This window comes from Oncorhynchus masou, chromosome 7, assembly GCF_036934945.1.
Source record: "Oncorhynchus masou masou isolate Uvic2021 chromosome 7, UVic_Omas_1.1, whole genome shotgun sequence".
Taxonomy (NCBI): Eukaryota; Metazoa; Chordata; class Actinopteri; order Salmoniformes; family Salmonidae; genus Oncorhynchus; species Oncorhynchus masou.
The window spans coordinates 26,347,877-26,636,234 of record NC_088218.1 but is presented as its reverse complement, the minus strand read 5'-3'; the positions used below and the strand labels follow the sequence as shown (position 1 = coordinate 26,636,234).

The 288,358-nt window shown below is 44.1% G+C and overlaps 6 protein-coding genes and 1 long non-coding RNA gene across 19 annotated transcripts in view; 2 read left to right on the top strand and 5 right to left on the bottom strand.

Annotated features, from left to right (window-relative positions):
• The window catches only part of LOC135543597 (pyridoxal kinase-like), a 28,679-nt gene extending 2,386 nt beyond the window's left edge, over nucleotides 1-26,293 (bottom strand). Inside the window, exons 1-11 of the mRNA XM_064970991.1 lie at nucleotides 25,999-26,293; nucleotides 20,806-20,860; nucleotides 13,883-13,987; nucleotides 11,887-11,970; nucleotides 7,501-7,535; nucleotides 5,947-6,032; nucleotides 4,842-4,887; nucleotides 3,367-3,478; nucleotides 3,100-3,236; nucleotides 863-929; nucleotides 1-684 (exon numbers count right to left, since the gene is read on the bottom strand). The exon at nucleotides 1-684 is cut by the window's left edge and continues 2,386 nt beyond it. Coding sequence (XP_064827063.1) covers nucleotides 566-684; nucleotides 863-929; nucleotides 3,100-3,236; nucleotides 3,367-3,478; nucleotides 4,842-4,887; nucleotides 5,947-6,032; nucleotides 7,501-7,535; nucleotides 11,887-11,970; nucleotides 13,883-13,987; nucleotides 20,806-20,860; nucleotides 25,999-26,262 — 1,110 coding nt within the window. The 5' untranslated portion in view covers nucleotides 26,263-26,293 and the 3' untranslated portion in view covers nucleotides 1-565. The remainder of the gene's footprint in view (nucleotides 685-862; nucleotides 930-3,099; nucleotides 3,237-3,366; nucleotides 3,479-4,841; nucleotides 4,888-5,946; nucleotides 6,033-7,500; nucleotides 7,536-11,886; nucleotides 11,971-13,882; nucleotides 13,988-20,805; nucleotides 20,861-25,998) is intronic.
• A 6,276-nt stretch (nucleotides 26,294-32,569) lies between these two features.
• On the bottom strand, nucleotides 32,570-46,671 carry LOC135543596 (homeobox protein PKNOX1-like). Of its 5 annotated transcripts, none has more exons than XM_064970985.1 (11): nucleotides 46,601-46,671; nucleotides 45,570-45,680; nucleotides 41,708-41,841; nucleotides 41,321-41,492; nucleotides 40,632-40,805; nucleotides 40,281-40,428; nucleotides 34,849-34,946; nucleotides 34,594-34,728; nucleotides 33,624-33,700; nucleotides 33,357-33,529; nucleotides 32,570-33,062 (listed from the first exon to the last, which is right to left on the bottom strand). In XM_064970985.1, the coding sequence occupies exons 2-11, from the start codon at nucleotides 45,618-45,620 to the stop codon at nucleotides 32,893-32,895; spliced, it is 1,332 nt and encodes a 443-aa protein (XP_064827057.1). In that variant the 5' UTR covers nucleotides 45,621-45,680; nucleotides 46,601-46,671; the 3' UTR covers nucleotides 32,570-32,892. The 5 variants fall into 5 exon arrangements, with proteins under 5 accessions (XP_064827057.1, XP_064827062.1, XP_064827058.1 ...); XM_064970990.1 differs by having other exon boundaries at nucleotides 40,311-40,428; XM_064970986.1 differs by lacking the exon at nucleotides 46,601-46,671 and adding an exon at nucleotides 46,452-46,559.
• Nucleotides 46,672-50,168: 3,497 nt separating this feature from the next.
• On the bottom strand, nucleotides 50,169-110,411 carry LOC135543594 (intersectin-1-like). 3 transcript variants are annotated; one of them, XM_064970982.1, is made up of 38 exons: nucleotides 110,252-110,411; nucleotides 94,370-94,439; nucleotides 93,555-93,650; nucleotides 92,780-92,843; nucleotides 92,268-92,434; nucleotides 91,431-91,592; nucleotides 91,031-91,106; nucleotides 89,164-89,276; nucleotides 89,008-89,071; nucleotides 88,545-88,682; nucleotides 88,076-88,188; nucleotides 87,395-87,657; nucleotides 86,846-86,995; nucleotides 86,596-86,736; nucleotides 80,806-80,893; nucleotides 79,882-80,021; nucleotides 73,680-73,801; nucleotides 73,331-73,530; nucleotides 72,808-72,929; nucleotides 71,224-71,552; nucleotides 70,884-71,058; nucleotides 70,289-70,494; nucleotides 69,601-69,683; nucleotides 68,935-69,101; nucleotides 68,368-68,535; nucleotides 67,829-68,027; nucleotides 66,947-67,141; nucleotides 63,315-63,436; nucleotides 63,063-63,169; nucleotides 62,594-62,777; nucleotides 59,186-59,284; nucleotides 58,431-58,598; nucleotides 58,018-58,230; nucleotides 55,209-55,330; nucleotides 55,044-55,126; nucleotides 54,091-54,174; nucleotides 52,955-53,128; nucleotides 50,169-52,698 (listed from the first exon to the last, which is right to left on the bottom strand). In XM_064970982.1, exons 2-38 carry the CDS (start codon nucleotides 94,395-94,397, stop codon nucleotides 52,550-52,552), a joined length of 5,274 nt encoding a protein of 1,757 aa, XP_064827054.1. In that variant the 5' UTR covers nucleotides 94,398-94,439; nucleotides 110,252-110,411; the 3' UTR covers nucleotides 50,169-52,549. The 3 variants fall into 3 exon arrangements, with proteins under 3 accessions (XP_064827054.1, XP_064827055.1, XP_064827056.1); XM_064970983.1 differs by having other exon boundaries at nucleotides 67,904-68,027; XM_064970984.1 differs by lacking the exons at nucleotides 50,169-52,698; nucleotides 52,955-53,128; nucleotides 54,091-54,174; ... (6 more) ...; nucleotides 63,063-63,169; nucleotides 63,315-63,436 and adding an exon at nucleotides 63,889-66,232.
• Nucleotides 110,412-110,664: 253 nt separating this feature from the next.
• Nucleotides 110,665-118,861, top strand: LOC135543593 (quinone oxidoreductase-like protein 1). Of its 2 annotated transcripts, XM_064970980.1 has the most exons (13): nucleotides 110,665-110,986; nucleotides 111,086-111,163; nucleotides 111,456-111,528; nucleotides 111,653-111,697; nucleotides 111,896-111,964; nucleotides 112,130-112,263; nucleotides 112,434-112,545; nucleotides 112,923-112,943; nucleotides 113,074-113,172; nucleotides 114,999-115,111; nucleotides 117,094-117,199; nucleotides 117,381-117,426; nucleotides 118,032-118,861. In XM_064970980.1, the coding sequence occupies exons 1-13, from the start codon at nucleotides 110,921-110,923 to the stop codon at nucleotides 118,129-118,131; spliced, it is 1,062 nt and encodes a 353-aa protein (XP_064827052.1). In that variant the 5' UTR covers nucleotides 110,665-110,920; the 3' UTR covers nucleotides 118,132-118,861. The 2 variants fall into 2 exon arrangements, with proteins under 2 accessions (XP_064827052.1, XP_064827053.1); XM_064970981.1 differs by lacking the exon at nucleotides 112,923-112,943.
• Nucleotides 118,862-140,375: 21,514 nt separating this feature from the next.
• Nucleotides 140,376-250,170, top strand: LOC135543591 (B-cell CLL/lymphoma 9 protein-like). Of its 5 annotated transcripts, none has more exons than XM_064970976.1 (10): nucleotides 140,376-140,715; nucleotides 214,667-214,859; nucleotides 225,094-225,169; nucleotides 233,541-233,854; nucleotides 236,994-237,104; nucleotides 237,847-238,009; nucleotides 242,815-242,908; nucleotides 244,612-246,895; nucleotides 247,164-247,412; nucleotides 247,687-250,170. In XM_064970976.1, exons 3-10 carry the CDS (start codon nucleotides 225,129-225,131, stop codon nucleotides 248,814-248,816), a joined length of 4,386 nt encoding a protein of 1,461 aa, XP_064827048.1. In that variant the 5' UTR covers nucleotides 140,376-140,715; nucleotides 214,667-214,859; nucleotides 225,094-225,128; the 3' UTR covers nucleotides 248,817-250,170. The 5 variants fall into 5 exon arrangements, with proteins under 5 accessions (XP_064827048.1, XP_064827049.1, XP_064827047.1 ...); XM_064970977.1 differs by lacking the exon at nucleotides 140,376-140,715 and adding an exon at nucleotides 211,277-211,676 and having other exon boundaries at nucleotides 225,097-225,169; XM_064970975.1 differs by lacking the exon at nucleotides 140,376-140,715 and adding an exon at nucleotides 211,277-211,676.
• Nucleotides 250,171-252,923: 2,753 nt separating this feature from the next.
• On the bottom strand, nucleotides 252,924-261,307 carry LOC135543592 (gap junction alpha-5 protein-like). Of its 2 annotated transcripts, none has more exons than XM_064970978.1 (2): nucleotides 260,560-261,307; nucleotides 252,924-255,601 (listed from the first exon to the last, which is right to left on the bottom strand). In XM_064970978.1, the coding sequence occupies exon 2, from the start codon at nucleotides 255,568-255,570 to the stop codon at nucleotides 254,359-254,361; it is 1,212 nt and encodes a 403-aa protein (XP_064827050.1). In that variant the 5' UTR covers nucleotides 255,571-255,601; nucleotides 260,560-261,307; the 3' UTR covers nucleotides 252,924-254,358. The 2 variants fall into 2 exon arrangements, with proteins under 2 accessions (XP_064827050.1, XP_064827051.1); XM_064970979.1 differs by lacking the exon at nucleotides 260,560-261,307 and adding an exon at nucleotides 258,244-260,517.
• A 2,475-nt stretch (nucleotides 261,308-263,782) lies between these two features.
• Nucleotides 263,783-264,444, bottom strand: LOC135543062 (uncharacterized). Its single transcript, XR_010456176.1, has 2 exons — nucleotides 264,160-264,444; nucleotides 263,783-263,967 (listed from the first exon to the last, which is right to left on the bottom strand). It is a non-coding gene; the product is annotated as an uncharacterized LOC135543062 (long non-coding RNA).
• Nucleotides 264,445-288,358: the final 23,914 nt, after the last annotated feature.

Genomic DNA, 288,358 nt, shown 5'->3' with positions numbered 1-288,358 from the left:
AAATATATATATAAAAATCGGCCGATTAATCGGTATCGGCTTTTTTTGGTCCTCCAATAAACGGTATTGGCGTTGAAAAATCATAATCGATCAACCTCTACCAGATATAACCTCGGCCTTAGCTAGCCTGGGCCACCACATTGCCACCGGTGTTAGCTAGTGCTGCAACTCCAATAGGCCTAAGCCCTGTGATGCCTGGCCTTGGAATAGTCTAGGCCTGGGCTGGGCTGTGAAGCTGTGTGTGCAGGACAAACCAAGAGGTTAGGCGAGCTCATAGAGGGAGTGGGAGAGATGAAGAGAGACCGAGAGAGACCAGGTTGTCAAAGGGAGGTGCGCGAGGTGCAGTAGCCCCCACCCCAGTCCACTCAGGTCTTCCCCTCCTCTGCTCACCCCCCAGTCTGTCCATCCATACCCTGCTAAGTCTCCTCATATGGAAATGTTGTGCTCTGTATGAGATTTCTAAGGCAATGTCACATTACAGATAAAAATGTACAACACCTATACATTGTGCGGTTGTGGAGCGGGTGGAGGGGTGGGTGGGGGAGGGGGATGGGATGTGGGGGCTCTATAGGGTTAGGACAGTAGCCTCCATCACGATGGCGGGGTCCTCGATGTCCGCTTTGCTCTGAACCATTCTCAGCTCCAGTTGAGGTGGGCTGGGTTTTCGGCCAGGCCCTGCTAACTCTGAAAGAGAGAAAGAGAGAGAAAGATGGAGGGGGAAAAGAGGAGAGAGAGAATCACCCAGAGAAAGAGAAAAACAAAGACAGAAGGAGCAAAGGAACGCTCAAGAATCTTAAACACGAGCACATGTACACACAAACACTTCTTAGAGTGAGTAAAATGATGCTTGATTTTGTCTTACCGTGAGCATAGGAGATGGTCCTCTTGATAACGTGATGCATGACTGAGAAAGTCTTCTCACATGCAGTCTAACAGAGAGAGAGAGAAAGACAGAGACTTGTTTGTCAAAGCAATATTGAAACTTTCAAAGGAAATTAAGCTGCTATCCTGATCCTTCTTTTACAATTGCATTTTTAAAATCCTAGGACTGAGCACCCCGTCAGTGGTCCAGACAACTTTTGAAACATTGGGAAGAGCGCCAGCATACCACAACTATCAAGTTACCTTGAGAATTTTTCGGGGAAGTTCGAATGGTGGGAACGTAGCTGACTGATTGATATCACTATTATTCTAAGTATGATGCTGACAGTATCAGTGGTGAGATTTAGCTGTAAGAGAGAGAGAGCTATAAAACCTAGACGGTGCCCCTCCAATCTATTCTATTGATTGCTTCTGTGACAGCAGGGACAGCGCCACGGAGGGCCATTACTATCACACTCCGGGGTGAAGTTTCCCCTAGATCTCGGATCATCTTCCCCTTCCCCAATCTTCACCATTAGTGGGGGAAATGCAAAACTGACTCAAGATCAGCATGTAGGGCAGTGGTCCATCTCCAAGCCATTCCTACTCAATCACCAAAACATTTCGGTAAAAAAAACGAATGATAAAGCCTTGCGTTCCTCTTTAAAAAAAAAAAATGGTTTCATGCTGTTGGGGTAGGTGCACTTGATTCAGCAGGCCTAGTGGCAGGAAGGCAAAGTGTTACCATTTTAAACGATTTCATGTGTCTGAAGGTAGAACACCGCCTACCCGGCAGGCCCAGAGAGCAGATCAAGTGCACCTAAAGGTCTACCTCTAGCCAATCACATAGCTCAGATCACCGTGTCTAGTTTCCTTGCACCATATGCTGTAAAAATAAGCCTCGAACGCACAGCAAAGTTGGTAATGTGAGATTTCAAAACGTTTAAAACCCCGACTAGAGAGAGACTCAACGAATACAGCAAAGTGCTGATGTTTTTATGAGTAAGTTCCTGTTTAAGTTATTATTCAGCACTGTCAACACTTTGTTCAACAGTTTTAGAAGTCATACAATGTGCGTTCTCCCTACTTCCCTACAACCAGCACTGCAGCTGCAATGAATGAGTATAGCAAAGTGTTTCAATAAGCTTGCATAGTTATTACTAGTGGCTTGTGTCTTTTTTAATATCAAAGAATATTTCACTTCTCTGGTCATTGGAGTAACAACATGAATTGGTGCATAAGGCAGAAATAATGCAGTGCAACTTAAAGTTTCGCCATCTGTGTCCCCTTTTCTGAGCTGAGGGAGAGAGAGAGAGGGATGGTGAGTCGGATAAGAGGCAACCTCAACGCTGCTCCCTCCCCTCAGATTGATCATCAGACTCAGGCCATCAGTCTAGTAAAAAAAAATAAGCTAATTATTATGCTCACTCAGCTGTGTCTCACAAGGAATATAACAAATGATCTATTACCAGTCTGATCATATACCAAACTGTCACGCCCTGATCTGTTTCACCTGTCCTTGTTGATTGTCTCCACCCGCCTCCAGGTGTCGCCCGTTTCACCATTATCCCCTGTGTATTTATACCTGTGTTTTCTGTCTGTCTGTTGCCAGTTCATCTTGTTTTGTCAAGCTTACCAGCATTTGTCCTGTCAGCGCCTGTCTTTTACCAGCCTCTCTTTTTCTCGTCTTCCTGGTTTTTAACCCTCGTCTGTCCTGACCCTGTAATCGCCCGCCTGATCAATCTGCCCGTCCCTGAGCCTGCCTGCCAGCCGTCATGTACCTTTGCTCCTACTCTGGATTATCGACCCCTGCCTGCCTTGACCTGTCGTTTCCCTGCCCCTGTGGTTACATTAAACATTGTTACTTCACACAGTCTGCACTTGGGTCTTACCTTCGTACCTGATACCAAACATTTTGAAACAATTTCAAAATGGTCTGAGAAGAACAACTTTGGCAGGGCAATTCAAGCGTAGCCAATATGCAGTGATACTATATTGGGCCTATAGCCTATTGAACAAACCTCATTGCTACATAACTGTTTTTAATTGGTTAATGTTGCATAGGCTTACGTTTTTTTAAGTCATGTTTAGAAGAAAAAAATCTGAGCAGTAGATCTCGACTTGGATTTTGACTCAGAAATGGTTAGTGACCAATGATCTATGGGCAACTTCACCTCAGTCTTTGGTGCCAAATCAGTCCTCTAGGTTTTATAACTGGCTTTAGTGTACACTGCAGACCTTGAGGTCGTTGGGGTAGTGGTGAGTCCAGGCCAGCAGCATCGCAGCAAACAGGTCCCCTGTCCCCACAAACACAGCGTCCACCTTAGGGATCTCCATACGGACCCTCTGGGTGGACTTGGTACCATCAGGCATCACTGGAGATGCAAGAAGAGGAAATGTTACACCAATGACCAATGATTCACAGATGGGATATAAAACTATGACAGTTACATCAATTACTAATGGTCATTGCTAGTTTGCCCACTCTTGACCACACATACTTACACGTCCTCTGGCTGCCCAGGGACACAAGGAAGCGGTCACCCAGACGCGAGGGCAGGTCAGAGCTGGTGATGACCACCGTGTCAGGACCCATCTTATGGAGCAGGTCCATCACCTGGGAAAAGAGGCAGCAGCCAGGGGAAAAGGGTCAAAGGTCAACTACCTGCTACATTTAATGGTGCCACGTCCCTATTCAAATACTTAAAAAAAGCACCCTTCTGTGTAGAGCCATGGTTGAGCTGGTAACACCCAGCACATATTCATGCCTCCCCAGCAGAGACAGGGCTTCAATCCCCGTCTCCACCCTTCTTGGGAATACAGATATGCATCTGTTGGTCACAGATACCTTTTAAAAGAAAAGGGTAGGGGCATGGATCAGAAAACCAGTCAGTATTGGCGGGAATTGGAACACGCTGTCGTACACATAGATCCAGATCATCCCAAACATGCTCAACGGGTGACATGTCTGGTGAGTATGCAGGCCATGGAAGAACTGGGAAATGTTCAGCTTCCAGGAGTTGTGTACAGATCCTTGCGACATGGGGCTGTGTATTATCATGCTGAAACATGAGGTGATGGTGGCAGATGAACGGCACGACAATGGCACGTCACAGTATATCTGAGCATCGAAATTACCATCAATAAAATGCAATTGTGTTCGATGTCCAAAGCTTATGCCTGCCCATACCATAACCCCACCATGGGGCACTCTGTTCACAATGTTGACATCAGCAAACTGCTCACCCACACAACGCCATATACACTGTCTGCTATCTGCCCGGTACAGATGAAACCGGGATTCATCCATAAAAAGCACTCTTATCCAGCATGCCAGTGACTATCGTAGGTGCGCATTTTCCCACTGAAGTCAGTTACGACGCCGAACTGCAGTCAAGTCAACACCATGGTGAGGATGACGAGCACACAGATGAGCTTCCCCGAGAAGGTTTCTGACAGTTTCTCTTCGGTTGTGCAAACCCAGTTTTATCAGCTGTCCCGGGGGCTGGTCTCAGACGATCCCGCAGGTGAAGAAGCTGGATGTGGAGGTCCTGGACTGGTTACACGTGGTCTGCGGTTATGAGGCCGGTTGGACAAAGTGCCAAATTCTCTAAAACAACGTTGGAGGCGGCTTATGGTAGAGAAATGAACATTCAAATATCTGGCAACATCTCTGGTCGACATTCCTGCAGTCAGCATGCTAATTGCACACTCCCTCAAAACTGGAGACATTATTTTTTTTAAATACACCATTTATTTTTGCCTTGAGGAAATCACAACTGTCATGGAAGGCTTGGTGAAAACAATGGTGTGGATGCCATCCGCTTACTTACATATCAGTGAATACCTCCAGGAAGGAAGAATCCATTTTATTGGTGTTTAAACATGGCCCATGGATTATGTACAAGGTTTGACATGACTTGATGACAACTTTGCAACATAATATATCTGTTGCATGTTCTATGGCATCTAAGACTCACCTCCACTGCATCTTTCTCTGTGCTAATGTTCTTCCCTGTCAGGAGCCTGGAGGACAAACATGTGCACATTAATAAGGTCACACACACACAAACACACCCACGGTAATTTAACCTTGACACCAGAGGAGGCTGGTGGGGGGAGCTATAGGAGGACAGGCACATTGTAATGGCTGGAATGGAATAAATGGAACAAACACATCTGTTCCATTCATAACATTCCAGTCATTAGAATGAGCCCGTCCTCCTATATCTCCCCCCACCAGCCTCCTCTGCTTGACACTAACACCACATTCATTGTAAACAGCAACCAACAAACAGTCTAAGGAAGAGTCTGTTTAGTGTTCTTTTATAGTGTTCTAGTGCCATAGTGAGAGACAGTGAGCAACATTTACGCCATCATCTCCAAGTTAAACGACTGAGACTATCATTAGGCTGTGGAAACACTTCAGACACAACGGACAGTATATTATCATTCATCTGTAATTCCATGGGTATCCACCAGAGGGACCCTGTGCACAACTAAAACTGGGATTGAAGTGACGAGCGAGGAGGTGATTCAGAAGTAGGGTTGAAAGGAGGGAGGGGAGAAGCAGTGGAGCAGACACACACAAACCGACACAGCACACACAAACCGACACAGCACACACAAACCAACACAGCACACACAAACCAACACAGGAACAATGATGGAAGAATACAGACAAAACCACAAGCAAACAAACACAGAGAGGAGTGACTGGGTATCAAGAACCATCAACTCAGTGTAGCAACCACCTTACTGACATGCTACACACCTACATAGGCCTTTAGTGTATCTGTATATCATTTGATGGGATATTGAGTAAAATGACATCAATGTAGTTGATTAGGATGTGGATGATACTGATAGTAACAGATACGACACAGTCCCTGGGGTGCTTTAACGCTCCATCTCTTACACACACACACACACACACACACACACACACACACACACACACACACACACACACACACACACACACACACACACACACACACACACACACACACACACACACACACACACACACACACACACACACACACATAGCTGCAGCAGCCTTATAGGTTCACTATTACTCACTCTGCTTCAAACTGATTGGGTGTGATGATGTCGGCCACTGGCACTACCTTGTTCTTGTAGACCGGGTGCAGGTTCTCAGGAACGTACTGGAGACAGGAAGAAACACATCAGTACCGGTGAGCAGGTACACACACTCGCGCACACACACACACACGCAGGGTGCATCTCAATCACCTGAAGTGGCTGCCTCTCCTCATCAGCCCTTATTTATCTACACCGAGCTGAAATTGCTGCCTAGCTCAGATCAGAGCAGACGAAGGAAAGGGGACAAGAAAAGTGGACGAGGAAAGGAAGCAACTTTAGACTACTGAGATGCTTAGCAAGGAAAGGATGGATGCATCGAGCCAATCAGAATGATGAGCACATCTTGTCCAAACAAACAAGTAAACACACCATTTTTCTCAATGTCACTATATACATCAACAAACAGTATGCATGTATGCCCTTGTGCTCTCTCTACCTATCAAACACACACACAAACTCTAGTGTACGCACACACACACACACACACACACACACACACACACACACACACACACACACACACACACACACACACACACACTGTAACACGTACGCACGCACTATGAGTCACAATCGAGCAAATTATTCCGCATAATTCTCTCCGTACAAACAGCGAGGGCAGCTCGGCTCATGTCAATTTCATCTGTCACTGTGAAATGAGATGTGGTCTAACCTTCCCCAATCCACCCTCCGCAATACTCACACGTCGCACACACACCCACACCTTGATGCAACAATGACATAATGTCATCTGATCCCTGATGCTCGGCCCATAAAGGTAAAGAAGAGATTCCAGTAAGCGGGTTGGGAGAGAGATACAGGGAGAAAGACAGGGACAGGAAGAGACAGACAGAGAAAGGGCAAGGGACAGCAGGAAGTGAAAGTGGGTCTCTAAGGCCACGGCCACATTGTGACTTTGTGTCTGAAAAACTTGCCAGTGGTTTTTCTTTTTTCTTTCTTTTTTTGTTTTTACCCCTTTTTCTCCCCAATTTCGTGGTTTCCAATGGTTTAGTAGCTACTATCTTGTCTCGTCGCTACAACTCCCGTACGGGTGCCAGTGGTATTTCAACGGACAATGGAGATCATTATCCATCAAAAAATGCTCAACATGCCCTTTTACCTATGCGGCTCATCCAAAAAGAGTTGTCTTGAACAGACAACTGATGAGTGCATATAATATTTCCGTTTATGTGTCTCAGTGTGGCTGCGGTCTTAGGCTTAACTCATTGGTTCAGGTAAAGCTGAAGGTCAGCGTTGCCCCATTGAATGAGATTGAGCAGGAGTAATGACATCACTTACTAGTACCATCTGATCCCTCATTAAAGGCACAGTACTCTCTGGTGGCCTGGATTGTGTATCATACATTCATACCACTGTCAGTGTGGGTTCAAATCCGACCCACTGTCTATGATGAACTCTTCCAATGAAGATGAACTCTTCCCCACTATTCTCTTTTCATGATCTTTTCTGCTCTGTTCAATAAAACGTACAAAATACAGGCAGCGTAACACAAAAACACAAAGTACTTACCATGGAGCCATGGTCCCCCAGCACCGGGTCACACACTGAAAAAGCAAACGAGAACACACTCAATCCCTAACACAGATCTCTCAAGTTTTACACAGACATTACAGATGTTTTTGTATCGACGTTAAGCTGACCCAAGACGTCTTCTGACTAGGTTCATCATCAGCTAATTACATCAAACACCTGAGTCGTATTCACTAGACACCACACAGAAGAGAAAGGGACGAAATGGGGATGGATCACACAAACAAAGAAATTCTCGTTTTCATTTTCCGTTGCAAAATGTTTTGCTATGTTGTACACTAATGAATATGACATTGCCCTCAGAACAGACTCTAAACATGCGCTTACAGCAGTTTTATTCATCCTGCTCCTACATGTTGTTCAACTAATTTACATGGAAATGCATGGCCGTTATTAAATTATGTCAACTTTAATCTTAGTTTGTAGCTTAATTGACAATTATTTACTTGGGACTCGCTGATACAGACAACGGTCCTGTCAGCACTTTTTCTAAATGCATTAAGGGCTTAAGGCATCTGCATACTTAGGCTCAGAATTAAAAAAAATAGGCAGAATTCATCTAAAATAGAGGGCATTCGGGAAAGTATTCAGACCCCTTCCCCTTTTCCACATTTTGTTACGTTATAGACTTATTCTAAAATGTATTCAATAAAAAAAAATCCTCATCAATCTACACACAATACCCCATAATGATGAAGCAATTTTCTTTGGTAATTTATTGAAAAATATATTTAAAAGAAATCTTATTTACATAAGTATTCAGACACCTTTGCTATAAGACTTGAAATTGAGTTCAGGTGCATCCTGTTTCATCTTTGAGATGTTTCTACAACCTGATTGGAGTTCACCTGTGGTAAATTCAATTGATTGGACATGATTTGGGATGGCACACACCTGTCGATATAAGGTCCCACAGTTGACAGTGTATGTCAGAAAAAAAACAAAGCCTTGAGGTAGAAGGAATTGTCCATAGAGCTCCGAGACAGGATTGTGTCAAGGCACAGATCTGGGGAAGGGTACCAAAAAATGTATGCAGCATTGAAGGTCTGCAAGAACACAGTGGCCTCCATCATTCTTAAATGGAAGAAGTTTGGAAGACTTAATAGAGATGGCCTCCCAGCCAGACTGAGCAATCGGGGGAGAAGGGCCTTGGTCAGGTAGGTGACCAAGAACCCAATGGTTCCTCTGTGGAGATGGGAGAACCTTCCAGAAGGACAACCATCTCTACAGCACTCCACCAATCATGCCTTTTTGGTAGAGTGGCCAGACGGAAACCACTCCTCAGTAAAAGGCACATGACAACCTACTTGGAGTTTGCCAAAAGGCACTTAAAGGACACTCAAACCATGAGATGAAACCAATATTAATCTCTTTGGCCTGAATGCCAAGTGTTACGTTTGGAGGAAACCTGGCACCATCCCTACGGTGAAGCATGGTGGTGGCAGCATCATGCTGTGGGGATGTTTTTCAGCGGCAGGGACTGGGAGACTAGTCAGGATCAAAGGAAAGATGAATGGAGCAAAATACAGAGATATCCTTCATAAGGATCTGCAGAGAAGAATGGAAGACACTCCCCAAATACAGGTGTACCAGGCTTATAGCATCATACCCAATAATACTGTAGGCTGTAATGGCTGCAAAAGGTGTTTCAACAAAGTACTGAGTAAAGCGTCTGAATACAGTTGAAGTTGGAAGTTTACATACATACATTTAAACTCAGTTTTTCACAACTCCTGACATTTAATCCTAGTAAAAATTCCCTGTCTTAGGTCAGTTAGGGTCACCACTTTATTTTAAGAATGTGAAATCAGAATAATAGTAGAGACAATTATTTATTTCAGCTTGTATTTCTTTCATCACATTCCCAGTGGGTCAGAAGTTAGTATCAATTAGTATTTGGTAGCATTGCCTTTAAATTGTTTAACTTGGGTCAAAAGCTTCCCACAATAAGTTGAGTGCATTTTGGCCCATTCCTCCTGACAGAGCTGGTGTAACTGAATCAGGTTTGTAAGGCCTCCTTGCTCACACACGCTTTTTCCGTTCTGCCCACAAAGTTTCTATGGGATTTGAGGTCAGGGCTTTGTGATGGCAACTCCAATACCATGACTTGTTAAGGACTGCTGTCCTTAAGCCATTTTGCCACAACTTTGGAAGTATGCTTGGGGTCATTGTCCATTTGGACGACCCATTTGCGACAAAGCTTTAACTTCCACATCATTTTCCTTCTCATGATGCCATCTATTTTGTGAAGTGCATCAGTCCCTCCTGCAGCAAAGCACCCCCACAACATGATGCTGCCACCCCCGTGCTTCACGGTTGGGATGGTGTTCTTCGGCTTGCAAGCATCTCCCTTTTTCCTCCAAACATAAGGATGGTCAATATGGCCAAACAGTTCTAGTTTTGTTTCATCAGACCAGAGGACATTTCTCAAAAAAGTATGATCTTTTGTCCCCATGTGCAGCTGCAAACCGTAGTCTGGCTTTTCTATGGCGGTTTTGGAGCAGTGGCTTCTTCATTGCTGAGCGGCCTTTCAGGTTATGTCGATATAGGACTCATTTTACTGTGAATATAGATACTTTTGTACCTGTTTCCTCCAGCATCTTCACAAGGTCCTTTGCTGTTGTTCTGAGATTGATTTGGACTTTTCTCACCAAAGTACGGTCATCTCTAGGAGACAGAATGCGTCTCCTTCCTGAGCGGTATGACGGCTGCGTGGTCCCATGGTGTTTATATTTGCATACTATTGTTGGTACAGATAAACGTGGTACATTCAGGCATTTGGAAATTGCTCTGAGGTCTTGGCTGATTTCTTTTGATTTTCCCATGATGTCAAGCAAAGAGGTACTGAGTTTGAAGGTAGGCCTTGAAATACATCCACAGGTACACCTCCAATTGACTCAAATGATGTCAATTAGCCTATTAGAAGATTCTAAAGCCATGACATCATTTTCTGGAATTTTCCAAGCTGTTTAAAGCCACAGTCAACTTAGTTTATGTAAACGTCTGACCCACTGGAATTGTGATGCAGTGAATTATAAGTGAAATAATCTGTCTGTAAACAATTGTTGAAAAAATTACTTGTGTCATGCATAAAGTAGATGTCCTAACCGACTTGCCAAAACTATAGTTTGTTAACAAAAAATTTGTGGAGTGGATGAAAAACAAGTTTTAATGACTCCAACCTAAGTGTATGTAAACTTCCTACTTCCTACTTCAACCTACTAACCCCAGTTTTTGCAGGGGTTAGTCTTAATCACGCAATTTTAAATCAATCCAAGGCAACAGGCTCTATACCAGGGCTGTAAAACCCCTGGTACAGGTGGTGGCCTCAGTACCTCAACATTTAAAATGTTAATCACGATTAATCAGTTCAATCAATTAACACTTTAATTCAAGCTATTGTTAGCTGTGATTAAATCAATTACTTAACAATTTGCGATTTTTTTTTTTTTAAGAAGAGGAATATTCAGATGCAGTAGAACAGTGAACAATTCTGCAATTAAGCGTGACTAAAGTGACTAAAGATGTTTGGTGCAGTATTTCTCATGTGAAAAAATGTGCATGAAAACTAGTCGTCACTTGGAGACTGACAACACTTCATGTTCTCACTCCTACTAGGAGTAGTACTGTTGACCAATCACTGACAAAGGGGGCTAGACTTCGCCTACCGAACTTCGGCTTGCCTCAGGAAAAAATGTTGTGTGCACAAACAGCCCAAAAAGAACCTGCTGAAGACCAAAACAAACAAAATGTTGTCATAATATATGCATGACCTGTTTCAACTGGGAAGCATACGGCAAGCTATATTCTACATCAAGCTTGTCATTACCCTGAAACCCGGATGAAGGCAGCTTAGCTGTCGAATAACAGCTGTCAGCTGCTCTGACATCAGCTGGCAGAGCAGCTTACCGATCATTGCACCTGTACATAGCCCATCTGTAAATAGCCTACCAACTGTCTCATCCCCATATTGTTTTTGTTTTTTTGCTCCTTTGCACCCCAGTATCTCTACTGGTACATTCATCTTCTGTACATCTATAACTCCAGTGTTTAATTGCTAAATTGTATTTTTTTCCCACTACGGCCTATTTATTGCCTTACTTCCCTAATCTTTGAGGCTTTTCTTTTCTTTGTGTCCTTACGCTTCTGCCAACACCAACCTGAAGAGGATGATACAATAGCTAGGGCCAGGAGTTTTTCCAGACCAGGTCTCCCTGGTCAGGTGGTCAGGAAAAACTCTTGGCCCTAACAATAACCCATACAGGCATCTTGAACTTGTGATCAGTAGTGGTCGAACCCCACCCTGTTGATTTGAACAGATGTGCAAGACACACACACATAGGGGTGACAGTGACGGATACACACCATACACAAGGTTAGGATTGGCCCTCTTCAGCTCTTGTACGATGTCCACAACCATCTCCAGAAAGGAAGTGTCTCGAGTGTACCCTGAAGGGAGAACATGATTCTGGGTCAAAACCAACTCCTCAATGTCTCAATAAAGTTTTATACAGTTCACTGCAGAAAAAACCAAACCCTCACCCAGGGCTCTAATGAGAGGATCAGGGATCATGGAGTGGCAGTGAGTGTGTCAGTGCTTTCTCAGAGTGGACACAATTAATGCTTCTTCGTCGACCATGTCACGCCTGAGATTCTAATTGTATTTGCATAGAGGCAGGTGGAGTCTTTTCTGCAGTGTTTGTGTGCATGAGAGCAGGACCTGCTGTCGCTGCAGTGCTGGCTGTACGTACAGTAGGTAGGAGATAAGGGCCAGAAGAGAGGAAGACAGAGACAGAGAAGATTCAATGGGAATGCTGATGTAAGGCTTGTTTGTGTGGGTGCCTCACTTTTGTGTTCGGCCACCAGGCTCTCAGTGAGGGAAAGCCCATGTCCTCATGGCAAATTTAAACACACAGGGGCTAACTGTCTCAACACCAATTCCCTTCCTAGTCCCTAACCCTAGATTTTCTCCAGTCTGAAGGGTCTGGATAGGTATGAGTGTAAATAAGGTCACACTGCTTGCTTAGCGACTAATGCTTCCTCCTAACTTGGCTCATACCGAGGGCTCGAACACAGGACCTCTGGCTTGCAAACATACATGATCGCCCTCCTGACGCTAGCTATTGGCAGCGCAAGTGGGGACACTTCAGACTAAGGTGTGACTTTCACACATCTCTATGCACTACATGAGCAGTGTACTAGTTGAGTTTCCACCATATTTCTTACATTTTACCGATCTGTTAATTACAAAGATTTAGGGCCATGGGAAGAGTTGGGAATAGGGAGCAAATTGGCACGGCTAGATTCTAACTCAAACGACACTCATTCAGTTTACCCACTTATTGGATGATATACGCAGTGTACTTCATGCCATGTATGTGACCGCAGATACATCTGTAAGTCCCATTTGTAAGCTATGTTTCTTACAGACAAAGTTTCAACTGACAAATGCTGTCTGTCTCACACGCCAATAGTCTTGGTCACTCCTAAGAGTCTATTTAAGGTGAACCTTTTAATTGTTGGTGATGTACAGTACGTAGCCCAATTGATGTTTTTAGCTGTGCTCACCTCTCAACTACTCTAGTGTGTCCGTAACAATTACTTCCAAATGTCTAGCAGTCTGTCTTAATAAAAGAGCTGACCAACCAATACTCTGGTAACTAGAATGTAGCTGTTCCAACACATTCCAGTTTAGCTACATTTCACACCTTGACAGATTCACAAGGACTCGGGAAAGAATAAAACCATGACCTTCACTCTCTCCTCTCCTCTGCTTGTCTGCTCCCTCCTTCTCTCTCCCTCTCTCTTCTCCTCTCCCTCTCAAGGTGATAGGAGAGGAGACGTAATCCATCAGGGAGTGCCAGTGTTTCTGTTCCATCTCTCTCTCTCTGGGCCAGGGGTAGCAGAGCACGACGGCTACCACAGAACAGTGGCTGTGGGAGAACATCTGACAACCTGACTGACATCAGGTTCTGTAAAACCTGCAGCCGACACCATCTCTGTCTAGGTGACCTCATGAGGCTCATATCCATCTACTGCTTCCTGTGTTCTCCCCGGAAAGCTACAGGGGGAGCTGAGGACGGACGAGAACAACATCTGTCTCAAGAGAATGTACGCCTTGACCAGAAGCAGGCACTCTCTGAAGCTATTGACTTAGCTAACTGCTCTCTATAAAATGTTTCTTCAGCTAGCTAACTGTTATCTCCTTTTTTTTCTAGTTTCTTTTTTGACTGTATACTGCAATTCCGCTTTTAGCAGTCTAACCAATCATAAATAAATACTTGATGTAAACTAACAACCATCCCCAGTCTGCTAGCACTGCTACCGCTAGCCTTCACTTCTTTCTGTGTGTGCGTCTCACCTGTGAGAACATAATCGTAGTGGTGGACGTTGTTGAGCTTGATCCCCTCGTAGAGGACGTGCAGCTCATCAGCGGTCAGCACCTGGCCTTTCCAGTGGGAGTAGCCTAGGACAGAGGTCAGGGGTTAGAGGTGAGGGGTCTGGGAGACAACATGACAATTTCCACAACAGAGTGACAACACATCCCCTGTAATGGATTTAACAATGGTGAAAGCTCCCTCCACCAATGCTTTTCAATCTATGATGGGGATTGAGCCAGTGCAACTTTGGGGAAAGTGTGGAAGAATCAGGACACAATCAGACCAAATAACAGTTCACAACATAGGTTAGTATCTTCATTCATTTCTATGGTTTAAATGATGAAAACTACAGTTGATGTTTCTTCTACACAGAGGAGGCCTAGAGAAGCCCCCAGTCACAGTGAGACGACGGTGCCGCAGGAATTGTGATGTCACACTTCAGGTGAGTCACCCAGCATATCACATGGTGTGGTGCTGGTTGCCTAGTAACAGGCCAGAAGAAAGCCTGAAGGGCTGAGAGCAATAAAGAGTTGCTGCTGCTCGTCTGTGTGTGTGTGTGTGTGTGTGTGTGTGTGTGTGTGTGTGTGTGTGTGTGTGTGTGTGTGTGTGTGTGTGTGTGTGTGTGTGTGTGTGTGTGTGTGTGTGTGTGTGTGTGTGTGTGAGGAGAGGAAGGGCTGGCTCTATTCGTCATAATTTTCTGTTGTCGCTATTGCATAACTCGCTGCTGGGAAGAGCATTTTCAGCTCGTCACAATCCAAGACACACACACATACACAAACACACACACACGTTTTCTTCAGCACGTGCAGAGTGAAGAAGAGACAGAGATAGACACTGCGTATCCTTCCCCACTGGGAAGATAACCGCCACTGCGTTTTGAGCTGAATCTACCCATCAGGCCCTGCTTCTCTTTGCCCCCCTAAAGCTAACACAGAGAGACACTTACACAGACACACACAGCAATGACACTGTTCTTTAAAACCTTGCAAGAATACTATTGGGCAAGGGAAAAGACAAAATGTTACATCCCAAATGGTACCCATTCCCAATATAGTGCACTACTTTTGACCAGAGCCCTTTTGCTACTATAGGAAATAGGGTGCCATTTGGTACACAATCAGAAATAAAACTGCAGTGGCTAGCCTAAGTCATTCACATAAATAAAGTATTGATCCTACTCATTGCAGTAATGTTTGATGTGTGATGAGCGGAGAGAGCCTTGTGACTGGGGCAGGGTTTTGGCCTACATTGCTATGATGTTCCAGAATCTGAATGATGTGTGATGTTCCACACAGAAACTCAATGAACTGTGTGTGATTGTGTGCTTATGAGAAAAAAAGACTGCTGAGTTAGTAGGTACAGTAACGATCCAATCGATATAGCATGTTCCTGTCTCGAAAGACACGACAGTAAAAACCTGTAACAATGGGCACCCTTAAGCAGTAGTAAAGAGGTGGCATTCTCTCATCCTTAGCCAAAACAAAACTGCTTATAAAGGATAAGTCTTTCAAAAACTAGCTTCCATTAACCCAGTGCAGGGACATAAGAATGGCAGCTAACAACAAAAATAACCAGAGGAATGAGTCATGAGTCACATTTTAAGGCATTCACAGATGGATAATTCATGAGCGACGTGTATGGGGTCTTTTAATTATTATGCACTTTATGGGCATCATGATGTCCCAAAGAATCTGTATTTTTGAATTTATTTGTATCTTTATTTTGACAGAGAGTCATGCTGAGACCAAGATCTCTTTTACAGATGAGCCTTGTATCAAATACACATAAATACACATTAATATACACATTAACATAAACCAATACACATCAATACACATTAATATACACATTAACATAAACCAATACACAAAAAGTACATGAAATCATAGAAAACAAACACATTCTTCAGTAAAAAAGGTTCTTAATTAGCCGTTTGAATTGCCCTAGAGGCACCAACTCTTTTTTTCCCCCTCGGTGCATTCAAAATAACTTAAAACCTGAACATAATAACAAACTTAAGCTTAAATCACTCAGAGCATGTGTCAAACTCATTCCACGGAGGGCCGAGTGTCTGCGGGTTTTCACTCTGCTCTTGTACTTGATTGATGAATTAAGGTCACTGATACGTAAGGAAAACCCATCACCTGGTTGTCTAAGTCTTCCCCTGACTCAGAGGTATCATGTAAACTTCAGGACTTAAAGCGGATTTAAACACGGTTGATTTGTACTGTTGGACTGTATGCAGTCGGTTAGGTGTGAACTCTGTATCAAAGCAAATGGGGGACATTTACCCAATTACCCAGAAGCTGTGGGAGCGTAGGGAGGCTGAGAGGACACAGGGAGCTGTGTGACAAGTGGACAGAGAGGGCTATGGGACTAGCATATAGCATGGTGAGGGCTGAGGGGCCAGGGATTAGCTTGGGCCCCAAGCACAGAGAGGAGAGCTCTAATAGGGGTGACGATAGCAGGACAGTGCCTCCCCTGGTTAAACAGTACAGACCCTTCTAGATAAATGTTTACCATTATTTAACCAGGAAAGATCTTTGAGGTTAAAACCTCTTTCGCAAGGGCGACCTGGATCATTCAAGCGGATGAGGTCAGCACAGCCAAGTTGGCTCTTTGACACGGTTGTGCTCTCCAGGACATCTGCCCATGAATGAACACTTAGCAAGAACACACCAGCGGGCACACGAGGCTGGCTGATTCATATGTTGACTGACGCGGTGCAATAGATAGGGTCATTCCCCAAACCTACGTCAGATACACAGTTGACTTTTCCCTCTGCTCCCTTTTAATCTCCCTCGCAATCACTCACTTCCTCTCCCTCTTGCACACGCTGCTCATCCGCGGTTTTCCAGACGGAGCGATACATGAAGTGAGACGGAAACCGAGAGGAGCCTGACAGTGGTGTGATCTCAATTAGCACTCATTCACATGTTCCTTTCACAGACACACACGGACGTGCACACACACAAACACACTGGTGTCTACCATGTCATTCACCTTCAGCTCGAAGACCAACAGCCCCCTCAAATCCTAGGCTATAACAGTGTCCACAACAACAAAATTGTTTGGCACAAATGTTACACAATAGCCCTTGTGGCATCCAGTGCATTCTGCTGTCACTATTGACATCACAACAGAGCTGGAGTTTCCTCTGTGGTGGATGTGATGCGCTTATTGGGCCGCCGGCAGGTGACTCGTGCGGCAGCCAGGCGTGAACAGGCAGCGAAGTGATTGCACTGTGATTGGCGGTGCCTGGAGGTTACGTCCAAAATGACGCCCTATTCCCTACATAGTGCACTACTTTTGACCAGAGCCCTATACGCCCTGGTCAAAAGTAGCACACTATATAGGGAATAGGGGTCCATGGTTTGGGACACAGCCTGACAGTCTTCATAGAATCCCTGGATATCGGAGCGAGATTACTGTGAGACTGACTGACTTCAAAACGGGGCTCCTGTAACAAGGGTGGTTCAGAGAACCTTGCTCGCATGTTGATTAGTAACCTTTCCTGAGACTAAGCCGGCTAACACAATCTTGTGACATACAAGAGACCCAGGTTCAAACTACAGTTGGTCACATTGGTGCTGTAACCTGGATGGGTTCATGTGAGGCACAGGAGGAAGTGAAAGAGGAGTAAAGTGTAAAGGAGGTGGGTCATGTAAGCTTGCGTCATGAGTAACCTTGTCTGAGACCTGATGATTTGTGTAGGCTTAGCGGGCTAACACAGTTTTGTAGGGCACAGAAGACCCAGGTTTGAACCCTGCTGGGAACACCTCAATGGAGGATCAAAGACATACCAGTGGCACTGAAGATGGCCACAAACTTGCTATTTTATTTAGTAACGTCAAAGGCCTATTAAGCAGGTCAGGTGTGTGTGTGTGTGTGTGTGTGTGTGTGTGTGTGTGTGTGTGTGTGTGTGTGTGTGTGTGTGTGTGTGTGTGTGTGTGTGTGTGTGTGTGTGTGTGTGTGTGTGTGTGTGTGTGTGTGTGTGTGTGTGTGTGTGTGTGTGTGTGTGTGTGTGTGTGTGTGTGTGTGAGAGTCAATAAGTGCAGTAGCCTATATTGTAGTGCGGCTCAACAGTGGCCTCTTGTCATACCATCGTTTGAGTTTCTCTCAGACCACCCGCACTGTCAGCGTGTAGTCTATCCCCCAGTCAGATCCCATGTAGAGCAAAATACAATCCTGAGACTGTGTCCTGAACTGGCCCTGACAGACAATTAATCTCCTCCACTTAAGGGAGGACAAATTGTACATGTGGCGTCACTTTAGCCATTACAACCACTGACAACTGCTAACGTGACACAATGAGAAATGTGACACAAAGCACAAAACCCATATATTTTCATCACACAACAGCTCCACTTTCAAGCTGGAAGAGATTATGTTTCGTGTGATAAAGGTTGATTGCAGTCATAGTGAAAATATAATGGTAGGTGAGGGGGAGGCAGGTAGCTTTAGTGTATATGACAATTGTTAGCATATGCAAAATATGGCAAGATCTTTCAGCAATGATAGTAACGGTACCACTGTTCTTCTCTCAAAAATGTGAAATAATTTCCTATCAAGAAGGATTCAAAATATACAAGACAGCAACACATGGTACTTCTATACTTGTAAATTCCATTTAAATTCCAGGCAATTCAGAAAGTACACCAAATTCTAATTCCACATTTTCTTCATTGAAGAGAATTGGAATTCAAAATGAAATCAAATTTTATTGGTCATATTTAGTGCACATGGTTAGCAGATGTTAATGCGAGTGTAGCGAAATTCCTGTGCTTCTAGTTCCGACAGTGCAGTAATATCTAACAAGTAATCTAACAATTCCCCAACAATTACCTAATACACACAAATCTAAAGGGGTGAATGAGAATATGTACATATAAGTAAATGAATGAGCGATGGCCGAGCGGCATAGGTAAGGTGCAGTAGATGGTTTAAATACAGTATATACATGTGATATGAGTAGTAGATATGTAGATATGTAAACATTATTAAAGTGGCATTATTTAAAGTGCCATTGTTTAAAGTGACTAGTGATCCGTTTATTAAAGTGTCCAGTCTATCCCAGCTTTGATGCACATGTACTGACCTCGCCTTCTGGATGATAGCGGTGTGAACAGGTAGTGGCTCGGGTGGTTGAGGTCCTTGATGATCTTTTTGTCCTTCCTGTGACATTGGGTACTGTAGGTGTCCTGGAGGGCAGGTAGTTTGCCACCAGTGATGCATTGTACAGACCGCACCACCCTCTGGAGAGCCTTGCGGTTGAGGGCGGTGCAGTTGCCATACCAGGCTGTGATACAGCTCGACAGGATGCTCTCAATTGTGCATCTGTAAACGTTTGTCAGAGTTTTGGGTGACAAGCCAAATTTCTTCAGCCTCCTGATGTTGAAGAGGCGCTGTTGAACCTTCTTCACCACACTGTCTGTGTGGGTGGACCATTTCAGTCTGTCTGTGATGTGTACGCCCAGGAACTTAAAACTTAAAACTTAAATGGCGAGAGTGTCATCTGTTGACCTGTTGGGGTACTATGCAAACTGAAGTGGGTCTAGTGTGGCCGGTAAGGTGGCGGTGATATGATCTTTGACTAGATTCTCAAAGCACTTCATCATGACAGAAGTGAGTGCTATGGGGCGGTAGTCATTTAGTTCAGTTATCTTTGCTTTCTTGGGTACAGGAACAATCTTGAAGCATGTGGGGACAACAGACCAGGATTGGGAGCGATTGAATCTGTCCGTAAACACACCAGCCAGCTGGTCTGCGCATGCTCTGAGGACGCAGCTAGGGATGCCGTCTGGGCCAGCAGCCTTACGAGGGTTAACAAATTTAAATGTTTTTCTCACGTTGGCCACGGAAAAGGAGACGGAGTCTTTGTTAAAGAGCCGGCACTGTATTATCCTCAAAGCGGGCAAAGAACGTGTTTAGTTTGTCTGGAAGCGTGACGTCAGTGTCCGTGACATGGCTGTTTTTGTTTTTGTAGAATTCCTGTAGACCCTCCCACATACGTCTCGTGTCTGAGCCATTGTGACTCCACCTTGTCCCCGTACCGGCATTTCACTTGTTTGATTGGCTTGCGGAGGGAATAACTACACTGTTCATTTTCAGACATATTTCCAGACCTCTTTCCATGGTTAAATGTGGTGGATTGCGCTTTCAGTTTTGCACGAATGCCACCATCCAGCCACAGTTTCTGTTAGGGTAGGTTTTAATAGTCACAGTGGTTACAACATCTCCAATGCACATCTTTATAAATGCACTCACGAGTCAGCGTATAGATCAATGTTGGTCTTCTGAGGCTGACCAGAACATATTTCAGTCCGCGTGATCAAAACAATCATGAAGTGTGGCTTCCGATTGGTCAGACCAGCGTTGAATGGTTCTCGTCACTGGTACATCCTGTTTGAGTTTCTGCCTATAAGACAGAACGAGCAAGATGAAGTCGTGGTCGGATTTGCCGAAGGGAGGGCGGGGAGGGCTTTGTATGCGGAGTTAGAGTAGCAGTGGTCGAGAGTATTAGTCCTGCGTGTCGTGCAATCAATATGCTGATAGAATTTAGGTAGCCTTGTTCTCAAATTTGCTTTGTTAAAATCCCCAGCTACAATGAATACAGCCTCCGGATACATAGTTTCCAGTTTACATAGAGTCCAGTGAAGTTCCTTGAGGGCCGTCTTGGTGTTCACTTGAGGGGGAATGTACACAGCTGTGACTATAACTGACAGGAATTCTCTTGGTAGGTAAGATTTCAGTGTATTTCCTGAATTGACTAAGATGTAAATAGAATTAACCCCAACCCTGCTGTACATTATGTGTACCTGTATGATTGGGATTTCAGTGTATTTCCTGAATTGACTAAAATGTAAATAGAATTAACCCCAACCCTGCTGTACATTATGTGTACCTGTATGATTGGAGAATTGTACCGAGTTGATTGAATCCACCTCAAACCCCAGCACCTGTGGAAGAGACAGACAGAGCATTAATCAAAGCATCGTGCTGAAGACGAACAATGTGGAATCGTATCAAATGCCATTCCATTTGATCCGTTCCAGCCATTATTATGAGCCGTCCTCCCCTCAGCAGCCTCCACTGGTGGGTAGGTTAATTACTTAGGCCCCTCAAACTCAACTCTGGCCCTCGAAGCCAGTTCCACTGCTTTGTTTCCATTGTTCCCCTCTAATCAAGGACTGATTTAGACCTGGGACACCAGGTGGGTGCAATTAATTATCAGGTAGAATAAAAAACCAGCAGGCTCCGGAGCTCGTAGGGTAAGAGTTGAACACTACTGATCTAGGCTATACAAAAGGCCAGATTTAGAGATTTGGTGGTCCATTTAAAAATGCCATTGAACCAGCCCCCAAAAGGGAAATTTCTCCCCCATACATTTGTATTATTCCACAACTAAAAATACATTTTTCATAGTGTTTAATGCATGCAATTCTGAAATGTATTGTACCTATAAAGCTGTTGAGTCAGTGACTAACAGTGAGGATCCCCTGGGCTATTGGGGCCCATTTAATTTGTCTAAGTCCACATCATATGGTGGAAATAGTCCACAAAGCTAGTACAGCCCTACACGTTTTAAATGACCAGCCATTTTACTTATATTTGGACTAGCAGTTTCAGCTACCTGTACAATAGGGTTCCTAGTTGTCTTCAACTAAAATGACATAATGTAACTGGTGGAAAGCCTCATGTTTACACTGACTCCTGCACTGTATTGAGCAGGCTAGAACATTTGTTTTTGGCTGGGGCAGCCAGAGGAAAATACAGAGCGTAGGGGTTGTTCTCTAGTTGCACCGCGATTGGCTCAGTGTTCTGTCACTCATTGGGACACAACGTCACCGCAAAATCTACGGGGAGAGCTTGAAAACTCAAGCCCCTTCGGTGCTGCCATAGATTTACATTAGAAGTGTCCATTCAAGAAGGCTCAAGGTCATTGGACACAGATAAAATTATGTTAAATCACGTTATACAGTACCAGTCAAAAGGACACACCTACTCATTACAGTTTTTTTTGTTTTTTTACTAATTTTATACATTGTATAATAATAGTGAAGACATCCAAATGATGCAATAACACATATGGAATCATGTAGTAACCAAATCAAAATATATTTGATATTCTTCAAAGTAGCCAATTTCTTTCCTTCTTAATGCGTTTGAGCAAATCAGTTGTGTTGTGACAAGGTAGGGCAGGTATACAGAAGACAGCCCTATTTGGTAAAAGACCAAGTCCATTATGGCAAGAAGAGCTCAAATAAGCAAAGAGAAACAACAGTCCATTTATGGTGTTTTCAAGACAACTGGGAACCCAAAAAACAAGGTTGAATCATGACGTCAGTGATGAAGGTCAGTCAATCCGGAACATTTCAAGAAATTTGATGGTTTCTTCAAGTGCAGTCGCAAAAACCATCAAGTGTTATGAAACTGGCTCTCATGAGAACCGCAACAGGAAAGGAAGACCCAGAGTTAACTCTGCTGCAGAGGATAAGTTAATTCGAGTTAACTGCACCTCAGATTGCAGCCCAAATAAATGCTTCACAGAGTTCAAGTAACAGACACATCTCAACATCAACTGTTTAGAGGAGAAAGCGTGAATCAGGCCATCGTGATCAAATTGCTGCAAAGAAACCACAACTAAAGGACACCAATAATAAGAAGAGACTTATTTGGGCCAAGAAACATGAGCAATGGACATTAGACCGGTGGAAATCTGTCTTTGGTCTGATGAGTCCAAATTTGAGATGTTTGGTCTTTGTGAGACAGAGTAAATAAAGACGCATGATTATCTCTGCATGTGTGGTTCCCATTGTGAAGATTGGAAGAGGAGGTGTGATGATGTGGGGGTGCTTTGCTGGTGACACTGTATAGTGATTTATTTAGAATTCAAGGCACACTTAACCAGCATGGCTACCACAGCATTCTGCAGCAATACGCCATCCCATCTATCATTTGTTTTTCAACAGGCCAATGACCCAGCACACCTCCAGGCTGTGTAAGGGCTATTTGATCAAGGAGAGTGATGGAGTGCTGCATCAGAAGACCTGACCACAATCACCCGACCTCAACCCAATAGAGATGGTTTGGGATGTGTTGGACAGCAGAGTGTAGGAAAAGCAGCCAACAAGTGCTCAGCATATGTGGGAACTCCTTCAAGACTGTTGGAAAAGCTGTAACGGTTTTCTTGACTCAAAGGAGAGGCGGACCAAAATGCAGCATGGCTATTTAGATTCATGTTTAATGAAAAAAGAACACGAACAGTACAAAAACGTAACGAGAAAACCTAAACAGCCTATACTGGTGCAAACTAACACAGAGACAGGAACAATCACCCAACACCAAACAGGCTACCGAAATATGGTTCCCAATCAGAGACAATGACTAACACCTGCCTCTGATTGAGAACCATATCAGGCCAGACATAGAAATAGACAAACAAGACATCCAACATAGAATGCCCACTCAGATCACACCCTCACCAAACAAAACATAGAAACATACAAAGCAAACTATGGTCAGGGTGTGACAAAAGCACTTCAAGTGAAGCTGGTTGAGAGAATGCCAAGAGTGTGCAAAGCTGTCATCAAGACAAAGGGTGGTTACTTTGAAGAATCTAAAATATGTTTTTAACACTTGTTTAATTGCTACATGATTCCATGTGTTATTTCATAGTTTTGATGTCTTCACTATTATTCTACAATGTAAAACATAGTCAAAATACCTTGAATGAGTAGGTGTGTCCAAACCTTTGACTGCATCGACCATAGCTTTGATGGGACTGATCATTTCAACATCATACTTTCAAAATCTTAGCTAGCAAGCTAGACAAGCAGTCATAATCATGGATCGAGTGGACAATCTACTGGAAAATTATTTTTAATCCTTGTCATTATGAAGAGAAATTATAGATAAAACGTATCGGTGCTCATCGGCCATTGGACATAAACATTATACAACAAGTTGGAAATCGCATATACAACAATGAGTGGTTTGGAAGGAATCAGTGGCTAACTGCAAGTGTTGCAAAACAATCACCAACCTACTATTCAGTGGAGAGGATATGTGGTCCAAGTCTGGGTTTAAGGGTCTATTTTCAAGGCTTAAAAGGATAAACATTCACATGCAACACCGTGGGCCAGAAAAGGTTTATTACATTGGCTGTGCTGTCAATCCAGCCTGACTTCTGCCACATTCAAAACAACTGGATACTCGGAACTGGGAAATCTCAGACTTCAGTGAGTTCAAGACAACTGGGTACTCAGAAAAAAACGAGCTCTGACTGGGAAAATACGTTTTGAACAGTCATCCAACTCGGAATTCCAAGTCGGGAACTCTGGCCTCTTTCTAGAGCTGCACCCTGAAGATCACTGACGTCATGATTCAACCTTGTTTTTTGGGTTCCCAGTTGTCTTGAAAACACCATAAATCCAGAGAATGGCAGACTTTGATCACAAAGTTTGATGACAAAATTTGCCCACAGGAAGAATGGCCATGCCACCTTCCTGTTCAAGTGATTACAGCACAAAAAGGTGAGACGAAAAATGTATTGCATGCTGCTGAATAAATTATGTAATATGCCAGGGAGATATGTATACTGTAGCTAAGAAAGTAATACTAAGTGTATGTTGTGTAGTAAACTGTTAGTAGCCCATGTGCCTCTCCCTAATAATTTGGTCCCTTCCCTCCCCCATAACTTAGCCTACTGTTCTGATTTGGTGGGACACATGTAGCCTATAGCCTGTTTTAGAGAAATGTCATCATTGAATATTGAAATAACTTTCATTGTCTGCTTATATTCCCCTTTTATTCATCCTATGGTTCTGACTTGGTGTACAGGGAGAATAGTGTAAGAACGGCCCATGCCCTGAATTCTGTCGCTGCACATTTCAAAAGTGCTGAACAAATAATTATATTGACTACGTCTGTCTAGACTCGCTCAATAATGTCTTAATCGAAATTACGGATTGCCTCTTATCCGCTTTTTGTCCCCTTATGCCATAGTTTGTACATCTCAATTGTCAGTAGAAGCTACATTTGTTTAAGCAAGTCAGCCATATCAGCTATGGGCAGTAAATGAGGCTCAATGAACTGTTAAACTGCCAGACAAGGCTTCACTTATGTAGCCAGGTGTAGCGGTGGTAATGATTCACTCCATGGTGCTGAAAAGAAAGCTCTGCTCTTGGGACAGCTTTATGTAGGCCCTAACAGTCCATCATAGTACAATTCATGTATTGTTTAGTGTTGTGTTGTGTAATGGCTTTGCTGGCATGCATCTGCCCCACCAAGATTTACATGCTAAAATCGCCACTTGATATAACCAATTGAAACAGGAGGTAAATTATTTTTGTGAATTATCTTTGTCCTAAGGGTTTAATCAAGATAATTATATTAAAAGCTCCTGTCTCCTCTTTAGTGACGTCAGTCAGAGGAATATACGCTAAATACGTCAGTCATTCATGCAGAATCTCTCTGCTGTCTTTCTTGACTGATAGGATAGCAGAAACATCGGATTCCCAGCTAATTGAGGACAGCAGAAACTGAGGATTCCCAGCTAATTGAAACGCCTTTACGGTCATCATCTATGACGGACCTGTACATTTGGATGACAAACAACGCTGTTCGGGGAAATAATGACCACCATGGTACCCAAATCACAGCAGTGTCTAATGTGATGAGGAGGATGAGAAAATGGTGATGTCACGATGGTATTGATTATGAGGAGGAAGAGGATGAACGGATGACACCCGGACCCTATTGACTATATTGCATTGCTGCAAGAGTAAAATCCGAATGAGTAAAATCCGTCACGAATGTCACACACATCCATACTACAGTGTTGTGCATAATCCGACAGGCATGAACATGGAATGAATATTCTCGCAACATATCACTGCTGATAACAATATGTCTAATGATTATAACATGTAAAATACACTATCATCTCTATGTATTTGGAGTGTTCAGGAATTGTCATCACCATTGGGAGCGCCAAAAGGGTATTTGCCATGTGACCTTTTGCTACCTGCACGCGCGCACAATTGCGTTACATTAGCTCATCAAAACATTGAATCAGAATATAATAGATACCTACCTGTAACGGAAATGATGCCGATTTATTGCCAACATATCCCCTGACAACATGACTCTGAATTGACAATACTCTGCATTCCATTTCGTGCATAAAGTTAGAATAAAACACGCTACACAATCCGCGGAAAACAAACGCAGGTTTTGTGTTCAGGGCTGCACGTAAAGCAGCGATCCCGAGTCCACAATCCAAGGTGTTTTCAGTGAGGGTAAAATCAGAATCCAGCCACAAAACTGAAGGACATAGAACCCACACAGAAACGCTCATTGACGAGACACATCATTATTCTTCAGGCATTCGTGACGGGCACCTAAATCCACTGACATCACAAGCGCAACAATGAAACGGACGTGACAGCAATATTGTGAAATAGAAACAAGTGTGTTGCCTCTATAACAACAAAAATAACCAGAGGAATGAGTCTGCTTTACCACCCGTAGCCCTTTATGATGTTATCGGTGGATTTCAAGGGCAGGTGTTGTGCGCACACACGAAGCATGGGGCTAATACGAATGAAATTAATACAAATGTTGTAGGTGGAGCCCAACATTTGGAGCCAGGGATTTTGTTACTATAGAATTATTAATAGAAGCAAAGAACCCTGTCTAAAAGGACTGTAATGGGAGCAAGCAGAGCGAGGATATTAGACATTTCTTTGGAACAAGTGGCAGTGTGGGAATCTGGTTGGGGTCCTTCATTATGTTACACGTTATGGGGATTGCTATCTGGGGTCATTGGGACGTCCCTACACCATAGCCGCGGGAAGAAGGGGTGCTGCAGCATCTATGACAGACCTGATTAAAACAAATTACAAAGTAGTGCACTGGTCCTTTACTGGTCCTGTACAGTTATGTGCAAAGACCTAAAACATGCCCACATCAAATTAAATATGTTTCTTGATCAAATAACATGGAAAACAACCACTTTTTGTGCAGTACTAATTTACCATACTTACAAACCACTTAATGTAAATGTACATTTCTGTATTGTACATAGGCTGGTCATCTATGTTTGTACCTGTAGACTTTCCATCACTGTCAAGAACAACGATGCACAATACAGTAATTGAGTACATTGAGACATCATGTGGTTTATGATGATATGATAAGATGATGATGATGCTCATTTGGTAGAGCATGGTGCTTACAATGCTAGGGCTGTGGGTTCAATTCCCAAGGGGGGCCAGAAAGAAAATGTATACACTAACTGCTGTAAGTTCCTCTGGTTAAGAGCATTTATTAAAAGGAATGAATAGACCATTTAAGTTTTCACATAGAAATATGTTGCATTTGCAAAGTATTTCAAGAAACTGGAAAATGTATATCAAGCAAGTATTATCAGATTAACTGTTTTGTACAGATAATTATGAGACTCAAGTTACAAATGCTGGTAAACACTCAAATACAAATACATTTAGACAAAAACAATTCACAAAAGTAGTGCACTGAGCCTTTACTAGTCCTGTGTTAGCTGACATCTGTAGCATGGCAAAAAAAAAATCTGCATTCCCACCCACAAACTACTTACGCAGCTATGCCCTAGCCTAACCCCTAATCCCAATCGTAACCCCTGACCTTAACCATAACCCTTACCTAACCTTAACCCTTACCATAACCATTGTACATTTCAACTTCAATGGGGTATGGTCGTCCCAAGAATCCTGTATAACGCGAATCTATACTTTATTGGCCATTTACATGGAAAGGCATTTCGTGACGTCAGCATGCAAATACACAAACACAACACAATATATTACATGCAGCACGGAAAACTGGAAAGTTAGTAGCAAGTCACACATTTAGGCAACATTTTCACATATTCAAAGTCTCTGTGGCTTACTGTCTGACCGTGCATTGGGCCTGCATCATCCTATGTCCCACTGTTCAGCAGCCTGATGGCTGATGGAATTAAACTTGCCTCCTTCCTGTTCTTGCTGAACAGTGGGACCCTCTTGGAGGGCAGCAGCTCAAAACATTGGGATTGTGTGTGGGGTCCTCTATGATGTGTGCTTGGCCTTGTCCCTTGTCGGTTTATCATAGAGGCCCTGACACCCCCTGCACTGCAGCCTGCAGAGCTTGGACCCCAGGTTATCTTTGTCACATTGTGAACATCCTCTATCAGAAATAATAGGGGAGCTGGGAAATGGTGCTAATGAATAGGCTCTCTGAATGGTCACGCATACAAAGTGATGTGAACATGGACTAGAGGGATTCAATGGAAGATGTATGGATATGAATGTACAGTAGGATATTGAGAATGTGACACTGACTGGGAAGGTAACAGTAGCCGCTTTCTCGACCATATTGGAAGACAAGGTCCAAGGTCTCTCAAAAAAGGTCTCTCGTTTTTGAGGAGGCAAGGTGAGAAGATGTGAGCAGACGTCACGCTGCTTGCTTAGCCGTACCTCTTTTACATTTCAGGCTAAGGAGCAAGCGTCACAAATCCCCATCTGCTACACACCCCCCAAACTGACTCCATAGCGACCCCAACTATCGCGCTAACCAATCACCATTATAACAGACATCATTATAATGGATGCATTTAAGCCGGATGGTTGTGGTTATTTGAGGTGTTCATTCTGACTGTGCGTGCTGTTCGGTTCGGGCTGCTGAGTCACAATCTTTATCTGCACAGTCGTGACTGAGAGTAGAGAGCTGAGAGGAGGAGGAAGAGGAGGAGATTAAAAGGGGAGCCTAACTTTGGCTTCGTGATATCACTGTACCCAAAACTGTGAAATTGAATCATAGCTACCAAGCTACCCAACACTGATTTAGCTTCTTCCTAGCTTTTAGTTAGCTGTCTTCATGGGTGATTGGGTTACTCTGTATGAGCATGGTTCCCATAGATTAAATGTAGTCTGGCTGTGTCACAGGCTATGTGGACAATTCTACGTCCAGGTCTCTTTCTCAATCTTTCCTCGATTCCTTGCAGCCTCTCTCCTCGTCTCCTTCTTCGAAATCCATTGGAGAGGGATCATGGACGTTCTCCATCAATACAGTTGAGAAGGAAGCTAGGAGATAGGATTCAAATGATCACATTGGAAAGACACATTTAGATATAGCCCATTGAGAACCTTTAGCTGTAGGGTTGAACAAAGAATAAGGTTCTGACATCTGCTGGTAAAATATTGCCATTACATCATTGTCCTCATTTATGAATGCCCTCTCCTTATTCCTACACGTGTATGGCGAGTTGTTGAAAGAGAAAGACCATTCCCATACACATGGCCAGTGGCGACCTGCCATTCAGGGTAGATGGGGCAGAGCATGTTATTTTGGCATTAAAACGTGTCACATATCAGTTTGCAAACAATATAAAAAAAATGTATTGAGTTGATGAAGCTGCATACAAACATGACCTCTTTTTTGCTTTCTTGAGTAAGGCAGCTCCAAAATGCAGTTGTTTCAGCCTAGCTCAGTGCTTTCTGTGCTGAATTGGCTCAATCATCCGCCTCCTCTCCCCTGTAACTATTCTCCAGGTCATTGCTGTAAATGAGAATGTGTTCTCAGTCAACTTACCTGGTAAAATAAGGGTAAAATAAATAAATAAAACTAAATAGAGGGGTATCCAGCGGAAAATACAGAGCATAGGGGTTGGTAAGGTTCTCTAGTTGCGCCGTGATTGGCTCAGTGTTCTGTCACTCATGGGGGCCCTACGTCACCGCAAAAGGGAGAGGTAGAAAGCAGGGAGAGCTAGAAAGCTCAAGCCCCCTTGGGTGCTGCCATAGATTTACATTAGAAGTGCCCATCCAAGAAGGCTCAAGGTCATTGGCCACTGATAAAATGATGTCAAATCACGTTATATCTCCCGTAGCTTTGATTGGACTGTTCATGTCAACATCATACATTCAAAACCTTAGCTAGCAAGCTAGACAAGCATCCATCACCATGAATCATGTCAACAATCTACTGGCAAATCCTTCTCAATCCTTGTCATATGAAGATAAATTATACTGTAGATAAAATGTATCTGTGGTCATTGGCCATAAACATTACACAACAAGGTGGAAATCACAAATTCAACAATGAGTGGTTGGGAAGGAATCTAGCTAACTGCAAGTGTTGCAAAGCAATCACAATTTTTATTCCCCTGCTATTTGTTTGAGAGGATATGTGGTCCAAGTCTTGGTTTAAGGATTTAAAACATCTGTCTGAAAGGGTTTGTTTTCCAAGCTAAAAAGGATAAACATTCATTTTGTAACACCATGGACCAGAAAAGGTTGAATACATTGGCCATGCTGTCAATCCAGCAAGACTTCTGCCTCGTTCAAAACAACTAGAACTCGGAACTGGGAAATCAGACTTCAGTGAGTTCAAGACAACTGGGAAAATAAGTTTTCAGCATCCAACTCGAAGTTCCAAGTCGGGAACTCGGGCCTCTTTCTAGAGCTCAGACCTGAAGATCACTGACGTCATGATTCAAACAGCTGTATTGAAAGCACCATAAATCCAGAGAATGCCAGATGACAAAGTTTGATGACAAAATTTGCCCACAAGAAGGACCGCTGCGCCACCCTCCTGTTCAAGTGAGCACAGCACAATGGTGCATCCAAAAATGTATTGTATGCTGCTGCATAAATTATGTAATATGTCAGGGAGATACAGTGCATTCAGAAAGTATTGAGACCCCTTGACTTTTTCCACATTTTGTTACGTTACAGCCTTATTCTAAAATGGATTATATCATTTTTTCCCTCATCAATCTACACACAATACCCCATAATGACAAAGCAAAAGCAGGTTTTTAGAAATGTTTGTAAATGTTTGGTCCCTTTCCCCCTCATATCTTAGCCCACTGTTCTGACTTGGGGGTGCATATGTAGCCTATAGCCTGTTTTATGGAAATGGCATCATCAAATATTGTAAGAGCTTTCATTGTCTGCTTAAATGCCCCCTTTTATTTATCCTATGGTTCTGACTTGGTGTACAGGGAGAATACTGTAAGAACGGCCCATGTTCTGAATTCTGTCTCTGTACAATTCAAAAGTGCTGAACAAATAATTATTTTGACTAGACCCGTCTTAGCTCGCTCATCATCTTAATCGAAATTACGGATTGCCTCTTATCTGCTCTTTGTTCCCTTATGCCATAGTTTGTACATCTCAATTGTCAGTAAAAAACACATTCGTTTAAGCAAGTCAGCCGTATTAGCTATGTTTTTTTTAAAGATAGTAAATGAGGCTGAATTAACTGTTTTGCTGCCAGACAAGGCTCCGCTGATAGCCAGGTGTAGCAGTGGTAAGGCTTCAGTCTATGGCTCTGCTGTTAGGACTGCTTTATGTAGGCCCTAACAGTTTGTGGGCACCGTTTGTCACCATTATAGTGCAATTAATGTATTGTTTGATGTGTTGTCCTGTGTAGTGGCTTTGCTGGCATGTTTTTTTTGTTGCCCCACCAAGATTTATATGCTAAAATCGCCACTGCACATGGCCATACACCCGCACACTTATAGACACCGAAGCACCACCCAAGGAAACAAGACACAGGAAGCAGAGAAAAAGGGTCAAACACTAAAGGGTTCTCCAGTAACCTCACTAACTAATGACCTGTGATGTAATGGATCTCATTGTCCCTCCACTCATTGGTGACACAGTACTGCTATTGGTGGCGTTAGATCACTAGAGGCTCTGCTCACTACACAAATACTAGCGTATAGTATTTTATTTTAGTCGTACACTTAGACTCCGATAAGTACGCATCAAAGATCTTGTCTGTTGACAATAGAGAAACCTTCCTCATATACAGTGTGCGCCAATGATCAGTCACGTACTGTGCAATTCAAATGAGGGAGCATTCCAGATGCATGGCCTCCTTACATCCATCTCTGTTAGCCTTTACACCTGAGTGATCACATCATACAGAACAGCCAGTAAGCAGGCATATGACCTTTCACCTTACAACCCCAGACCCCCCACCGCCCTCCCTAATTCCCCCAACACCTGTAGCAGCATAGAGACCTGAGTGTCTTCCCTGAAAACTCCACTGTAAAATTATGCTATCAGGTTCTCCATTGGTGGTGGTCGGTCAATTGGTCAGTCACTCAGCGAGGCAGTAGCATTATATCCTCAATGTTTGTCAGTGCAGTCCTTACTCTCCCATCGCTCCAAAAGGTCATTTCCGATTGAGCAGACATCTGCAGCGTTTACTTTGAATGCGATCTCCATGACCGCGGTAACGTTGCCTGTAAGTGGGGCATAGCCAAAAAGGGTGATCAGATTGAATCCTGGCCTAAGCTTGGTCTTAGTATGTCGACATCTTTCATCTCTACACACAAACGGTGCATGTAGACAAATGGAATAGCTGTAACATGTACTTTGTATAGTATACGTTGATATGTCATTACATAGCAGATGTGTTTGCAGAGAAATATGGAAAATACCATAAAAATATGTATTTTTAGGAAAAAGCTTTTTCAAAGTATTCCTTTTTGATGTTGCATTCATAAGCATGTGTGAATTTCTTGTTTCAGACATCTTTGCACAACTATCAATAGATCCTCCAACAAATCCTCGGTTCGATATCCTCCCCTGAAATACCGCGTCTACACTCTGAAACAAAAAAACAAAGATGAGGGATATCCTTCTTGAACATTTTATTATTAGAGAAATCCAACAGACCTTGAAAAGCAGGTCAGCCATATTGGACATTCAATGTTCATACATAAATATTCTTTAAAAAAAGATCTAAAAATAAAAACACTAAGCAAAAAAGCTAAATGAAAATAAACCGCCTTCATTCCAAACATTTTACATATAAAAATAGCATATTTTTTTCTCTGTTTCTAGTAGGACCTTAAAGGCCTAGTGTGGGTAGTCTTGGACACTGATGAGTGTTGAGTAATATTGTCAAACACAGGCATGCACGAGGGTGTGACATCACATCCCACTGTAGTGGTATGTCACTCCAATCCGGTCATGTCACCCCCCTCCTCCTCTTCTTCCTCCTCACTCTCGCCCTCCTCCTCCTCGCTGTGTCCTCCCATCATCACCTGCTGCATGGCCAGTGTTGCACCGTCTGATGTCAGCGTCTGCAGCTCGTCTACACTCATGCCCATCGTCACCATGGTAACTGAGGGCACAGGGGAAAAAGATCAAGCATCCGCCACATCCACTAACCAGTACGTAATTGGACAGTGTATAGTCAATCCGAGTTGACCGGGGTTATTGTGGTAATGGAGACGGCTGGTATGTTAAGGACAAGATCAAGTCATATCAAGGTGTGAAAGCCACAGCATGACATTCCCCTCAGCCTGTAATAAGGACTGGGGATTCTGCAACTCTGACATGTTCCTACTGTGATTTCTCACTTCAACAGGAGCATATCAGACTTGCAGACTTTTCATAATATTTGTTTTTCATTTACCGTCATCGTCCATGGCCACCTCTTGCCCTACACTGGCCGAGGCAATGTTGTTGGCCATGGGCCAGAAACGCTGGGTGGGCCGGCTCTGGGGAGTCCTCTTCCTGCTCTTGGGCGTGTCCGACGCACTGCTGTCCATCATGGGCTGGAGGATCCGCCTCCTAGCATTAATGAACCTGGAGAGGGAGAGACGAACAGGGGCTAAGCCAATCATCCAAGGCCACAATTCTGCGCTTGGGTTTAGGGTGTGTGTGTGAAAGATTGACTCACCAGTTGTTGACCTGCAGCAGGGTCAGGTTGGTCTGTATGGCGAGCTGTTTCTTCTCGTCCTCTGTGGGATAGGGATGCTGAGAGAGAGAGAGAGAGAGAGATGCAAAGAGACAAGGGTAAAGAATGCAAACAATCATTTACAGCAAATTATTGTTTGTGTTTAGCTCCCTATTAAGCCCAGTAGGTACTGGGAGAGACTGTGGATGGATGATGTAAGACTAAAGGTCAAGAGTTCGGAGCAGCCTGGCCACTCGTCGGATACCTTTTTGCCCAATTCCTCCGTTATCCTCTGAGAAGATCTGAGGGATCAGGAGGTTGGGCTTTCGTCCCAAACCCGGATGCATTTAGATTCAACATTAGGATGTACAGAGGCTTGAGTGCCGGTATTGGCAACTCAGGAGCAAGCAGAGAGGAACAAGCTGTAGTGAAGACGCTTCATCCTACAAAGGGCTAGGATTATCTAACATCTGGCTGTTAGTTAACCGTCTCTTACACGCGCGCACAAACACACCCGCGCAGGCACACACCCACATGCCCGCGCAGGCACGCACACACACTGACACCCACACAAAGACACACAGGGAACAAAGGGTCTCTGTGAGCTACCAGTCTTGTTAGCTTCTGCCAGTGGGCCTTTGAGCTGTCCACTGATTAACCTCTGATTAGCATTTAGCCAGCCGACCATGGGCCAGTCATATGAGGGCCTAACACATCAGTCTCTGTCAACACAGCCGCTCCGAGCCATCATGGGACGAGCCATCGTGACGGGGGCCATCATTCTCTCTCAAATGCATGCACGTGCACACTCACATGCACGCAAGCATGCACAGACACCCTTGGAATAACCTAGCAAAGATTTACTCTGAGTTACAATACATTTAGTTATAGTCATTCTAATCTTCGGAATGGTTGGTATGAGGTGCAAGGTATTCTAGTGTTCAATTTACACCTTTAGGTGTTTTTCACTCACCCCTATGTGCTGGAAGAGCCAGGTGCGCATGATGTTGGTGGCTGATTTGGGCAGGACGCCCCTCTTGTTGCTCTTGGGTGAGCTGTCCTCCTGGGTGAAGAAACTGCTCAGGTCCTGATTGAGCTGCAACTGGAGCTGTACACACACACACACACACACACACACACACACACACAGTCAATTCAGAGAACAGCCTGTAGTTCGTGTGACTGTGAGCGTACGTCTGTCTGTGTGTGTGTGTGGCGTATTCCTCACCTGTGTGTTGTTGATGCGTATTGTCTGGGGTGAGATAGCTTGTCCAACCACTTGTCCCTGAGGAGTGACTACTGTGATGGGCTGGTACACTGTACCACCTGCTCAAAACACACACACAAATAAACAAGTTATGACATGTTTTTGGTAACACCTTGATCCAAGGACCCTCAGCAGCTCACTATAATTTTTAAAAATGTTTTTATTTCACCTTTATTTAACCATGTAGGCCAGTTGAGAACAAGTTCTCATTTACAACTGCGACCTGGCCAAGATAAAGCAAAGCAATGAAACAAAAACAACAACACAGAGTTACACATGGGATAAACAAACGTACAGTCAATAACACAATAGAAAATCTGTATACAGTGTGCAAATGAGGTAAGGAGGTAAGGCAATAAATAGGTCATAGTGGCGAAGTAATTACAATTTTGTAATTAACACTGGAGTGATAGATGTGCTGATGATGATGTGCAAGTATAAATACTGGTGTGCAAAACAGCAGAAAAACAAATAAAAAACAAATATGGGGATGAGGTAGGTAGTTGGTTGGGCTATTTACAGATGGGCTGTGTACAGCTGCAGTGATCGGTAAGCTGCCATGACAGATGATGCTTGAAGTTAGTGAGGGAGATATAAGTCTCCAACTTCAGTGATTTATGCAATTCGTTCCAGTCATTGGCAGCAGAGAACTATAAGGAAAGGCGGCCAAAGGAGGTTTTGGCTTTGGGGATGACCAGTGAAATATACCTGCTGGAGCGTGTGCTACGGGTGGGTGTTGCTATGGTGACCAGTGAGCTGAGATAAGGGCGGAGCTTTACCTAGCAAAGACCTATAGATGACCTGGAGCCAGTGGGTATGGCGACGAATATGTAGCAAGGACCAGCCAACGAGAGCATAGAGGTCGCAGTGGTGGGTAAGATATGGGGCTTTAGTGACAAAACAGATAGACTGCATCCAATTTGCTGAGTAGAGTGTTGGAGACTATTTTGTAAATGACATCGCAGAAGGATTGGTAGGATAGCCAGTTTTACGAGGGTATGTTTGGCAGCATCAATGAAGGAGGCTTTGTTACGAAATAGGAAGCCAATTCTAGATTTAACTTTGGATTGGAGATGCTTAATGTGAAACTGGAAGGAGAGTTTACAATCTAACCAGACACCTAGGTATTTACAGTTGTCCACATACAGTGGGACAAAAAAGTATTTAGTCAGCCACCAATTGTGCTGAGATGAGAGGCCTGTAATTTTCATCATAGGTACACTTTGACAGACAAAATGAGAAAAAAATCCAGAAAATCACATTGTAGGATTTTTAATGAATTTATTTAGCAAATTATGGTGGAAAATAAACTTTTGTTATTGACCAAATACTTATCTCAATACTTTGTTATATACCCTAAGTTGGCAATGACAGAGGTCAAACATTTTCTGTAAGTCTTCACAAGGTTTTCACACACTGTTGCTGGTATTTTGGCCCATTCCTCCCATGCAGATCTCCTCTAGAGCAGTGATGTTTTGGGACTGTTGCTGGGCAACACGGACTTTCAACTCCCTCCAAAGATTTTCTATGGGGTTGAGATCTGGAGACTGGCTAGGCCACTCCAGGACCTTGAAATGCTTCTTACGAAGCCACTCCTTTGTTGCCCGGGCGGTGTGCTTAGGATCATTGTCATGCTGCAATACCCAGCCAAGTTTCATCTTCAATGCCCTTGCTGATGGAAGGAGGTTTTCACTCAAATCTCATACATGGCCCCATTCATTCTTTCCTTTACACGGATCAGTCGTCCTGGTCCCTTTGCAGAAAAACAGCCCCAAAGCATGATGTTTCTACCCCCATGCTTCACAGTAGGATTTGAGTCCCTGGCAGCGTAGTGCGTTACTGCTTTGTTACTTTGGTCCCAGCTCCCTGCAGGTCATTCACTAGGTCCCCCTGTGTGGTTCTGGGATTTTTGCTCACCGTTCTTGTGATCAATTTGACGCCACGGGGTGAGATCTTGCGTGGAGCCCCAGATCAAGGGAGATTATCAGTGGTCTTGCATGTCTTCCATTTCCTAATAATTGCTCCCACAGTTGATTTCTTCAAACCAAACTGCTTACCTCTATTGCAGATTCAGTCTTCCCAGCCTGGTGCAGGTCTACAATTTTGTTTCTGGTGTCCTTTGACAGCTCTTTGGTCTTGGCCATAGTGGAGTTTGGAGTGTGACTGTTTGAGGTATTGGACAGGTGTCTTTTATATTGGTAACAAGTTCAAACAGGTGCCATTAATACAGGTAACGAGTGGAGGATAGAGGAGCCTCTTAAAGAAGAAGTTACAGGTCTGTGAGAGACAGAAATCTTGCTTGTTTGTAGGTGACCAAATACTTATTTTCCACCATAATTTGCAAATAAATTAATAAAAAAATGGGTTTTCTGGATTTTGTTTCTTCTAATTTTGTCTGTCATAGTTGAATTGTACCTATGATGAAAATTACTCATCTTTTTAAGTGGGAGAACTTGCACAATTTGTGGCTGACTAAATACTATTTTGCCCCACTGTATTCTAAATCAGAACCGTCCAGAGTAGTGATGTTAGGTAGGCGGGCGGGCAGGTGCAGGCAACGATTGGTTGAAGAGCATGAATTTAGTTTTACTAGCGTTTAAGAGCAGTTGGAGGCCACGGAAGGAGTGTTGTATGGCATTGAAGCACATTTGGAGGTTTGTTAACACAGTGTCCAAAGAAGGGCCAGATGTATACAGAATGGTGTCGTATGCGTAGAAGTGGATCAAATATTCACCCGCAGCAAGAGTGATATCATTGATCTATACAGAGAAAAGAGTCAGCCCGAGAATTGAACCCTGTGGCACCCCCATAGAGACTGCCAGAGGTCCGGACAACAGGTCCACCGATTTGACACACTGAACACTATCTGAGAAGTAGTTAGTGAACCAGGCGATGCAGTCATTAGAGAAACCAAGGCTGTTGAGTCTGCCGATAAGAATACGGTGATTGACAGAGTCGAAAGCCTTGGCCAGGTCGATGAAGACGGCTGCACAGTAGTTTTTTTATCGATGGTAGTTATGAAATCGTTTAGGATCTTGAGCGTGGCTGAGGTGCACCCGTGAGCAGCTCGGAAACCGGATTGCATAGCGGAGAAGGCACGGTGGGATTCGAGATGGTTGATGATTGTTTTGTTCAATTGGCTTTCGAAGACTTTAGATTGGCAGGGCAGAATGGATATAGGTCTGTAACAGTTTGGGTCTAGAGTGTCTCCCCCTTTGAAGAGGGGGATGACCGCGGACGCCTTCCAATCTTTAGGAATCTCAGACGATATGAAAGAGAGTTTGAACAGACTAGTAATAGGGGTTGCGACAATGGCGGCGGATAATTTTAGGAAGAGAGGGTCCAGAATGTCTAGCCCAGCTGATTTTTAGGGATCCACATTTTGCAGCTCTTTCAGGACATCAGCTGTCTTGATTTGGGTGAAGGAGAAGCGGGAGGGGGCTTGGGCCAGTAGCTGAGGGGGGTGCAGAGCTGTTGGCCAGGTTTCGGGTAGCCAGGGGAAAGCGTGGCTAGCCGTAGAGAAATGCTTATTGAAATTCTCGATTATCGTGGATTTATTGGTGGTGACAATGTTTCCTAACCTCAGTGCAGTGGGCAGCTGAGAGGAGGTGCTCTTATTCTCCATGGACTTTACAGTATCCCAAAACTTTTTGGAGTTAGTGCTGCAGGATGCAAATTTCTGTTTGAAAAAGCTAGACTTTGCTTTTCTAATTGACTGTGCATATTGGTTCCTGACTTCCCTGAAAAGTTACATATCGCGGGGACTATTCCGAGGTAGTGCAGTGCGCCACAGGATGTTTTTGTGCTGGTCAAGGGCAGTCAAGTCTGGAGTGAACCAAGGGCTATATCTGTTCTTAGTTCTAAATTTTTTTGAATGGGGCATGGTAATTTAAGATGGAGAGGAAGGTACTTTTGAAGAGCAACCAGGCATCTTCTACTGATGGGATGAGGTCAATATCATTCCAGGATACCCGGGCCAGGTTGACCGGACCCATAACGAACGCAGGCAATGAGGCAGTGATGGCTGAGATCCTGGTTGAAAACAGCAGAGGTGTATTTAGAGGGAAAGTTGGTCAGGATGATATCTATGAGGGTGCCCATGTTTACAGTATTGGGGTTGTACCTGGTAGGTTCCATGATAATTTGTGTGAGATTGAGGGCATCTAGCTTAGATTGTAGGACGGCCGGGGTGTTAAGAATATCCCAGTTTAGATCACCTAACAGTATGAACTCTGAAGATAAATGGGGGGTAATCAATTCACATATGGTTTCCAGGGCACAGCTGGGAGCTGAGGGGGGTCTGTAACAAGCGGCAACAGTGAGATAATTATTTCTGGAGAGATGGATTTTTAAAAGTAGTAGCTCGAATTGTTTGGGCATAGACCTAGATAATAGGACAGAACTCTGCAGGCTAACTCCGCCCCCTTTAGCAGTTCTAATTTGATGGAAAATGTTGTAATTGGGGATGGAAATTTCTGAATTTTTGGTGGCCATCCTAAGCCAGGGTTGGCGGAGTGTGCTAAAGCAGTGAATAAAGCAAACTTAGGGAGGAGGCTTCTGAGGTTAGCATGAATGAACCCAGGGCTTTTCCAGTTACAGAAGTCAACAAATGAGAGCGCATGGGGACACACAGGGCCTGGGTTAACCTCTACATCACCAGAGGAACAGAGGAGGAGTAGGATAAGGGTAAGGCTAAAGGCTATAAGAACTGGTCGTCTAGTGCGTTCGGAACAGAGAGTAAAGGAGCAGACTTCTGGGCGTGGTAGGATAGATTCAGGGCATAATGCACAGACAAGGGTGTGGTAGGGTGCGAGTACAGTGGAGGTAAACCTAGGCATTGAGTGAGGATGAGAGAGGCTGCATCACTGGAAGCGCCAGTTAAACTAGGTGCGGTCTCCGCATTGTGTGTGGGGGGGGGGGGCAAGGGAGCTAACCGAAGCATGTAGAGCGTGACTAGGGGCTCGGCAGTAAAACAAAAAAATTAGAGCTACCCTAAACAACAGTATACAAGGCATATTGACATTAGAGGGAGGCATAAAACAATCACAGGTGTTGATTGTGAGGGCTAAGACAACAACGGGTAAACAGCTAAGACAACAACAACTGGTAAATGGCGATGAATGGACAGAGAGGGTCACTTAGCTACACACAATTCGAGACTGAAGCCGACAGATAAACAAAATGAAGCACCATGTTATAATCAACTTTAAAATTAACTCTGAAAAGAGGCAACATTCACAGATTCAAGGAAACTGACTAAAACAGGCAGGAACTACCTGAACCTGATAACTAAGAAAATAATGTTTTGCTACGGTGTGCCATAATTAATATGACCCAGTATTGCTAGTAGCTGTCTTAACAAGGACACAGTAAGGCCAGAGAGGAGAGGGTACCTGTAGAGGTGGTATGCCAAGGAGACATACCTGCTAACACTTGGCCAGCAGAATTGACTGTTGTCAGGGTAACGTTGCCCTGCTGCAGGGCCGAGGCTGACATCATAATGCCTTGAGGGCTGAGGGTTCCTGTCAGTGGGCTGGAGGTCTGGGGGTGAAACACACACAAAATTAGCCTAACTGCATTCACATTAATTTGTGTTCATCTTGTACAATTTATACCTATAATGTGTGAATTGTACTATTATGTGCTTATCATTTAATCCCAATTCAATAGCCAAAGTTCCCTCTGGGAAAGATACAAATAATCTATGAAGGGAAAATGTGTGTGTATAACCTGCGTGTGAGTACCTGAATCTGGACAGGGGAACAGGGGCTGTCAGTTTCTCCCCCACTAAGCAGGGTTTCACTGTTCATCTTGGTGCGCAGGCAGGCGATGTAGCGGCTACAGAAGTCCTTACACAAGTCGCTGACTTTCTCCAGCTCCAGGAGGTGGATACGCAACACCTGGATGGCCTTCACCATCTGGGGTCAGAGGTCAGGGGTCAAAGGTCAGGTCATTAGCAGGCCATTAGTAGGCATGCTGCCAACCCATAACTCTAACCCTGACCCTAGTCAAGGGTTAAGCTTAACCATTGCCAATTAGTTCATTCAACATCAGTTTGCTGGTCAGTCATGTCACTTCAGTTCTTCTCAATAAAGATTTAAAAAAAAATTTTTATAAAACATTTACTATCACACATACAATATTTCAATTGCTTGATGTTAAGAGATGCAATTCAAGAGTGGTTTGTTAAAGGGCACAACAGCCGTGGAACTTCGTTATATTATCTTTTAACATCGAAAACAGACAACGACGTGTAAGAGCTGGGTCATTTTCATTAGGTACCAAAAGGAAGAAAACTGACTAAAATAGGAAAGGACCAACTGGACATATCCAATAAGAAACAAGTATTTTTGTTTTTCGTTGCAGAACATTTTCAAACGTTTTCAGTTGCATGCCCAAATGAACAGGACCCTGGTAGTGCAGAGTTCCTCACCAGGTTGTCCACGTCTGGGTCGTCACAGAAGAAGCCCTTGCCCTCTTTCTTCTGGCTACGGACAAAGTTCTCAATGTCCACATTGAAGCTGGCAGAGCTGACGCAGTCCGAGCTCTGAGTCGACTGCTCACACTTCTCAAAGAGTAGGGCCAGCAGAGGGAACAGGGGGTGCCTACGATGCACAGGCGAGTGCAAAGGATTAACGCTACAGTAGGCGCAGTTAATGAAAGCATACAAACACAGTCATGCACCGATGCTCGCACATCCACACAAGTTTACAGTCATAAAGAGGACATGGGAAGGAAAATGGATTGAAAGAAAGTGGAGAAGAGAGAGAAAGAGCACTAATGAGGAGGACGGAGTGGAGGAGTACCATGACTCGCCTACCTGTAGATGGCCTGCTTGTCTGTGTCCATGGGCGTCTGGGGCTGCATGGCAGAGGGGCTGCCTGCTCCCCCCTCGCTCAGACTCTGCTCTGGATCCCCCTCCACATCCGCTCCTACGCGCATCTGCACCAAGACCTTTACCAAGGAAAGAGACAGACGGTAAAAAGAAGATTGGGATACAATGCAGAGGAAATAGGAGAGTGGAGGAGAAGGGAGGGGATAGGAGAGTGAAATGCAGTAAAGTTAGGTCAGTGGTTGGTGAATGACTCCCCTCAGGGTGGTAGTGGGGTGAGGAGTACACACACCAGCCCCAGGGAGAGGCGAGAGAAAGAGACTAGTCTGTCTCTTTCCACTCATAACACTGTCTCAATTCAGCAGCTTACAGAGACCGCATTAGCTATTTATCATTCACATTGAACCCTGATGAATACACTGTCTTAACTTCTACACTCAGTTAGAAGTTGCTCATGATCCATTCTTGTCCTTCCCTGCTTCAACAGTTTCTTCCATTTGATTTCCAGTGAACCCGACCCCTTCCTACATTGCCTCAGGTCAGACTCATTCCAACTATGACTAATTTTTCACTAGAACTGACACATTGTTTTTTAAAGTGGTCTTCTGTATCGCAGTTGTTAGAGCATAGTGCTTGCAACAGCTGGATAATGGGGTTGATTAATAGGACCACCCATATGTAAAAAAAATAAATAAATAAATGTAATCAAGTAATTTTATACTGAACAAAAATATAAAATGCAACAATTTCAAAGATTTCACTGAGTTACAGTTTATATAATGAAATCAGTCAATTGAAATAAATTCCTGAGGCCCTAAACTCTAACCACTAGGCAGGGTAGCCTAGTGGTTAGAGTGTTGGACTAGCAACCGAAAGGTTGCAAGTTCAAATCCCGAGCTGACAAGGTACAAATCTGTTGTTCTACCCCTGAACAGGCAGTTAACCCACTGTTAACTGCCTGTTCAGGTTGCAAGTTCAAATCCCCGAGCTGACAAGGTACAAATCTGTCGTTCTACCCCTGAACAGGCAGTTAACCCACTGTTCCTAGGCCGTCATTGAAAATAAGAGTTTGTTCTTAACTGACTTGCCTAGTAAAATAAAGGTAAAAAATAAAATCTATGATTTTCACATGGCTGGGAATACAGATATGCATCTGTTGGTCACAGATACCTTTAAAAAAAGATAGGGGAGTGGATCAGAAAACCCGTCTGTATCTGTTGTGACCATCAGCTGTCTAGTTGTCTGGTCTCAGATGATCCCGCAGGTGAATATGCCAGATGTGGAGGTCCTGGGCTGGCGTGGTTTCATGTGGTCTGCGGTTGTGAGGCCAGTTAGACGTACTGCCAAAATGACGTTGGAAGCGGCCACAGAGAAATTAACATTCAATTCTCAGGCAACAATTCTCTGGTGGACATTCCTGTAGTCAGCATGCCAATTGTACACTCCCTCAAAACTTGAGACAGCCGTGGCATTGTGTTGTGTAACAAAATGGCACATTCAGAGTGGCTTTTTATTGTCCCCAGCACAAGGTGCACCTGTGTAATGATCATGCTGTTGAATCAGCTTCTTGATATGCCACAACTGTCAGGTGGATGGATTATCTTAGCAAAAGAGAAATGCTCACCAACAGGGATGTAAACAAATGAGAGCACACAATGAGAGAAATAAGCTTTTTGTGCGTATGGAAAATGTCTAGGATCTTTTATTTCAGCTCATGACACTTTATATTTTTGTTCAGTATAGATAAAAGTGGTAGCCTAGTGGTTAGAGCGTTGGACAAGTAACCGAAAGGTTGCAAGTTCAAACCCCCGAGCTGACAAGGTACAAATCTGTCGTTCTTCCCCTGAACAGGCAGTTAACCCACTGTTCCTAGGCCGTCATTGAAAATAAGAATTTGTTCTTAACTGACTTGCCTAGTAAAATAAAGGTAAAATTAAATTAAATATGCTAAATAGCATATATTAAAATGGCATGCATGATGACAAATATTGCCTCTCTCCTACTTGCACACTGTAGATGTGTGGCTGTTACAGAAAGGCAATGTGTTAAAAAACACTTGGGTGTATTTTAGAGGATTTAATAGACCTTTAAAGTGTGTAATATTCATTTTCACGGCAGCTCATTGTATTGGGAATTCAGGACAGTAACACCCTTCTTCAGGCAGTTATTAATTTACTAGTGAAATTGTGGTCACAAGTTGGGGTATATTCAGTTGAAGTCGGAACTTTACATACACCATAGCCAAATACATTTAAACTCAGTTTTTCACAATTGCTGACATTTAATCCTAGTAAAAATGCCCCGTCTTAGGTCAGTTAGGGTCACCACTTTATTTTAAGAATGTGAAATGTCAGAATAATAGTAGAGAATTATTTCTTTCAGCTTTTATTTCTTTCACCACATTTCCCAGTGGGTCAAAAGTTTACATACACTCAATTAGTATTTGGTAGCATTGCCTTTACATTGTTTAGCTTAGAACAAACGTTTCAGGTAGCCTTCCACAAGCTTCCCACAATAAGTTGGGGGAATTTTGGCCCATTCCTCCCGACAGAGCTGGTGTAACTGAGTCAAGTTTGTAAGGCCTCCTTGCTCGCACACGCTTTTTCTGTTCTGCCCACAAATTATCTATAGGATTGAGGTCAGGGCTTTGTGATGGCCACTCCAATACCTTGACTTTGTTGTTATGCTTGGGGTCATTGTCCATTTGGAAGACTCATTTGCGACCAAGCTTTAACTTCCTGACTGATGTTTTGAGATGTTGCTTAAATATATCCACATCATATTGCCATCTATTTTGTGAAGTGCACCAGTTCCTCCTGCAGCAAAGCACCCCCACAACATGATGCTGCCACCCCGTGCTTCACAGTTGGGATGGTGTTCTTCGGCTTGCAAGTCTCCCCCTTCTTCCTCCAAACATAACGATGGTCATTATGGCCAAACTGTTCTATTTTTGTTTCATCAGACCAGAGGACATTTCTCCAAAAAGTACGATCTTTGTCCCCATGTGCAGTTGCAAACCGTAGTCTGGCTTTTTTATGGCGTTTTTGGAGCAGTGGCTTCTTCCTTGCTGAGTGGCCTTTCAGGTTGTCGATATAGGACTCATTTTACTGTGAATATAGATACTTTTGTACCCGTTTCCTCCAGCATCTTCACAAGGTCCTTTGCTGTTGTTCTGGGATTGATTTGCACTTTTCACACCAAAGTTCGTTCATCTCTAGGTGACAGAACACGTCTCCTGAGCGGTATGACGGCTGTGTGGTCCCATGGTGTTTGTACAGATGAACGTGATACCTTCAGGCATTTTGAAATTGCTCCCAAGGATGGACCAGACTTGTGGAGGTCTACCATTTTTTTTCTGAAGTCTTGGCTGATTTCTATTGATTTTCCCATGATGTCAAGCAAAGAGGCAATGAGTTTGAAGGTAGGCCTTGAAATACATCCACAGTTGCACCTCCAATTGACTCAAATGATGTCAATTAACCTAACAGAAGCTTCTAATACCATGACATCATTTTATGGAATTTTCCAAGCTGTTTAAAGGCACAGTCAACTTAGTGTATGTAAACTTCTGACCCACTGGAATTGTGATACAGTGAATTATAAGTGTCTGTCTGTAAACAATTGTTAGAAAAATTACTTGTGTCATGGACAAAGTAGATGTCCTAACCGACTTGTCAAAACTATAGTTTGAAATTTGTGGAGTGGTTGAAAAACTAGTTTTAATGACTCCAACCTAAGTGTATGTAAACTTCCGACTTCAACTGTTTATCACACAGCTCATTCATTGGAATATGGCCACCCACTTTGTCATATGTTCAAACTTCACTCCTCCTCATCTTCAATCTCTTACCTCATCCACCTCCGGGTACTCATCTAGAGATGCCGAATGGGCTTCCATCATGGTCGCTGCCAATGATGCCAATACTCGGGCATTCCAGTCGGAGACCTGTGCCTACCAGTCCTACAGAGACACATGCATCAGACATGGGGTTTAGATGAGGTTTTTGTTGTTGTCATAGATTAGATATAACCATTGCATGATACATACATAGCCAATGAAGAACGTAGGGTCAGGGCACTATGTCAACACAGGGCCTTGCATTCTGGGGTATGAGAGGTGTTTTTTGGGGTATAAATGCTTGGTCACTGTATGCATGTATCAGAATGGAATGCAGACAGTGCAGTTATCAATTCCCGCGGGCGCAGCGTGGGAGGTATGTTGTACAGTCAGTAGGCCTAACTTCCGGGCACATATTATGATTAAATAATTCAACGCAGAAGTTGTGCATCTACAGTTCGTAATGTTCACCAAGCATCATCCTAAACTGTGACACTAGGCCCATGAATCTCTCCTTAGCAAGCCGTATTCATGTGGAAAAATAAATAAGGGAATAAATCAAATGTGTTTCTAATAACAAACAAACGTGCATACAATTTCGTGTCAATTTGATTACCGATTCATCCTACCCTCGCTGTCTAAATATCGTATAGCGGCTCAGGCTACATGTATCATATAATATGGGTGCTTTTAAATGTTGAACAAATAAAAATACTGTCAACAGCACACATCCCATCGACGTTGCGGTCATCGATAGGTATCTCTCCTAATAACATTCGAATGTCCAGTAGTCTGTAGATTAGTCAACACACGCCTGGCCTTCTCATTCACCCTTTCCAATGCGCCTTTTCCAAATAAGCGGACATCTTTTTTTCTCTCGTCACAACAGCTTGCCTTCATGTGTGATCAGTCTTTTGGCTCACTGTTCATTCTGCAAAGTGCACATTGGCTCATTCCATTGCGAGCCATTGCATTCGAGCATGTAGCGTCGATTGTTAGATTGATGGGCGACGAAAAAAAGAGGAATTTGAGTGACAGCTTACCTTAGTGCCAATCTTCGTCACAGTGACAAGGGGCTGCTGCAATCCGGGCCCGCAGTTTTCGTGTGTCGTCACTACGTATAGACTCGCAGACTATTTTCTCTCATTAATATTCAACATGTGGGAGGAGAAGCAATTCTGAACATGCCTTGTCCCGCCCCTGGAGGCCGATACCCTGCCCCTTATGCTTAAATTATGATGGCAAATTATTTATATTACATCAAATGTATACACATTTAAAATGGTATGTAATGGACTAGGCCTACAAACTACAAAAACATTCAGAATTGAAAAGTTATCCCTAATAATTGACATCATGCGTTTTATATTTCTGATGCAATGACTACTTTATAAACACAGAAGTGAATGAGACTACACATACTAAAACATATCATTTATTTTAAAAAATGGTTATTGGTCAGATTTAACAGACAAAAGAGAGTGACAGAGTGAAGATAATTTTGAGGACCAATCATCTAACTTGGAAAAGAGAGAAAAAAAGTGACACAGTACAATGTGAAATCTATGCTCCTAAATTAAGATGTATATTCTGGATCTAAAGTGCATCACAGAGGAGCAAAGGATAGTAGAACATGTGCCTCGACTGACCTGACTTTTTAAATGTAATTTAAACTTACAACCAAATCTTACCAAACGAAACAAAGGACTGATACTTATGAACACACAATTGACTCATCAGGGATCTTGAAAATCGGGGAAGTCAGTGAGGTCACCGCCACCATACAACCGCTGTAGTTTGGCCATCTCCTCAGACAGTGTTTCTCATACATAGGGCCTGCATCAACCAAGCCCCCAGAGGCTCTGATATGAGGAATATCAGGGGTTGGAAGATGGAAAGCCTAAAACATGGTGAGACATGACATTCATTTGTAAGTGTTGGAGTGCGCCCCTGGCTATCTGTATATTTAAAAAAACAAGAAGATGGTGCTGTCTGCTTTTCTTAATATAGGGCATTTGAAATCCTTTTACTTTTGATACTTTAGTATATTGTACCAACTATTTACTTTTGATACTGAAGTATACTTAAAACCAAATACTTTTACTCAAGTCGAATTTTACTTGGTGACTTTCACTTTTACTTGTCATTTTTTATTAAGGTATCTTCACTTTTACTCAATAATGACAATTGGGTACTTTTCCATCTATAGCCATCCCGCCAGACTGGATGACAAAGCAAGTAGGACACTGATCAGACAGCTACCAAAAGTCCATTAGCAACTTTGAAAGAGCAACACACTTTTACGGCCAAGACTGATCAAAGTGTGCATGTGACAACTACAGTGCACTTGGAAAGTATTCAAACCCCTTGACTTTTTAGACATTTTATTATGTTACAGCCTTATTCTAAAATGGATTAAATAAATGTTTTTCCTCGTCAATCTACTCACAATACCCCATACTGACAAAGTGAAACAGGTTTATAGAAATGTTTGCAAATGTTTTAAAGATAAAAAACTAATACCTTACCTTATTTACATACGTATTCAGACCCTTTGCAAGAATTGAGCTCAGGTGCATCCTGTTTCTATTGATTATCATTGAGATATTTCTACATATTGATTGGGGTCCACCTGTGGTAAATTCAATTGATTGGACATGATTTGGAAAGGCTCACACCTGTGGTCCCACAGTTGACAATGCATGTCAGAGCAAAAATCAAGCCATGAGATTGAAGGAATTGTCCGTAGAGCTCCAAGACAGGATTGTGTCGAGGCACAGATCTGGGGAAAGGTATCAAAAATGTCTACAGCATTGAAGGTCCCCAAGAACACGACAGGTAGCCTAATGGTTAGAGTGTTGGGCCAGTAACCGAAAGGCTTCTAGATTGAATCCCCGAGCTGACAAGGTAAAAATCAGTCTTTCTGCCCCAAAACAAGGCAGTTAACTGTTCCTAGGCCGTCATTGTAAATAAGAATTTGTTCTTAACTGACTTGCCTAGTTAAATAAAATACAAATATATATTTTTTAATAAATGTACACATTTATCTAAAATCCTGTTTTTGCTTTGTCATTATGGGGTATTGTGTATAGATTGATGAGGGGGAAAAAACTATTTCATCCATTTTAGAATAAGGCTGTAACGTAACAAATCCCATTTGAAGTATGGGGGAAAAAACACTTGGGAGACTGTAGCGTTTTAGGTTCTGACGAAAACAAAAATGAAACTTTTCGGCCTAAATGTAAAGTGTTACATTTGGCACAAACCCAACATGGCACATCCCCAAAGAACACCATCCTTAATGTGAAGCTTGGTGGCAGCATCATATTATGGGAATTTTTCTCATTGTCAGGGACTTATCAGGATAGAAGGGAAAATTTATGGAGCAATACAGAAAAGTCCTTGAGAAAAACCTGCTGCCCTCTATAAGAAAGACGAAACTGAGATGGGATTTCACCTTTCAGCATGACAATGACTCGAAGCACACATCCAAAGTTACAGTGGAGTGGCTAAGGAATAAAAAGGTAAACGTCTGTGAGTGGCCTGTCAGAGCCCTGACCTAAATCCAATCTTAAATTTGTGGCATGACTTGAAGATTGCTGTTCATCAACGCTCCCCAAGGAATGTGACCGAGCTTGAACAGTTTTGCAAAGAAGAATGGTCGAGGTGTGCAAAGTTGGTAGTGACCTATCCCTATAGACTAGGGCCAACCCCAATTAGTCAACTGGTGATTTGAAAAGACTGGTGTTTCAGGAGGGTGCAATTTTGTTATGCAAAAACTGTTTGGGGCCGCAGTACTTTGCTGGATTTGGTGGAGTTTGACGTTTAAATGGCAATGTGTATTGTTTTTGTGTAGAATAAGCATATATTTCACATTGAAACTGAGAATGTGTTGATGTGTGACATTTTGGTAATTTCTTCTGAGTGAATAGGTTGGAACTAAATTTGTTTTCGTTAAGGCATTCTGTGCGCACCACAATGGAGGCGTCCTTCCTACGAATTGGACGTGATTGCTTATTCAAGTTAGTAATGTAAACAAATATAACCGTTTGCAATGTTCTCCGTTTATTGCCAAGTACTTCACCATATTTCAGTGTAAATCCGTTTGGCTTGATGTCTAGGTTGCTACAGTTGTTAGCCGAGTAGTTTCTTTGGATGGGTCTAATTCTGGAAGCTGATTGGTTAACGTTCCAGAAGTTACCACCGGCTAAAGCTATGACGTTGAAGTTCCTATTTAATATGTTCCAGCTCACTGTCTCATCAGCCTCGCCAGACAATCTATAAACTTAAAATCCACCTCGACACTATCTCCCATTTATTTTAGACTAGCATTTGGGTTTTCAATAGCGGATACTTTTTTATTAACCTTACTCTCTGTCTCTGACATTTGAAACATTGTTTCAATATTGAAACGTCGTCGTCTCCGGTTTAACATGAATGATACTTTCAATGTATAAACGTTTCAGGCACTGACTGAAGTGAACACTAATCCACGAGAGACGCATATCATGGAAAAGTAATATGGTGGTAAATTCCAAATGCATTAAAATACATTTTATTAAGTATTTACAATGTTTGTAAATTAAGGCTACAAACCAAACATACAAAATCATTGGTCCAATCAAATTTTATTTTCAACATTTAAGACAACACTTCTCATACATTGATAACAATACATTGTCATCAACATTCTTCTACGGTAGTTGTAATATATTACTTATACTCCTTTCAAATATTTCAACATATTCACATACTGCACTTTATCAGTTAAGACTTTGCTCATTAAAAAGAATCGAGAGCATCACTGGTTTGAGAGTGAACATTAAAAGAGCACTACTGTGGGGTAACCGGGAACGGGTAGAGAGGTTGCACACTATAAGGAAATGACTAGTCATAATCTAAGTCCTCCAACTTGAAGAGAGACCCAGCACAAACCAAAGCACTCGAGAATAGTAAGTTAATTTTACACACTCACTCCTAGACATACACATAAGGAACAGGATCTGCAAAAGCTGTTTTCCTTGACCACTCGCACTAACACGGCAGTGGAATTTCACTAGTATTTGTACATTATCTACACGGATACATAGCTGGTAACAACATACATTAAACTAATATTACACAAATGAAGAGCTTACCCCTCCACTGTGTTATGCTAACATTCAGACTTAACAGACTCTGAAGTCAGCCATCTCTGCTGCCTTCGGATGTCCTTGTACATCTCATTTCGAATGCAGAACCCAAGATAATGGGAGGGTCATCATAAAGAATGAAATAACAGATAAAAGACCATATGAGAGATTGAAATGGTCTCATACCACCTGGAGGCTGATATTTTCCTTTCATCTGAATTGTCTTTCTGAGCTTCGAGAAATATGTAACACAGTGCCACACAACACTCAAAATAATAATTCCCGTTCTCTTATAAAGGAAATAAATTAATTTGAGACCCAAATTGAATGAACCTGAAATACCTCTTTCACAAACAGTTACAGCATTGGCCAAATCTATCCGTCACAACAAAGCCTGATCTCAGTCTCCAAAACAAAACACCTACAAATGGCTTTTCAACACAAATATAGCACTCTATATTAAACGGTGCTTTTTTGGCATACAAAAAAATATAATTAAAAACAACTAAAATATACATACAAAACGTGAAGATATGAATGCGTTGAAAATAACAGAATCTTTCGAACAAGTACAAAAACATTCCTGACATCACCGTATGATTCTTCCAACCATCGAAAAACAAATGATTTGTAGTACATTGGTACTCATTATCTTGGCCTACGCTGCAAATGTGACTAGAAATCGTCACTCATTTATAAATCATTTAGAAAACAGGAAATCTGCTCTTCAATTTCCCTCAAACCGTTCAACAATATACTTTGGGCTAAGCCAATTTGATAGACAATATATTAGTGTGTACATTCGTACAGTACTTCTGTAATGTTTCAAATACACCCAAACATTTCTTTGGGTCTTCCATTTGAATTTCCAATCTGAAACACAACACTCAATATGTGGAACGTATAAAGGACAGTATAAAGATGACTGATTAGCTTCATTTTCATTCTCAGCATACTAACATTAACAACAGTTCTTTCCTTCACCAACACATTCTTCCAGTGTCTCACCAAACCTTTGAGGGGATATCTCAAAGTATCTCTCTCTTCACATTCATGTACGCACTGTACCTGCTTTTGTACCTTTGTCTCAAACCGACTAATAAATCACTTGAAACGCTTGAATTAAAGAAATACAAGCTAAGATGTTCCAGCTAATACAACCAGGGGTTTTGAAATTGTCCGACCTGCAATGACATAATAGCCGTATAGCGGTTTGTTAATAAACATGAACACAGTGTCAAAGGTTATATGGGAGGTTACAGACTGTTGTCAGAGGGATGGCACAACAACAGTGTGGTCATCTGGGTGGTGTTCATTAGGCCACACAACGGAAGGTGTTTTGCAACAGAAAATGAAAATTAACATTTCTTATTGGACAAGGTAGTATCACCCGGTTTCAGTCTTCTTGCTTCCACTTGTTAACTAATGAACACGGACCAGGTGTTAATGCCACAGGGTGGGCTCTTTAAGACATACAGACCTCCACAATGTGCATAAGCAATGATCATATGTGTTGTTCCAACATGATATACATACAGTATATCATGTCTCAAAGGTTCATTGCGTTATAAGACGGCCTTTGAGATTTTAGATTAGCTGCGGAATGTTTCATAATTTTGTTCAACCAAATAAGTGGAATCATGATATCATACATACACCATAATGATATAAATCATAAAGAGGAAAAGAATACATCACTTAAGACCCTTTTGCAGAAAATGAATTCACAGTCACACGGGCTGGGCCGATGGGGAATGTCACTAGAGCTTGGTGAGACTTCGGGCAGGGGTAACGGGGGAGTGTACAGTATGGGTGTTAGGCTGGGTTAGGCTGAGCAGGGCTGGGTTGAACTGGGATGGACTAGGGCTCCTCGAAGAGCTGCAGGTCCAGTCGTACGACAATCTCTCCTGTGGGCACCTCATGGAGCAGCAGCCTCTTGGTGATAGGCCCTTTGGAGCCCTGGTCCTTCTTAATGTCCGCCAGACGGATCTCTGTCCTGCCTAGGAAATCTACACACAAACAGACAGACAGAGGGATGATGAGTATACAGGTAAAGATGGTTCAATATAAGGTTGTGTCACACCCTCTACTGGGATAGAATATATCGCATGACGGCACACTGAATCAAAAAGGCCTCTAGTCAGTAAAAGGCTGTTTATGTGTGTGTATGAGCTTGCGTGTTCGCATAGTCTCACCGTAGCCTTTTTAAACAGAGTGTTATTCTGGTGTGTGTGTGTGTGGGTGTGTGTGCGTCCGCAGCCTCACCGTCAGGAGAGAATTGGTCCCTCTCAAACACAGTGACACACAGCACGTCCTGCTCCAGGTCCTTGATGAAGAACTGACAGTTGGAGTTCCACTTGGGGTTGAGAGTGTCCTGCAGGGTCTTGGTGATGTGGCACTGGGAACCCATCGTCACCTCGCAGTACGGGTTGCTCTTACCTGAGAAGAGATCACAACTTAGGGGTGGGAAATTCCGCTCACTTTCCCCAAATCCCCTGGTTTGAAAGAAATCCCTGTTGAAGAATTCCCTCTATGCTTATTCCCTCCTGATTCCTAAATCCTCAAACTGGGATTTCTGGAACAAACTTTGTCAAGTTACCAGAATTTTACAACAGAATAACAGATTGGCAGTTGTATAGACGTTTAGAATACCAATATGAGTATTCCTCCACAAAAGAGTATTTTTTTAAATCTTCCACATATCTGTGCTCGATTAAGCTGGCCTGGTGAAATAGAACCAATGGAATAATCCCAAAAGGGCAAACCCCACCCATCTGGCACTGCAGGCAGGCTCAAAATACTATTTGAACCCCTGCATGTACTCTTAACACTATCATTCTTCTCCTGTTTACTGTTGGGATCAGCTAGACTTTGATCATTGAGATAGTAAATGAATGATAGTAAATGAAAGAGACTATGTTAGAAGTTAATGGTTCTCTGAAGAAAGACAGGAGGCTTTTGGAATGTGTTTGAAGGAGAGGAGAGTGATGTATTGATATAGGGAAGACAAATGGATATCTGTGGATCAATAGGTGAGGGGTGAGGTCAGTTCCCCTTAAGGGAGTAATCAGGGTTAGTATCTGGTTACCTTCTTTCCTGTGGAGCCATAAACTGTGAGGAGGAGGAGTGTCTTAAGTAGGATTTATATAAACTGATGTCTGAAATGTTTTGCTGTCGGATTTCAGCTGTACAGAACCTTTGGGAATGATTCAACTTGGTTAAAGCTTCTAGTGTCCGTGAGTTATTTACTCTGAAAAATAAAAAACTAACAGTACTAAACAGCAATCGACACATGTATTAAAGGGTGGTGTGTGTCACTCTCTCGTGTCAGAGACACAGAGGTCAGTGTTGAGATCAACTTAAGTTCTGGATGTGGCAGGGGATCATCTCTAGGGACTTACCATGGGAGCGGCAGGGTTTCAGCTCAATGCCCTCCACAATGTTTACCATCAGCCGGCCGATGCCCGTGGCCCTCTGTGAGCGAACTGCATCGAGACAGACATAAACGTAATGGTCAGAGGCAGACCTAAACGTAATGGTCAGAGGCAGACCTAAACCTAATGGTCAGAGGCAGACCTAAACCTAATGGTCAGAGGCAGACCTAAACCTAATGGTCAGAGGCAGACCTAAACCTAATGGTCAGAGGCAGACCTAAACCTAATGGTCAGAGGCAGACCTAAACCTAATGGTCAGAGGCAGACCTAAACCTAATGGTCAGAGGCAGACCTAAACCTAATGGTCAGAGGCAGACCTAAACCTAATGGTCAGAGGCAGACCTAAACCTAATGGTCAGAGGCAGACCTAAACCTAATGGTCAGAGGCAGACCTAAATCTAATGGTCAGAGGCAGACCTAAATCTAATGGTCAGAGGCAGACCTAAACGTAATGGTCAGAGGCAAACACACAGAAAAGTCAGAGGAGACTAAGCCAGCATAAAAACACTCAGTTGTCATGAGAGATAGTTTGGTAACACTTTACATGAAGTTGCTCTTATACCTGTGTACTAACACTGTACAGACATTAGAAACCAAATCATTGTTAGCCAGGTCCTTGCTTCTTAGTGAAATTAAGCCATTTTTGTTAAAAGTGGAATAGTCACTATTCCTCATGTATAACACAGAAATCGCTCAACTCCACAATTCCTACACTACTATGTAGCAACATTTTAATCAAAATGTTACTTGCACAAATACAAGGTTACAACGATAAGGGGGTTACTTCAAGTAATAATACAAAGGTACTTAAAGAAGACACTCATATAAAGTGTTACCAACAGTGCTTTTGAGGGTAGGTGACAAAGCTGTCCCTCCCAGACACAGTGGACCTATAGAGGAGCAGAGAGAGACTATTATACCCAGGTAGGCCTTCTCCCTCTTCTTCTTCTCTGTCTCGATGAAGAGCTCCGAAGCTGCCTTGATCTTCTGTACCCAAGCAGTCCTGCATGAGTCATCACAACAAGGTCAAAAGAAAGCCTTGGCTATGTGTGCGTAAGAGAGTGTGTGTGTGTGTGTGTGTGTACCTCTCGTTGATGCTCTCTGCCCGTATGGTGTAGACCCTGTCGATGTGGGAGATGTGGAAGATGGGCTCGTCTCCCGAGGGATCTGTTGGCAGCTTCACCAACACCTCATTCAGGAAGATGGGCTGTAGTGGGGGTCAAAGGTCCGAGGTTACAACTCCTGGGGTGCATCGCAATAATATCTCGTCTCGTTCCTGAATTGTGCACTCGTTTACTATATCCCACAAATCTAAAAGCATGAGATTGGTGCAGGTTTGGGGTAGAGGGAATATCCACAATATTTCTTATACATGTAATTTCCTTTCAAATCAGTGAAGAGAAGTGAACAAATGTACAGGAAGGAGAGATAATTCGGGATGTAGCCCTGGTCTTGAACATGCCACACTACTGTACGTGGGGATTTGTCCAAGACCAAGGCTACATCCCAATTATCTCTCCTTCCTCCCAAAGTGGTCCTATGGGCCCTGGTCAAAAGTACTGTATTCTCTATAGCAGTGGTTCAAGTGATTTTGCCTTGGAACCCAAATTGAAGCAGGTTCTCTCAGTCGCGACCCAATAATCCATCACCAAAATGAGTTGCCAAAATACAATGTGGAAAATATTTCTTTAAAATTATTTAATTACATTTTTTGTCATTTTAGCCCCAATTTCATGATATCCAATTACGATCTTGTCTCATCGATGCAAAACTCCCCAAAGGGCTCGGGAGAGGCGACGTTCGAGTCATGCGCTTTATTGATAGTAAATATAGCAATTACATGGCAAGGGAACAACCTGACGAAGATCCGTTTCAGCTGGAAACGTTGTCAATAAAGCGGTGAATTGGGAGCTTTAACGGTGTGCAGGCCTTCTTGTTCTATTCTAGTATTCTTTATTAGCCCAGCGCCTATGTTTTTAAGGATGTGCGTACGACCACAAACTTTTCTATAAAGGGAACAACATTAATACAATCTTGCCCATATTCTTGATGAAGAATGTTAATAAACTCACTGGCTTGAGACCACAAAATCATCCGAAATAGTGTTGCTAATAATTCTATATTGAAAATACTGTGATTGAAGAAACATTTTTACATTTAATCTCTGAACAATTTAAATTAATTATAATTTCTACACACTTCCTACCTACCTGGTTTGAGTTGTTTAATTTCAGACTTGACTACATATACACTGCTCAAAAAAATAAAGGGAACACTTAAACAACACAATGTAACTCCAAGTCAATCACACTTCTGTGAAATCAAACTGTCCACTTAGGAAGCAACACTGATTGACAATAAATTTCACATGCTGTTGTGCAAATGGAATAGACAACAGGTGGAAATTATAGGCAATTAGCAAGACATCCCCCAATAAAGGAGTGGTTCTGCAGGTGATAACCACAGACCACTTCTCAGTTCATATGCTTCCTGGCTGATGTTTTGGTCACTTTTGAATGCTGGCGGTGCTTTCACCATAGTGGTAGCATGAGACGGAGTCTACAACCCACACAAGTGGCTCAGGTAGTGCAGCTCATCCAGGATGGCACATCAATGTGAGCTGTGGCAAGAAGGTTTGCTGTGTCTGTCAGGGTAGTGTCCAGAGCATGGAGGCGCTACCAGGAGACAGGCCAGTACATCAGGAGACGTGGAGGAGGCTGTAGGAGGGCAACAACCCAGCAGCAGGACCGCTACCTCCGAACCTTTGTGCAAGGAGAAGCACTGCCAGAGCCCTGCAAAATGACCTCCAGCAGGCCACAAATGTGCATGTGTCTGCTCATGTGTCTGCTCAAACGGTCAGAAACAGACTCCATGAGGGTCCTGTGCTCTTCACAGATGAAAGCAGGTTCACACTGAGCACGTGACAGACGTGACAGTCTGGAGACATCGTGGAGAACGTTCTGCTGCCTGCAACATCCTCCAGCATGACCGGTTTGGCGGTGGGTCAGTCATGGTGTGGGGTGGCATTTCTTTGGGGGGCCGCACAGCCCTCCATGTGCTCGCTTGAGGTAGCCTGACTGCCATTAGGTACCGAGATGAGATCCTCAGACCCCTTGTGAGACTATATGCTGGTGCGGTTGGCCCTGGGTTCCTCCTAATGCAAGACAATGCTAGACCTCATGTGGCTGGAGTGTGTCAGCAGTTCCTGCAAGAGGAAGGCATTGATGCTATGGACTGGCCCGCCCGTTCCCCAGACCTTAATCCAATTGAGCACATCTGGGACATCAGGTCTCGCTCCATCCCCCAACGCCACGTTGCACCACAGACTGTCCAGGAGTTGGCGGATGCTTTAGTCCAGGTCTGGGAGGAGATCCCTCAGGAGACCATCCGCCACCTCATCAGGAGCATGCCCAGGCGTTGTAGGGAGGTCATACAGGCACGTGGAGGCCACACACACTACTGAGCCTCATTTTGACTTGTTTTAAGGACATTACATCAAAGTTGGATCAGCCTGTAGTGTGGTTTTCCACTTTAATTTTGAGTGTGACTCCAAATCCAGACCTCCATGGGTTGATAAATTTGATTTCCATTGATAATTGTTGTGTGATTTTGTTGTCAGCACATTCAACTATGTAAAGAAAAAAGTATTTAATAAGAGTATTTCATTTATTCAGATCTAGGATGTGTTATTTTAGTGTTCCCTTTATTTTTTTAAGCAGTGTATATATATATTTTTTTATATACGTTATTTTTTTAAACTCAGACACCCATGACCCACTCAAAACCTCACACGATCCAAATTTGGGTCACGACCCACAAGTTGAAAATTGCTTCCCTATAGGGTGCAATTTGGGATGCGGACAATGTGTACGTTGGTGAGAGGAGAGTACTTACGGTCTTGTACATGCGGTACTGCAGGTGGGACTTGGCACTGAACACCTTGTCACAGCCCGAGAAGCCCAGGGGCTTGATGATCTGAGTCAGCAGGAGGAAGTCGTTGAATAGGAAGCCATACAGCTCCTTGTTGCTCTTGGCCTTGTAGAGTTTGCCGCTGTGCAGGAACTTGCGCGGGCCCAGGCAGTTGGTCACTGAGTTGAACACCAGTTGCTTAAAGAAAGTCGTTAATGAAAAAGGGCAGAGTGAGTGAGTTGGGAGTGAGTCTGTTCACGGTGTGGAATTGTGCCAATTGTGTGTAATTTTGTGGAATCAAGTACATGTTCCTGTGCTTTTCATTGTGTTTTATTTCACTTATTTTACAATGATTTGTGTTCTGTGTGTTTGTTTGTGTCCGTGTCTGTGTGTATTACCTCAGACAACCCCTCACACTGGACGTGGGCCTGGATCCACTCTAGCCGGTCAGAGTTCTCCTTCTCCCTGACGCCCTCGTTGACCTGGGAACACAGCTCCTCAGCCTTCTCCAGAGCCTGCTTCAGATGGCTATGGTCCGGGTGAGCCTCCGGAGTATTCTCTAGGATCTGCGCCGCATCACACATAGTTACACAGTCAATTCCAGTGTGTGTGTATGTATCAGTTAAATCTTTTATTTATTTTCTTTAACCCTTATTTTTACCAGGTAGGCTTACTGAGGACACATTCTCATTTACAGCAACAACCTGGGGAATAGTTACAGGGGAGAGGGGGGATGAATGAGCCAATTGGAAGCTGGGTATGATTAGGTGGCCATAACAGTATGAGGGCCAGATTGGGAATTTAGCCAGGACACCGGGATTAACACGGGATTACGATAAATGCCATGGGATCTTTAGTGACCACAGAGAGTCAGAACAGGCGTTTAACGTCCTATCCAAAAGACAGCACCCTACACAGGGCAATGTCCCCAATCACCACCCTGGGGCATTGGAATATATATTTTTTAGACCAGAGGAAAGAGTGCCTCCTACTGGCACTCCAACACCATTTCCAGCAGCATCTGGTCTAACATCCAGGGACCGACCAGGACCAACCCTGTTTAGCTTCAGGGGCTGTGGTCAGGCTTCTCGATCACATACACTTTATTCGGATGGTGGGAAGTGTGTGTGTGAGAGAATGTGTGTGTACATACATTTTTGATGATGAGGGGGTAGCGCGTCACCCTTTGCATGGGTTTGAGGAGGAAGCTGGAGAGGGGCATTCCCTTACAACCTGGATCCATGGCCAGTCTCTGTAGGGGAGAGGAAATATTATCACGATCAGATATCAGCATAGAACCTAATAACACTCATATACAGTGGGGCAAAAAAGTATTTAGTCAGCCACAAATTGTGCAAGTTCTCCCACTTAGAAAGATGAGACCTGTAATATTCATCATAGGTACACTTCAACTATGACAGACAAAATGAGAAAAAAAAATCCAGAAAATCACATTGTAGGATTTTTAATGAATTTATTTGCAAATTATGGTGGAAAATAAGTATTTGGTCACCTACAAACAAGCAAGATTTCTGTCTCTCACAGACCTGTAGCTTCTTCTTTAAGAGGCTCCTCTGTCCTCCACTCGTTACCTGTATTAATGGCACCTGTTTAAACTTGTTATCAGTATAAAAGACACCTGTCCACAACCTCAAACAGTCACACTACAAACTCCACTATGGCCAAGACCAAATAGCTGTCAAAGGACACCAGAAACAAAATTGTAGACCTGCACCAGGCTGGGAAGACTGAATCTGCAATAGGTAAGCAGCTTGGTTTGAAGAAATCAACTGTGGGAGCAATTATTAGGAAATGGAAGACATACAAGACCACTGATAATCTTCCTCGATCTGGGGCTTCACGCAAGATCTCACCCCGTGGGGTCAAAATCATCACAAGAACGGTGAGCAAAAATCCCAGAACCACAAGGGGGGACCTAGTGAATGACCTGCAGAGAGCTGGGACCAAAGTAACAAAGCCTACCATCAGTAACACACTACGCCGCCAGGGACACAAATCCTGCAGTGCCAGACGTGTCCCCCTGCTTAAGCCAGTACATGTCCAGGCCCGTCTGAAGTTGGCTAGAGAGCATTTGGATGATCCAGAAGAAGATTGGGAGAATGTCATATGGTCAGATGAAACCAAAATATAACTTTTTGGTAAAAACTCAACTCGTCGTGTTTGGAGGACAAAGACTGCTGAGTTGCATCCAAAGAACACCATACCTACTGTGAAGCATGGGGGTGGAAACATCATGCTTTGGGGCTGTTTCTCTGCAAAGGGACCAGGACGACTGATCCGTGTAAAGGAAAGAATGAATGGGGCCATGTATCGTGAGATTTTGAGTGAACCTCCTTCCATCAGCAAGGGCATTGAAGATGAAACGTTTCAGCATGACAATGATCCCAAACACACCGCCCGGGCAACGAAGGAAAGTGGCTTGAAAGTCGTAGCAACAGCCCCAAAACATCACATTTCAAGGTCCTGGAGTGGCCTAGCCAGTCTCCAGATCTCAACCCCATAGAAAGTCTTTGGAGGGAGTTGAAAGTCCGTGTTGCCCAGCAACAGTATGTTGCCCAGCAACAGTTTTCTGGATTTTGTTTGTAAAACATCACTGCTCTAGAGGAGATCTGCATGGAGGAATGGGCCAAAATACCAGCAACAGTGAGTGAAAACCTTGTGAAGACTTACATAAAACATTTGACTTCTGTCATTGCCAACAAAGGGTATATAACAAAGTTTTGAGATAACAAAAGTTTATTGACCAAATTCTTATTTTCCACCATAATTTGCAAATACATTTATTAAAAATCCTACAATGTGATTTTCTGGATTTTTTTGTATGTATGTATGTATGTATGTATGTATGTATGTATGTATGTATGTATGTATGTATGTATGTATGTATGTATGTATGTATGTATGTATGTATGTATGTATGTATGTACACTACAGACTGATCCAACGTTGATTTAATGTCCTTAAAACAAGTCAAAATGAGGCTCAGTAGTGTGTGTGGCCTCCGCGTGCCTGTTTGACCTCCCTACAACGCCTGGGCATGCTCCTGATGAGGTGGCGGATGGTCTCCTGAGGGATCTCCTCCCAGACCTGGACTAAAGCATCCGCCAACTCCTGGACAGTCTGTGGTGCAACGTGGGGTTGGTGGATGGAGCGAGACATGATGTCCCAGATGTGCTCGATTGGATTCAGGTCTGGGGAACGGGCGGGCCAGTCCATGGCATCAATGCCTTCCTCTTGCAGGAACTGCTGACACACTCCAGCCACATGAGGTCTAGCATTGTCTTGCATTAGGAGGAACCCAGGGCCAACCGCACCAGCATATGGTCTCACAAGGGGTCTGAGGATCTCATCTCGGTACTTAATGGCAGTCAGGCTACCTCTGGCTACCTCCACGGTGTCTCCAGACTGTCACATCTGTCACATGTGCTCAGTGTGAACCTGTTTTCATTTGTGAAGAGCACGGTGCGCCAGTGGCGAATTTGCCAATCTTGGTGTTCTCTGGCAAATGCCAAACGTCCTGCACGGTGTTGGGCTGTAAGCACAACCCCCACCTGTGGACGTCGGGCCCTCATACCACCCTCATGGAGTCTGTTTCTGACCGTTTGAGCAGACACATGCACATTTGTGGCCTGCTGGAGGTCATTTTGCAGGGCTCTGGCAGTGCTCCTCCTGCTCCTCCTTGCAAAGGCGGAGGTAGCGGTCCTGCTGCTGGGTTGTTGCCCTCCTACGGCCTCCTCCACATCTCCTGATGTACTGGCCTATCTCCTGGTAGCGCCTCCATGCTCTGGACACTACGCTGACAGACACAGCAAACCTTCTTGCCACAGCTCGCATTGATGTGCCATCCTGGATGAGCTGCACTACCTGAGCCACTTGTGTGGGTTATAGACTCCGTCTCATGCTACCACTAGAGTGAAAGCACCGCCAGCATTCAAAAGTGACCAAAACATCAGCCAGGAAGCATAGGAACTGAGAAGTGGTCTGTGGTTATCACCTGCAGAACCACTCCTTTATTGGGGGTGTCTTGCTAATTGCCTATAATTTCCACCTATTGTCTATACCATTTGCACAACAGCATGTGAAATTTATTGTCAATCTGTGTTGCTTACTTAGTGGACAGTTCGATTTCACAGAAGTGTGATTGATTTGGAGTTACATTGTGTTGTTTAAGTGTTCCCTTTATTTTTTTGAGCAGTATATATATGTATATATATGAATAACATTGGATCAGTGCTGTGGCTCGGCTACCCTCAAATAAGAAAGTATACTGACGCTAGTATCTCAGTCTCGTCTTGCTGTGTCAGACGACACACGAAGAAACCAAGTACGGCTGAGATCAAGGCTATTCACAGCCAACCAAACAAGGTGCATGAACAACCTGAATGAGCACGAGACATTCAGACACTCGAGGCCAATAAGAGTTCAATACAAAATAGTCAAACATAGGGCTCTGGTCAAAAGTTGTGCACTATATAGGGAATATGATGCCATTTGGGATAGTGACGCATGCAACACGTTCTTTGCGGCCCTTCTCCATTACCTTGACAAAGTCCTTGAACTCGGGCACCTCGTCGGTCTTCTGCTGGATGAGCGTGGCCCCGTTGAGCTGGCAGCTGCAGAAGCGGATGTAGGGCTGCATGTGGGGCAGCTGGGCTGTCAGGATGTCTCCAATCATCTTCACCGGCATCCGCTCGCCCGACATCTTCTTTCTAACCCTCAGAGCCCTGGTGATGGGGGACCGGAGGGAGGGGGCAGAAGAGAATGGGACGATTGAGTCTGGTTATAGTTTTAACCATGTTCTGAAGCTGTACAGTGTTTGTTTACAAGAATAAATGGCAATATGTAATTACCTTAAAATGTGTACAATATACCAATCCCAGATTGCCCCTTTAAACCATGAGTCATGAAGACCCACAATGTTTTTTAAATTTTAAATCAGCTGCTATCCACCATACAGCCAGTTAAACTATAGTTATGACAACAGGACCAGAGGTGGCTAGGGGGCGTACTTGAGCAGCTTGATGTTACACATGATGAGCTCCTTCCAGTTGACAAAGATCATGGCCACCTCTTTCTCTGTCAGCAGCTCCGACTCCAGCAGAGGCTTCTGAAAGACCTGGCGAGGAAGCATTGACGCAATGTAAACACAAACGTTCCAGTAACATTTGCATGTAATGCAGATATGGCAGAGAGAGTGTATGCTTGGACTGCATGTGTGATCATGTTACCATGGAGTGAATGTATGTATGTAGTATGGCTACCTCGGTGACGAGTTGCAGGTCATTGACATAGTTCTCCTCGGTGACGATGAGCTCGTGCGTGTAGCCCTGTCTCTTCCTCTCAACGGGTGTCAGCATGTCCAGCAGGTGCAGGTCAGCGCACCCTGTGGAACAGGACAACAGCTTCGATCAGCTCCCCTCTTTCATTCAAATACTAAACAGCCAATCAGAACACAATCTCAATGTCCCATCTCTCAAACAAACTTCCACAGAAAGCCAATGGGTGGCACTTTGGACTTTCCGTCTTGAAAGTTCAAGGCACGTAGACACTTGACACCTGAACAAGTCATTGAAATAAACAAAATGTATAAAGAAATATATTTACAAGGTGTAGGGTAAAAGGGTCTTCTCCTAAAAAGCCAGCCTAACATCATACATAAAAAAAAAGGAACGCATAATTATTTAGACCCTTGTCATTTTTCCAGAGTGGTCTACAAAAGGAATAAATCAAAAAAATGTCTTAAAGCAAACATGCTTTGGAAAAAATGGTGGTCGGTCTCAAGTAAACAAACCCTTTGATTTTTAAATCAGTAAATAAAAACACACAAGTCCACTGTTGCCATTGAGCTTTTTAATCATTATACACGTCATTTTCTATATTAAAGACGGCATGACACTTTTTTATTAAAGCTGACTTGTTTGTATACATTTTTCAATTTATACATTCATTTCTGAGAAAATGCTTCAGGAACCAAGTGCAACGATTACATTTTGGATTTGTTGTTGATTCCATAACAGACCAGAAGCAATTCCGTTTATAGTCATAGAGTATTGAATATACTGAGTAGTCAGAATTTTTGTTGTGCTTCTCAAACCCGAGTCAGTAACGGAGTACAAACCTCCTTGAAACTGATGGGTCTCAAAAGACACATTGGAAAGTCCAACAAACCAATCATAAAGCAGCAAACACCAATACTGTCACATAGTGGAACCAATAGGAACCAAACGGTTATATAAAAAAAGGCGGCATACAGGAATTCCATCTTTGTGTTTTAGAATAACAATAAAATTACAATACTGTTGTGTGACAAATGCAAACAAGATTGATATGGTACCAGTACAATACTACTGTGTGTGTATATTGCTTTGAATGGATGATGCCATGCTTTTTCTTTTGTTTGAGAATAATAGGTTAAGGCCATAGCTATATAGCCCTAGAACTTGGTATCCCACTAACATTGACTACAAAAAAATACCATAGTCTTAGTTTTTCTTAGTTTTCATATGTAAACATTGTTAAAATGGTATTATCAGGAGGGTATTATTTTCATATTTAGTATGTTCATATTCAGCTGAATCACAGTTCTTTTCTATGGGATTTTCTTGACAAAATAACGGAGTAAAAGGTCAAACTAAATGGACATGTTGCTTCAGATTTTTTTTATACAAATGGCAACTGCATAAACTGGTAAAAAAAAAAACAACTTCAGGAGGGAAGGGGAAAACATGACAATATTACATAACCATATATATTTAAAACACTATGCATTATAATTGCATTCATTTATAAAAAATAGACTGTCGTGTTATAGTGACTGGGGACATAGACTTCAATTGACATACATCTAGGAGAAAACATGTAAACAAACTGAGGAAACTCATGAATACAAAACAACCCATCTACTCTGTGACTAATACATAGTTCTGAGGAGACAAGAATTTACTTACTTTGTGTGTCCATTCAAATCACACAATTCCAAGTCTGTGCATACTGTGTGTGTGTGTGTGTGTGTGTGTACCTTCCCCTCTCCATTTGTGGTGGCTGTGCAATATTTGGTTTGCATCGATCAAAACCTCGTTTCACAAAATGCTACAGCACAAAGTAAACACCCCAGCACCTCCAAACAACAAGATTCATCCAAAGAATGTTTGGTATGAATATAAAAAACACAGCTAGATGCGAATGGATAAATGGAGAGGTTCAGTCCCACCCATAGGTTTGACAGACAGCTTCTCTGTCCACTGTATGAGCTGGCTTTGTTTGGGGCAGGGGTGGTCTGGATGTACACTATAGTAAATGTAATAATCTCTCCCTCCATCCTATAACGTGACCTTTGAACCCCTAGACTAGTCCATTAGACAGGTTGCTCATGATGAACCAATCCCAGGCCCAGTCGGACAACCAACCAACCATCCACCCAATCCCCTAACCCTCCGGTTTGTCCAGATCTGTAAGATGTAAGCAATATGGTTACACCTATCCCGTTTCCTTCAGATCTGCAAACTGAAGGGGTACGGGCTTGGGGTAGTCTTTCGGGCCAGGCCCTGGTTGTTTTGGCAGCCCGTCTGATGCGGTGTGTCATGAATAGTGGGTCTTTCTGTGGAGCTGTGGGTCGGATGGGGGAGGGGTTAGTAAGGGAGGGGAGGGAGAAGCTTAACGTCAAATGGAAGCCATTTGACTCATTAGTAAAAAAAAAAAAACAATCAAAAAAAAACTGTCCGACCAAATCCGTAGTGCTGTGATGGGGAAAAAAAGCAGAGTGACTAAATCTACAAAAAAAGTTCACAGAAAGCCACAAAAGGACCCACTATCCAGTCTCCCATTCATATGATCACTTCAAGTAGTTATGTTTCAATTTCCTAAAAAAAAACATTGAAATGTTTTAATTAATAATAAATGTTTAATTTGTTTAAGTAAATTGTAAAAAAAAAAAGCGGTGTAGGATAAGGAAGCTGCTTGGCAATTTTGGCGAGTGTGTCTAACAGTTCGAATATAAGGAGGTAACGGCCTGCTCTCTGCAGCTTGACTCTTCCAGCCCACAAGGCCAGGTGGTAATCATGTGGCAGTCACATGATCGGGGTGGCTGCATCTCCCATCATCCCGCGGGGGCAGTGTTTAGGGGATAGTGGGTCTCTTTGAGGACTTTCAAGGCTGAGTGGGAATGGGCAACATATGAGTCCTAGAAAGAGGAGGAGAACACAGCACATAAGCAAAAAACGCAAACCAAAAAAGGAAACAAACCAACAAGACAACAACAAAAGAAAGAAAAATATGCAAATACACGAGCGTGCAGAACTAAATGGACGTCGGTGGCGGATGAGTTCACGAGACGACACACAGCGTGCAGCATAACAGATGAGGTGAAGTCTAACCATGGTATGCATGAGGGATGTGGAGGGGAGGGAGCGACTACAGGACATTAAGGGAGATGTTAGTGAGGAGGGACTGTACAAACACACACACCTCTATTCAACCGAGGATGATACATGATCTGAAAGGTCTTCAAAGAGGGGGCCCATAGGTATCAGTATGATCAGTTGCCTACAGATTGTACCCTTGTTAAACACTGTCTCATTTGATTAGATTCCAGAGGTTTCCGAGGGTTTTAGTTTAAATGAATTGGGTATCGAAAAGAGTGAGAGGATACAAGAAGTTCACGTCTATACAAAGCAGGAGTCCACATCAGTGTGTGTGTGTGGAAGAGAGAGGAAGGAATGTAATCACAGTACTCGTTATGACCCATGTTGGTGTGTGAGTGTGTGAGTGTGAGTGTGAGAGTGAGAGTGAGAGAGAGAGAGAGAGAGAGAGAGAGAGAGAAGAAGGGTGCAGTATGTACTCAAACTGCTAGGTGTGACTGTGAGAGGAAGACTTTAGTAGTAGTGTGTGCACTCACATTGTTGGCTGGGGTCTGTGTCGGTGGTCAGTTTGACGTAGTTGGAGGGGAAGAGGCCCACGGAACCGTTCAGCTCGCCTTTCCACCAATCAGGGTCCTCCCTGCTCAGCACGTTGATGATCTGGCCCTTCCCAAAGGGCAGCTCGTCATCATTCTGCGCCATGTAGTCGTACATGCCAATCACCTGACACACTGCTGGAGACACACACACATACAAGTGAAGGGTCAGTCAGACGGCCATACAATAAATAGACTTAGGCCCAGTCCACAAAAAAAAGGGACTAAAGGCAGTGTTTGATCAAATCTGTGATGCATTGTGGGTAAATTGTTACCGACTGATTGATCTAATAAATATTCAACATCAATGATGCAAACAAGGCGATTTGTAGATCAAACCAGTCGACAATGTCGAACAAAGCCCAAAACTCTTGTTTAGGATCTGAGAAGATTGGACGGGTATTATATAGGTTACTATGGAGAAAAGTCTACATATAGCTTATCAGAGGGCAAGGTCGCGTTACTACCAAATTAATTATACCTATCCAATCCCCTCAGATCTACACAGGAGACTAGGGGTGTAGGAGCTAGGACCTACTCCTGGACAGGACCTTAAAAAAGGTACTAACAGGCCTTCTTCACAACACAGTCCTTTGTTACTAATAATGACAATGAATATTGTAAAGAAAGTTACTATAACAGAAAATAATGTAATTACAAGGATGTTATTATTTCAACAGAAAATAATGTTATTATAAAGAATGTTATTGTAAAGAATGTTCCTATAACATGAAATAATATTATGACAGGAAATAATGGTATTATCAAGGATGCTAATATAACATGAAAGTACAGAGAATGTCTGTACAAACACAGTGTTAGTACCAGTCATATGTTGAGTCAAGGAGTGGCCCCAAGGCCCCGGCGGGCCCCCGTCAGGTCCCTGCTCCTGGCTCCTACCTGCACTGGGCATTGGCAGCTTGGGGGGTGTGGGTTCTGTGGGCGTGGTCTTACTGGTGCTGGGGCTCAGGAGCTTCACGTAGTTGGCCGGGAACCAGCCAATCTGCCGCTTCTTTCCCCGTGCCTGGACCAATGAGAGGACTTGTGAGTATGGAGAGGCCACAGGGGCAGAGCAAGATCATTTTAACAGTAAGAAACATAGACCCTTTCACTAGTGTTTAAAGCAAATGAATGGATGACAATGAATCTACATTCCTGTATTGTAATTTCTACATCACTGTCTATGTATAAATTACCATATCACCTTGTATATTAGTATTATATTATATATTAAGACAATTATTGGCACATCTATGTCTACATATGAACACAACTTAGCATTTAAAACATCTGCTATGACATTTCAAGTAAGTGTTGTGTGGGGTTTGTTTGTGGTGAGTAGTGTTGAGAGATGGTCCTCCAACCTGCAGCTCCCCTTCCCACCAGCCCCCCGGGTTCTTCTTCCTGATGAGGATGAGCTGGCCGGGCGCCAGGGTGAGCTGCTCGGCCCCCGTGGCCGTGTATGGGGCGATGACCTGGGCTATCTCGGGCTTCTTCCCCAGGCTTCCCGTCTTCCCTGCGGGTCCCAGTCCCTAGAGGGAAGACCGAGAGCTCTGGTTTTACTGGAAGCACAGAGGTGTGTTATACAAGGCATGCAGTTCGTGAAACGTTAGCTAATGTTGGCCAACTAGCATACTCTATTTGTTTTATGTTCAACGCGAACGTTCGCTAATGTTAGGAGAGCAATGGAACGCGTAAAGTATATTTTTCTATGTGTACATATTAACATGCGGCAAAATAATTTATTGTCCTACTGTTGTTTATGTCTGAAACCTAAAAAAGAAAACTCAAATATTTGTATTTATTTTTAAAGGAGAGAGCTTTGGTTTTACTGGGAGAGCTGATCAAACAGGACTGCATCGCAGAGTTTATGAATCGCCACACAACGACCTGACAAAGCGTGTGAGTGAGGAGTGTTTCCTAGAAGTTACCTCAGAGTCCTTGGGTTTGACGTAGTTGGAAGGGAATACCCCCGTCTTGCCCGAGACCACGCCCGTCCACCAGTCGCCCTCCTTCTTGGTGACCACGATGACGTCGCCCTGCTGGAAGGTCAGGTCGCCCTGCTCGTTGCTCTCGTAGGTGTACATGGCTATGTATTCTGGGAAACACAACATGTCTGAGCTACAGGGTCTGTTCATACACTTTTTTGTTTTTTTTTACACAGGATTTAATCTAAATGGGTAGAGTAACTGGAACATGCTGTGTTCCATGATAAACTCTGGTGTAAGTGTTCCGTTTTATTTTGTATGTATGGTGTGGAACATAGTCTGAGAGAAAGAGTATTTTAAAGCCGAGATCCGCGACAGGTGAAACGGTGCCACTGGTTGCCCCAGGCGCATTTGTTATTGTTTTTGTTTTGCTTATCAAAAAGGACATGAGCATCCAGCGTCATGTTAAAAAAAACAATCGTAGTACATACTCTGCTGTTCTATCGCATGTGCAATGATGTCAGAGAAAAAAAACAACAGTGCTCGTTGTTTAAAGTAATTTATTTGTTTTTGTAATATTGCAAATGGACGTGGTAGTTTCACCGCAAGGGATTCCAACTCTATACTGGGCTCTGTGTGTGTGTGTGTGTGTCTAGGTCCATCACCCACCTTCTCCTGGGTCCATGGTCTTGGTAGGAGACGGGGTGGGTCTCTTCATGGTGGGCGGGCTGTCGGACGAGCCAGACTCAATGCTGCACCAGAGAGAGGGCAAACATTCACTCAGAGAGCCAAGCCGGTGGCTAATATAACAATACACTCTAGATGGGGAGGGACTAAAGCCATGCACAACAGAGAATTTGGCCATTGAAGTTTCAATAAAAAAAGCAGAATGATGTCACATCATTCCATGGCAGCCATGTTGCTCCCTCCGAGGCAAAATCAAGTTGGGATTTACTTGGAAGTTGGCTGAAGTCTATAGTCCAGGGCTGCCCAACCCTCTTCCTGGAGATCTACCGTCTTGTAGTCCAACCCTAATTTAACATACCTGATTCTACTTACTAGTTGCACAACAAGACCTTAACTAGCAGAATCTGGTATGCTAGTTTAGAGGTGGACTGAAAACCTACAGGACGCTAGATGTCGAGGAAGATTGTTGAGCAGCCCTGCTGCAGTTAACCTGCTCAACAGGTTGACCCTCGCAAAAGCATCTTTCCTAGTTCATAAGGGTCCAATTAAAACACATGACTAGAAATAATTGTTTGGGTTAATAATAATACTCCAATAACAGTTATATAAAAATACATTATTGATAAATGTGACTATGGGGGAGGGACAGTTTCATCCTCATTCTCCTCACCTCATGGACTTGCGGACGGGGCCCGAGATGAGCTTGACGTAGGACTTGGGGAACCAGCCCCGCTGGCCCTGCACCTCGCCGAACCACCACATGTCCTGCTGCTCCAGCACTGTGATCACGTCGCTCTTGTTGAAGTTGAGGTGGTTGTCCTTCTTGGCCCGCCACGGGTACAGAGCCTGAGCCTGCAAACCCTCCACCTTCTCCCCCTGGGAGGGAAAGAAAGGAGAGAAAGAAATGGGGAGTGGGAGAAATAGGAAGAGAAGAAATGTATTATAGAATCTCTATGTGCTGTTTATAAGTCCTGCTCTTCATTCATCTGACAGTGCCACCACACTGCTTCAGGTAGAGTCAATATCATTCTCCTGCTAGGACCTAGATGACATGTTCCTGTGCTCCTCAGTGTGGTCTCAATTGAGTGTTACAATCAAATGTATTATTATTACTATCATAAGACTGATATGTGTACTTTGTATTTAATGTGCATTTTTGTATGTTGCAGGGCTCATTTGTAAAAGAGACCTGGGTCTCATTGCGACTCCCTGTTTAAATATAAATAAATTAAATAAATAAATATATATTCTAAAAACGACTGTACCTGTCCCAGGACGGGAGATGGAGAGGAGCCAGTGAGAGTGGCGGGGGTGAAGGCAGAGCGCTGGCGCAGCTGGCCCCCAGGCCCGGCACTGGGCACAGAGAGAGAAGGCTGGGTGGGCCAAGCGTCCCAGCCCTCCCCAGTCTCAGTCTTCTCCACAGAGCTGGTGGACGGCCATCTGAGCAGAGAGGAACACACAGTTCACCAACTCAAACTCTGATTTCTCTTCAATTAATAAACTTGGTGTATGTAAGACTATGACTGAAAAACACTTGGATTGTATTATATTGCATTATATTGTATTGAGTGCTGTGTGAGAGGAAGGGTTGGAGCTGTCACTCACGTGGTGCTGAAATCTGCCCAGTTACTTGATGCCGAGGAGGAGGAAGAGGCGGGACCAGGGCCAGGGCAGGGACCGGGGGCAGGGGGAGCGGTCACCGGGGGAGGGGTTGCCATTGGCTGGCTGGGTGGCGTGGGTGTGTTTGAGGCGGCGGTGGGTGCGAGCCGTGAGGCCAGTTTGGGCGCGGCGCCCGTGGTGGCGGCACTGGCCCGCAGGCTCATGGGAACCTCGGATTCTGGGATCTTCTCAGCGTAGTTGGCAGGGAACCAGCCTGTCTTCCCCTTCAGCTCGCCACCCAGCCAGCCTGGCTCACCTGTCTGGGACTCGTCCACCTGGGGGTTGAAGGTCAAAGGTCAGTTCACCATCATAGCACTACAGAGCCATCGAAGACTATAGAAATATTCTCATTCAAGTCATGCTGTGATGAGTGGACCGGGTGGGCAATAGAGTGTATCTTCTAGTAACTATATTTCTATGCCAAGAACACCCACAACCCCAGTCCTCAGAGATCACACTATCCGTTGGACCTTTTCCTTTAACCAGCTACAGACTCACAGCTGACAGCAGGGTTAGGATCAATTCTATTTCAAATTAGGAACATGTACTGAAAAGCTTTGCTGAAAAGCAATGAGGAAATTCCTGAATTTAGTGAGTTGAAATGGACCCCAACTCTGAGGCGAGTAGTCTGGACCAAGATACTGTCGAGCCAATACAGGATTAGATTGATAAATGGTGGGAAAAATAAATGAAGATCGGTTACAATAAATCCTGTGGACTGTGGTTGCCCAGCCATGTGTGCTTATTCCTTATTTAAAACACACGACAGAGTGGTTGGACCACTTTTGGAATGGATGTTTGCGATTCACAAGACAAGTCGAATATCACCTCTTCCTTTCCAAGCATGCGGATGATCATGAAGATAAGCTGAGGGGATAAAAATGACAGTGGATGGCTTTGGGACTGCTTTGTTGAAGGAGTACTCTGTGAAATGGGATCAAATGTGTCTGTATAAACGTCTCACTCTGCAGCTTACAAGATGCTTTATTTAGTATACAACGTAGAGGCACGCTTGTATAGATGTATGATCAGATGCCCTTTGAGAACAAGTGTGTATCCTCCGAGTATACTGACCATATAAGGGATATACAACCACAAACATGCAACCAACAGTTCAATTCTTTAAGTGCTTATGAAGAGATGACAGTAGATGAGATGGACAAATGAGAGCAGGTGTTGGGATCACAGGTGAGCAGCTGATTGGACAGTGGACCTGCACTTACCCACTCCCCTTTCACCTTCAGGTAGTGAGCAAAGTTGGGAGAGAGTCAGGAGGCAAAAGTTAATACTCGCACGCACACACACACACACACACACACACACACACACACACACACACACACACACACACACACACACACACACACACACACACACACACACACACACACACACACACACACACACACACACACACACACACACACACTCCTTCGTTCATATAGACTAATCACTTCACATAAAACATCCATAACATACACACACACACAAATGGTGCTTGGCAGGAGTGATTGACAGCTTGCCTCTCACCATGACAATGTCTCCAGGGGTGATGGTGATCTCATCGTGACTGCGGGCATCAAAGGGGTACAGCGCCCGGTAGAAGACCACCTTGACCTTGTCCTGGTTGAACCCAGTCACCGGGATCTTGTCTGCAGGGAGGAGACGAGGAAGGGGGAGAGGAACACAGGACATGGTCACATCTTTCTCTCACACACGGAACCAGGTACATCCAAACGTTCTTAGAACGTCTACAGTAGGACCTCTGAGATTTGAAGATGTTTGGAATGGATGTCATTCGGAAACACTGAAATACTCGTGACTACATAAAAACTGCATCAAACTTGACACAAAATCTTAAATTGTGTGAATTGAATCTACATGCATGTTCTAATCATTTATTCAGATACCTTACAGTACACATATTTGTGGTATGATATAATTGTCCCAGTTCGATATTGCTGGTCAGTCCAGAAATCGGCGTTTTTTGTAAATGTTCTACTGTATGCTCTTTCAAGCCTTCTTTGTAATACATTTTATTTTTGAGACGTACCGCCCGTGGGCCATTGGCTCTGATTCATGAGTTTCCCTGGTTCAGACTGCTGCATGAAGAGCTGGTTGAGTTTGTCCTGCATGTCCTTCTTAGTATGCCCCTCCTCACTCACGCGCTTCATCCAGGGCTGGGGGGGCGGGGTGGGGGCCTCCACCGTGCCCTCATCTTGCCACGCCAGGCCCTCGTCAGTGGCAGACAACCTGGAGAGAGGAAAGGGGTGTGCCAGAGGTAAACTCTGTAAACAGACTGGATCACAGTGATGGGGCTGCATCCGCTTAACCCATGCAGATTGAGAGGACATAGGAGCAGCTCGCTCACACATATGGTGTCCACACACAATCACACACACCTTCCGTCTGTGAGCTCGGCGGACTTGGCCCTCTCCTGGGCGATGGCGTGGATGTTGATTTCTCCCTCCAGGTGATCCTTCTGCTTCTGCCTCTGCTGCTTGCTGTGGATCTCTCGGAGCTCCTGCAAGGCAGCGTGGGATAGAGGAGGACCGGTGAGGGGAAGTGTGGGCGGGATCGCCGGGACTCAACACAACACTCACGTCACAACGAGGCGTCGGCCATTTTGTGCCCTGTAAGTGCCATTATGATTCCAGCCGGGCTCAGTTACCTGATGGAAAGTCTGTGTTTAGTCTACTGCTTCCCTCCATTTAATCCCATCTCTGTGTTTCTCCAATTAATTACTACTGAAATGTAGGTTTGGTTGGATTTTTGGGGCGGACACACTTGCACAAAACATGGCCACCGCCACAGTGCATTCATTGGACAGCTTTCGTAGTCTGGCGAGCGCTGCACATGAACCACTGAGGGAGGGTTAAACGAGCCCTGGGTAGTATGGAAACACAGACACCACTGGAACTGGAAGACTGTAGTGTTTCAGCGCTCCGGGGTGCAGTTTCCCTTAGGTACAGATCTAGGATCAGCTTAATCTCCCCCAATCCTAATCTTAACCTAGTAGGGTTAAAACTGACCTAAGATCACCGTCTAGTGGTAACTTCGCTCTGCTCCGGTTTGAGCACCAAATGGAAACACTACTGGTTAAAGCCAAGTGGTACCAACCAATCACAGAGATCATTCATGGTTCTGGGAGAAATCTGAGCCAAACTATGATTCTCAAAAGCACACAGACTGATATGGAGTTCGGTCAAAAGAGTTGAATGGGAAATTCACAAGGATCATAGCTAGACGTAATTCAAACCCATCCTCTCTAAAGGGTTAAGAAAGTCTTAATATACAGTCTGAGCAGGGAATTAAATTCTGAGGACTTGATTTTCCTGAAGGAATAACTATCAATATAAATTCATCTTAGATTAGATGAAAATCCAATTTAAATTATATCTTCATTGAGCAGAGGAATAATCTAATGTCCATATCTGATACGAGGAATAGATATTCAACATAGATATTCCCCCTTGAACTTTGCGACCTTTTGCCACATTTCAGGCTTCAAACATAAAGATATAAAACTGTATTTTGTGAAGAATCAACAACAAGTGGGACACAATCATGAAGTGGAACGACATTTATTGGATATTTCAAACTTTTTTAACAAATCAAAAACTGAAAAATTGGGCGTGCAAAATTATTCAGCCCCTTTACTTTCAGTGCAGCAAACTCTCTCCAGAGGTTCAGTGAGGATATCTGAATGATCCAATGTTGACCTAAATGACTAATGATGATAAATACAATCCACCTGTGTGTAATCAAGTCTCCGTATAAATGCACCTGCACTGTGATAGTCTCAGAGGTCCGTTAAAAGCGCAGAGAGCATCATGAAGATCAAGGAGCACACCAGGCAGGTCCGAGATACTGTTGTGAAGAAGTTTAAAGCCGGATTTGGATACAAAAAGATTTCCCAAGCTTTAAACATCCCAAGGAGCACTGTGCAAGCGATAATATTGAAATGGAAGGAGTATCAGACCACTGCAAATCTACCAAGACCTGGCCGTCCCTCTAAACTTTCAGCTCATACAAGGAGAAGACTGATCAGAGATGCAGCCAAGAGGCCCATGATCACTCTGGATGAACTGCAGAGATCTACAGCGAAGGTGGGAGACTCTGTCCATAGGACAACAATCAGTTGTATATTGCACAAATCTGGCCTTTATGGAAGAGTGGCAAAAAGAAAGCCATTTCTTAAAGATATCCATAAAAAGTGTCGTTTAAAGTTTGCCACAAGCCACCTGGGAGACACACCAAACATGTGGAAGAAGGTGCTCTGGTCAGATGAAACCAAAATTGAACTTTTTGGCAACAATGCAAAACGTTATGTTTGGCGTAAAAGCAACACAGCTCATCACCCTGACCACACCATCCCCACTGTCAAACATGGTGGTGGCAGCATCATGGTTTGGGCCTGCTTTTCTTCAGCAGGGACAGGGAAGATGGTTAAAATTGATGGGAAGATGGATGGAGCCAAATACAGGATCATTCTGGAAGAAAACCTGATGGAGTCTGCAAAAGACCTGAGACTGGGACGGAGATTTGTCTTCCAACAAGACACTGATCCAAAACATAAAGCAAAATCTACAATGGAATGGTTCAAAAATAAACATATCCAGGTGTTAGAATGGCTAAGTCAAAGTCCAGACCTGAATCCAATCGAGAATCTGTGGAAAGAACTGAAAACTGCTGTTCACAAATGCTCTCCATCCAACCTCACTGAGCTCGAGCTGTTTTGCAAGGAGGAATGGGAAAAAATTTCAGTCTCTCGATGTGCAAAACTGATAGAGACATACCCCAAGCGACTTACAGCTGTAATCGCAGCAAAAGGTGGCACTACAAAGTATTAACTTAAGGGGGCTGAATAATTTTGCACGCCCAATTTTTTAGTTTTTGATTTGTTAAAAAAGTTTGAAATATCCAATAAATGTTGTTCCACTTCATGATTGTGTCCCACTTGTTGTTGATTCTTCACAAAAAAATACAGTTTTATATCTTTATGTTTGAAGCCTGAAATGTGGCAAAAGGTCGCAAAGTTCAAGGGGGCCGAATACTTTCGCAAGGCACTGTATATTCAGATCACACATTAAGGCCAAACGAGCTTGAGAACTTTTGGTCCTGACTGCTACTATGGCCCATTTGGACAGAGTGACTGCTGGGTAATGTAGTCCGGTGTTAGAGAGCACACTGCACACACACACTGCACACACACACACACACACCACAGCCCTCAGTTAACCAGGCTCATAGGTTAAGATTGTGATGACCCATGCATTGTGAAACACCATGCAACCAAGGGCTTCACCCTCATATGTTAAGTTTGCGTGTCATCAACACATGGGGCTGGAGAGAGTGAGGTACGTTCAAGAAAGCTAGATATGTTTAGTCCTCTGTTAAAATGGTGAGACGCACGGCTGACTGAGAACCTGTGAAGATTTCTTTAAATAGTCTCACACTAACAACTTGAGGATAATTTTCATATTGCCTCAATCTATTGATAAACATTACTCTGTTCATTACCTTGTTCTATATTTCTTTACTGTACCAAGTCTTCAATTAGCCTATGTCTATATGGATTTGATCTCCCAAAATAGTAGACCCTACACCTCAATTCACTATTAAATAAATACATCCCTAACGCTAGTGGCCACTCACCCAGTAAAGGACTGTACAGCCGCAAAGCGTCGGTCGAGTGTGCTGTTTTTAATCTTGTCCTCCTGCCATGTAATTAAACAAAGGCACTTCATTTCTATCCAATAAGACAGGAGTCTTTTGCCTTAGGAGTCTTTTGGGAAGTGTTTTTGTGCATTCTACAAATGTTTTCCAACGTAACAAAAGTCCGTCTTAAAGTTTTTGGGGATACCAAAGAGGTAAAATGTTGTCCTCTCACCGTAACCAAAACTACAAAGCCTGACAACTCAAAGCTCAAGGAGCTGAAAAATATAAAATTGTAATTGATTCGATTTAATAAAATAGCCAAACAACCAGGTTCATGCACATGGTGGCTAACATTGACCGGAGCGGTTTCCCAGTATACACTTGCATACTACCGAGTGTGACCCATTTGACTTTGGTCTTGGCAATGCATGCTAAATAGCATGCTAGTATTTAATTGAGCCCTAGTCTAGAGGGTTTAGGAGGCAATGAGAGATATACTCCAGCACCTCCCAGAGGACAGATAAATGAGGGAAGCGGCTAGCTTTTATTAACTCCCTGCAGGGCTACCGAGGCTAAAGCTAAAGACGCTCAAGAGGAAGGACAGCATGGCTTGCTTTGACCAGCCCTTCAAAGGAAGAGGAGGAGTGGTAAAGGGGTTGGTGTGTTGGAGCGCGGAGAGAAGGGTGTGGTGGAAGAGGGGGAGGCAGTAGGGACACCTGCAGGTAGACGTCTATACACTGCAAACAGGCCAGGGCGGCCGACAGACAGTCCAGCAGCGTCTGGTCAACCAAGCCCCCCTCGGACTGAAAAGAGACACACAGGGACCCCAAGGTCAAGGGTCAGATAGAACAGCAGCAGTGCCACCGCGGTCAATAACAAGGTCGTGTTCATTAGGCACCAAACAGAAAGAAACAGACTGAAAAAGGGAGGGACTACCTGTCCAATAAGAAAAGCACATTTTTGTTTCCCATTGCGTTGTGCTTAATGAACACGACCCAGGTACACATCCAGATCAGACTCAACCCCGAGCCCTGACCTGGGCGCCTTGAGTTAGGTGCCCCAACAGCCCCAGGTGGCTGTGTCCGACATCAAACCATAGCAACCCACATACAGTTTAACCATGTATTGATTCCCCAGGTTGAGCCCCTGGGATGTTGTGGGGAAGAGGGCCACACTGGCCGGAAGCAGCACAGCCTACCACAGGCACGGGGTGAGTCTAATATACCCATCACACTACTGAGCCCAGTGGAGCCGACCTGTGCAGAACCGTACTGCACTAGGCCTGGTTACGCATCCATCATAGTTGCTGGAACCGTGCTTTGACAGGACAATGTAAAATTGAGCCAGTCTAGTACAGTTCCGGTTGGCCCTGTAGTGTGACATGGGTCTAACTTTCTTCCTTCTTTAGCATTGGGTTTCAAATCTGCTTAGTAACAGCAGCAGCAGCAGCACACGGAGTTATTCTGATTGGTTATTATTCTCCAGAAGGATGCACTACCATAGAGTGTCCTGCGGGGGGCAGCAGTGCTGGTGAGTGGACAACCTGTCGCCCCCTCTGCTCCTCCAGCAGCAGCTCCAGGCGGAGGCCCTCTATCCGGGCAGTGTGGCCCTGATAGAACGCAGCCAGAAACTGGACAGAGAGACGAGGGCAGAGGTCAGAGGGCACGGGGAAAAAGGTCAGCCAAACAGACCAGACGGGGGTGGCATGGTGGATGGCGGGCGGGCAGGGCGACAGAGTGAGCAACAGTCAGAAACAGTGAGAGAACAACAGTGTAAACCCTCACGTTTTCCCCTAGATACAGACCTTGATTCAGCTCCCTTACCCCAATCCAAAACTGGCACAAGATCAGTGTCTTCAGGCAATTCCCCCTACTCCACTACAGTGCACTCAGCATTTAGTGATCACCTTCACACATGGCAATTGGATCACTATAACATTTCTATGACCTCATTCACTATAAGCGGAATGCACTGTACTGTGTATCTGAAATTCTGGGCCCCTGATGTGGTATGTGGAGCAATTAAAAAGGTTTTGGTTGGAAAGAAAAGACTAAAGTATTGAGATCACATTGAAATGAAAAGGGGGGATCATCAGACACACAAATCATCAAGCCCTCTGATCGTCTTGGCGCCCCAACACACAAAGACAACACGAAGAGATGCAAAGGCATCGTTAGGCAGAAAGAAAGTACTGGAAGTCAGTGTTTTAAATGGTACACTGTCAACTGTTAAACTGAGCATATGGGGCAAACCCTAACTTCCATTTATTAAGTCAGATTTTCATTTAGTCTCTTATTGAAATCAATGCATGGTGAAAATTCTACTTGTGGTAGTTAGGATTCACCCCTATGAGAAGAACTGTAAATTAATCACAGATTTGGTACATCATTGCGCACATGTTGTTACACGGTATGAAATATATTGAGACAAAAATCAGACAGTAGCATTGCAAAACAGAACTCGTTGATTGAACATGAAATTGATTTCAACAGCTTATGATTGAACTACAGGCTATAGGCCTATAACTGTATCTTCTTTTAATGCAGTCATCTCGGTGTTCATTCAAAGCATTTTTTTCCCTTCACTTGTTTGTAACAATTGCAAAAACGTTGACAACTTTCTATTTTGTAGTCAACTTCCCTCTGAAGTTAGCTGCGGCCACCGAGACAGATCAACATCTTGATTCCATGTGTACTGGAGATACTGTGTGTATAAAGTGACGCAGAAGGGTAAAAATGACGCACTGTGCTGTTCTACGAGTGGTCTGGGGCAGTCGGTAAATAACGAGCGTTTTCAAGTGAAGCTTTACTAACAGCGGTTTTGAGAAACAGCTCAGAGATTTAACGATGCTCCTACGAAGGTTCTAACGATGAACTTAGCCTTAAAAAAAAAGGGCCCTCGCCTTTAACCTAGTAAGATGAGTCCGTTAGGGAGTAGTAGTACCGTGAGCTGGGTGTTGAAGGCGTCTATCTCCAGCAGCTTGGAGCGGGTCTCTCTCTCCACGGTGTCTAGCTGTTCTCTCAGCTGCTGCCGACTAGACTCCTTGATCTCCACCGCCTTCTGCAGCGACGACAGGGAGTCTCCTGGACAAGGACGAGGTGGTATTTATTAGTGCCCAGCGTAGCAATATTTTTTTGCAGCAGAAAACTAAAACAAGCATTTCCTATTGGAGCTAAGTGAATATGACCCAGAGAGCAAGCGCCGTAATAGGTTATTATAAAACGGGTGGTTCGAGCCCTTGAATGCTGGCTGGCTGGAAGCCGTGGTATATCAGACCGTTCTAATTACATTGGTAACCAGTTTATAATAGCAATAAGGCACCTAAGGGGTTTGTGGTATGTGGCTTATATACCACGGCGAATGGCTGTATCCAGGCACTCCACGCTGCGTTGTGCTTACGGACTTAGCTGTGGTATATTGGTCACATACCACACCTCCTCGGGCCTTATTGCTTAAGTATAGTGTGGCAGTCAGTCTTTCCCTTAGTTTTGTTTGCAGGTGGGGTACAAATGCCCCCAGGCAACAGATTGTCAATTAAAACTTATAGGCCAGATTATTTTATAAGGCGCTAGGTGGGGGGCACTTCCACACCTGTACTACAGCAGGGGAAACACTGTAGTACAAGTTATAAGTCAGTCCAATGTGGCCTACCCATGTACAGTATGATAGCATAGCTAGGACTAACTAGCAATCAAGCTAAAGCTAACTACTCATTTATGGCAAGTACATGGGGGAAATATTGCATGGACTTAGCAGAGAATTCACAAGTCATCTCTAATAGCAAAGCATATAGTACACAGTCTGAGTCCCAAATGGCACCCTATTCCCTAAAGATGTGCGGAGCTGAGGTAATGAAGCAGTACTTACTGTGCAGGCTGTTCTGTTGAACCTGTTTGAGTTGTTCGTTTAGACACTGTTTGTCAGGGATCAGCCTGCCGAGCCACTGCTGAGAGTCCTGGGGACGACACACAAAGCAACAGCAAGTCTTAGGTAAACTGCATCTGTGAATGTTTAAACGAATTTGGGATCCTTAACGTTAAGAAAAATCCCTCCCCTCCTCAGTTGCAGTTGTCACAAAACATACTATTTTGTGTGTTATAGCAAATAGGCTATAAAGACCTGGGAAAGTCGTGTAATTCAAATAAAGCCAGAAAGGAAGAGGCAAACTTTCGGCTACTTTGGTGAATTTGCAAGGAAAGACATTACGAGATGCAGATGACCAAAACATATGAGCAGGTTTCTACCTGTACCACCTCTCCCTCTCTCTACCTCGTGCTGGGCTGCCTGCTCTGTCTTTTGCAAATGATGCAAGTGTGTGTTCAGTCTTCGGTCTGTTGCATTTCGAATATCCTAGCCTATTCATGGCACCGAATTTGCCGGGATACAGATGGCCTCATAATATGAAATTACAGTAGGCTACCGGTAGCCTTTATATCGATTATCCTTTTCAGACATAATGGAATGCGGCCCCTTGAAACCGCCTGGGCTATGGCATGTCTGTCTGTGTAGGCTACACTACGGATGTTTAAACGCTAAACCTTCTCTGGAGATGTTAACAGGTCTTGTGTAAATGAATGCTTCTGAAGCAGGACTGACATCCATCACAAGGCAACCAGGACTGTTGATCTGCAGCTCAAGATGATTTGATTAACCTATCCTAAAGAAGTGACCTACCAAGACATTTAGTAGAAATTAAACATCTGGCTACCATACCATAAACAAAACAACACAGCAGCACATCAATCAATCAGCAACGTTTATTGTTGCTAGGGAAGAAAAAAAAAAGCTCAACATTTTATGCCGGAGTAGAATTTGGTCTTTTTTTTTTTATTGTCCGCTATCAACATGTTACTGTAGCTGTGTTCTGTCTGTAAAGGGTTGTGGTAGATATAACTTCATTGCCCAGCCCTAGCGGTCATACATGAGTAACAGGACCATTATTTTGCATTGTAAACTGACGTGGAATCTTATGATTTTTTTGTTATTGTTTTTTAACCTGAAAACCGATGAAAGCATGGTTGTTTAAACGTCAAGCAAAATTGTCAATTTGTCACACCCCAAATCTGTATAGGGTTTGAGGCATCACTGTGTGTGTGTGTCAGGGTTTCCATTCGGAAAATGTGGGGCCGGATATTTGACTGGCAGCATTTTAATTTAACGGACATTTGGGAAATTTACCAGAACCATATGCATTGGGTGTGTCACATTATTAGGGCAACTGCCTACGGTGCTCAATATGACAGAAATCACATTTAGATTATGGTAATTCATATTAACAGAACATGCAACGGCGTGCATCATTTTTACAGACAAAGTCCAATGCGAACTTAGAATAACTGCCACATTGACTTTTCCTGAGCCAACAAGACGAGAAACGAACAGCAAATCACTAGCCTTGGCAAATCCAATATCCCCCATAGTAGAAAAGTTTACCTCTTCTATTGGTCAGCTTGTCGTTCTGTGTGAGAAAGAAAAAGCCTATTCCAAAACAGACTCTGGGACAGTTGTGGGGACGATAGATCCCAAATTCATACCATCAGTAGGCCTAGGCTACATATACAGTGTTTTCAGAAAGTATTCAAACCCCTTGACCTTTCAACATGTTACGTTACAGCCATATTCTAAAATTGATTTGAAAAGTTTCCATTTTTGCCACTTTATTACATATAAAAAAATACAAATACCACATTTACATAAGTATTCAGACCCTTCACTCAGTACTTTGTTGAAGCACCTTTGGCAGCGATTACAGCATTGAGTCATCTTGGGTATGATGCTACAAGCTTGGCACACCTGTATTTGGGGAGTTTCTTCCATTCTTCTCTGCAGATCCTAAGTCGCTCTGGATAAGAGCGTCTGCTAAATGACTTAAATGTAAATGTAATCCTCTCAAGCTCTGTCAGGTTGGATGGGGAGCATCGCTGCTATTTTCAGGTCTCTCCAGAGATGTTCGACAGGGTTCAACTCCGGGCTCTGGTTGGGCAACTCAAGGACATTCAAAGACTTGTCCCCGAAGCCACTCCTGCATGGTCTTGGCTGTGTGCTTAGGGTCGTTCAGAAGGTGAACCTTTGCTCCAGTCTGACATCCTGAGCGCTCTGGAGCAGGTTTTCATCAAGGATCTCTTTGTACTTTGCTCCGTTCATCATTCCCTGTCCCTGCCGCTGAAAAACATCCCCACAGCATGGCGCTGCCAACACCATGCTTCACCCTATGAATGGTGCCAGGTTTCATCCAGATGTGACGCTTGGCATTCAGGCCAAAGAGTTCAATTTTGGTTTCATAAGGCCAGAGAATCTGGTTTCTTGAAAAGGCCTGATTGGTGGAGTGCTGCAGAGATAGTTGTCCTTCTGGAAGCTTCTCCGATCTCCACTGAGTGACCATTGGGTTCTTGGTCACCTCTTGGTCACCGCCCTTCTACCCTGATTGCTCAGTTTGGCTGGGTGGCCAGCTCTAGGAAGAGTCTTGGTGGTTCCAAACGTATTACATTTAAGAATGGAGGCCACTGTGTTCTTGGGAATCTTTTTTGCAACCCTTCCCCAGATTTGTACCTCGACACAATCCTGTCTCGGAGATCTACGGACAATTCCTTCGACCTTATGGCTTGGTTTTTGCTCTGGCATTCATTGTCAACTGTTGGACCTTATAGAGATAAGTGCATGTCTTTCCAAATCATGTCCAAATCAAATGAAATTACCACAGGTTGTAGAAAAATCAAGGATGATTAATTGAAACAGGATGCACCGGAGCTCAATTTCGAGTCTCATGGGCAAGGGTCTGAATACTTACGTAAATAATAACTTTTCTAAAAACCTATTTTCACCTTGTCATTATGGGGTATTGTGTGGAGATTGCTGAGGATTTTTTTTATTGAATCCATTTTAGAATAAGGCTGTAATGAAACAAAATCTGGAAAAAGTCGAGGGGGCTGAATACTTTCCGAAGGCACTGTATATACAGTACCATTCAAAAGTTTGGACACACCTACTGAAGGGTTTTTCTGTTAAAAAAAACAACTATTTTCTACATTGTAGAATAATATTGAAGACATCAAAACTATGAAATAACACACAAGGATTCATGTAGTAACCAAAAACAAAAAGGTTTAACAAATCAAAATATATTTTAGATTCTTCAAAGCCTCTGCCTTTATGACAGCTCTGCACACTTATTGGGATATTGAAGCATTTTTTCTTTTGGCTTTATAATAATATACGGTGTCCAGCCAATAATCTGAAACGCAACCAAAACAAACAGATAATGCATTCAACAAATGTGTTGAGTCATAAGCTTGATGTAGTCATTGCGTGCTATGAATAAGGGACCAAATACTTCAATTTCGACTACTTTAATATGCAGTTGAAGTCGGAAGTTTACTTAGTCGTGGACAAAAGTTTTGAGAATTGCACAAATATTAATATCCAAAGTTTGCTGCTTCAGTGTCTTCAGATATTATTATCAGATGTTACTATTGAATACTGAAGTATAATTACAAGCATTTCATAAGTGTCAAAGGCTTTTATTGACAATTACATGAAGTTGATGCAGAGTCAATATTTGCAGTGTTGACCCTTCTTTTTCAAGACCTCTGCAATCTGCCCTGGCATGCTGTCAATTAACTTCTGGGCCACATCCTGACTGATGGCAGCCCATTCTTGCATAATCAATGTTTGGAGTTTGTCAGAATTTGTTGGTTTTTGTTTGTCCACCCGCCTATTGAGGATTGACCTGGCCATGGACCCAAAATATTGATGTTTTGTTCCCTGAGCCACTTAGTTATAACTTTTGCCTTATGGCAAGGTGCTCCATCATGCTGAAAAAGGCATTGTTCTTCACCAAACTCGGAGGATGTGTTGGTATCATTCTTTATTCATTCTTTATTCATGGCTGTGTTCTTAGGCAAAATTGTGAGTGAGCCCACTCCCTTGGCTGCAACCCCACACATGAATGGTCTCAGGATGCTTTACTGTTAGCATGACACAGGACTGATGGTAGCACTCACCTTGTCTTCTCCGGACAATCTTTTTTCCGGATGCCCCAAACAATCGGAAAGGGGATTCATCAGAGAAAATGACTTGATCCTCAGCAGTCCAATCCCTGTACCTTTTGCAGAGTTGGGCTGAAATGCAGTGGAAATGTGTTTTGGGGGATTCAGTTCATTTGCATGGCAAAGAGGGACTTTGCAAATAATCTGATCACTCTTCATAACATTCTGGAGTATATGCAAATTGCCATCATACAAACTGAGGCAGCAGACTTTGTGAAAAGTCATATTTGTGTCATTCTCAAAACGTTTGGCCACGACTGTACACCTTAGCCACAACTTTAGAAGTACGCTTGGGGTCATTGTCCATTTGGAATACCCATTTGCGACCAAGCTTTAACTTCCTGACTGATGTCTTGAGATGTTGCTTCAATATATCCACATAATTTTCCTTTCTCATGTAGCTATCTATTTTGTGCACCAGTTCCTCCAGCAGCAAAGCACCCCCACAACATGATGCTGCCACCCCCGTGCTTCACGGTTGGGATGGTGTTCTTTGGATTGCAAGCCTCCCCCTTTTTCCTCAAAACAGAATGATGGTCATTATGGCCAAACAGTTCTATTTTTGTTCCATCAGACCAGAGGACATTTCTTCAAAAGGTACGATCTTTGTCCCCATGTGCAGTTGCAAACCGTAGTCTGGCTTTTATTTGGCGGTTTTGGAGCAGTGGCTTCTTCCTTGCCGAGTGGCCTTTCAGGTTATGTCGATATAGGACTCGTTTTACTGTGGATATAGATACATTCGTACCCGTTTCCTCCAGCATCTTCACAAGGTCCTTTGCTTTTGTTCTGGGATTGATTTGCACTTTTCGCACCAAAGTACGTTCATCTCTAGGAGACAGAACGCGTCTCCTTCCTGAGCGGTATGACGGCTGCGTGGTCCCATGGTGTTTATACTTGCGTACTATTGTTTGTACAGATGAACGTTGTACCTTCAGGCGTTTGGAAATTGCTCCCAAGGATGAACCAGACTTGTGGAGGTCTACAATTTATTTTCTGAGGTCTTGGCTGACTTCCCCATGATGTCAAGCAAAGAGGTACTGCGTTTGAATGTAGGCCTTGAAATACATCCACAGGTACACCTCCAATTTACTCAAATTATGTCAATTAGCCTATCAGAAGCTTCTGAAGCCATGACATTTTTTGGAATGTTCCAAGCTGTTTAAAGGCACAGTCAATTTAGTATATGTAAACTTCTGACCCACTGGAATTGTGATACAGTGAATTATAAGTGAAATAATCTGTCTAAACAATTGTTGGAAAAATGACTTGTGTCATGCACAAAGTAGATGTCCTAACTGACTTGGCAAAACTTTAGTTTGTTAACCAGAAATTTGTGGAGAGGTTGAAAAACGAGTTTTAATGACTCCTACCTAAGTGTACGCAAACTTCCAACTTCAACTGTACATACAAGTGACCTTGTCCCCAAAATGGGGGGACTACGTACAAAAGGTGCTGTAATTTAGAAACGGTTCGCCTGATAAGGATGAAAATTAAAGCTGACAGTCTGCACTTCAACCTCATAGTCATTGTTTGATTTCAAATCCAAGAAACAATGCTTCGCTGTCCCAATAATTATGGAGGGGACTATGTGTTACACATGGTGTGTACGTACCTGCAGCTGCTGTTGTAGGTGGGTGATCTCAGAGATGCGGATCTCGCGGGTCTTGTTGGTGCTCTCGATCTCATGCCGCTGGGCAGACAGGCGGAAGCGGATGTCCTGCAGCTTGCCCTCCAGCTGGCTCTTCTTGTCGTTCTGGGGAGGGAGGGAGAAACTAATTATCATACCTTATTGTCCTTTCTTCAAAATAACAAAGTAAAGATATCCTGGGACTACAGTTATAATGTTTTGTGTCTGTCTTTACCAGTGCCTCCAGCTCAAACTCCAGGGTCTTCTTGCGGGCTTTGAGCAGGACAATGTTCTCCTGCTCTCGGTTCCTCTGGGTCAGCAGTTCCTGCCGGCGGTTCCTCTCCCACTCCAACTGACGCTGGCGCTCCAGCTCCCGCTTCGCCGCCTAGCCAGAGGGAATGTTTTACTGTGTACGCAGAAATAGTGCAGAGCCAGCCGTGGTCGAGTGGTAACACTTCCAGATCTATGCACATATTCAAGTTCCTGCCGGTGACCTGGGTTCAATGCCCGTTTCCACCCTTTTCTCTACACTTGTCTACCCCTCTGTCAATAAAGCAATACAATAAGAAAAGAGAGTGAATTTATCTTAAAAGTACAACATAGTAGTAGAATAGTTAATATACACACACACTGCATTGGTTCCTGTGTTCATCACTTTCCCCTTACATCTCCTCCTCCCTCTCAACCTCTTTACTCTGCCTCTCCAGCTCCCTCTCTTTATACATCCTCACTGTCCTCCTTAAACCGCTTTTCCTTCTCCATCCCCCTTACCACCTCTCCTCACCTCTCTCCTCTCGATCTCCTTGCGTCTCTCCTCCTCGCGCTGCCTCTCCACCTCCCTCTGCTTCTCCAGCTGCTTCTCTAGCTCCTGCTGCCGCCGCCTCTCCTGCTCGAGCCGCTCGCGCTCCTTCCTCTCCTGCTCCTCACGCTCCAGCGCTGCCAGACGCTCTTGCTCCTTGCGCTGCAGCTCAAGCAGGGCCTGTCGACGCTTCTCCAGCTCCAGGTTGCCCCGCTCAAAGTTCTCCCGCTTCCTGTCCTCGAAAGTCACTTTGGGAAGGGAGACAGAGATAGAGGGGTCAGAGACAGAGATAGAGGGGTCAGAGAGAGAAATGGGGGACATATTTTGCCCTGTTGCCTAATTTTCAGTGGCATTTCTTGGAAAACTGGGGCCATTTTTACATAGCTGTTTATATTTATAAAGGAGCTTTTTGCTGTGTGTTTAAAGGGATTGGTACATACATTTTTGGACTTTAAAATTGATGTTACATAGCCATAGATTCTAGAAGAATATAACAAATGCTTGTGAGCTTAGTTCAACTGCACCCAAAAACAAAATAGGAGCTCGTTTTGCTCCACTGTTCGTAACTGTAAACAAACACCGTATAGCTTCAGATCTATCATTTCGATCTCACGGATGGTTAGTCATTGCATCCATAGCTCTGTCTATGAATATAAGAGTGGTTACATTTCTCCAGCTTCTGTTTCTCGCTCTCCTGCTCCTCTTCGGCCTCCTCTTGGACCCGCTGGTCAGTGGAATGCAGGCTGGTGACAGACACCCCACTACCACTACGCACCCTCCTGGAGACGGACAACATCAGACCAGTCAGTCAGAGCAGCTCACTGACTTACAGCACCTCATATGGAGCAGGGCAGGGCCAGGAGTTTTTCCTGACCGTGTGACTTGACCAGGAAAAACTCCTAATGGGATCAATATGGACTGATAGTTAAAACTATGACCCAGATATAAAAATAGGACTCAAGAGTTTTTCCTTGTCAGGTCACGGGGTCACGGAAAAACCCTTGGCCGAGGTGTTGGGCATTAACATCAATAAAGACAAGACTGCCTAAGGTAAGTGCCGGTATCAATGCATACTCTGCAGACAGAGGTAGAGCTAAGGGGCATTGCCAGGCACAGAGGGAGCAGTGGATTGTACCTAAAGGTGGGGGGGATGAAGTCTGGGGGCAGGATAGGGGGCAGGGGCAGGCCGGACATGGCCATGTCAATCAGGTGCATGGCCAGGATGAACTCCTCGGCTGTCAGCTTGCCGTCCTGGTCGATGTCCGACAGGTTCCTATAGAGAAACAGGGAGAGGGGGAGAGAGAAAGACGTGGCGTGTTACCGCCAGCCATGCACTTCCTGTCCTGTGACTAGCAGAGTGGAGGAATGTGAAACAAGTGTCGTTTAGGAGCACCCTGACAACTGATCCGAAACCAGTTTTGCGTTTCACCCTCCTAAACATCAACTGATACGATTAGTTTTGCCATCTGATGGTTAAGCTGATCCTAGATCTGTGCCTAAAGGTAACTTCTACCCAGAGTCAGCGGAGAGAAGCAATAGTCAGAGAAGAGGAGAGAGGAATTAGTATCCTAAGTATTGGCTCCGCTCGCATCTCTTACCATATGGACGCCAGCGAGGTCTGGGGCAAGCTGGACTGCATCAGGATGGTTCTTGCTTGGGGTCCTGAAAGACAAGGATAAAAACATGAGCTCTGAGAAACCGCTGAAGTGGATTGGATAAACCGCAATGAGAATTGTTGACAGACAAGGTCTTACCGGTGAGGTGGCCGCTCATCATCTTGTCGTGGCTGTTGAAGAGCTGCCGGTACTTTAGCCGGGACGAGCTGGGAACAGCCCAGTCAATGGGGGGCTGGGGGGGCACAGGGGAGCTAAAATGGAGAGCGGGGAGTCTTCTCTTATTAAAAGCGTCTTTTGTATGTTTCTTTGTATCTATTCTTTGTTTTTTTATAGTACCGTTGTGTGTTTTTGCTGTGCTGTCTATGCATGAGCCAGTTGGAAAATGCCTTTAAGACACAGACAAATTTCAATTTGAACCCTTTACACTCGTACCCGTATACGGGTTGAAAATGGCAGATTTGGACACTGATAAGCGCCTAAATTGGAACGCAGTGGCTGTACAGTAACATGCTATAAATAACATCAGAGCTCAGGCTCTACGCTTCACTGCGCTGTATGGGTTTTGACTGACAGATGTTCTGAACTTGAGCCCCACATCCTTCCCACTAATTGGGCAACTTTTGCAAATGTTTTGTTGTCAAGAGTCAGGGAAATGCTGTAAATGAAGAAGACTTGATGGATTTAGAAAGATGAGAGGTCGAGGATAAGAAATACAGCTTTGATGTCATACAAGCAAGCCAAACACCCGTGAGTCCAAATGTGCACTTTACATTTCATCATAAAACTCATGTAATATACAGAGTCAACGTTTATGATCACTATGTTTGATGCACAGTAACAAGACGACATGGCATCATACCCTGGGTTGTTCTGAACAGAATGTCTATTGTGGAGAAAAAAATTGCAGCGGAACACACACCTGAATACCCCCATGACTCCTATGTGCACCAAAATTACACAATCGGTTTCTCTGAATTGCCTTATAAAATATGATCGTACAGTGTTAGGCTTTCTCATCTTAGTTAGTCATGTTGGCAATAGAACAAGCTTTCTCCCTCCTGACCCAGATTGCAATTTATAAATGGTTTGTTTTTGGATTGCTTAAAACAACTAATTGTTTGAGTGTAAGGACGCGAGGCTGTTCCAAACAAGTGTGCCTTGCTCTAGTTCCTCAACGGCACAGCTAGGAGAGATTAAAAAAATAAATAGCTGAAGACTCTTCTTTGAGTCATAAAAGTGCGTTGAAATAACTTAGGAAATGTGCACACTTTAGAGAGGTGTGTGTGGCCACTGGGAGACACCAGTTAGTCTTCTCACTCAAACCCTTCAAAATGTTTCGTCTTATGTTGCACCTACCCCCACATTTAACAGGAATATTCTTATCATGTTACTGAATGTATCCAGAGTATTTTCACATTTTGTGATCAACAAATGCAGTGAAAAGTACAAAATGTCAAATGCACATATAATCGACAGTGTAATGTTTGGACTGAGTCTCGTGTGTGTGTTCTCAACTTTGGTCTAATGATTTACCCATAATCTCCAAATCTTCAATTGCTACCATGCTTATGTACATGACTTTCACATTTCTTCTGCAAGAAACATTTCAACGTAACCCTATAGGCCAACTTCCACAAGTGTAAAGGGTTCACTTCTGAAAAATGTGCAATAAACTTTGAAACTTGAACATTAAGTTATTTTTAAGTCATGTTAGAAAGCAAAGCAGTCTGGACAGAATAATTGCTCTTCTCCAACTGACGACACGGGACGTGGCCTGTGCATCTCTCGTTTTAACAGAGGGATCTCATCGCTAAGTGATGTGATGGCTTTTTAATGAGCTAGCCTGTTGTGTGTTAAAAAAAAACACACATTTTTTAAAGACTCAAGTGTCTTGATAAAATTAGATGCAGCAGCAGTCTAAGCACAAACACAGCCACATTTGTCCCTTTGAGTTTGAGCCCAGTGAGCAGGGGCCATTCTTCTAAGTGGGTGACATGTGACTCACCTAGAAGTCTCAAAAGACTGGCCCTGCAGCTTGGCACCCGGGCGGTTGAAAGAAGAGCTTTTGTTGAGTGTCGTGGCTGAGAGACAGAGATGGAGAGAAAGAGACAGAGTGAGATAAAAAATACATATATATATATATACATGTATATATACATACACACACACACACACACACACACACACACACACACACACACACACACACACACACACACACACACACACACATACATAAAAAAGGGGAATCACAAAAAAAAGAGAGGAATTTGTTAGTGAGGTAAGGATTAAATCAACAAAGTGAGATGCTCCGAAACGTTGCCAGAGGGCTTCACTGTCATTCACTAGAACTCCACTTTGAATATTCAGTGGCGTGTCTAAAGACAATTCTGATTGGGCCCTACCTTGGTGGGAGAAGCCCGTCATTGGCGCGCCGTTGGCCATGGGGGATACAGACGGGGGCACCGACGACACCAGAGGGGGGGACATACCCACCCCTGGCATAGGGGGCATGGGTAATGGAGGGACTGCTGGGAGGCCTGGCATTACCCCTAAACCATGCATTCCTGCAGGGTAGAATGAAGTAAGGTATGTCAGACAAACATAAGACAATAGACCATCATTAATTTTCTATTGACAAGCCTATTATTTTTAACACAGTGTTAATTATTATTATTTTCCCCACTCATTCAAAGCCGAGGAGACTACAAGCGCTGAGTTCTGACTGATTCACTTGAAAATTAACAACAGTCTGGTCATAAACAGGCAGCGCACAGCAATATGCCCAGGTTGTCAGGGGGAGCAACAGCATATTGACACAGAGCGTTGCTTGTTCAAATACCAGAAACGGCACATTATGGTTGTGCTTTGAAATAACAGGTAGTCAGGTAGTTAAAGGTTTTAAGTTGCCCCAGTGAAACATTTAGTTATGTACATAGATGGGGCAGATGATATGGCAGAGTTGGCTTCGAGCACTCTAAAGTCCATTTAGTTAATGGTGACCATGGGGACTGTAACATGGGTGTATCTCATAGCATAGTGGCACAATCTCCTAGTCTATTGTACATCACCTGCACTGATCTGAAAGAACAAGTGGACAGGTTAAAGCAAATATGTACTTTTTTTGTTGTTGCATCCACCACACTGCTTTTACCTATCCTGCTGTACAGATCATTGCAGATGGAGGAAAGGAAGCCCCTTTAGACTATTGAGACGCACCCTGCCCCTGTCTAGTCCCTTACCAAAGGGTGCGGTGGGTGGCGGGGGCAGGGTGAGGGGCGGCTGCTTCATGGAGGGGGGCAGAGAGGGGGGCAGGGCGTGACCCTGCAGCTTGAGCTTGATCAGCTTCATGGCGATGGAGAACTCGTGCATGTCCATCTTCCCATCATTGTTCATATCGGCCTGGGCCCTGAGAGAGGGAGAGAGAGCAAGAAAGTAAAGATACGATTACATTATGCTGATTATTCTCATTGTTGTTGTGAATCTCTGCTTTACCAATATGTCCGTGTAGATGGCATGCCAATAGAGCAATTGAAGAGCGAGAGAGAGAGAGGGATGAGAGAACAAGGGGGAGAGGGAGAGATAAAGGAGATGGAGAGAGAAAGAAAGAAAGAGTGAGTGAAAGTGGAGTGGAAGACAGAGGGAGGAGATTGACAAAAACAAGAGAAAGGCAAAGAGAGAAAGACAACAGTGGTTGACATTAACAGTGGATTGAGTTGAGAATGGGAGAGATGGAGTGAGAGGAGACACTCACCATATCTGTGCCAGGATGGGAGGGGGCAGGCCTGACTGCAGGAAGAAATTCCTGGCCTGGTCACCTACGAACGATGAGAAGGGAAAACAATATCATAATAGTGTCGAGTCCGTTGTACACCATTATGGATACATGTATTCAAACACACAGAGAAAAGGCCTGTTGGTTCCTCTTTCAAGAGGAATCAAATGCAAATTATTTCAATTTGAACACAATCATACATTTTGAGAAGTATGAAATGACCGCGACTTGTGAAATACTTTTTGCTGAAGTAGCCGAGCGAAACAAGCACTTGCACTTCTCTGAAAGGGTGTGTCGAGGTTGTGCAAGGTTATGTTGAAATTCGAAAACACCAAGGCAATGATATCAGATGATCATATGAGTGAGTGTGAGTGACTGAAATGTTCTTTCTGATAGTGAGATGAGTGGAGAATGAAGTTGCTTGCTACTGTGTGGGCTGTAGGGAATGAAACACTTCAAGGCCCGCCCAAGCCTCAGTCCACCAAGCTTCATTACCCCTTCACCTTTGACCTGGTACTGTGTGTGTGTGTGTGTGTGTGTGTGTGTGTGTGTGTGTGTGTGTGTGTGTGTGTGCGTGCGTGCGTGCGTGCGTGCGTGCGTGTGTATATATAATATAAGAGAAAGTCCTGATGAAGTGATCTTCTGCTATCTTCAAGCAACTTCTGCCTGACATGATGCTGTACTGCAAAGACTGTCCTCCACCACTCTTTCCCTTTGTTTGTCCATCCCCTCCCCTGCTGTGAGTGAAGCTGACCTGTGATGTAGCCAGCTGGTGAGGGGGCCAGGCTGACAAACTGCTGGTCATGTTTGGCTCGCTCGTCCAGAGAGATCACCCAGGCGTCCAAGCCCCCTGAGAGAGAAAGATCAGTTGAAGCTCTCGCCTGGCCTATGTGAGTGTGTATGGGGGGGGGGGGGGGGGCTCAGTTAAGTTTCCGTAGAGTCATGGAACACAGCATTAAGGTGAGTCAGGGGAGGGGAGAGAGAGAGAGAGAGAGAGAGAGTAAATTAAGTGGTGGTTGGTGATCTGAGGTTTACAACATACACCATGGCTGCATCCTAAATGCTACCCCATTTTCTATATAGTGCACAATGTCGGGCAGGGGTATACGACTCTTACCCTACGAGGTACGGAGCCTGCTGGTTTTCTGTTCTATCTGATAAGTAATTGAATCCACCTGGTGTCTCAGTCTAAATCAGTCCCTGATTAAAGGGGACCCGTGCTAAAATGCAGTAGTGGCGTTGCAGTTCAGAGTTGATTTTGAGGAATGTGGCATGAGGGATGCACCCCACGCAGTCCAGCAGGCAGGCTTCCACCTCCTGGGAGTAATAACTTGATAGTGACCCTTCCTTTGTGCCGAAGTTACAGTACAACTCTCATTAATCCATGTGTAGAGGGAGATCAGGACTCACACACACACTTGCATACATTTCTCTCACACATACATGCTTGTGACACAAACAAACACAGATGCGCGCGCGCACACACACACACACACACACACACACACACACACACACACACACACACACACACACACACGGCTGTCAATCTGGTTGGGTGGCACTCACCTCCGAAGGGGGTGGGAAACTGAGCCATTGTTCAGTCGGTCAGTCAACTGCAGCCGCAAGCTGCAAACACCTGAAAGCCAAGACAGGAAGGGCCACAACAGTCAGTCTACAGTGTCTATATCCTCACTCTTCTCCTCCAACTCCCCTCAAAAGGAAATCAAAGCCATTTCATGTTCTATGCCTTTTTCTATTCCTTTCATCAGGGGGAGGGCAGGCCAGGCAGCAAGTTGTTAACAGACAGGTAAACATTTTGCAATAGAGACTTGTAATAACATGTTTGGTAATAGGTAGACAGGCTTAAATGCATCACTTGACTGTAAAGTACAGTGAGTCGGTCAGTGGTGTTGCACTGGCTGACAAATGATTGTCATGTGGGCATCCCAAAAGGCACCCTATTCCCTTTATAGTGCATTGATACTGGTCAAAGGTAGTGCACTATAAAAAGGGAATATGGTGCCATTTGAGATGCAGCCATTATGTACAGGTGGATTGTCATCTGGTTAACAACACTGAATCGAGGCTAGCAGCACTGAACCATGCACCCGCTGTTCCGGACGACTGTGTGATCACGGTCTCCGTAGCCGATGTGAGTAAGACGTTTAAACAGGTCAACATACACAACCTCTACCTGACCCATTCTGTAATGTTTCATGCAGAACACTAAGGTAACCAGTCTAAATGGACTATCGCCCCTTAGCACTCACATCTGTAGCCATGAAATTATTTGAAAGGCTGGTCATGGCTCGCATCAACGCCATCAACCCGGGACACCGTGGACCAAGTCTAATTTGCATACCACCAACACATCCACAGATGACGCAATTGCTATTGCATTCCAGACTGCCATTTCCCATCTGGACAAAAGGAACACCTTTGTGAGAATGCTGTTCATTGACTACAGCTCAGCATTCAACGCCATAGAAGCCCTCCAAGCTCATCACGAAGCTAAGGACCCTGGGATTAAACACCTCCCTCATCAACTGGACCCTGGACACACACGACTCAAACAGCATCATTAAGTTTTCCGACACAGTGGTAGGACAGATCACTGACGACAATTATACAGGGCTGCAGATAGCCTAGCAGTTAAGAGCGTTATGCCAGTAACCGAAAGGTTGTCGGTTCAAATCCCAGAGCTGACTAGGTGAAAAACCTTCCGATGTGCCCTTGAGCAAGTCACTTAGCCAGATCGACTTACAGGAGCAATTCGGTTTAAGTGTCTGCTAAATAACTAAAATAAAAAAATAAAATATAGCCTATGGGGAAGTGGTAAGAGACATGGAAGTGCGGTGCCAGGACAACAACCTCAACGTAAGCAAAACAAAAGGAACTGATCGCGGACAACAGAAAACGGAGTGCCCGAGCACGCCCTCATTTACATCTCCGGGGCTGTAGTGGAGCAGGTTGAGAGCATCAAGTTCTTCAGTGTCCAGGATGCATCACTGCTTGGTAGGGAACTGCTTGGCATCTGGTTGTAAGGCACTACAAAGGGTAGTGCATATGGCCTAGTACATCACTGGGGCCGAGCTCCCTGCTATCCGAGACCTCTATACCAGGCGGTGTCTCTGCTACCGCACAGCAAGTGGTACTGATGTACCAAATCAACTTTTATTCGTCACATGCGCCGAATACAACAGGTGTAGGTTATCATTACTCGTGTTTTTTTACCTTGAAATGCTTACTTATACTGCTCAAGATAGAGTTAAGAAAATATTTACAAAATAAAATAAAATATTTTACAATAACGAGGCTATATACAGGGGGTCCCAGTACCAAGTCAATGTGCAGGGGTACAGGTTAGTTGAGGTAATTTGTAAAGTGACTATGCATTAATAATAGACAGCGAGTAGCAGCAGAGTAAAAACAAAGGTTGGGGGGGGTCAATGTAAATATGCTGGTTGGCCATTTGATTAATTGTTCAGCCGTCTTATGGCTTGGAGTAGAAGCTGTTAAGGAGCCTTTTGCTTCAAGTCTGGAACCAATAGGACCATGAACAGCTTCTACCCCCGAGCCATAAGAAGGCTAAATAGCTACCCTGAATATCTGCATTGACCCTTTTTGCACTAACTCTTTTGACTCATCACATGCGCTGCTGTTACTGTTTATTATCTATCCTTTTGCCTCGTCACTTTATCCCTATATCTACATGTATACCTCAATTACCTCGTACCCCTGCACATTGGGTAACAGTACCGAGTCAGTCTATATAGCCAAGTTATCATTACTCGTGTTTTTTTTTTTTTCATGTTTCTATAAAGTGGATGAATGACATACAAAGAGGGGAGAAGATGGAGAGGGGACGGAGGAGAGGCCAATGTTATCTCCCAGCTGTGCAAACGTCATGGTGAGAGAGGACGGCCATAGCCGGAGTATCAGTAAAACAAAGAAATGGGGGAAGGGAGCAGCACCCAAGACATTTTAATCAGAGCCAGACCACCCCTCCCGTACAGCCCTCACAGTGGGAGCCCCAAGCAGGCTGAAACATTTCAACAACACAGAGACACAACACTGTATATTTCTCTCTGTTCACAAAAAAATAAGTAATTTGCTACGACATTCCCATACTACGCAGTTTCTGTTTGTTAAAAAAAAGAAGCTTGTTCGTGTGCGTTAATTACAGGAGGAGTGACTTTCCGGAGCTGTGAAGGGTTCTGTATCGTAAGAGCAAAGCCAGGCCAGCACTGCACTGACGCTGCCAGCTTCTCTCGGTCCTCCAGGCAGAAAGGCTTTGAGTCAACACAAAGAGCAGACAGAGCAGAGCAGATTACCATGCTGCTCCACAGCGATTCACCATCCTACACTTCATTCACATCTCCCTGGAGAGGCGCACAAGAGCCTCATCACACACTGAGCTAGCCTTACACTTACTGGCTCACAGACACGCACGCCTCACACATACCAAGCAAATGAGGGAGGGGGTGGGCAAGGCTGTTTTGTCCCTCTGACCTAGTTTCTCCCTCTAACTTTTCTAACTCTGATTGTCATTGGTGGTGATGAGTGTTTCCCTGTGACCCAGGGTCTTGAAAAGGACAGTTCAGAGAGAGAGAGAGAGAGAGAGAGAGGCATAGGAAAGGCGGAATCCCAAATGGCACTCTATTCCCTTTATAGTGCACAACTTTTGACCAGGGCCCATAAGGCTATGGTCAAGGAAGTGCACTACATTAGGAATATGGCACTATTGGGATGCATCCACACAGACAGGGAGGGAAGGTTAGAGAAGGATTCTATGGAATTATCAGTTTGCTCATTGTTGTTCCAGCCAGACAGGACCGGGGCTCTGATGCCACTGGTCTGAGACTGGAAGGTGGATTTATCTGCATAATCTGATCACTTAGCAAGCTCCTGTTGTGGTGGAACGCCCCTTATAAGACAGACAGGCTAGACGCCTAGGGCTGGGGCTAGTTGACAAGTGCACCGCCGCACATGATGTCATCGCAGAGGTATGCAGTCTGCGGGAGGGCATGGCCCAATGCAGTGTTAGAAATTGAACTCCTGTGACAGACAGCAAGCAGACACAAAGATGGCAACACAGATGATTGGGAGAATTGTTCTTGGAAACATGCGGCAGTAATCAACTGGCTACGAAGCCTATTCCGCAGAAGACAAGATAGGCCTACATAATGCATTTTTGAAGGACATCGCATGGAGTTGGATATTCGCAAAGGCCTACCTGTGATTTGGCTGGAGGAATGGGAGGAAGGAATATACATGCATAATGATCTACATTGTCATTGTGCCAGTAAAGGGAAAACACTGCATGAAACCTTCTTCACTCTTTAGTTAACACAGAAAGAAAGAGTTTTTATATAGTTTAGGCTTACATTAGGCCTATATGAATCCTACCTTTGAATTCACATCTCAAGAGTAGCAGACCCCTTCTTGCTGTGCCAATCAAGTTAGCATAAACCTACTTTCAAGTTACCAGGTTGTTAGCTAGCTAAGTAACATGACGGAGCAACGTGTGTTATCAAACCAATAATTAGTGACCAGGCATTAGTGTAAAATGGCCCGCGACACGATTTGTGAAATTATATAAAAAGCGTGCGACTCATAAACCTTTTAGAATAGCGCCAGTCGGTTCTTTAGATTGGTAGACCTGAAAAAGTTGGTAGTATCAAACGAAACAGTGCTAAGGTATTCTAAAATGTTGGTAACATACGTATCCTGATGTTTTGGTACCAGTATACCGTGCAACACTACTGCAGTGTCACTCACAGCTCGGGGGACAACATTCTGCCTGCTCATAGGACAACATGGACTGTCCCAGTTTCGCTTCCTCTGCACATTTTCACAGCTCAAACTAATAGAGACCAAAGGGAAACGGTTAGAGTACAGTGAGTGTAAAAAAATGGTCCTCCATCCATCTTTTGTAAATTGTCAATGCTCCCCGACTCTCTTGCTTTCATTTCATTTATTTTTTGGGAGCTGGACACAAACTGTATGAATGTAGATCTTTATCATTTCAACACAGTTACGATTGGCTTTAGTCATTTTGCAGTTATTTCAGCTGCACGGTTTGACGTAACTGTTAGCCATAGTTGGCTAGCTAGCAAACAAGGGATAAGAGTGTTGCCAGCCAGAATGGAAACGGCACATTTAGAACCAACGACTGGGTTGTCCATAAATATAGAACAAAAGTACTTAACGATTGTGTCTGGCAACATAAATGATAGAATGAACGGCCAGCTGGCTTGGCTAGAAACGTGTTGGGACTAGGCTTATATTTTAATTCAGGGATGAAATAGTAGCATATGAATACATTGGCCTCCAATTGCTCTTAAATACAAGTAAAACTAAATGCATGCTCTTCAACTGATCGCTGCCTAATCCTGCCTGCCTGTCCAACATCACTACTCTGGATGGCTCGGACTTAGAATACGTGGACAACTACAAATACCTAGGTGTCTGGTTAGACTGTAAACTCTCCTTCCAGACTCACATTAAGCATCTCCAATCCAAAATAAAATCTAGAATTTGCTTCCTATTTCGCAACAAAGCATCCTTCACTCATGCTGCCAAACATACCCTTGTAAAACTGACCATCCTACCAATCCTCGACTTTGGCGATGTCATTTACAAAATAGTCTCCAATACCCTACTCAACAAATTGGATGCAGTCTATCACAGTGCAATCCGTTTTGTCACCAAAGCCCCATATACTACCCACCATTGCGACCTGTACGCTCTCGTTGGCTGGCCCTCGCTTCATACTAGTCTCCAAACCCACTGGCTCCATGTCATCTACAAGACCCTGCTAGGTAAAGTCCCCCCTTATCTCAACTCGCTGGTCACCATAGCATCATCCACCTGTAGCACGCGCTCCAGCAGGTATATCTCTCTGGTCACCCTCAAAACCAATTCTTTCTTTGGCCGCCTCTCCTTCCAGTTCTCTGCTGCCAATGACTGGAACGAACTACAAACATCTCTGAAACTGGAAACACTTATCTCCCTCACTAGCTTTAAGCACCAACTGTCAGAGCAGCTCACAGATTACTGCACCTGTACATAGCCCACCTATAATACTGTATTTATTTTGCACCCCATTATTTTTTATTTCTACTTTGCACATTCTTCCACTGCAAATCTACCATTTTACTTGCTATATTGTATTTACTTTGCCACCATGGCCTATTTTAGCCTTTACCTCCCTTATCTCACCTCATTTGCTCACATCGTATATAGACTTGTTTATACTGTATTATTGACTGTATGTTTGTTTTACTCCATGTGTAACTGTATGTGTCGAACTGCTTTGCTTTATCTTGGCCAGGTCGCAATAGTAAATGAGAACTTGTTCTCAACTTGCCTACCTGGTTAAATAAAGGTGAAATAAAAAATAAATAAAAATAAACACCTGTTGTATTTGGGCACATGTGACTAAGAACATTTGATTTGGTTGAATTGGTGTTTGAAATTCACTGCTCGATTGAGAGACCCTTACAGATTATTGTATGTGTGGGGTACAGCAATTAGGTAAACACTATTGCATAGGGTGAGTCCATGCAACTTATTATGAAACTTGTTGAGCAATGTTTCTCATGAACCTATTTAGGATTACTATAACAAAGGGGTTGAATATTTATTGACAAGACACTTCAGCTTTTCATTTAAAAAAATGTCGATAAACATAATTCCACTGACATTGCCAGTGACCCAAAAATCTGACATCTGGTAACACAACAAAACTTGGAAAAAGTCAAGGGGTGTTAATAGCTTCTGAAGGCACTGTATGTATGCATAATGGATTAGTAACTAACACGAGTGCTTTAGGGTGACATGGGTCAAGGCCCTCTCATTGGGCCTGCCAGAGCAGATGTGAGTCCACTAAGCCTTGAGTACACTAAGTTAGTCAGGCTTAGGGCTGTTTTCTCAGAGTATGAGCTGACCATGTTATCTCAAGGGGGGAGTTTAATACAGCCCTGATACACACCAACCAACCAGACAAAGCAATAAATCCTGGGCATTACTCTTTGGGCTAATTCTTCCCTCTTCATTAAGTGGATGAGGGAATTAAAATGGTGAACAAAACATGTGTTACTAGGGTTATACATTTTGGGGAATATTCAGAGATGGAAACTTTCAGTGGGAATTAATGGGAAAATATGATAATTTATTTTTTATACCATTTAAATGTTTTTTTTTCATTGGATATATTTACCATATCATATGGAAACAGAAACAACTATCATAAGTAGACATAATTGCAAATTATAATCCTTCCAATAGAAATAAAAAACAACAATTTTGTTACGAATTGAACTTTAATCAAATGAGTTGACTCTTCACATGGGATGATTTCACTGAACAACAAAAGAAAGAATATTGAATGATCATCGCATCTCCCAAAAACATTTAACATCTGTAAAATGATGACCAAAGCTTTAGTTTCTAGACGGTCTTCCTCTCAGGCTTCCGTGTCTTCTCCCTGGACCTTTTCAATGTCCACCTCTTGAACATCAGACTCTGGGGCTTCATCTTCACTCTCAATTTCCAAACTTGTTGAAGATGGCTCGTTGTCAGGCTCAAAAAGCCTCAAATTTGCCCTGATGGCCACCATTTTTTCAACCCTTGTATTGGTCAGCCTGTTGCGTGCTTTGGTGTGCGTGTTCCCGAACAAGGACCAGTTGCGCTCTGAGGCAGCTGATGTTGTTGGGATTTGGAGGATGGAGGCAACAGGGGAAAGAGCCTCAGATCCACAAAGTCCCTTACACCAGTTGGCTGATGAGATATGTTGGCACACTGCCATATTGCATCTCCATCCCAAAGCCCTTGCTTGGAAGTGTACTTTGCCAGACTGCCAAGAACCTTGCCCTCATCCAGGCCAATGTGGCAAGACACAGTAGTGATGACACCATAGGCCGTGTTGATCTCTGCACCAGACAGGATGCTCTTGCCAGCATACTTGGGGTCCAGCATGTAGCCCATACACGCCGCAGCGTACATCCTTTTTGATGTATGTCAGAACTGCAGTTTCCTCTGCTTGGAGCAACAGTGAAGTGGGCAGGGCACTACAGATTTATTCTCTTACATCTGCAAGCAGAGTCTGAACATCAGACAGGATGGCACTGTCTCCCTCAATGCGTGCAATGGCTACTGCTATAGCTTTCAGGAATTTCAGGCTGCTTACCACATTCTCCCAAAATACATTATCCAGGAGGATCCTCTTGATGGGGCTGTCCATATCAGCAGACTGTAATATGGACATTTCTTGGAGAGACTCCTTCCCCCCAAGGAGACTGTCATACATGATGACAACACCCGCCCAACGGGTGTCGCTGGGCAGCTTCAATGTGGTGCTCTTATTCTTCTCACTTTGCTTGGTGAGGTAGATTGCTGCGATAACTTGATGACCCTTCACATACCGAACCATTTCCTTGGCTCTCTTGTAGAGTGTATCCATTGTTTTCAGTGCCATGATGTCCTTGAGGAGCAGATTCAAAGAATGAGCAACACAGCCAATGGGTGCGATGAGGGTAGGACTCCTCCACTTTAGACCACGCAGCATTCTTGTTCGCAGCATTGTCTGTCACCAGTGCAGATACCTTCTGTGGTCTAAGGTTATTGATGACTGCCTTCAGCTAATCTGTAATGTAGAGACCGGTGTGTCTGTGCCCTTTTAGAATACTGGTTGAGTAGGTGGAGATGATGTAGTTCATTATTCCATGCCCATGAACATTCGACCACCCATCAGAGATGATTGCAATACAGTCTGCTGTCTCTATGATTTGCTTGACCTTCACTTGAACTCTGTTGAACAGCAAATTAGTAGATAAAGCATGTCTGGTTGGAGGGGTGTAAGCTGGGCAAAGAACATTCAGAAATCTCTTAAAATACACATTGCCTGTGAGCATCAAGAGGTGAACCAGTTGCATACACAGCTTGAGCAAGACATTTATCAGCATTTCTCTGACTATGTTCCTCCATTGAGTCAAAAAAAACGTCTGCTTCCAGGAGGACCATGAGCTGTTGCTATCGATAAGGTGTCTGATTCATCATTTTCACCTTGAATAAAAGTAGAGGGTCTTTTGTCAGAGGTTGTGTGTTGAGAGCACTGAGGGAACTTTATGCACTTGGCCAGATGATTCTGCATCTTTGTTGCATTCTTCACATATGATTTGGCACAGTATTTGCAAATGTACACAGCTTTTTCTTTTACATCAGCTGCAGTGAAATGTCTCCACACATCAGATAGTGCCCGTGGCATTTTCCTGTGAAGATTAGAAGAAAAAAAATAGTAAAAAGAAATCATACAATTCCATGTACAGATAAATAAAGTAAACAACTTACGTGTAGGATAAATGTTTTAAAATGTAACATGAATGGAAACAGGTGAATTACCACTCAAGCAAGCTAAAACCCACACGGTAGCAAAAACTAACTTGCAGAAATTGTTCACAATTTTGAAATTATTTAAAGCACACTTTGCTGTAGGCTACTATTTACTAGTTAACTCATGTCATGAAATATATTTACCCCACCCAGTATTGTAATCAAAACCTACCAGAAAGCATGTAGTCCTTGGCTCAGACAGTGTAGTAGTGTGGGCTCAATAGCATCTCATTTGTATGCAAGATCTTGAGAATCAGTTGTACATGATGGAAGAGTGCACTGACTGCACATGTGATGGAAGAATACACTGTGCATGCAGAGGGTTGCATTTCCATTTAATTTAGGATAGTTTAACCAAAATATTCCACAAGAACTAGAATTTCCTTGTGTATCCCACAAAAAAGGTTCACTGTTTTTCGATCATTTAAGCAAAATTAACTTCCCATGGAAAATTCCCAGAAAAGAATTCTGGAAATTTACCGTAAAGTTTCCGACCCTTTGCAACCCTATGTGGAACTGGAAGTCGATGTGTTTTTGTTCTCCGTCTTAAGTGGGGCATGGGGTGACGGGACAGTGTGAGGGGTAATATTAGACCCCACTTCACGTCCCTCTCGCCCTCACCATCCTCGCCGAGACACACTCTGGTGTGAAAGTCCTGTGCCGCTACTGTTATCACATTCTTGCCTGTAATGTTGACGTCAACAGCAGTGCCACACTGGAGGACAACAGTGGCTAAGTAGAGGGACTGTGAACCTATTAGGGCTAGGCCCTAAAAATTGTTAAAGAATCAAGCCACCCAAGTAATAGACTGTCCTATCTGCTCCTGCACGGTAAGAGGTACCGGAACGGCATGCCTGGGAACAAAAGGCTTCTTAACAGCTTCTACCCCAAAGCCATAAGATTACTAAACAGTTAATCAAATGGCTAACTGGACCATTTGCATTGACCGCCTTATTTTATTCTAATTTATTATAAGTTTTTGCACCGAATCTCTTGCACAGGCTCCATGTACACTCACTGGACTAACCACATACCCACACATACTACACACAAGCATATTGACTCCACACAAAACACACACATATTGACACTACACACATTCCTTCACATTCGCTGCATGGTCACTTAACCCCTACCTACATGTACATATTACCTCAATTACCCTATACCCCTGCACCTTAACTCGGTACCGGTACCCCTTTAATATAGCCTCGTTATTGTTATTTTAAATTGTTTTATCATTTTTCCTTTCATTTATTTGACATTTTTCTAACTTTTTCTTTACTCTGCATTGTTGGTTAGGGACTTGTAAGTAAGCATTTTTACTGTAAGGTCAACAAACACCTGTTGTATTTGGCGCATGTGACATAATCTGATTTGATATGGCCTAAATATTAGGGCCGAGACCCTACCAGTAACACGATACTCATTAATATCATGGTAAGGAAACAAAACAAACCGGATTTACCTTATTTAGAAAAACAGCCCTAATATTGGAAGCAAACATCATTATGTTGTCATTCAGTCATATTTATTTTCCAAGCTATAGCCCACAATATTTGACATAGAACATGTTTTTAAAAAGGACCAAATAGGTGGCTTACTTTGTGTTTTCCTTGTGGGAAAAATATTGCAGGTCACAACACTACTAGTTAAAGTGAACAGCACCAAGTGGGGCTGACTAATGGCGCAGGAGTGTTTTTTCAGGATCAAAAAGAGGCTTAGGTGTTGGGCGTGGCAGGGGACGTGGCAATGCCGAATTGTAGTGATGAGTTTAAAGCATATTTTTATTGAACTGCTACAGAACTAAATAAATATGGTACTTGATGAGAATAATTGATTTTGATGCATGTATAAATTGCAAGACTGTCTTTCACTGTGTTTTTGATACTCAAATGGATGACAATACTAAAGATCTATGGTGGACTGCATTGTGAACAATAAGATTTGGAAGACAAAATGTATTGACTATAAAACAACTTGTCACCTCAAACAATTTTTAATCAAATCAAAAAGGAATTAAAAATCATTCAAAACGCTGGACTCCAAAAAACAAGTAGACCTACAAAAACTTCCATGGACTCTGCCTATGTCAGAATAATCCCTGCACAGGTGGGGATGCTGTTTAAGTCATCAAGTGACTTTTATAGTGTCCTTGAGCTGCTAAGAAGAATACTAATAGCGGCAAAAAAAGCATTGTGAAAAATCCAAACAAAAAAAGTGTAGGAGAAAAAGCTAGCAAAACAAAGACATACGAAGTGATCCAAGTCGCACAGACACGGGCCCATTTGGATCGGCTGAAGAAAGGAATAAAAAGGAGGCGTCACTCTTCCTAGAGCTGGCCGCCCGGCCAAACTGAGCAATCGGCGGAGAAGGGCCTTGGTCCGGGAGGTGACCAAGAACCCGATGGTCACTGACAGAGCTCAAGAGTTCCTCTGTGGAGATGGGAGAGCCTTTGAGAAGGACAACCATCTCTGCAGCACTCCACCAATCAGGCCTTTATGCTAGAGCGACCAGATGGAAGCCACTCAGTAAAAGGTACGACAGCCCGCTTTGAGTTTGCAAAAAGGCACCTAAAGTACAGAGAGATCCTTGATGAAAACCTACTCCAGAGCACTCAGGACCTCAGACTGGGGTGAAGGTACCCCTTCCAACAGGACAACAACCCTAAGCACACAGCCAACACAACGCGGGAGTGGCTTCGGGACAAGTATCTGAATGTCCTTGAGTGACCCAGTCAGAGCCCGGACTTGAACCCCATCAAACATCTCTGGAGAGCCTTAAATAGCTGTGCAGCGACACTCCCCATCCAACACTGACAGAGCTTGAAAGGATCTGAAGAGAAGAATGGGAGAAACTCCCCAAATACAGGTGTCCCAAGCTTGTAGCGTCACACCCAAGAAGACACGAGGCTGTAATTGCTGATAAAAGGTGCTTCAATAAAGTACTGAGTAAAGGGTCTGAATACTTATTTAAAAGGTGATTTTTCAGTTTAAAAAATATATACATACATATATAAAATGAGCAAAAATGTAATTATGGGGTATTGTGTGTAGATTGGGGGGGGGGTCGATTTAATACATTTTAGAATAAGGCTGCAACGTAACAAAATGTGGCAAAAGTCAAAGGGTCTGAATACTTTCCGAATGCACTGTACAGAGGTGAGAACTGTGCAACACACATACAGTTATTTCCACCATCTCCAAGAGAGATCCAAACTGCATGCAGACAGTATTTGAGGGAATCCTACTCCCAAATGCAGCACCAACATCAGAATTATCGCTCATCAAACTAACATGACCTTGGATAATAGGGAGTTGGTGTTTAAGAAACCATCATACAACTATCTAATTATCACATGGCTTGTCAATCTCGGGCCCACAGATCCTGCAGTGAATGCTGTGCAACCAATTGGCAGTCTGGTCCCCAAAGGGCAGCTCTGGTTCACTGGTCAAGGGTCAAAAGGTTGAGGTGGGTAACGGGGCACTCTGTTAGCAACAGCGTCTATGGTGTACGCCAGGACAAGGGCATTGCCTGCTTCTTTGAAACATATCTAGCTGTAACCTATATCATGTTGCTTTGGCAGTATAATTAAATATGCTGGGGGAAAAAAAATGCACTGCAGTTGACTGTGTGGATTGCTGGTGGGAATTTAATGTGACACTTTCCTGTCGAGGACCTGAAACGCCATGCTCCAGCCAATGTCAAGTCAAGGTTGCCCTGTAGCTGAGCAACCCAGGAGCGATAGATAGGAGCGCTGCAGTATCTGCAACTGTGCAGCCAAAGCTCTCTCCTCACATGCATGTGCACACACACACACACACACACACACACACACACACAAGCCCACTGCCTATCAGTCAGCCCATAAGCCCCGATGCAGATCAGCTAAGTCAAAGGTTAATGTAAAAACGTAGAAACGATTAGGTTTGGTGGGCCGTTTTCACTGCGCTATGAAAAGTCTGGAATTCCCTCTGCAATAACCACACCATGTTCAGTCCTGAGGGGAAAATTCCCAGTTCAAAAGCCAAGTCAATACTGTGTGTATAGTGAATCTACCTACCGTCAACAAGACTGCATTTCTTAACACAGAACATGGCGCTGACTGTTTTCTTGCCATGACTCCATAGTAGTACTCGGCGATATGGCCAAATTATCATATCAGTTTTTTCTCTCTCAGTATGACAGTATTTTATGTTTAGAAATTTGCTTTATGAATAGTACGTGCCCCTCGGGTGGCATCATACATTCTAAGTGATTTCAATGGGTCACTTCATTCTGAATGTTTTATACTATTCAATTCAACCAAAAAATGTACTGCACTTTAATCATTTTCTGCATTTCCTCACATGGCTGCACAATATGGGCCCCCCAAAAATTGAGAACTTATTTGTCACCAAATGTTGCAATTGTGATTTGACTTGCGATTTAGATGAACACACTTGGGTGAACATTTGGAATCATGGAAATTAGAATGTTTATTCTAATTCTATATTTAGAATATAACAGTGGAGGCTGCTGAGGGGAGGACAACTCATAATAATGGCTGCAAACATGTTTGATACCATTCACGCCATTCCAGCCATTATACTCCATCCCAGACATTATTATGAGCCGTCCTCCCGTGGAATATAAATATTAGTGGGCACTTTAAATACAGTGTTGTTTGATATGACAACAAATGAAAATGTCAGGGAGGAGTTATTGTGACAGGGTAGGAACCAAAGTATTTTTAATAGCTAGCTAGCTAACCAGCTAACTAGTTATTAGCAGCTAACATGATTTAGCTAAAACATGGTAAGGAAAAACAAACAAGCTGTTTGCAGATGTAAGAAAAATAAACTAAGTGTCATTTTAGAACGCTTGTGGATTTGTTAATAGAAGGAGGTCTGTGTGGAAAAAGGAATGGAGAGAGTGGAGAGGGATGACTCAAGTTATTTTTATTTAACCTTTATTTAACTTGGCAAGTCAGTTAAGAACAAATTCTTATTTACAATGAGGGCCTACCGTCGTAGTGGTTTAAACTATAAAAATGGAGGTTACACAAGGCAAATCACATTTAACAAATCAAATATTCAAATACCGTTATAGAAGGTAAAGTAAAAACCCCAAATGGTCCATGCATCAATACCGGTATATAGTAAAATACAGTATACCGCCCAGCCGTAATCTATAGTATTGAATAAAGCTGATAAACAGAAAAATCCAAAGCCCCATTTGAGAGGGAGATGCAAGTCCAGCAAAGCAGTTCCCCCAGCCTTTGCTGTTAAGACGCCAAAGCAGAAAACCAAATAACTGAATTAGCATGCTAACACTAAAAAATTGCACCAGAGCAGCACAGTGGGTCTCCTACAAGTCAGCCAAAACTCAGTAGGCAATAGCCGCTGGAAAGTAAACCTGGTGGCAAAAGGCACTCTATGCTATGGCCTTGTGACCAAAATCAAAGCATGTCACTTCCTTCATGCCCCTGAAATCAAGATAAGTTGGGGTAGGGTGTCATTGACAGCAACAAAGTTCAATGCACATTAATAATTTATTAGATCTTTCTTGACAGCCAAGCATGGCTTCTAGATTCAGACAGTGGAGCTTGGTTTAGGTGGAGCTACTGGGTGTGTGTGAGGCAATGCCAAACATGGCTGTTAAAAAACACTCACTCACTCTTCCTCTTCAGGTCTCCCTCTGACAAACACACACAAATGCATGCTAGTGGCATGGTGAGATGTCAGACAGAAATATCCTAGAGTAGACACGTTTTTGAGGGATATTAATTTCATTAGCTAAACAAAAGAAACAAAATAATCCAACCTGTGCAAGACTAATGATGTCAGGGCAAGGGCACAACCCAGCTTTTGGCAATAGCTAACTAGCAAATTAGATATGGCTAGGTCCAAAGCCTTCTTTTCTATTGCAAATAGAAAGCTATGGCCATGACATTCCTATTGAAGCGAAGCAAAATATTAAAATTAAAGCATACATAGGTAGCAAGCTAACTGGCCAGCTAACTGTCAATGGACCGTCGTTAGCTAGCTAGTCAGTCTGCTAGCCGTTGGCTTACATGATTGGCTGCTAGCTAGTCTGATTAGTCAGGCTGTAATACACAATTAAATTGGTATATACAGTCTGACACATTCGCGTGAAAAATCTTGTAAAATGTTCTTTAAAAGCCAGAATGTTGCAAAAGAAAATTGCGTTTTAACTTACTCTACCGGTTGTCTGTGCAGTTTGTCTTTGTCTAGATGCTCGAAATTTGACACACAATATCCACAGGAAAGTATTGTTTATCCAACTTTTTAGCAGTAGGTAGGTATATGGTTCAGTTAGGCACCTAGGTCAAATTAGTTTTACATTAGATATTCAGTTCTCTCTCATCAATAGCTATTGAGCATGCATGCATGCCACAACACAAATGTTATATTCTGAATGATTGGTTCAATATCTATTGAAGAGATAATATCCAATAAAACTACATGTATTACCTCGGTGCCGAACCCAACAATATAATAACATATGTAACTACCTACTTGCTCTCTAGTCGGGTAAACAATAATTTCTTGTGGATATTTTGTCTCAAATTAAGAGCAACTGAAGGGAAAGACAAACCACAGAGACAACCGGTAGAGTAAATTGAAATATTCAACATTCTGTCTTGTAAGGAACACTTACCCGATTTTGCACACAAACGTTTCAGCCTGTACATAATTTAACGTTAGCAATTCATTGTACATTACAGTCTGATTAATCCGTCTAACGTTAGTTGCTAACTAACGTTAATGTAAATAATTGCTAACTAACGTTAGGTAGCTTGCTTAACTTCACATTCAACACAAATTAACTTGGCTAAAGTAAGGAACCTTGGAAATATCATACACTAAAATGCATACAATGGCATATGACTGGTTAGCTAGCTAATAACACGAAATGGGCTGATAAGTGCAGTGCAGCGATTTCCTACCCTCCGTCTTGACTGCCCCCTACTAGCCACTGTTACCAGCTAGCTAGGCTAGCCAGCAATTCTTCCACATTTTTACTGATTGATTAACATATTTTTCTTACCTCATCGTTCGTTTTCCATTCTTAAATAATTGATAAGCTAAGGAACTGTGTGTTACTTATAAGATAAAAATGAATTAATTCCCCTGCAACGGTCGATTTAGCGAGATATTTCCCCTGTAATTGCAAATTCCCTTCCACCAAGGGCCCGCCGTAAGGCTACGCAAATTGGAAAATGGGGTACTACCGCGAGATGTTGAGTTTTCTGAGTATCTGCAATATCGAGCCAATCAGCGAACGATATAATATGATCGACGTAAAATTATACCAATCACAAATAGGAACAAATTGATGGAAGTGCCCCATTGGACCATAATCATTGATTGACAATGAATTCTGTGAATGCGATAAAACAAAAAATCGAATGGGCAGCTTAAACCAATCTCGCGGTATCAACATTTTTGGGCGTACGTAGGATTTATAGGAAACCATACAAATATTTGTTGATGCACGTAGTTAGCGGACCATAACTATTTTTCTGCCCATTTTCTTTTAACCGAAGACCGTTAGCTAATATCATATGTCCAATATTACATGTATTTGTTTTGTAAGATATATGTATACTCATTGACATGATTTAACAGTTTCTACTTTCAATGCACAGTTAAACAAAGAATTGCCAACTGGCGTCAGTTGCTCTAATTGCACCTGCCTATTGACAGTTATTCCGCCATGAAAGGGCTTTACTGTAAAGTGGGTGAAACTGCTGCAGAGGCGAAATTTGTCATCCAGGAAACGGTGAGTGCACAGCATAATAATGCAGCTAACACTTTTAGCAGGAAGGGTCATAGTTGGCTGTCTGACAAACTGACTGATTGTCTTTTCAACATGTCACAGAATGTACCCAGTGCCCTCGGTAGCAACCAGGTTAAAGTGCAAGTGAAGGCATGTGCCCTTAGTCCACTGGATTTAAAAGTAAGTGTAAATGTGTGTTATACTCATTGTATTGTCAATGTTGACTATATAGACCTAGCAATAGCCCTACTGTCTCAGTCATAATGGACAAGACTTACTGTTGTCACTTTCAATATACTGCTTAAAATCAGTATCAGACCTGTTTTATCTGAAAAAACTAAAATTGGGGACCAAAGTATATGTTACTTTTGGTCAGGGTTGCTGTAGGACAGGCCTACCTTACCAGACCACACATCATGTATGGCTGTATGGGCTACTTGTCACATTTCCTTACCCTCTGTCCTCTGGTTAGCTACATGAGGATCTAAAGTTGCAAAGGGACCTGGTGCCAGTAGGGAGGGAGATTGTTGGGATTGTCCTCCAAGGTAAACAGGATATTCACTTCATGGATTGTTTATGACTTTGATGTTTAGCACATTTAATTTCACAACATAGTATATTTTTGGAACAAACCTTTAATCGTTTGCAATATTTTTGTTCTGTCTTCAGTTGGGCCTAAGGTGACCTTTTTCCAACCTGATGATGAAGTTGTAGGTAAATATTACAGGTGGGATCTGAACCCGCTACATAAGGATAAATCATAGAGCTTCAAAACATCCCCTTATTTTGATGATTCTGACATTGTCATCGGCAATGTTCCCGATAACCTAAAGACCCTTCCCATTTATCATTTTTGGATATGACCATGGTGTATTTATCTAGGCTTTGCTTTTCCCTTCTTTCGCATGACAGGAATTCTGCCCTTGGATACAGCGACGTCTGGTTTGTGCGAAGCTGTCGTCATCAACGAGAATCATCTTGGTATGTTGCACACGTCCAAAATCCAAGTGTTAAACAAGAGTACATCTATCGCATCTATTAGCATTTGTTGGTACAAATTAATAAAGGAATAAAGGGATTTGTTGGTACAAATTAAGTAATTGTTTCTTCTGCAATAAATGAGTGACTTTTGTGTTCATTCACCAGTGCAGAAGCCAGAGAAGTTGAGATGGGTGGAGGTGGCAGGGGCTATTCGGGATGGACTCCGGGCCTATACAGCCCTCCATACCCTAGCCCGTATGGCATCCGGGCACACACTGCTGGTGCTGGATGGAGCCAGTGTAGGTATTTCCCCATAGTGGCCCCTCATCTGAGCATTCAATGGGACTGTAGAAATCCATAATTGGACATCACAAGAAGATGGCAGCAAAGAATTTTAATAGTAGCACACAATTGTCTTTAAGAGAACAAGACTACTAACTACTATTTTGGCTGTGTTTATACCTTTCAGCCCTTTGGAGTTCTGTCCATCCAGCTGGCCCACTACCATGGGGTTAAAGTACTGGCGTCAGCTCTGTCCTCCGAAGACCAGAAGTTCCTGGAGCAGCTTCGGCCCAGCGTCGGTGAGAACAGGGAGGGGCCTGTGTGTGTGTGTGTGTGAATAGACAAGTGGTGTTACAGTAGAGAATGTGTTGGAAGTTGAGGATTGTAAATTGATGCAGCTGGGCAATAATGGATGTGGAGACAGTGTTACTGTCTGTTACCTAAACTACTCTCATCATGAAAAATAAGGTAGTAAAGTTTTGACAGCAACACACAGGGCCGTTTTTTTCAGACACAGGTTAAGCAGGCCCAGACTGAAAAGCATGCGAGATGGAAATTCACAGGGAAACTGTCCCGTAGTGTTTAATCCTAGTCTATGCTCTCTGTTTCCTCTCTCATTCTCTGCTGTTACCACTCTTACCTCTGTCACTCCTTTGACTCAAATCACGCATTCTAGGACTGCGAGCGTCTCTTGTAGGTAAGTCGTGTGTGTGTGTGTGTGTCCCCTTGCAGGTCAATGGAAATGGAGTACCAAAAAATGCTTATTTATTGTTTGCACACTGTTTGGCATGTAGCCTTCATAAGGGATTTCCCTGTCCTGTGTCTAGCCAGAGTGATAGGTGTGTGGGATACCAAGGTGGACCTGGTGGATTCCTGTTTGGAAGAGACAGGCGGTCTAGGGGTGGACATTGTCATTGACTCTGGAGGTAAGAAGCCAATGTAGGGCCATAGGTTGTTGTTATGCTAGCTAGCTTTGTCTAACATGAATTGTAGTGCTGTGTGTGCGCTTTTGTGATTTTTGTATTTTAACAACGGTAAAGCTTTGTAACAGGAATAGAAAGAAAATGGAGTCACTGTTGTGCCCTGTTGTTTTTATACCCCTGACACAAGCTTACAGTACCTTGCGAAACTATTCGGCCCCCTTGAACTTTGCGACCTTTTGCCACATTTCAGGCTTCAAACATAAAGATATAAAACTGTATTTGTTTGAAGAATCAACAACAAGTGGGACACAATCATGAAGTGGAACAACATTTATTGGATATTTCAAACTTTTTTTAACAAATCAAAAACTGAAAAATTGGGCATGCAAAATTATTCAGCCCCCTTAAGTTAATACTTTGTAGCGCCACCTTTTGCTGCGATTACAGCTGTAAGTCGCTTCGGGTATGTCTCTCAGTTTTGCACATCGAGAGACTGAAATTTTTTCCCATTCCTCCTTGCAAAACAGCTCGAGCTCAGTGAGGTTGGATGGAGAGCATTTGTGAACAGCAGTTTTCAGTTCTTTCCACAGATTCTCGATTGGATTCAGGTCTGGACTTTGACTTGGCCATTCTAACACCTGGATATGTTTATTTTTGAACCATTCCATTGTAGATTTTGCTTTATGTTTTGGATCATTGTCTTTTTGGAAGACAAATCTCCGTCCCAGTCCCAGGTCTTTTGCAGACTCCATCAGGTTTTCTTCCAGAATGGTCCTGTATTTGGCTCCATCCATCTTCCCTGTCCCTGCTGAAGAAAAGCAGGCCCAAACCATGATGCTGCCACCACCATGTTTGACAGTGGGGATGGTGTGGTCAGGGTGATGAGCTGTGTTGCTTTTACGCCAAATATAACGTTTTGCATTGTTGCCAAAAAGTTCAATTTTGGTTTCATCTGACCAGAGCACCTTCTTCCACATGTTTGGTGTGTCTCCCAGGTGGCTTGTGGCAAACTTTAAACGACACTTTTTATGGATATCTTTAAGAAATGGCTTTCTTCTTGCCACTTCCATAAAGGCCAGATTTGTGCAATATGACTGATTGTTGTCCTATGGACAGAGTCTCCCACCTTAGCTGTAGATCTCTGCAGTTCATCCAGAGTGATCATGGGCCTCTTGGCTGCATCTCTGATCAGTCTTCTCCTTGTATGAGCTGAAAGTTTAGAGGGACGGCCAGGTCTTGGTAGATTTGCAGTGGTCTGATACTCCTTCCATTTCAATATTATCGCTTGCACAGTGCTCCTTGGGATGTTTAAAGCTTGGGAAATCTTTTTGTATCCAAATCCGGCTTTAAACTTCTTCACAACAGTATCTCGGACCTGCCTGGTGTGTTCCTTGTTCTTCATGATGCTTTTAACGGACCTCTGAGACTATCACAGTGCAGGTGCATTTATACGGAGACTTGATTACACACAGGTGGATTGTATTTATCATCATTAGTTATTTAGGTCAACATTGGATCATTCAGAGATCCTCACTGAACTTCTGGAGAGAGTTTGCTGCACTGAAAGTAAAGGGGCTGAATAATTTTGCACGCCCAATTTTTCAGTTTTTGATTTGTTAAAGTTTGAAATATCCAATAAATGTCATTCCACTTCATGATTGTGTCCCACTTGTTGTTGATTCTTCACAAAAAAATACAGTTTTATATCTTTTTATGTTTGAAGCCTGAAATGTGACAAAAGGTTGCAAAGTTCAAGGGGGCCGAATACTTTCGCAAGGCACTGTAAGAGGTGTCTTGAAGTTATTGTGGTGATGTGTGTGTTCCTCCAGTGAGATTGCATGAGGAGGAGCCAGAGGCCAGGTGTCTTCTGCCATACAAGCATGACATCATCACCCTGCTCGGGGTCGGAGGTCACTGGGTTACAACTGAGCAAAACCTGCAGGTAGACTGCAGTCAAGTATTCCATCCATTTGGGTTGGATTAGAGCAGCCATTTGGCAGTTCAGTTCCGCTAGTCATCATATGACAAAATTTATTCATCACTACTTGTCACACTCATACATACAATGGGTGATTGAAATGTTGCTTGTTTGTTAATGTGTGCTTTCTGAAGTTAAACATACTGCAAAAAAACAGACCTTGTACACTGCCAATGTTATGCTGGGAGGAGTGAAGAGATCTGGGTTAATGGTGTTTCCTGTAATAATGTGTACAGTTGAAGTCGGAAGTTTACATAAACCTTAGCCCAATACATTTAAACTCCGTTTTTCACAATTCCTGACATTTAATCCTAGTAAAAATTCATTGTCTTAGGTCAGTTAGGATCACCACTTTATTTTAAGATTGTGAAATGTCAGAATAATAGTAGAGAAGGATTTATTTCAGCTTTTATTTCTTTCATCACATTGCCAGTGGGTCAAAAGTTTACATATACTCAATTAGTATTTGGGAGTACTGCCTTTAAATGGTTTAACTTGAGTCAAATGTTTCGGGTAGCCTTCCACAAGCTTCCCACAATAAGCTGGGTGAATTTTGTCCCATTCCTCCTGACAGAGCTGGTGGAACTGAGTCAGGTTTGTAGGCCTTCTTGCTCGCACACTCTTTCAGTTCTGCCCACACATTTTCTATAGGATTAATGTCAGGGCTTTGTGATGGCCACTCCAATACCTTGACTTTGTTGTCCTTTAGCCATTTTGCCACAATGTTGGAAGTATGCTTGGGGTCATTGTCCATTTGGAAGACCCGTTTGCGACCAAGCTTTAACTTCCTGACTGATGTCTTGATATTGCTTCAATATCCACATAATTTTCCATCCTCATAGATGGCATTATTTTGTGAAGTGCACCAGTCCCTCCTGCAGCAAAGCAACCCCACAACATGATGCTGCCACCCCATGCTTCACGGTTGAGATGGTGTTTTTTGGCTTGCAAGCCTCCCCCTTTTTCTTCCGAACATAACGATGGTCATTATGGCCAAACAGTTCTATTTTTGTTTAATCAGACCAGAGGACATTACACCAAAAAGTACAATCTTTGTCCCCATGTGCAGTTGCAAACTGTAGTCTGACTTTTTTTATGGCAGTTTTGGAGCAGTGGCTTCTTCTTTGCTGAGTGGCCTTTCAGGTTATGTCGATATAGGACTCATTTTACTGTGGATATAGATACTTTTGTACCTGTTTCCTCCAGCATCTTCACAAGGTCCTTTGCTGTCGTTCTGGGATTGATTTGCACTTTTCGCACCATAGTACGCTAATACCTAGGAGACACCACGCGTCTCCTTCCGGTATGACAGCTGCGTGGTCCCATGGTGTTTATACTTGCGTACTATTGTTTGTACAGATGAATGTGGTACCTTCAGGCGTTTGGAAATTGCTCCCAAGGATGAACAAGACTTGCGGAGGTCTACAAAAAAGAAATCCTGAGGTCTTGGCTGTTTCTTTTTAGTTTCCCATGATGTCGAGCAAAGAGGCACTGAGTTTGAAGGTAGGCCTTGAAATACATCCACAGGTACACCTCCAATTGACTCAAATGATGTCAATTAGGCAATCAGAAGTTTCTAAAGCCATGACATAATTTTCTGGAATTTTCCAAGCTGTTTAAATGCACAGTCAACTTTGTGTATGTAAACTTCTGACCCACTGGAATTATGATAGATTATTTCACTGTGTCTGTAAACAATTGTTGGAAAAATTACTTGTCATTTACAAAGTAGATGTCCTTAACCGACTTGCCAAAACTTTAGTTTGTTAACAAGAAATTTGTGGAGTGGTTGAAAAATGAGTTTTAATTACTCCGACCTAAGTGTATGTGAACTTCAACTGTATTTGTCGCAGTCTTCCCATTGACCTTCAAGTGGATTTGCTTAAGTAAGTACACAACGTCTTTTGTTTGGGATTTAATCTGAGCTCGTCTCTTCTGTTTCTTAGCTGGACCCTCCAGATAGCCGCAGCCTCTTCCTGAAGGCCGCCTCCCTGTCCTTCCTCAACGAGGAGGTGTGGGGGGCATCCAGTGCCCGCCAGGGGAGGTACCTCCGTATCCTTTAGCCTACCCATCCCCTCTGGGTCAGCCTCTGGAGGGGGCAGGAATTTAAAATCTAACTCTAATTCATTGAGATTAAACAAACATATTAAAATGAAAATCTGATATATTAGCAATGCTCAACCCCTTATAATTGCTATTGTGTTACATGTTAACCTTACATGCTCCTTTTCAGACATCATGAAGGATATAGTGGAGAAGCTTTCCACTGGGACCTTAAGGTACAGCAGAACTGCAATAATGAGTGTGTATGTGCAGTGCAAGTGTGAATAAGCAAGGGCCTCCCGAGTGGCACAGCGGTCTAAGGTACTGCATTGCAGTCCTTGAGGCGCCACTACAGACTGGGTTCGATCCCAGGCTATGTCGCAGCTGGCCGTGACCGGGAGACCCATGAGGTGGCGCACAATTGGCCCAGCGTTGTTGGGGGAGGGTTTGGCCGGCCGGGATATCCTTGACCCATCGCACTCTATCGGCTCCTTGTGGCGGGCTGGGTGCATGCACTCTGACTTCGGTTGCCAGCTGTACGGTGTTTTTTCCGACACATTGATGCAGCTGGCTTCCAGGTTAAGCGAGCAGTGTGTCAAGAAGCAGTGCGGCTTGGCAGGGTCGTGTTTCGGAGGACACATGGCTCTCGACCTTCGCCTCTTCCGAGTCTGTATGGGAGTTGCAGCAATGGGACAAGACTGTTACTATCAATTTGGATATCACGAAAGAGGGGTGAAAAATATGTTTGAGTAAGCATGATTATACTGTACGTTTGATATTGGTATGTTTGAGTTTGTTTATCCTGGTGGACAGCGCTCACATTGCCCTCTGTCTTATGCAGGCCCCAGCTAGAGGACCCAGTGCCTTTGTATGATGCCACAGTTTCCATGGAGATGGTGCAAAATAAACAAGTCCGGAAGAGGTTGGTTATTCAACTCTGAGGCGGACAGACACTCTGGTCCAGCATTCCCCTTGTCAAAGACAGGCCCCCAAATTCTGCCTCTCATATTTCCTATGTATTTTTGGCCAGCAGTGGTGGAAAAAGTACCCAATTGTCATAGTTGAGTAGTAGTAAAGATACCTTAATAGAAAGTTACTCAAGTAGAATTTTATTGGGTGACTTATTTGAGTAAGTCTAAAACCATTTGGGATGTAAATGTAATTGCTCAAATATACTTAAGTATCAAAAGTAAAAGTATAAATTCAAATTCCTAAGGATAGCCAGGGGCACACTCCAACATTGACATTTATTTACAAAAGATGCATGTGTTTATTGAGACCGCCATAGCATAGGCAGTAGGGATGACCACTTGTTCTCTTGATAAGTGTGTGAATTTCACTTTTTTTTCTGTCCTGCTCAGCGTTCAAAATGTAACGAGTTTTTGGTTGGAAGGGAAAATGTATGGAGTAAAAAGTAAAATATTTTCTATAGGAATATAGTGAAGTAATAGTACAGATACCCCAAAAAACAACACTTTGAAGTACAACTTAATCGGTGGTGTAAAGTACTTGCCAGTCATTCCAATACAATGTAAATATGTGCAAAGTTTGAGTTGATCAAAACATATCAAATGAGATGGATATCTAAATGTTTGCTCTGCTTAGTGTAATTACATACAGCACATTTGAGGTTTGTCCTTTTTATTAAAAACCTTTGTTGTTAATCCTCAAGCATTGACATTTTTTTTACAGCCTCCAGCAGAGCAACACATTAGTGGCATGCTTAGTAGGACACACTGTAGAAAATCATTTCGCAACAGACATCTGTAGAACCTTCTGTTTGAAAAAGGTTTTCAGTTTGGTGCCTTACTGAACATGACCCAACTTGAATTCTACATTAACTGCAACTGTGCTTTTCATGTGTCATTTGTGACCAGAGAAATTCTCACTAAATGATTAATCTAAGGTGGGGAAACAGCAATGTCCTGTTAGTGGAGGCTTTCCGGGATTGGAGAGATACTATTGTCCACCTGTACCACTCTCTGAGGGCATATCAGAAGTGTTGAGATGGGTCACTTCCAAATAGTTTGTCCTTCCAGTCAACACACTGTCCTCAGGTAACCCTCACTGTGATTGGCCAGAGTTAACAGGGCTACGTTCAGTACAATGGAACAGAAACTGTGCTGTACTGAAACGATCAGTTGAAAAAAAACATGGAGGGGTGTGGGTTCAAAATGCACCGCTGTCTTTTAAATGCGTCACTCATTGCTTCAACCCACACTGTGGCAAACGCACTTCAAAGTGTTCAATAACATACAAAAACTTTGTACTGAATGACACCATTTTCCCAAACTGTTCCGCAAACGTTCAAGCGAACTTAGTGCACCCCTGATTTCTTTGATTAATTGAATCGCTAGACAAGTTAATGGAAACAACTTGTGACAGTGTCCTTTTGCTGGGCCACTTCCACTGCACTGATAATGAAACAGACATGGTAGTCTCCTCATAGAAGCATAGCCTGTGATAGATAAAGTGACCGGTTCTGGAACATCATACTAAGTTGTGCATGCTGTTCTATCTGCTTGGCAACAATTGTTTCTGAAGACTCTGCAGCATTTCCTGGTTACGACCCAGAATTCCTTGCTCCTTTCGTCGTAGACATTCCACCACAGCTAGCTGCTCCTTGAGAGACTCGTCTGCTCTCTCGGTCAGTTGTGATATCTGTAAAAACAAGGAGGATAAAGCCTCACACACTTTCAAAACAAGCTCATTGTCAGATCCTAGAATCCGCTCATCAGCAAAAACCTAAATAAGCTTGATCTACTCTACGTCTGTAGAAGCAAGCATCTGCTCAAGTGGCCAATGGAGAATAACTGAACCCAATTATAGCCATGGGTGTCAAGTGCAACTCAACTACGATACCTTGTCTTCATGACTTTCTTAGCTTTTCTGCTTCGCTCTTTGTGCCTTTGTCTCTTTCCTGCTCTCGATTTGTCTGTGTTCATTAATTCTTTTGTCCTTCTCTGCTCCTGAATTCTGTTTTCTGCTTGTCTCTGACTTTCCTACATTGCACCTCTGTCTTCATGAGTTTTTGTCCTTTAGTCTTGTATACTTTCAGGTGATTGGCACTATACATACTGCCTTTTTGTTAAGGCTGACAGTTTCCAACTATTATTCCTTCCATTATATCTTTGTAATCCTGTCACCCTGAGACCATTTTTTTCTGCCATTAGAGACTGACATCTCTTGGCTTAAGTCACACCCCCATACTTTTTCATTACATGTTTTGAGCATCTATGGGTTTGCTTTTTCTATTTTGGATTTAAAGTGCAGGTCTCTTTCCTACGGTACCTTGTCCAGAGTTCTAGTGTTGTCAATCATCAAGTAGTGACAAAGCCTAAGGGCTGCATCAACACTCCACTCCTATCTGTCCTGGCTCACCACCACCCCCAAGAGGACACTCTTCCAGAAAAGGCTGAAAGACATTCACACACTTCAAAATCATTCCAATTTTAAGCAATCTTGATCTGCGATTGGTACACACATTTTGGTACTTTTACATTTATATACACTAATTATTGGATTTGGCCATTTCAGCCACACCTGTTGCTGACAAGTGTATAAATTTTAGCACATAGCCATGCAATCACCATAGACAAACATTGTCAGTAGAATTTCCCATACTGAAGAGCTCAGTGACTTCCAATGTGGCACAGTCATAGGATGCCACCTTTCCAACAAGTTAGTTGGTCAAATCTTTGCCCTGTTAGAGCTGCCCCCAGTCAAGTGTAAGTGCTGGTATTGTGAAGCTCGCTGCCATTGGATTCTGGACAGTGGAAACACGGTCTGGAGTGATGAATCATGCTTCACCATCTGGCAGTGCCACGGACAAATCTGGATTTGGCAGATGCTAGGAGGACGCTACCTGCCCGAATGCAGAGCCCTGAACTCAACCCCATCGAACACCTTTGGGATGATTAAGAATACTAACTGCGAGCCAGGCCTAATCGCCCAACATCAGTGCCCGACCTCACTAATGCTCGTGGCTGAACGGAAGCCAGTCCCCACAGCAATGTTCCAACATCTAGTGGAAAGCCTTCCCAGAAAAGTGGAGGCTGTTATAGCAGCAAAGGGGGGACCAACTCCATATTAATGCCTGTAATTTTGGAATGAGATGTTCGACGAGCAGGTGTACACATGCTGTGTATACCCATTGATTCTAAAATAATATAATTTATAAATGCCACCTGAGCTTAATTCAATGGTCGTACCCTATCAAAACTAAATATGAGCTTGTTTTCTTAATCCACTGTTTATAAACAATTTAATTGTAAAACACTATAGCCTCAAAACATGATTTTAATATCATGGACGGTCAGTTCTTGGATCATATTTGAGAATGGATAGATTTCTCCAGCCACACCCCTCAGCTGTTTACCTATACAGTGGTGGGGGTGTGACCACTTTGTTATTATTTGAACTGCAGATTGCAAAACATTCTTAAAGAGGCAGCTACTGTTGATGGTGTTATAAAACTGAAAGATAATATTTCTTACTGTTGTTCTGTCTTAAGTGACAGCAGTCTGAGGGCGGTCATCAGTCTCTAGGAGGGCCCATCCAAACTAAGGTTCAAGTTTCTGTTTTGGAGAGAGAGAGCGAGAGAGCGCAAGTGAACTCATGGTAGTGTAAATACTGGCGTCTGTCCGCGACAGCAGTAAGTTATGATGCTGCTAACACTTATGCTAAAAAGTCGTTTTTCTTCAGGAAGAGTAGCTTTTGTGTGAGCTGATTTATGTCTGTTATACAGATGCACTGTTGAAGGATACCTGAAACACATGAACAACCCAAAAACTAAGTCAACTAAATATTACAGCAAACATAAGGCCAAACTAAATTGACGTGCAAGCTCTAACTTCTACATATATCATGCTTTGATGTCAATGAAGTGCAGAACTCAAATTAGGAGTGAGACCATGAACATGTAATCGTTGCTGAAAAGAACTGGGTTTAGAGTACCGTTTTACCACTAAGCTAGCCCTCCTTACCTTGGACATACAGGTAAGGAGGGCTTTCCAGGATCAACAAACCCTTACTCTAACAGGAGACATTGGTTGTCAAGGGGACTGTAGCAGATAAAAGCCTGATGGAATCTCTTGCAGCCTTGGACGCTACGGATCTCATAGCACCTGCTCACATGGCTGAAGCTCGCCTTTACCTGAGGACATAGTACACGCTGATACTTCAATTTGAACTGTCACCAGACAGATAGTTCTGACATGAGAAGGTAGCGTCCAGTAACTAGTGAACGAAAATATAAACAATTAAAACATTTTTTCCGAGTTACAGTTCATAAACTCAGCAAAAAAAGAAACGTCTCTTTTTCAGGACCCTGTCTTTCAAAGATAATTTGTAAAAATCCAAATAACTTCTCAGATCTTCATCGTAAAGGGTTTAAACACGGTTTCCCATTCTTATTCAATGAACCATGAACAATTAATGAACATGCACCTGTGGAACGGTGGTTAAGACACTAACAGCTTACAGATGGTAGGCAATTAAGGTCACAGTTATGAAAGCTTAGGACACTAAAGAGGCCTTTCTACTGACTCTGAAAAACTCCAAAAGAAAGATGCCCAGGGTCCCTGCTCATCTGCGTGAACGTGCCTTAGGCATACTGCAAGTAGGCATACTGCAAGGAGGCATGAGGACTGCAGATGTGGCCAGGGCGATAAATTGCAATGTCTGTACTGTGAGACGCCTAAGACAGTGCTACAGGGAGACAGGACGGACAGCTGATCATCTTCGGAGTGGCAGACCATGTGTAACAACACCTGCACAGGATCGGTACATCCAAACATCACACCTGCGGGACAGGCACAGGATGGTAACAACAACTGCCAGAGTTACATCAGGAACGCACAATCCCTCCATCAGTGCTCAGACTGTCCGCAATAGGCTGAGAGGATGGACTGAGGGCTTATAGGCCTGTTGTAAGGCAGGTCCACACCAGACATCACCGGCAACAACGTCACCTATGGGCACAAACCCACCGTCGCTGGACCAGGCAGGACTGGCAAAACGTGCTCTTCACTGACGAGTCTCGACTGTCTCACCAGGGGTGATGGTCGGACCAGGCATGGTCTGGGGCTGTTGTGTCACGCATCATCGGACTAAGACTGGGAAGACATCCTCTTCCCTCATGTGGTACAACATAACCCTCCAGCATGACAATGCCACTAGCCATACTGCTCATTCTGTGCATGATTTCCTGAAAGACATGAATGTCAGTGTTCTGCCATGGCTTTGTCTCAATCCCAGTGGGCACGTCTGATCTGTTGGATCGGAGGGTGACGGCTAGGGCCATTCCCCCCAGAAATGTCTGGGAACTTGAAGGTGCTTTGGTGGAAGAGTGGGGTAACATCTCACAACAAGAACTGTCAAACCTGGTGCAGTCGATGAGGAGGGGATGCACTGCAGTACTTAATGCAGCTGGTGGCCACACCAGATACTGACTGTTACTTTTTACATTTTGACCCCCCCTTTGTTCAGGGACACATTATTCAATTTATGTTAGTCACATGTCTGTGGAACTTGTTCAGTTTATGTCTCAGTTGTGGAATCTTATGTTCATACAAATATTTACACGTTAAGTTTTCTGAAAATAAAACTCAGTAGACAGTGAGGACGTTTCTTTTTTTGCTGAGATTATAAGGACATCAATCAATTGAAATAAATAAATTAGGCCCTAATCTATGGATTTCACATGACTGGGAATATGTTGGTCACATACCTTTAAAAAACAAATAGGTAGGGACTTGGATCAGAAAACCAATCAGTGTCTGGCGTGACCACCATTTGCCTCATGCAGCACAACATCTCCTTCGCATAGAGTTGATCAGGCTGTTGCTTGTGGCCTGTGGAATTGTGACCCACTCCTCTTCAATGGCTGTGCGAAGTTGCTGGATATTGGCGGGAACTGGAAAACGCTGTTGTATACATCGACCCAGAGCATCCCAAACAAGCTGAATTGGGTGACGTCTGAATATGCAGGCCATGGAAGAACAGACCTTTTCAGCTTCCAGCAATTGTGTACAGATCCTTGCGACATGGGGCTGTGCATTATCATGCTGAAACATGAGGTGATGGCAGAGGATGAATGGAACGACAATGGGCCTCAGGATCTTGTCACAGTATCTCTGTGAATTCAAATTGCCATCGAGAAAATGCAATAGTGTTCAATGTCCCTAGCTTATGCTTGCCCATACCATAACCTAACTGCCACCACGGGGCACTCTGTTCACAACGTTGACATCAGCAAACCGCTCGCCCACACGACGCCATACACTTGGTCTGCGGTTGTGAGGCCGGTTGGACATACTGCCAAATTCTCTAAAACGACAGAGGCTGCTTATGGTAGAGAATTCAATTCAATTCTCTAACAGCTCCAGCAGACATTCCTGCAGTCAGCATGCCAATTGCATGCTCCCTCAATACTTGAGACATCTGTAGCATTATGTTATGTGACAAAACTGCACATTTTAGAGTGGCCTTTTATTGTCCCCAGCACAAGAAACACCTGTGTAACGATCATGCTGTTTAATCAGCTTCTTGGATGGATTATCTTGGCAAATGAGAAATGCTCACTAACAGGGATGTAAACATATTTGTGCACAAGATTTGAGAGAACTAGCCTTTTTGTGCATCTGGAAAATGTTGGGATTTTATTGTTCAGTGTAGTTAGTTTTGAGCCTTGAATAAAAGGAGAAAATTACAGAAACGCCCAAAGATGATGGCAATGGTAGGTCTATATTCATTCATATGGTGCCCTGGTCAACTCATCTCGTAATCTCACACAGACAGACTCGACCAGTGGAGGCTTCTGAGGGGAGGAAGGCTCAAAGTAATGGATGGACCTGAATGAATGGAATGGTATGGTGGCTTCCGGGTGTTTGATAACATTCCATGCACTCCATTCCAGCCATTATAATGAGCCGTCCTCCCCACAGCAGCCTCCACTGGACTCCACTGATAATTGTTGTTATGGAAATGTCGATGAATACTTTGGAAGTAGGCAAACAAGCACTGGGTTATTGTCTATGGTTTAAAATTGTATAAGATGATTTGGGTATGACATTTAATAGGCTACAGTGCATATCATAAGTATTCACCCCCCTTGGATTTCTTCACATTTGATTGTGTTACACAGTGAGATTGAAATGGATTTGATTTGCCATTTTTTGTCAATCTACACAAAATACTAATGTCAAAGTGGAAGAATAAAACATATAAACAATGGCATTAATTAATTAACCGCTAACAACAGATCTACATTAGATAAATATTCACCCACCTAAGTCAATCAGTACATGTTAGAAACACCTTTGGCAGCATTTACAGCTGTGAGTCCATTGGGTAAGGCCCAGATTCCGACCCGGGTTATGCACTTTTCTCTCTGCGTATTCTGACATTGATTTTAAGCGTTTTGGGATGGAGTTCAAATGAATGAAGGTGTAGCGGAGGTGTGTCTACAGATAGACCGTGACCGATGATCCCTTTTAATTTGCTTGCATAAAATTTGGAGACCCAAACTATAGGCTTGTAGGGCTGAACCTGACAAATTTACGTATGTGCTTTAGAATGTTTTGATTAAATGCCCGGGCTTTTCTCCGTTGTATTTTAAAATGTGTATCGTGTTAATAAATATGATCCACTATCGGGCGCCACCGTCAGTAACACCAAGATGCATTTATTTTCGCATCATTCCATTCCGTTTACCTTTCTTTCCTCTGTCACGTCCTTGTGAATGGTCCTGGGTGTCGCTATAATTAGTGGATTATATAAAGCCAAAGTCGGGCAATAATGCAGGGCATGTAGCCTATTTGAATCATTATGGAACTCACGTAGCAGGTTAAACCAGGAGCCCGATTCACGGTTCAAGACGACTGGACTTTTGTCGTACAGCTAGTTCCATTATCAGTGAGAATTAAGGTAGATTTGTAGGATTATTGTTCAACCCCTATTGTACAGTTTTTTCCACCTTCCAATATTTCATGGATTTAATTTGAATATAATAATTTTCCGGATTAATTAAACAACTATATTTTTGATTTATTATCGTAACGACCCTGGGTTTATAAACGCGGATGTCGACTATGCCGCACGAGCATACTTTTGCGGCACAGTCAATAGCGCGCTGAACTTCGGGCTAGAAGGTCGAGGATTCGAGACCTGCTCCCTGCGGTTTCATTACATTGGTGTCAGATGTGATCGGACCTTGCATCCACGACATACATACTTTCCTAACCCTAAAATGTGCCCAAATATTTTACAAGATCAAGATATTTTTAAATCAACCAGTTGGTGCTGAAACAGATGAAAATGCATAGATTGGTTTCTTTCATAGAGTACCACAGTATGAGTCATAAAACCTAGAGGTCAAACAGGGTAATGGTTCCATTCGAGGGGACTTTTATCAATATATTCACCTGTATTTACCCCCCAAAATGAAATGCTAATTAGCTGCTAATGTGGGTATCATAAAGAACTACAAACGGTTCTTGCAATGTATTCTATTGAGTTTGTCGACAAATTATCATTAAAAGCACACCGTATTTAAAGGGATGGCTTCAGATAAATGTGCTGAAAACCCCAATGAATGAAAACTACAGGAAAGTCTGTTTTCCAGAAAGTGGGAGGGTTTTCAGTGGTTGAATGAAATGTATGCAGAGTGGTAGCCACACCTGCAGAGTGCATTACATGACTGCATAAGGCAAGTCTGAATACCAAATACAGGGCAGTGTGTAGTAAGGGTAGCCTAGTGGTTAGAGCATTAGACTAGTAACCAGAAGGTTGCAAGTTCATACCCCTGAGCTGACAAGGTACAAATCTGTAGTTCTACCCCTGAACAGGCAGTTAACCCACTGTTCCTAGGCTGTCATTGAAAATAAGAATTTGTTCTTAACTGACTTGCCTAGTTAAATAAAAAGGCATAAATTCCTAAATTGGGATTGCCTCCTAAGAGCTTTGCACACTTGGAATGTGCATTGTCAACCTTTTCAAAATTATTCAAGCTCTGACAGTTTGGTTGTTGATCATTGCTAGACTTCCATTTTAAAGTCCCGCCATAGATTTTCAAGCAGAGTTAAGTTAAAACTGAAACTAGGCCACTCAGGGTCATTCACTGTCTTCTTAGTAAGCAACAGCAGTGTAGATTCTGTCTTGTGTTGAGGTCATTGTCTTGCTGAAATGTGAATTACTTTTCCAGTCTCTGGACTGACTGAACCAAATTTTTCCTCTAGGATTTCGCCTGTGCTGAGCTCCATTCTATTTATTTTATCCTGAAAAACTCCTCAGTCCTTGTGGTATGGCCATTTCTCCAGACAATGCCATGAATTGTCGTTGATCACAAGCTGTGCTCTGGCACCAGGAGGTCACTGACATTGTCTTCATCACACTCTTTATCACAGGTCATTCTCTCACCCTCTCTCCCCCTACAATAAGTAGTAGGCCGAACAACGTTCGTTTTACAAATCTGTCCATATATTGGTCTTTAGTGCCACCTATAGGTTAAAATTGTGGATGGCTACATCAAATTGTTTCTCAATTTCAGTTAATAGCGCATGTCAGGGTTTCCTAAACTCGGTCCTGCTCCAACCCCCCACCCACCCAGGGTGCACATTTGTTTTTTGCCCTAGCACTACACAGCATATTCAAATAACCAACTCATCATAAAGCTTTGAATATTTGAAATCAGCTGACTAGTGCTAGGGCAAAAAAAACAAAATGTGCACCCAGAGGGGGGCCCCAGGACCGAGTTTCACAAACCCTGGAAGCCTATGTCCCCCTGGTTGTTGAAGCTACAGTATCTGTTGTATGATGAACTTGGCCTTCATCAAGGTTAATTTGTGCTTTGATAATAGCCAGTGCCTATCCAGCCACTGACCTCACCACATGTCACTGCAGGCCATGCCTACCATGAGATACTCAAACCTAACCCACTAAACGGACTACTGTCAGAGTCCTACACTAGACAGAAGTATCAAAGACTCACACAAACACAGCTCACTAAACAGATTAAGCTACTGACAAAACCAGTGTGTGTGCGTGCGTGCGTGCATGTGAGTTTCTGTGTACAAACACTACCGTTCAAAAGTCTGGGGTCACGTATAAATGTCCTGTTTTCCATGAAAACATACATGAAATGATTTGCAAAATTAAGAGGAAATTTAGTCAAGACATTGACAAGGTTATAAGTAATGATTTTTAATTGAAATGATAATTGTGTCCTTCAAATAATCTTCCATTTGCAGCAATTACAGCCCTTTACCATTCTAGTTGTCAATTTGTTGAAGTAATCTGAAGAGATTTCACCCCATGCTTCCTGAAGCACCTCAAACAAGATGGATTGGCTTGATGGGCACTTCTTGTGTAACCTTTATTTAACTACGCAAATCAGTTAAGAACATATTATTTACAATGACAGCCTACCGGGGAACAGTGGCTTAACTGCCTTATTCAGGGGCAGAATGGCACATTTTTTTACCTCGTTAGCTCAGAGATTCAATCCATCAACCTTTCGATTACTGGCCCAACGCTCTAACCACTAGGCTACCTGCCACTCTTCTTATGTACCATACGGTCAAGCTGCTCCCACAACAGCTCAATAGGGTTGAGATCAGGTGACTGTGCTGGCCACTCCATTATAGACAGAATACCAGCTGACTGCTTCTTCCCTAAATAGTTCTTGCATAGTTTGGAGCTGTGCTTTGGGTCATTGTCCTGTTGTAAGAGGAAATTGGCTCCAATTAAGTGCCGTCTACAGGGTATGGCATGGCATTGCAAAATGGAGTGATAGCCTTCCTTTTTCGGGACCCTTTTACCCTGTACATTTCTCCCACTTTACCACCACCAAAGCACCCCCAGACCACCACATTGGCTCCACATGCTTGACAGATGGCGTCAAGCACTCCTCCAGCATATTTTCATTTTTTCTGTATCTCACGAATGTTCTTCTTTTTGATGCGAACACCTCAAACTTAGATTTGTCTGTTCTTAACACTTTTTTCCAATCTTCCTCTGTCCAGTGTCTGTGTTCTTTTGCCCATCTTAATCTTTTCTTTTTATTGGCCAATCTGAGGTATGACTTTTAATTTGTAACTCTGTCTAGAAGGCCAGCATCCCGGAGTCGCCTCTTCACTGTTGACGTTGAGACTGGTGTTATGCGGGTACTATTTAGTGAAGCAGCAGGTGAGGACTTGTGCGGCATCTGTTTCACTCTAATATACTTGTCCTCTTGCTCAGTTGTGCACCGGGGCCTCCCACTCCTATTTCTATTCTGGTTAGAGCCAGTTCGCGCTGTTCTGTGAAGGGAGTAGTTCAAAGCGTTGTACGAGATTTTCAGTTTCTTGGCAATTTCTTGCATGGAATAGCCTTAATTTCTCAGAACAAGAATAGATTGACGAGTTTCAGAAGAAAGTTATTTGTTTTTGAGCCTGTAATCGAACCCACAAATACTGATGCCCCAGATACTCAACTAGTCTAAAGAAGGCCAGTTGTATTGCTTCTGTATTCAGAACAACAGTTTTCAGCGGTGCTAACATAATTGCAAATGGGTTTTCTTTTTAAAATGATAAACTTTCAAAAACAAGGACATTTCTAAGTGACCCCAAAATTTGAACGGTAGTGTATATCCTTTGATTTTACTTATAGCGGCCCAGAGATAACACCCTTGATAGGCGCCCTGCTTCAAAGATCCACACACAACACATTCCAATCCTACATCTTTTTGGGGCGCAGTGCACGCTCCTTCTGTTCCATAGAAACACAAAGAAACTAAATAAGCCCACTTCTCATTATTCTCATTGACACCACCTCATCCAATCTATCCACAATTTTAATAGATATTTCAAACGAATCTCCCAGGTAACAACATAGTTCCAAAACCCTTATTCCAACGAGAAAATAATCAGAACTAGGTTTGGATTTACTAGATTCCTCTTCCACTTTACTTCTTTTATTTCCTTCTGCATTCTCCACTGAAATCCAATTCTTCTCGCTCTCGTCTCCACTCGGCACGTCATCCGATTCAAACAGAACATCCGCTTCCACCATTTCCCAAAAACACCCCAGCCGCAACAATGTCTGTCGGTCCTGTTCATTTAAATATTTTAATGGAATGCCAAAGAAAGAAGATGGGGGGGGGGCAGCTAGGCCTACAGCAGTAGTTGTCAACTTGGGGAATTGTGTCATGCTGATGCTTAGGTGTTTGTTGATAAATCATCAGTACATGAAATATCCACATGATGGCTTCCTCGCCTAAAGCAATTGATACATTTGTACCTTGCTGTCAAAGGAATTGAACTTCAGCGGAAGAATGACAGCTTGTGCACTGTCAAGCACATACATACTGTAGATGTATTCTATGGAGAAAAGTGAAGCAGAGGTTTTGTAAAATCAATGTAAATAGGTCTTTATGACATTGCCTCTCGCAAGTAAATGTCAGTGTGAGGAAACAGTCTGTCCCTGTTCTTAGTTGACACTTTCCAAACAGATATTTTCTTTCTTCCTTTGCGAAGTGTAACTTCAACAAGGAGCGGAGGTTTGTCTTCTGACTGAGTATAAACACGAACATATTTTGTTAGAGGCAGAATGATGGTTTAATAGTAAAATGCTGACTGAACCCCAAGCTGTTTCAGACAAGAAAATCTGTGATCCATATTCTCTCTAGATCTGAAAATATTAGGCTGGGGTAATAAGGACAGCTGTATGTTGAAATTGGCACCAGTCCCTTGATCTTCTACTTATGTTCGATGATTTATGGCAGTTGCCTGCCCTGCCATTGTAAATGTATGTGAATAATAATAAATATAAATGTTTGTGTTTGCCTGTTCTAACCATTTCCCCATTGTTTCCAGGCTAAGTCAAATTGGACTTTGTCAATCCCATAGCTGCCCATCCACTTTAACTGTGCTCAATCAGTCCCATGGTCTCTTAACAAATAAAATGATTTTCCTTGGTTATTCTCATGTACTCAACGGCAATCAGACATCCCCTATCTGTCCATTTCAGCCATGTCGGGGGCCATGTTGGGCAGATGCCAGCTGGGTGGCTGATCAGCTAGCCAGTGGCTGGACAGTGGCTGTGCCTGCTCTGTAATGGGTAGACAACAGGCTGCTGCTCTGCCTCCCTGCCAGTTTCTGCTCTATTCCTGTCTCTTCTGCTTATGTTAGAGAGTCCCCGAGAGCAGGCGTTGCATAACATCCACTGTCAGTTAGAAACCTTGAAATGTTAGACCCCTGCATAGCAAACAACTGCACTGATTGGGGAGAGAACCTGTAAAAAAAATAGACTGAAATAGATATTCTATGAGAGGACCTGCTGTTGGTGGAGATGGAATTTGTTCTTTAGAGCTGAGAGTGACTATTAGGCACTAACTGGTCACATCAGAGGTGATGCTTTTCTGAAATTGTATATGCAGGCATGTTCACAGATTCGGTATGGCATAGATGTCACATTCTGACATCCCTATGGAGTGGGGTACAGGTATCCAGGACAAAAGAGAAACTGAGGTGAGGGTAGAAGAATATGTATATGTGCATTTATATAATCCTCACCAGTCCATAGAGAAAATAATAGAGATACAATGATGGTGGATTGAAGCTCATTCGCAATCATTTCTTATGTCCCCTGTTCAGTCTTGCAAGTACATCACTGACCTTGCCCGTGCATGCTCCATCCCCTGCCTCCAGACAGCACATTATCAAATCGCTTTGGAGACAGTTGAATGACATAACCAGCATTTGCTGCCAATCTGACCTGATTTTTATTCACTCAGGGTCACCGTCCGCCTCTGAACGTAGCACCAATGCGTGCGTAGGGTTTCAATTGACGCCCTGGCTGTCTCTGCTGCAGCCGGCTGACAGATATGTAACTCCCGCACACATGATATTATACTTGTGCTGACACAACAAACAATGTGCATAGGTACTATTGTGTGCGCGGGAGTTATCTTTATCTTTACAATGAAATCAAATTTGGTGCTGTATGGTGGTGTTTTTTTTATTTATCTATTCTTTTCATTTAACATTTATTTATTCAGGAAGTCCAATTGAAGTCAGAATACCTCTTTTACAAGGGAAACATGGACAAGAGAGCGGCTCAATAAAAAACAAATAGATGTATGCATTATGCATTGGTGTGTATGTTCAGATTTCATCTTTAAGGACAGATCCACAAATGTTTATTGTGGTGCAGGTCTGCGCTCATGAGAGGGTAACAGTATGAGACTACCAGTACAGGTAGAAGACCATATTCAACACTTGCTTTTTTTTTTAAATAGATGCTTATGAGACCAATTGAGAGCCATACTGATATCAAACTGGAAACATCAAGGGAGGATTTCTTTATTTGTATATTTTTTTCCTCCCCAATTGGTAGTTAAAGTCTTGTACCATCGCTGCAACTCCCGTACGGACTCGGGAGAGGCGAAGGTCGAGAGCCGTGCGTCCTCCGAAACAACCCAGCCAAGCCGCACTGCTTCTTGTCACAATGCCCGCTTAAACCGGAAGCCAGTCGCACCAATGTGTCGGAGAAGACACCATACACCTGTCAATCGTGCATTGCATCTGGCCCACCACAGGAGTCGCTAGAGCTCGATGGGACAAGAACATCCCTGTCGGCCAAACCCTCCCCGAACACGGATGACACTGGGCCAATTGTGCACCGCCCCATGGGTCTCCCTGTCGTGGACGGCTGCGACAGAGCCTGGACTCGAACCAGGATCTCTGGTGGCAGAGCTACTAGACCACCGCACCACTCAGGAGGCTATTTTATTTAGTTAACCTTTCTTTTTTGTCAGGGAATTACATAAATTACTGAAAATACACTCATCAATATAAATACAAAATGCAAGTAGAAAAAAAACATGGTCATAAAAAACAGACACATTCATCAGTAATAAGGTCCTCAATCAGCCTTTTGAATTGCCCTAAAGGCACCAGAGCAGCTAATTTAAAAGAATTCCCACAAAAATTCCCTAACTCCGTAGAGACCAAAGGAATTTCCAGAGTTAACCTGAGACCGGGTGTGGTAACTTGTATGTCTAAAGTTTAGTAAAGATGTTAGGTACAGTGGGACTTTTTGTAAAATGGCTTTATAAATGAAAACAAATCAATGTATCAACCAACATGACATCGAAGAGGGCCAACCAACTTTCTGGTTGCAAAAACAGTCATGAGTACTATAATTGTTGCCTGTAATAAAGTGCAGTGCGCTATGCTAAACTTCATCTAACAGCTGCATTCATATAGATGATGTCGCCATAGTCTAGGACAGATAGGAACGTCGACTGAATAATCTGCTTTCTACTATTTAGCGAGAGGCATGGCCTATTTCAAAAGAAGCCCATTTTTATTCTCAGCTTCTTTACTAACTCATCAATATGCTTTATAAAAGACAGCTTTTCATCTATCCAGATATTTGTAAGCAGGGACACGATCATTATGGACATCCAAACTACATACAGTGCATTCGGAACTTTTTTTGTTAAATTATTTTATTCAATTTAAGAATGTTTTTGCTTAGCAATTTACACATAATACACCGTAATGACAAAGAAAAAATGGGTTTTCAGATTTTTAAAAAATAAATAATGGAAATATTCCATTTACATAACTTTACTCAGTACTTTGGCAGTGATTACAGTCTCAAGTCTTCTTGGGTATGACTCTATAAGCTTGGCACACCTGTGGGGGAGTTTCTCTCATTCCTCTCAAGCTCTGTCAGGTTGGATGGGTAGCGTCGCTGCACAGCTATTTTCAGGTCTCTCCAGAGATCGATCGGGTTCAAGTAAGGGATCTGGCTGGGCCACTCGAGAACATTCAGAGACTTTTCCCGAAGCCACTCCTGCGTTGTCTTGTCTGTGTGCTTAGGGTCATTGTCCTGTTGGAAGGTAAACCTTCTCCCCAGTCTGAGGTCCTGAGCGCTCTGGAGCGGATTTTCATCACGGATCTCTCTGTACTTTGCTCCCTTCATCTTTTCCTCGATCCTGACTAGTCTCTCAGTCCCTGCCGCTGAAAAACATCCCCACAGCAGGATGCTGCTACAACCATGCTTCACCGTAGGGATGGTGCCAGGTTTCCTCCAGATGTGATGCTTGGCATTCAGCCCTTAGAGTTCAATCTTGGTTTCATCAGACCAGAGAATCTTGTTTCTCATGATCTGAGAGTCTTTAGGTTCCTTTTGGCAAACTCCAAGCGGGCTGTCATGTGCCTTTCACTGAGGAGCATATAAGTAATTTTTTAGCTCATCTGGTAGGCTCGTGTCACTCGGCTGCTTGTGTCGGTGCTTCCCTTTGCAGTCCGTAATAGTTTGCAAGCCCTGCCACATCCGACGAGCATCAGAGCCGGTGTAGTATGATTCAATCTTAGTCCTGTATTGATGCTTTGCCTGTTTGATGGTTCATCTGAGGGCTTAGTGGGATTTCTTTTAAGCTTCCGGATTAGAGTCCCGCTGCTTGAAAGCGGCAGTTCTGCCCTTTAGCTCAGTGCAGATGTTGCCTGTAATCCATTGCTTCTGGTTGGGGTGTGTACGGACGGCCACTGTGGTGATGATGATGCACTTATTGATGAAGCCGGTGACTGATATGATATACTTCTCAATGCCATTGGAAGAATCCCGGGACATATTCCAGTCTGTGCTAGCAAAACAGTCCTGTAGCTTAGCATCTGCATCATCTGACCACTTCCGTATTGAGAAGGGTCCCTGGTAGTTCCTGCTTTAGTTTTTTCTTGTAAGCAAGAATCAGGAGGATAGAGTTATGGTCAGATTTGCCAAATGGACGGCAATGGTCTGGTTGCAACGGTCTGGTTGCACATGTAAAATGCTGTGTATAAATTAGGTAAAAACGGATTTAAGTTTCCCTGCATTAAAGTCCCTGGCCACTAGGAGTGCCTTCTCTGGATGAGCATTGTCTTGTTTGCTTATGGCCTTATCCAGCTCATTGAGTGTGGTCTTAGTGCCAGCATCGGTTTGTGGTAGTAAATAGACAGCTACAGCTAATATAGATCAAAACTCTCTTGATAAATAGTGTGGTCTACAGCTTATCATGAGATACTCTACTTCAGGCGAGCAAAACCTTGAGACTTCCTTAATATTAGATTTTGTGCACCAGCTGTTATTTGCAAATAGACACAGACTGCCACCCCTTGTCTTACCGGAGGCAGCTGTTCTGTCTTGCCGATGCACCGAAAACCCAGCCAGCTGTATGTTATCCATGTTGTTGTTCAGCCACGACTCTGTGAAACATAAGATATTACTGTTTTTATTGTCCCCATGGTAGCATAGTCTTGGTCGGAACTCATCCATTTTGTTATCCAATGATTGCACGTTGGCTAATAGGACTGACGGTAGAGGCGGATTACCCACTTGCCGTCGGATCCTTACAAGGCACCCTACCTCCTCTGCACATTTTCCTCTCTGCCCCATGGAAAAATGTGTACAATTGTGGGAAATTAGCTTTAAAACAGCAACATTTTCTCTCAGGCTCATGGCAAAATGTGTGGAATAGCATGAGATTACCTATAAAACTGCACATGATTTTCTTTGCCGGGGCGGAATGTGTAGAATTGCAGGAAGTTAGTTGTCTCCTGCCCCTAAAAAAAAATCTGCAGGCCACCCACCAACGAATTTCTGACTACGCTACTGCGTCATACCAGTTTAATCTCAGACCACATGCCTTATAATTTTGATCATTGGTAGAACAAAAATAGAACAATATTTTTTTTATACATAATTCATTCAAATATATTGAAATTAGTCTCCAGTGTCCTCAAAAAAATATGCACGATGCCATTGACTGTGATTATTAAGGGATATGTTTGACAGGACATGGACGGAGCTATCTCATATTACATCAGTTTTCAGTCCTCACCAAAGGGAAAAAACATACAATGAGACAAATCACAGTCCTACTAGTAGCAGGTATGATTAACACAGGAGTAGTAGTGAAACCAATGGGTATTCCTACTTCTCTGTACAGATCATTAATGTGTAATCCGAGGTGAAAAACTCCTCCCACCTCAAACTAATGTGCAATGAATACACATTAGATTTTCTTACGTGCATACAATTACCAGGTCACTACTGTGCAATGTTCTAGTTAACAGTTGCACAACATTACATATTTTTATCTACACAAAACATTGAGTCACATACAGTACATGTTTATTGAAAATAACAAACATTCAATGTGACAGTGATCTTCTACCATTTTCTTTATTTATTGAGCCTCCCCCTCCCCCCTCCTTCATAGAGGGACACATTATTTCCCCAGCATTCACACAGGAGTTATAAAAAGAGTTAGTGATTTGTTAAAACCATACCTCAACATACACATTATAATTGTAGGTTTTTGTGCAGTTCTCAGTTACAGGAATGAGGAGAGGAAGAAGCAGCACAGGGGCTTGAGGGAGGAGCACCCCCACGATACAGCTCACATTGGTTCAACCCAATGTCAGGCATTGCAATACCACCAATTCTCAATGGAATACTGTCCCTTTGCCCCGCCCCCACCTCCCTCCCCATTTTGGGTCAGTTGCTGGTATATTTAACCCTTTCCTACTCATTCAGATTCTGTATTGGAGATATCTAGTACCAAATACATCACTCAGACATTGTCAATACCATTTACTGTTATTTGTTCATAGATGTAGGAATGTTAGTGACAACATACAGTTTCCCATTCCTCTTCTGATGTTGATGTTTTAAGTCAAAACCCTCCTTCAGAAAGGAGTGATGAAATCAAATCAAATTTTATTTGTCACATACACATGGTTAGCAGATGTTAATGCAAGTGTAGCGAAATGCTCTTGCTTCTCGTTCCGACAATGCAGTAATAACCAACAAGTAATCTAACTAACAATTCCAAAACTACTGTCTTATACACACAAGTGTAAGGGGATAAAGAATATGTACATAAAGATATATGAATGAGTGATGGTACAGAGCAGCATAGGCAAGATACAGTAGATGGTATCTTGTACAGTATATACATATGAGATGAGTATGTAAACAAAGTGGCATAGTCAGTGGCTAGTGATACATGTATTACATAAAGATGCAGTAGATGATATAGAGTACAGTATATACGTATACATATGAGATGAATAATGTAGAGTATGTAAACATTATATTAGGTAGCATTGTTTAAAGTGTCCAGTGATATATTTTACATCATTTCCCATCAATTCTCATTACTAAAGTGGCTGGAGTTGAGTCAGTGTGTTGGCAGCAGCCACTCAATGTTAGTGGTGGCTGTTTAACAGTCTGATGGCCTTGAGATAGAAGCTGTTTTTCAGTCTCTCGGTCCCAGCTTTGATAAACCTGTACTGACCTCGCCTTCTGGATGATAGCAGGGTGAACAGGCAGTGGCTCGGGTGGTTGTTGTCCTTGATGATCTTTATGGCCTCCCTGTAACATCAGGTGGTGTAGGTGTCCTGGAGGGCAGGTAGTTTGCGTTGTGCAGACCTCACTACCCTCTGGAGAGCCTTACGGTTGTGGGCGGAGCAGTTGCCGTACCAGGCGGTGATACAGCCCGCCAGGATGCTCTCGATTGTGCATCTGTAGAAGTTTGTGAGTGCTTTTGGTGACAAGCCAAATTTCTTCAGCCTCCTGAGGTTGAAGAGGCGCTGCTGCGCCTTCTTCACGATGCTGTCTGTGTGGGTGGACCAATTCAGTTTGTCTGTGATGTGTATGCCGAGGAACTTAAAACTTACTACCCTCTCCACTACTGTTCCATCGATGTGGATAAGGGGGTGTTCCCTCTGCTGTTTCCTGAAGTCCACAATCATCTCCTTAGTTTTGTTGACGTTGAGTGTGAGGTTATTTTCCTGACACCACACTCCGAGGGCCCTCACCTCCTCCCTAAATAGTGACATGAGGAATTAATACACAGTGAATAACGAATAGCAATAAAGAGTACAGAGTCGAAGTGCAGGGGTACGAGGTAATTGAGATAGCTATGTACATACAGGTAGGGGTAAAGTGACTAGGCAAAAAAATGTGATAATAGACAGTAGCAGCAGTGTAAGTGGTGAGTGTGAAAGTGTGTGTGTGAGTGTCTGTGTGTGAATGTATGTGTGGCGTATTATGCATGTGTGCACATGTTACTGTATGTGTGTGTGTGTGTGTGTGTGTGTGTGTTTGTGTGTGTGTGTTGTGGTGTCAGTGTAAGTACAGTGCCTTGCGAAAGTATTCGGCCCCCTTGAACTTTGCGACCTTTTGCCACATTTCAGACTTCAAACTTAAAGATATAAAACTGTATTTTTTGTGAAGAATCAACAACAAGTGGGACACAATCATGAAGTGGAACGACATTTATTGGATATTTCAAACTTTTTTAACAAATCAAAAACTGAAAAATTGGGCGTGCAAAATTATTCTATATATTATTCTATAATCATCTATAAGTCTTTGCTAGGTAAAGCCCCGCTTTATCTCAGCTCACTGGTCACCATAGCAACACCCACCTATAGCACGTGCTCCAGCAGGTATATTTCACTGGTCATCCCCAAAGCCAACACTTCCTTTGGCCGCCTTTCCTTCTAGTTCTCTGCTGCCAATGTCTGGAACGAATGCAAAAATCACTGAGCTGGAGTCTTATATCTCCCTCTCTAACTTTAAGCATCAGCTGTCAGAGCAGCTTACCGATCACTGTACCTGTGCACATCCAATCTGTAAATAGCACACCCAACTACCTCATTCCCACATGGGGTGGCAGGTACCCTTCTGGTTAGAGCATTGGACTAGCAACCGCAAGGTTGGAAGATCAAATCCCCGAGCTGACAAAGTACAAATCTGTTGTTCTGACCCTGAACAAGGCAGTTAACCCACTGTTCCTAGGCTGTCATGGAAAATAATAATTTGTTCTTACCTGATTTGCCTAGATAAGTAAAGGTAAACAAAGATATATATTGTTATTTATCCTCTTGCTTATTTGCACCCCAGTATCTCTACTTGCACATCATCATCTGCTCATCTATCACTCCAGTGTTAATGCCTATTTATTGCCTTACCTCCCTAATCTTCTACATTTGCACACACTGTATATAGATTTTTATATTGTGTTATTGACTGTACGTCTGTTTATGTGTAACTCTGTGTTGTTGTTTTTGTCGCACTGCTTTGCTTTATCTTGGCCAGGTCGCAGTTGTAAATGAGAACTTGTTCTCAACTGACCTACCTGGTTAAATAAAGGTGAAATAAAATTGCTATGAGTGCTATGGGGCAATAGTCATTTAGACAGGTTACCTTGGAATTGTTGGGCACAGAGACTATGCTGGCTGCATGTGCTATGACTATGTGGCTGCATGTGCAACATAGTCAAGGCCTGTGAGGTGATTTGAAAGCTAAGGTTTAACAGACTACATACCTGTATGATAAAGATACCATTGTGCAGGTTGTCAAAATCACTAAACATACAACCACAAAATAATGGGGGTTTAGTGATAAACACAAAGTGCCTCAGGATTGATTTGTTAACCTGTCTGACTGCCATCTATGTCTGTCAAGCATCAAAATCAAAACACCAAAATCCCGCAGACCCACACATTCACTTTATTGTTCAGTTTTTATGGGTTGAAGCTGACTTTTACTTTTACCTCCTACATTTGGTGCTCATGGTTCATTGTTCCAAAACCAACACCTTCCTCCTGCTCTCGTCTCCACTATGGCCCCCTGCCCCCCTATTTCATGCTGTGATCTCCAACCTCTGAGGCCAGGCATGAGGACAGATCCTGTCCTACCCAACCCCCCACCTTTCTCTCTTCCCCTCACTCTCCCTTGCCCTCTTTCTATGTAGGTGCCTCTCCTATTCTCCCTCAGTCTGAATCGTCAATGTTTTATCCTACCCGCCCCTCTCGATGTGATTTTTCACCTGTGAAAGCGGGAGCAGTATGGTGCCTGTGCAGTCTTCTGCTGTGTGTGTGTGAGCAGGTCAGAGACTGGAAGGCTTACACACCGAACGAGAGAGAGGGAGAGGAGGGGCGACCTGAATAGTGGGGGATAAAGAGCGAGTGGCAGAGAGGACGGAGACAGAGGGAGAAAGGGGTGTTTGTAAGGGTAGATGTCTGTGAGTGTGTGTGTGTGTGGGGGGGGCTGTCTTGTTTGCAGCTTGTCAGCAATTGCTTGAGACAAGCTTCCCCTCCACCATGTGTGAAAGCTACTTGGCGTGAATACCCGGACTGTACCAAGTGGCGGCGAGTCATGAGGGGGGAGCTGCAAGAAAAACAGACCCACGCAGAGACAATAGGCCCCTGAAGTGTTCCCCCTGAGTTGCTTTGATGTTGTCCTAGTGTCTAGATGCTAGAGGGGACCAGGGCTTGTGAGGAAGAAGAAGTCTTTGTGTGCACTTTTTTTCACCAGCCAGGACAAAAGAGTGGGGAGTAAGAAGCCCAAAGAGAAGACAAAAACACAAAAACAAATGAAAACCAAAGCGCTCCTCTAGATGTTTTGTGTCCGCGGTAGTGGGGAAGCAAGGGAAGGAGAGAGCGAGTGAGGAGGAGAGAGCTGCTGTAGCACAGGTTGATTGGGTGAGTAGTCTCTGTGTGTGTTTCTTCAGCTTTGGTTGTTTTCTATTTCCATGGGGTTAGTTGTATTTTGGGGTTAGTGGGGGTGGAGGCTGGAGTTGGAAAGCCACTGGGTGAATTGCATGGTGTTGCTGTACCTCCCATTAAAAGTGTAAATCTGGATTTTTATTTACACCACTGTTAATGTGGAGATTGTTTATATGAGGATAAATGCAATGCATTGAGCTGTGTGGTAAAGCCTGCTTAAAAGGCAGTGTGTGTGTGTGAGATTGTCAGTGTGGTTTGGAATGTGGGATTGATTAGTCTGTAAATGGGATAACCCCCCTATGATAGTCTGACCCTCTGTGTGTGAGACAGAGAGAGTAACGGCGGTGAGGGAGGGTGTTAGGTGGGAGGGAGAACCGTCTGAGATCTCCCCGGTCCCATGTGTGAGACAGAGGTGAGACAATGAGACCGCCCTCTCCGTGTCAGCTTTGTCACTTGTGGTTGTGGCTGAACATAGTGTTGGGGGAGTGTGTGGGGGGCAGGGTGGACCTATCTGCCCCTGAGGGGTTTTGGGGGTGGGGGGCTATGTCTGTCGAACCAAGTGAGCATGTGGGTAGCGGGCAGATTTCACACAACCAGCGGTTAGAGAAGAAAAAAAAGCCTGCTGTGATTTGTGGTTCTCCATTCTCTCCTTTCTGTCTCTCTTCCCTTTCCATGTTATGATGCTTGTCCACAGCTGCAGTGTATCTTGAGAATTAGAACTCTCCATCTTATATACAGAGTCTTTGTTAGGGCCTGGCAGTGAATGGCAGTTTGGGGAGTTAATCATTCTGAGATTGTCTGTCATATTCACTTGGTTAACACGCAACAGTGAACTGTGCACAACACGTGGGATTCAGCTGGTATTAAAACGGATACAAAAGCATTAGAATTGTATATACAATTTCTTTGTGGAGTAAATATTGTTTGTTTGTTTGTTTGTTGCTATATTCCTTGACTATTCAACTCTAATTAATTTCAAAGAATGGTTCACTGTGACTTTAGTTCACCCTAACTTTAGTTCACCCTAACTTTAGTTCACCAATGTGATTATATTATTTGATCATTTCCATGCTCTCCCAATTCAGCGGTATATTTAATCTGAGAGATATTTGCTGTCGGTCTTTGATATGATCGTTTTGTCTTCAGTCTGGTCCTAAGTTAAAAAAAGTCCTCTCTGTCACGTGGATATGATAGAATGAAGTGTGTTTGTTCCTTTATTTGGATCCCCCCTGTTAGCATTTGCAGAAGCAGCATCCTCTCTTCCTGGGGTCCACAATAAATACAAAACATGACAAGTAACAAAACTGATACACTGCTAGACAAGGAAATTCACACACATTTAAAATTCAACAATAATACAAACAATACAACAACAAAACATTTGACAAACAATACAACGACAAAATAATGTGTGCGTTAGAGTACATCTGTATGTCTGTGTGTTTGTATCCCCTCACAGTCCCGCCATTCCATGAGGTGTTTTTAATCTGTGTTTTTATGGTAATTTTGCTGTTTGCTTGAGTTATTGGAGATGGAAGGGAGTTCCATGTGATCATGGCTCTGTATAAAACTGTGCGTTGTTGTTAATTTGTTTTGGAATTGGGGACTGTGAAGAGACCCCTGGGGATTTGAATGGATGTCTTAGCCGAATGTTATTTAATTATGCAGACAATCTGTCATTTTCTTCACAGTAATATTTCTCATACAAACTAGGAGAAACAGTTCATCTCTGGTCAACCCTACACATCGATGCGGCTGCAGTGGAGTGGGTAGAGAACTTCAAGTTCCTCGGTGTCCATATCACTAAGGACTTAAAATGGTCCACACACGCGTGCATAGTCGTGAAGAAGGCACGACAGCACCTCTTCCCCCACAGGCAGTTGAAAAGGTTTGACATGGGCCTTCAAATGCTCGAAAAGCTGCACCATTGAGAACATCTGGACTGGCTGCATCACTGCTTAGTATGGCAACAGCACCACCCTGGATCGCATGCCGCAACAGAGGAAGGTGCGGACAGTAAATCACTGGGACCGAGCTCCCTGCCATCCAGGACCTCTATATCAGGTGGTGTGAAAGGTAGGCCCTGAAAATCATTAAAGACTCCAGTCACCCAAGCCATAGACTGTTCTCTCCGTTTCCGCATGGCAAGCGGTACCGGCGCAACAACTCTGACACCAACAGGCACCTGAACAGCTTCTATCTCCAAGCCATAAGACTGCAAAATAGCTAACAAAATGGCTATACAGACTATCTGAGTTGACCCCGTTATTTTATTTTTGTACTGTCTCTATGTACACTCACAGGATTCTACACACTCATACACACTGACACTCCAACACATACGCACGCACACACACACACACACACACACACACACACACACACACACACACACACACACACACACACACACACACACACACACACACACACACACACACACACACACACACACACACAGAGAGACACAGACACAGACACACACACACACACACACTTGATTTTCTCACAAGCACAACATGCACACACATTCATACTGACTCTACACACATGCACATACACTCACATACAATCATCATGTACACTACTGCTACTCTGTTTATCATATATCCTGATGCCTAGTCACCTTACCCTATAAATATCTACCTCTATCACTCCAGTATCCCTGCACATTGTAAATATGGTATTGTAACTGATCCTGTATATTGCTTACTTACTTCTCATGTTCTTCTTGTTTTATTTTTTATTTTTTCTACCTTATGTTATTTTTAGTATATTGATTACTACATTAGTGGGTTTAGAGCTAGCATGAAAGGCATTTACCTGTACTTTAAAACATAAAACTCGAGAGGGGAGGAGAGGAGACATTCACTCTGTTCTACATTAGTCCCGTCTTGGTCCTCAGACATCAGCTTCAAAGATGTGGTAGTTCAGGGATTTACATTCACACTGTGGAGTCAGTGTTACAAGAGGCAGAGTTCACTTCCAGTTGATTCAAGCAATGCATCAAAAAACGAGAAGAAATGATCTTCCTGAGTTAACTGCCGTTTAGACTGCACCTAACGCACCCAAATATAAGTAAATGAGCACTGAATGAATGAGCGTGGGCAATCATGAGTGTTTTATTTGTGTAAGCTTTACCTAATAATGCATCAAAGGGTACTTGTATAGTATATTTGTACTTCTGTGACACAGACACATTTTGTCTGTTCAAAACAAAATGCTTTTATAAGCATATTTCTCTGGACGTTTTTCAGACTCGGAAAAGCGAATAGGTTGTAAGCATTTTTGTTGTGCGAAAAGGCAGACTTGGCAACTTATGAATTGGCATATGACCTCGAGAATGCAACGTAAGTCTGTTTCTCTATGCAACAGGAAATAGCATTAAACTTAATTCTACTGCTGTATAATCGGTAAAACATCACATTGAGTAATTAGGTAAAAGAAGAAAAGGCATGATGATTAAATGAGTTCTAGGGTTTAAAACGAGTAAATTCTATCATTGAAAGGGATAGTTCACTGGGGAGCGTGCAACAGAATAAATGGGTTTATTCTTCACAGTTGTCAAATATTTAATGCATAAATTATGCCTACATTACAGCAACAGTTAATAATCCACTGCAAACATAAAAAAGCATTTAGTTAGATGACAGTTTAGTTAATGCCAGGATGTGAGAAGGGACGCTCGTAATAGTTTCATTATGTCCTCGGGTTCCGTAGCAAATTTTTGGTCAGCAGAAATAACTTTAGAAAGAGAATGTGGACTGTGGACTTGCCTTTGCGAGACACGGTGATTCTAGGAGGTTCATTTGGAGGTGTCCATCAGGCTGTGTATTCAGGGGGGGGACAGCACTCCAAAGACAGTTGAATTTGGAGACCAGAGTGAATCACATCAAAGTTATAATTGAGCATACTTACACACCCTCTTTGGCATAATCACCCCACCCTTTTGTGATTCCAGTTCATGTATTAAGCTTGGGCTGGCTATTGGAGAAGACGGTAGTAAGAAAGAGTCTGTGTAAGTCCTGCAGCACAGCCTGACCTCAGGGACCCATCCCCCATCAACAGGCCCTGTAATCAACATGGATTTCTGCCCAAAGTGGTGACAAATTTACCGGTGCTATAGCTAAGCAATTTCAAGGAAAAACGAGCAGAGGATCCAATAATTGAAGGATCAATGGTCGTGGTTCAGGAGAGAGAGGAGCTCTGCTGGCTGGGCAGACAGCACCCAGACATTTGGCCTCAGCTCCCTACTCTGACAGGACCGGACTGGGGGTGGGTGGGTGGGTGGGTGGGTGGGTGGGTGAGTGGGTGAGTGGGTGGGTGGGTGAGTGAGTGAGTGAGTGAGTGAGTGAGTGAGTATAGAAGTATCTGATCCCCTGCTGATTTTGTCCATTTGCCCACTGATAAAGAAATGATCAGTCTATAATTTTAATGGTAGGTTTAATTTGAACAGGGAGAGACAGAAAATCCAGAAAAACACGTCAAAAATGTTATAAATTTAAAATAATTTGCATTTTATTGAGGGAAATAAGTATTTGACCCCCTCTCAATCAGGACGATTTCTGGCTCCCAGGTGTCTTTTATACAGGTAACGAGCTGAGATTAGAAGCACACTCTTAAAGGGAGTGCTCCTAATCTCGGTTTGTTACCTGTATAAAAGACACCTGTCCACAGAAGCCATCAATCAATCAGATTCCAAACTGTCCACCATGGCCAAGACCAAAGAGCTCTCCAAGGATCTCAGGGACAAGATTGTAGACCTACACAAGGCTGGAATGGGCTACAAGACCATCGCCAAGCAGCTTGGTGAGAAGGTGTTGGTGCGATTATTCGCAAATGGAAGAAACACAAAAGAACTGTCAATCTCCCTCGGCCTGGGGCTCCATGCAAGATCTCACCTCATGGAGTTGCAATGATCATGAGAAAGGTGAGGAATCAGCCCAGAACTACATGGGAGGATCTTGTCAATGATCTCAAGGCAGCTGGGACCATAGTCACCAAGAAAACAATTGGTAACATATTACACCGTGAAGGATTGAAATCCTTCAACCCCCGCAAGATCCCCCTGCTCATGAAAGCACATATACATGCCCGTCTGAAGTTTGCCAATGAACATCTGAATGATTCAGAGGACAACTGGGTGAAAGTGTTGTGGTCAGTTAAGATGGAAATGGAGCTCTTTGGCATCAACTCAACTCTCGTGTTTGGAAGAGGAGGAATACTGCCTATGACCCCAAGAGCACCATCCCCACCGTCAAACATGGAGGTGGAAACATTATTCTTTGGGGTTTTTTCTGCTAAGGAGACAGGACAACTTCACTGCATCAAAGGGACGATGGACGGGCCATGTACCGTCAAATCTTGGCTGAGAACCTCCTTCCCTCAGCCAGGGCAATGAAAATGGGTCGTGGATGGGTATTCCAGCATGACAATGACCCAAAACACATGGCCAAGGCAACAAAGGAGTGGCTCAAGAAGAAGCACATTAAGGTCCTGGAGTGGCCTAGCCAGTCTCCAGACCTTAATCCCATAGAAAATCTGTGGAGGGAGCTGAAGGTTCGAGTTGCCAAACGTCAGCCTCAACCTTAATGACTTGGAGAAGATCTGCAAAGAGGAGTGGGACAAAATCCCTCCTGAGATGTGTGCAAACCTGGTGGCCAACTACAAGAAAAGTCTGACCTCTGTGAATGCCAACAATGGTTTTGCCACCAAGTACTAAGTCACGTTTTGCAGAGGGGTCAAATACTTATTTTGCTCATTAAAATGCAAATCAATTCATAACATTTTTGACATGTGTTTTTCTGGGTTTTTTTGTTATTCTGTCTCTCACTGTTCTTATAAACCTACCATTAAAATTATAGACTGATCATTTATTTGTCAGTGTGCAAATGTACAAAATCAGCAGGGTCACTGTATAGGTGGGAGATGAGTGTCTGGAGTTCACGCTGATGGTCAGATTGTTTCCCAGTCTCTCTCTGCTTGATGACTTCCCCATGTGTTCCAGCCAGTCAGTCTGAGATGGCTGCTGAGCTCATTTTTATATATATATATATTTTTTAAACCTTTTTTTAACTAGGCAAGTCAGTTAAGAATAAATTCTTATTTTCAATGACGGCCTAGGAACAGTGGGTTAACTGCCTGTTCAGGGGCAGAATGACAGATTTGCACCTTGTCAGCTCGGGGGTTTGAACTTGCAACTTTCTGGTTACTAGTCCAATGCTCTAACCACTAGGCTACCCTGCCGCCCCAAGCTCCACGGAGTGCAGAGTACAGGGGCTGTCCAGACAGCCCAAGTCCTCTCTACAAAGACCAGAAGTCTCTGAAATGTACCTAAGCCCCTGTCGCGGGGGAAAAACTTCCCTCAAGTACTGATACTGAGAAATGTCTAAGGAGGCTTGAGCCAGAATTAAACCAATTGTAAATGAAGGCTAAACCAAGCTGCATGTTGACTGAGAATGTTTATGCTGGATTTTAAGGACAGCTGAGGCTTTGTATCAATATCCAATGGCGATATCCACGAAATAATCAGCTTGCGCTACTGTGTCTTTTGAAAACATTTAGCACCTCCGTTTTTCTTTATAAGCTATCTGGGTCTGTGTTGAGGACTGTGTCTTACTCTATAGAGTCGCTACCTTCCTCAAGTGTCAAACCGACATTAAGTTGAGTAGGCCTATTTTCAGAGCTCTTCAGTGTGATATCACCGATGCTAGCTAAACAATAGCACACAACACTTGATTGAACTCCCCAGCTTCACTTCATCTCTATCAAGCACGTTACAGCACACAAAGCATGTGCATGTTCAAGAGGCCCTTCACACCTGGGTGGGCTCTACAAAAGTACTCAGAGCAGATGGGAGGATATGCAGAGGAACACACGTTAGCGATTGCATTAGCATTAGCGCATAGCATTAGCAGTACTGTTGTCTCAGTTAGGGATGTGGCGGTCACATAATTTCATCAGTCAGTAATTGTCAAGCAAATAACTGTTGCTCTCATGGTAGTTGACCGTTAATTAACATAAACACATTTAGCATATCCTGGCTTCTACAACTACAAGCCACTGATGCAGACCTTTGGAACATCTACATTTTCAAAAGTCTAATAAATCCATGTAATATACAGTGCCTTGCGAAAGTATTCGGCCCCCTTGAACTTTGCGACCTTTTGCCACATTTCAGGCTTCAAACATAAAGATATAAAACTGTAATTTTTTGTGAAGAATCAACAACAAGTGGGACACAATCATCAAGTGGAACGACATTTATTGGATATTTCAAACTTTTTTAACAAATCAAAAACTGAAAAATTGGGCGTGCAAAATTATTCAGCCCCCTTAAGTTAATACTTTGTAGCGCCACCTTTTGCTGCAATTACAGCTGTAAGTCGCTTGGGGTATGTCTCTATCAGTTTTGCACATCGAGAGACTGAATTTTTTTCCCATTCCTCCTTGCAAAACAGCTCGAGCTCAGTGAGGTTGGATGGAGAGCATTTGTGAACAGCAGTTTTCAGTTCTTTCCACAGATTCTCGATTGGATTCAGGTCTGGACTTTGACTTGGCCATTCTAACACCTGGATATGTTTATTTTTGAACCATTCCATTGTAGATTTTGCTTTATGTTTTGGATCATTGTCTTGTTGGAAGACAAATCTCTGTCCCAGTCTCAGGTCTTTTGCAGACTCCATCAGGTTTTCTTCCAGAATGGTCCTGTATTTGGCTCCATCCATCTTCCCATCAATTTTAACCATCTTCCCTGTCCCTGCTGAAGAAAAGCAGGCCCAAACCATGATGCTCCCACCACCATGTTTGACAGTGGGGATGGTGTGTTCAGGGTGATGAGCTGTGTTGCTTTTACGCCAAACATAACGTTTTGCATTGTTGCCAAAAAGTTCAATTTTGGTTTCATCTGACCAGAGCACCTTCTTCCACATGTTTGGTGTGTCTCCCAGGTGGCTTGTGGCAAACTTTAAACGGCACTTTTTATGGATATCTTTAAGAAATGGCTTTCTTCTTGCCACTCTTCCATAAAGGCCAGATTTGTGCAATATACGACTGATTGTTGTCCTATGGACAGAGTCTCCCACCTCAGCTGTAGATCTCTGCAGTTCACCCAGAGTGATCATGGGCCTCTTGGCTGCATCTCTGATCAGTGTTCTCCTTGTATGAGCTGAAAGTTTAGAGGGACGGCCAGGTCTTGGTAGATTTGCAGTGGTCTGATACTCCTTCCATTTCAATATTATCGCTTGCACAGTGCTCCTTGGGATGGTTAAAGCTTGGGAAATCTTTTTGTATCCAAATCCGGCTTTAAACTTCTTCACAACAGTATCTCGGACCTGCCTGGTGTGTTCCTTGTTCTTCATGATGCTCTCTGCGCTTTTAACGTACCTCTGAGACTATCACAGTGCAGGTGCATTTATACGGAGACTTGATTACACACAGGTGGATTGTATTTATCATCATTAGTCATTTAGGTCAACATTGGATCATTCAGAGATCCTCACTGAACTTCTGGAGAGAGTTTGCTGCACTGAAAGTAAAGGGGCTGAATAATTTTGCACGCCCAATTTTTCAGTTTTTGATTTGTTAAAAAAGATTGAAATATCCAATAAATGTCGTTCCACTTCATGATTGTGTCCCACTTGTTGTTGATTCTTCACAAAAAAATACAGTTTTATATCTTTATGTTTGAAGCCTGAAATGTGGCAAAAGGTCGCAAAGTTCAAGGGGGCCGAATACTTTCGCAAGGCACTGTAGCCTACACCTTCACAATAAATCCGTTATTTATTTTAGACAGGTCTAAAGAAACATGATATGAAGAAAATTTTGACTATTTCAGAAGAACAGAAGAGCATACTCTGAGTTGTCCTTATGTTAGGCCCTGATCTGTCTATGCCATGTGTTTGTGGGCTACAGTAGTTCATTAAGCAGACAAGATTTGCTTAAAATTGTGCACACCATTATCAAAAGTGACCGCAAATGCAATTATGCATGTAATGCTTTTATTAGAAAGGTTCATTTTTATGAGGAAAATGATCTTCCCCAAACTTGAAACTCAGGCACTGCGTATGTATGCCAGTCAGTGGTGGAAAAAGTACCCAAATGTCATACTTGAGTAAAATGAAAGATACCTTAATAGAAAAGGACTCGAATAAAAGTGAAAGTCACCCAGTAAAATACTACTTGAGTAAGTCTAAAAGTATTTGGTTTTGAGTATACTTAAGTTTCAAAAGTAAATGTAAATGCTAAAATATACTTAAGTATCAAAAGTAAAAGTACAAGTATAAATCATTTCAAAATCCTTATATATAAATCCTTAGCAGGTCAGACGGACACATTTTCTAGTTTTTTATTTATCCGTTACAAACTAAGCATGTGTTTAGTGAGTCCGCAATATCAGATGCAGTAGGGATGACCAGGGATGCTCTCTTGAGATGTTGCACAAAATGAGCTCATGGGCTCTCATGAAGTGTTTGATTCGATTTTCGAATACATTTGCATTGATGCCAGAGTGATTAGAGGGACAACAGAGTGCTGAGACCAGGCAGTTAGCAAGTTTGGTAGACTACTAATGACCATCAGCAGCATCAGAGCTTGGAGAAGCCTAATTACTGGCAACGGTCACATGGAATTTGACTGCCTTCATGACTCGTGGCGGGAATATGGTTATTACCTAGTCTCAGTTCTTGTTAGAGAGGCATTGATCTTGTGTTGCTTCTCCCTGTAGCTTGTTTATTATTGTCAATGGTCTCTCATGGTTCTGCTCAATGCCAAGATGCCCGCAGATGAGGGAAATCTAATTTGGGAGAGAGTTCTCTCCATGATGGAACACAGCTGTAGAAATCCTTGCTGAAGTCTCCTGCTTCGTACACATCAGGGTCGTGTTCATTGGGCACCAAACAGAAGAAACTAAAACAAAGAGGGACTACCTGGACTTGGTCCAGTAAGAAACAATAATTTGCATTTTCTGTTACGTGGCCTAATGAACTCACCCCAGATGGGCGATGATCAAGGAAAGTGACTTTGACCACCTCTGTGAGTATGTGCAGCACATTAGATCACAACTCTGGCTATGGATTGACCTGGGCTTTCCCATGTAACACTACAATATGATAGCATACTAGATCTCTGCAGCTAACTGCTAGCTGCTAACTGCTATTCATTCCTTTACACTTGTGTGTATAAGGTAGTTGTTGTGAAATTGTTAGGTTAGATTACTTGTTAGATATTACTGCATGGTTGGAACTAGAAGCATAAGCATTTCGCTACACTCTGCTAACCATGTGTGTGTGACAAATAACATTTGATATGATTTGAATTTGAGCCGTGACAAGGCAGGACAGTAATAGGGTCGTCGTCTCTTAGACACATTTGTGCACTTCTAGGAATGGTGCTGTTGTTCAGTGGCTGGAATGTTTCACGACTTTTCCAAGGCTGACCTGATATAGCTGGAACAAATGATGGCGCTACTCTGGCGGTTGGCCTGTAATGCTGATATATAGCACTCCATGATATCAGCACAGACCTGCACTTTAGCCTCAATTAATGGACTCAGCATGGGTGAGGAATCAGCATCCCCAGCGTATTAGAAAAACGTGCGTACACACACACACACACACACACACTCTCTCTCTCTCTCTCTCTCTCTCTCTCTCTCTCTCTCTCTCTCTCTCTCTCTCTCATGGACACACACATGCCTATACAAAGACTTATACAGTGAAAGGTGGTGCTGTTTCTTCCATTTCAGTGCCACTTCATTCCTAGAACCTCTCTGGTTCGCCACAGTCACATGGAAATAATACCTGCCCCTTTGCTTTGGGCTCATTACTACTCTATTTTCATAATTTACTGTGTCTGTATGTTGGATCTGGTTCCCATTTCCCCAGGATTTATGCTGCTCTATTACATTCCTCTCTCTTTAATGCACTTGCACAGAGCCACAGGAGAATTTGATACGCTTCGCATTTGGGAAATCTGAGACAGAGAGAGTGAGACAGAGAGAGACAGAGAATGAGAGATATTGAAAGAGAGAGGGGGGAAATAGGAAAAAAGAGGGTCTGAAAATAAAAATATATATTTTTTATTTTTATAATTTATTTCAACTTTATTTAACCAGGTAGGCCAGTTGAGAACAAGTTCTCATTTACAAAAATAATGACAGGTTCCTGGTTTAGTGCTTTTGTGGTGCCCTAGCCTCTTGTTTGGGCAGAGGTTAAACCAGATCATTGGCTGCTGGTCTTCGGTCCATGGTGGTGGCAGTAGTGGTGGTGTGGGATAGCAGGCATCAGGGAGGAGGGTGAGTCATCAGGGAGCCCAGCGCTCACAATATACAAGCACCAAAAAGGACTGGAGAAAGGGAGGGAGGGAAGGAGGGGGAGAGAAGGGAGGGGGCTGTGATGAATTCAAAGCAGTCTTGCTTGACTTGTGGTGTTTATTGGTCCATGGAAGCTTCTGGAAGTATGCTAATGACTCTTATCCTGTGTGTGTGTGTGTGTGTGTGAGTGTGAGAGAGAGAGAGAGAGAGAGAGATATATATATATATATATATATATATATATATATATGAAGCAATGAGCGACTTTCCCCAACATCTCACACTGTCTGTCTGTCTGTCACACACACACACACACACACACACGTGGAAAAGGGGCAGGAAGGTACTCTGAATATGGAAAAAGCAACATACTTACTGTGACATGTAGAAAGAGGGAGAGATGCGACGGGGTGGGGTGGGGGGGGTCCTAGACAGCATGTGCTTCTGTAGGTGCAACGCTACCTCAAAATAAATAAATTTGCCATAACGGTAAAAAGAGTATAACGTAGAGAGAGGATCGGGATAATCAAACTGCTGAGATCCTTTCCAATCTGATATGATAACCAATGTTAGAGCTGATTAATGGTCCCGTTCATGTACAGAGCCCACTTCATTGATTATTTTGCCAAGTGTGAACGACTGGGATCAAAACCCGGGTCTCCTACGTGCCTCAAAACTGTGAGCCTGCTGAGCTAAACACTATCAGAACCCTATAGCTGGGCCCTTTAAAACCCCTGACAATTGTCCATCTCTTCTCACAGATCTGCTAGGACACAGCTTAGTCACGGATAATAATGTAATAATCTTTCGATTCACTGGATCGCCACGCCTTCCTCAAGGACAAGGGCTTTTCATTCAGACATAGAGAAGTTATATACACTCCTAAACCACACATCATCTCCCATGGCAACAGGTGCATTTCTCAGTGTCACGGGTAGTGTGTGTGTCAACATCACAGGTAGAGTTCTTTTGTGCTGCTCAGGCACAGCAAAGGTCACCTCGTAGTCTCTGTGAGGAGACACTGGGGCCACACATTCTGCCTGTTACTTTGTACCTGTCGGATCAGTTAGCATTATTTTTTACACTTCTCTCACACATTGTAGCCCCTTCACCCTGCTCTCAGCACTTATCTCAACCTCAAATACCAATATAACCTTATACTGTACAGAGTGTACTACTATCAAGGCAGGACAATTAAAATCATACAGATCTTGAATGACCTACCTTTTTTTCCACACAGCCATTTTTCTCTGCTGCTGTGAATGATAAGCAATGTGGTATGTTTCATCCTATTCCTATCTCAAGGCTCCTATACACTCATGCAAACCATACAGGCATGCACAACTTTCCAATATGGATTTACTCTATAAGGGGGTGTATTGTGTGTCGTGACTATAGCTGTGCGGTTGCGTGGAGCAGGTTGGCATTTATTGTCTTGAATCTTGACCTGGAGGCAGAACATTTTTTGTTTTCATGAATCTTTACGATATAGCCAAGTTTGACTCTGCAGCTGGCCTATATAGCGGACATCGCTCAGTTTTGCCTCCAGGGCAAGAATCATGACAACAAATATCAACCTGCTTGGGTGGATGACAAGCTGATCTTGTGTCAGCGAGTGTCCCCATGTGCATGAGCATCGTGTGCACGATCATTTCTTGTATTTGCAGTGGGAACGTCTTGTTGAAATGTGGTGTTTGTGTGTGTATATTGTGCATGTGCCGGGTGTCTGTCTGTTTGTGTATGCGTGCTGTGGTGCAGAGCAGTAATGCTTCTGCTCAGCGTAGCAGATCACACTAGCATCTGCGCAGCTGTGCCGGTGCCGGCTCCTCCGAGAGCATGGGGAACGGGCGCAGCTGTGCATCTCTTTCTCTCGTTCTCTCTCCTGCTGTCTTTCTCTTTCTGACTCTCTCTTTCTCTTCCAATCTCTCTATTTCTTTTTTATCGTCTTCTCTCTCTCTCTCCATCCCTCTATCTCTTTGCTATCATCCTTCCTCCCCTTTTCTCTTCTGTCTATCCTCTGTGTCTCTATTTTTCTCCCTCCCCTCTCTCGCTGTCTGCTATCTTTTCTTGTCTCTCTCTCTCTCCCTTCCTCTGCCCCTCCTCTCTTCCTCCACCTCTCTTCTTTCTGGTAAATACAGCCTGTCTTTCGGTAACTCAATCGTGGTTCCACCAAGGGCTTGTTGGACTGTATCCCCATGGTAGCCCTCATCAAAAAGCAGAGAGTGATATGTCAGATGTTCACCCATCAAACCCACATACTACTGGGCCCATAGGTCAGCACAGGCCAGCTCTCACCACACCTCCATACAAGGGATTTTGGCTCTCGATTCAACTTCCTGTGTTTTACTTGGCCAATGGCCTCGTGGAACCCTGGCCTTTGGAGCTGCTCCTTAGTTAATATGTGAAATAAACTTGAACTATTCACTCGTTGGATAAGCTCCATATTCCACCACTTTGTTGTACTTTGAGGAGGAGGTAGACTATGAAATGAGAAAGTTCACATTCAGAACAAAGAAAATGGAGAATAACTACACTGATAATTCAATCTAGTCTAAAGAACAGGGCCAGTTTCCCCTACACAGATGATGTAAAACTAGTTCTCGACTAAAAAGCTATTTCAATGGAGATTCTACATGGAACATCATTTTTAATCCAGGACTAGTCTTAATCTAGGTCCAGAGTTAGGAGGCCATTTTACCTGATTTATTTACTCTATAAAAAGGTGATTGGCCCAAAGAAAAGATTGTGTCAGTAGTTCAGACCCAGACTCTTCATGGTGGTGAGATGTTTTTTATTTATTAATTATTTTTTTCTATTTCACATTTATTTAACCGGGTAGGCCAGTTGAGAACAAGTTCTCATTTACAACTGTGACCTGGCCAAGATAAAGCAAAGCAGTGTGACAAAAACAACAGAGTTACACAAACAAACATACAGTCAATAACACAATAGAAAAAAATAGAAAAATCTATGTACAGTGTGTGCAAATGTAGAAGATTAGGGAGGTAGGCAATAAATAGGCCATGGAGATGTAGTAATTACAATTTAGCATTAATACTGGAGTAATAAATGTGCAGATGATGATGTGCAAGTAGAGATACTGGGGTGCAAAGGAGCAAGAGGGTAAGTAATAATATGGGGATGAGGTAGTTGGGTGTGCTATTTACAGATTGGCTGTGTACAGGTACTCTGATAACTGATGCTTAAAGTTAGTGAGGGAGATATAAGAATCCAGCTTCAGTGATTTTTGCAATTCGTTCCAGCCATTTGCAGCAGAGAACTGGAAGGAAAGGCGGCCAAAGGAAGTGTTGGCTTTGGGGATGAGCAGTGAAATATACTTGCTGGAGCGCGTGCTACAGGTGGGTGTTGCTATGATGACCAGTGAGCTGAGATAAGGCGGGGCTGTACCTAGCAAAGACTTATAGATGACCTGGAGCCAGTGGGTTTGGCAACAAATATGTAGTGAGGGCCAGCCAACAAGAGCATACAGGTCGCAGTGGTGGGTAGTATATGGGTCTTTGGTGACAAAACAGATGGCACTGTGATAGACTGCATCCAGTTTGCTGAGTAGTGTTGGGGGCTATTTTGTAAATGACATCGCTGAAGTCAAGGATCTGTAGGATAGTCAGTTTTATGAGGGTATGTTTGACAGCATGAGTGAAGAAGGCTTTGTTGCAAAATATGAAGCCGATTCTAGATTTAATATTGGATTGGCGATGCTTAATGTGAGTCTGGAAGGAGAGTTTACAGTCTAACCAGACACCTAGGTATTTGTAGTTGTCCACATATTCTAAGTCAGAGTAGTGATGTTAGTCGGGCGGGAGTGTGCGGGCAGCAATCGGTTGAAGAGGATATATTTAGTTTTACTAGCATTTAAAAGCAGTTGGAGGCCACGGGAGGAGTGTTGTATGGCATTGAAGCTCATTTGGAGGTTTGTTAGTACAGTGTCCAAAGAAGGGCCAGATGTATACAGAATGGTGTCGTCTGCGTAGAGGTGGATCAGAGAATCACCAGCAGCAAGAGCGACATCATTGATATATACAGAGAAAAGAGGGCCCAAGAATTGAGCCCTGTGGCACCCCTATTGAGACTGCCTAAGGGCCGGACAACAGGCCCTCCGATTTGACACACTGAACTCTATCTGAGAAGTAGTTGGTGAACCAGGCGAGGCAGTCATTTGAGAGGCCAAAGCTATTGAGCCTGCCGTTCAGAATGCGGTGATTGACGGAGTCCAAAGCCTTGACCAGGTTGATGAAGACGGCTGCGATGGCGGTTATGATATCGTTTAGGACCTTGAGCGTGGCTGAGGTGCACCCATGACCAGCTCGGAAACCGGATTGCATAGTGGAGAACGTACGGTGGGATTCGAAATGGTCAGTGATCTGTTTATTAACTTGGCTTTCGAAGATTTTAGAAAGTCAGGGCAGGATGGATAAAGGTCTATAACAGTTTGGGTCTAGAGTGTCTCCCCCTTTGAAGAGGGGGATGACTGTGGTAGCTTTCCAATCTTTGGGGATCTCAGACAATACGAACTGAGAGGACTGAGAGGAAGCTCAGGACTGAGAGGAAGCTCAGGCAGGTTGATGAATCGAGCAGATTCTGGCTGGCTGGCGGTTCCGGCAGATCCTGGCTAGCTGGCGGTTCCGGCAGATCCTGGCTGGCTGGCGGTTCCGGCAGATCCTGGCTGGCTGGCGGTTCCGGCAGATCCTGGCGGAATGGCAGATCCTGGCTGACTGGCGGATCCTGGCTGACTGGCGGATCCTGGCTGACTGGCAGTTCTGGCAGATCCTGGCGGAATGGCGGATCCTGGCAGATCCTGGCTGAATGGCGGATCTGGCGGCGCTAGGCAGACTGGCGGCACTGGGCAGACTGGCGGCACTGGGCAGACTGGCGGCACTGGGCAGACTGGCGGCGCTGGCGGTGCTGGGCAGACTGGTCGGCACTAGGCAGACTGGCGGCGCTGGCGGTGCTGGGCAGACTGGCGGCACTGGGCAGACTGGCGGCACTGGCGGCGCTGGGCAGACTGACGGCGCTAGGCAGACTGGCGGCACTGGGCAGACTGGCGGCGCTGGGCAGACTGGCGGCGCTGGGCAGACTGGCGGCGCTGGGCAGACTGGCGGCGCTGGGCAGACTGGTGGCTCAGGCGGCGCTGGACAGGAAGGCTCTGGCAGTGCTGGACTGAGGAGCTCTGGCGCCTCTGGACTAAGGGGCGGAAACTCTGGTAGTGCCGGACAGGCGGGAGACTCCGGCAGCGCAGGAGAGGAGGATGGCTCCGACAGCGCTGGAGAGGCGAGGCGCACTGTAGGCCTGATGCGTGGTGCTGGCACTGGTGGTACTGGGCCGAGGACACGCACAGGAAGCCCGGTGCGGGGAGCTGCCACCGGAGGGCTGGGGTGTGGAGGTGGTACTGGGTAGTTCCAGACCGGACTGCTATCTGCCCAGGCGCACTGGTCCACCAGCTGTAGAAACTATTAGCACCAACTGAGCCTGCCCAACCTTACCTGGTTGAATACTCCCGTGATTATCTTAATTTCCGAGGTTGCTAGCCAGCTATTTATCGCTCTGCCAGTGCGGCATGGTGGAATAGCACGCACTGGGTTATGCAGGCGACAGTACAACGGGGATACCGATCGTTTACTAGCTGTTCTTCCACATAACCGTCATTGCAACTCCCTCCAAGCTGACAATTGTGCCATCTAAGCGATTTTCTAGGTCAGCTAGCCCTAAGCCGGCCCAAGGAGACGCACTGGGGACCAGATGCGTACGACTTGATTAGCCACAACGGGGCTTCATGGCATTTGGCTCAATAAGACGCTCAATCTATCCCGGCCGATACGCGACGTGTGCTGGAATAGAACGCCTTTGCATTTGCTCTTCTGTAGCCTGTCCGGGCTATGCACCCGCCTCTTTCTCCCTCCAGTCCCTTCCACTGAGACACCCCGGCCAACAAGACGAGTCCCTATCCTCCTCTCTTCTCCAGACCATGGATCACACACCACAGCATAACACGGTGCCTGCCCGGTCTCTCATCCTCCTCTCCACCCTGCCCCCGGTAAGCACAGGGAGTTTGCGCAGGTCTCCTACCTGGCGTAGCCATACATCCCTGTTAGCCTCCCCCCTCGGCAAGACGGAGCTGCTCTTCCTCCCGCTAATAATCTCTTCCCTCTCACAGTTTTGGGGCTGACTCTCGGGCTTCCAACCACGCCGCTGTGCTGCCTCTTCAAACCAGCGCCTCTCCGCTTTCATCGCCTCCAGTTCTTCCTTGGGACGGCGATGGCCCTACACCCAAACAAGGGCACTCTCCAGGAAATCTGTGCCCAGGGTCCTTTTCCGTCCAATATCTCCTCCCAAGTCAAGAAGTCCTGTGATCGCTGCTCCTGTGGCTCCTGCCTGTTGACACGCCGCTTGGTCCGTTTGTGGTGGGTGATTCTGTCAGGGTTTTCCTGTGGTGAAGTAGAGGAGTACCAAAATGCAGCGTGGTTCGTTAGAAACATCTTTAATGATGAAACAAAACACGAACAATACAACACAACAAACGTCAAAAACCGAAACAGCCCTGACTGGTGCAATAAACACAGAGACAGGAACAATCCCCCACAAACACACAGTGAAACCCAGGCTACCTAAATATGGTTCCCAATCAGAGACAATAACTAACACCTGCCTCTGATTGAGAACCATATCAGGCCTAACATAGAAATGGACAAACCAGACACACAACATAGAATGCCCACCCAGCTCACGTCCTGACCAACACTAAAACAAGGCAAACACACACGAACGACGGTCAGAACGTGACAGTTGGAGTCTTACAATGTTTAATAATCCAAAGGGGTAGGCAAGAGAATGGTCATTGACAGGCAAAAAGCTCAAAACCAGATCAGAGTCCAGGAGGTACAGAGTGGCAGACAGGCTCGTGGTCAAGGCAGGCAGAATGGTCAGGCAGGCGGGTACAGAGTCCAGAAACAGGCAAAGGTCAAAACCGGGAGGACTAGGAAAAGGAGAATAGCAAAAGGAGTATGGGGAAAAACAATCTGGTTGACTTGACTAAACATACAGACGAACTGGCACAGCAAGACAGGGATAAATACAGGTATAAATACACTGGGGGAAATAAGTGACACCTGGAGGGGGTGGAGACAATCAGAGGAACAGGTGAAACAGATCTGGCCATGACAGAAACAGAATGCAGGCCAAGGTGTGTTGAGAGTATTAGTAGTTCTGAGGATCAGTCATTTAGAGTTGTGTTTATGCTAAATAAGCTAAACCAAATCTATAATTGGTTTAAATTCTATCGAAACCTAACGCTGAAAATTCGAGATGATGTGACACACAACTGATATTCCATTGAAAACCCAGAGAGCTCATTTCGCTAGAAGCCAATATTGTGTTCAACCTGGTGTGATTACCCCCTCCAAAAAACCCTCCCTGTAGCCCTTGCCATTGTCTGTAATATTTGCATAATTTCTATCAAGGTTTCATTCCTCTCCCAGCAGGACACATACTCACAAACACACACACGCCACAAGCTAGCTAGCTAAATAACGTAAGACAAAACGTTTTTTGAAACCTTTTCAGCACCGGATGGCAGTACAATCAATAGTGTTTCCACTCTAGGTAAAAGACGCTCAGCGCTGCAGCAGTATTGGACTGTCAGCACAGGGCATCACAGAGGGCTGCTGGGTATGTGCCTCTCCTTTCCTCTCTCCCTCTGTCTTCCCTCTTCTTCTTCTCTCTCTCTCTCTCTCTCTCTCTCTCTCTCTCTCTCTCTCTATGTCTCCCTCTGCCCCCCTCTCCTTGTCTCCCTCGGCCCCCCTCTCCTTGTCTCCCTCTGCCCCCACCTCCTTGTCTCCCTCTGCCCCCATCTCCTTGTCTTCCTCTGCCCCCCTCCCAGCAGCTCTGTTGTTTTTTTTCCTAGCTCAAACAGTAAGCAGCCACACCAGCCAGGGTAAATTATTTCTGTCTGTGTAGACAACCTTGACATTTTCTAAAATGTTTTCAACAACAAAAAATGGTTCCTTGCACTGTAAAGTGTGGTTCCATGCAAATGTATGTGCTCTTGATTAAATGTAGTAATGGTGATCAGCGTTAATTTACATTTTCTGTTGAGAAACATACAACAACAAAAAAAATCTGTTGTGTGCCCTAATGAACACAACCCTGGTGTGAATGGACACAAGCTCCCCTCAACATTGTTCTATTTGTGCCCCAATAAGTCAATGACGTTTGTGAAATAGATCATTAGTGGAGACAGTACTTGTCTGTAGGCTCTGACTACATACACAGGAGTGCATGTATGCGCTAATCACGCTAACCGTGCTGTGTTCCCTACAAGCCAACGCTCCACTGTTGTTTTTCAAATGCAGCCCCATTCTGGCCTGAGGCTTTCCATGGGCTTAAACCTTGGTGGTTTACTGGAACATTGAGTAAAGAGGACACTTGGCCCCTTTGTTAGCGGGTTAGCTGTTAGCTATGTTAGCTTTGTGGTTTTTTTCTGCATCTATTTCATATCCAGACTCTTTGTCCTTTCTTAACAGCTATGTAAAATGTGTCAAAACTTGCATCAAAAACACCCAGGAAATAACACTTGCACAGAAACAGATCTGGGGGTGTTAGCTATATGATGATGAGACATTTGCAATGCGTCAAGCCTCAATCAATGCTTTCATCTTTGTAGAGATAAATGGCAGTGTGGACAAGGACGCGGACAGAGACAGGGTCTGGTGTCTATCGCCCAGACGGAGACCCTCTGTGTCGGAGGGTCGCCATGGTGACGGCCAGGGCCCATCCCAGATGGGGTCCATGTTACAGACACAAAAAACCCTCCTCCTCGTCCCCCTACTCGTCCCCATGCAGCGAGCAGACGTGCCACTGCTGCTCCACGGCTCTGGGCCTGTTTGTGTGGCCGTTGTGTGGTGGCAGCAGGCAGGCAGAGGGGAATCAACCCAGGACCTGAGTCAGCCTGCCACCCCCCCAGGATATAGGTCAGCTCTGGTGAAGTGGCCCACGGGGAGGGGAGGAGAGGTGAGAGAGTGTGACGTGACTGACTGGGAGTCTGCATGGGACTCTCTCTCTCTCTCAATTCAATTTAAGGAGCTTTATTGGAATGGGGAACATATGTTTACATTGCCAAAGCAAGTGAAATAAACAATAAAAAATGAACAGTAAACATTACACTCACAAAGTTCCAAAAGAATAAAGACATTTCAAATGTCATATTATGTCTACATACTGTACAGTGTTGTAATGATGTGCAAAATAGTTAAAGTACAAAAGGGAAAATAAATCACTATAAATATAGGTTGTATTTACAATGGTGTTTGTTCTTCACTGGTTGCCCTTTTCTTGTACCAACAGGTCACAAATCTTGCTGCTGTGATCGTGCACTGGTATTTCACCCAATAGAGTTTATTAAAATTGGATTTGTTTTCAAATTCTTTGTGGGTCTGTGTAATCTGAGGGAAATGTGTGTCTCTAACATGTTCATACATTTGGCAGGAGGTTAGGAATTGCAGCTCAGTTTTCACCTTGTTTTGTGGGCTGTGTGCACATAGCCTGTCTTCTCTTGAGAGCCAGGTCTGCTTTCGGTGGCCTTTCTAAATAGCAAGGCTGTGCTCACTGAGTCTGTACATGGTCAAAGCTTTCCTTAATTTTGGGTCATTCACAGTGGTCAGGAATTCTGTCACTGTGGACTCTCTGTTTAGGGCCAAATAGCATTCTAGTTTGCTGTTTTTTGTTAATTCTTTCTAACGTGTCAAGTAATTATCTATTTGTTTTCTCATGATTTGATTGGGTCTAATTGTGCTGCTGTCCTGGGACTCTGTGGGGTTTGTTTGTGTTTGTGAACAGAGCCCCAGGACGAGCTTGCTTAGGGGACTCTTCTCCAGGTTCATTTCTCTGTAGGTGATGGCTTTGTTATGGAAGGTTTGGGAATCACTTCCTTTTAGGTGGTTGTAGAACTTAATGGCTCTTTTCTGGATTACGATAATTAGCGGGTATCGGCCTAATTCTGCTCTGCATGTGTTTTACATTACGTGGTTTACAATATTTTTTCAGAATTTTGCATGCAGTCTTAATTTGGTGTTTGTCCCATTTTGTGAAATTCTTGGTTGTGACCCCAGACCTCGCAACCATAAAGGGCAATTGGTTCTATAACTGTATTTTTAGCCAGAACCTAATTGGTATGTTGAATTTTATGTTCCTTTTGATGGCCTAGAAGGCCCTTCTTGACTTGTCTCTCAGATCGTTCACAGATTTGTGGAAGTTACCTATGGCGCTGATGTTTAGGCCGAGGTATGTACAGTTTTTTGTGTGCTCTAGGGCAACGGTGTCAAGATGGAATTTGTATTCGTGGTCCTGGCAACTGGACCTTTTTTGCAACACCATTATTTTAGCTCCAGCAGGTATATTGCACTGGTCATCCCCAAAGCCAACACTTCCTTTGGCCACCTTTCCTTTCAGTTCTCTGCTGCAAATGACTGGAACGAATTGCAAAAAATCTTATATCTTATGTCTACCTCTCTAACCTTAAGCATCAGCTGTCAGAGCATCTTACCCATCACTGTACCTGTACACAGCCAATCTCTAAAGAGCCCACCCAACTACCTCATCCCCATATTATTACTTACCCTCTTGCTCTTTTGCACCCCAGTATCTCTACTTGCACATCAACATCTGCACATTTATTACTCCAGTATTAATGCTAAATTGTAATTACTTCATCTCCATGGCCTATTTATTGCCTACCTCCCTAATCTTCTACATTTGCACACACTGTACATAGATTTTTCTATTTTTTTTCTATTGTGTTATTGACTGTATGTTTGTTTGTGTAACTCTGTTGTTTTTGTCACACTGATTTGCTTTATCTTGGCCAGGTCACAGTTGTAAATGAGATCTTGTTCTCAACTGTCCTACCTGGTTAAATAAAGGTGAAATTCTAGAAGGGTGAGGCCAGGTTCTCTCTCTCTCTCTCTCTCTCTCTCTCTCTCTCTCTCTCTCTTTCTCTCTCTTCTTATAAGCCCTGAGAGCCTATTTAGTATTCTATCAACAGCGAGAGAGCAATGTCACTGTCTACATAGCCACTCTCCTCTTTACCTACTGAAAATGAGCACACAACAAAAAAACTTTGTCTGTCTCGAGATGCTTATCCCTGCAAATGGTTCTGAAATTGCAGGAGAAACAATAGGAGACAGAGAGATGAAGAGAGAGAGAGCAATAGCGCTAGACACTGTATGGATGGAGTGTCATCGAAGAAATGCACAGAGACGGAGAGAGATCATCACATCAAATTAGTGGAGAGGGTAATTAAACATAATTATCTGAAGGCGAGAGCAATAAGAACCCAGGAAGTAGTGTACCCACCTGCCTATATTTAGAGTTGGCTACAGAGACAGAGAGGGAGGGGGAGACAGTCATTACTTAATCATGTTGCTGTGATTAGGTCGGGGCTGGATAAGTCTGTCCCTCTAGTTGTGTCTGTGCACCAGGAACACGGTCGTAACACTAGGAAGAGCCCATGGCTATTTCTGACCATAATCAATGTGTGTGTGTGCGCGTGTGTGTTAGATGTGTGTATATCTGTGAAGATAATTGTCATTTTTTTTATAAGAACGCCTGTGTGTGAGAGTGTGTATTGTGTGTGTCTCTGTGTTGTATACGAGGCTGCTGCTGTGCATGAATATAAATTCACACCAGAGCCAGGAGGAATCTGAAGGAAGATGACACGTGAACCTGTCTCTTGCCGTTCCCGTGGCAACGCAGGGAGTGGGAGGGGTGGGGGTTTACTCAAAGGCTCTGGAATACGGATGACTCCAGAGAGAGAGGTGGGGAGAGAGAGAGGGAGAGGAGACAGAATGATGGGGGAGAGAGAGAGATGATTTGATTGACCAGAGCTTTCTTTAATCCGACCCATAGTCTATCCCAGCCATGGTATGTAGGCATATTATTATACAAAAGTAACATATGTACATGACATTATTTGTAGCTCATTTGTCATTTAAAAGCAGTATCTTGGGTAACAGTGCTTGGCTTTACCTACTACTCGGGTAACATGCTGTGTGTGATTCGAACAAGAACCTGGTGACTGTAAATAGAAAACCTTTCTGTTAGGTTTTTATGAGAACCCTGACAAAAGTGGTAAGGACCACTCACAGAGAGAGAGAGAAGCTTAGATAGCCTCAATGCTTCCAGGGACATTATATAATCAAATGTGCTGAATAACAGGGAGGGGTTTCCCAGGTCCAGAGGTGGGGTCCAGTCTCACACTGTCCGTGTGAGGAGGGTGGGACGGAGACACATGATTGGTGGTCTGGTGGTGGTGGTGTCCTCGAAGGGTGATGGTAGATTAACCACTCGACGCTCGACAAGCTCCTTTGTCTCTCTCCCCAGCTGTGGAAGATTTGGGATGTGTTCACTAGGCATCAAATGGAAGAAAACCGACTGAAACAGGGTGGGACTTCTGTTCACCTTTGAAAAATGTTTAAAACGTTTTAAGTTGCATGCCCTTATGAACACAGCCTTGCTGTGCAGAATATGCCTCAGTCGTTCCAAGAAACAGACAGGAAAATAGATTTAATTAGTTTACTTCAATCTCTGTCTGTCTGTCTGTCTGTCTGTCTGTCTGTCTGTCTGTCTGTCTGTCTGTCTGTCTGTTGACAGCGATCTCACACCTAGAATGACAGGGGTACACCCTGCGGGAGGACTGTGTGTGACAGAGATGTTCACAGCTACTGAACACAGAGGGGGATGCCCTGTCAGTCAGGGGGGCACAGAGGTGGAACATGTTACAATTCAGATGTTAAAGCACACAACTGGACACTTTATACTGTAGGCCTACACAGTTGCAGACACGTTTGTGTTCTAACAAATCAAATTGTATTTGTCACATGCGCAGAATACAACGAGAAATGCTTACTTACAAGCCCTAAACCAACAATGCAGTTTGTATATTTTTTTTACCCATTTATCTCCCCAATTTCGTGATATCCAATAGGTAGTTACAGTCTTGTCCCATCACTGCATCTCCCGTATGGACTCGGGAGAGGCGAAGGTCCAGAGCCATGTGTCTTCCAAAAACGACCCTGCCAAGCCACACTGCTTCTTGACACACCTCATGCTTAACACGGAAGCAAGCCACGCCAATGTGTCAGAGGAAACACCATACAGCTAGTGACCGAGGTCAGCCTGCAAGCGCCTGGCCCACCAAAGGAGTCGCTGGAGCGCGATGGGACAAGGAAATCCCTGCCGGCCAAACCCTCCCATAACCCGGACGATGCTGGACCAATTGTTGGCCACCTTATGGGTCTCCCAGACGCGGGAGGGGATCTAGTTTGTTGGTGATGTGGACAGTAAGGAACTTGAAGCTCTCGACCTGTTCCACTACAGCCTCGTTGATGTGAATGGGGGCGTGCTCGGTCCTCTTTTTTCTGTAGTCCACGATCATCTCTTTTGTCTTGCTCACATTGAGGGAGAGGTTGTTATCCTGGCACCACACTGCCAGGTATCTGACCTCCTCCCTATAGGCTGTCTCATCGTTGTTGGTGATCAGACCTACCACTGTTGCGTTGTCGGGAAACTCAATGATGGTGTTGGAGTCATTCTTGGCCACGCAGTCGTGGTTGAACAGGGAGTACAGATGGGAACTAAGCACGCACCACTGAGGGGCCCCCGTGTTGAGGATCAGTTTGGCAGATTTGTTGTTGCCTACTCTTACCACCTGGGGGCGGCCCGCTAGGAAGTCCAGGATCCAGTTGCAGAGGGAGGTGTTAAGTCTCAGGGTCCTTAGCTTAGTGATGAGCTTAAAGGGTACTATGGTGTTGAACGCTGAGCTGTAGTCAATGAACAGCATTATCATGTAGGTGTTCATTTTGTCCAGTTGGGAAAGGGCAGTGTGGAGTGCAATAGGGATTGCATCATCTGTGGATCTATTGGGGCAGCATGTGAATTGGAGTGGGTCTAGGGTTTCTGGGATGATGGTGTTGATGTGAGCCATGACCAGCCTTTCAAAGCCCTTCATGTCAACAGATGTGAGTGACACGGGTTGGTAGTCATTTAGGCAGGTTACCTTGGTGTTCTTGGGTGGTCTGCTTGAAAAATGTAGGTATTACAGACTCGGTCAGGGACAGGTTGAATAATGTCAGTGAAGACACTTGCCAGTTGGTCAGTGCATGCTCTGAGTACACGTCCTGGTAATCCATCTGGCTCTGTGGCCTTGTGAATGTTGACCTGTCTTACTCACATCTGCTAAGGAGAGCGTGATCACACAGCTGGTGCTCTCATGCATGCTTCAGGGTTGCTTGCCTCGAAGTGCACATAGAAGTAATTTTTCTTGTCTGGTAGGCCCGTGTCACTGGGCAGCTCGCGTGTGGGCTTCCTTTTGTAGTCCGTAATAGTTTGAAAGCCCTGCCACATCCGATGAGCAGCAGAGCCGGTGTAGTATGTTTCAATCTTATTCCTATATTGATGCTTTGCCTGTTAGATGGTTCGTCAGAGGGCATAGCAGGATTTATTTTAAGCGTCTGGGTTAGAGTCCCGCTCCTTGAAAGCGGCAGCTCTACCCTTTAGCTCAGTGTGGATGTTCCCTGTAATCCATGGATTCTGGTTGGAGTATGTACGTATGGTGACGACGTCATCAATGCATTTATTGATGAAGCAGGTGACTGATGTGGTATACTCCTCAATGCCATCGGAAGTATCCCGGAACATATTCCAGTCTGCGCTAGCAAAACAGTCCTGTAGCTTAGCATCTGCATCATCTGACCACTTCCGTATTGAGCGAGTCACTGGTACTTCCTGCTTTAGTTTTTGCTTGTAAGCAGGAATCAGGAGGATAGAATTACGGTCAGATTTGAAAAATGGAGGGCAAGGGAGAGTTTTGTATGCGTCTCTGTGTGTGGAGTAAAGGCGATCTAGAGTTGCACTCTGGTTGCACACGTGACATGCTGGTAGAAATTAGGTAAAACAAATTTAAGTTTTCCAGCATTAAAGTCCCCGATCACTAGGAGCAGGCCCCTCTGGATGAGCTTTTTCTTGTTTTTGTTTGTTTATGGCATTATCCATCTTGTTGAGTGCGGTCTTAGTGCCATCGGTTTGTAGTGGTAAATAGACTCCCTTGCCCTCCAGTTGGCTATGAAAAATATAGATGAAAACTCTTGGTAAATAGTGTGGTCTACAGCTTACCATGAGGTACTCTACCTCAGGTGAGCAAAACCTTGAGACTTCTTTGATATTAGATTTTGCGCTCCAGATGTTATTGACAAATAGACACAGACCTACACCCCTCGTCTTACGGGAGGTAGCTGTTCTGTCTTGCCGATGCACCAAAAACCCAGCCAACTCTATATTATCCATATAATCGTTCAGCCACGACTTGGTGAAACATAAGATATAGAAACAGGTTGTGGTTGTGGGTATGCATGTGTGTCTGGGAGGAGAGGACAGGCCATATATTTAGGTCCAGGATACATATCTTGCTCTCTTACCCTCATGACACACACACATACTCTCGCTAACACACTAACATGCATCTAAAACACACACACACACGAAAGGTGAGCTGTCAAGGCTGTTTAATTTGAGAGTGGCCAGCACCCATAAACACACAGGGCTAAATCATTCAGACCAGTCAGTCCATGGGCAGGAAACTGGGCCTGGGGCACACACACACCCAAACATGCAGTGTTGAATATTGCCTAATTTAAAAAAGGTTTAACACATTTTGATTGGTTTTCTGAGCTACACCAGGTGTGCAGAGTGTATCAACATGACAACATGTCTGTCTCTATGTCTGAGAGACTCTTTTTGTATGTTTCTGAATTGAATTTGTTATGTGGCTGGGAAGGGCATTGTTCACACTCTTTCCTGCATGCCTCCTAGTGTCTGACTCAGTAAATCTTATAGTGCATGTCCACTGGCCCTCTGTGTAGTCCCGGCAACATGAGGGGCCACCGGTTACTTGATCCCGTGTGGCGGTAGTGTCCCCAGATCCTCCACAGAGCAGGAGCTCTGTCTGTCTGGGAGGCAGGGTGAGGGGGGTGAGAGAGGTGGAGAGAGTAGGAGAGAGTCTCTCCAGGGCCAGGAGCTGAGGGGTGTAGTTGGGGGAAAGAGGCCCCTGGGCAGCAGCTGCAAAGAGAGGCCCAGGGTCATGGGCAGGCTGGGGGGCTAGCTTTCTTGGCCCAGCACTGGTGGAGAAATGTGGGATGTGCATACAGTGGGGAGAACAAGTATTTGATAACCTGTAAAATCGTCAGTGTTTCCCACTTACAAAGCATGTAGAGGTCTGTAATTTTTTTCGTAGGTACACTTCAACTGTGAGAGACAGAATCTAAAACAAAAATCCAGAAAATCACATTGTATGATTTTTAAGTAATTCATTAGCATTTTATTGCATGACATAAGTATTTGATACATCAGAAAAGCAGATCTTAATATTTGGTACAGAAACCTTTGTTTGCAATTACAGAGATCATACGTTTCCTGTAGTTCTTGACCAGGGTTGCACACACTGTGGCAGGGATTTTGGCCCACTCCTCCATACAGCCCTTCTCCAGATCCTTCAGGTTTCGGGGCTGTCGCTGGGCAATACGGACTTTCAGCTCCCTCCAAAGATGTTCTATTGGGTTCAGGTCTGGAGTCTGGCGAGGCCACTCCAGGACCTTGAGATGCTTCTTACGGAGCCACTCCTTATTTGCCCTGGCTGTGTGTTTCGGGTCATTGTCATGCTGAAAGACCCAGCCACGACGCATCTTCAATGTTCTTACTGAGGGAAGGAGGTTGTTGGCCAAGATCTCGCGATACATGGCCCCATACATCCTCCCCTCAATACGGTGCAGTCATCCTGTCCCCTTTGCAGAAAAGCATCCCCAAAGAATGATGTTTCCACCTCCATGCTTCACGGATGCGATGCTGTTCTTGGGGTTGTACTCATCCTACTTCTTCCTCCAAACACGGCGAGTGGAGTTTAGACCAAAAAGCTCTATTTTTGTCTCATCAGACCACATGACCTTCTCCCATTCCTCCTCTGGATCATCCAGATGGTCATTGGCAAACTTCAGACGGGCCTGGACATGCGCTGGCTTGAGCAGGGGGACCTTGTGGGCGCTGCAGGATTTTAATCCATGACGGCGTAGTGTGTTACTAATGGTTTTCTTTGACACTGTGGTCCCAGCTCTCTTCAGGTCATTGACCAGGTCCTGCCGTGTAGTTCTGGGCTCATCCTTCACCTTCCTCATGATCATTGATGCCCCACGAGGTGAGATCTTGCATGGAGCCCCAGACCTAGGGTGACTGACCGTCATCTTGAACTTCTTCCATTTTCTAATAATTGCCAGAGTGAAGCCCTAATTGAAGACTATAAACAAGCAGGAAAACATACATCTGGAGACTGTCTATCTTGTCGCTGCCGATTTGAATTCCATGTTATTAAGACACATCATGCCCAACTTCCATCAACACGTCTCCTTTGCCACTTTGGGAGTTAAAGTCCAAGACCACCGTTACTCTACCCACAAGCAAACATATAAGGCCCTCCCTTGTCTGCCATTCGGCAAATCAGATCATGACTCCGTACTCCTGCTTCCTTTACAAGCAGAAGGTCAAAAAGGAAGTACCCGTGACTCGCTCTGTTGAGAAATGGTCATCAGAATCAGAGATTATGCTACAGGACTGCTTTGCTAGCACTGACTGGAATATGTTCAGAGACTCCGCCGATAACAATGACGAGCTAAACACCTCCGTCACTGGCTTCAAAAGGAAATGCATCGGAGACGTTGGTCCCACGGTGAAGGTTTGCTGCTTCCCCAATCAAAAACCCTGGATTAACACGGACCTTGGTGATAAACTAAAGGACAGGGCTACCAGACAGTCCTGAGGCTATGACCGAGGACAGGAACAAGCACAAGAAGTCCCGCTATAACTTCTGCAGAGTCATCAAACCAGCAAAAGGACAATATAGGAATAAGGTGGAATCATACTACACAGGCTCGTCCCCAACATATGGCAGGGGCTACAGTCCATTATGGATTAAAAAGGATGATCTGCTCAACGATGTCTGTTTTCTAGACAAACTCAATGCATTTTATGCATGCTTTGACAATAACGACACCGTACCGTGCATGAGGGTCCCAAGAAGACTGGGTGATCTCGCTCTCTGAGGCCGACGTGAGTAAGGTTTTTAATTAGGTCAACACTTTCAAGGCCCCGGGGCCGGATGGTATTCCGGGGAATTTTCTCAGAGCATGCGCAGATCAGCTGGCAGGTATATTCACTGTAATTTTCAACCTCTCGTTGTCCCAGTCTGTAATCCCCACGTCTTAAGATGACTACCATCATTCCTGTTCCCAAGAAGGCTTCATGCCACAATTACTGTAGCACCCACATCTGTAATCATTGAAGCGCTTTGAAAGGCTGGTAATGGCACACATCAACGCCATCAACGCCATCATCCCAGACACCCTAGACCCACTCCAGTTTGCATACCGCCCCAACAGATCGATAGACGATCTCAATTGCACTCCACACTGCCCTCACCAACTAAGATAAAAGGTATAACTATGTGAAAATACGGTTAATTGACTACAACTCAGCGTTATACACCATTGTCCCCTCCAAGCTCGTCACCAAGCTTAGGACCTTGGAACTGAACATTTCCCTCTGCAAGCAATTGGATTCTGGACTTCCTGACAGGCTGACCCCAGGTGGTGAGGATAGGCAACATTATCTCCACCACACTGACCCTCAACACAGAGCCCCACAGGGGTGTGTGCTTAGTCCCCTCCTGTACTCCCTGTTCACCCACGACTGCCCTCCATGCACGACTACAACACAATCATTGAATTTGCTGACGACACGACGTTGTTAGGCCTGATCACTGGCAATGAGGTCAGTGACTTGGCAGTGTGGTGCCGGGACAACAACCTCTCCCTCAACGTCAGTAAGACCAAGGAGCTGATCGTGGACTACAGGAACCGTAGGGGTGAGCACTCACCCATCCACATCGACGGGGCTGCAGTGGAGCGGGCCGAGATTAAGGCTGTGGCGGTCATTCAAATTTGTCAGCCGGTGATTGTAAAGCAAATACCTGCCGGTCTCACAGTAATTCACTGTTAATGAACGTAAACACATGTAACCCTTTCACCACAGGCTCAGATAAATCAATACAGTAAATATGGGGAAAGGGACACTCAGTATGTAATAAACCTGGTACGACTTAACTCACTAGGGAAAAACCAGAGAGACCAGGGCTCTTACCGAAAGATAGAATGTTTGTGTAGAAAAATAATGATGAATGATACACTTACATACATACAATCTGCAATACACATGACACAATACAATTTTAAGACAGTTTAACCTAAACCCGGGTGCGAAACTGAAAATATTTGTTGGTGCCGTTGGAGCTCAAAAACACATTAGACAGTTATTCACGGTTTCGTAGAAAAAGACATTAAACCAACAGTTCCAAGGCCGTTGCCTATTTCTAATCCAATTGGCAGAAGTGCCCTGCATGAATCCAAAAAATGTTGTCCAGCGTCAACGAAGCTATCAAATTCCCTCAGACCAAGCCGTTCTCTTCAGCCCCCGATCCAACAATCCCAAGCTAGCTCCCGAAGCGTCTGGAACCCTCGTTAATCCATCCAAGCAGCAAGCGAATTGAGACGACTCTCTCTCTAAAGTACTAAACTATAAATCTTATTTTGCCAAGGTGAGTAGAGTGCAGTTAAACATAATTCGGGGAATAAACTATTTTTAGTACTCAAAATGTTTTACCGTTTCACATCTCTCCTTTCTTTTCTCTTTCTCTCCTCAGCAATAATGGGAAAACCCGCGAAGCCCTCTTACTCTCTCTCTCTCCCAGTAATAACGGAAAAAACCTGCAAAGCCCTTTGCACACTACCCATAATCCATCTTGATTGGCCCAAACAATCACACACCTTTCACGTGAACAGAAACTGTCCCAACATATTTAAGGTAACAGTACATAATAATTTAACCAACATAGGCCCAACAGCGAAGGCTGTAGTAAACAGAGTTTATGAGAATAAAACAAATTTGATTAAATGTATACATGGTATACAAAATATACATCCACATATTATTATTACTATTAAACCATAGTTCTAAATACATGTTTTAACAAGGTATTACACACATTTAGCATCTCCTGGCGTCCATGCATAACCTAATGATACATTTGACAAAGTCTAATATAGCCTCATCACAGTAAATCCATAACAGAATAGCATACTCTGAGTTGTCCTTATGTAAGGTTCTGATCTGACTATGCCATATGGCTGTGGGCTACACTAGTTAATTTAGTAGAATGAATTCTGTGACATTATTTTAATTGTAGTTTGAAGAATACAACTGAGCATAGCTGAATAAAATAGAAAGGATATTTTTTCCTGACGATTTGAGGGAGTGTGTACATGCGGCTATTCTGTGTTGATCGGTTAACAAAGAAACAGGTACTACTATATACTTAATTTACTTATGTAACTTTAGTTGTGATACAAGCGTTGGGCTATATGTTTTTATTTTGAATACATTCTAAGTCTGCATGCATGTGACTTAGAATGTTGCATGAATGTTGCGCAGGCTGTACACACTTTATCAGTCTCTCATTCACAATTTGACAAGCACTTGATAATACCTTGAATTTCCTGGCGGTATGCCCTTTGTGTGGCTGTAATGCCTCCTAAAAAAATCCATGCCTTTTGTGGCAAGTGGCGGTGATGGAATATAATAATTATATATAATAATTATAATTCCCTTCTCCCAGCTCCGTGCGCCGAAGCACCTCTCACTCACATGGCTCTCTGTCAGGTGATCGGGTCTTCCTTACAGGCCACAAGTGAAGACAGACACATCGGGGACGCAACTTTCTCACGTCCTTATCTAATTCCAAGGTGCATAGTGAAGATAATGGAAGAACTGTCCACATTTACTTTTTGTCAGCCAGATGAGTAGGCCTAACAAACAGCAAAAGCTCTAGCCTTTGTCAAGCTACTATCCCCATAGTACAAAAGATGTCTTATTCTATTCTGTGTGAGAAATAAATATTCCAAACATAGTCTGGGACATTTGTGGGATGTGATAAATCCCAAATTAATTAAACTACTAGCATAAAAAAATACATATTTAAGCAATGAGGTTGATGCAACAGATCAGAACGTGAGGCTATTTCTTCAAATTATAAGCGCAGCAATGCACACTTGGCAGTAGGCTATAAGCGTGAATGTTACATTAGCATGTAACATTATCAAAATTGACCGCAAATGCAATTATGCATGTAATGCTTTTATTAGAAAGGTGTATTGAAACTCACGCACTGCGTATATATGCCAGTTAGGCTCTATGCATGTGGTAAAGCGGATTAATGTGCTTCATTTTAAGAAGTTCTTTGGCCATTAAATACATATAGGCCTTTCGGCTCGGCTGCATGAGGTGTGCGACTATGGTTTGAAAAAGTTGCAAAAAAAGACATTCGCTGTTTCTTGCCTTATGCTGGGCATTATTCACCAATGATAATAAATCATTCGCAAGTGATAGTCAAATATGGTCACCCATCAGACTATTCTTGATTTAAACTTGTATGTACATATACTAAATAATATATGTGTGAAATTTGTTTTGATTTAGAATGAACCATTAGCATGCACCTGTCTCGAAAATTGTGATTGGAGAACGCTTTTCCCATGGTTAATTTGAATGCCAGCTAGGTAGGCTATATACAGTGCCTTGCGAAAGTATTCGGCCCCCTTGAACTTTGCGACCTTTTGCCACATTTCACATTTCATTTGCAGTGGTCTGATACTCCTTCCATTTCAATATTATCGCTTGCACAGTGCTCCTTGGGATGTTTAAAGCTTGGGAAATCTTTTTGTATCCAAATCCGGCTTTTAACTTCTTCACAACAGTATCTCGGAACTGCCTGGTGTGTTCCTTGTTCTTCATGATGCAGGTGCAGGTGCATTTCACAGTGCAGGTGCATTTATACGGAGACTTGATTACACACAGGTGGATTGTATTTATCATCATTAGTCATTTAGGTCAACATTGGATCATTCAGAGATCCTCACTGAACTTCTGGAGAGAGTTTGCTGCACTGAAAGTAAAGGGGCTGAATAATTTTGCATGCCCAATTTTTCAGTTTTTGATTTGTTAAAAAAGTTTGAAATATCCAATAAATGTCGTTCCACTTCATGATTGTGTCCCACTTGTTGTTGATTCTTCACAAAAAAATACAGTTTTACATCTTTATGTTTGAAGCTTGAAATGTGGCAAAAGGTTGCAAAGTTCAAGGGGGCCGAATACTTTCTCAAGGCACTGTATACAGTGCCTTGCAAAAGTATTCATCCCCATTGGTGTTTTTCCTATTTTGTTGTATTACAATCTGTAATTTAAATGAATTTTTATTGGGATTTCATGTAATGGACATACACAAAATAGTCCAAATTGGTGAAGTGAATTGAAGAAGAAAAAACTTGTTTCAAAAAAATTCCAAAAAAAAAAAAATGGAAAAGTGGTGCGTACATATGTTCACCCACTTTACTATGAAGCCCTTAAGTAAGATCTGGTGCAGCCATTTACCTTCAGAAGTCACATAATTAGTTAAATAAAGTCCACCTGTGTGCAATCTAAGTGTCTCATGATCTGTCACATGATCTCAATATATGTTCTGAAAGGCCCCAGTGTCTGAAACACCACTAAGCAAGCGGCACCATGAAGACCAAGGAGCTCGCCAAACAGGTCAGGAACAAAGTTGTGAAGAAGTACAGAAAAAAAATATCAGAAACTTTGGACATCCCACAGAGCACCATTAAATCCATAACTAAAAAATGGAAAGAATATGGCACCACAACAAACCTGCCAAGAGAGGGCCGCCCACCAAAACTCACGGACCAGGGAAGGAGGGCATTAATCAGAGAGGCAACAAAGAGACCAAAGATTACCCTGAAAGAACTGCAAAGCTCCACAGCAGAGAGTGGAGTATCTGTCCATAGGACCACTTTAAGCTGTACACTCCACAGAGCTGGGCTTCACGGAAGAGTGACCAGAAAAAAACATTGCTTAAAGAAAAAATAGGCAAACATGTTTGGTGTTCGCCAAAAGGCATATGGGAGACTCCCCAAACATATGGAAGAAGGTAATCTGGACAGATGAGACTAAAATGTAGCTTTTTGGCCATCAAGGAAAACGCTATGTGCAATACATCTTTTGTGCAATACATCTCATCACCCCAAGAACACCATCCCCACAGTGAAGCATGGTGGTGGCAGCATCATGCTGTGGGGATGTTTTTCATCGGCAGGGACTGGGAAATTTGTCAGAATTTAAGGAATGATGGAAGACGCTAAATACAGGGAAATTCTCGAGGGAAACCTGTTTCAGTTTTCCAGAGATTTGAGACTGGGGTGGAGGTTCACCTTCCAGCAGAACAATGACCCTAAGCATACTGCTAAAGCAACACTTGAGTGGTTTAAGGGGAAAAATGTACATGTCTTGGAATGGCCTAGTCCAAGCCCAGACCTCAATCCAATTGAGAATCTGTGGTATGACTTAAAGATGGCTGTACACCAGCGGAACACATCCAACTTGAAGGAGCTGGAGCAGTTTTGCCTTGAAGAATGGGCATAAATCCCAGTGGCTAGATGTGCCAAGCTTATAGAGACATACCCCAAGAGACTTGCAGCTGTAATTGCTGCAAAAGGTGGCTCTATAAAGTATTGACTTTGGAGGGGGGCTGAGTAGTTATGCACGCTCAAGTTAAGTTTTTTTGTATTATTTCTTGTTTGTTTTTCCCAATACAAAATATTTTGCATATTCAAAGTGGTAGGCATGTTGTGTAAATCAAATGATACAACCCCCCCCCCCAAAATCTATTTTAATTCCAGGATGTAAGGCAACAAAATAGGAAAAATGCCAAGGGGGTGAATACTTTCGACAGCCACTGTACGTACTCCTGTTGTAAAGAGAAGCAATGTGATTAATATGAGGAAAGTTGCTAAATAAATATAGTAGGCCAAGAAAGCTGATGGGATCCTCTTTTTAATAGAAGCCATCACTCTGTTCTCTCACGCAATTGCATACCCTATTGAAATGTTGCACAACATGAGCTCATGGGCACTCATGAAGTGTTTGATTAGATTTATGATTCGAGTTATTAGAGGGACAATAGAGTGCTGGGTACCAGGCAGTTAGCAAGTTTGGTAGGCTATTTCTATTTATAAAAAAAGAAAAAAGAAAATGTAACCCATATTTAACTTGGCCAGTCAGTTAAGAACAAATTCTTATTTACAATGACAGCCTAACCCAGCCAAACCCGGACGACGCTGAGCCAATTGTGCGCCGCCCTATGGGACTCCCAATCACAGCCGAATGCGATACATCTGCTACTAATAACCATCAGCAGCATCAGAGCTTGGAGAAGCCTAATTACCGTGACTAAATGGTCACGTGGAATTTGACCGCCGTCATGACTCGTGACCGCTGGTGTGGCGGTAATACATTCACCATAACAGCCCAAGTCAAGAGCTTCACGTTCCTCAGTGTCCAAATCCCTAATGACAGCGCCTCTTCCCCCTCAGGAAGTTAAAAAAGGTTTGTCATGGGCCCTTAAATCTACAAAAAGTTATATATCTACACCATTGAGAGCATCTTGACTGACTGCTTCACTGCTTAGCAACAGCACCACCCTCAATCGCATGGCGCTGCAGAGGGTGGTGTGGACAGCCCAGTACATCACTGGGGCTGAGCTCCCTGCCACCCAGGACCTCTATATCAGGCGTGTGAAAGGAAATCACAGGAAATCGTTAAAGACTGCAGCCACCCAAGCCATAGACTTTTCTCTCTGCTTTCGCACGGCAAGCGGTACTGGTGCATCAAGTCTAAAGTCTGACACCAACAGGCTCCTGAACAGTTTGTATCTCAAAAGCCATAAGACTGCTAAATAGCTACACAGACTATCTGAGTTGACCCTTGTATTTCATTTTTATTTTGCACACTCACAGGACTCTACACACTCACGCACACTGACACTCCAAAGCACACATAACATGCAGGCACATTTATACTGACTCTACACACACACTTTATCATACACTACAAAGTATATACAAAGGTATGTGGACACTACTTCAAATGAGTTGATTCAGCTATTTCAGCCACAGCCGTTGCTGACAGGTGCATGAAATCGAGACCAAAGCCATGCAATCTCCATAGGAAAACAGTGAAAGAAGAATGACCCGTACTGGAGAGCTCAGTGACTTTCAACGTGGCACCATCATAGGATGCCACTTTTCCAACAAGTTTGTTCGTCAAATGTCTTCCCTGCTAGACCTGCCCCGGTCAACTGTAAGTGTTGTTATTGTGAAGTGGAAACATCCAGGAGCAACAACGGCTCAGGCCGTGAAGTTGTAGGCCGCACAAGCTCACAGAACGGGGCCGGCGAGTGTTGAAGCGTGTAGCGCATAAAAATCGTCTGTTCTCGGTTCCAACACTCACTACAAGTTCCAGACTGCCTCTGGAAGCAACGTCAGCACACAAACTGTTTGTCGGGATAGGGTTTCCATGGTCGAGCAGCCGCACACAAGCCTAAGATCATCATGCGCAATGCCAAGTGTCGGTTGGAGTGGTGTACAGCTCACCGCCATTGGACTCTGTAACAGTGGAAATGCGTTCTCTGGAGTGATGAGTCACGGTTCACCATCTGGCAGTCCAATGGACAAATCTGGGTTTGGCAGATGCCAGGAGAACGCTACCTGCCCCAATGCATAGGGCCAACTGTAAAGTTTGGTGGGGGAGAAATGGTCTGGGGCTGTTTTTCCTGGTTCGGGCTAAGCCCCTTAGTTCCAGGAGAAGGAATATCCTAAAACTACAGCATACAATGACATTCTAGATGATTTTGTGCTTCCATCTTTGTGGCAACAGTTTGGGGAAGGCCCTTTCCTGTTTCAGCATGACAACGCCCCAGTGCACAAAGCGAGGTCCATACAGAAATGGTTGTCGAGATCGGTGTGGAAGAACTTAACTGGACTGCACAGAGCCCTGATCTCTACCCCATCGAGTATATCTTTGGAATGAAGTTGAAGACCGACTGCGAGCCAGGCCTAATCGCCCAAAATCAGTGCCTGACCTGACTAACGCTCTTGTGGATGAATGGAAGAAAGTCCCCTCAGCAATGTTCCAACATAGTATTGGAAAGCCTTTCAAGAAAAGTGCAGGCTGTTATAGCAGCAAAGGTGGAATGAGATGATTTTGGAATGAGATGTTAGACGAGCAGGTGTCCAAATACTTTTCGCCATTATTTGTGTATATCCTGATGCTTAGTCACCTTACCCCTACATACATATCTACCTCTATTCCTGCAGTATTTTTGCACATTGGACATTTGGTATTGGAGCTGACCCTGTGTATATCTTCTTACCATTCCTGTGTTCTTCTTATTTCTTTTTTTGTAATTTTTGTTGCGTTTTTGTTCTACCTTATGCTATTTTTTGTGCTACATTGTTATTGAGTACTGTATTGGTTGGTTTTGGAGCTTGGAGGCATTTCACTGTACTTGTGCAGGTGACATTAAAACTTGAAACCATGCCAAACAGTAATGGATGTGTATACTGTATACCATACTCACCCTCTGTGTGATATAGATAGACCTACTCACCCCAATGTCTTAGAGCTCATAACAGAAAGTCCATTGTGGCCATATGCCATTCTTTAAAAGTGAAATCTAGGATTTAAACAACAAAGCCTTACACCACCACTTTTTTTGGCAAACAGCTGAGGGATGGGGCTGGAGAAATGCAACCATTCTCAAATTCCTAGACGGGGCTATGGATGCAAGGACTGGCCATCCAGCCCCATCCCTCAGCTGTTTACCAAAAAAGGTGGGGTTGCCGCTTCGTTGTTCTTTGAATCTCAGATTAATAACCCTTTAAGGAACAGGGGAGGGCAGTTTTTTTGTGTCCTCCTGCCTCGTTGTTGGTCTTTTCAGCGTTCACAGTCCCACAAATGGGATGCACCCAGGCCAGACAGCGAGGAATCCCAGGAATTTTATCTGGAGCCGAAAGCGTTTTAAAGGAACACTCAATAGATTTTGTTTTATGCTTTTGCAATTTATGCTTTTGCAATTTGCTTTCAATTGAGACTCATGACTGCAGTTTCTTTGCTTGCTGTCCCAAATGATGGCGTTTTGAGATTTGTTGTTGTGGTTTGCTGGTAGCTTACCATTGATGTTTTGTTGACAGTATGTACCCTAGTAGTCATGGATGACATCCTCATGTCAATTGTCATTTCATTGGCAAAGTATTGACTGTTGTATAAAGATTTGATTGACTGTGAATTCATATTTTGGAGTCTCATAAGCTGTGCGAGTGGTTAAAGTGGTGTTCATTTGGTTGCTTTTGAGTATGGTACTGTGTAATGAATGAAGAGCTCTGTGTGTGTGTGTGTGTGTGTGTGTGTGTGTGTGTGTGTGTGTGTGTGTGTGTGTGTGTGTGTGTGTGGTTCTAAATCAGGTGGCTATACAGGGCAGACATTCTTTATAAAAAACAAACAAATGGTCCACTGTATGCCTGTTCCAGGAAGAGCTTAATTTGTTTTCGACCAATTTTTTTTATCCGCCACTTGGGCTGAGATTCAATGCGAGGCGTTGCAGTACAGCACACTATACAACCGACAATGCACCTTTTAAAGGCAGTTTCCCTAATGTTCGCGGAGATCACATTCATGGTAAACACTGCGCAGGTCGGCTGAAGCGTAAATGATCTATAATGCTCCTTGAATTGAATCCTGGCTTTAGTTTGTCCAAAGGCAGTACCTGTGGAATCAGTTATTATATGGATGAAATAGCCACATGTTTTCAAAAACATAACATAACAGTTTGATTATTAATGCTCTTTCTAAAGAGGATTGTTTCTAAAACAGGAACAACTCAATGAGGCACGTCTTTGTGTTACTGTGGGAGTGTGTTGAGCTCTTATTGGTGTAAAATAAGGGTCTGGAGCAGCTTGCCTGGAGCATAAAATCACAGCAGGCTGCTAGGCTTTCGATTACAGCTGGGAAACTGAGTAGGATGACAGAAATAGTGCACTGTCTGGAGAGACATCTCAGTCAGAGTACAGAATCAGAACACACACCCACTCAGACACAGCTATCTCCCTTCCCATCTATCTCTCCCTTGTCTCTTTCTGTATTTCTGTCTCTGTATTATTATTATTATTATTATATATCTTAATATCAAATCTTTATATCTATTTTTTTAGGGGGTAGATCAGCTTTAATATTGCAGATAGATTGTGGCTTCCATCAATGTAATTGTCTGTATCATTTCCAGTCCCCCATATTCTCATATATAAATGATATAAAATACAGTGGGGCAAAGAAATATTTAGTCAGCCACCAATTGTGCAAGTTCTCCCACTTAAAAAGATGAGAGAGGCCTGTAATTTTCATCATAGGTACACTTCAACTGTGACAGACAAAATGAGAAAAAAATCCAGAAAATCACATTGTAGGATTTTTAATGAATTTATTTGCAAATTATGGTGGAAAATAAGTATTTGGTCACCTACAAACAAGCAAGATTTCTGGCTCTCACAAACTTGTAACTTCTTCTTTAAGAGGCTCCTCTGTCCTCCACTCGTTACCTGTATTAATGGCACCTGTTTGAACTTGTTATCAGTATAAAAGACACCTGTCCACAACCTCAAACAGTCACACTCCAAGACCAAAGAGCTGTCAAAGGACACCAGAAACAAAATTGTAGACCTGCACCAGGCTGGGAAGACTGAATCTGCAATAGGTAAGCAGCTTGGTTTGAAGAAATCAACTGTGGGAGCAATTATTAGGAAATGGAAGACATACAAGACCACTGATAATCTCCCTCGATCTGGGGCTCCACGCAAGATCTCACCCCGTGGGGTCAAACTGATCACAAGAACGGTGAGCAAAAATCCCAGAACCACAAGGGGGGACCTAGTGAATGACCTGCAGAGAGCTGGGACCAAAGTAACAAAGTCTACCATCAGTAACACACTACGCCGCCAGGGACTCAAATCCTGCAGTGCCAGACGTGTCGCCCTGCTTAAGCCAGTACATGTACAGGCCCGTCTGAAGTTTTCTAGAGAGCATTTGGATGATCCAGAAGAAGATTGGGAGAATGTCATATGGTCAGAAGAAACCAAAATATAACTTTTTGGTAAAAACTCAACTCGTTGTGTTTGGAGGACAAAGAATGCTGAGTTGCATCCAAAGAACACCATACCTACTGTGAAGCATGGGGGTGGAAACATCATGCTTTGGGGCTGTTTTTCTGCAAAGGGACCAGGATGACTGATCCGTGTAAAGGAAAGAATGAATGGGGCCATGTATCGTGAGATTTTGAAACGTGGCTGGGTCTTTCAGCATGACAATGATGCCAAGCACACCGCCCGGGCAACAAAGGAGTGGCTTCGTAAGAAGCATTTCAAGGTCCTGGAGTGGCCTAGCCAGTCTCCAGATCTCAACCCCATAGAAAATCTTTGGAGGGAGTTGAAAGTCTGTGTTTCCCAGCAACAGCCCCAAAACATCACTACTCTAGAGGAGATCTGCATGGACGAATGGGCCAAAATACCAGCAACAGTGTGTGAAAATCTTGTGAAGGCTTACAGAAAACATTTGACCTCTGTCATTGCCAACAAAGGGTATATAACAAAGTATTGAGATAAACTTTTGCTATTGACCAAATACTTATTTTCCACCATAATTTGCAAATAAATTCATAAAAAATCCTACAATGTGATTTTCTGGATTTTTTTTTCTCATTTTGTCTGTCATAGTTGAATTTTACATATGATGAAAATTACAGGCCTCTCTCATCTTTTTAAGTGGGAGAACTTGCACAATTGGTGGCTGACTAAATGCTTTTTTGCCCCACTGTGTATAATTTTTAAATATATTTTCCTTTATTATACATACACATATTATACATATACATATTTATTGCTTTCCAAATAAACTTTATATCTCCATGGAAATATATGGGTAGCCACGAGAAAAAACACATCAATATGACAGCAAAAACAAAATATTGTAGTGCTTTCTGTCTCTCTCTCCATATATACTCTAGACACCTGAAACAATCCTGACAAAGTTACAATAATTTATTAAAAGGTGCTTCAAAACAACTGTTACTGAACCTCAAGTAGGCCTGCAATTTGAACACTGGCCTGAATGCCTGAGAACAAAATACAGATGGGAGATAAAACCTGAACATGGAGACTACGTGTGTGTGTGTGTGTGTGTGTGTGTGTGTGTGTGTGTGTTTGTGTGTGTGTGTGTGTGTGTGTGTGTGTGTGTGTGTGTGTGTGTGTGTGTGTGTGTGTGTGTGTGTGTGTGTGTGTGTTTGTGTGTGTGTGTGTAATGCCTAAACAGTTTCATTTTGTCCCTCTTATCTCAGGGCCCTATGATGCATTGCATTTGCAAAATACCAAATTCAAAGTCTGTCAGTCATTTGTGCACGATGAGGACACAGTATGGATGAAGACACGCTCCACCGGAGCACTGGAGGCAGGCACTGCCAAGACCCTGATGGCCACTCGGGACAGTGAAGGAAGAGCCTTCCTGTTCATTGCCCTGAACAAGAGGGAATTCTGTCCTTCACAAATGTCATGGTAGTCACTTAGCTGTAGTGCTGGAGTGGTCACACCAGCTTTCTTCTGTCTCTTACAGCATGCTGCAAACAGCCCTTCTTCTTGTCCAAGACTATGATCTTGTTGCTCTTCCTCATTAACAAGAGGCACAGCTTGCTCAGTCCCTGTAGCATCTTGCAGAATCAGTTCTGGCAAAACATGTAAAAGCATAGCAGAAAGGCCGGTATTAGAGTATTGGTGATGCAGTGGGTTACACTGAAAAATATTATTGTTGCAGTCAATTGGATTCAATTATGAGAAAAAGTTACATTAAACTCAATAATATTGACCTTTCAGTCTTTGTGCCACATCCTCCTTGACCTCCTCTTTGACCAGCACATGGTGCTCCACCCACATCAGAGAAAAAGCCGGATCCAAGGCAGCTGCTTTGAGGTAGACTGGATCTGAAAAGGGGGCAGCGATTCCATCTTGTGTCCTGGCCATTTTCACATTGATGAAGATTCCAATAAATATTTTGTTCAGAGATGCCTGGAGACTTCTGACCAGGCCGCTCAGGAAATGGACTTGAGGCTTCCGCTGCTCCAGGTGGTGATTCAGGGACAGGACCGAGGGAACAACATAACTGATTGTGACCATCTTCTCCCCGTGTGTCATATCTGTTGCTTCTCCAAATGGCTTCAGGATGTCCACCAACTCCTTCAACTTATTCCACTCCCGTACTGTGATCAACAACTCCTTGTGCACAGCCTTTTCTGGAACGTGACATCGCTTTAGATGGTCACATTGAACAACTGCCTTCACTTGTATCAGTGTTGAGTTCCATCTTGTGTTGACAACAGCAGGGATGCCTCTTTCCCCAAATTCAGCCTCAAATACCTCTTTGAATGTTGTGCTTGTATGCAGCAGTGAGCTGATTTTTGATAACTTTGAAAGAGAAGGAGTTATCACTTTTGTTTCCTTCAAGCCATCTCCCACCACCAGCTGGAGAGTGTGGGCAAAACATTGCAAGCGCTGTTTTTTTTGCAATAGCAGCATCCACTGTTTGCTGGTCTTCCAGGGTTAGGTCATTCCAGAGCCCTGGGCCATCAAGCTGATCTTCGTCATGTACTTCATCTTCTTGTTCAATGGGGAAGCACACCGTGAATGCTTTTCTCATGTTGGCAGCATTGTCACTAATGATATAGTCCAATTTATCTTCAATGCTGTACTCATCACATATGGGCTCAAATTGCGCACAGATTCTTTCGGCCATGTGTGGGCTTTTGAAGCGGACACAGGCCAAGAGATTGGACTTGAGCTGTATCCTCTCTCCATCTTTCTCCATACAGTGCACAGTGACACCAAGGAACCCCCTCATCTTTCGGTCGGACCAAATGTCCACTGTGACTGAAACATGGTCTGTGTTGCTCAACTGAGTTTTCAGTTTTGAACGTCTCTCTGTGGCGAGGTTCTCTACTTTTGATGTCAATGGTCTTCGACACACTGGGCTGTACTTACTGGCAACCACTGACAGAAAGTGATGGAAACGCTTGTTTCCCACAATAGACAGAGGCCAGTTGCAATCGATAACCAGGTTGGACAGTATTGCTTTGTTGAGAGCTTTCTGCCGTGGATGATTAATGCTGTACTGCCCTACACGGGTCTCCATGAACTGTGAGATTGGAGACTGTTGTGGTGCACTTCTGACACTTTTTGAACAAATCCAGATGAACAATCTGTAAGAGATAAGTATTTTTTAAATAATTGAGCAGCGGCAGTAGCCCCAATAGCGATCGACTATCGAGGATCACAATCGGGCGAAGTCGGCTTGTACACAATCACTCAACCTTACCACACACACACACACACACACACACACACACACACACACACACACACACACACACACACACACACACACACACACACACACACACACACACACACACACCCACTCTCCGTGTGTGGTTAAGGAAGGCTAACATACAGTGCCTTGCGAAAGTATTCGGCCCCCTTGAACTTTGCGACCTTTTGCCACATTTCAGGCTTCAAACATAAAGATATAAAACTGTATTTTTTTTGTGAAGAATCAACAACAAGTGGGACACAATCATGAAGTGGAACGACATTTATTGGATATTTCAAACTTTTTTAACAAATCAAAAACTGAAAAATTGGGCTTGCAAAATTATTCAGCCCCCTTAAGTTAATACTTTGTAGTGCCACCTTTTGCTGCGATTACAGCTGTATGTCGCTTGGGGTATGTCTCTATCAGTTTTGCACATCGAGAGACTGAAATTTTTTCCCATTCCTCCTTGCAAAACAGCTCGAGCTCAGTGAGGTTGGATGGAGAGCATTTGTGAACAGCAGTTTTCAGTTCTTTCCACAGATTCTCGATTGGATTCAGGTCTGGACTTTGACTTGGCCATTCTAACACCTGGATATGTTTATTTTTGAACTAATACTGAAAAAAACAACCAACACGAGGGCGAGACTACTGGGGAAGAACACACAGGGAACCGAAATCCAGCTATTCCATTGTAGATTTTGCTTTATGTTTTGGATCATTGTCTTGTTGGAAGACAAATCTCCGTCCCAGTCTCAGGTCTTTTGCAGACTCCATCAGGTTTTCTTCCAGAATGGTCCTGTATTTGGCTCCATCCATCTTCCCATCAATTTTAACCATCTTCCCTGTCCCTGCTGAAGAAAAGCAGGCCCAAACCATGATGCTGCCACCACCATGTTTGACAGTGGGGATGCTGTGTTCAGGGTGATGAGCTGTGTTGCTTTTACGCCAAACATAATGTTTTGCATTGTTGCCAAAAAGTTCAATTTTGGTTTCATCTGACCAGAGCACCTTCTTCCACATGTTTGGTGTGTCTCCCAGGTGGCTTGTGGCAAACTTTAAACAACACTTTTTATGGATATCTTTAAGAATTGGCTTTCTTCTTGCCACTCTTCCATAAAGGCCAGATTTGTGCAATATACGACTGATTGTTGTCTGCTTGACTGCTGACACCCTGTGGAAGCCATAGGAATTGCATGCAGGGAGCTCATTTTCAATATGACCTTTCTCTTACATTTCTAAGAGGATGGTCTCTCAAATAATAATTCTGGTTGGTTTTTCTTTGAAGGAGGTCTAGGGTTTCTGGGGTCTAGGGTTTCTGGGATGATGGTGTTGATGTGAGCTATGACCAGCCTTTAAAAGCACTTCATGGCTACAGACGTGAGTGCTACGGGTTGGTAGTCATTTAGGCAGGCTACTTTGGTGTTCTTGGGCACAGGCACTATGGTGGTCTGCTTAAAACATGTTGGCATTAAAGACTCGGACAGGGAGAGGTTGAAAATGTCAGTGAAGACACTTGCCAATTGGTCAGCACATGCTCGCAGTACAAGTTCTGGTAATCTTTCTTGGCCTTGTGAATGTTGACTTGTTTAAAGGTCTTACTCACATCGGCTGCGGAGAGCATGATCACAGTCTTCCGGAACAGCTGATGCTCTTATGGATCTTTCAGTGTTATTTGCCCCCAAGCGAGCATAGAAGTAGTTTAGCTCGTCTGGTAGGTTCTTGACACTGGGCAGCTCTCGGCTGTGCTTCCCTTTGTAGTCTGTAATTGTTTGCAAGCCCTGCTACTACACGCAATGAGCTTCAGAGCTGGTGTAGTACGATTCAATCTTAGTCATGTATTGAAGCTTTTCCTGTTTGATGGTTCGCCGAGGGCATAATGGGATTTCTGGTAGGCTTCCGGGTTAGAGTCCCGCTCCTTGTCAGCGGCAGCTCTAGCTGCTAGCTCAATGTTGCCTGTAATCCATGGCTTCTGGTTGGGGTATGTATGTACGGTCACTGTGGGGACGTCATCATCGATGCACTTGTTGATGAAGTGAATGACAGATGTGGTGTACCCCTCAATGCCATTGAAGGAATCCCTGTGCTAGCAAAACAGTCCTGTAGCTAGGCATCTGCTTCATCTGACCACTTTTTTATTGATCTAGTCACTGGTGCTTCCTGCTTTAATTTTTGCTTGTAAGCAGGAATCAGGAGGATAGAATTATGGTCAGATTTGCCAAATGGAGGGCAAGGGAGAGCTTTGTATGCGTCTCTGTGTGTGGAGTATAGGTAGCCCAGAGTTAATCTTCCTTGCACATTTAACATGCTGATAGAAATTTGGTAAAACGGATTTAGGTTTCCCTGCATTAAAGTCCCCGACTACTAGGAGCGCCGCCTCTGGGTGAGTGTTTTCTTGTTTGCTTAGGGCGGAATACAGCTCATTCAATGCTGTCTTAGTGCCAGCCTCTGACTGTGGTGGTATGTAAACAGCTACAAAGAATACAGATGAAGACTCTCTCGGTGGTAGTGTGGTCTACAGCTTATCATGAGATTCTCTACCTCTGGCGAGCAATAGCTTGAGACTTCCTTAGATATCGTTCAACAGCTGTTATCTACAAAAATACATAGTCCGCCGCCCCTTGTCTTACCAGACGCCGCTGTTCTATCCTGCCGGTACATCGTATAACCAGCCAGCTGTATGTTGATATTGTCGTCATTTAGCTGTAGGATGTTTCAGTTTTTAATGTCCCGCTGGTAGCTTAATCTTCCACGTAACTCGTCGATTTTATTCTCCAAAGATTGCACATTTGCTAGCAGAATGGAGGGAAGTGAGGGTTTATTCTCAGAAGGCAGCCCGCTTTTCGGCCCCTCTTTCTCCACCTGCTCTTCATGCAGATCACAGGGATCTGTTCCCGAGAAAGCAGTTATATCCTTCGCGTCGGGCTCGTTGGAGTAGTGAAAGGAAAAAATATATATTATGCTAGTGTGTGTGTGTGTGTGTGTGTGTGTGTGTGTGTGTGTGTGTGTGTGTGTGTGTGTGTGTGTGTGTGTGTGTGTGTGTGTGTGTGTGTGTGTGTGTGCAGGGTCGGCCACTGATTCGCTGAATACTGGGACGTGAGGTGGTTGGAGTTGTCAACAAAGCAGCATGACAGAAATATGATGCCAAGTTTTTGAACTACCGGTAGTTTCTTTGAGAAGATATATAAAGCGATCTGTGCATTTGAACAACAGCATAAATACACCTATTTCACTTTTGCATGTTATGTTTCTCATAATTACCGTAGCTGGTTAATTAATTTGAACATGCTTTGTGATACACCCGGATTTATGCTGTTTTAGTCCACAAAACATGTTTCCCTGTCACCTAAAGTAGAGTGTGATGAACGACAGGGGGGGGAAACAAGCCACAGTCATGCTTTCCCCCCCCTACCAGATCTGCCATGAGAAGGTTCTAGCTAGTGTATCCCTCTGTCCTTCGACTCTTGCTGGATGTAGATGTCCAGTTTATCAGGTCCCAGGCTCCCATGACTGTTATGACTATTATTTACAATTATAATTAGCTATTTCCTTCTTCCTTTAGCACCATCTGTACCTGATAGAGCAGATCTAGTTTCACGTGCGGAAGTAAGCCGCCGGGCGTGAGAGACATATTGGCAGGGAGTCTAGAGCAGAGCCAGAAGTTCTGACTGAACACACATTTAAGCACCCCAGGACAGTCCATTTATTTTGTGCTGTTATAATTTATGCTAGCAGTTCCCCCTCATAGCAAATACCTGTCAAAAGGGATGTGAAGCTGCTGCTACTGCTGGCAGTCACTGAGGGGCAGAGTAGTAAGTAACTGAACAGCTTGTTTTGAACAACATTTACACATTTACTGCACTTTTATGAGCATTTAAAACATAATCCATGAATTATCTAATATATATTATTGTTTAAATACAACTATTTTTTTGAAAATCACAAGTGTTTTGTTACAAATTACAAGTGGGGTGCCGCCCCTAACGCCCAAATGAGCGGGCCGCTGCTGTGTGTGTGTGTGTGTGTGTGTGTGTGTGTGTGTGTGTGTGTGTGTGTGTGTGTGTGTGTGTGTGTGTGTGTGTGTGTGTGTGTGTGTGTGTGTGTGTGTGTGTGTGTGTGTGTGTGTGTGTGTGTGCGAGCAAGCATGCATCCCACTGTGCAAAAATGTTTAACCCAAAAATGTAATGTGGTGATGTTGAATCATTTTTTTTCTTCACTCTTTTTGGTTTCACCCTTTTTGGTTGATTTCACGTTGAATTCATGTTAATTGACAACTCAACCAACTGTAAATCAAAACTAGACGTTGTTCTGTCGTCTGTGCCCAGTGGGATGTGTGTGTTTTTGCGTGAGAGAGAGAGGGAGAGGGAGAGGGAGAGGGAGAGAGAGAGAGAGAGAGAGAGAGAGAGAGAGAGAGAGAGAGAGAGAGAGAGAGATGTCACTGTGCTCTGAGTCTTCAGAGGAAGTGAGGTGGAAGCAGGTAATTAAGGGTAGACCAGGGACAGCGATGCATAGGGACCTTCGGTCACTGCCATTTATTCATCTGATTACCACTCTCCCTCTTCAACCTCTCTCCTCTCACTCCTCTCCTCCTCATATCCTCCACCCACACAATAACACTCCTGTCCTATTGCCATTTCCATACCAACATTGATTTAACTGAACTGGATCTTGATACCAACATAGTCGTTAGATGCAGAGAGACGATAGCAAGCTAACATACATATGACCATGTGGACTATCAGCCTTGTTATTTTGTCATCACGCTGAATAATGTATCAATCTCAATGATTAGACAGGTGATAGTGCTGCTGGGAGTGTACATGCATGCATCATATGGTGATGTTTTTGTGTTGGGAGAAAATGGGGCACAATACATGATATAGTGATGATGTAAAGGAAAGGCAGATTTGAAGTGTAGTATTTAGGCGACCTGTCTCTTGTTGTGGATGAGCTGACTGAATAGACACACACACACATTAATGGGGTGACTGATGAGATGTGGCCACTCTTATCAAACAAGTGTCAATCTGAGTAACAGAATCACAACACAGCAGAACACAGCAAAACACAGCACAGAACAACACAAAACGGCACGGCACAGCACAGCGCTACACAACACAGGGGACAACAGTGCAATGTTTAAGTACATTTAGAAGGAGAGGCACTATTTACAGATCTCTTGAGAATGGCATTTCACTTCAATTAGCCACTGTTGGAATTTATTGGCTCAACTGATGGTATGTAAAAGAGGAGGCTCTTGGCAAGGCAGACGTATTTGGTGTGCTTCTTCTGGCCTGTTTACCATTTCACTTGGCTGGTAATTTCCAGGGGACTGTCTGGCTCAGTGTTCTCTCTCGGCACGGAGGGGAAAATCACATTTAGACTCAAAATCGGAGGGCCACAGATGCTACTACGCCATATAATAGCTTCCCCACCCGTTGTTTTCTTCTCTGTTTTCTCTCTTATTTTCTCTCTCTCTCTTCCTCTCTCACTACCTCTCTCACTACCTCTCTCACTACCTCTCTCTCCTATGTGTATCTGTGTTCCCCCTCTCTCTCTCTCTCTCTCTCTCTCTCTCTCTCTCTCTCTCTCTCGCTCTCTCTCTCTTCCTCTCTCACTACCTCTCTCTCCTCTGTGTATCTGTGTCCCTCTCTCTCTCTCTCTCTCTCTCTCTCTCTCTCTCTCTCTCTCTTCTCTCTCTCTCTCTCTCTCTCTTTCTCTGTCTCAATTCACAGGGGTTATTGTCTCCCCTTATTGGCATGGGAATCATGGGTTTACATTGCCAAAGCAATTAAAATAGATAATAAACACGAAATGAAATAAATAATAAAAAATGAACCGTAAACATTACACTCCAAAAGAATAAAGACATTTCAAATGTCATATTATGTCTATATACTGTACAGTGTTGTAACGATGTGCAAATAGTTAAAGTACAAAAAGGAAAATAAATCAACATAAATATGGGTTATATTTACAATGGTGTTTGTTCTTCACTGGATGCCCTTTTCTTGGGGCAACAGGTCACAAATCTTGCTGCTGTGACTGCACACTGTGGTATTTCACCCAATAGATATGAGAGTTTATCAAAATTTGATTTGTTTTTGAATTCTTTGTCGGTCTGTGTAATCTGAGGGAAATATATGCCTCTAATATGGTCATACATTTGGCAGGAGGTTAGGAAGTGCAGCTCAGTTTCCACCTAATTTTGTGGGCTGTGTGCACATAGCCTGTCTTCTCTTGAGAGCCAGGTCTGCCTACGGTGGTCTTTCTCAATAGCAAGGCTATGCTCACTGAGTCTGTACATAGTCAAAGCTTTCCTTAATTTTGAGTCAGTCACAGTGGTCAGGTATTCTGCCACTGTGTACTCTATGTTTAGGGAGAAATAGCATTTTAGTTTGCCCAGTTTTTTTGTAAATTTTTTCCAATATGTAAAGTAATTCTCTTTTTGTTTTCTCATGATTTGGTTGGGTCTAATTGTGTTGCTGTCCTGGGACTCTGTGGGGTTTGTTTGTGAACAGAGCCCCAGGACCAGCTTGCTTAGGGGACTCTTCTCCAGGTTCATCTTTCTGTAGATGATGATGGCTTTGTTATGGAAGGTTTGGGAATCGCTTCCTTTTTTGGTTGAAGAATTGAACGGCTCTTTTCTGGATTTAGAAAATTTGCGGGAATCGGCCTAATTCTGCTCCGCATGCATTATTTGGTGTTATACATTATTTGGTGTTATACATTGTACACTGAAGATATTCTTGCAGAGTCTCCATTTGGTGTTTGTCCCATTTTGTGAATTCTTGGTTGGTGAGCAGACTCCAGACCTCACAACCATAAAGGGCAATGGGTTCTAAAACTGATTCAAGTATTTTTAGCCAGATCCTAATTGGTATGTCGAATTTTATGATCCTTTTCATGGCATAGAAGGCCCTTCTTTCACAGCTTTGTTACCTATGGCGCTGATGTTTAGGCCGAGGTATGTATCTTTCTTTGTGTGCTCTAGGACAACGGTGTATAGATGGAATTTGTATTTGTGGTCATGGCAATTGGACCTTTTTTGGAAGACCATTATTTTGGTCTTACTGATATTTACTGTCAGGTTCCCAGGTCTGGCAGAATCTGTGCAGAAGATCTAGGTGCTGCTGTAGGCTCTCCTTGGTTTGGGACAGAAGCACAAGATCATCAGCAAACAGTAGACATTTGATTTCAGATTGTAGTAGGGTGAGGCCTGGTGCTGCAGACTGTTCTAGTGCCTTCGCCAATTCATCTTTCTCTGTCTCTCTCGATCTCTCTCTTACTCCCACCACTGGGTTTGTAATAAATTTGGCTCCTGGATTTAGATAGAGGAGACGCTGCCTGCAGACTGCCTCTAGCTCCCATGTGGTCCGGCTCCCCCTTCTTTTCTCTGGTAGGAGGGAGAAAGAGGAGGGAGGATGGGGGGTTAGGTATAAAGCCTTGTGGCAGGACAATGACCTGGTCTGGGGCTCCTTTAAACTGGACTAAAGGGCAGCGCTGAAAGAGGGGTGCCGACCGGCGACTGATGTAAATATATGATCCTCTCTCGCTCCTCTCACCCCCTGGCCACTCAGCTCAGCTCTCCTCAGCTCTCATTACTCCCAAATTACCGCCACTGAGAGAGATGGAGAGTGGAAGGGAGGGAGATGGGGAGGGGACTAGGAGAAAAAGAGAAATGGATGAGGAGCGTGTGTGTCTGTGAGAGAGAGACTTGGTGAGTGAGGGAGAAATGTAAAAAAAACAGTCTAGAGAAAGAGGGAATGGGGTGACCAAGAAAGGACTGCCATAAACAGTGAAAGAGAATGGGAAGGAAAAGGAGTGTTGAATGAGAGAGTGAGAGATAGAGAGCGAAAAAAGACAGAAAGGGAGTGTAGGAAACAGAGAGAAAGAGAGAGATGGAGGAAAGAGAGACCGGTTAGTCCCCCTCCTCACCACGCAAAGAATGCAGGGAGGCTGGTGGAGGAATGTGAAATGGGTCTCAGGGGAGGGGGGGCAGGGTCTGGATGTAAACAGTGCTGCACCCTGGATGTGTGTGTTTTCCCTCTGTGTATGTTTATCTGTGTGTGTGTGTGTGTGCGTGCGTACATGTGAGTGAGCAAGCATGGGTGTGTCTCTGCATTCATGCATGTACGTATACTAGAGTGTGTGAGTGTGTGTGTGTTTGTGTGTTTAGGTGGGGCGTTGTCAGCCACAGCGATCCCTCTCTAATGATAGCTTTAACTAGCTAACGGTCTATGCTCTCTACTACAGCTCTCTCCTGCATGCTTAGATTCAGATAGGTGTTTCAGTACACTGTAATGTCGGTCCTGTAAGGATGCTTCATGAAATTCAAGCCCCTCCCCAAGTTGACTCTTGTGTGTCATCAACACCATCTCATTCATTCATTATAGAGAAAGCATTTTGATTGAGGATTTGCCTCAGAATTAGATGTGAATGAAAGCATTTGGTGGGAATAATGTATTTAGTAGTATTTTTAAAGGATAATATATTTTGGGGGCAAAATGGGAATACTTGTCCATGAAAGTGCCATTTGATCCTTCAGCTCAGTCCAAGTTTGTACTTAAACAATCTTAAGAAATAAAGCAGACCTCGTATAATTATTTCAGCTCAGTGTGCCAAACCAAATATGACCAGCCTCATACCAGAATCAGCGTGAACAGGTAAAGATACGAATGCTGCCTTTCTCTCTCTTGAAAAATACATTGCACATCTCAATGAATACATGCACACACACACACACACACACACACACACACACACACACACACACACACACACACACACACACACACACACACACACACACACACACACACACACACACAGCCTAGATAACCCAATAGCCTTGACTGTGAGCCTGGAGTCAATGGCGATATGTGTACTTTGAGGCGAGGGAGAGAGAGCAGCCATACCTTTGGTTTCTCTCTCTGCCTCGTTGGCCTTCCTACCGGTGGCAGTGGTTTATTTTTAGCCTGCTCTCACAGGGCTGCCATGTTATTTTGGGGGAAAGAGCAGAACAGTTACTGCAACAGTGTTGGCTCTCCTCCACATGGAGAAGTGCTGCTTTCCTAAAAAGATCTAAAGATCTGGAATCAGATCGAGTGAAGGCTGTGGCTGTGGAACCGGAGGTGGCAATGGCCCAACACCAAGATAGAGGCTGACCTGGAAACAGTCAATCAGTTTGGGTCAATGAGGTTGGCTGGATTGGCTGACTTCCCTTTTAAAACACAGACACACACGTGCATGCAATTGGCCACTCTTGAAAGGGGAGGATGGGCCTATACCATTCCTGGTAGCTATTTTGTTCATTGAGGACCTGGAGTCATATTAAGGATTCTAGAGACTTGATGTCTGTCTGTGTCTGATGGGGTGTGATGGAAGCCTGTGCATCATCAGTTAGTGGCCACAGGAAGCTTGCAAGACTTGACCGCTGACGCCATCACCACACACACACATGCACTCACATATGCACACACGCCTATGTTGGCCAGTTACACTGCACTGATAAAGCTCTCCCCGCAAAGGAAGGACAAATTAAACAACTTTGCCTGCTCACACCACCCTGCCGGCTGGCTGGCCCCATAAACAGGGTCAACACAGGACACTCTCACACCAATATACATTTACAAAGGTCAAATGACCTTTGACCTGCAGGAGCCTGGGTCCATTTCCTGACTTCCCCGCCTTGACTCTGTTTTTAGAACATTCACAGAGAAAGACATATCCAACCGCTTTCCCTCACTGTCACAACAGACACGCTGGGCACAAGATGAGGTGCCACCCTGCCAGCATGGCTGTAGTTGACAACAGCGCTGTTTGTTGTTGACATAACCGGGATGTTATAGGAGGACTCAGCTATTGGTGCCAGGGTAGATCAATACCATTACAATTCAGGAAGTAAATTGAAATTTAAGCAATTAATTTAAATATGATCTTTTAAAAGGGTATCTTGCTGAATTGCTTCAATTAAAACATGGAGTTGTAGCTTCCCCCAGTTGCAGTATCTACTCTCTGCCTGTCTCTGTGGTCAAGTGTGTGGTTGCTGCTGTTTGTTTTCGGGGTTTGAATGAGGAAGATGAAAGGGTCAAATCCTCCCGAGTCAATAGCTTGCCACATGGCCAAGGTTTTGGAGAAAGATAGTGATTTTTCAATCATGTTTCAAGAAAACAAAGGGGTCCACCCGGTGAAATCTCATTGATATTCACAGCCTCCTCATGGGAAGAGTTCTGGGCTGGATGTGGTTCAGAAACAATGGTGATTCTCTGAGCCCCTGGTTCTCTGTTATAGGATACCCTTTTCATACTATTGAGCTGAGCTTAGCTTTAAGGTAGATTTACATTGGAGGGATGCAGGATGACTTTTGAGCAGTCTGACCACGCATCAGAGGGACATTATTTACAATTCTCTAGGAGAATCTTGTAGCCCTACCTGCTATCACCTCAACCTTCGTGTACGCCGCAAATATAAGGCCATTAATCACACTGTTATAGATTGATTGATTTAATTTAATGGATAAGTAGAGGGACCTAGACTGGTCCTAGGCTGGTTATCCAGCTGGAGACAATAATATATACATAAAAAATTATGAAGGATAAAACACAATAATGCCTGAAGGCTTTTTCCATTGTGGTCCTCTCAAATATGACAAGTGGGAAAGACTGACAGAATACACTCGATGCCATTAAAAACAGAATCAGCAGTTAAAAATCAACAACGACGTGTATAAATCACCTGTCAGTCATGTTACGCCTCCACCATAGTTTCCCGTTGACAAAAGAGAATCTCAGAGCCAGCACTGTACGGTTCAGGGCGGCTCCCGTCCAAATCGCAGCAGGCTGATCTATACTGAGCCATACTCACTGCATAGCCATACCTCTGGCTATAGAACTGGGCTACAAACTAACACAGAGGATCATGTTGGACCCCTCTAGATATTTGAGTCCTTCATTTTTATGTGTGTAGTCTTGTAAATAACAGAATGCCGTTTGAAAAACCTAACATTCAGGCTCATCCGATGTGAAAGACCTCATTCCTTAACGTTACATGGTAAAGCTCCCCGATCGTATTGATGTATTATTAAAGATAAACATGTTACAGATCCATGGAGCAGAGCATTGGTCTGCTGGGTAGTTGGTCTGCTGGGTAGCTGGTCTGCTGGGTAGTTGGTCTGCTGGGTAGTTGGTCTGCTGGGTAGTTGGTCTGCTGGGCAGTTGGTCTGCTGGGTAGTTGGTCTGCTGGGCAGTTGTTCTGCTGGGCAGTTGGTCTGCTGGGTAGTTGGTCTGCTGGGTAGTTGGTCTGCTGGGTAGTTGGTCTGCTGGGCAGTTGGTCTGCTGGGTAGTTGGTCTGCTGGGTAGTTGGTCTGCTGGGCAGTTGGTCTGCTGGGCAGTTGGTCTGCTGGGCAGTTGGTCTGCTGGGTAGTTGGTCTGCTGGGCAGTTGGTCTGCTGGGTAGTTGGTCTGCTGGGCAGTTGGTCTGCTGAGCAGTTGGTCTGCTGGGCATTTGATGCCCCCAGTCACTCTGATTTCCACTCGGCTGTGGATGTATAATACTATTCAGACCCTAAGCTCTGGGCAGGGTTGGCTCAACTCAGTATGCATGCAGTTAAATAAGAAAAGGATACTATAGAACACATTAGTATTATAAACAGTATATAATAGTATATAGTATTGTATAGTATATTATGGAATAGCATAGATTTTCGAATGCAGGTCACAGATTGACATGTGTCCGCGATCTTTTAATACCTGTGTTTGATTGAGACCTGTGAATTTGTCATCTGTAACCCTTTTGAAACCATGTTATAAGAGAGCCTAAGAATAAACCTGGTAATCTTTTGAACCTTCTACTACAGTACATGACAGCTAAATTGAATTTTGACAGATTTCTATATCTGGCAAGTGGTTCAATCTTGTGATAATGAAGAGTAATTCACTGAAACGTCCACAGTGCTTGCCAGCCAACTGATTTACTTGATTTCCATTCAAACGAGTCTTAACCATGCGCATGACTACCAGTATTGATAGAGAAGCTTGCTCAATGTCAACGATGTAAGTAATGAAAAAGTGGTCTCATGGGCATCCAGTTTATAAAGGAATTCATAAGGAATTTACAGTTGAAACCTTTGGTTACAAAATGGTACCTACGCACAGAGACACAGGTGCAGGCACAGAGAGACAGACACACGCAAACATTTTGTTCTTCTATCCTCGTGGGGACCTAAAATTCATTTCCATTCCAAATCTTTTCCCCCCCTAACCCTTACCCTAACCAAATCCCTGAACCTAACTCCTAACCCTAAACCTAATTGTAAGCCTAACCCTAAACCAACCCCCTAAGCTTAAAATAGCCTTTGTCCTCATGGGGATGTGGGAAATGTCCCCAATAGGGATACGTTTCCCTGTTTTACTATCATTGTGGGGATTTTAGGACCCCACAAGGAAAGAAGAAACCCCCTTCCAGACACACATACAACGAGGAGATACTTGTCTGAATTTATGACACCCTGATGCCCCCTATCTGTGTACATAGAGGTGGTCCTCTCACAGCCACACAGCAACCCTCAGTACCTAGAAGCTGCATGGAACTGCAATGATAGCATCTCTGTTGCATATTTAAGTGATTATGCTCAAGAAGTCGGTGTTTGGAGGATATATTGGCACAGGTGTTGTTAACTGTGCCAATACATCCTCCAAACACCAGCTTCGAGGACATTGTCACTTTTATACTACGGGTTACCAACATCTTCAAATAATGATTGACATATTTTCATTAAAAACGCTATTTTGATTAATTTATTGATAATAGTTCATCCTTCCACAATATATAGTCCTGACACAAATCTAGGGTTGCTACCCAAGCGGGCTGATCGTTCGTTCTATTGGTTCGGTTGCCATCGACCCGACCCAGTCGTTCAGTCTTTTTGTTCTGTATCTATGGACGCGATCCAGTCGTTTGTTCTAAATGTCCCATTGCCATACTGGCTGACAACATTCTTATCCCTTGCTTGCTTATCCCTAGCCAACTACGGCTAACTTACAGTCATGTCTAACAGTGCAGCCATAATAATAGCAAAGTAGCTGCATTTGCATTTATTTAAGCTGTTTTCTAGTGACATTTATTTGGATACACACATAACAATGAGCTAATGAGGCACGATTTTGCCTGGCATAGAAAATGTGCTCTCTCGTCAGGACACTTGTTCATAGGAGATAGTCAACAACACAGCTAACACAATCACTTCCAACTGAAGCTGGAAAGACTGCAAACATGCTGCACTTTGTTTCGTTTAACCTTTTTTCAATTGACATTTCTTTGTATATATCCATAAAAATTATGCCAGCTTATTCATGATTTCGACTGGCTGAGAAACACTGCCTGCCTGTCTCTCTGTCTCATCCCGACTCCCAACACCTTCATTACTATGGGACAGCTGGAGAATGAACTTGAATATTGAAACCATGTTGCAAATGTCGGAGACAGACAGCAAGGTTTATTCAAATATCTGCTGTTGAAAACTAAATGTTAGTCTAAAATAAATGTGTGATAATGTCGAGATGCTTTTTATAGTGGAGATCAAGTTTATAAAGTGCCTGGCTGGGCTGATGAGACAGTGGATTGCGCAGTCAGATGGAACAGAGTAAATAGGCATTTTTAAGTCATAGATTTAGCAGGTGGTAACTTCTGGAATAGACACTGGTTGGAATGCGGTTTTAACCAATCATTCCATCTATAGAAGGGGGCTGCAGGTAGCCTAACAGTTAAGAGTGTTGGGCCAGTAACCGAATCCCCGAGACGACTAGGTGAAAAATCTGTCGATGTGCCCTTGAGCAAGACACTTAACCCTAATTGCTCCTGTAAGTCTCTCTGGATAAGAGTGTCTGCTAAATGACTAAAATGTGAATGTAATAGAAAATCCTGAAACTGTTGGTTTCACTAATGGTCTACAGCAGTGAAGACTATGAAAGGCCTTGGAAGTTTCCCACTAGAGTGTCATCTTGGACGCACACCTTGACTCACCAGTGTTCCTGCATACTTTGTATTGTGGTGACAGCAAAGCAGCCAGAGCTAGAGACATTGTAAAACATGCCCATTGGAAAAAAGTGGTGAAAATTACTTAAGGCAAGAGTGCAGGGTCGGCAGAAGTACTTTGTTTTGTTATAAGGTTTGTTCAGAGTCAAAGGATTTATATTCATTCGCAGGGCCATGGACAAAAAACCTCACAGACAAACAAGCTGAGAGATAAAAATCGTCTTTAAAGGTTAGTTATTGGGTAGGGAAAAAACTGTGCGTTACTCACAAATGAACAGGATTCACTTCAATAGGATATCAATATTTAATTAGTTAATTTGCCAGGTTGTTGTTCAACGTATGCACTCTAAACTGAGTGTATGATTTAATTTCTGTATGACAACAATTACATCCAATTTTTATTGCTGTTTTCAGCTCCCTGATTAGCGGTTATTGAATAAATTATGGGGCACTCAATAGAATGGTTTGCTATCAAATTCCTTGTTGATGACTCGCTCATTGATGTAATTTCACTCGAGAGGCGCATTCATTTAATTGGAGCTTGTTTAGATATCTACCTCCATTGTAGAGAGGAATGAAGAGGAGATGAGAGGGAAGGGGAGCAGGGAGGAGAGATAACTGGAAAGTGGTGATGAGTTGCAAAAGCAATAAAATCTGTACCTGGAAGACGGCTGTTGGATAAGCCCCCATGAATTTGAAATGCCTTTGTTGTCAAGAAATACAAATTATTGTTCACTCTCAAAATGTTGTGAATGGTTGTTTATGGCCCACTCAGTGACCACTCACTGACTTTAAAAATCTACCGTTGTGCTCCGCAAGGTCACCTACTTGACTTGTAGTATAGTAGAACAACAAGTTAACGGTGTCGACTATAGGGTCAGTGGTCACCAAATGCAAACATAATATTGGCCATAGTGATGGTCAAGTCATCTCTCACCACTATTGTTTTATGATAGGGTTGCCGTAAGAAACACACCACTTGAATCTACCTGGTGATGTCCTGGATGGATACACAAGTGGGAGATCTGACATACATGTGCACACTAACAAAGGGTGTGACTGGGACTTTATCCCCTCCTACAGTAACAGTCAAAAGTTTGGACACACTTACTCATTCCAGGTTTTTATTTTTGCTATTTTCTACATTGTATAATAATAGTGAAGACATTAAAACTCTGAAATAACACATATGGAGTAACCAAAAAAGTGTTAAACAAATCAAAATATATTTTAGGTTTGAGATTCTTCAAAGTAGCCACCCTTTGCCTTGATGACAGCTCTGCATGCTCTTGGCATTCTGTCAACCAGCATCATGAGGTAGTCACCTGGAATTCATTTCAATTAAAAGGTGGGCCTTGTTAAAAGTTAATTTGTGTAATTTCTTTCCTTCTTAATGCGTTTGAGCCAATCAGTTGTGTTGTAACAAGGTAGGGGTGGTATACAGAAGACAGCCCAATTTGGTAAAAGACCAAGTCCATACTAGGTCAAGAACAGCTCAAATAAGCAAAGAGAAAGTCGATGTGGAAAATTTCAAGAACTTTGAAAGTTTCTTCAAGTTCAGTCACAAAAATCATCAAGCGCTTCCTTTCCTGTGGTAGTCCTCATGAGAGCCAGTTTCATACTGGCTCTCATGAGGACCACCACAGGAAAGGGAGACCCAGAGTTACCTCTGCTGCAGAGGACAAGTACAATAGAGTTACGAGCCTCAGAAATTGCAGCCCAAATAAATGCGTTACAGAGTTCAAGTAACAGACACATCTCAACATCAACTGCTCAGAGGAGACTGTGTGAATCAGGCCTTCATGGTCGAATTGCTGAAAATAAACCACTACTAAAGTACACCAATAAGAATAAGAGACTTGCTTGGGCCAAGAAACACAAGCAATGGACATTAGATCAGTGGAAATCTGTCCTTGGTCTGATGAGTCTAAATTTGAGATTTTTGGTTCCAACTGCCGTGCTTTTGTGAGACACAAAGTAGATGAACGGATTAACTTTGCATGTGTGGTTCCCACCGTGAAGCATGGAGGAGGTGTGATGGTGCTTTGCTGGTGACATTGTCAGTGATTTATTTAGGATTCAATGCACACTTAACCAGCATGGATACCACAGCATTTCTGCAGCGATACGCCATCCCGTCTGGTTTGGGCATAGTGGGACTATCATTTGTTTTTCAACAGGACAATGACCCAACACACCTCCCGGTTGTGTAAGGGCTATTTGACCAAGAAGGAGAGTGATGGAGTGCTGGATCAGATGACCTGGCCTCCTCAATCACCTGCCCTCAATCCAATTGAGATGGTTTGGGATGAGTCGGACCGCAGAGTGAAAGAAAAGCAGCCAACAAGTGCTCAGCATATAGGGAACTCCTTCAAGACTGTTGGAAAATCATTCCAGGTGAATCTGGTTGAGAGAATGCCAAGAGTGTGCAAAGCTGTTATTAAGGCAAAGGGTGGCAACTTCGAAGAATCTAAAATATAAATCACTACATGATTCCATATGTGTTATTTAATAGTTTAGATGTATTCACTATTCACTATTATAGTATTCACTATGTATTCACTATTATAGATGTCTTCACTATTATACAATGTAGAAAATAGTACAAATAAAGAAAAACCCTTGAATGAGTAGGTGTGTCCAAATACTTTTGGCTGGTACTGTATATACAGTAGTTGAGCAGCTCTCATAAAAACATACCTCTTTATGGGCACCACTAAAGCCCTTTGTTTCACTATATTGCACTGTTCTAAGCAGCCACATATGTTGTCTCTTTATTAACCTATGGCAATGACATACATTCACTTAGAGAGTCAACTTAAACCTGGAACACAAGACAGCAGGATAGAAATAAAGCCCATGCCTCATTGTGAACAGGGATTTGTTTTTGCTTTTCCGTGCTACCAGATGTCACCACTTTCTGAGGTGTTAAACATGAAACACGTGTGTAACTGATGTTTTTACTCACTGTGTTCCGTAAACATTTAACTCTGTGGAGACAACAGGGCCATGTTCATTAGGCATTAATTGGAAGAAAACCGACGGAAACAGGGACTATCTGGACTTGTTCTAATAAGAAAGAATTGTTTTGTTTTCCGTAGCAAAAGATTTGCCACGGTGTACCCTGTTGAACATGACCCTGTAACACTGGGGATGTCAGGCACCATATTATATATAAAAGTATGCAAACATTGACAACTGTCTCTGTTTTTGCCCATATAGTAAATGGTATATGTCTGAAACATGTTTGTCATGTACTCTCTGGGGGTTGAGGAGCAGACATTTTATCAGCAGGGGACGATCTTTCATATCACTTCCAAAGAGTAAAAAGGATTGCCTTTTTTTCTCCCCCTTGTTATCTAAGAGCTCCAGCACAAGAATCAACTGAGTAAAACGGTAAAAGCAATTGCCATGGAACTTCTAAGGGAATTGTTTTCCCCCAGAACGGAGTATCCACTTAGATTGTTGTTGTTTTATCTCTCTCTCTCTTTTTCTCTCTCTCTATCTCTCTCTGCTCTTTCTGGGATCCGGGAGTCTGTTGGGTGCGTAGTGGTGGTGCTGTGGGTTCATGCAAAGGATTAGATGGTAAACAAACGCTTTTAATCCCTCGAGTCTGCCAGCCCTCCCTCCGCTGCACGCTTAGTATGCAGCAGAACGAACAACAGACAAAAATCTAGTGCTTCCTCTCCTCCTTCTAACGTTCACCGTCTTTGTCTCCATATTGAATCAAGAAACAGATATATGCCGATAGGTCTCTCTGATCATTCGCTGCTATTTCTAACCAATATAAAGAATTATATATTTATGTGTAAATAGAACAGAACAACAACTGCCTCAAGTCTATTCTATTGTGTTGATACAAATAATCCCTATTGCATTGTATCACTCTTGCTCAGCTATTTGAAGGAAGAGTGTTTTAAGAGAGGCAAGTGATTGTGAAAAATTGCAAATGGTATCTCTGAGATGGCATTCTCTTTCTTTGGTTTTGTGAGTGTGTTGTATCCGACTAGTACGGTCAGAGGATACTATAGAGTACAGCCAATAGCATGTCCTCAATAAGGGACACAGGGAAACGCAAACGTGACAAAAGATGTAAACTGCTATCCTGAAGCATGTACTAGGCTGTTAGTACAGCCTGGTCTCATAGACTAGACGTAACATAGTAAATGTAAAACCGGGCACAATCAATTTAGTAAGGTATGTTTTGTTTGGTATGGTTACATAGTAGAGGTCGACCAATTATGATTTTTCAACGCCGATACCGATACCGATTATTGGGGGGCCAAAAAAGCAGATACCGATTAATCGGCCGATTGTTTTTTTGTGTGTTTTTTTGTAATAATGACAATTACAACAACACTGAATGAACACTTATTTTAACTTAATATAATAGATCAATGAAAATCCATTTAGCTTCAAATAAATAATGAAATATGTTCAATTTGGTTTAAATAATGCAAAAACAAAGTGTTGGAGAAGTAAAAGTGCAATATGTGCCATGTAAAACAGCTAACGTTTAAGTTCCTTGCTCAGAACATGAGAACATATGAAAGTTGGTGGTTCCTTTTAACATGAGACTTCAATATTCCAAGGTAAAAGGTTTTAGGTTGTAGTTAATATACTATTTATAGGTCTATTTCTCTCTATACCGTTTGTATTTCATATACCTTTGACAATTAGATGTTCTTATAGGCACTATAGTATTGCCAGTCTAACAGTATAGCTTCCGTCCCTCTCCTCGCCCCTACCTGGGCTAGAACCAGGAACACATCGACAACAGCCACACTCGAAGCAGCGTTAACCCATCAAAAGCCGTGGCCTTGTAGAACAAGGGGAATAACTACTTCAAGTCTCAGAGCGAGTGACGTTTGAAACGCTATTAGCGCACACCCAGCTAACTAGCTAGCCTTTTCACATTGGTTATACCAGCCATTAGGCTGATAGTGTCACGGGATACAAGGAGTGGTGGATTGGAATCAGGCGCAGAGAGCAGGGTTCAGTATATCGTGAATTTATTCTCCGGCAAACAAACGGTCACGCCAACACACAGGGCGCATAGAATAGACCAGCCCAAACACAGGACAAAACAGTCCGGAGAATACACACATACAAACCACAATCCAACAGAGTAACAAAAACAATCCCGCACAAAACAAGGTCGGGACAAACTACTATATATAGGGAAGCTAATCAAACTAAAATACACACAGGTGAAACTAATAAGACAAAACCAACAGACAAACGAAAAATGGATCGGTAGCAGCTAGTAGGACGGTGACGACGACCGCCGAGCACCGCCCGAACAGGCAGGGGAGCCAACTTCGGCGGAAGTCGTGACAGATAGGCTTGAAGTCATAAACAGCGCTGTGCTTGCGAAGGGCTGCTGGCAAAACGCACAAAAGTGCTGTTTGAATGAATGCTTATGAGCCTGCTGGTGCCTACCATCACTCAGTCAGACTGCTCTATCAAATCATAGATATAATTATAACATAATAACACACAGAAATACGAGCCTTTGGTCATTAATATGTGGTCAAAACGTTTATTATTTCAGTGAAATACGGAACCGTTCGGTATTTTATCTAACGGGTGGCATCCCTAAGTCTAAATATTATTGTTACATTGCACAACACTCAATGTTATGTCATAATTATGTAAAATTCTGGCAAATTAGTTCGCAATGAGCCAGGCTGCCCAAACTGTTGCATATACCCTGACTCTGCGTGCAATGAACGCAAGAGAAATGACACAATTTCACCTGGTTAATATTGCCTGCTAAACTGGATTTCTTTTAGCTAAATATGCAGGTTAAAAAATATGTACTTCTGTGTATTGATTTTAAGAAAGGCATTGGTTATTATGGTTAGGTACAGTTGTCCAACGATTGTGCTTTTTTCGCAAATGAGCTTTTGTTAAATCATCCCCCAGTGTTGCATCGATTATATGGAACGCAGGACACGCTAGATAAACCAGTAAGATCATCAACCATGTGTAGTTATAACTAGTGATTATGATTGATTGTTTTTTATAAGATAAGTTTAATGCTAGCTAGCAACTTACCTTGGCTTCTACTGCATTCGCGTAACAGGCAGGCTCCTCATGGAGTGTAATGAGAGGCAGGTGGTTAGAGCGTTGGACTAGTTAACTGTAAGGTTGCAAGATTAGATCCCCCGAGCTGACAAGGTGAAAATCTGTCGTTCTGCTCCTGCACAAGGCAGTTAACCCCCTGTTCCTAGGCCGTCATTGAGAAATAAAGGTATAAAAAAAGAATAATAATAAATGAAAAAATCAGCAAAATCGGCACCCAAAAATACTGATTTCCGATTGTTATGAAAACTTGAAATCGGCCCTAATTAATCGGCCATTCCGATTAATGGGCCATCGACCTCTATTACATAGGACAGAATCTTACTAAAGTCGTGTGTGAGGGGGGTTGGTCAGGGTAGCTGGGTGTGCGTATAACGTGAACGTCTAGCAACCCAAAAGTTGTACGTTCAGATCTCATCACGGATAACTTAAGCATTTTAGCTAATTAGAAGCTTTGCAACTAAACCCTGTCTTTCAAAGATAATTCATAAAAATCTAAATAACTTCACAGATCTTCATTGTAAAGGGTTTAAACTCTGTTTCCCATGCTTGTTCAATGAACCATTAACAATTAATGAACATGTACCTGTGGAACGGTTGTTAAGACACTAACAGCTTACAGACGGTAGGCAATTAAGGTCACAGTTATGAAAACTTATGACACTAAAGCGGCATTTCTACTGATTCTGATAAACACCAAATGAAATATGCCTATGGTCCCTGCACATCTGCGTGATCGTACCTTAGGCATCCTGCAAGGAGGCATGAGGACTGCAGATGTGGCCAGGGCAATAAATTGCACTGTGAGACGCCTAAGACAGCACTACAGGGAAACAGGACGGACAGCTGATCGTCCTTGCAGTGGCAGACCACGTGTAACAACACTTGCACAGGATCGGTACATCTGAACATCACACCTGCTGGACAGGTACAGGATGGCAACAACTGCCAGAGTTACACCAGGAACGCACTATCCCTCCATCAGTGCTCAGACTGTCCGCAATAGGCTGAGAGAGGCTGGACTGAGGGCTTGTAGGCCTGTTGTAAGGCAGGTCCACACCAGACATCATCGGCAACAACGTCGCCTATGGGCACAAACTCACCATCGCTGGACCAGACAGGACTAGCAAAAAGTGCTCTTCACAGATGAGTCGTGGTTTTGTCTCACCAGGGGTGATGGTCGGATTTGAGTTTATTGTCGAAGGAATGAACGTTACACCGAGGCCTGTACTCAGCAGGATCGATTTGAAGGTGGAGGGTCCGTCATGGTCTTCGGGGGTGTGTCACAGCATCATCGAACTGAGCTTGTTGTCATTGCAGGCAATCTCAACGCTGTGCATTACAGGGAAGACATCCTCCTCCCTCATGTGGTACCCTTCCTGCAGGCTCATCATGGCATGACCCTCCAGCATGACAATTCCACCAGCCATACTGCTCTTTCTTTGTGTGATTTCCTGCAAGACAGGAATGTCAGTGTTCTGCCATGGCCAACAAAGAGCCCGGATCTCAATCCCATTTAGCACATCTGGGACCTGTTGGATCGGAAGGTGAGGGCTTAGGGCCATTCCCCCCAGAAATGTCCGGGAACTTGCAGGTGCCTTGGTGGAATAGTGGGGTAACGTGTCACAGCAAGAATTGGAAAATCTGGTGCAGTCCATGAGGAGGAGATGCAATGCAGTACTTAATGCAGCTGGTGGCCACACCAGATACTGACTGTTACTTTTGATTTTGACCCCCCCTTTGTTCAGGGACACATTATTCAATTTCCGTTAGTCACATGTCTATGGAACTTGTTCAGCTTATGTCTCAGTTGTTGAATCTTGTTATGTTCATACAAATATTTACACATGCTAAGTTTGCTGAAAATAAACACAGTTGACAGTGAGAGGACATTTATTTTTTTGCTGAGTTTACTTACTACTTTTTAGCTACTTTGCAGCTACTTAGCATGTCAGCTAACCTTTCCCCTAACTCTTTAACCTAACTCGTAATCTTAACTCTTAACCCCTAGCCTAGCTAACGTTAGACACCTAGCTAACGTTAGCTACTTCAAATTGGAATTTGTAACATATCATACGTTTTCACAAATTCATAACATATTGTACAAATTTAAATTTGTAACATGTAATACAAATTGTAATTGTAACATAAAATACGAAATGCAAGATGGACATCCACATATTAATACATACCATACCATACGAAACTTAACATATTATACTAATTGGAGTGGCCAAGATTTACATTTACTATGTTACGTCTACCCTGAGTCTAGGTTGGCTACTACTAGCATCTTGAGATGCCAGGGGTTTATGTGATCCATCATATGAATCGGTTCAGGTCGATTGTTCATGTCTGTAGTCTACTACATTTGATAAAGACAGACACAAACAGTTAGACAGAGAGATGACGGACATTCTTTCACATTCACTTCTTGTCCTTGAACAGACTCTTACCTAAACCTACGGGGGAGGGGCAATGTAGTTGCCAGGTAGGCCCATATAAAATAAAACTGTTCAAAGAAGAACAAGTGGATAAGTGCAAGGGTGGGGGGAATCAAGGGTTGGGGTGGTGGAGTAACCAGGTGCAGTTTGAAGAGAACACACCTACACCTTTGATGTTCAAACCTTTGAGCACATCTAAAAAGACGTCAGGCTAGAGGAAAGTGTCTGCTTTTTCATTTACTATAGTCTCCTGTGCAGGCATGCGGTGCACAGCTCTTTCAACTACAATTGATCTGACAGTTCACATACAGTATGGCACATAGACTTTACCTAGAATCTGATTAAGAATTTGGGTTAAACTATTTTTCAAAGTGAGGGTAGCAGAGGAAACAAGACATGAAGACAAGACAAAATATACTGTATTAATTAGTCCACAGGAGGTGGAAATGTGTATTCTGCTTTCATCCAACCCCCCTGATATACACACACATACATAAACAGAACATACATAAACATACACACATCAGATTGGAGAGGCTGGAGCAGAGGGCTGCCACTGTGCAGCGCCCAATGAGCAATTTGGGGGTTAAGTTACTTGCTCAAGGGAATATCGGCAGTAGGTGGAACCTGAGATATTGATGCCAGCAACCCTCGTTAGGAGGAGCAATGCAGAAATCATAAGTAGGGGAAGATTTATAGGCTACTGCTCCTCTGCTTTTAAATGCACTTTTTTAAATTGAAATTAGCAAATAAGCTATGCCCTTGTCACCCTGATGGCATCGACATGTCACCTATTTGGACAATTATGATAGCTTATGAAGCTTACAGCTTATGCATATGGCTACACCTCCACCCGTGTATTAGGCTACTTTGCACTCAAACAAAGTAAAAGTAAAAGTAAAAGTAAAGCAACCTTAATAGAAAATGACTCAAGTAAAATTGAAAATCACCCAGAAAATGACTACTTAGGTAAAAGTTGGTTTTAAATACACTTAAGTATTAAAAGTGAATGTAATTGGTAAAATATACTTAAGTATCAAAAGTAATAGTATAAATCATTTCAAATTCCATATAATAAAAAACGTATTTGGGATCGGTGTCCTGTCTACGGGACGGTTGAGCTTACATAGGCTAATGCGATTAGCATGAGTTTGTAAGTAACAAGAACCTTTCCCAGGACATAGACATATCTGATATTGGCAGAAAGCTTAAATTCTTGTTTAAACTAACTGCACTGTCCAATTTACAGTAGCTATTACAGTGAAAAAATACTGTGCTATTGTTTGAGGAGAGTGCACAATTTTGAACATAAAGTTATTAATATACAAATTAGGCACATTTGGGCAGACTTGATGCAACATTTTGAATAGAAATGCAATGGTTCATTGGATCAGTCTAAAACTTTGCACATACACTGCTGCCATCTAGTGGCCAAAATCTAAATTGCACTAGGGCTGGAATAATACATTATGGCCTTTCTCTTGCATTTCAAAGATGATGGTACAAAAAAAATGCAAAAGAACAGTTGTTTTTTTCTTTGTATTATCTTTTACCAGATCTATTGTGTTATATTCTCATTCACATTTCCACAAACTTCAAAGTGTTTCCTTTCAAATGGTACCAAGAACATGCATATCCTTGCTTCAGGGCCTGAGCATATCTAGATTTGGGTATGTCATTTTAGGATGAAAATTTAAAAAAAGGGGTGGATCCTTAAGCAAACCAGCCGGCACTATTCTTTTTTTTTGAGGGGGGGCACACTCCAACTCTCAGACATAATTTACAAATGAAGCATGTGTGTTTAGTGAGTCAGCCAGATCAAACTTAAATCAGTGCACTTATTCAGGTCTACACGCGGTGAAATCATTGCAAAGCAGTAAGCAACAAAAGTATCCTGCAATGTTGATCGTGATTCGCCGACTTGGCCTGAAGCTTTTTGTCCCATTCTGTTATCCACCCCGAAGTTTTCTAGTGGAAGGCTCGGGCAGCCATGGTCGAATAAGCTAAATCTATATTTACATTTCGTGCTACAGAAGTGTAACAATGTTGCAGTGACTTGCCTAGTTAAATACAATTTTAAAAAATGTGTTTGAGCCGCTTGTTAACAGTGGCGGTTCTAGACCATTTCAACTGGGGGGGGGGCAAGCTTGGGCCAGTTGTACTGTTAGAGGGGCCAGTTACATTAGACGTTATTGTTGTCATATCATTTTCTATACTGCATTGAAGGCATTAGCAGGCAAAATACCATGTTCATAATGAATGTTGAATTTATTTGCATTTTTTGTCTAATAACGGATGTAAAAAAGAAAGATAGCAATAATTAGTTATGTAAAAATGATTTCATACTCCACATTCAGGGGGGCCACAAGGGGGTCCAAAATTGTCACAGGGGCACTGCCCCCCCCCCCCCCCCATCCCCAGAACCGCTAGTGCTTGTTAAGACAAGCTGAAAGAAGATGTTTTGTAACTTTCTGACCAACACAAAAAGCTAAGAGAGGGTAGAGTTATTTTTCCATTCATGGTATCCGACTCAATATGGAATGGGATGTTGCAACATATCCTGAAATGAATGTAGCCCAAGCTTCTTTGTGTATGTAAACATTGAATTGGAGGTACTGGAAAAAGTTGAATTATATGTTTTTATAGTATTCCTAATAGGTGTATCAAATAGTTGGAAACTTGCATCACCACCCCGTTGTAGTTTTTTTTGAGGGGGGCACACTCCAACTCACAGACATAATTTACAAATGAAGCATGTGTGTTTAGTGAGTCCGCCAGATCAGACGCATACCAGGGATGTTCTCTTGATAAGTGTGTGTACCACAGTATACCACAGTATGAGTCATACTACCTTTAAAACCTAGCGGTCAAACAAGGAAATGTTCTAATCATTCTAGTTTTTCCACCATTCATTTTTCCCCATAGGGGATTTTATACCTTCATTTTTTGTAGGAAAGTCAGTTAAGAACAAATTCTTATTTTCAATGACAGCCTAGGAACAGTGGGTTTAACTGCCTTGTTCAGGAGCAGAATGACAGATTTTTTTTACTTTACCTTGTCAGCGGGGGGGATTTGATCTTGCAACCTTTCTGTGGTACACTATACACACACTTATCAAGAGAACATCCCTGGTATGCGTCTGATCTGGCGGACTGGCCCAACACTCTAACCACTAGGCTACCTGCCGCCCCAGTAAGGGATGTGCTTCGTGTAGGCGTGACATTTTGATAAACGTGTAAATCTCTCTAGGACAAGGTGACTTTTATCAATATATTTGCCTGTATTTACCCACCAAAAATGAAATGCTAATTAGCTGCTAATGTGGCTATCATAAAGAACTACAAATGCCATGATGATCTGAATGAGACTGTTGAATCGAGGTAAAGGTAAGAATCTCTGGGTTAACTATCTCATGTTAACTAACTGTAGTAATGAATACATTGGCAACATTTCTTTAAATTGACAATTATGTGAACTGTCTTGTGCAAGTTTTAAATTGATACAAAATCTGTTAGCAAAGGTGTCAGCTAGATGTGACGTGCAGGGATTTGAAGTTTTGCATGATGTCTACTTTGATGATAATTACCATTTTTTAAATCTGAGAGTAAATAGAGCCGAGCATATTGATAAAAGTCACCTTGTCCGAGAGAGATTTACATGTTTGTCAAAACGTTATGCTAGGGCAAACCTACACGAAACAGCCCTTATTTAAAGTTTTTCGAAAATCCCCTATGGGAAAAATGAATGGTGGAAAAACGATTTGAACCATTTCCCAGTTTGACCGCTAGGTTTTATGGGTATTATGACACCTCCACTGTGGGGCTCTATTGAACCATTTTACTGTCCTTGCTAAAAGCATTCAAAATGTTAGAAGTACTTTTGGGTGTCAGGAAAAATGTATGGAGTGAAATGTACATCTTTAGGAATTAAGTGAAGTAAAAGTTGTCAAAAATATGAATAGTAAAGTACAGATACACCAAAAACGACGTAATAAGTGGTGTAAAAATATTGTATAGTATTTTTACACCACTGCTATTTACTGTCCAGCCTAATAGGCCAAAATTAAAATTTCCCAAATGCATAGGACATTTTATGGTTATCCTAGTCTTGCAATTGGTTATTATCTTTACCCTGTCGTTCTTAGTAGGCTATAACGGATCGACTTCGCTCTCACTTCTCTGCGAGTTTTGTCTGTGTTCTAAACTGGCTGGGGTTTTTAGCTTGCTTGACAAGCACCCCTCCCCCAAACTTTGGCGAAACAGGAACAACTCCTTTGAGAGAGAAAAAAAGCTTGCACAAGTTTGGAACGTCTTGGAGAAGCCCTTGTTATCGCTTGGAGTATAATAGCCAGCAGTTGAGATTTATTTGTGCAAAATCTGGAAGTATTCTACTGTTCTTGTTTGTCGTGGAAAATAACATTTTAACCTCGTCTTTCGCGTAGGCCTAACCTCTTTTGAAAATGGTTTACTTTCCTCGAGGATAATTATTGGTGAAAGTCAATTTGTGTATGGAATAATTTGTCCTCACCGAAGAAAGATGGGACTCGTGGAGCTCTGTATACATATGTGATGTGTTCAATAATGAAGGATATTGTGTCAGACACAATGGGTAAGAGAGGGTTTCCCTTTGCATCTAACGTTACCTAACCTAGCTATATAGCATTTTTATCCCATGCCTGTTTTTCAGCTGTAAACATACTTGGCTTTACACCGTTGGGAAGTCAGACCCGTATTCTCAAGTTAACGTTACACTTTTAAACGTCAGCCTTCAATTTGCTATTTCAATATATCGCTTCAAAGTTGTCCCTAGTGCTAATTTTACCCTATGAATTTGTGTAGATGGGTATTTGTCCATTGCAACACACATCATGCTGCTTTCTATTTTTGTAATGTATTTGTTGGGGTTACTTACTTTAACGATTACGTGTTTATCGTTTTCCCACTAATACAACACTTTCGTAAAACGTAAATCAGTGCACTTATTCAGGTCTACACGCGGTGAAATCATTGCAAAGCAGTAAGCAACAAAAGTATCCTGCAATGTTGATCGTGATTCGCCGACTTGGCCTGAAGCTTTTTGTCCCATTCTGTTATCCACCCCGAAGTTTTCTAGTGGAAGGCTCGGGCAGCCATGGTCGAATAAGCTAAATCTATATTTACATTTCGTGCTACAGAAGTGTAACAATGTTGCAGTGACTTGCCTAGTTAAATACAATTTAAAAAAATGTTTGAGCCGCCTGTTAACAGTGGCGGTTCTAGACCATTTCAACTGGGGGGGGCAAGCTTGGGCCAGTTGTACTGTTAGAGGGGCCGGTTACATTAGACGTTATTGTTGTCATATCGTTTTCTATACTGCATTGAAGGCATTAGCAGGCAAAATACCATGTTCATAATCATTCAACAATTTATTTACATTTTCTGTCTAACGGATGTAAAAAACAAAAGATAGCAATAATTAGTTATGTAAAAATGATTTCATACGCCACATTCAGGGGGGCCACAAGGGGGTCCAAAATTGTCACAGGGGCACTGCCCCCCCCCCCCCCCCAGAACCGCTAGTGCTTGTTATGACAAGCTGAAAGGAGATGTTTTGTAACTTTCTGACCAACACAAAAAGCTAAGAGAGGGTAGAGTTATTTTTCCATTCATGGTATCCGACTCAATATGGAATGGGATGTTGCAACATATCCTGAAATGAATGTAGCCCAAGCTTCTTTGTGTATGTAAACATTGAATTGGAGGTACTGGAAAAAGTTGAATTATATGTTTTTATAGTATTCCTAATAGGTGTATCAAATAGTTGGAAACTTGCATCACCACCCCGTTGTAGTTTTATACATGGTATTTATGCTGTGTAATGAGCCCATTTGTTTCTTGCGCAAGGACTGTCTTCTTGTTCTGCCCATAGAGAATACTGTGTCATGTCCTGTGTCCACCTGGTTGTGATTCCTGCTTGTATTGGAGGTTGGTTAGTTAACCAAAATGTTGGCCTATTCACTCTGCTCACGACTATCTGGGCATAATCGATATTTGCCAAAAGGTTATTTTGGTGTTGTAGACTATTCATATAGAAGATGTGAATGATGCCATGCAAATGATACTGGTCAGGATAGCTGATGAAGCCGTATAACGCTAATTTGGAATGGAAAATGAATAAATCTGCTGCAGTACAGTAGGTTGAAGCTAGAATCCTTAGTTGCTACATGCATGTTTGGACTTATAAGTTAATGATATATACCCATTGATTCTTGAAGAATATAACTTATAAATGCTGCATGAGCTTAGTGCAAGTGTCTTACCCCATCAGACCTCAAAATACAATTATTTTTTACTCCAATGTTTGTAAACAAACACTGTAGAGCCTCAAAACATGGTTAAAACTATAATTTTGATATCATGGTCAGGGGGTTTCATTCATAGCTCTGTCTATGAATTTAAGATTGGCCTGGAGAAAAGTAACCAATCTTAGCTTTTTACCAAAATAGAGGTGGGGTGGCTGCTTTGCTATTGTTTCAACTATGGATCTGAGCATTGAGATTTTTAATTTTAATTTGACCTTTATTTAACCAGGCAAGTCAGTTAAGAACACATTCTTATTTTCAATGACGGCCTGGGAACAGTGGGTTAACTGCCTGTTCAGGGGCAGAACGACAGATTTGTACCTTATCAGCTCGGGGGTTTGAACTTGCAACCTTCCGGTTACTAGTCCAACGCTCTAACCACTAGACTACCCTGCCACCCCAGATGATAATTAAGGCCTAAAAGGTGATGCATACCAGGCTAGGGTGATGTTATTTCCTAGATGTCCTCTTGGATCAACTGTTATTTCATCCTAGCTGTCCTGTAGTGTTTCTGCTGTGGAGGGGCTTAAACCTGGGCATCTAACCTAATGTCGAAGCTGATGTGCGTCACAAATGCTGTGGATGTGTAGGTTGTCTGCTATCTATTCCCTTTGCACTGTGTGTAGAATCTGCCATGTGGCTCCATTTGGTTTTTGTATATGTGATGGTTGTATGCATTGGCTTGGTTTATGTGGGACGTATCATGTACACCTGATACAAGCAACACGTTTCCTATGTGTCTTTTCCCTTGTGCATCTTAGTTGTTAAATGTATAATTGCTAAATTGCATGTCCCCTGTTGCAGCCAGAGAAAGAAGAAACGCAATCGATCTAAAATCAACCAAATAAATCAAGTTTGATTTGGGCCAGACTGTGCCTCCCCTACCTTCTTACTATTTTAATTCTTCTTCTCGAAGACATTGCCTCCAAAAAGTCAGACACGGCTTTACAACCAGGCGTTGAATGTAACAATTGTGCCTTTTTTTTTTTAAGCGGCTTGATAGGAATGAGATGAAAACATCTGTTAATAATCATTTTCCTCAACCAAAAGTTAAGTGTGTTTAGGTCTCCTTTGGAGATTGAGGCCTGTTTAGGAGGACGTAATGTTACGGAACGTTCGTAGAGAGAATGTATTGCTCAGAACCAAAAGGAATAGGGGATCGTGTCAACTGGATTTGTTCTATTTCTATCTGCGATATTCTGAGCGTTTTTTAAAGACCGTGAATTCACCCCTGATGGTTGTCTTTTTCTCTCTGCAGGTTTGTGAATGGGCACTTTGATCTTCTGCTGAGAGGGAGTGCTGGGATTTGAGGCTCTGCGACAGTTGTGACTCCGGGCCGACGCTAAGCCAGTCAGCTTGCTTTGTCTGCCGGACCAAGGTCAAAGGGAACCCTGGGATAGGCTCTCCTCGTGAGGAGTAGCCGGGGTCTCTGAGACCTGGGGTCATTTAAGGTAAGGAACATCACACGCACACAAATGCGTGTGTATGTAGCCTCCATGTTACTTTGTCACTGTTGTGGTTTGGACTTTACAGGCAGGTGATATGACGTGTACATGTTTTTGTCCTTGTCGGTGTATGTGTCAATTCTATTCAAGCATAAGGAAGGTTAGGCACAACACGTATCACGGACTACAATACGGTAAATCAAACGGTTTATTATTTTGTCTGCGACAATGTATTCACCGATGTCGACTCTTCCCATGACACCTGACGGCTTATGTTGCGCGATTGTCTATTTGTGCGTGGGATCTATGACTCTAAACTTAAAGAACTCAAAGAGCAGTAACAGGGAACTTGAAGTGATAGTTTACTCCACAAATTTCAGACACGTGTTTGTGTGTGGGGGGGCGGGGCATGTTCTTGTATCCATGGGTTCAGGCCCTGGGTAGAGGACAGTGCATCCTGTTTCTGGAACGGTATGCTGTGCAGCAGGGGTTATCTCAGGCCCTGCCTAGACGCACAAGGCACACACTAAGTGTGACGCCAGCCTGGGCAGATCTAAGGGTGGGCACATACACATGGCATGAAACAGCCCAGCACACCATCCTGTAATCGCAGCCCGTGACCTACACACCCACTAATGGCCTCCGATGTAGGAACACACAGGCTGCCCGCCAGGAAATGGTGTGTGTGCGCGTATGTACAGGAGACTGTTGTGTGGTGTAGGCATGCGTTGTTTCCGTACAGGAGACTGTTGTGTGGTGTAGGCATGCGTTGTTTCCGTACGGGAGACTGTTGTGTGGTGTAGGCATGCGTTGTTTCCGTACGGGAGACTGTTGTGTGGTGTAGGCATGCGTTGTTTCCGTACAGGAGACTGTTGTGTGGTGTAGGCATGCGTTGTTTCCGTACAGGAGGCTGTGTGGTGTAGGCATGCGTTGTTTCCGTACAGGAGACTGTTGTGTGGTGTAGGCATGCGTTGTTTCCGTACAGGAGGCTGTGTGGTGTAGGCATGCGTTGTTTCCGTACAGGAGACTGTTGTGTGGTGTAGGCATGCGTTGTTTCCGTACAGGAGGCTGTTGTGTGGTGTAGGCATGCGTTGTTTCCGTACGGGAGACTGTTGTGTGGTGTAGGCATGCGTTGTTTCCGTACGGGAGGCTGTGTGGTGTAGGCATGCGTTGTTTCCGTACAGGAGGCTGTGTGGTGTAGGCATGCGTTGTTTCCGTACAGGAGACTGTTGTGTGGTGTAGGCATGCGTTGTTTCCGTACAGGAGGCTGTGTGGTGTAGTCATGCGTTGTTTCCGTACAGGAGGCTGTGTGGTGTAGGCATGCGTTGTTTCCGTACGGGAGGCTGTGTGGTGTAGGCATGCGTTGTTTCCGTACGGGAGGCTGTGTGGTGTAGGCATGCGTTGTTTCCGTAGAGGAGGCTGTGTGGTGTAGGCATGCGTTGTTTCCGTACAGGAGGCTGTGTGGTGTAGGCATGCGTTGTTTCCGTACGGGAGGCTGTGTGGTGTAGGCATGCGTTGTTTCCGTACGGGAGGCTGTGTGATGTAGGCATGCGTTGTTTCCGTAGAGGAGGCTGTGTGGTGTAGGCATGCGTTGTTTCCGTACAGGAGGCTGTGTGGTGTAGGCATGCGTTGTTTCCGTACAGGAGGCTGTGTGGTGTAGGCATGCGTTGTTTCCGTACAGGAGGCTGTGTGGTGTAGGCATGCGTTGTTTCCGTACGGGAGGCTGTGTGGTGTAGGCATGCGTTGTTTCCGTACAGGAGGCTGTGTGGTGTAGGCATGCGTTGTTTCCGTACGGGAGGCTGTGTGGTGTAGGCATGCGTTGTTTCCGGGAGGCTGTGGGGTGTACGGGAGGCTGTGTGGTGTAGGCATGCGTTGTTTCCGTACGGGAGGCTGTGTGATGTAGGCATGCGTTGTTTCCGTAGAGGAGGCTGTGTGGTGTAGGCATGCGTTGTTTCCGTACAGGAGGCTGTGTGGTGTAGGCATGCGTTGTTTCCGTACAGGAGGCTGTGTGGTGTAGGCATGCGTTGTTTCCGTACAGGAGGCTGTGTGGTGTAGGCATGCGTTGTTTCCGTACAGGAGGCTGTGTGGTGTAGGCATGCGTTGTTTCCGTACAGGAGGCTGTGTGGTGTAGGCATGCGTTGTTTCCGTACAGGAGGCTGTGTGGTGTAGGCATGCGTTGTTTCCGTACAGGAGGCTGTGTGGTGTAGGCATGCGTTGTTTCCGTACAGGAGGCTGTGTGGTGTAGGCATGCGTTGTTTCCGTACAGGAGGCTGTGTGGTGTAGGCATGCGTTGTTTCCGTACAGGAGGCTGTGTTTCCGGTGTAGGCATGCGTTGTTTCCGTACTGGAGGCTGTGTGGTGTAGGCATGCGTTGTTTCCGTACAGGAGGCTGTGTGGTGTAGGCATGCGTTGTTTCCGTACAGGAGGCTGTGTGGTGTAGGCATGCGTTGTTTCCATGGCTGGGTCGGAGTCTAGTTATGTCCTTTAATTGGGACTCAGAGTTTTTTCTTTTCTTTGTCCAGTCACATGGTCAGGACATACTGCTGGCTCTACATACAGGCGAATGCTTCATTTTAGATTGTTGGTGATTGTAAATTAGAGCGACACTGACATGCTTATCAAAACCGTACTGGGTAAAATGTTTCTGTTCACACAGTCCTTCCAAGCACAGTTCCAGCAACTTTGGCTTCGCTCAGGTGTGTGGATAGGGTATTGGAGGTTGTTTTGTTCTGGTTTATTGTGATTGGTGGCATGCTGTTGATGGCGTTAGACTGTTGCGAGAGTCTGATGTGAGCAGTCTATGTTTTAGTAGGCCATGTTGGGTCATGTTCATAGGGCACCCAACTGGAAATGTTTTCAAGCATTTATCAATTGGACAAACCCAGTTGGTCCAACCCAGTATCGGTCCGTTTTCTACTATTTAATGCCTAATGAACATGACCCTGGTGATGTGCAGTCTCTCACTCATGTGCAGTGTGTGGGTGTTGCTGCCCTTTCCACCAGTGCCCAACTGACCTGATTGTGACCCAGCTACTCTCCCATAGTGCACTGGGCCATCTGTCACTGCCACAGCTGCCACAGGCTATGGCTCTAATAAATGGGCCTCTTTTTTAATCTGGCACGGTTAGTTACTGTTCCTCAAAACCCCATTGGAGAAATGGAACGTTCTCTTTTTACTTCTCCCTCCACTGCAAAATGTGCATTCTTATCACCCATCTCTCTCTGTCGTCTCTCTCGCTCGCTCTCCTCTGTGTAATCTGAAATTGTAGGGTTTCGCAGTGGCTCAGTTTGCCGGTAGTGTCACAACTCTAAATGAACTGTCGTAACCAGCAGGATCCTCCATCATCGTTTAAATCTCTATTTTGGGAGTATTTTGGTTTCCCAGTAGATTATATAACGGAGATGGACATAGATTCTGTTTACATATTGGTTTCACACGCATATTGCACTTTATTTTAGTGTTGTTTTTGTTATTTGCACCCCTACTTTCTGTGATTGGCTAGTGGTACCCCCAGTGAGGGAATGGCTTTCTCTGATTTGCTAGTGGCTACTGACTACACCTCAGTTCCTTGTAGTGGAATCTTTTCAATTCAGCCCATGGGATCATGATGTGACTATGAAGGTTGCCAGGTCTACGGATACCTTATCCCTCCCTGAGTTGAAAAATGTAGGGTGTGCTGATTTGAAACGCTTTACTGGCGTGTGGGGGAGGGGTGCATTTGGCACCCTCCACTGAAACAGGAGAACTCTGGGATTTCTCTCCTCCATTCCCCCCTTTCTATCCCAAATAATCCCTTCTGCTAACAAGGCACATTTTTCCTTTTCCCTTTCACTCTGTAATATGGCTGGTTAAACACTGGCAAGACATTGTAACCTTATGCTATATGAGTGCACTGGTGAGGCTTTGCCAAGCGCAATGAGTTCTGGAGTGGCATTGTATTGCCAATGGTTTCTTCCCGATGCCAAGGCCAGGTTGTGTCACAGTGCCAGCGTGCCAAGAAGAGCTGAGGCCTGCCAGGACATTACATGGGCTGCATAGGATTCTGCTCCTGTCCTGCGTCTAGCTAAACACAGTTTGATATGGGGGGAGGCACAGGTTTTCACCACCCATAGATGAAATGGTCCTGGCGCTAGGGTGTTATGGTAGGAACACAAGCATTGCTCAGCGCGGTATTGTAAGCACAACCTCTCGTCACCACTGTGAGTTCTCCTGCTCTTGTGTGTCTGGTGTGTCCATTCCAATGCGCGTCACTCATGTTACCAGCTGATGGTCTGACACCGTGTCGCCCATGCGTCAACCGTTTGGCTGCGTGTGTCTGTGCCACGAACCCATTCCAAAAGTGGTGGCAGGGTGAAACAGACTGGCAGTGGAGAAAGCCAGGGCCAATAGAACAGCCTTTGTGGTAAATGAACAGGATTTTTTTTGTTTGTTGTTAGACTAAGCTTGGCTTCTCTATGCGGTCTAGAGATGCTCTTTGACCTGTTTTTATATTTCCTGCCCTGAAATGACAGAGCTGAACTTCCTGCACTCTGAATACTGAAATGACAGAACTGATATTTCAGAAATGACAACTGCAATTCCGGTTCTATTGGCTAATATTTACCAGTCAAGGCCTATCCTATCATTGCAGTTGAAGACACGGCTTCAATGATTTCGTTAAATCATTTGTTAGAACATTGAGAAAGAGCCTGGGTTGTGGCGATTTGGTGTGCCGCAAACTCTGTTCGGCTTGCTCCAAGTGGTAAATGTCGTACTTGCATTTAACCACTTAGCCTAGAACTTACCTGTTCAGATAGTCATAGGGGAAATTGAAGAAACTGTGTGAATTCATGGCTGCATATGCCTATTGAGTGAACAGTGTGATATGAGAACATGGAAATGAGATTCGTGCAGAACCATTGACCAGTTTAATTAAGTACCAATCGGGTGTTATTTGCTAATGACTGGTTGGTTGTTTAGCAACAAAACCGACGTTGGCACAACTTTGGGGCTAAACAGACTGGGTTGGCATAGATTGTTGACAACATGTAAACTATATTCCGTCTCCAATGTTTATTGACAACGGATGCATTGGCACATGGAGCGCTTGTCTCACATACGTTGTTACAGTTGTTGGTGAGCTTGCTAGGGAATTGTAGCCATATTAGCATTGACATGAAAATCAGCCAACACCTCAAAACAAGACACGTGACGTGGTCATCTAACCCATCTACAACGCCTCTATCACACAGACAGTGTTTTTGCGCGAAATGGCACGAGGCATCTTCCTCTACGCATACATTTTGAGGCATATGTTCAGTAAATCCAGTGTCCGCGCCACACTGAACGTACTACAACTGCCTCTGCGTCGCAATGCTGCAAGGCACACGCAGCGTTCCATTGGAAATGAATGTATTTCTGGTGTACCAAAATTGCAGAGAGTCTGTAGGTGTGATCGAGGCGTCAGTCTCACGAAAAGTGCACAGACGCAGTGTGTCACCCGTTGAGCTATAGAAGAGAGGCGCATACAGATCTTATCCCTGCGTGATCACTAAATAATGGTGTATGTTCTCATATCGAAATTAATGACTGAGCACAGATGGCACCCCGACGCGTCCTACAAATAGAATATCAGAGTTCAGAGCGTGATATCAGACGCTTCGTCCAATATCAGGTGTGACAGCTGTGAGCAACCAGCCACATCCCCCTAACCAGACATTAGCCAACACAGCCACTTCTCTCCGTCCGTTCCTGCTGTGTATCTCCGTCAGTTTGAAAATGGTATTTAGCCGTGTTGGCAAGCTGGGGTGTGCAGACAGTGATGGAGTTTCTGTTGCATTTTGTTTTAATTATTGGAGCGGCTCAGAGTGCGAGCGAAGTGGACACGTTTAATTTCGCCTGTAAGAACAAACAGACCAGCCTGACGAGGATTCGCTGTCACGCAGCCTCTGAATGCCGCTGCCATTGACAGGGATGCAAACTCGTCGCTTTAAGGCGATGTTTACCGTTTTGATCTCAAAATTGGTCATCCACGCGAATCACGTGGAATTGTAAAACAATCGTGGGGGGGGGCAGCAGAGTGTATCGCCCATTGCGCTATAAGAGAGGAGCGAACAGCTCTTGTCCCTGTGTGATCACTACCGTCTCTCTAAATTAATGACCGCACAGAATGCATCCCTGCATGTCCTACAAATAGAATATCGGAGCTCAGAGCCTGATGTCAGAAATGTCATATCAGAACGCTTCATCCAATATCAGCTGTGACAGCTGTGAGCAGTCAGCCGCATCTCCTAACCAGCCATTAGCCGACTCAGCCGCTTGTCTCCGGCTGTTCTTTCTGCCCATCTCCATCAGTTTAAAATGTTTATTTAGCCGTGCTGGGGTGTGCAGACGGGGTTTGGGTTTCTGTTGTTACAATTGTTTAAATATTGGAACGGCTCACAGTGCGAGTGAAGTGGATCTGTGTCTTTTCATTTCGCATGTAAGAACAAGCAGGCCGTTTTTATATCATTTTATAAACCATGTAGCGAGCCCCTTTAAACTACTCACGGGTTGCAAGTGAGAAGGGGTGTGTAGGAGGGAGAGTGTGTAGGCTGTGTGAAGTTGTCTGAGGAGTAGGTTAAAGATGGGCCAAGTGTGTGTGCCCCTTACTGCCGATATGAAAATGCAGATCATTGTGCATTTCTATTCCTTACTACATTCCTCCTGCCCAATCGCAGATATGCCTTTGGATATGAGCAAATCAGCTATTTTCTGCAGTAGCTGTTTCTATTATGCAGTAATATGTGTGAAGTTAAATTCAAGGGACAGGTTTTTGTGCAAAATGTATAGAAAACGGGAACAGGCAGACAGGGAGGGAGGGGGAGGGGGTCCTCTGTATCGTGATACTTTCCAGGTAGTATGAAAGTATATATTATAAAGACTGTATTTACTACTGGGGTGGCAGGTAGCCTAGTGGTTAGAGCATTGGGCCAGTAACCGAAAGGTTGCTAGATTAAATCCCCGAGTTGACAGGGTAAAAATCTGTCTTTCTGCCCCTGAACAAGGCAGTTATCCTACTGTTCCCCCGGTAGGCCATCATTGAAAATAAGAATTTGTTCTTAAAACCTGTTGTGACTAGTGGGCAGTATTTTCATTTTTGGAGAAAAAAAAGTTCCCGTAGTAAACAGGATATTTTGTCAGGACAAGATGCTAGAATATGCATATAATTGACAGCTTAGGATAGAAAACACTCTAAAGTTTCCGAAACTGTAAAAATATTGTCCATGAGTATAACAGAACTGATGTTGCAGGCGAAAGTCTGAGAGAAATCCAATCCGGAAGTGCAAATGCTTGTCTAGCTTTTGCTGTAAAGCATATTTTGAAAATCTGAGATGACAGGGTGATTAACAAAAGGCTAAGCTGTGTCTCAATATATTTAATTTGTGATTTTCATGAATAGGAATATTTTCTAGGAATATTTATATCTGTTGCGTCATGCTAATTAGTGTCAGGCGATGATTACGCTCCCTCATGCGGGATGGGGAGACACTATAGGTATTAACTGACTTGCCTTGTTAAAGGTAAAATAAAATACCGTAAGTCGTTCTGGATAAGAGCATCTGCTAAATGACTCAAATGTAACGCATCTTCAGTAAAAATGTTATTGTGACAACCCCACTCTTAAAATAGGAACATTTTCTTGCTATTTACTCAGATTTTCTGTGCAAAGATTTTGGTCCCCCCTTTTTTTTGACCCTCATCAGTTTGCGTCCCTGAAGGACAAGGGAGTAGGCAACAGCACAAACAGATCTGGGACCAGGGTAGTTCAGGCCTAAGTCGAGGTCAAAGCCATTTGGCGTGTAATACAGAGTAAAGCCAGGACTTCTCGTTAGTATTGTGGCAAGGAAACACATGGTTTTAACCTCTTTAGGAAAACAGCCCTCATGTTGTCATCCAAGCTATAGCACACAATATTGTATATGCTGCAGGTTTTTAAAGGACCAAAGAGTTTCGTCTGCTTCATGTAAAAAATAAAAAATAATATTAAAAAAAAATTGGTGATGGAAAAAAATACCACAATACAGTTATTGTCACAGCCCCCAGAGGGTGTTGCACAGGGTTAGGTTTACCACTGGATTTGTTGGTAAAATGTTTGTTGTGGGTCTGCTTGTCTGTTGAGGGGTATTTGTAGGGTTTTAGTTGGTAATAGGTTTAGTGGGCTTTGGTTTGTCAGTAGCTTAATCTGTTTAGTGAGCTGTGTTACTGTGTGTGAGTCTTTTGTCTTGTGTAGGGCTTGGACAGCAATCCGTTTACTGAGTTAGGTTTGAGTATCTCAGTTATGATACGTCTGAGAGGGAGGCACATCTGCTGATCATGCTCCTCTCATTATGTATGTGCGACGCAGTGACAACCCCTCCTCTCTTCCCCTCTGCTCTGCCGCAGTCAAGCCATAATGCAGCCCCTGTGACTGGGATGTCTGATAGCCCTCGGTACACTAGAAACACACACGCGCACACATGCTCCTACACTCTGTATACATACACTCACGCTGGATATGGTGGCGTCTTGTCACTGAGTGGTACATTCGCTCTCTGCGTTAATGTTTTCTCTTTCCCCATCTGTACATCAATGATATTATTCTATCGATACGGTCTCTCCCTCTCGCTCCTGAGATCAAATCCCAAAGCAGATTCACTCTGTCCACATAGACCCCCCCCCAGTAGATCACCTGCCTGGTGTCCACGGACCGCGCTGATTCAACATGTAGGATCTGTAATAGATGAACAGGTAATAACGCCCGATATTCTGTGGACGGCCACCAGTCGCTCACTGCCGACATTCCTGTTGGTCCGCCTTCCCTCTTAAAATGCTGCCTTTCTTCCTCCGTTCCTCCCTGTAGGTTTCATAGCTTTCACCAATCCAACTCGTGTCAGATCAGTGATGACTTCAAGGAAGGATTTTCAAGCATTTTCAAAGTATAAGAAACACAGCCGCCTTCTCAATCCTTTCTGACTTCATTTTGATTTACATCAAATGATATTTCTTAACTGTGGTTTGGGTACAGCTTTCTGTGATCGTCTGGCTGCTTTGTGGACCTTTTTGTTCATTCGGCGCTGTTGGTAGATTGTCTAAGAACCATGATTGGCTGCAGATATGGTGACCTCTTAACTGTGTGATGAGCTGACCCCCAACAGTGTGGGGCCAATCAGAATGTCTAACCCAGAACCAGGGCCAGCAGACCTGGGTCAAATGCTTTCATGCTTGAGCTGAGCTTAAGTATTCCTGCCTGGTACACTGTTGTTTCATGTTAGTTTCAAGTTAGTTTGTGTCCGGCTGCTACTCCTTGGCATCAGGCTGATGGCGGTGCAGGATTGCTTGTTAGGACACAGACGAGGCACATGCATGACTCAGCCCTCACACACGTTGTAGAGATGTACACAAACACTCTTGCACCTCTTCACAGATGTACTAAATGCAAGCGCGAAGATGTGGCTTACACATACACACACACACACGGTGTGCAGATTAGAGGAATTAAGTGAGTGTGCTGGCGCTAGGGCTGACCTGCTCCGGATGATCGTCTTTGGCAGTGCTGATGAGATTTTGGCCCTCGCCCCACAGCCACTGTAAGCAGATTAGCTCACCCACTGAAAGGTGAACGCTGAACTGCCACACACACACTTGTCCACACCAGCGTGTGTGTGTGTGTGGGAGAGCGGGGATTACATCATCTGACATGGGCATCTCTCCATCATGTTCAGAACAGGGCTACGTCACATGACAACTTCAGTTCCACTTTGTTCTCTTCACTCTCCTCATGGCATAGTTTGATATGTGTTTTAGAGTTGATTTCAATAAATCTCTTTTTAAATTGCTGCTGTGAGCGGGTAGACCGAATAGGAAATTAACATTAACAAACCAATTAGAATGTCTGGTGGAGGTGTTCTGTTTGCACGTTATGTGGTAAAGATATGACGATGCCATGTCATGGTTTATATTAAATTTTTAATGGTCTTCCCTTTTTGGTTTTCCTTCATGCTATTCCTAATCTTGTATATTCGTACATGTGAATAGGCCTCATTCCTCCTATACTGAACTACTAGCTGTGTAAGTGCTGCTGTTGTGTACTGCTAAACCGAAGTTGCATTGTATCGCGTAAAGGGGAGCCGCTCAGTTGCCTACCCGCAGCTCTATCTGCTAAGCCTGTGTGTGCGTGCCAGCCATGTTGGACAGTGTGGTGTTGTGATTTGGTGAGTGATGTCTCTCTCTTTGTCTCCAGCAGCGTTGGGGATTTGACGAGCGCGGCCCATTGCAATGCAGACATGGCCACGGCTATATCGTGACAGAGGGACATGGTGAGTGCCATACATACACACACACACACACAGACAAGCCGTTGGACTGCAGGGGGTTGAGAGGGAGGAGGGGGTGAGCATTAGCCTGGTGAAGCAAGAGCTGGGGGATGGAGAGGAGGGTGAGCAGCACAGGGTTGGATGAGAGGAGAGGTAGAGAGTAAGTGGTTGGTAGAGGGAGCACATCCAGTTTTCCTCCATCTTTGTCCCTGAGGCACAGACCCTAGAGGCGGTACAATGTACCTTACTCCCTGTAGTTAGCTCAGTCAGTCGGTCGGTCGGTCAGTGGCTCAGACAAACATGTGCCTTGGCCTCTCTCTGTGACATTGGCTCAAATGCGCCTGCGGATTTCTGGGTATCTAGATTAGAACGCAGAATGGAGATCTTAGAGTTCAGCCTCGTTCTTTCCAAGGCATGCGCTTGGACTTGGGGCCATCCTCTATGAAAGCAATACAAGGACCTAGTTATGAGAATGGTGATTTCAAAACAAGATTGAGTTGCCTGTCCACCGAACAGCGGTTCCCTGGAATGAGTCCCTGACGTTAACAATAATCAATTTCCTCGAAGAAAATTGGCAACAAAGAACTGTATGTTCAGAAGTAAAAGCCTAATTATTCTCCTTCATCCTTGAACCAAGTCTGAGTATATATATTTTTTTTGTACCCAGAGTATGTAATACTCGCCAGGAATTAAGGGATAGTTGGCTTTAAAATAAGGTTTTAGGTTATTTTAGTCTTACATAGGTTGTCATTTCATCCAAACCATTGGTTATTTAGCAATAGCCAGAATCTCCTGGCTAGCATTTTCTGGCGCGTGTTAGCAATGCTAGTGGAAGTGGACTATCAGTTAGCGGTGCATTATAGCATTGGCTCCTCTTAAAGTCCCAAATCACCATTATTATCATTTTGGGCTTGGTGAAAAATGTTAAAATATGCTAATTTCGATCAAAAAAAGAGGATGTTTTAGACTCTAGCTTTCATGTCTGACTCATTCTGAATGAAGTGTTTTCAGTCTCATCTTAGACCTGGCGGTTAATGACTGCGAGCAACCTTTTACATACATACATACATGCACATACACACACACTGAGCCTGGCCAGAGGAGAGTAGGAGTGTGTCATCCTCCCGAGGGCGTGTCAAGCTCCTTGCGCTCAAACTGTGGTTTTAAAGTTCACCGGGACTGGAGGTGACACCGATGACATTTGTCAAGACTGACAGCAACCGTTAGCCAGTGAAACGGTTTGGTGTGATGTTAGTTTGGAAGAGGATCATAATGTATGTCACCCGACTTTTATTGTAATTTTTTTTGCAGCCAACCAGTTAATGTCCCTGGCCTCTATTGAAATGTGAGCATTACAGATGTAAAATCAGCTGAAATCCAAGGTTTCTGCCTTGAGTAGACAGATCGGGAAGGAGGTTGGATGGGCCGACCGGCAGGCAGGCAGAAAACACACTGACCGAGGCTTTGCAGAATGACTTTGCCCTGTCTGTGTGAAGAAGAAGAACCCACCCAGGATTGTCTTGAATCTGAATCTGGCCCATTTTGTTCCATGTGTAGCACTCTTCTACTCTTCGGTAATACATTGTTATTATGTGTGTACATTTGTACGCGTGTGTGTGTACTCATACGCATGTGATAAATGCATACAGGTTTGTGTCTGGTGGGACCGCCAGTCTTTAATCCTGAGATTTTGGCTAGGCTTAGTTTGCATGTGTGTGTGTGTGTGAGCCTTTGTCCCTGCAGGCAGCCAAGCACAGACCCAACACAGAGAGAGGGGGAGGGGGAGAGAGAGGGAGGCTATATCCTCACTACAGGAGGGATGGAGGGAGGGGGAGAGTCTCACTGATCAGTAGTGGCTTTGCTTCAAAATGGAATTTACATAGTATGGCTGGTAGATGCTGGTGGGCACAGAGAGGGTGTGTGTGTGTAGCCTACGTGCATGTGTGCGTGTCTACTGTGTGGTCCGGAGAAATGGTTCCTTCAGAAAATGGAGATCTGTGTTTTTGAAACATCGGAGTGTACTTCTGGATCCATATTTTCCATTCATGCGTGCCTATTGCGTAACCACCACCAGGTTACATGCACTCTCTGAGATTTGTTGGTTAGACTAATTCTATCCAGCACCCTCCCTTATTCAGGACATTTCCGTAGTACGCAGTACGTCCAGGGGGAGACTTCACACAGTTGCATGATGTTTATCTGGTTTTCAGTAGGATAAAAAGACCTGCTTTGGTGTCTTCGCGGCGGGTTGATGTGGAGCCCTCGTCAAGGTCAATTTGAGAGCGCTCGTCTCCTTGCTGGGAATATGGAAATGAGTGCTCTTTGAGAGAGGGAATGTTGCAACGCTTTGCACAGCCCTCCAGCAATGCAAAAAATAAATGTGAGTGGATGGTTTCGCTCTCTCGTTGACTCTCTCCCGCTCTCTCCCCGCTCGCTCTTCTTCATTGACTCTGTTTCTCCCCCTCTCTCGCTCACACGAACAGTTACACAGAGAACGCTGTTAGAGTAAACAACAAGCGGTTGCAGTTCATACAGGGCATTTAAGAAGACACATTAGCTATTAGCATGGAGCCCCTGTGGCACCACAGCAAAGCAGACTGCTGGAGAGGGTCTGTTCCGTCTTGTCTGTGTGAATGGCTCTCTGTTGTTGAGCTGGGCTGATAGTTTGTTTAAATTCTTCCAATTAGTTGCTGTGACCGCTGGACTGAGACGAACCGGCTAGTTATCGGTGAGAGATGATGCCGGTGGGTGAGAGCCTGTCCCTTTCCTCCTCGTCTCCCTCGCTTGCTCCTCCTCTCTCTCCTCGTTCTCCCGCTTTTCGTCTTTGTCTCTTTCTAACCTTCTTTCAGTTCCACTCCTCTTTCTCCCTCCATATGACCCTCTCCCTTTCTCCCCTCCATATGACCCTCTCCCTTTCTCCCTCCATATGACCCTCTCCCTTTCTCCCTCCATATGACCCTCTCCTCTTTCTCCCTCCATATGACCCTCTCCCTTTCTCCCCTCCTTTCCCTCTCCCTTTCTCCCTCCATATGACCCTCTCCCTTTCTCCCCTCCATATGACCCTCTCCCTTTCTCCCCTCCTTTCCCTCTCCCTTTCTCCCTCCATATGACCCTCTCCCTTTCTCCCCTCCATATGACCCTCTCCCTTTCTCCCCTCCATATGACCCTCTCCCTTTCTCCCCTCCATATGTCCCTCTCCCTTTCTCCCCTCCTTTCCCTCTCCCTTTCTCCCCTCCTTTCCCTCTCCCTTTCTCCCTCCATATGACCCTCTCCCTTTCTCCCTCCATATGACCCTCTCCCTTTCTCCCCTCCATATGTCCCTCTCCCTTTCTCCCCTCCATATGACCCTCTCCCTTTCTCCCTCCATATGACCCTCTCCCTTTCTCCCCTCCTTTCCCTCTCCTCTTTCTCCCTCCATATGACCCTCTCCCTTTCTCCCCTCCATATGACCCTCTCCCTTTCTCCCCTCCATATGACCCTCTCCCTTTCTCCCCTCCATATGTCCCTCTCCCTTTCTCCCCTCCATATGACCCTCTCCCTTTCTCCCCTCCTTCCCTCTCCCTTTCTCCCTCCATATGACCCTCTCCCTTTCTCCCCTCCATATGACCCTCTCCCTTTCTCCCCTCCATATGACCCTCTCCTTCTCATACTGTCTCTCTCACCATCATCAAATAAAGTGCCTGCGATTTTGGCCTGTTTTCTGGTCCACTGCAGAGAGGGGCATTAGCCAAGGTACCTTGACCTGACCCGGCCGAGTAAAGGCTCCTGCTGCACTGATCTGTAGTCAGGGGTTGTTATGTCCTGCCCTGGCGCTGGCGCTGGGCCTGAAACGGTATCGTCCCGTTATTTAGTCCATCTCAGACCTCACAGGCCAGGGGAGGGAGTAGATAACGCTGGTGCATTCTTGCGTACTCTCTCTGTGTGTGTGTGTGTGTGTGTGTGTGTGGGGTCGGTCGATGTTTGAATGAGGCTGGTTGGGGGGGGGGGGGGTTGTGGTCCCTCTGCCTCTTTCCCAGTGTGTCTCCGTGTGTGTGTGGGGGTGGGTGCTTGTCTGTGGAGCGCCACGGTTCGCTCAAACACTCCCGAGTTGTGTTGGGAGTCGTTCAGATTCAGACACCAGTGGCGTTGCCATGGTGACCGTGTGGGTGCATGCTCGTTAGTGAAGTGTAATGTCTCGGTCTTTCTCTCCCCGGCGCAGAAGCTCAACTGACTCCAATGCCTCTGCCGGTGCTTACCGCACTCGAGTGGTGGAATGGAAACAGTTTTTTCTCTCTTAGACTCTTCATGGCCTTATACAGACATGGGTCTCTGCCTTTTTGAATATCATGAACATACTGTGTTAGGAGAGGGCAGAAGCCTTGCCTAGGCATACTGGCCTGGGTTGTGTTCATTAGGCACAAAGTGGATAAACGCTCCAGTGAAACGGAGCGCTACCGTCTGAACTTGTCCAATAAGATATCTTATGTTTTCCGTTGCACTTCTTTTTCAAACGGCGTTCCCTCATGAACACAACTCTGTGATATAGCTCTTGTCATTGTGTAGCCGATGGACACACCAAGCCCACGTGTCTGCCGGTTAGAAGTGTTTTGTGATGATGTGCTCTAATGAACAGAACCCTGTTTTTTTTGTTTTTCTCAGTCATCGTTGGGAGAGGTAGAGCCGGTCAAGGCTTGCTGCTGGTGAGCTCACCCTTCTCTTTCACAACCTCCCAACCAGACTCCTCTCTTTCTGGGTTTTGATTACCACATTCCCCCCCCCCCCCCATGAGTAATGTGTCCCGCTGCATACCCAGGAGGGCACGGATGTGTCAGATATAGCAGGACCCCCCCCCCACACACACACACACACACAACCTGACTCGCACACTCCGATACTGAGCCTGTTACGTGGAGATGTGCTCCCATTGCCGGGCCGTATTCATTAGTGCACATCATAGCTAAATGTAGCAAGACACGGAAAGTGGTTTTTTTGCAATGAAAATAAGGGTTTCTTATTGGTTATCTTAATAACTACAGGCTCCCCGTTTTCAGTCCGTTTGCTTCCGTTTGATGTCTAGCGAAAAGCACCCTGGTTTCTTGAGTCCGATCTCATCCTCGTCACTAGATTTCGCGTATGGTTTGCACGTCAAGCTAGGAGGGCTTGTTGATCTAGTTTATTGGGTAGTGTACGGCACATTTAGAACCTTTTTAGTCCTCTCAGAAGCCAGAACCAAATATATATCTTTTTTTTTTTTTTTTTTTTTGGGGGGGGGGTTGAGTCTTTGTGTTTTGGTGTTTGTGGCCAAGCTGAAGTTTCAGCCGTAGTTTAATTTGGGTGATTCTCTCACGGGATTCAGTCTCCTACCCTTTAGCCAGAGGGGGCTTATGGAACCACTTGCATCATCGTGACCTATCCTGAATATGTTATGCTATCTTGACAGTGCAGCTTTATGGAGGAGTTTTCTCAGAGGACAGGGAACTGTCTCGTGATGGTGATTCTGAGGAAAAATGGCCCGGAGGAGGAAGAGGATGACACGCCAAGCAAGGTTACACAGGAGATATAGGCCTCTCTATGTCCGTCCATACTAGCATCCCACTTGGACTAAAGCCATGCATTAGGATTGAATACTTAGTAGAATGTTCGTGTGGCTATTCAACCAGAGCCTCTGTCTGTGTTTCTCAACCCCTGGTCTATGATACTGTTGTCCTGTCAGTTGGTGGACCGGTCAGCAGTATCCAATGCTATGGAGCGGTGCAAAGTCGAACCAAGTAAGCGGTCATGATTGGTTTAGTTGTCAATGTCACCCGCTTGTTTTGAGTGACGCGAACCATCTAAGGAGATGTTATAATTCCAGGGTTGCCTGATACAACGGGTGGCCTTCCAAAACATGCACACATTGTGAAGTTTCTTAACATTTTCTCCTGTTTTTCTTTTTTCCTTCCCTCCACCCCTGTCTTTACCAGTGTGCCCAAGGACTGTGAGAGCTCCTTGAGGAGACTCCAGGCACACAGCACCTCACACGTACTGACATCCAGATGATGCTGGAGGTGCAAGAGGAAAGAGCAGCAGAAAACTTTAGCCGGAAAGAGCGCGTCAAGAAGGAGCGGGACGAGGCAGGCCCAGACAGTGGCCGAGCCAATAGCCACATTAACCCCTCCTCTAATAACCACAGCCCCGCCCCTAACTCCGCCCTTGCCGGCACAGGCCACAGGAACACCCGGGCCAAGGCCACACCCTCGGCCAGCCTGCACCAGCACTTGACTCCGTCCTCTGTCTCCCTGGGATCGCCGTCAATGCATTCCAGCAATCCCAAAGTGAGGAACTCCCCATCGGCTAACACGCAGAGGTGAGCTGGGTCCTTGTCTGCTATTATGTCTCTCTCTTGGCTTGTTAAAACAGGGGAGCAAATCAACTTTTAAGGACAAATGATCCTCCATCCCCGCTTGACAACCTGTCAATTCCACTGCATAATGAAATGAGTTTAAATGCCTTCCACATTGTCTCAAAAGCAATCGGGCTGCGTATCTCAGAAGATTGCTAGAGACCATCTCAACGTGGTTCCTGAGATGTTTAACACTTCTCCAGGCGTCATGAGATCGGACAGTCTCTGCAATAGAGACGACCTAGAACGAACCCTTTGTCCTTCTCTGATTAAGACCACCATGTTGCCTGCCATGCCGTCTGACTCTCCGTTCTGTGTTGTAGTTTATAGCGTGGTATTTATTGAATCCGGTCTCGCGGTTGGATCTAAGTCCTCCGCTCCTAAACCTGCTAAGAGATCAGGCAAGCTCAGATCTGGCATTCTGTATGAGGTTACACGACGACCAGACTTTGGGGAAATACTCTGGCCTATTAAAGCTTAACCTAGTGCAGCAGGTCCTGGCTATGCGTGAGCCCTGGAACAGTGACCTGAGTGTCTCCACCCCGCAGCTGCCTCTCTGCCAGCCCATCCCGGCCCGGCCTGTGCTGACTCAGGCCCTCTGGGGCTAGTATAAAAGCTGCAGCTGCACTGCCAAAGCCCTGCTGGGGCCCATCTCACAGTAGGCACGCCGGCCATATTGGCCTAACGTTTGGATTTGGATCCATATTGGCTCCGGTTTTGGCTGTGAGGCCATTTTGGCTGGGTTTTTAGAAGAGTGCTAGGGCTTATGTTTCACTGCTAGCTGGGAAGGGAAAGCTGTAGAGGAAAGCTCCGTTTTAAACGGAGGATTGACTGGGGCCTGGTAGGACCCTGTTTGGATCTTGTTGTTACTCCCATTGAGTGCTGTGACGCTGCAAGTGAACGATTTTTTGATCTGTCCGTGGACTTTTAGCCCAGTGCAGTGGTCATGCTAAACGTCGTACCACCAGCAATGGATTCCGGCAGTGTTCTCGAGCTACGTTAGTGTGTGGTCAGACCAGAGACGGAAGAGGAAGCGATGGTTCAATGAAAGTCCATGAACTAAGTAGACCAGACCCAGCTGTTATTGCTTTGGTGTCTATAGAAGAGACTTCCAGTTAAGTAGACCGGAACTGACAAAACATTTTTCAATGCCTGAGTGAACTATCTTCATTTATCCGCCATCTTTGGTCTGACTACCCCTTCTGTATCAGTTGTGCTTTCTTGTGTTAGGTTCAACTACCCCTTTCTCCTCCGACTTCATCGTGTCGGCTACAGAGCAGCCCCCTTTCCCCTGCTTTATCCATGTGTAACTGGTCTCCATGGCAACGAGGCCGAGTTGTGTTCCTGTCTCTAGGTTTCGGCCCAGCACAGGGAGAAATAAGGCTGTGTACTTAAAGTGCCTACTTTAACAAGGCACCGATTATATATTAACACTCCCCTCCACCTCCCCTGCTGTTCCCAACTCTGTCAACAAAGAAAGGGTGAGGACTGGAGGTGGCCGTGTTTACCCTTTATTAGTCACACACCTGTGTGCGTCATGCCTCCCCGGCCAGGATCTGGGCTGTGTTCATTAGGGCACGCAACAGAAAATGAAAATAAATGTTTCTTATTGGACAAGTCCATGGAGTCCCGCCCTGTTTTAGTCCATTTTCTAACGTATTGGTGCCTAATGAACATGACCCAGCTGCTGTTTTAAGAGTGCTGCTTTCTCAGGGTGGGGAGCTGCCATGTGCCTCCCTCAGCCTCTGGGAACTAGTCTCAGCCGTAGTACTTTCCCGTCTGTTCTCGCTGCAACGTTTATGTAAGAGAATATTAACGACTCTTCTGTGATTTCTCATGTGATGTTGATAATGACCGCGGTTGGTGGTTTGATGTAAAGAATGGGTGTATTAGTTTCTACTGTTAAGCGCATGTGATAAGACTTGCTTTTGGCATATTTTTTTTGGGGGGGGGGAGCAGCAATGACATTGTTTGATGTCCCCCCACTAACCCTGGTTGTCTCCTCTCCATCAGCAGTCCCAAACAGAAGCAGGAGGCCATGGTGCGCTCTCCACCCGTCATGTCTCCCTCCAGCGCCGCCCAGATGGACTCAAAACTACCCAATCAGGGAAAGCCAGGGGGAGCGGGAAGCCAATCGCAGCCCTCGCCCTGTGACCCCAAAACTCTAGGCCCTAAGGGGCCCATAGGGAGCCTAGGACTAAAAAACGGACAAGGCCTGATTGCAGGCAACGGGGCCAAGGGCAAAATGAAGAGGGAAAGAAGCACTTCGGTGGAGTCCTTTGAGCAGCGTGACACGGGGACGTCCAACAGCGAGGGGGACCAGAAAGGTAAGGCCGAGCCCTCCCCTACAACTAGTGATGGTGCCATCGACAGGTTTAGTCTGTCAAGCCAGGGTAATAATCGACATCCTCTGGCACCTACAGTATCACTACATCATAATAGTCTCATGGGGCCCGATTCAGAGTTGCCGATATGCACATGCTGCTCTTACTGTCACGTAGGTCATTTTCCACAGAATCTCAAGGCATTTTTTTTTTGTTTTTCACCTTCAACATCACCTTGCTGTTGCACCTTCTTCTCAACGGTCCGCCATGACATCAACTAGTCAGAGGGGTGAACTCAGTGTCAAAATACAAGGACTAGGTCTTGGATGTTGAAGTGCGATTTATTAACTCATGATATGGCGTTGTCTGAGTGGGCTTGTGTCAGTGGGAGTGTATTTATGGTCTGTCTGTGTGGGGTTTACTCTCTGTGATTTGTGACGGATGTCGTGTCCTTATAAGATGGCTCCCAGGCTTATCTGGCATGTCACGATGGCCCCCAGGACCCCAGAGGGAATGGCATTAGTCACACTATTCTTGATAGCTGTCGCCCTAGTAAGAGGGAGCATGTGTGTGTATATAATATATATGTGTGTGTGTTCCTCCTCTGTGCTGGCTGTAGTGCTGCATTAAGACATCCACAACCCTGTTTATCCCCTGGTGGAAAAAACTCTGTGTGGGCTGGAGCCTTGGAAGAAACCATTTCACTGTGTTAAAAGGGGTGTCCAGTCATTTTCCCCTTAGTATTTCCGTTTCACTGAGACCTCTGGTGGTTACAACTGAGATTGTTGTTACTGAGCAGGATCTGGTTCTACTTCTTTCATGATATGAAATCATATAAATGTGAACAGTATTTTTCTTCAGTATTGAGCCTACCACAACTAGATATTTTATAGATGAATTAAAATGACAACCCTTAGTAAAAAAAACAACAGAAATTTAGTGTGGTAAATGGTAAAAGCATGTGAGAACATGTGTATGGGTGTAGTGTATATTAATAAAATACACTGTCCCAGAATACCCTGCAGACACGTCAGTTTGATTCCTTAGTGTTAATGTAGATTGTTAGGTAATTGTTGATTTTTATTGACATGCTTTAGGTATGTGCCAGTGGCCATTTTGTTTGTGGCATGTGCATCTGATGGAGCATGTGGATCATTCTGCACAGGGAGCTTCCACTCCATGTCCATCTTCAGCTAACACACACACACACACACACACACACACACACACACACACACACACACACACACACACACACACACACACACACACAAACCTCCCCACCTCATAAAGTTTTCCGGCTCTATGCCTCAGGGCCTTCAGTGCACTGCTCACAGCTGCTTGCCTGGAGGGGCCCACAGGTTTGGGTCTGGCGGTGGGGACAGAAGGTTTTGCAGTTCTGAAAGTGAGTCGTCTGGTGTGTCGACACTGCACACTCCTAGTGATGTGTGAGACTGACTTTAAAGTATACATACAACTGCGGACCGGGAGCTTTTGTAGGGATGCAGATTAAGCCCAGTCCTGGACTAAAAGTTTTTTGAAATGTAGACTTATTGGAGAGCCTCCGTTAAGCATGTTGCTTTAACCCGGTAGGCCAGTTGAGGACAAGTTCTCATTTACTACAACTCATTTACAACTGCGACCTGGCCAAGATAAAGCAAAGCAGTGCGACAAAAACAACAACACAGAGTTACACATGGGATAAACAAACACAGTCAATAACACAATAGAAAAATCTGTATACAGTGTGCAAATGAGGTAAGGAGGTAAGGCAATAAATAGACCATAGTGGCGAAGTAATTAGAATTTAGTAATTAACACTGGAGTAATAGATGTGCTGATCAGGGTGTGCAAAAGAGCAGAAAAACAAATATGGGGATGAGGTAAGTAGTTGGTTGGATGGATGGGCTATTTACAGATGGGCTATTTACAGCTGAAGCGATCGATAAGCTGCTCTGACTGCTGATGCTTAAAGTTAGTGAGAGAGATACAAGTCTCCAACTTCAGGGATTTTTGCAATTCGTTCCTGTCATTGGCAGCAGAGAACTGGAAGGAGAGGCGGTCAAATGAGGTGTTGGCTGTGGGGATGACCAGTGAAATGTACCTGCTGGAGCGCGTGCTACGTGTGGGTGTTGCTATGGTGACCAGTGAGCTGAGATAAGGCGGCGCTTTACCTAGCAAAGATTTATAGATGACCTGGAGCCAGTGTTTTTGGCGACAAATATGAAGCGAGGGCCAGCCAATGAGAGCCTACAGGTCAGTGGTGGGTAGTCTATGGGGCTTTGGTGACAAAACGGATGGCACTGTGATAGACTGCATCCAATTTGCCGAGTAGAGCGTTGGAGGCTATTTTGTAAATTAATCCAGGGGTAGGCTTAATCTGGGTCAGGGAAACCATCCTTTTTAAAGTTTAAGATGCTATTATTAAATGAGGGACTGTGTGTGACACATTTTGTGCGTGTTTGGTTGTCTACATGTGAGACTTTGGGGTAAGAGGTACAGGGTCATATTCGGTAGGCACGAATCGGAAGAAAACACTCAAAAGTGAAATGAGTTGTACGATCTGAATGCTCGTATTTGTTTTTCGTTGCACAACGCTTTTCCTTATGAACACGACCCAGGCCCACCCCTCAGTGTCCTGCTGGGCTCCCTGTGGTTGTTGTCTGTTTTTAAAAGACACCGGGCTAAATAATTTACATTCACCCCCCCCCCATCTCGCTCTCGATGAGATCAATCTGGACCGCCCACTTTACCCCGCATGCCTCACTGGCAGCTCGTCTCCCTCCACTCGTTGGCCCACTGAGAGCATTGATCTGAACTAGTGAATAGGCAACACGTTATTTGGTCGTAAAGTGTTATTGCTGTTGCCTAGCCTGGCCCCAGGTCTGTTTGTGCTGTATAGCCAACTCGTATCGTCATTGTCCAATGGATTTAGCAAGACCGCACAAATGGTTCTGGAACCAGGCTACGAATGCTGCATCACATTATTGTAAACCCCGGAACACCAGCTTGGCCTAAATGTGTTGTTCAATTCACTGGTGCATGACAAAATCAGTAAGTTGTAATGAGTACAGCTTTAAGTGTGCTTGATTGACACTAGCCAGACTTAGCGCCTTCATCTCTCTCTCTCTCTCTGGTGTAGAGCTGGGCAGCCGAGCCAAGAGGCTGTGTGTAGCTGAGAGGCGGCAGCCCTACAGTGGAGCGGACTGGTGCTCTGGGGGCGAGAGTGACGAGGAAGACCCAGGGTTCTTTAGTAAGTACTGTAGCTACCTGGTCAACTGGTCCCAGATCTGTTTGTACAGTCTAACCAACTCCTATGGTCACTACCACAAACGGTACTCTGGCAGCGTTTACACAGGCATCCCAATTCAGACCTCTTTTTCACGAATTGATAATTTGACCAATCAGATCAGCTCTGATAAAAATATGTGAGAAGATCTGATGTGATTGGTCAAAAGACCAATTAGTGGAAAAAAAATATCAGAATTGGGCTGCCTGTGTAAACTCAGCCAAACAAATCTGGGACTAGACCAGTGAACTGGGGTTGGGAAAGAACAGAAGCGTGATTTGCTGTGAGTGCTCCCCATGGTCCTCCTAAATAACGCTGAGAAGATTACACAGGCCTAATGGTCTGGGGCTGTATGTGTCAAGCGTCTTGGAGTGCTGATCTAGGAGCAGTTTTGCTATTTAGATCACAGTGAATAAGATTACATGGATAGGTTTGAACTGATCCTAGATCAGCAATCCTATTCTGAAATGCTTGATACTGTACATCTCATCTGAATAGTTCCAGGTTGTATTTATTGCAGTGAACTGATTATATCTGATCTCACAACGCCCCCGGAGAAGTGTTTTAGCGTCTCAGGAACCACATATAGCGATATTTTGAGATGCACAATGGAGACAACCTGAAACAACACCATTGGTTATGAACATCATGGTCTGGTCCATAGTGTTCTCTCATTCTCACCCCTACTCTCTGTTTCTCTCTCCAGACTGCAATTCGATAGAGATGAAGCCTCTGGACTCCAACAACGCGCTCAGCTCGGCCACGTCGACCCACAATGCCGTTGGAGGGCAGAGCATGGAGCTGGGCGGCAGCGGTCCCAAGCCCGGGTCAAAGGTCGTGTACGTCTTCACAACAGAGATGGCCAACAAGTAAGCTAGCTCTGGCTGTTTGTTTGTATGGTTGATTGGTCATTGTTTATGATCTGTACATTAAAGTGTACCACACCCTGAACTCTCTGGTTTTAACAATGGTCGGAAACTCCCCCAGGCCAATGCTTCTTTGACCAATCTGATGCTTTTAAGTCTGATAAAGGAGGGTGCAAGTTCACACTTCTGGAGAATGGTCGAGACGAGTGAATACATTCAAAATGAAGTGAAGTCACTGGATGGAAACCTTAGTGTGGGGTGTATTGCCCCCTTCCCTCCCCACGCTTCAGAGAAATCGAGCCAGTTCCCTGTATCTAACCCGTACACGACCATCTCCTCCTCACACCCCCTTTACCCCCCACACACCCTTGTCTGCCCTGAGTAGCCTAGCCAGCCACCTTTTCAGTGTGTTCTGCCAGTCACTGACAGACTGACTGTGAGTAATGACAGAGGGTCACCCAAACTCTGGCCTGTCCCCTAGTGGGGTGTTCTCATTTGATTGACAGGGGATGACAACAAGGTGTCTCTCTCTCTTCCCCCAACCCTTGTCTGCCCTGAGTGGCCCAGCCAACCCCCTGATCGGTGTATCGACCTCTGTATGCTCGGCTATGAAAAGCCCACTGACATTTACTCCTGAGGTGGTGTTGTACCCTCTATAACCACTGTGATTATTATTTGACCCGGCTGGTCATCTATGAACGTTTGAATGTATCAAAGAACGATCTGGCCTTTATGTCCATGTACTCTTGTGTTCTCCACTTGGCATAGCCAAATGAGGATTGGCCACCCCTCAGAGCCTGGTTCCTCTAGGTTTCTTCCTAAGTTCCTGCCTTTCTAGGGAGTTTTTCCTAGCCACTGTGCTTCTACATCTGCATTGCTTGCTCTTTGGGTTTTTAGGCTGGGTTTCTGTATAAGCACTTTGTGGCATCTGCTGATGTAAAAATACTTTTATAAATACATTTCATAGATTGGTGATAGATAACAAGAGGCAATTCCAGCCCTGCCACTCGTGCCCCTAACCATGGAGCTTTCAACTGTTTAGTTAGCTGGCTATTACTGGTTTATAGTTGCTTGAACTCCCTCCCAGAACACATTGGCTGTATTTACACAGGCATCCCAATTCAGATGTCTTGCCCAATTATTGGCAAAAGTGCTGATCTGATTAGTCAGAAGTACAGTCGTGGCCAAAAGGTTTGAGAATGACACGCATATTAATTTTCACAGTCTGCTGCCTGTTTGTATGATGGCAATTTGCATATACTCCAGAATGTTATGAAGAGTGATCAGATGAATTGCAATTAATTGCAAAGTCCCTCTTTGCCATGCAAATGAACTGAATCCCCCCCCAAAACATTTCCACTGCATTTCAGCCCTGTCACAAAAGGACCAGCTGACATCATGTCAGTGATTCTCTCGTTAACACAGGTGTGAGTTTTGATGAGGACAAGGCTGGAGATCATTCTGTCATGCTGATTGAGTTCGAATAACAGACTGGAAGCTTCAAAAGGAGGGTGGTGCTTGGAATCATTGTTCTTCCTCTGTCAAACATGGTTACCTGCAAGGAAACACGTGCCGTCATCATTGCTTTTCACAAAAAGGGCTTCACAAGCAAGGATATTGCTGCCAGTAAGATTGCAACTAAATCAACCATTTATCGGATCATCAAGAACTTCAAGGAGAGCGGTTCAATTGTTGTGAAGAAGGCTTCAGGGCGCATAAGTAAGTCCAGCAAGTGTCAGGATCGTCTCCTAAAGTTGCTTCAGCTGCGGGATCGGGGCACCACCAGTACAGAGCTTGCTCAGGAATGGCAGCAGGCAGGTGTGAGTGCATCTGCACGCACAGTGAGGCAAAGACTTTTGGAGGATGGCCTGGTGTCAAGAAGGGCAGCAAAGAAGCCACTTCTCTCCAGGAAAAACATCAGGGACAGACTGATATTGTGCAAAAGGTACAGGGATTGGACTGCTGAGGACTGGGGTAAAGTCATTTTCTCTGATGAATTCCCTTTCTGATTGTTTGGGGCATCCGGAAAAAAGCTTGTCCGGAGAAGACAAGTTGAGCGCTACCATCAGTCCTGTGTCATGCCAACAGTAAAGCGGCAGTAAGTGGCTCGAGGAACAAAACATTGATATTTTGGGGCCATGGCCAGGAAACTCCCTAGATGGGTGGACAAACAACAACCCACAACTTTGGACCAACTCCAAGCATTGATTATGCAAGAATGGGCTGCCACCAGTCAGGATGTGGCCCAGAAGTTAATTGACAGCATGTCAGGGCGGATTGCAGAGGTCTTGAAAAAGAAGGGTCAACACTGCAAATATTGACTCTTTGCATCAACGTCATGTAATTGTCAATAGAAGCCTTTGACACTTATGAAATGCTTGTAATTATACTTCAGTATTCCATAGTAACATCTGACAAAAATATCTAAAGACACTGGAGCAGCAAATGTTGTGAAAATGTATATTTGTGTCATTCTCAACTTTTGGCCACAACTGTAGGGTTGCACATTTTGGGGAATATTCCGATGTGGAAACTTTCTGTGGGAATTTACAGGAATATATGGGAAATGTATGCAAATTAATATTAATACCATTTAAAATGTAGATGTTTTTTTCGCATTGGATATATTTACCATATCATCTGGAGACTGAAACAAACCTTTTACCTTATCATAAGTAGACATAATTGCAAATTATTAAATCCTTCCAATAGAAATAAACAACCACATTTAGTTATGAGTTGACTCTTCACATGGGATGATTTCACTGAACAACAAAAGCAAGGGAGTATTGAATGATCCTCAATGAGCCATCGCATCTCCCAAAAACATTTTCAACATGCATCTATAAAATGATAGTCTAGAAACTAAAGCTTTGGTTGTCTTTCTCTCAGGCTTGTCTTCTCCCTGGACCTCCTCAAAGTCCACTTCTTGAACATCAGCCTGTTGCATACTTTGGTGTGTGTGTGTGTTCCTAAACAAGGACCAGTTGCGCTCTGAGGCAGCTGATGTTGGTGGGATTTGGAGGATGATGGAGGCAACAGGAGAAACATCCAGGTGGCTGATGAGATATGTTGGTACGACTGCCATATTGCATCTCCATCCCAAAGCCCTTGCTTGGAAGTGTACTTTGCCAGACTGCCAAGAACCTTGCCCTCATCCAGGCCAAGGTGTTGAGACACAGTAGTGATGACACCATAGGCCTTGTTGATCTCTGCACCTGACAGGATGCTCTTGCCAGCACACTTGGGGTCCAACATACACTGCGGCGTATGGTCTTCGGGCAGAAGTCTTCACGCTTTTAATGGATTTCAGAACTGCCGTTTCCTCTGCTTGGAGCAACAGTGAAGTGGGCAGAGCAGTACGGATAACCTCTCTTACATCTGCAAGCAGAGTCTGAACATCAGACAGGATGACATTGCCTCCCTCAATCAGTGCAAGGGGTACTGCTATAGGTTTCAGGCTGCTTACCACTCCCAAATGACATCATCCAGGAGGATCCTCTTGATGGGGCTGTCCATATCGGCAGACTGATATGGCCATTTCTTGAAGAGACTCCTTCGCCTCCAGGAGACTGATAAACATGATGACAACACCAGCCCAACGGGTGTTGCTGGGCAGCTTCACTGTGGTGCTCTTATTCTTCTCACTTTGCTTGGTGAGGTAGATTGTTGCTTTAACTTGATGACCCTTCACATACCGAACCATTTCCTTGGCTCTCTTGTGGAGTGTATCCATTGTTTTCAGTGCCATGATCTCCTTGAAGAGCAGATTCAATGCATGAGCAGCATAGCCAATGGGTGTGACGTGAGGGTAGGACTCCTCCACTTTAGACCAAGCAGCCTTCATGTTTGCAGCGTTGTCTGTCACCAGTGCAAATACCTTCTGTGGTTCAAGGTCAGACTGGTGTGTCTGTTGTCATTGTGTCTGTGTCTGTGCTCTTGTAGAACACTGGTTGAGGGGTGGAGATGTAGCTAATTATTTCTTGCCCACGAACATTCGACCACCCATCAGAGATTGCAATACTGTCTGCTTTCTATATGATTTGTTTGACCTTCACTTGAATTCTGTTGAACTCTGCATTCTGCAAATGAGTAGATGAAGCATATCTGGTTAGATGGGTGTATGCGAGGTGAGGAACATTCAGAAATCTCTTCCAGTACACATTGTCTGTGTGCATCAGAGGTGAACCAGTTCCATACACAGCTCGAGCAAGACATTCATCAGCATTTCTCTGACTACGTTCCTCCATTGAGTCAAAAAAACATCTGATTCCAGGAAGACCATTAGCTGTTGCTATCGATAAGGTGTCCGATTCATCATTTTCACCTCGAATAGAAGTAGTGGGACTTTTGTCAGGTTCTCAAGATCTTGCACACTCGTGAGATGCTATTGAGGCCAGACTACTAAGCAGTTGTATTTAAAGGCCCGTGATGTCACCATGCAGTAAATGAGTTAATAGAACCCCCCCCCCCCCCACTCAGACCACAATATCTAAATTCTTGCTTGAGAAATGTTCCTTTGCTAAGAAGTTATATTTGTTTGTTTTTGACCATTTTAATTGAACACGCTCACAGTAAGGTACCTAATTGTTACCCAGAAATGTAAAAACACCCTGTCTACATTGGACCTTTTTTTAATGTCTTCTGTGGCAATTGTTCACAATTGTGCTCAAAAAATGGCTTCGGTGATAGGCTTCAATTATTAAATTATGAACCTGATTTTGAAATGGGACTTTTCTACCTGTTGCCCATTTGAAACGCATGCGGACGCACGCACCTACTCATGAGTGTGGTCCTACTGTCTGCAGGGCGGCTGACGCAGTCTTCACAGGCCACTCGGACAACATCATTGCCTTCCACATGAACAACATCTCCAAGGGCAACAAGCCCCACCTACCTGTGGTAAGACAAACCCACTTCAATAGAAACCACTTTTTAACTAGCCTATTTATCATCAAAACCTGTCATTTTGCCGTTAGCAGACCATTTGCATTGTGCCCCCTTGTTGGTCTGGTAATATGTTATATAACAATATGAAAACTTTAACGTGTTCACGCTACACGTTCCCCAAGGGCCCCCTCCCCGATCAACTCAAAAAATGGTGCACAGAATGCAAAAATATTCTTAGAAATATTTAACCTCCACACATTAACAAGTCCAATAGCTCAGTCAGATTTCTAAAATGTTTTACGGTCGAAAACATAGCACATATGTATGTCAAACCACCACAAAGACACAGACGATATGTAGCCATTTTGTCGAACAAAAGATGCAATCACAAACGCAGGATTAAAATTAAAATAATTCACTAACCTTTTGAAAATCTTCATCAGATGACAGTAACAGGACATGTTACACAGTACATTTATGTTTTTTTCAATAATATGCAATTTATATCCATAAATCTCCGTTTACATTGACGCCATGTTCAGAAAATGCTAAAAAAATGTCCGGAGAAATTATAGATAGCTACACCAGATAACAGCAATACACATCATAAACTTTGACTAAATATACATGTTCTACATATAGTTAGAAAGATACACTGCTTCTTAATGCAATCGCTTTGTCACATTTATTTTTAACGTTACAGAAATCGTTCACTATTCAATAATCTGAGACGGCGCTCAGACATAAGCAATATTTCTCCACTATGTTGGAGTCAACAGAAACACAAAATTACAACATAAATATTCCCTTACCTTTGATGGTCTTCGATCAGAATGTAGTGGAAGGAGTCATACTTACCCAATACATCGTTTGGTTTCAAGTCGTGTGTCTTTGTGTTAGTATATGTGACAAGTTCCAGCTGAAATGCATCCAAAATGACTTCTGGTCCCGAACAGTTGCGCATCAAAACTTCAAAATTACATATTATATGTCGACTAAACTGGTCAAACTAAGTGCAGAATCAAGCTTTAGGATGTTATTAACGTACAAAACAATTCTCAATTCAACTGGACAATCTGACTTCTTCTCATGCAAGTTGGAACAAAGGGAGCTCTGTGCCCAACGCGTGCCCGAAAGCACATGTATTTTCTCGCGACACTCACTATTTTGCCTGCCAAAGGGTCAAAGCTTGCGGGATTTGCACAATTAAACGCTCTACTGATAGAGGACATCTCGCGGAAGACATAGAAACTGTTCCCAGATCCATAGCTGGTTGGGAAGAGTGGGGGCGATGATGTCAAAGTTGCCCCAACTTTCTGGATGACAAAACTAGTTTGGGAGATTTGCTGCCCTGTGAGTTCTGCTATACTTACAGACATAATTCAAACGGCTTTAGAAGCTTTAGAGTGTTTTCTATTCAATAATAATTATTATATGCATATATTAGCAATTTTGGACAGATTTGTTTTCAGTTTACTATGGGCACGCAATTCATCCAAAGGGGGCAGTATTGTCCCGAGCCTGAACAGGTTTTAAGCATGGTTCTGATAATGTTATGATATTTGTCCAACTCAGCAGAATTGTGTATTTTTTTTTTAAAGCTATGTTAATTATGCACCCTGGGATGCTTTTGATAAATGTCTCTTAATGTGTCAGTGAGTGGGATCTTTTGGTAACCCATCCAACTCCTCTCTCACCCTCACCCTGTCTTGTAGAATAATCAGATGGGACCCCCTCGGGGTGACTCCAAGCAGCTGGGCGGAGCCCCCCAGCAGCAGTCATCTCACCCTTCTGACCAGAACCACCAGCAGGCCTCCAAAGCACCTCCACCAGGCCAACAGCAGCCAGCAGAAGCCCAGCCTCAGGGGGCCAAGCCTGGGAGCTTCCCCCAGGACGGGGCTGCCTCTGGGGGCATGGACTCGAAGAGCGGAAGCCCCCAGGACGGCACCCCCCACGACCCTAACAGCAACCCTGGAGGGCCGCCCGGCCACCAGAACCCCTCTGGGGCATCCCAACAGAGCTTCCCCTCTCTGGACCTTCCCAATGGTGCCGACGCCAAACTCACGGCCCAGCAGCAGCAGCTGGCACACGAGCTGATGTCCAGCATGGGGGACAACTCTGAGGGCCTGTCCCAGGAGCAGCTGGAGCACCGCGAACGCTCCCTGCAGACACTACGGGACATCCAACGCATGCTCTTCCCCGATGACAAGGAGTTATCCCTCAAAGACATGGTAGCCATGGGGCAGGGCAACCCGGGCGGGCCCCCCGGCCCCAACCCCGGCATGATGGAGGGGGGGCCCAAGAAGCCAGGGGAGCAGGGCCCCCTCCAGGCCATGATGGCCCAGTCCCAGAACCTGGGGAAGCCTGGAGGCCCTGGGGGGCCCCGGCCCGATGGTCCTCCATTTGGGCCCGGAGGCCTCAGAGACATGCCCTTCTCCCCAGACGATCTGGGGCCCATGCCTCCTGGGCCGCCTATGAACTCTCACGGCGGTGAGCACGGGGATCACACAGGGATGAACCCGGAGCAGATGGCATGGCTGAAACTGCAGCAGGAGTTCTACGAGGAGAAGAAAAGGAAGCAGGAGCAGATGCAGCACCGGGGGCCCATGGGCGACATGATGATGCACCAACAAGGCCCCCGTGGCCCCATGATGCGCGGGCCCCCGCCTCCCTACCAGATCAATTCGGCTGGGGAGATGTGGGGCCCTGAGCACTTCCCAGAGCAGATGAGCATGGGCCCCCGGGGCCCCATGCACTCCCACATGCAGAGGATGCCCGGCGGCTTCCCTCATGGCATGATGAACCCTGGTATGGAGGGCGGCCCCAACCCCAGGGGGCCCCGGCCTGGAATGAATTGGCCCGACGACATGGGACCCAACATGGGTGACGGCAGGGGCTTCCAGCCCGGACAGGGGCAGTTTGTAGGGCCAGGGGGTCGGGTGGAGAGGTTCCCCAACCCACAGGCGGTGCAGGAGGCCATGTTCCAGCAGGGCATGGGGGGTGACAAGCAGGGCATGGGGTTGCCCCCGGGCATGATCATGGAGATGAACAGGATGATGGGGGGCAACGGCCCCCGGGGGCCAATGGATGGCCCCGGCAACGGCCCTAACGGAGGAGGCATGATGTTTCCCAGAATGCCTGGCGACGTTGGCCCCATGAGTCCATCCTCCAGGATGGAGTTTGTCAAGGGCCTGGGCAGGGACATGGGCCCTGAGTTCAGCATGGGCCCCGGGAACATGAACATGGGGCCCAATCCCCAGATGATGCAGGCTAAAATGAGGGGGGAGCCTCCCATGAACTTGAGCCCCGAGGAGATGATGAAGATGAGAGGAGGCTCCATGCCAGAGAACATGGGCCCTCAGAAGATGATGCAGGGGCCTCCCTTCCCTGACCAGGGGCACCACCCAGGGGACTTCAACATGGGCTCCAACCGCCACTTCCCAGGCATGGGGTCTCACGGGCCTGGGAACCCTAGGTGCCCCAGAGGTGAACCCCCCTTCGGCCCTGACCAGCGAGGACCCAACCACGGCAACAACGGTCGCCTCAGCCATATGCCCCCCAACTCGGGCCCGCCTCCCAACCAGAGGAACATGGGGGGCCGCAAGGGTCCCCAGGACATCCAGGGCGGCCAGGCTAACTCACCCAACATCAACCCCCTCAAGTCCCCTACGCTGAGGCAGGTCCAGTCCCCCATGCTGGGCTCGCCCTCTGGGAACCTCAAGTCCCCCCAGACGCCCTCCCAGCTGGCCGGCATGCTCCAGGGTCCTACGGCGGCGGCAGTGGCTGCAGCTGCGGCGGCTGCCTCCATCAAATCTCCCCCCATGATGGGTTCGGCTGGAGCCTCTCCCGTCCACATGAAGTCGCCCTCGCTCCCGGCACCCTCCCCAGGGTGGGCATCGTCCCCCAAGCCCCCCATGCAAAGCCCAGGCATCCCTCAGAACAACAAGCAGCCTCAGCTCAGCATGACCTCACCCAACATGATGGGCAATGTGGAGCAAGGTGAGTCCCAGAAGTTTCTCCTCTGTTAACCTTCCACCAATTCAGTTCAGTAGATTGTGCTTTATGGACTGAATCTTGACTTGAGGTCTGTGCGCTTAACTCCGACTCAGGCAATGTGTGAAAGTTTGAGTTTAATTAGGATTCAGCCCTATGTGTTCTCTGCATAAGAAGATACAGTGGATATTTATGTAACTAATCTCTCCTCTTTCTCTCTCTCCTCTTCCACTTCTCTCTCCCCTTCTCGTCCTCCTCTCCCCCTCCCCTTCAGGTGGGAATGGTCCCCCCACAGCACCCCCTTCCAGTAGTGCTTCCAGTCTTCCGTCTGGCAGCCCCTACGCCCTGCCCCCTGAGCCCACGATATCTCAGAATCCCCTGTCCATTATGATGTCACGCATGTCCAAGTTCGCCATGCCCACTTCCACGCCCCTCTACCACGACGCCATCAAAACGGTGGCTAGCTCGGACGACGACTCGCCACCGGCCCGCTCGCCGAACCTGCCGCCCATGAACATGTCTGGTAAGAGCTCCAACAAGCTGTTATATTTTGCACACACACATACAACTCTACCAGAGCGGGAGCTGTTTTAGACCAGGCCATTTTCCGTTAACGCATCACAAAAACTTATACATATCTGTATCCAAATTTGCACCTTTTACACACACCCCTGGAGCCTAGAACTTTCACTATACTGAGGCGTAAGCGTATGACAACCATTTTATGTTTTTGCTCTTTGTTTTATGGTTTGAATGTAGTGATCTCACCCTGCCTGCCTCTCTGCTGCCTCCTATAGGTATGGGAATGAACCACCACCCGGGCCACAACCGCATGATGGCTCCCACGTCACAAGGCCCCATGCCCGCTCTCAGCCCCATGGGCATGAACACCATGGGCTCCCAGCCCCTCTCCCACGGCATGCCTAACCAGATGCCCTCGCCCAACCCAATGGGGGGGCCCCACCAGGGGCCCATGGGGCCGGGTATGATGGGGCCCCACGGCATGATGATGCCCGGCGGGCAGGACCCAGGGATGGGCAACCCTCAGATGATACCTCAGGGCCGCATGGGCTTCCCCCACCGAGGCCAGGGATTCCCCCCCGGTCACTCTCCTCCTCAGCAGGTCCCTTTCCCCCACAACGGCCCCGGGCCCCAGGGTGGTTTCCCCCACGGCATGGGCTTCCAGGTGGAGGGAGGCCCAATGGGTCGAATGGGGAACATGGGCCCTGGCGGGGATCCGGGCGGCATGTGTAAACCCAACACTCCCGGAGGAGGCCAGGACTTCAACATGTTCAACAATGATAACGACCTCCACGAGGTCATGCGAACGGGAGCTACCGGAATGCCGGAGTTTGACCTCTCCCGGATTATCCCATCGGAAAAGCCCAGCCAGACTCTGTCCTACTTCCCCCGCGGTGGCGACGGCCCGGGGGGGAAACCTCACCCCTCCGGCCCCCAGGGATTCCCTCCCCAGATGCAGGGGATGATGGTGGAGGGGAACCCCAGGATGGGGATGCCCATGCAGGGGATGGGAGGTCCGCCGGGCCCAGGCCACATGGGGGGGCCCCAAGACATGCCGATGGGTAACCCTGGCCACAATCCCATGCGGCAGCTACACCCTGGCCACCCCGGCTTCATGCCCCAGGGCATGATGGGACCCCAGCATCGGATGCTGTCGCCGGGACAGCAGCCGGGCATGATGGGAGGACCTGGGCATGGGATGATGCAGGTTAAAGAGAGGGGGGGGCTCATGTACAATCACCCGGGCCCCGTGGGCTCGCCCAACATGATGATGTCACTCCACGGCATGGGTGGCCCCCAGCAGACTATGATGATGCCGCCTCAGATGAGGCCTCGCGGGATGGCAGGGGACATGGGCATGGGCTTCAACCCCGGTCCCGGAAACCCAGGGAACCTCATGTTCTGAGCTGCTACAGCTAAGTAGAAACTTAAAGACCTGACTCGGAACCCGCAGGAGTTTAGAACCTGCGCCAAAAAAGGAATACACATGAGACTTGTGCTCTCTTAGGCGGTTGTTGTGTGGACTGGGGACACATACATTCACTCTGGCACATACACACACACACACACACACAACACACACACACATCCCGAGACACTTTTGGGCTGGTTTAGCAGTCTGTTGGGTGTGGTGGTGCAACTGCAGCGTGTTCCATGGAGGGGAGGGCGGATGTACACCATTTCAGAGGGGACTGATCTTTCTCTGTTTTGGAAAACGTAGAATGTACGGGACGAGTCTTACGGGAAGCTCCAGTGTTCTACAGACGGATAGGAAGCCTCTTCATAAAAACTCCAGGGATGACCCGGGACCAGAGGTCCGTAGTTGTACTGTTATAAGAACAGCTAAACGACGAAATGTAAAGAACAATAAAGGATTAAAAACACAAGGAACTGAATGAAAAGACAAAGGTCACAGTTTTTTTTGTTGTTGTCTCGAGTTGCACCATTTTTGGCTGTATGTTTACATCTCATCTCATCACTACCCTCCAGAGATTCAATGCTATTTGTATTTGTGTACTGTATTTGTGTTGTTAAAGGGATTTTAATAGTGACTTCTAGTTTGTTTCCCCATCTTCTTTTGTAAAGGAGGGTGGGGGTATGGAGAAGGGGGGGTAGCCAAATGTCGCTGCAACTCCCCCTCTGAAATGCTGTTTACCATGTAGAGGGGTCAAAGTATTTTAAAAACTGCATTTTCCTTTGTTACTCTGTATAATATGCCAAACGATGACCTCATACAGATAATAGTATTATTAAAAAAAGCACAAACATGATTTAACTGTAAAGAATGTTTTTTTTTTCTTTTTCCTCCTGTTTTTGTCAAAAAACACTCTGTAGGAGGGGTGATTCTGGGGCATACGCTGATGAGGCCTGGTTTAGAATTGGATATGGGGTTGGGGTTGGGGGGGGGGGTGATGTCTGTCACAACTCAAACCCCTCTTAACCCTAACGGACAAACAGACACAACAGAAAGCAAAGCCTCTGCTCTCACCTTTCCAGGCTAGGCTACAGAGAGGAGAGTAAAAGAAGAAGAAGAAGCAGCCTTCACCATGTCTGGGTTACTTGGAGGGGTGGTGACCATGGAATTTTGCTGAATTAAAAAAAAAAGAGAGAAATGATGACAAAAAAAGCAAAACAGAAAATGAGCTAGTAGGTTGTATCTGTGTCCCTGCCTCTCCTGTGTTAACACGTTGTCATGTGACTCCATTGAATTTGGTACAGGGCTGTGGTGTTGGAAGACTAATAAAATATATTGTTTGGTATACAGGTGGCCTGTGCTGTGTTGTATACTATTTTCCCCTAGAGCACCAGAATTCCCATGACACTAGTCAATCGCACCTTTTGGAGGAGCAATCTACGTACGATGAATGTTATTTTCCATCAAAACAATATGGAAGAATCCTTTGTGTCGGTTGCAATGGATCTCACACACTGTATAGAGCAATGTGGCCACCTAGTGGAGAAACACTGGTCAGAGGTGCTTACATCCCATTCTTAGAGTTCCAGGGCCCAATGCCAACAACTATCCTTTTGTGGTACTCTACTCCAGTGGTTCTCTAACTTTTTGGGTTACTGTACCACCAAGTTCATTTTGTTCCCTGAAGTACCCCCTCATTTGCATTTCACCAGTAATCTATGGTCTTTTGAGTCTCTTCAAGTATTCCCTGTGGATAGGTAAAGTATCCCCCAGGGATACCTGGTTGAACTACCGCTCTACTTAACAGAGCATTAAACCTTTTTTGTTATTGAAGTTCGGAACTGGCAGCAATATCCGACAGACTGGTGTTGGCAAATTGTTTTACTCCTGTGTAATGTTGAAATAATTATTGAAGTGTATCAGGTCAAAATGATAACCATACAATTGGGGCCCGTATTAGCATCTCAAAGTAGGAGTACTATGCTCGAATCAGGTCCGCCCTCTTATTCATTATAACATAAAAGGCTAAACTGATCCTAGATCTGCTACTCAGATGCGATGTGAATTCAAGCACAAGTAGTGACTATTTCCGATGAATGCCCATACATACACGTTGTAAGTTTTTTTAAAAAATTTAATTATGTTTTTTACCCTTATTTAACTAGGCAAGTCAGTTAAGAACAAATTCTTATTTTCAATGATGGCCTAGGAACAGTGGGTTAACTGCCTGTCCAGGGGCAGAACGACAGATTTGTACCGTGTCAGCTCGGGATTTGAACTTGCAACCTTTCGGTTACTAGTCCAACACTCTAACCACTAGGCTAACCAACCCCCCATGGAATTTTCTTTGGCTCCCGTCCAGGCCGTGCCCTGGGAAACGTTGGGAATAATTCCCTAGCCTGTTATCAAAACTTTAACGCTGAGAATCATTTCTCAAGGTTCTCTGGCTCCGAATGTTCACCAAGACACTATAATTACCCAGCATTCCAGAGAGCAGCCTGGTCAGGAGGACTTCGTCCTCGGCTAATTTTAGCGATGGTAAATTTGTCCTGCAGCTGTGAAAGTCTGGCGTTCATGCCTCTTGTTTTATACACACAGATTAAATATGGCTATAAAGAGGGGTTATAGAAGATCAGGACAAATGGAAACTGATACTGAAACTCAACAAATGATTGACCCTGTTGCTCGATAAGAAGCCAGTAAAATAAAATCCCAAATACCTCTGACGTGTGTTCATAGGTTAGAAGATATCAGTCAAATACAGTGCATGATACATATGGGGTGTATATATTGAGTTTGTGCTTGTTTTACATTTTGTCACAATTAGTACGAAGAGGATCAGTGGTCTTTACCGTACACAGTCAATATACAATATAGTGCAGGTAGAACAGTGAACGTTGTCATCAGTGTGTAAAATAGAATCGCTCTACTTAAAATAGTAGATAAGACATAGTTTGCAAATTCCTATCATGTGTCACGGGTAAATGTGATTTTAATGGCAGACAATATCTACTTTTACATATAAAATAAACATTAAAACATTTGGAACACTAAAGATACATATTTTCATTGCTTTTTGCTAAAGTGCGAAGTTTACAAAAATGTGATTGCAATGACACCACCCCAATACAATCATTCACGTTAATCAAAGATGCATTGAAAATGAGCTCGACAACGTTTTTTTGTGAATTAGCAGTTAGATTTCGTTAAACATTTCAAAACATAAATCTGAGATGTTGTAAAACACTACACACACAGATTCGGTAAACCAGTGCAAAACGTTTTCAGTTTTCGACCACATACTTTGCCAGGTAAAAAAGATAGGTCCTATTTTTATATATTTATCAGCCCTTATGTTTGATAATTCTGAAAGGGAATGACTTTCCAAAAATTAAGAGAATTCCTCTCCGGCTTACTTTTCACAGTCTCCTAACTCACGAGCTGACAGTGATAAATTAAAGCGGCCTTTCCTTGACAATAGACATACACTTGTTTGGCAAGATCACGTTCAAGGTCTCCGCCCGGTTTTCCGATAACGATGTATCATGCGTCTGTCAAAAAACCACGCAGAGAGAACGGTCGCTGGAGCATTGTGTAGATCCTGATAGGCTCGAAAGAAAGGGAGCGCTGCTCTCGGATCAGCTTTCTCCGTTCAAATATTTCCTTAACATTATAATTATTTCACAATACTGAAAACGGATCAGCTCCTGGAGAGATATTCCCACCTACTGCTGCAAATATTGAGGCAGCTTATTATGAATAATGCTTACCCAATGAAAATGCATCAAATCACCGATTTGACACAACATTGCGTATGTGTGAATATGTTGAGACAAATACTGACAGTAGCATACAAGTAGCAAAATCAGGGGTGCAACTTTCGCTGGCGATGGGGGGACATATCCCCCCCTACATTCTGGAATTGCATTTTTTTGTCCCCCCCCCCCATGTCATTGGAATATGATACAAAATGATGCAAGGGTGTGCTTTAGGACCATGCGGACACCTCCGAGCGGTTGGGTAGACTGTTTGGAGTGTTTATCCGATAGGATAAAATATATATATATTTTTTATGCCCCCCCCCCCCCGTTTCCGCCCAGGAGCAAAATTTAACTAAATTATTTGAACATTTTATAACATATTATTGATATAGGCCTACAGCCTACTCTTTATATTTTAATGCAGTCATCTTGATCATTTTAAGCTTATTTTTCTAAGTCGCTTGTTTGTATCAATTGCAAACACATTGGCATCATTGCATTTGTAGTCAACTTTGTTCTGAAGTTATCGATGTCACAGAGACACTATCACACTGTGATTCAAAGTTTAGCAGATATCTCTGTGTATAAGGGCGAAAAAGCATCTGACTCACTTTGCTGTTCTAGAAGTTGTTCGATTACGAGCGTTTTCAATTGCAAAGTTAGTAACAATGGTTTTGGGAAGTGGTTTTGGGAGGTGATTACAACATCAGGATTCACAATGGTGTGTCTGCATGTTTGTATTGTATGCCAATGAAAGTGTCTGCGTGCCTCTGTAAATGTATGTGTATGTGTGCGTGCGTGAGAGAGAGCAAGCCGACACGTGTACAGCATTTGTCGAAGCGTGCGTTTGTGGGTCACTGACAGGCAGCCGTCCTTCACATATCTCTCTCTCTCTGAGCGACAGACTGGCTGTCATCTGTCCCACTTAGCTGTCCCCAGCAGCCAGTCAGTGTCACAGAGCTGATAGTGTGGCAGTGACCCACTCATTCTCAGGTTTGGCACAAGGCCCCTCCCTGTCTCTCAGGGAGAGACTCAGAGACAGCAGTCAATGTCTCTGTCACAAATGGCACCTTATTCTCCTATATAGTGCACTACTTTTGACCAAAGCTATATGTGCCCTGGTTAAAAGTAAAGGGGGATACCTAGTCAGCTGAAAGCATTCAACTGAAATGTGTCTTCCACCTTTAACCCATCCCCTCTGAATCAGAGAGGTGTGAGGGTCTGCCATAATCAACATCCACGTCTTCAGGGAACAGTACCTTGCTCAGGGGCAGAATGACAGATTTTTACCTTGTCAACTCGGGGATACCATCTTTCGGTTACTGGCCCAACACTCTAACCACTAGGCTACCTGCCGCTATATAGGCAATAGGGTGCCATTTAGGACGCATCCAGACAGATGTCTCAGACAGTCACATTAGGGGATTAGTCCTGAGGGCTAAATATGAAGGCACTAACCCCTCTACAGCTGTGTTGTGCCCGTGGATCCATATCTCAAAACCATGACTGAGACCCATACTAATGATATCTAAGTGCCAATGTGTATGTCAATTGTTCCTCAAGCATCCATATTTCAGGACTTCTGATTAGCTCGAGTATTCTGTTTCATGACTTGCGATACTTTGTAACTTTGTTGACTTGTGCCAATGCAGTGCTCAAATTAGTCCCCCACAACAGAAGAGCCAGAGTCATCCCAGTCTTGTGTGTGTGTGTGTGTGTGTGTGTGTGTGTTTGAAATGATCCAGGAACAGTGTGTGTGTTGGGAATTGGGGCTACACAGCCAAGTCATCGGGTCGCACACGGCTACTGGAGCCGCTGGTCTTGCTCAGACGCCTCTTGTCTTTCAGGTAGCCATTTTGGAAGCCGTTTTGGAGCAGCGAAGGGGGCGGGGTGCAGGCGTTGGGCGTGTCGGCGTGCCCCTCATAGGTCATGTGCAGGAAGTCTTCCTTCCCCAGGTCATCGTGGACAACATGGTGGCGCTCAGTGGCCATGTTGACTGAGTTCTGCTGGTGGGCCAGCCGGTTGTTGAAGGGAGGGCAGCTAGGATGGGGGTGGGATTGGGTGTGCATGGGGTGTGTGTGAGGGGAAGAGCTCACACACTGGCTGAAGTCTGGGGGCGGGGTGCATGGCATGGACGGACGGGGTGGGCTGTCCGGTTCAGCGGCTATGACCGTAGCACTTGAGGGCGTGCGTCCTTGTAGCAGTTGATGTTGCTGTTGTTGTTGCTGTTGTCGTTTACTCCTCAGAAACCTCTGACACTGCTTAAAGGCCAGGTGGTAGAGCTCCACGGCGCTGAGAAACAGCGACACGCCCGACACGGCCAGCATGAACACGATGAACACATTCTTCTCTGTGGGCCGCGAGACGTAACAGTTAACCGGGTGGGGACAGGGCCGACTGTGGCACACGTACAGGGCGTTGAGGAAGACCCCGTAGAGGATGTACTGCACCACGATGAAGACCACCTCCATTAGCGTCCGGATCAGGATGCTCAACACGTAAGTCTGCAGCAGCGCCCCGCGCAGACGCACCCTCCCTATGCCGCTGCCCTCCTTCCCGCACTCTCCCCCCTTGTCTTCCCCATGCTCCAGATAATGCTTCTCCTCTCCTCCTTCCCCTCCTTCCTCCCTGTCACCTCCCCCCTGGTCCTCCTGCTCCTTGCGCCGGCGTTTCTCCTCCATGCGCACCGTGTGCATGGCGTGGCCCATGTAGATGAGCGACGGTGTGGACACGAAGACAATCTGCAGCACCCAGTAGCGGATGTGGGCGATGGGGAAGGCCGTGTCGTAACAAACGTTCTCGCATCCAGGCTGCTCCGTGTCGCAGGTGAAGTCCTCCTGCTCGTCTCCCCACGACGACTCAGCGGCCGTTCCCAAGACAAGAATACGGAAGATGAAGAGGATGGTGAGCCACACCTTGCCCACAGACGTCGAGTGTTCCTGCACCTCTTCCAAGAAGTTTCCCAGTAGACTCCAGTCGGCCATCACCCGTCACACACCACACCTCTGGAACGGCCTGGGAGAGAGTAGAGCAGTCAGGGAACAGTCAGTCATCATCTATAACTACCATCTAGCCTGGTCCCAGATCTGTTTGCATTGTCTTTCCAACTCCGATGGTCACTGGTATGCCATTGACGATAGGAGTTGGAAAGACATTACAAACAGATCTGGGACCACGCTAACTACGATCTACTGCACTTAGAGATCAATGAATTACATTTCTGCATTGAATGAAGGTGCTGTTGTTGTTCTGTGGGATATTTTATTTGTGTTTCTTTTTTCAGGACTTTTGATTATTCTGTTTCATGGCTTGTCACACTTTGTGACTTAATTCACTTGTGCTATGCAGTGTTGACTTGTGTTTTTATTTGACTGGTTTCCAAGTATCTCTTCATTACACCAAAGTATTCTGTGCTATGCTGAGCTGCTCTGTGCCGCTCAGTACCTTACTGTACTGTACTGAGCAATGCTGTGCAATACTATACTGAGCAATGTTGTGCTGTATAGTATTGAGTGATGCTGTGCTTTTACAATTCTATCCTGTTTTGTACCAGGCGATGTGTTTGGGGCTGTGGAGTGGGTATATTAATAGACTTTTCTCCCTGTGTAACCACAGTAGGCTCAGTAGACTGGCCTGATTTGGGCCAAGTATGTTCCCACAGCCCTGCCTGCCTGGCCCAGCAATCTGGGAAATCGGATGTCAGTTTTAAGGAAGTCTAAAGTCAACAAAAACACAGAAATAAACATGTCACAGGGTTTTCTCTTTGCATGACTTAGCCTGGGAAAGTGAGACATACTGATTTACATTTCCTTTGGTCAGAGATAGGTGGTGCATATTTCTTGACACATTGAAAACAAACCAAATCAATAAGGAAGTGGTGACTGGGAAGATGTCATTTTTAAATCAATGCACTTTGTTTCTGTTGATGGAAATTCATCCGTTTCAGAACTGAGTCAAGAAATTTCCAAAGGACCCAATCCCTCAAAAGCATTTTCCAATAACCGACGTCATATGGTCATATGTCAATATACAGTAAATAACAATATTATTTCTAGTATAGGAAAGTCTTCTTCTTCTTCTTGATAGATATCTTGGTAGATTTATGAAGACCTGAGCTTTACCATTTCATCACCCCCATGAACTCTACTGTCAGCTCTTCTCTCTGCGCATATACAGTATATCTGCACTCAAACTAGCAGCGTTACCTGTCACGATACAAAAGCCTTGGCCCTTGCAGAGCAAAGGAAACAGCTACTTCTATGTTGAACACTACTAGCACACACAGCTCACTAGCTGGCGATTCCACATTGGCTCCATGAGCACAGACAGTGCTGTACTGTAGTGTGTACTCCAGACTCTCCCCACTCACACGCAAACAAAGGATAAACTAACTAGTGTCTATTGAACAACGTTTCATAATGCTTCATTTCATACAGTAGGCACACTGTGAAAACATTTATTAAACTAAATAGCATATGTAAAAAGACAGCTATGCAAACTTGATGTTTGACAAACTATCCAGTACGATAATTACCGTTGTACAGGCTAAGTGGTTCAAGTAAAGGTGGCGTTCACTGCTCAGAGGTCATGTTCAGTCTTACCAGCAGAGACAATAAACCCTCCTTGGACTAAAATCCATCTGGCACTGAAGGTTGTATTATTTTTCAGACTGTCAGTCTTTCTATCTAGAGGAGACGGTGTATTACTGTAACTTTCTAGCATTTCCTGAAGGGCATGACCAATGGAAAGTATGGAGCTGCAGGATCTGTGCTCTTTCAGCTTAAGTGAGGGTGTTGATTAGACTGTGTGCGTGTTCGCATGTGTGTGTGGGGGGCAGGTAGCCTAGTGGTTAGAGCATTGGGCCAATAACCGAAAGGTTGTTAGATTGAGCTGACACAAGTTAAAATCTGTCGTTCTGCCTCTGAAAAAGGAAGTTACCCCACAAGGCTGTCATTGAAAGTAAGAATTTGTTGTTAAATGACTTGCCTTGTTAAATAAAGGTTAAAAAAAATAGAGTGGACCAATAGGGGTTCCCTTCTTTATCTACAGCAGACCAGTAGTTTGTGTGGCAGGATGTTTTAAGTTCTAGTGGCCACATGACAGTGACCTCAGGCAAGTTATGGGAACTATGGCTGAGTGGAAAGTAGTTTATTTAAGACATAATATAAATAATACCGGCCCATATTGGTGTATAGAAACAGTTATTCAAACATGTCAAAATAACCTGGAATTTATTTCTAGGGGGAAGAATAGGTTTTTACTGCTGATGCAGTAAATCAGTTTGAGAACAGTCATTGAGACTGACTCACTTCCCATAGAAACTCACCTCCCTTTACATTTCTGTCTGAGGGGTCTTGGTCGCCATCCTGTCTCCACGTAGGCAGTTGAGGAAGTAATGTCAAACAATATGATTTCCTACTGCCAAGGCACTTAAAAGGAAATCGCCCATACTCAAGAAAACAAGTTTCAAAAAAGCTAATCTCTGCGCTATGAGAAAAAACACCAACCCTTCAATTGTTTATCTCACACCAAGCAGTCCTGCTGTGTGTTTACATTTTTTTTTTAAACAATTATCCCAGACCAGCTTATTATGGTTTTCGTGCTTGTTGGCACTTTGCAGGCTCCGTCTTACTTAGATCAGCACCAGGACAATGTACCTGACTGGGGTCTTGGCAGCTGGGGGTACTTTAGGGAGGAAGAAGGTGCTCCCTCTGCCCTTCCGCCCTCCTCCTTCTGTTGTTTACCTCGGAAAGGAGAACAATGATGCTCACTTTACGGTGCTTGGTGCTTGTCTGGAGTCTATAGAAATAGGAAAACTAGAATGGACAAAGCCCCTCAGACCACGGCAATTTCACGCTCATGGCTGGGAATGTCCCTTATGGTAATTGTATTTCTGTGCTGGTGACACTGAGGGCAGCTGTTGAATGGAGAGGGAAGGGGGAAATACCCTGAAAACACCCTGGGACACCTGATAGGAGAGGACAGGGTGGTTCTTTCTGTTCTGTGATATAAGGAAAGCACAGCACACAATCCTTTATTCTGCTTTTTGTCTTATGTCTGTGTTAACCAAATAATGGTGTCATGGCATACATACAGTATGGTCCCTCTAGGTCAGTCACAGCAACATGATGATTTTGACTCACACTTTCCTAGCAGACTTGACTCTTAGCCCCTTGACTCATTTGAAATAGGGGAGACAGTCCACTGGGGCTTCGCCTTTCCACCCTGCTCATAAATAAGTTATTATTAACATAATCAATACTCATACAGACCAGTTAGTCACAAATGAACAATTTTCCCATCAGGGATAGTTCACATTTGAAAGTAGAAAATAAGATAAAACTTCAAAAAGGTGAACCATCTCTCCAGCAGGGTTTACTCAAGTCTGGTACCTGAACGATAGCTTTCTGTAGAGGCACTGTAGTGGTAGAGTAAACCAGCCATGAATTCATTATGTTATGTCTTGGTAGACACACACACACCATTTACTCCCAGTTATTGAGACCTGGGAGCTACAGACTAAAACGTTTGGACATTTGGATCATCTTTAGCCTATCCGTATAGTCTATCAGCAATTCCACACTTCACTTTTAGAAGTCTGACCAATGAGGGTATTGGACTCCTCCCGAATCGTTCAGTCCCTTTTACTTACTTACTTTTAAGAGACTACTTAAGACCATTTCTTTTCCAATTTCAAAGAGCATAGTCCTATATCTTTAAACAATTTGTAGAATTAGCTTTGACTGAATAACTGCCATTCATCATTCAAAGCTTCATTATTATCAAGCGACTTGTTTAAGTGTCTAAGGTCAACTGCTTCTACAAAATGTTAACGAGAAAGGTATATATAGTGTGTGTAAAGGTGTCAGCCCCATCTAACTGTGGATGTCTCAGAGTTTGTCTGACATCATGTCCTTTCCTTTAAGCTCCAACACCATTCTTTCATGTCACTCAAAGCCCATTGAATACTTTTGGCCACATTTTGCCCCAAGGTCACAGGACAATGTAATATTAAGAGATTACATCAGGATAATGGTCCACCCATTACTAATAGCAATAGTCCAAGCTCTGAGAAAGTATGACTTCCCTATTTTGACTTTCTCCTGCTCTCTATATTGTTTGGCTTGCTGCTCCTTTCCTTCCTATGTCATGTTTGTTTTATTTTCGGCATGATCACCAGCAGCACAAAACAAAAAAGTCTGAAAGACAAGGAGGGTTTTGTCTTTGGAGACAATGCAAGAGTAGTTGACGAAAATCTGCTTTTATATGTGTTGGCTGCAATCCCTTGGTCTAAAAGAGTCAACTTTACATCTCAAATTCATCTGACAGGTCGGACAATATTTCAGTACTAACATAACAATGCTTACTCCTTCAACATCACAGCAGATGCTACAGATCTACATCCATGCATGCACGCACCAGTGGTGTAAATTACTTAAGTAAAAATACTTGAAAGTACTACTTAAGTAGTTTTTTTTGGTATCTGTACTTTACTACTTGTATTTTTGACAACTTTTACTTTTACTTCACTACATTCCTGTGATGATGTATGATGTATTTTTTTCTGTGACACTCAAAAGCACTTATTAATTTGAATGCTTAACATCCCTGGTCATCCCTTCTTCCTCTGATCTAGTGAACTCACTAAACACAAATGCCTCAATTGTAAATGTGTCTGGTTTGCTTAATATAAGGAATAACAAATATGTTGTACTTTTACTATTGATACTTAAGTATATTTTAGCAAGTCCATTTACTTTTGATACTTAAGTATATTTAAAACCCGAATACTTTTACTCAAGTAGTATTTTACTGGGTGACTTTCACTTTTACTTGAGTAATTTTCTATTAAAAGGTATCTTTACTTTTACTCAAGAATGAAAATTGGATAATTTTTCCACCACTGGGACACAGACAGACAGACAGACAGACAGACAGACAGACAGACAGACAGACAGACAAAGTTACTCTACCTGAGATGCAGCTGCTTAGACCAGGCTGGTGCCTTTTCTCAGTGTTCAGGTGACAGGGAAGAAAAGTGAAGGACTCCCAATATTAGGGGTGAGGAATATTGTAGTAGAACAGTCGTAATCTCCGTTTCTGTATTAAGGCAAAAAACTGTCCCTGAGAGGATGAAATCCAGAGGTCTTGGTCTCTCTTTCGAGGCTTTTCTGTCTCTGTTTAGACAGAAAACTGCTTGTCTTGTCTTGTCTTGACACAGAAGGTTGTGTCTCTCAAGGTAAAGCAGCAAACGTAGTCTCTTTCAGTGTCCTGGCTAAAGATGACTGGGTTTGTCCCCCAATGTCGAGTCTCTCGTCTAGAGTCCAGACAGAAAGCTGTTTATCTCTCTCCACTGGGGCAGAAAATTGAGTCTCTCACCAGTTGGCTTGATGTGTTGAGGGATCAAATCCACTATCTGTCAATGATCAGAATAAAACGAACTCTTTCAACTTGAAAGAAAACTTAAACGTTTTCGTCAACTATAATGACTATTTCCCTATCTTTCCCCTTTTTTCATTCCTTGGCAGAGATCAGGGTAGAGGGACTGGTGATGCAGACTTTGAGGACGGACGGAGTAGATGAGGGCACAGACCTAAGGCTGATGAGCAGGAACAGCTGTTTGTAATGTAGGAGACTACCAGATGGACCACGGACAGAAATGCAGCCTTAAGCATGGGGGCAGTGGAAGAAATACCAGGCATCACTTGTGGCCTGTCCTCCTACCCTACCCAGTACCCTGCAGCCCTCCCACAGCCTCCTCCCTTCCTCCTCCTCCTCCTCCTCCTCCTCTGCCTTCCTCTCTCTCTCAGCCCACAATGCCCTCGTTTTGCCTGCCTGGTTCTCGTTTCTAGAGAGAGGAATATCTCAGGTCAGGAGGGGAAGTCAGATTGTAATAGAGCACAATGGCAATTCTACATTGGCCACTAACTCCCATTTTGTCTATGCTCCCTCTAAACCATACATGTAGACCCACACACACTCATACAGGAGTGCACGACTCACACACACGCACGCACTCAAGAACACACACACACGCACACACGCACGCACGTACGCACACACACACACACACACACACACACACACACACACACACACACACACACACACACACACACACACACACACACACACACACACACACACACACACACACACACACACACACACACACACACACACACACACACACACACACACACACACACACACACACACAGACAGAGAAAGAGAGGGGCACATGCAATCTATTTTCAAGTAACCAAATTACAACTTGATTTTCCATGACTTCCTGATTTTACAGATTGCTTTTAAAGGCATGTTTGCAATACCAATACAGCCTTATAAGCAAGTACACTATTAGAAAAAAGGTTTCCAAAGGGTTATTCGGTGGTCCCCAAAAGATAACCCTTTTTGGTTCCAGGTCCAACCCTTTTGGGTTCCATGTAAAAACCCTTTCCACAGAGGGTTCTACATGGAACCAAAAAGGATTATCTTATGGGGACCACCAAATAACCCTTTGGAACCCCCCCCTCTACCCTAAAAGGGTTCTTCAAAGGGTTCTCCTATGGGCACACCTTTTTTTCTAAGAGTGTACAGTGGTAACTTTAGAAATGGCCCGTAAGCTGTTGAATGTTAACATCAAGACAACATTAAAAACACATTATCATATAAGCCTTGTAATACTATACTTACACCAGTTAAACCATTTACGCCGTTGGTCTCCCCTCCCCTAAAAGGGATAATTGCCTGTCCTACAGGAGAATCCTTTGGAGAGCCCTTTTTGGTTACAGGAAGAACACTCTCAGAGGGTTTTACCTGGAACCCGAAAGGGTTCTCCTGTAGGGACATCCGAAGAACCCTTTTGGAACACAGTTTTAAATAATCAGACTGTCGGCTGCATTCGGGCGTTGACATGGACAGCTGCAGTATTCCAACTGTTCAAATTCAACTGATCGCCTACAGCTCTGGCATGATTCAACAACAATTATTCCTTCTACAAAAACAAATGTGCCTTTCACAAAGGACCACAGAGAATTTTCAGGCAAGCACATGGTTGGACTCAAAATTGTCATGTCAGTCATTGTAGACCAAACAGCATGGCCAGAGGAGCTCAATCGTAACCAACACAGAGAGTGTTTGTCTCCTGTTGTTGCTAGGTCTTTTATTTACCCCTTCTTCTCCAACCACAAATCAGAAAGAACAGCTTTGTAATGTTCAGACTTGTGACAAAACATCTGTCCGAGAGGGCACACATTTAGTCAGTTTTCTTGGTATCATGAGTATTCCTGTTCGGTGATTGTCTAGTCTGGAGTGTCATGACGTTGCCCTACACTATTCCCTCTCCCTCTGCACCATCCCCCTCTCTCTGTCTCTCCCACACCCAGGCTGGTGCGACCTCAGGTCGTAAATTCCTGGAGGAGAATCCTGCCTCATAGCCAGACAGTATAGAGAGAGTGAGTTTTCATGGAGAGAACAAAGGAATGTCTTCCACCTCACAGAACTTGAGGTCCGAAACAATATTCATGTTCTGAAGAATGTGTAAAAGATTGGTGAAGTAACGAGCTACGAACTGGTCAGTTTGGTACAATTTTGTGAAACTCATGAGAGACAATACCGCCACATTAACGAACGATAATTTATAGCTAATGCTGTCTGGCTATGGAATACTCCTCTTTCAAGTAAAGTCTTCCTTTGTAATGTTCCTAAGATCTGTTATTCGTCATGTGAGTTGAGATGGGTGTGTCTTGGCTATAAATGATACTAAGAACTGTTTTGTAAGCACTCTCAGAGAATTCATTTATAGACACTGAATTGGTCTGAGAGTCACAGGGTTGTGATGGAGCTCATATAATTAAAGATGGACTTTATGATAACTCTGACATGTGTGGTTTGCTCTCATGATTTGGTAAATACAGGAAATTTCCACTACAAGAGTTATTTGATAAATCTTCAGTTTTAATGATGCCAAAGACACAACAGGAGCTAGGTCCTGGCACCAGTGTCTACACAAATCTGGGGGAAGTTACGTTACTTTAAACTTCCAATAACAAAATTGTTGTTTTCGTGCTTAAATGTTGACAATTATGTTAAAGGGGAAGTACATTCCAAAATCAAAGTTGGTCAGATGTTTTCAGACATTTCAACAGTGGTCTTACAAGTATCTGTCTGTAATGAATACGATGGGAGACAGAGTGCTGGTTTCAAGCGCAGGGCGCAGCAGGTATTTATTAGAAAAGGACCACAGGAGGAGGCAGGTAGCTGGGTCCATGGACAGGCAGAAGATCATACACAGGGACTCCAAAAAGGTAACTGTACAGGCAGGGAAAAGGCTAACGACGTAATCCAGGAGATCAGACAAGAGGTTGACGACAGGAAATCTGTTAGGCAAAAGCACAGGCAGGTAATAGGCAAAAAGGCATTGTTAGTGAGGATGGCCAAAAACTGTGATACATAGGAGGACTAATACAGAACTAAACAGAGCTCCGACTAGACCGTATAACAAAACAAACAATAGCTCACAATAATGGGCTGCAAAGAACTGAACTAAATAGTGTGTGTAAATGACATACAGGTGTGTGAACAGGTGGTCAGAATTCAGGTGATTGGGATCTGGAGAGTGAGCTGCGTTCAGGGGATCTGTGTGTTTGAGAGTGTGAGTTGGAAGCAGACGTCCCAGGCCATCTGTGGAATGGAAAAGATAAGTGCCATATCATTTCCAGATTTTAGTATGTGCTTATCATTTTCCATTTATTTGGAATTTGAGGCTGTGTCTACACATTCGATGGCATAGGACATGGATTCATCTCTACATTAGAACACATTTAAAGTCTGAAAACATCTAAGTTAGATTTTTGGAGGGAACTGCCCCTTTAATCTGAATGAATTGGGCTGTATCAGGAAGCTGTTCACAGTTTCTCAATCTTTACTCTTTACGGTTTCTCAATCTTTTCATGTCCTAGTTCGGTTGGCCACTCAACCAGCTTTGGGTTGGACCAATCACAGCTCTGTTAAGGAGCATGAGACGATGGAATGACCCAGTTGAAGCAAATGGGAAACATCTAGGTTCCTCCTTCTGATGAAGTCGGTTGGTGGCCAAAACTTTATGTGATCCGCATTAGGTGAGAATCATTAGGTTGAGGTGATGATCCTTCGCTCTCTCTCTTCCACTGTCTCTCTCTCGCTCTCTTCCACTGTCTCTCTCTCTCTCCTCCACTGTTTCTCTCTCTCTCCTCCACTGTTTCTCTCTCTCTCCTCCACTGTTTCTCTCTCGCTCTCCTCCACCGTTTCTCTCCCTCTTCCACTGTCTCTCTCTCTCCTCCACTGTTTCTCTCCCTCTTCCACTCTCTCTCTCCACTGTTTCTCTCCCTCTTCCACTGTCTCTCTCTCTCTCCACCGTTTCTCTCCCTCTTCCACTGTTTCTCTCTCTCCTCCACCGTTTCTCTCCCTCTTCCACTGTCTCTCTCTCTCCTCCACTGTTTCTCTCCCTCTTCCACTCTCTCTCTCTCTCTCTCTCCTCCACTGTTTCTCTCCCTCTTCCACTCTCTCTCTCTCCTCCACTGTTTCTCTCCCTCTTCCACTGTTTCTCTCCCTCTTCCACTGTCTCTCTCTCTCTCTCTCCACTGTTTCTCTCCCTCTTCCACTGTCTCTCTCTCTCTCCACAACTGTTGCTCTCCCTCTTCCACCGTTTCTCTCTCTTCCACTGTTTCTCTCTTCCATTGTCTCTCCCTCTTCCATTGTTTCTCTCTCTTCCATTGTCTCTCCCTCTTCCAATCTCTCTCTCGCTCTCTTCCACTGTTTCTCCCTCTTCCACTCTCTCTCTTTCTCTCCCTCTTCCACTGTTTCTCTCTCTTCCACTGTTTCTCCCTCTTCCATTGTTTCTCTCTTCCACTGTCTCTCTCTCTTCCATTGTTTCTCTCTCTTCCATTGTTTCTCTCTCTTCCACTGTTTCTCCCTCTTCCACTATCTCTCTCCCTCTCTCTCTCTTCCACTATCTCTCTCTTCCACTGTCTCTCTCTTTTCCTCTGTCTCTCTTCCACTGTTTCTCTCTCTTCCACTATCTCTCTCTTCCACTGTCTCTCTCTCTTCCACCGTCTCTCTCTTTTCCACTGTCTGTCTCTTCCACTGTTTCTCCCTCTTCCACTGTCTCTCTCTTCCATTGTTTCTCTCTCTTCCACTGTTTCTCCTCTTCCATTGTTTCTCTCTCTTCCACTGTTTCTCCCTCTTCCACTATCTCTCTCTTCCACTGTTTCTCTCTCTTCCACTGTCGCTCGCTCTCTCTTCCACTGTTGCTCGCTCTCTCTTCCACTGTCTCTCTCTCTTCCACTTTCTCTCTCTCTCTCTTTCTCTTCCACCTTTTCTCTCTCTCTCTTCCACTCTCTCTCTCTCTTTCTCTTCCACTATTTCTCTCTCTCTCTTCCACCGTTTCCCCCTCTCTCTCTCTTCCACGGTTTCCCTCCCTCCCTCCCTCCCTCCCTCCCTCCCTCCCTCCCTCTAGGGTGATGGGGTTTGTAACTTTAAGTGGAAAGTGTGACCAGGCCTCTAGCGCTTGTCATCAGCACCTCTCTGACTCCTGACACCTCTCATATTGCCTCTCTATATTGCTGGTCATGAGAACACAGATAAAATGCCTTCCCTTTATTTAGCCCTCTCTCACTCCACCCAGCATAGGTGAGAGCAATGCCAGGGCAACCGCCTGCCTTAAATGAGCCTGTCAGGGAGAGCCTTGCTTATGTCTTGATAAAAGGGGAAAGGGGAGAGAGAGGACACCCTAATATGGTGAGGATGGGTACACTGACTAGATTCAGCAACCTAATGTAATACTCAAGTACATATTTCATCTAGGGGTGGGTCCAGACCTGGGTTCAAATAGTATTTGTTTCCCATCCCAGTACATTAGCTGCACTTGACTGAGCTTGCCTAGTGCAATGGAACCAATAAAGTGTGCCAAAAGTGCAAACCCCGCACACCTGGCACCTCCAAGCTCAATCAAACAATCAAAGTACCTGAAATGGGACAGATCTGGATGGGATTATTTATATGATGAAAATGAGTTAATATGCAGGTATACACAATAGATGAAGCCAAAATATTATTATTATTATTTCTTTTCACCTTTATTTAACCAGGTAGGCTAGTTGAGAACAAGTTCTCCTTTACAATTGCGACCTGGCCAAGATAAAGCAAAGCAGTGCCACAGAAACAACACAGAGTTACACATGGAATAAACAAGTAGTAGCAAAGTGATTACAATTTAGCAGATTAACACTGGAGTGATAGATTTATTTATTTGTATTTTTTTATTTTACCCCTTTTTCTCCCCAATTTCGTGGTATCCAATTGTTGTAGTAGCTACTATCTTGTCTCATCGCTACAACTCCCGTACGGGCTCGGGAGAGACGAAGGTTGAACGTCATGCATCCTCCGATACACAACCCAACCAGCCATACTGCTTCTTAACACAGCGCGCATCCAACCCGAAAGCCAGCCGCACCAATGTGTCGGAGGGTACACCGTGCACCTGGCAACCTTGGTTAGCGCGCACTGCGCCCGGCCCGCCACGGGAGTCGCTGGTGCGCGATGAGACAAGGACATCCCCACCGACCAAGCCCTCCCTAACCCGGACGACGCTAGGCCAATTGTGCATTGTCCCACGGACCTCCTGGTCGCGGCCGGTTACGACAGAGCGCGAACCCAGGGACTCTGATGGCACAGCTGGAGCTGCAGTACAGCGCCCTTAACCACTGCGCCACCCGGGAGGCTGGAGTGATAGATGAGCAGATGATGATGAGCAGATGATGGTGTGTAAGTAGTGATACTGGTGTGCAAAAGAGCATCAAAGTATATAAAAACAATATGGGGATGAGGGAGGTAGATTTGGTGGGCTATTTACAGATGGACTATGTACAGCTGCAGCGATCGGTTAGCTGCTTAGATAGCTGATGTTTAAAGTTCATGAGGGAAATGTAAGTCTCCAGCTTCAGCGATTTTTGCAATTCATTCCAGTCACTGGCAGCAGAGAACTGGAAGGAAAGGCGGCCAAAGAGGTGTTGGCTTTGGGGATGGCCAGTGAGATATACCTGCTGCAGCGCATGCTACGGGTGGATGTTGTTATCGTGACCAGTGAGCTGAGATAAGGCGGAGCTTTACCTAACATAGACTTATAGATGACCTGGAGCCAGTGGGTCTGGCGATGAATATGTAGCGAGGGCCAGCCGACTAGAGCATACAGGTCGCAGTGGTGGGTGGTATAAGGCGCTTTGGTAACAAAACGGATGGCACTGTGATAGACTACATCCAATTTGCTAAGTAGAGTACTGGAAGCTATTTTGTAGATGACATCGCCAAAGTCGAGGATCGGTAGGATAGTCAGTTTTACGAGGGTAAGTTTGGCGGCGTGAGTGAAGGAGGCTTTGTTGCGGAATAGAAAGCCGATTCTAGATTTGATTTTGGATTGGAGATGTTTGATATGAGTCTGGAAGGAGAGTTTACAGTCGAGCCAGACACCTAGGTATTTGTAGTTGTCCACGTAATTCAAGGTCAGAACCGTCCAGAGTAGTGATGCTAGTCAGGTGGGCGGGTGCAGGCAGCGAACGGTTGAAAAGCATGCATTTGGTTTGCTAGCGTTTAAGAGCAGTTGGAGGCCACTGTAACGGCTTTCTTTGGTTGAAGGAGAGTCGGACCAAAATGCGGCGTGGCTATTGAGATTCATGTTTAATGAAAACAACTAAACATAAACACTACAAAACAAGAAACGTAACACGAAAACCGAAACAGCCTATACTGGTGCAAAGTATCACAGAGACAGGAACAAGGACAATCACCCACGACACACTCAAAGAATATGGCTGCCTAAATATGGTTCCCAATCAGAGACAACGATAAACACCTGCCTCTGATTGAGAACCACTTCAGACAGCCATAGACTTTGCTAGCAAACCCCACTAAGCCACAATCCCAATACCTATGAAAAAAACCCAAGACAAAAACACACCACATACCAAAACCCATGTCACACCCTGGCCTGACCAAATAAAGAAAGAAAACATAAAATACTAAGACCAGGGCGTGACAGAACCCCCCCCCCCCAAGGTGCGGACTCCCGGCCGCACACCAAAACCCATAGGGGAGGGTCCGGGTGGGCGTCTGTCCACGGTGGCGGCTCCGGCGCGGGACGTGGACCCCACTCCAACAAAGTCTTAGTCCATTTTCCTCGCGTCCTTAGATAGGCGACCCTCGCCGCCGACCTTGGCCTAGTAGCCCTCACCAAGGGCCCCACTGGACTGAGGGGCAGCTCGGGACTGAGGGGCAGCTCGGGACTGAGGGGTAGCTCGGGACTGAGGGTTAGCTCGGGACTGAGGGGTAGCTCAGCACAGAGAGGAAGCTCAGGCAGGTAGTTGGCTCTGGCAGATCCTGGCTGGCTGGCGGTTCTGGCAGATCCTGACTGACTGGCGGATCTGGAAGATTCTGGCTGACTGGTGGATCCTGGCTGACTGGAGGATCTGGAAGATCCTGGCGGATCTGGAAGAGTCTGGCTGATTGGCGGATTCTGGCTGACTGGCGGATCTGGAAGATCCTGGCTGACTGGCGGATCTGGAAGAGTCTGGCTGACTGGCGGATCCTGGCTGACTGGCGGATCTGGAAGAGTCTGACTGACTGGCGGATCCTGGCTGACTGGCGGATCTGGAAGATCCTGGCTGACTGGTGGATCCTGGCAGACTGACGGCTCTGGCTGCTCCATGCTGACTGGCAGCTCTGGCTGCTCCATGCTGACTGGCGGCTCTGGCTGCTCCATGCTGACTGACGGCTCTGGCTGCTCCATGCAGACTGGCAGCTCTGGCGGCTTCTTGCAGACTGGCAGCTCTTGCGGCTTCTTGCAGACTGGCAGCTCTGGCGGCTTCTTGCAGACTGGCAGCTCTGGCTGCTCCATGCAGACTGGCAGCTCCTTGCAGACTGGCAGCTCCTTGCAGACTGGCAGCTCTGGCTGCTCCATGCAGACTGGCAGCTCTGGCAGCTCCTTGCAGACTGGCAGCTCCTTGCAGACTGGCAGCTCTGGCTGCTCCATGCAGACTGGCAGCTCTGGCTGCTCCATGCTGACTGGCAGCTCTGGCAGCTCCTTGCAGACTGGCAGCTCCTTGCAGACTGGCAGCTCCTTGCAGACTGGCACTCTGGCTGCTCCATGCAGACTGGCGGCTCTGGCTGCTCCATGCTGACTGGCGGCTCTGGCTGCTCTATGCAGACTGGCAGCTCTGGCGGCTTCTTGCAGACTGGCAGCTCTGGCGGCTTCTTGCAGACTGGCAGCTCTGGCGGCTTCTTGCAGACTGGCAGCTCTGGAGGCTTCTTGCAGACTGGCAGCTCTGGCTGCTCCATGCAGACTGGCAGCTCTGGCAGCTCCTTGCAGACTGGCAGCTCCTTTCAGACTGGCAGTTCTGGCTGCTCCATGCAGACTGGCAGCTCTGGCTGCTCCATGCAGACTGGCAGCTCTGGCTGCTCCATGCAGACTGGCAGCTCCTTGCAGACTGGCAGCTCTGGCTGCTCCTTGCAGACTGGCAGCTCTGGCTGCTCCTTGTAGCTCTGGCTGCTCTGGCAGCTCTGGCTGCTCCTTGCTCCTTGAATATGTGGACATCTATAAGTACCTAGGTGTCTGGCTAGACTGTAAACTCTCCTTCCAGACTCATATCAAACATCTCCAATCGAAAATCAAATCAAGAGTCGGCTTTCTATTCCGCAACAAAGCCTCCTTCACTCACGCCGCCAAACTTACGCTAGTAAAACTGACTATCCTACCGATCCTCGACTTCGGCGATGTCATCTACAAAATTGCTTCCAACACTCTACTCAGCAAACTGGATGCAGTTTATCACAGTGCCATCCGTTTTGTCACTAAAGCACCTTATACCACCCACCACTGCGACTTGTATGCTCTAGTCGGCTGGCCCTCGCTACATATTTGTCGCCAGACCCATTGGCTCCAGGTCATCTATAAGTCCATGCTAGGTAAAGCCCCGCCTTATCTCAGTTCACTGGTCACGATGGCAACACCCATCCGTAGCACGCGCTCCAGCAGTGGATCTCACTGATCATCCCTAAAGCCAACACCTCAGTTGGCCGCCTTTCGTTCCAATACTCTGCTGCCTGTGACTGGAACGAATTGCAAAAATCCCTGAAGTTGGAGACTTTTATCTCCCTCACCAACTTCAAACATCTGCTATCTGAGCAGCTAACCGATCGCTGCAGCTGTACATAGTCTATTGGTAAATAGCCCACCCATTTTCACCTACCTCATCCCCATACTGTTTTTATTTATTTACTTTTCTGCTCTTTTGCACACCAATATCTCTACCTGTACATGACCATCTGATCATTTATCACCACAGTGTTAATCTGCAAAATTGTAATTATTCGCCTACCTCCTCATGCCTTTTGCACACAATGTATATAGACTCCCCTTTTTTTCTACTGTGTTATTGACTTGTTAATTGTTTACTCCATGTGTAACTCTGTGTTGTCTGTTCACATTGCTATGCTTTATCTTGGCCAGGTCGCAGTTGCAAATGAGAACTTGTTCTCAACTAGCCTACCTGGTTAAATAAAGGTGAAAAAAAAGTAGATTAGCAGCTCTGGCTGCTCCTTGCAGACTGGCAGCTCTGAACAGGCGGGAGACTCCGGCAGCGCTGTAGAGGCGGAAGGCTCTGGCAGCGCTAAACAGGCGGGAGACTCCGGCAGCGCTGTAGAGGAGGAAAGCTCTGGCAGTGCTAAACAGGCGGGAGACTCCGACAGCGCTGGTGAGGAGGAAGGCTCTGACTGCGCTGAACAGGCGGGAGACTCCAGCAGCGCTGGAGAGGAGGAAGGCTCTGGCAGCGCTGAACAGACGGGAGCACCTGTATGGATGAGCCGGAGAGACAGCCTGGTGCGTGGGGCTGCCACCGGAGGGCTGGTGCGTGGAGGTGGTGATGGATAGACCGGACCATGCAGGCACACTGGAGCTCTTGAGCACCGAGCCTGCCCAACCTTACCTGGTTGAATACTCCCGGTAGCCCTGCCAGTGCGGCGAGGTGGAATAGCCCGCACTGGGCTATGCAGGCGAACCGGGGACACCGTGCACAAGGCTGTTGCCATGTAAGCCGGCCCAAGGAGACGCACTGGGGACCAGATGCGTAGAGCCGGCTTCATGGCATTTGGCTCGACGCTCACTCTAGCCCGGCCGATACGCGGAGCTGGAATGTACCGCACCGGGCTATGCACCCGCACTGGGGACACCGTGCGCACCACAGCATAACACGGTGCCTGCCCGGTCTCTCTAGCCCCCCGGTAAGCACAGGAAGTTGGTGTAGGTCTCCTACCTAGCGTCGCCATACTCCCTGTGAGCCTCCCCCAAGAAATGTTTGGGGCTGACTCGCGGGCTTCCTTGCCAACCGTGTTCCCTCATATCGCCGGCTCCTCTCTCCGGCTGCCTCTGCTCTCCTAAGTGCCTCCACCTGTTCCCATGGGAGGAGATCTCTTCCAGTCAGTTTTTCCTCCCATGTGTAGCAACCCTTGCCATCCAAAACATTGTCCCATGTCCATTCCTCATTGCGCCGCTGTTGCTGTTGCCTGTTGCCTGTTGTCACGCTGCTTGGTCCTGTTTTGGTGGGTGATTCTGTAACGGCTTTCTTTGGTTGAAGGAGAGTCGGACCAAAATGCGGCGTGGCTATTGAGATTCATGTTTAATGAAAACAACTAAACATAAACACTACAAAACAAGAAACGTAACACGAAACAGCCTATACTGGTGCAAAGTATCACAGAGACAGGAACAAGGACAATCACCCACGACACACTCAAAGAATATGGCTGCCTAAATATGGTTCCCAATCAGAGACAACGATAAACACCTGCCTCTGATTGAGAACCACTTCAGACAGCCATAGACTTTGCTAGCAAACCCCACTAAGCCACAATCCCAATACCTATGAAAAAACCCCAAGACAAAACACACCACATACCAAAACCCATGGCACACCCTGGCCTGTCCAAATGAAGAAAGAAAACACAAAATACTAAGACCAGGGGCGTGACAGCCACAGAAGGAGTGTTGTATGGCATTGAAGCTTGTTTGGAGGTTAGTTAATACAGTGCATAGAAAATGACAGGAGTTGTCCAACTGTCGCTAATCTTCGTCATTGTCAAATTCCAACCCAATCTCTTAAAGGGATAGTTCAACCAAATTACAAAATGACATTTGTTTACTGTGGCACGAATCCAATGCCAGTCTCTATCCCCGATATAAGCATGTTTCATGTCCAAATCATACCAAAGTGTCTAAAATTGATTGTGTAGCTCAATTAAGAGCTGGATTCTATCCGTATCGGGGAAGTACTTTACACCACTGAAAATACCATGAATACCATTACGTGTTGCCGTAAAAGCATATGCTAAGGGGAATATATTATTACATGTCAAATCTTCCCAGAGAGAGTGAGAAAGAGTGTAGCACAATTGGCAAAGTAATATGGGTTGCACCTCCATCACACAGTGACATTGCCATTGTTATCAACGTTCCACAGACGCTGCAGCCATTATTTTTATTGGCGAAATTAACACGGTTGTGTTGCAATGTCAGCACAATCCTGTCGTTTGACTTCTCAATGGCCAAACAAAAGACATTAGGTGTCTCTTTAGGAGTTTAATACTTTGACCATTAAAAACTTTGTTTTGAGGACAAAAAGAGACAAAAATCCCTCGACCCTTTGGTGTTCGCCTCCGTTTCCCCTGGTGGACCCGTGTCACCTCTCATTCTTTTCTTTAACCTCCCTGAACAATAGGGAGAAAGACCGCAGCTTTCCCTACTCAGCAAAAGGGTTCACTCTTATCGACTCTGCCCAACAAAAGTTCTGCTGATATTTCAGACAAGTCATCCTTTCCCCGAACTGACATCTGAACCTGGTATTAAGAATAGAAAGAACAGAGAGAAAGCGAGAGACAGAGATAGAGATAGAGAGAGAGAGAGACAGAGAAGGGAAAGCACTTTGTGCGATGGCGACGCGGTCCGGGAACGTTCTCACTTGCGGAGAAAAGTGAATACCAGACAAATGTTCAACTCAATTTTCAATTTCACGGTACTCTGTCAAATCCATGCTCATCTCACAAATGTGCTGAATTACCTCATGCAAGATAAAGTGTGTGAAGTTGGAATGATTAGGAATTATTCCAGATTAAAGGAAGAGTTTGGCAGTGAAATTAACATTCAGATAGCATTCATTCTTCACTGATCTTTGGATGATTCTGAATTGCAGTTAGTCCAACTGAAAATACAAAATTGCCCATTGCAGTTCAAACCTTTGAAGTATTCCTGAAAAAGAGTCATGAAACTATAGAAAAAAAGAGATTAGAAAACCACAGGCCTACACTGGCTTTGTGACTACAATTTTACGTGTTGATATTCAGTGCCCTTTCTCAGAAGCCCTTTAGGACAGCAATTCTCAACTAGTGGGTGAAGACCCAACTTTGGTAGTTGTGGGAGGTTTTGAATGGATTGCAGGTGTCTGAGTAAAAAAAAAATATGATAGATATTTGGTTTTGAGGAAATAATACTCCGGTCTGAATTTAAACGACTAAAACTAGGTAGAAAGTGGTTAAACGATGTAAAGAGATTGAACGGGATCTTATGTACTTACAAATTCGTGTCATATTATACGAATCGGAATTTCTAACATATTGTACGAATTGCAGGAAAAACATTGTTATTCATAATAGAGGTGCTCTTTAATTAAGTGTTCCTTCACATGAGATATGTCAGATAAAAAAATGTTTTATAATTTATAATTGAATTATTTTTGCAATTAAGTCGTTCTATGTGCACAAACACCTTCGAACTTGGTGTTACAAGGTCCTATCTGCAATCCAATCACACAAAGCTGGGTTATCAATAAAAAATAATTGTATGTAAGGTAAGGTCATGAAAGAGGGAGACATCAAAAAACAGTTCTGAGAACTGGGACTTGTTCACTCATCCAAAGCTAAGCGTTAGCAATGTTGCTAGTTCTCCAAAAGATATGGTTGCATTTGTCATTTTTAAACTATCCTTTTTATGTGTGAACATGTATTAACAAATTTGATGCTGCGATTAGAAAGAAGGAAGGGTGTTCTTTTATCTAATCATTAAATGTCTGTACTTCTCTATTGAAATTTAAATTATTTTAAAGGACCCTCCCGGAGAGAAAATGCACGTTTAGGTTCCACCTCCGAAGAATGACAAAGTCTACTTATACTTATTTTTGAATTGGGTGTGGGATTGTAAATGTGGAGTTGATAAACATCAACAAATAGGGCACTGACAGCTGTCATCGTATCTAGCTAGCATGCTAACCTTATCTAGCTAGCTAACGTTATCTGTTGTTGCTGGTGTTTTTTTTTACCACACCCGTATTCAAAAGATTAGCCAGCTATGGCTGTTTCTGGAGCAGGATTTGTTAGAAGCATTGATTTAGGGAAACCACTGGCCTATCTTTGACTTGGTCATCTATTGTTATCTCCAAAGTTTTGTCAGCTTCCATAAATTGCGGACTCAAATTCGTCATAGAAATAGTTACAATAAGATGAAGTGCCTGTAATATGGATAGCTATTGAAAGATAGCTGATATGCGTTTTTCTACTTCTGCTGCGGTACAACAAAGCTATGTCAGCCCGTGCTCATGGTTCTCACATGGGAAGTGAAATGATAGGCGGCAGGGCAGCCTAGTGGGGCGGCAGGGTAGCCTAGTGGTTAGAGCATTGGACTAGTAACCGGAAGGTTGTGAGTTCAAACCCCCAAGCTGACAAGGTACAAATCTGTCATTCTGCCCCTGAACAGGCACCCACACCCACTGTTCCCAGGCCGTCATTGAAAATAAAAAGATGACTTCCCACACATTTGGTTGACTTGTCAAATATTCAGAATTCAACATGAAATCAACAAAAAACAGTTTGTCATTGGATTTAGGTTAAAAGTGACGTAAAAAATGCCCTTACGTTGATGATTTTTGCAAATCCAATGTGTTTTCCACATTGATTCAACATCATCATATTTTTTTGTTGTTGGTTGAAATGACATGGAAACAATATTGATTCAACCAAATTATGCCCAGTGGGTCTGCTCATGATCATGCACGCCACAAATTACATGTAAGTCCCTTAAACTTTCTTTTGTGGGTGCCTTTTCATTATCTGGATAGACACTGGATAGACACACACAACGTTACACCAATCAAACTACTACTGCTACTACCTCTACTACTACTATGACTGTACTACTCTTACTGCTACTACTACTACTACTACTACTACTACTACTACTACTACTACTACTACTACTACCTATGACTGTACTACTCCTACTGCTACTGCTACTACTACTACTACTACTACTACTACTACTACTACTACTACTACTACTACTACTACTACTACTATGACTGTACTACTCCTACTGCTACTACTACTACTACTACTACTGCTACTACCTCTACTACTACTATGACTGTACTACTCCTACTGCTACTACTACTACTACTACTACGACTGTACTACTCCTACTGCTACTACTACTACTACTACTACTACTACTACTACTACTACTACTACTACTACTACTATGACTGTACAACTCCTACTGCTACTACTACTACTACTACTACTACTACTACTACTACTACTACTACTATGACTGTACTACTCCTACTGCAACTACTACTACTACTACTACTACTACCTCTACTACTACTATGACTGTACTACTCCTACTGCTACTACTACTACTGCTACTACTACTACTACTACTACTACTACTACTATGACTGTACTACTCCTACTGCTACTACTACTACTACTACAACTACTACTACTACTACTACTGCTACTACTACTACAACTACTACTACTACTACTACTGCTACTACCTCTACTACTACTATGACTGTACTACTCCTACTGCTACTACAACTACTACTACTACTACTGCTACTACCTCTACTACTATGACTGTACTACTCCTACTGCTACTACTACTACTGCTACTACTACTACTACTGCTACTACTACTACTACTACTACTACTACTATGACTGTACTACTCCTACTGCTACTACTACTACTACTACAACTACTACTACTACTACTACTGCTACTACTACTACTACTACTACTACTACTGCTACTACTACTACTGCTACTACTACTACTGCTACTACTACTACTACTACTACTACTACTACTACTGCTACTACTACTACTACTATGACTGTACTACTCCTACTGCTACTACTACTACAACTACTACTACTGCTACTGCTACTACTACTACTACTACTACTACTACTACTACTACTACTACTGCTACTACTACTACTACTACTGCTATACTACTGCTACTACTACTACTGCTACTACTACTACTACTACTACTACTACTACTACTACTACTACTACTACTGCTGCTACTACTACTGCTACTACTACTACTACTACTACTGCTACTACTACTACTACTACTACTACTACTACTACTACTACTACTACTGCTACTACTACTACTACTACTACTATACTGCTACTACTACTGCTACTACTAATGCTACTATTACTACTTCTACTACTGCTACTACAACTACTACTACTACTACTACAAATGGTAACTTCTACTACAACATTCTGTAGGGTTGAGTCTCCTGGTCTAGACACCTGACTCCCAGTCATCCCTCTGCCCTGGCCTGCTCTCACACTGCTGGGTGGGGCACCTCACCATCTGACTGCACATAACATACGTGCTAGACTCATAGAGTCATTCAGTTTCTACAGATTTATCCTGTTCAATTTATATGTCCACAAATAGCATTTATGCAATGGCAAAAGTACATAACCTTGGTATAGATTACAGATCTAGATCAAAGTTATAGATTTTTGAGTTTGAGGAAAATAAATGTACCAAGTTCCATTGTGATGTCTCTCAGGAAGCTAAATGTGTGTGCTAATGAGTATGATAACAATATTTTGAACTGTGGCCTTTTAACAAGAAGTACTCAAGTTTTAGACATAATTACAATTTCCAGGTACTTCCCTCACATCCATTCACATCTTCAACTGTTACTTTTAGCCCAGATGTATTTTCTGTGAAATACATCTAGAGTGTAGTGGGACATAAACCCTATCCTCTTGATACCCTATTTTTATAAAGACCCCTAGCGCTGTTAAACCCTGGCATGTGATAGCCACACCATGCAGGGCAGGGTTAACGTCTGACAAAGTGTGTCCCATCCACATTGGTGGTGCTGAGGGGAGCTTGTATCTGAAACCTGATAGAATCCTGGCCCTGGCTGGGATATGGTGTGTTGTGTGTGTACACCTGAGAGAATGATTAAGCATGTGTGTGTGTGTGTGTGTGTGTGTGCGTGTGCGTGCGTGCGTGTGTGTGCGAGTGTGTGTGCGTGTGTGTCCAAACAGAACGGAATGGACATTGCATGCGCACAGGCTGATAACATTGTGTTGCAGCAGCTGGCAACAGGAACTTGGGGGTGAACTCATATCTGACTGGCTGCTTTGGGTGGAACAAAAGCGTTGTTCTGATACTCCTTTAACTCTCTTCTAAAACAGTCTACTTCTCTCTCTCTTTTCTTGACCCTTTCTTTCATCATCTCTACTTCCTTCTTTCATGTATTTATTTCTCTCCTCTTGTCTTTCTCATTGCTAAACACACACTTTCTTACTCTCCACCGCTCTCTCGTTCTCTCCACTGTGACTACAATGCCAGTTTCACTCTTTCTCTTTCCTCCATTGTATGAGCCATGAGTCTATCTTTCCTCCCACTGGCCCTTCAGCCCCACACAGTCACAGAGGAACCTCTGGATTCACTTCCGCTCAGAATGGAGGGAACAATCAATCACCCCTTTCTCCTCTCTTCTATGGCCTTGTCCCTTGTCCATTAAGTAAGTATGTGTGTGTGTGTGTGTGTGTGTGTGTGTGTGTGTGTGTGTGTGTGTGTGTGTGTGTGTGTGTGTGTGCGTGCGTGCGTGTGTGGTTATGGCTGTGTCCAAAAGGTTGAAATCTATAGCCAACACTGGTTGTATGATTAGGGGTGGGACCATTGGTGACAATAGAACAGGGATAAGGTGTAGCCATGTAGGCCTATTGTGATGTACAGGGAACTAGGTGTTTGGGATATCTGTAGTTTTGAGTGGTGACATTTCTCCATGGCCATCCCTGTGTGAAGTGTTTCTGTTTTGTTGTTTTTATTTAAGGAATGTTTAAACTAGTCTCAAATGCTGTGATACCACAATTATTAGACACATTAATAATATTTTGAAGTACACAGTACAATGAAGATCAATTTCATTCAAATTAAGCAAGATAACTTCACTTCACTTTGCTTAAAAAGAAAAACTAATTCCAAGGTTTTTCTTTATTTTAAGGAAGACCCATAGTTACCTCTACTGCAGAGGATGTGCATTAGAGTTCATTAACTACACTTCAGATTGCAGCCCAAATAAATGCTTCACAGAGTTCAATTAACACATCTTAACACATCTCAAAATCAACTGTTCAGAGGAGACTACGTGAATCAGGCCTTCATTGTCTAATTGCTGAAAAGAAACGACTACTAAAGGGCACCAATCTGAAGAGACTTGCTTGGGTCAAGAAACAAGAGCAATGGACATTAGACTGGTGGAAATCTGTCCTTTGGTATGATGAGTCCAAATTTGAGATTTTTGGTTCCAACCACCCTGTCCTTGTGAGACGCAGAGTAGTGGAACGTATGATCTCCGCATGTGTGGTTCCCACCTTGAAGCATGGAGGAGGTGTGATGTGATGGGGTGGGGTGGGGGTGCTTTTCTGGTGACAATGTCTGTGATTGATTTAGAATTCCAGGCACACTTAACCAGCAAGGCTACCACAGCATTCTGCAGCGGTACACCATCCCATCTGGTTTGCGCTTAGTGCGAATATCATTTGTTTTTCAACAGGACAATGACCAAAAACATACCTCCAGGCTATGTAAGGGCTATTTGACCAAGAAGGAGAGTGATGGAGGGCTGGTTTGGGATGAGTTGGACCGCAGAGTGAAGGAAAAGCAGCCAACAAGTGCTCAGCATATGTGGGAACTCCTTCAAGACCGTTGGAAAAGCATTCCTCATGAAGCCTGTTGAGAGAATGCCAAGAGTGTGCAAAGCTGTCATCAAGGCAAAGGGTGGCTGCTTTGAAGAATCTAAATGTATACTTTTTTGGTTACTACATGATTCCATATGTGTTATTGTATGGTTTTGATGTCTTCACTATTGTTCTACATCATGGGAAAAACCCTTGAATGAGTAGGTGTGTCCAAACCTTTGACTGGTACTGTATAAGTGGCAAATAACCAGATTAGCAATGGGTCCGGATATTTATTTTCCCTTGTATAATTTTGTCATGTTTGTGTTTTGGGGTTGAACCTGGAAATGGAAATGTGCAGCCAAAACAGAGGTGGCAATGCCAAACAATTGAACCTTCCAGCAAGTAATCTAAATATTTACTGTGTCCAGATATGTACAAAGTAGACCAGTGTGGCTGCCTGGTCCCACAGGCAAGTTGCTTGTTCACGTCAGCAATGGTGCTTTTGTCTCTTTCGCCTAATTTATGCAATTTTGTTTTCTGTGTGTCTCTCTGTTTGCACTAATTCTGATGAACACCAAGATGGCAAAAAATACATGATTTTTGCTTCTTAAGCAAAAGATGTGTCTGTTTCCCTCCCATGTTGTTCAATGGTCTACAGTTTTCAGAATTGGAGCAACAAATGAAAACAATGATAGACACATTACCAGTCAAAAGTTTGGACACACCTACTCATTCAATGGTTTTTCTTAATTCTTTACTATTTTCCACATTGTAGAATAATAGTGAAGACATCAACACTATGAAATAACACATGGAATCATGTAGGATCCAAAAATGTCTTCAACAAACCAAAAATTATTTTATAATTTATATTATTCAAAGAAGCTTCCATTTGCCTTGATGACAGCTTTGCACACTCTTGGCATTCTCTCAACCAGCTTCACCTGAAATGTTTCCAACAGTCTTGAAGGAGTTCCCACGTACAGGTGAAGTGGGAAGTTTACATAGACCTTAGCCAAATACATGTAAACTCCGTTTTTTCACATTTCCTGACATTTAATCCTAGTAAAGATTCCCTGTTTTAGGTCAGTTCGGATCACCACTATATTTTAAGAATGTGAAATGTCAGAATAATAGTAGAGAGAATGATTTATTTCAGCTTTTATTTCTTTCATCACATTCACAGTGGGTCAGATGTTTACACACACTCAATTAGTATTTGGTAGCATTGTCTTTAAATTGTTGAACTTGGGTCAAATGTTTCGGGTAGCCTTCCACAAGCTTCCCACAATAAGTTGGGTGAATTTTGGCCCATTCCTCCTGACAGAGCTTGTGTAACTGAATCAGGTTTGTAGGCCTCCTTACTTGCACACGCTTTTTCAGTTCTGCCCACAAATCCTCTTTCAAGGCTTTGTGATGGCCACTCCAATACCTTGACTTTGTTGTCCTTAAGCCATTTTGCCACAACTTTGGAAGTATGCTTGGGGTCATTGTCCATTTGGAAGACCCATTTGCAAACAAGCTTTAACTTCCTGACTGATGTCTTGATGTTGCTTCAATATATGCACATAATTTTCCTTTCTCATGATGCCATTTATTTTGTGACGTGCACCAGTCCCTCCTGCAGCAAAGCACCCCCACAACATGATGCTGCCACCCCCGTGCTTCACGATTGGGAGGGTGTTCCTCGGCTTGCAAGCCTCCCCCTTCTTCCTCCAAACATAACAATGGTCATTATGGCCAAACTGTTCTATTTTTGTTTCATCAGACCAGAGGACATTTTTCCAAAAAGTACGATCTTTGTCCCCATGTGCAGTTGCAAACCGTAGTCTGAATTTTTTATGGCGGTTTTGGAGCAGTGGCTTCTTCCTTGCTGAGCAACCTTTCAGGTTATGTCGATATAGGACTCATTTTACTGTGGATATAGATACTTTTGTTCAGGTTTCCTCCAGCATCTTCACAAGGTCCTTTGCTGTTCTTCTGGGATTGATTTGCACTTTTCGCACCAAAGTACGTTCATCTCTTGGAGACAGAACGCGTTTATACTTGCAAACTATTGTTTGTACAGATGAACGTGGTACCTCAGGCGTTTGGAAATTGCTCCCAAGGATGAACCAGACTTGTGGAGGTCTACAATTTGTTTTCTGAGGTCTTGGCTGATTTCTTTTGATTTTTCCATGTTGTCAAGCAAGGAGGCACTCAGGTTGAAGGTAGACCTTGAAATACATCCACAGGTACACCTCCAATTCACTCAAATGATGTCAATCAGCCTGTCAGCAGCTTCAAAAGATATGACATAATTTTCTTGATTTTTCCAAGATGTTTATAGGCACAGTCAACTTAGTGTATGTAAACTTCTGGCCCACTGGAATTGTGATACAGTGAATTATAAGTGAAATAATCTGTCTGTAAACAATTGTTGGAAAAATTACTTGTGTCATGCACACAGTAGATATCCTAATCAACTTGCCAAAACTTTAGTTTGTTAACAAGAAATTTGAAGAATGGTTTAAGAATGAGTTTTAATGAGTCCAACCTAAGTGTTTGTAAACTTCCAACTACAACTATATGCTGAGCACTTGATGGCTGCTTTTCCTTCACTCTGCGGTACAACTCATCCCAAACCATCTCAACTGGGTTGACTTCCGGTGATTGTGGATGCCAGGTCAACTGATGCAACACTCCATCACTTTCCTTCTTGGTTTAATAGCCCTTACACAGCCTGGAGGTGTGTTGGGTCATTGTCCTGTTGAAAAACAAACTATAGTCCCACTAAGTGCAAACCAGATGGGATGGCGTATCGCTGCAGAATGCTGTGGTAGCCATGCTGGTTCAATGTGCCTTGAATTCTAAATAAATCACAGACAGTCTCATGGGCAAAACACCCTCACACCTCCTCCTCCATGTTTCATGGTGGGTACCACACATGCGGAGATCATCCGTTCACCTACTCCGCATCTCACAAAGACACGCCGGTTGGAACCAAAAATGTCAAATTTGTACTCATCAGATCAAAGGACAGATTTCCACTGGTCTAATGTCCATTGCCAGTGTTTCTGGCTCAAGCAAGTCTCTTATTATTGATGTCATTTGGGGCAGCAGGGTATTACTGATGTCATTTGGGGCGGCAGGGTAGCCTAGTGGTTAGAGCGTTGGACTAGTAACCAGAAGGTTACGAGTTAAAACCCCCAAACTGACAAGGTACAAATCTGTCATTCTGCCCCTGAACAGGCAGTTAACCCACTGTTCCCAGGCTGTCATTGAAAATAAAAAATTGTTCTTATCTGACTTGCCTGGTTAAATAAAGGTAAAATAAAAAAATTTAGTAGTGGTTTCTTTGCACCAATTCGACCATGAAGGCCTGAATCTAGCAGTCTCCTCTGAACAGTTAATGTTGAGATTGTCTGTTGCTTGAACTCAGTGAAGCATTTATTTGGGCTGCAATTTCTGAGGCTGGTTACTCTAATGAATTAATCCTATGCAGCAGAGGTAACTGGGTCATCTGTTCCTGTGGCAGTCTTCATGAAAGCCAGTTCCATCATAGAGCTTAATGGTTTTTGCGACTGTACTTGAAGAAATTTTAAAAGTGTCATTTCTCTTTGCTTATTTGAGCTGTTCTTAATATAATATGGACTTGGTCTTTTACCAAATATCTTCTGTATTCCACCCGTACCTTGTCACAACACAACTGGTTGGATCAAACAGATTAAGAAGGAAAGAAATTACACAAATTAACTTTGCAATGCATTGAAATGCATTCCAGGTGACTTCCTCATGAAGCTGGTTGAGAGAATGCCAAGAGTGTGTAAAGTTGTCATCAAGGCAAAGTGTGGCTACTTTGAAGAATCTGAAATATAAAAATATATTTCACACTTTTTTGGTTACTACATGATTCCATAGGTATTATTTCATAGTTTTGATGTCTTCACTATTATCCTACAATGTAGAAAATAGTAAAAATCCTGGAATGAGTAGGTGCGTCCAAACGTTTGACTGGTGCTATATATGTGCACATTTAGTTTGACTGCATTCCACGACACCAAATAACACCAAACAAAAAAAATACCCACATTAAAGTTTGGTTGAGGGGGTGAGATAACAGTTTATTACACATGCATTGTATCATTGCAGCCCTGGTTTTGTCTCACTCCAACTATAACATCGCTTTCCACTGGAAGGCAGCAAAGAGGGACCATCCGTCCATCCATTCGCTCTATTCCCATTCCCTATCCCCCCCACACACAGGGGTAGGCGAGCTGAATCGTACAAATCCTTCTTATTGTGGTTGGTATCTCTGGTATGCACAAAGAACCGAGAAGAGAGTGTCCCGCCTGGGTAGCATCAAACGACTGATCCGGGGATAGAGATTAATGGGATTATGACAGGAAGACGAGATGAGGGAAGTCAATGTGGGACTGGGATGTTCACTAGTTGAAAGATGGAGAGACCCACTGTGCAGCACCCAAAGATCAAGGAGAATACTTATAGCCGTATTGTTACAGAGCAAGAAATAGCTCTAAGAAATAACCTCAGTGCTTTGGGAATTGGGTACTGCTAAATAAATTCATGCAGGTGGGATATCCTGAGAGACACATCTACATTGTTCTACCTGTTTAAATGGCTGCACAGTCCTATTTCCATATAGGGTGCAATGAAAGCCAGACCCACTCGCCTCCACACTTCTCCTCCAAATAACTACTACATGCTAGCGTGAGAGTCCCCTCTGGCCTTCATTTCCCCTAATGCCTTGCATCCTCTCTATCCCATATCGTCGCATAATTCTGGGATCGTCAGCTAAATCGCAACCCCAAGAGCAGGAAACGTGTGGCGCGACGGCGGGTAGGCAGATAAGCGTAAGATAACTTTGTTGGCAGGATGGTCCTCCGCTTAGCGACGAGTAGGTGCTTCATTGGCACAATCTGGGCTCACGCCTCAGCGCCCTTGCTCAAAAGAGCTCGCATGCCCCATCATGACATCATGCTTTTGTGCAAAATCCCTGCGCCATTCACAGCCCTGCTCTCGGCTTAGGCCGCTAGCGCCGGCAATATCAACAAGTAGTGCCCATAACAGACAAGTACAGCGCGGAGAACTAGTCCAGTTAGTATCCATGTGTGTCTGTACCTGGATATCCTTTCAAATTCACTTAGGGAAAGTTTGGAAAGACTGGCTATTGATGCACAGGATGTGGGGACAACAATGTAATGCTGTAAAAAAACGGCAGCTTCATTTTGTTCCTGAGATGAAACATTAACTAAACCACACGGTCAGAACTAGCAGTCCTCCTTGACCCACTAATATCTGGTCTGACTCTTCCCTCAGTCTAGTGCTATGACCTCCATGACCCCAGCCTCAATGCTGAAGGGCATTACAACTGCTGGCAGTCCTGTGTTCTCGCACAACCGATTTTTCTCACCGAAATATATTTAGAATTGGTATGTTTTGAAATACAGCAGTATAATTTTTATTCTGTAATATCATATAGTTGGACCAGTTATACAGTTGAAGTTGGAAGTTTACATACACCTAGGTTGGAATCATTAAAAATAATTTTTAAACCACTCCACAAATTTCGTGTTAACAAACTATAGGTTTGGCAAGTCGGTTAGGATATCTACTGTGTGCATGACACAAGTAATTTTTCCAACAATTGTTGACATACAGATTATTTCACTTATAATTCACTATATCACAATTCCAGTGGGTCAGAAGTTTACATACACTAAGTTGATTGTGCCTTTAAACAGCTTGGAAAATTCCAGAAAATGACATCATGGCTTTAGAAGCTTCTGATAAGCTAACTGACATCATTTGAGTCAATTGGGGGTGTACCTGTGGATATATTTCAAGGCCTACCTTCAAACTCAGTGGCACTTTGCTTGACATCATGGGAAAAGACCTCAGAAATAAATTGTAGACCTCCACAAGTCTGGTTCATTCTTGGGAGCAATTTCAAAATGCCTGAAGGTACCACGTTCATCTGTACAAACAATAGTACGCAAGTATAAACACCATGGGACCACGGAGCCGTCATACCGCACAGGAAGGAGACACATTGTCTCCAAGAGATTAACCTACTTTGGTGCAAAAAGTGCAAATCAATCACAGAACAACAGCAAAGGACCCTGTGAAGATGCTGGAGGAAATGTATCTATATCCACAGTAAAACAAGTCCTATATCGACATAACCTAAAAGGCTGCTTAGCAAGGAAGAAGCCACTGCTCCAAAACCGCCATAAAAAAAGCCAGATTACGGTTTGCAACTGCACATGGGGACAAAGATCATACTTTTTGGAGAAATGTCCTCCTGTCTGATAAAATATAACTGTTTGGCCATAATGACCATTGTTATATGTGGAGGAAGAAGGGGGAGGCTTGCAAGCCGAAGAACACCATCCCACCCGTGAAGCATGGGGGTGGCAGCATCATGTTGTGGGGGTGCTTTGCTGCAGGAGGGACTGGTGCACTTCACAAAATAGATGGCATCATGAGAAAGGAAAATTATGTGCATATATTGAGGCAACATCAAGACATCAGTCAGGAAGTTAAAGCTTGGCAAATGGGTCTTCCAAATGGACAATGACCCCAAGCATACTTCCAAAGTTGTGGCAAAATGGCTTAAGGACAACAAAGTCAAGGTATTGGAGTGGCCATCACAAAGCCCTGACAGAAGATTTGTGGGCAGAACTGAAAAAGCGTGCGCAAGTAAGGAGGCCTACAAACTTGACTCAGTTACACCAGCTCTGTCAGGAGGAATGGGCCAAAATTCACCCAACTTATTGTGGGAAGCTTGTGGAAGGTTACCCGAAACATTTGACCCAAGTTAAATAATTTAAAGGCAATGCTACCAAATACCAGTTGAGTGTGTGTAAACTTCTTACCCACTGGGAATGTGATGAAATAAATAAAAGCTGAAGTAAATTATTCTCTCTACTATTATTCTGACATTTCACATTCTTAAAATATAGTGGTGATCCTAACTGACCTAAGACAGGGCATTTTTACTAGGATTAAATGTCAGGAATTGTGAAAAACTGAGTTTAAATATATTTGGCTAAGGTGTATGTAAACCTCCGACTTCAACTGCGTAGTCGCTCAAAGACTCTAACCCATGCTTTCCACCTCCGGTCAGTCATCAAACACTTCAGATAAAATGGGATATAATGAAGAGCATATTTCCGAAATGCACCAATTTATTATATTTGTGTTTCTTTTCATCAGAAATGATTGATTATGGGTACCTTCATGTGGTTGAAAAGGGTATTTTAGATGTGCATGGAATGTGTTTTTTTCTAAATACTATACAGTATATAAATAGTTTAGCTGGAATGGAATTTTCATATCCTGTATATTTGACTGTGATATGTGGTTGTCTCACCAATCTTTTTTAAGAGGAATGCACTTACTGTAAGTTGCTCTGGATAAGAGCATCTGCTAAATGACAAAAATGTCAAATGTAAATGTTTTACATATAGATCCCAAAATTTTTTTAAATATTGATGTCACCAATGTATCATTTGTACAGTTCTTTATAAAATTGTTTTGTTATTTATTTCATTTGACTGTAAAACCTAGCAGTATTACTTATTTCTCTGAGAGAGGTGCAGATATATAGCATTTAGCAAAAAAACATGATTATTTGTCTCTTTGAAATGAAACCATCATGTGATATATTTTAAACAAATACATATTTGTCATTGAACGACCCCATGCCATGATTATATAGTTAAAAAAAACACATCTCTTTCATAATTTCTTTAAACAATAACTGCTTATTTACCAACACTTCTGAAAATTGATATATATAGTTTTGGAATGAAACTCTATCTAGAGGGATGATGGAACTTATTTTTGGCATATTGCAATCCATAGAACTGATACTTACAGCTATGGCAAAGAAAGTATGCAGTATTCTACTTAAAAACAAGTGGGTCATCAGCAAGCCCCTTCATACCTGAGGCCCCACTGTTGCACTTCAGCCAATGAGAGACAGGAGGTATCATCTGCAGATTGCTTTCTCATTGGATGAAAGGTACGTCCTGTTGTGGATCCAATAGAATAAGCAGAAAGGATGTGGTTCGTGAATTATGACCCTGAGGACACATCCTGTTGAAACCGATTTTAGTAACACTTTTTTTCAATTTTCGGCTAAAATGACGTACCCAAATCTAACTCCCTGCAGCTCAGGACCTGAAGCAAGGATATGCATATTCTTGATACCATTTGAAAGGAAACACTTTGAAGTATGTGGAAATGTGAAATTAATGTCGGAGAATACAACACATTAGATCTGGTAAAAGATAATACAAACAAAAAAACATGAGTTATCTATTTTTTGTTGTTCCATTATCTTTGAAATGTAAGCGAAAGGCCATAATATAATATTGCAGTTTAGGCACAATTTAGATTTTGGTCACTAGATGGCAGCAGTGTGTGGACAAAGTTTCAAATTGATCCAGTGAAGCATTGCAATACTGGACAATATTTTGTATCAAGCCCAAATGTTTCCTGAATTGGTCAATTGATACATTTGCAAGTACATAACTATAGAGAACATACAAACATGATATGGTAATACAACATTTAAGTTAACACACTCCCAGGAATGTCATACATGATGGATCATTAGCTTATACACTAACTTTCACACATCTAGATGGCCGGGCGGGGTGGGTG

Coding starts and splice junctions, on each gene's coding strand:
- LOC135543591 (XM_064970974.1), top strand. CDS start 231,181: ATGATGCTGGAGGTGCAAGAGGAAAGAGCAGCAGAAAACTTTAGCCGG. Junction 233,855..236,993: donor CAGCGAGGGGGACCAGAAAG/GTAAGGCCGAGC, acceptor TCTCTGGTGTAG/AGCTGGGCAGCCGAGCCAAG. Junction 237,105..237,846: donor GGAAGACCCAGGGTTCTTTA/GTAAGTACTGTA, acceptor TTCTCTCTCCAG/ACTGCAATTCGATAGAGATG.
- LOC135543593 (XM_064970980.1), top strand. CDS start 110,921: ATGAAAGGGCTTTACTGTAAAGTGGGTGAAACTGCTGCAGAGGCGAAA. Junction 111,965..112,129: donor CATCAACGAGAATCATCTTG/GTATGTTGCACA, acceptor TTCATTCACCAG/TGCAGAAGCCAGAGAAGTTG. Junction 112,264..112,433: donor TGGTGCTGGATGGAGCCAGT/GTAGGTATTTCC, acceptor TATACCTTTCAG/CCCTTTGGAGTTCTGTCCAT.
- LOC135543594 (XM_064970982.1), bottom strand. CDS start 94,397: ATGGCTCAGTTTCCCACCCCCTTCGGAG. Junction 91,107..91,430: donor GACGGGCTTCTCCCACCAAG/GTAGGGCCCAAT, acceptor TCTGTCTCTCAG/CCACGACACTCAACAAAAGC. Junction 58,599..59,185: donor ACCCCCTCATCATCAAAAAT/GTATGTACACAC, acceptor GATGCGGCGCAG/ATCCTAGAGAATACTCCGGA.
- LOC135543596 (XM_064970985.1), bottom strand. CDS start 45,620: ATGATGGAAGCCCATTCGGCATCTCTAGATGAGTACCCGGAGGTGGAT. Junction 40,806..41,320: donor ACCCAGACGTGGACAACCTG/GTGAGGAACTCT, acceptor CTCTGACCCCAG/ATGGTGAAGGCCATCCAGGT. Junction 40,429..40,631: donor GTTCCCCTGTCCAGATTCAG/GTACTCACACGC, acceptor TTTCACCCCCAG/ACCTCCAGCCCACTGACAGG.
- LOC135543592 (XM_064970978.1), bottom strand. CDS start 255,570: ATGGCCGACTGGAGTCTACTGGGAAACTTCTTGGAAGAGGTGCAGGAA.